Source organism: Scatophagus argus, chromosome 5 (genome assembly GCF_020382885.2).
Source record: "Scatophagus argus isolate fScaArg1 chromosome 5, fScaArg1.pri, whole genome shotgun sequence".
NCBI lineage: Eukaryota > Metazoa > Chordata > Actinopteri > Scatophagidae > Scatophagus > Scatophagus argus.
The window spans coordinates 7987538-8275460 of NC_058497.1; the positions used below are offsets into that span (position 1 = coordinate 7987538).

General features: G+C 39.8%; 11 protein-coding genes across 30 annotated transcripts; 7 read left to right on the top strand and 4 right to left on the bottom strand.

Annotated features, from left to right (window-relative positions):
• Positions 1 to 26290: 26290 nt before the first annotated feature.
• On the top strand, positions 26291 to 95742 carry b3gat1a (beta-1,3-glucuronyltransferase 1 (glucuronosyltransferase P) a). 4 transcript variants are annotated; one of them, XM_046390428.1, is made up of 8 exons: positions 26291 to 26803; positions 62287 to 62484; positions 79395 to 79564; positions 82343 to 82479; positions 84722 to 85230; positions 89660 to 89956; positions 92232 to 92337; positions 92653 to 95742. In XM_046390428.1, exons 4-7 carry the CDS (start codon positions 82374 to 82376, stop codon positions 92316 to 92318), a joined length of 999 nt encoding a protein of 332 aa, XP_046246384.1. In that variant the 5' UTR covers positions 26291 to 26803; positions 62287 to 62484; positions 79395 to 79564; positions 82343 to 82373; the 3' UTR covers positions 92319 to 92337; positions 92653 to 95742. The 4 variants fall into 4 exon arrangements, with proteins under 4 accessions (XP_046246384.1, XP_046246385.1, XP_046246383.1 ...); XM_046390429.1 differs by lacking the exons at positions 26291 to 26803; positions 62287 to 62484 and having other exon boundaries at positions 78829 to 79564; XM_046390426.1 differs by lacking the exons at positions 26291 to 26803; positions 62287 to 62484; positions 79395 to 79564; positions 82343 to 82479 and adding an exon at positions 84238 to 84616.
• Positions 95743 to 98070: 2328 nt separating this feature from the next.
• Positions 98071 to 116394, bottom strand: LOC124059907 (beta-galactosidase-1-like protein 2). 2 transcript variants are annotated; one of them, XM_046390338.1, is made up of 20 exons: positions 116245 to 116394; positions 115837 to 115992; positions 115049 to 115234; positions 114695 to 114763; positions 114166 to 114261; positions 113287 to 113395; positions 112613 to 112705; positions 112360 to 112441; positions 111323 to 111387; positions 111034 to 111118; positions 107597 to 107740; positions 106716 to 106796; positions 104891 to 104997; positions 102880 to 103026; positions 102503 to 102574; positions 102087 to 102165; positions 101858 to 101945; positions 100093 to 100207; positions 99279 to 99395; positions 98071 to 98562 (listed from the first exon to the last, which is right to left on the bottom strand). In XM_046390338.1, coding segments are annotated over exons 1-20 (1980 nt in total). In that variant the 5' UTR covers positions 116247 to 116394; the 3' UTR covers positions 98071 to 98475. The 2 variants fall into 2 exon arrangements, with proteins under 2 accessions (XP_046246294.1, XP_046246296.1); XM_046390340.1 differs by lacking the exon at positions 115837 to 115992 and having other exon boundaries at positions 116245 to 116305.
• A 501-nt stretch (positions 116395 to 116895) lies between these two features.
• Positions 116896 to 122506, top strand: LOC124059979 (beta-galactosidase-1-like protein 2). The gene is made up of 19 exons (XM_046390505.1): positions 116896 to 117073; positions 117357 to 117545; positions 117775 to 117843; positions 117938 to 118033; positions 118113 to 118221; positions 118346 to 118438; positions 118561 to 118642; positions 118755 to 118819; positions 119032 to 119116; positions 119433 to 119570; positions 119678 to 119758; positions 119905 to 120011; positions 120456 to 120602; positions 120708 to 120779; positions 120924 to 121002; positions 121227 to 121314; positions 121808 to 121922; positions 122128 to 122244; positions 122379 to 122506. The coding sequence occupies exons 2-19, from the start codon at positions 117382 to 117384 to the stop codon at positions 122487 to 122489; spliced, it is 1818 nt and encodes a 605-aa protein (XP_046246461.1). The 5' UTR covers positions 116896 to 117073; positions 117357 to 117381; the 3' UTR covers positions 122490 to 122506.
• A 670-nt stretch (positions 122507 to 123176) lies between these two features.
• Positions 123177 to 130613, top strand: ilvbl (ilvB (bacterial acetolactate synthase)-like). Its single transcript, XM_046390342.1, has 14 exons — positions 123177 to 123605; positions 124096 to 124297; positions 124591 to 124718; positions 124828 to 125078; positions 125427 to 125526; positions 125635 to 125732; positions 125975 to 126111; positions 126491 to 126625; positions 127094 to 127208; positions 127693 to 127862; positions 128132 to 128202; positions 128303 to 128374; positions 128966 to 129071; positions 129229 to 130613. Exons 1-14 carry the CDS (start codon positions 123492 to 123494, stop codon positions 129405 to 129407), a joined length of 1878 nt encoding a protein of 625 aa, XP_046246298.1. The 5' UTR covers positions 123177 to 123491; the 3' UTR covers positions 129408 to 130613.
• A 251-nt stretch (positions 130614 to 130864) lies between these two features.
• On the top strand, positions 130865 to 141625 carry fam118b (family with sequence similarity 118 member B). 9 transcript variants are annotated; one of them, XM_046390446.1, is made up of 8 exons: positions 130865 to 130929; positions 132974 to 133063; positions 133318 to 133570; positions 137682 to 137909; positions 138638 to 138766; positions 138928 to 139225; positions 139701 to 139766; positions 140039 to 141625. In XM_046390446.1, exons 2-8 carry the CDS (start codon positions 132981 to 132983, stop codon positions 140050 to 140052), a joined length of 1071 nt encoding a protein of 356 aa, XP_046246402.1. In that variant the 5' UTR covers positions 130865 to 130929; positions 132974 to 132980; the 3' UTR covers positions 140053 to 141625. The 9 variants fall into 9 exon arrangements, with proteins under 9 accessions (XP_046246402.1, XP_046246394.1, XP_046246398.1 ...); XM_046390438.1 differs by having other exon boundaries at positions 130866 to 130929; positions 133261 to 133570; XM_046390442.1 differs by lacking the exon at positions 130865 to 130929 and adding an exon at positions 131732 to 132325 and having other exon boundaries at positions 133261 to 133570; positions 139701 to 139797.
• srpra (SRP receptor subunit alpha) lies at positions 140913 to 149667 on the bottom strand. Its single transcript, XM_046390341.1, has 15 exons — positions 149510 to 149667; positions 149260 to 149397; positions 148858 to 148941; positions 148573 to 148736; positions 148241 to 148401; positions 147979 to 148141; positions 147599 to 147749; positions 147399 to 147517; positions 147177 to 147298; positions 146999 to 147085; positions 145468 to 145640; positions 143927 to 144140; positions 143505 to 143668; positions 142428 to 142526; positions 140913 to 142267 (listed from the first exon to the last, which is right to left on the bottom strand). The coding sequence occupies exons 2-15, from the start codon at positions 149380 to 149382 to the stop codon at positions 142139 to 142141; spliced, it is 1953 nt and encodes a 650-aa protein (XP_046246297.1). The 5' UTR covers positions 149383 to 149397; positions 149510 to 149667; the 3' UTR covers positions 140913 to 142138.
• Positions 149668 to 150496: 829 nt separating this feature from the next.
• On the top strand, positions 150497 to 154255 carry LOC124059960 (toll-interleukin 1 receptor (TIR) domain containing adaptor protein). Its single transcript, XM_046390462.1, has 3 exons — positions 150497 to 150731; positions 151576 to 152196; positions 152450 to 154255. The coding sequence occupies exons 1-3, from the start codon at positions 150647 to 150649 to the stop codon at positions 152587 to 152589; spliced, it is 846 nt and encodes a 281-aa protein (XP_046246418.1). The 5' UTR covers positions 150497 to 150646; the 3' UTR covers positions 152590 to 154255.
• Positions 154256 to 159050: 4795 nt separating this feature from the next.
• st3gal4 (ST3 beta-galactoside alpha-2,3-sialyltransferase 4) lies at positions 159051 to 178411 on the top strand. Of its 2 annotated transcripts, XM_046390457.1 has the most exons (12): positions 159064 to 159359; positions 163630 to 163697; positions 164815 to 164886; positions 166467 to 166548; positions 166870 to 166959; positions 168223 to 168320; positions 168615 to 168675; positions 169208 to 169303; positions 171076 to 171265; positions 171716 to 171853; positions 177161 to 177313; positions 177424 to 178411. In XM_046390457.1, exons 3-12 carry the CDS (start codon positions 164865 to 164867, stop codon positions 177511 to 177513), a joined length of 1020 nt encoding a protein of 339 aa, XP_046246413.1. In that variant the 5' UTR covers positions 159064 to 159359; positions 163630 to 163697; positions 164815 to 164864; the 3' UTR covers positions 177514 to 178411. The 2 variants fall into 2 exon arrangements, with proteins under 2 accessions (XP_046246414.1, XP_046246413.1); XM_046390458.1 differs by lacking the exons at positions 177161 to 177313; positions 177424 to 178411 and adding an exon at positions 173818 to 177135 and having other exon boundaries at positions 159051 to 159359.
• A 22789-nt stretch (positions 178412 to 201200) lies between these two features.
• kcnj5 (potassium inwardly rectifying channel subfamily J member 5) lies at positions 201201 to 222754 on the bottom strand. Its single transcript, XM_046390402.1, has 4 exons — positions 222540 to 222754; positions 212671 to 212753; positions 209574 to 210447; positions 201201 to 203372 (listed from the first exon to the last, which is right to left on the bottom strand). Exons 2-4 carry the CDS (start codon positions 212731 to 212733, stop codon positions 202987 to 202989), a joined length of 1323 nt encoding a protein of 440 aa, XP_046246358.1. The 5' UTR covers positions 212734 to 212753; positions 222540 to 222754; the 3' UTR covers positions 201201 to 202986.
• Positions 222755 to 239143: 16389 nt separating this feature from the next.
• Positions 239144 to 243439, top strand: kcnj1a.1 (potassium inwardly rectifying channel subfamily J member 1a, tandem duplicate 1). Its single transcript, XM_046390447.1, has 2 exons — positions 239144 to 239309; positions 241457 to 243439. The coding sequence occupies exon 2, from the start codon at positions 241469 to 241471 to the stop codon at positions 242588 to 242590; it is 1122 nt and encodes a 373-aa protein (XP_046246403.1). The 5' UTR covers positions 239144 to 239309; positions 241457 to 241468; the 3' UTR covers positions 242591 to 243439.
• A 1662-nt stretch (positions 243440 to 245101) lies between these two features.
• On the bottom strand, positions 245102 to 276819 carry fli1 (Fli-1 proto-oncogene, ETS transcription factor). Of its 7 annotated transcripts, none has more exons than XM_046390375.1 (10): positions 276615 to 276819; positions 274668 to 274779; positions 265220 to 265431; positions 264737 to 264888; positions 263452 to 263655; positions 256554 to 256622; positions 249681 to 249740; positions 249211 to 249270; positions 248574 to 248621; positions 245102 to 248400 (listed from the first exon to the last, which is right to left on the bottom strand). In XM_046390375.1, exons 2-10 carry the CDS (start codon positions 274731 to 274733, stop codon positions 247868 to 247870), a joined length of 1404 nt encoding a protein of 467 aa, XP_046246331.1. In that variant the 5' UTR covers positions 274734 to 274779; positions 276615 to 276819; the 3' UTR covers positions 245102 to 247867. The 7 variants fall into 7 exon arrangements, with proteins under 7 accessions (XP_046246331.1, XP_046246333.1, XP_046246336.1 ...); XM_046390377.1 differs by having other exon boundaries at positions 245103 to 248400; positions 274695 to 274779; XM_046390376.1 differs by having other exon boundaries at positions 245112 to 248400; positions 264737 to 264891; positions 274695 to 274779; positions 276615 to 276816.
• Positions 276820 to 287923: the final 11104 nt, after the last annotated feature.

Sequence of the window (287923 nt, forward strand, 5' to 3'; positions counted from 1 at the left end):
CAGTATCTGCAAATTATTTTTAGGGACAACCTCTGGGATCTAAGGGCATTTTCATTATTTTTATTTCCCTTAAACTCACTTTTTAAAAGGTACTTGCATATAACATGATACCCAATGGTTTTTATTCGCAGTTTGCAGAAAAATCAAATTTCTCTGCACCCATTTGTCCCAGAGAACTGTGTAATAAGATAATTTGGCTCTTGTCTGTCATTCTGTCTTCTCTACCAGTTTTATGTATTGCGCACAGCATTTAGTCAAGATGTAAACATTTTCTTCCAAAGTGCTCTATTGCTGTGACATTAGAAAGTAATGTTTCTGCAAAATAGATACATTTACCCATCTTCAAATGGATCCGTATTATTTTAGCTCTCCTCTTCATCATAGAAATCAAACCCATCAGGCTCTGTAGTTCCATCCTTGCTGGTCCTTTGCAAAATCACTGCTCAACATTTTTCATCCTCTCCAGTGTCTGGTGAATAAAAACAGTTGCATGTAACGAAACAATAATTTAAAGAGAAATATGAAGCACTGAACATCCTTTTGTGTTACACAAGCAAACTCCCTAGAAAGCTCTAACAAAACAGCGCACAAGGTATTCAGATAAAACATGCACCTGCACCACTTCTAAGGTGATGGGTTAGTCCCAGTGATGATGAGGCAGGTGATGTGTGTGTTGAGCCCTCTTCCCTTCTTACCTCCTATAGGCCATGTACACAGTTGTGGAAAGTGGAAGATATTTTGCCGCTGTGATATCGCAGCAATACTATACAACAGGAAGCGCTACAATACTATTTCCATCAAGCCCAGAAGGTTTAAGATTTCAGCTGAATTACAAGGATTTTTGTTTAAAATGCTGTTTAAAATATAAAATACTGAACATTGTTGAATTTCATTTCTTTAGAGTTGGAGGTAGGGTTGTGTTGTGACTATCACAAATAAATTTAATTTTACCACATTATCGCATCTGTTGGAATTGAAGCGGCAGCAAGTTATCTATCACTCAGTGAAGTCAAGATATGTCTTTGTTTTGTAAATGATTTGGGTGAAATTAGCCTCAAACCTCAGCCAGCACACAATCCAGTATGTTTCTTTTACTGATACACTTACCTAAAGCTGTGGGCTCTGAAACAGTGAATCATTCATCAGTGTCTGACCTCAGTGAGCCTGGACTCGGTCAGACACAGTGATGTATGGAGGCCATCTGATGTCCCTCCCCCTTAAGATTTAAAAGATTAAAACATTCACTTGTGGTATATGTCACTTTTTCCTTTTATATGTGCCTGTTTTGTCGCTGTCATGGGTTGTGATTGCTTGCTTTCACAAAAGGTTTTTTTTGTTTTTATCATTTAATGCCTAATATAGTTCTAGTAAATGTGGCATCTAATTAACTGTCAGGACTTTGCCAGGGAAAAATGATGGATAATGTGGAGGGGTTGCATTAATAAAACTCAGCCAAGCAGAGCAAAGCGTAGACTAGGGAACAGGGACGCCTGGGCTCTGGGGTGCTATTACTTCCAGTGGGGCTTTGCAGATCGAGGCGTGTGTGTTTCAAGTTTAAATCGACTCGGTCGATGTGTGAAAGGATACTCGCTCACTCCTGGGGTTCAGCGATTTGGGAAGAGTTTAACAGCGGTGTGCAGTCACTGTCATGCCGCAGAGTCATCTGTGATTTACAGGGAAATTGGTGCATAATTTGCCAGCTGGTACAAGTTTAATTTGATAAATTGAGTTTCCAGAAGAAGAAGTGAGAGCTGAATAAAATTTTCCTTTGCGTCAATATACTTGCATTTCTCTGTTGCCTTGCATTTTTGCTGAAATAAAATTTGCAAATGTATTTCAGAAGAAAAAATAAATTAGGATTAGATATTAAAGCAGTAAAGTATCAACATCAAATGGGCGGTAGCTGTGATAACAACATGCACTTGCAGCATGCACCTTTGACTTTAATTTCACCCTTTTCTATAACTCTTTTTAACACTGCACCTTTTGTTCGAACAGCTTGTAAGGAGTCAACAGACAGTTGATAACAACTGAGCAATAAATCAGTTTTAAATGTGGTGATTCATCTGCTTATGGCATTAAATAATGGCAGAACAACAGTATGAGTGTGTTACGCCGCTGTAAGGTTACCTGCTTGCAAGCACCGAGCTCAGCTGTAAACACTGAAGCACAAAATCAAATCAGAACACAGGAGCAAAGCATTTCACCAGCTCAGCTGGAGACAAAGTTTACAGCCACAAACAGGAAGAGAAAACTCTTTGTCAACACGTTAACAGCTTTTGAAAGGAGCGGAGAAGGGATGTACTGCTGGCACATACATGGATGTGTGTGTGTGTGTGTGTGTGTGTGTGTGTTGCCTTTGAGGAGAAATGGGTGCAGCTGGGTTTGATAAGAGTGCAATCTATGCCCCTGGAGCTGTCACAGACCCAGCTTTCATTTCACATGCCCTTTCCTGCACGAATCAGTCTGTCTCATGTCACAGAGCTTGACGCCCACACATCTTCTTCTCACCTTCTTCCGTTTCTCATGTCTCCTCTTTCTTCTCCTCTGCATCCCCTCTGTGTGGCATGCACCCACCCTCCTCCTCCCACCGCCACCAAGTCTGATTCACTGTCAGGGCCATCTGCCACTTGCTCAACAACCATTCTAAGAAATCCAGCTAAAAAAGTCCAACACATTTAGGAGTTAGAAATGTTTTAAGTGGCAGTGGAGGATATAGAGAGGGAGAGTTGATAACTGGAATGAATTATCCTAGAAGGATCCACAGCTGACAAATGTAACAGTTACTGACTGAAACTGAGAAGATCATGAAGCAAATTGGTTTGCTAATCATTAATACATGTAAAGCTGATATTTTGTTCAGGTTAATGGTACTGTCAAATATCAGCTAATAAGTTATCATACTGTTTATGTGTATAATTAGTAGGACAAAGATGCTGCAATGTGACACGTCTCATTGCTATACAGTATTGAGAGGCAAGATGGATAGGATAAGTCACGGTACAATGACTCAGCATTAAAAGGCATGTCATCAGTGATGGGGGTAATGAATAGTGAAACCCATTTCCATGATAGAGCTATAAATGTCTTCTCCTTTGTAGCTCTGGAGCCTCCTTCCTATAATACATCTCTCACCTGGGAATGTTTTCTGGTGACTAACAGGCTTCTGCATGACTCTATATGTGCATGCAAATGTAGTAGAACCTGTGACACAAGTTAAATTCAGTATAACATACATTATACTACAACACCGCGCTCTTTCTCTTTCTGGCAGATATTTTGAAATTTGAAAATTTCATAATAAAATTGTATTATTATTATGTATACACCCATGACTACGAGTCTGCAATTATCTTTGGTGGTACCTTGCTGCACTTGGTGAACTGGAGCCACTAAATCAGTGGAATAACGTGAAACCATTGGCAGGACTATGTATTGTGTGCACACGCAAGAGACAAATAAAATAATAACCGATTTTTAAAAACTGGTTATTATTTTATTACTCCATACTTCACTCTGATCTGAGTGAACTCTGAACGTGGGGACCACAAAAGCTGTGATTGATCAGCTGCTTGCGTCTGCCCCTATGTCTTTCTGATGCTGGTGAAGATTGCTGAGAGTGGAGACCACTTGAGAAATTTGAAGAAGGTCTATGCTTATTTTGAAAGCCATTTCCACTGCAAATTTTCTGCTATCTGTTACACCCACTCTCCATCACAGGAAATGGAAAAACAAGGTTTTTTTAAATTTGGAAATGAAACACTTCTCACTTGTAATACCTTAACTGGTAACTAATCACAGCTGGTGCAACAAAATAATTTTTTTCAAACACAGCATATATAGCAATATTATTACAGTCATCCATTGATACACCTATAGTTTTGCCTTTTATTATTTTACCCATTTGAAAGATCAAAGTAAAGCTGAATCAAATAACATTAAAAACCTATCACTTTTTAAAAATAGAAATCCATCCATCCATTATTATTGGTTTTATTATTTATTATTATTATTATTATTATTATTATTATTATTTGTACTGGTTGTAGTATTAAAGTCGACTTATTAAAGTCAACTTTAAACTCACATGATGTCTGGTCAGCCACTATTCACCGCTCCCCCCAGATGTTGAGCCACATGTGTGTTACCATCAGAGCAGGGATAAAATCTCAGGATTTTACAGTATTAAACCCGTTTTATCTCAGCTTTGCTGGGAGATTATGCTCAGCAGAAGAAACCCACCATCTGTCTGCTGGGCGAGAAAACAGAGGACATTTCCCTGCCTCTTTATGGTCAAGAAGGGTATATGTTGCACAACAACTGCAGAGCTAACCCAGGCTATGCTTCACCTGTCAGGAGATGCAGTATGGTCCGATATGGCTGCTTGAAGCCTTTATGTGCTGAGGCAATTTAGATACACTGAAGCTCTGTAATGCATTATCTACTATTCAGAGTCAGAACTGGTTTGAAGATTCTCATGGTTTTGTGAACATATTTACATAAATGCTATTATGAACAGCCAAGCCAAAAAATCAAGCACAAGTATATGTTGTTCAAGCAGAAGCCACATGTTGTACATATATGTTTTCTCTACATTTCTTTGAATTTGCTGTTTTTGGTTTCCTTTGTGGCTTCAGTCTGACATTAAAGAAGTCTTGACGCAGGTAAGTGTACAAAAATTTTTTTATTCTAACATACAGTTAATCTTCTGACTCTGTTTTGAGAACATTGATATTTTGAAATGTCTTCTGCACATCACCTCAAAATGACAAGCAATAGTCAATAAAATCCACAGAGACGGCACCAGTTTTATTCTGCTGTGCTTGTGGAGATAAAATACCAACTTGGAACTTTGAAAAAAGGTGGCATAGTGGATGCCAACAAGGTGGTGCTGATCAAATATTCATCCTTTTCTATCAAATTCTCTGTCTGGTCCTATTCCAACAGAAACAATGCTTGTGACCCCCCAAAAAAGGTCCTTGATATGCCAATGAGCACAAGACTGTGACCTTTTGACTTTCCTCCTTTTTAGCACAATATTACAAGTTTAGTTTTGTATTTTTTGTTTTTTGCTTGAATGTATGGAGCACATCATCCAGGACCTTATGAAACTGATTTAAAAAAAATCCAAAACATTTCAATAGAACGTGACTGCCAGTCTCACAGAAGGTTTGCTTTTATTCACTGAAAGTTTTTCATCTCACACCAGTGCCAAAGTGTAAACAGCAGCTATATCTGCAAACCCTGTTCCTTCATTTGAGTTGCTGAATGATGAGTCTCTTTTCTATCTGTTGAACTTTGATCGAAGTTCACAGCTCCTCCGGCATTCAGTCCTTCCAGAGTGTATTAGTTTGGTAAATAGTCATTCTCCAGGGATGCAAGTGTGAAGAATTGAGTGAGCAGCAAATAAGCTGGATTTTTTTCTCTTTATTTTATCCCTTCAATATGGACTACTGGAATATCAATCAATGTGGCTGGCCTGACCTGGTGAGAGGCAGGGTAGCTGGGAACTCATGGAGAGCAGAATGGAGGGCCAGACATGTCTGTGTGTGTATGACTTTATGACTTTCAGTTTAACTGAAAGTGAATGCTTCTTCTTCCTCACTGATACTGATAATACATTGCTAAAATCATTTTAAGGCCAATACCTAAATTTGATTTAAAAAAAAAAAACAAAAAAAAACAAAAATGTTTACTATTACTTTACTACATCTAAAATTCACTTTCAGAATGTATTATGTTTTGAGTCAAAAATCCTATTTTTGACATATTGAGTGCGTCAATAGTCATCAATAGTCAATAGTCAAGGGAGAGGAAATTTCACATTTAGTGATTTTTGTTATGTATGATGTAAACCTACTTTGCAATCTTTTTATAAGTGCAAGCAGGATGTAGCATTGGTTGCCCCAAAAAACGAGATGAGGGTGAATTCTAACGGCCCTGACTTTCTCTAGCGCCAACATGAGTGAAATATCAGCAACTATTGGGACTGAAATGTCACGAAATTTAGTTCACATCACTGTGGTGATTCTGAATTTGTTCAAAACTTTAGTTTGCAGACCTATGACATTCTATTCCTCTTTTCCTCTCTCTCTCTCTCTGTCTCTGTCACTTTCTTGCTCTTTCTCCCTCACTCTCTCACAACCCAACCAGTCAAGGCAGATGGCTGCCCACATTGAGCCGGAGTCTGCTCTGAGATTTCTACCTTCTTAAAGGGACATCAGTGGCTTGCTCATGGGGGTTTTGTTGGGTCTCTCTGTCCTAACAATTAAATTAAAGGATTTGGTCTACACCTGCTCTAATTGGAAAGTGTTATGAGACAATTTCTGTTGTGATTTGTATAGAAATAAATTGAATTGAATTCCCATTAGGATGGGTTTAGAGCAAATTAGTAAATTTAGCAAGATAACAAGTTAAATTAAGACTGTAAACATCATACCTGCTACAGATGAGCAAGTTAGCATTGTCACTGTGAGCATATTTATGTGCCTTACAGTCAAGAGGGCTACATTATAACTGAAGGTGTCTAGTCTATAACAGCAGCCATCTGGGTAGTCACAGTACTCATACAGAAGTGATTCACTCGATCTTCAAGAACAGATGGCAGTGCTTGAAGCAAAGCTCCAGTGTGATAGTTTTCTCTTTATCAAATTACTTGACCATGATGTACCTGAGGGGAGGAAACCAAATATATATATACAATGATTATGTCAGCTGGATGCTGAGGTGTGGCTCAGGCACATGACCTCTGCTGCAATAGGGGAAAAGGCTAAAGCCAAGAAAAGAGGGGGACAAAAGGAATACCACCAACCTTGGTATGTTGGACCTTTCAGTTTCTGCATAATATGGCCATATATACATTTACAATTAAATCTGAATGAATTTATAGTTTTATTTGATTTCAACTTGCTCAGCTTAAGTAGACAAAATATCCTCAAGCTTGTGTATACTTTTTTCCTTTACAGAATACAGATGGGCTGCTGGGGATGAGGAGACTGTACTGAGCTCCATTCATTCTCTCTAGATGTCTTTTTGCGGGATGTGTGTAAATCTCATTTGCACTTGGGGCGTATCTGATTGGAGGCAGAAATTAAACATCTTGAACTCAGTCTTATTTGAATGGGATGCTCTCAGAGCTCAAAGACAAAATCAAATCTCTGCCTGCTTTTTACTGCCTTCAAATGGAAGCAGTGAAATCATGACGCTAGCCTCTCAGAAACATGCAAATCAGACTGCACAGGCTCACATAATCTGATAAACATCCTCTGTTGAATACCAAATGCCTAAACGCAATTTCTGCAGGAAATTATAGTGCTGATGAGCAGAAGATACGTCATTATAAATGGGGACGTAAAAACCCATCAGGGATCTACAGTCACAGTCTTATTGTCAGTGCTCAGTGTGGCACATCCCCCTGTTGTGGAATTATGAAAAACTATTTTACCCTCTAATTAGCCAAATATTCTGACCCAGATATGATCAACTGGATTTGGCAGTAGAAGACAATGCACTTGCAGGCAGCCCCTCTCCGAGGGCTATCTTATCTGTGAAAATAAAGTCCCAGTAGAGGCAACCCACAATCAGCTCCCTCTTGTCCCCAGACGGATCATAACCAAACTGTGCTGTCTGCTGAAATCCAACCACTAAAGTCCTTGAAAGCACAACAAGAACTAGGAAAAGGAATTAAAGTCTAAAATTAGCTTCAGCTAATCGTGCCACTTGATACAGTGGTATAATTGAAGATGGAGAAAGTTGCAGTTTAATAAGTAAATTTATTTTCTTTTTGAGTTTGTTTTCATGTAACCTGCAGTAATTCAATACTTTTAACTTGATCCAAATTTTAATATGAGCTATAGCAAGCACAAGCTTTTGCATCGGGAGTAACAAACTCTATTTTTTGTCTCTATTTTTCACCTTGAAAATGATGATGAGGATTTGTTCTTGCAGTATTGATCTGGTTGGAGATGCAGATCACATCTTAAAGGAGTGGCTGTTTGGATAAGGACGGCAGGGCTGATAAGTGTGAGTGTCGGCTGACATTGGCTGTGTGGACGGCAGCTGAACTCATTAGACTAATGAATATAGCGGGAGTGAATGAGAGGAGAGGGCAGGACAGAGTGACCTGTTTGAAGGCTGGGGAAAGTGAGGAGGGGCCCAGGTTAGCTGTGTCAGCGCTTCTGCAGCACTGTGTGGAAAGCTGGAGTGTCAGGCCTGAGGGAAAATGTATGAAATTATTAAGCAGTAAAAATACTTTAAATACTTCAAAGAATGGCATTTCTAAACAAGATGTGCATAATGATGGGCAGCTGTGTGCACACTTTTTCAAAGAACCCACATTTACTGAAAGCTCCACCATGTCACTTTTTGCCAGAGTCTTCACAAACTGCCTTGTTTGGATGAAACTGCCTTTTTAATAGCACTTGAGACATGACAAGACATTCTTTCAGTCAAGCTAACTGGTTGCGTATTTATCATACAGACATGAGAGCAGTATCTATCATCTCAATTCCAAACAGTGAATTAACTTATTTCCCAAAATGTCAAACAATTTCTCTGAAAGCCGTTGTACTGAGTGACAGGTTTGAGACATGTGTGACAAAGGCAGCAGCATTATATACAAAAAAGAAGACAAAAAAGAAACAAAGTACAGAAACAAACAAGTAACACAATTTCTTTTCAGTCCATACAAGCTCATAAATCTATATGCATGTTTTCACACACTGTAAAAAAGGCAGTCTTGAGGCTTTGAACAAAGGTGAGGTAAAGTGGTCCTGGGAGGTTTAACTTGGTGTCCTATCAAAGGCCTGCATGGGAAATTGTTTCCTCAGGGGGAAAATGACAGTGAGTTTCCTACTGAAAAAGCATACATTGCTGGGGAGAAATGTACCAGAGACCAAAGGAGAAACGAGGGTCAATGAAAATGTCCCACGGGCTGATATTTTCTGGTTCAGCAACAACACTGCACTTTACCAGAAATATTACTGATAGAGCTGAAAGCTTTTGAAAGCTTTTAAGACATAAGACAGTAAGTTTTCATTTTTGGTAATTATGAAAAACCACTTGGATTGCAGCAGCAACTAGAAGTGCAGCTAGCTAGCTATTACATTGCTATCTTCAACTTCTTACATAAAATATCTTTGCTTTCCTCTATGCATATTAACTAGTGTACAAAGGCACTTAACTTTTGTGTTTAAAGGCAATAACTGCAGAGGAAAAAAAATGCCCATATACAATTCATAGAGTGTGGAGTAGAATGACTTAAAGATAAAGGTAAAATAAACAAAAGTGAAAAGTGATCATTCTTATTTAAAGTTGCTCAGAGCTGCATGAAGCCAAAAAATTTCAACTTCCGCCATGTAAAATCATCCAGATCCTCCACATAGCTTCTGCATTGTGGCGCAAATACTGCATTGACTGGGGATAAAATAATTTAATTGTTACAATAGTGAACTTTTTTGTGTGTCTTTTTGGGACTGTGTGCAGATTAGATATTGTAAATACACCGTATGGCCACTTGCGCTGCCATAACAGGTTTCATTTCTTTCTCTCTCCATGGTATCATTCAAATGAGCAGCTTCAACCATCATCTCTATCTCCCTCTGGTTAAATGCTGCCTTTGCTTCCTCTCCTTTGGCCTGAGCTCTAAATACAAACATGCTAGACCTGGAGCTGACTGAAGAGCAATATGAATGAGCATAGACTTAACTTTTTTGAAACATCACCCTGGTTGCTTGTTGCCATGACAGCATCAGTCTCCAAGTAAATAATTTGATATTCATTTTTGTCAGGTGTTTTGTGGTGGCACATATACACATTGCATGCAGGTACACTATCGCTTTCTAATAATACTGTGTAATAGATTGCACATTTGTGAGAAATCACGTAGAGCACAGACTTTCTTACAATACCGTCTTTAATTGTTACACACTCCCTATTTTAAAAGGGTTTTTGATAGACTTGTGATGGGAGACAGAGGATGTCCCTTCACACAATATATGACTCCCTATCCTAACCCACAAACTCGCTTTAATTTGGCACTGAGTAAATACAGGGTCAGGATAAAGATGACCCATTTCAGAAACCTCCACCGACCGAAGGCCTCTCCTGAGCAGGCTTGCCAAATAATATCAGCATTTGTGGTGTTCCGTTTATTAGAAAAGGGAGAGCCCTTCATGTGCCAGCGGTCGCACCTAACACTGTGAACCCCATCAACCTCGATCACTCCACAGGTGCAGCCATCAGACATGCCATAACTGAAGTGTTCTTCAGCATAAATAAATGGAATGTATCTCAGTCATTCTTAAAGTATCATTTATTCCAATACATTTTTCTCATACTGTATTTATATACTCTCATACTCTCTCTCTATATATATACCCACATAATTGTTATATGGCACACATTTAAACAAATGATGTTGTCAGAGTGAAGATGAATTTTTTTTTCTCTCTCTCTCAGGTTCAAAGCCAACAAGTGATACCAGCTAAATAAAAAGTCAAAAGTGATAATGATGCCTTCTTTCTTTCATGGAGTACAGTGTTCCTACACTATATATTGGTTCAGTGAACTGGGATTTGAGAGGATTGCATTCAATTGTTAAACCTAAGAATCACAAATTATGTGCCACCAATGGCAACTAAAATACACATAGGTCTACATAATGAAGATTTACAAATGGTCTTTCCTTGTAAAAGAATACATTAAAAAAATGAATAAAATAATTGGTCTCTGAACAGGCACCCACTGATTTTATTAGTAAACACTGAAGCATGGAATTAGTTAGTGGTAAAAGCCAAAGGGAAACATGTTTTCCTGTGGGAAAGCCCTTCTCAGTATGAGTGCTTCATCATCTAACACCTCACCTAAAACAGGATGCATCGTTGTTAAGAAGAAACACATTCCCATCATCACTGACTTTATTGAAAATGTTTTTGGGAGATTGTCAGCCATTTCTAATCATCCTCAGAAGTGCAATGAGAAATTGCTCAAGCAATATGAACAGCAGTCTTCATAAGCAACAGTAAAAATGATTATGAATAACTTAAATATAAATAATAATAAAAAATATTAAAATAGTACTTCAATGAACAGCAATGTCATATGTAGGCACCAGGATTGTTTAAGACTGGTAGCCTGGTCTGGAGCAGGCTGGCTGACCAGAATAAATCTCCATGTTAACTGTGTGTGTGTGTGTGTGTGTGTGGTGTGTGTGTGTGTGTGTGTGTGTCATTGTCAGTTATCTAGCTCCTGTCCTGTAAATAATCAGTCATGTTTTATGTGTTATATGTAATGTTATTTGTATGTTATTTAACTTTTTTAAGTGGAGATGGCATGGTATTGCCCAGAGGGCTAGCAGGCAGACAAGCAAAGAGGTTGGCAGGTCAACGAGCAGGCAGATGCGCAAGCTTGGCAGGAGAAATGAATGAGCCAGGAAGGAAACCACACCCACATCACAGTCACAGACACACACACACACCCACACTGTGACACACAGGGGAAAAAAAGGATCCACAAGAGGAAAGAAACACCAAGAAACACAAGGGATAATAACTAAAGACACAGCCAAAACTGTGACAGTCACAGCAGTTGATTCTGACTCAGATATTACAGAGGAGCCTGATAAGCTACCCAGTGCCTCTGATTCAGGATCTTCTGCTACCCCAAACCAATTGTCTGGGGGTTCCATAGGCCCAATCTCACTCAAAAAGGAGAAGAAAATAAAGATGTTATAAAGTATCTAAAAAAGTATACAGAAAGGCTGGAGAAGATGCACAAAGAACTGAACGAAAGGGAGAAAAAGAGAGAGAAACACAGCCAGGAGCAGCTGGGACATCAGCAGCTCATGCCAACACCTGACGAGACAACACACAGACCTGCCAAAACAAATAACTAAATGAACAAATTAATTAATGTAGGGACCTCTTAATGATATTTCTGGCCATGATCCCCGTCTGATATATTTAGATGACAATTGAAAACCTGCCTTTGCTCTTCAGTCAATCCTCATGTTTCACTCTGCAACCATGTACATGCTGAGAACAGGCACATGGGTGTTTAGCCTACCTAAAAACACAACATTAACAAGGTTTTAGATGACATCTAACAAACACATAAAATTGCCCTACTCAACAATTAACAAGCAGTTAATGCGTGCGTTCAGTATCTTTGCCTTTCTTTGTCTTTCAGTGAGTGTTGTGATGTACAGCTGTACAGATCAGTGTTGTTCGCCACAGATGGAAAAGCTTAGTTTCCAACAACTTAAAGCACTTACCAGATATCACATGTCGTTGAACAAAGAAATAAAGAATATGTCAAAATATAACTCAGGCTAGGGTCCAAATGACAACCAGACCCACAGTGCTGCCCTGACAGAAATGATACAAATAAAGTCAGATCATTACCTTCCTAGAACTATAAAAAATACACCTTCCAACAGGGAGGAGACACCAGGAAAGACCCAGAATATGCTGGAGGATTTATACATGCCATCTGGCAGTGAAGTGCCTCAAGAGCCCAGGAGAAGTTGGAGGAAGTGTCTGGGAAGAAGGGTGCCGGGGCAAGTTTGTTAGCCTACCACCACATGGGTCTGAACTAACGAGATTTGAAAGATGGATGTATGAAAGGAATTATATTGTTATGGCTGTGCATTTACATTACTTGTACCTTAAAACAGGTACTTAAGGTGGCTGTAAAAGGTTTGACATGTTGCACCTGCAAGGAAATTTGTATATGACCTGATCAGTGGCAGGCAAAGAGACAAAGAAATCAATGTAACAATAAAACCTGCTTCACTCTTTGACCCAATCAATTTTGGTTCTGAGGCGGTTTTTCTTTCCACAATTTACTGAAGCAATAAGGGGGTGACCCTTACGAGTGAGAAAACACAGCTGCAGACCCTCTTCATCGCTCCATACCTCCTCACTGGTACGTCAACTCTACCTAATCCTCACCATACTCATTTATTGTAGATTTTTTGTTTAGCCTTTCTATTAACAAGATGACCTTGCCCCAGGGGACCAACTGTAGCTTCACTACCAATGCAGTAGTCTTGAGGCATGGGAGGATGATGCTCATTCTTTTTCATGATTTTCTAGCAGCTCTGACAATTTGAACTGGCGATCACTTTGTCAAAAGTCAGTTTTTCTAATCTGCACTCCAAAGCACCACACACTGGGAGCATTGTTGTGTTCTTTGTCACATACAGTTTTCAGTAGTCTTCTCGTTTCAGCCGCCTCTCTCATTGAGCCTTTGTGCATCATTCTGTCGCCCAAAATGCTTCACACATCTGTGCAGCATGAATAAATAAAATCCTGGGCACAGCTGCATGTTGATTTGTTTTCTTGGACAGCTCAGCATTTCAGTGCTGACTTGGCACCACTAAGTTTTTGCATTTATGCACACACACGCACACACACACAAGCACATTTTTCTTCCATGACAGAATCACATCGGTCATAATCAAAATCAGTTTCAGGATGTATTCATACAACAAAACCACTGTCAAGGTGTATGACAGCAACAATATCTGTGGATATAAAACAGCAGAAGCTGTCTTGTTTTCTGCCTAAAATATCACACATTATTAAGTGAGCTTCAGACAGCACAATAGCTATCCCTACACTGTAATCAATTTATTACTAAATTCTGTGAATGATACATGTCACTGTGACATCACTTCTATAATATTCAGAGGTGGTAGAAGTAATCAGATATTTTACTTACGTAAAAGTAACAATACACCAAGCTAAAATTATTACATCCTGCTTTAGTAAAGAAGGTAGTATCTGTCTGCTGACCTAAGGGACAGAAGATATATCTGAGGGTTTGTGAGATGATCAACGGTGATTAATGATTTTGCATTTATTAATTTATTTTACTTTTCTCAGATATTTGCTTTTTTGTGAAATCTTTGCTATCTTTGTCTCTTTGGAGCTCAAGCAGTTATGAAATGAAATGAGATGAACTGATAATGAAAAGTCATTTGGTGGAAATAAAAACTCAAAGACATCTTAAACAGGAAAAGAGGTCCCAAATGTACACTGCCTTTTGAAAGAGGTCACAAGATATAAAGTCTGCATTAGCAGCTAACATCATAACTTGCCCCTAACCTTGGACCAACTTTGCAGCACTCAAGTTGCATTGTGGGTAATGTAGGTGCCAGGTTGTAGCCGTCACTGGATGCACATCATTTTTTCTCTTTATTTTAAAATGTCCATTGTCAGTCTGACAATAATACAGAAGTGTGATGTTCAGAATCAGAAAAACATCTCAAAACTGGAGTTAGGTTGTTATGCTTAGTTACTTTATACCGTTTTAACATTTTATAGCATGAAAGCCACTTGAAAGTAAATCATATGATATCTTTCATTCCAAGTGTACAATTAGCATAAATATATTATATTATTATTAATAAAAACATACTGTGTCCTTTAAGATCAGCAAACAAACAAAAAAAAAAAAGAAAAACTGAGGAAAAAGGGTCATAAAGACATAAATGATGAGTGTCTCCAAAACACAACACAAGTTATTGTCTAAAATGACATATGCATACCACACAGTGGGCAAACTGGCAGCATAGTCTATAGTCAGCAGTGCATCCAACAAGCGTGCATCACCTGCAATATTCATAACATTCTGCTTCTTCCACAAAAATACTGTATACAACCAATCAGCGCCTTGTATTTCAAAACCATAAATGAAAGAGAAGATTTGTGTACATTTTGGCCTCTCAGGATGCTGCAGCTTAACTGTTAATGTCCCTTTGACATCAAACCGCAGGAATAAATGCACAGTTGATTGGTGCTGCAGAACACCATTGAAGAGCAGTTGAGCTTTGCATTTTACTTAGAGGTCATACTGTGAAACTGGGCTCATTATCATGTAGTAACACTTAAATTTTTGAACCACTGAGAAAACTGGAGTTAAAAAATGGATACAGCCTGCCCTCTCTTGTGTACTGCTGAGGTGCCCTTGTTCAAGACATGAAACAGCCTTCTGCTCCACTGAAGCTGCTGAGTGGCCAACTGTGGAGGACTTTAGTTGCACTGAACAACCCCAAGACATGCTTTTTACTTGATTTCATGCAATACTGTGAATGCAAAGCAGGGAACTGCAGGAAAAGAGCATGTATGATCACGTGACTTGGGTAAAGGAAAGGTCAAAAAGTAGGAGAACAGAGAATTGATTTGTTCATGAACGTGTCATGCGTGCAATGTGAAATGATGTCAAGAGCTTCTTCAAATGCTTCTTGGTGTGGAATTGCTTTCAGATTCCTGCATACTGTGTTGGTCTACACAGCAGACTACTTTATGTGAAACTTGGCTTCATGTCAATAATGGATTGTATTTAATGTACAGTCAGATACATCATTTATTTAAGTGCTGAAAAATGAATATCTCCCTCTGAGCAAATGATCCTCCTGTCAGTAAAGTGGATTGAGTTACCTATTTAACCTTGCCACCCTTGCTATAGGTAAGCCTACCAAAAAAAAAGGCTCAACAATACACTTCACACCTGGGAGCTGCTATCAAAACCCACAGTCCTACAGTGTTGACACTCAGCATAATGTGGGGTTAAATACCTACTTGACAGTACATGCTGATGAGGTGTCCATCAGTTTTATTCCCACAATTGGCCCAGATATTCAACACAGTAAACTAAAAGTTAACAGACAAATACAGTAGGGCTGTTTCTGTTCACACTAATAACACTACACACACAGCTTCAGTTTTCAAAATAGATCGGACTTTCCAAAGTCATTACGCAATATTACTGCATAAATCCCAAACTATTAAGGGAGGGTTAGACAGTTGCAGATTAGAGTTGAGATTTTGGATGAAAACATATAACATATGTTGGATAGAGTGCTTTAATCAGACACTGGCGATGCACATAATTCCTCATCTGTCCAGAGCGCATTTCCATCAACTGCATTTATTAAGGATCTGAAATAAGATAAGCTGTGCTCTCCTGATGAAACAAAAATGTTGATTGAACGCAATATTTCAGATTTGGGCATCTGTTTGTTTGTTCATATATATAAGGCTGGCAAAAAGAGAGAATGCTAAAAAGAGCACTGTGCCTTTGTTTGTTTGAAGCCAGCGCTTCATTGATTACCTCACCAGTTTCAAGGTAGCTGAGGATTTTCCTTTTTCCTGCCTTTTCTCGCCCTGTTTTCTTCAGTGCACTCCAGTAACCTCATCCATAAATTTGAAACAAACTTGCCTTGCAAGCAAATCGTGGGCTCACAAGGCAAAACCGCAAACCCAATTCAAATTCAGAAGCTGAGTATTGTTTTTATGCTGCAGTAATGAAAATAACAAACATTCACAAACAGTAATACATAGCACACTGTACACCGAATGTTCTTGCTTGGAGCTACGACATTTAATGTAGCTCAAACTATTATATAAAGAAGCTCTGTTATGCAACTAAATAGAAACATCTTAAATAGATAAGACTTGAGTACTAAATTGCTGACCTTCCTACTGTAATGTTGTTTCTAAAGGGTTTACATTATACAGCAATTAATGAAGATAATAACTGCTTTATATAGACACTGATCCCCCAAGTCATACTGTATACTTCACTGTATAATGTATAATGGCTTGCCCAGAAAATATGTCATTAATGCCTTGATTTGTTTGGATAAATAGAGAGCATTAATCCTAACCCATCAGTTTTTCCACACCTATACACCCAAAGTTCTAAAACTGGAGGCGAGTGTATCACACTTATGTATATATATATATATATATATATATATATATATATATATATATATATAAAAAGAAAGAAATCAAAACATGGCTTGGCTGACAGACTCAGATGGTAGTGCTGCCTTTGGATCACATCTATTGGGGAGGGAGGTTGTTATGCTGTGAAAAATCAACACTAAAAAGATATTGCTTCCTAAAAAAACAGAGTGATGTGTGTTGGATTTTTCAGATATGGAAAGCAGGCCTAGGTTCACTTAATGGATCATCTAATATATGCAACAAATATGATGGTGAGTTCAGTTCCAAGTCATTTTGCCTGTTTACAGCTCCACTTCCAAAGTGCCAGCCATAGATTATCATATTTTTCTTGGACTCTAACCATTTGCCAATGCATACTGATGAAACCACATCGACTATTCAGTGGATAGAAACAACTTGGTCATGTCCTATATCATCACCTGAAATCACACATTTCACCACTTCCAAACTCTCACACATAATCCAGTATTTTCTCTGAAGAATGAACACAAGACAGCAGCATCAAAATACAGCACTAGGTGAGCACAGTTGCACATAAACACCAATTTGTGTGGTGATGCATAATTCCAAGAAGAGTCATGTGTGAATCCGAGAAGAGATATATATGTTTCTGAACACATTAAGGAGTAAAAAACAACAGAATTGCATATGCAGTTCATATTAGAGGAGCTGTGGCAAAGTGAAAAAGAAAGACTGTGTGAAAATACTGACTTAATTGTGCAAATTTATTAAAGTTAATCAGAGCCACCCAGAAACTTGCATACAGATCTGTAAAAGTAAATGGCACAGTTAAAGAATGACATTATTTGTTATTATCATGCTCACAAAACAAACTTTCACAGAAAACATTGTTACATACAGTATAATAGAAAATCTATTGCAAATCTCAAGATATTTGTAGAACTGTTTGTGCTGAAGAAATATTGACCCACTAATCCTAACTTCGGGTAGCTCTTCCAGCAAGACCTCACTTAGATAGAGCTAGTTTGTAGGGTCTGATTGATCATTTCATTGAATAGTGTTTCACCTTAAGTTTGACTTCTGTGACTAATGGGTAAGTAAACGTTGTAAGTAAGTGAACAGTGACCCTTGACTACTTCACCAAAAGCATTCCAGTCAGGGGAGAAAAGCCAACATGACAATTTAAAAAGGTTTGCCAGTCAGAAAAAAAAAAAACACAGCACCCAATTTATCAAAGGTAATATTAAACCACACCTGTCAGATAGAGGGGAGGGTTAAGTAACATGTTAATGTAAGATGTCAGTAGCATTCGAAATGTGGTACTCCCTGTCACATTTTCTCCTAGTTTGTTGTGACTTTAGACATCCAATCACTAGAGAAGTCTTATTGTATTCTTTTCCGCTAATGGACTGAATAATAGGAGTTGAAAGCCCTGCATATACCAGCAGTTCTTTTCAAAATTCATTCTGTTTCCCATGTCAAATACCTGCAGCAATGCAGAGTTTTCCGCAACTTTAGTTTAATAGTGAAGACTATTAAGTGGTGTAGTGCAGCTCATGCCTTTGCTAAATAAGAAAAATGAGACTATAGTGCCTTCTTCATCCCCTGGTCAAAGTGGAATTTCAAGTAAAATTTAAAATGCAGGATTTTAACAGTTAACAATGCTTACTTAAGCAAAGGAGCTCAATACTTCTTCCACCACTGACAGTCTGTTTGACTATGAACTGGGTTGTTTCATTAGTTCATCAAACTCGGTGTAATGTAGTCAACAACATTTAGATGACATGCGAGTGGGGGAGTCGAGTGGAGGAAAATCTTTCAATGAAAACCATGTGGGTAGTTCAGCAAGTGACTTAATCAGACTTTCAGGTCTCCATCTGCAAACCAGTTTGCAGAGCACCATTCAACACATGCAGGAGATATTCTGGAGCCCCAGTTTCACAAATATGCACACCAAGAATGCGTCAATGACTCAAACCAATAAAACAAGACAGAAAGCAGCAGAATGTGACAGATTTTCCTCTGCTGCCTCTGTTTGCAGTAATCACCTCTGGCTGACACTGTATAGCTATTACTCTCCTATAGAACCACATGTACACATTCAAACTGGTGAGAGGGAATGCTGAAAAAACAAATGAACAATTCTGTTTAGCTGGCGTTGTGTTTATCCAGCTCAAACAACTATTTTTTTTATTCTATTGTTTATAAATACAATAGAATAACAAGACAAAATAGAGTAAACACTATTTTCTAGTTGACTTTCCAAAGTTCTGTGTTTAAAATCAAATTTTATACATGGAGAGAAAACCCAGTCTTCCCCAGGATTAGAGAAACAAATCTTTATTTATTTCATTACTTAACCCTAATCTGTATTAACACAAGTCACTTAACGCAACACTGCACCACAATTACCCTACACATTGGAATTCTATCTACAAAACAAAGAATTATGGCATTTACAAATGCATTGGTCAATAAAATGTGTGTACAGCTGAACTTGTCATCAGCTATCAAGAGCTAAGATTTTCTTTCTTTTACTACACTGATGCCGCTGTGACATAAGAGGTGGCTCTGAATTTTTAAAAGACTTGAAGTTCCTCGAGAATAAAATTATTTACCTGATATGATCAGCTTTACAACATTTAAACCTTAAAGCCTTTAAACAAAAGGAACATTCTCATACCTGAGTTAGCTGTTTGCTACATCAAGGTACATACGTCAATCTTCTTTAAGAGAAGCATCAGGTTGTACATACAAATGATTCATCAGGCCTGATCAATCAAAATTAATACTCAGATAAAACAAATAAAATAAGACACTGAGTTAAGTAAGTGTCCTTGTGGTTAGAAATGTTGTATGACACATAATCCTTTGGAGATTAGCCGCTTCTGTTCCTGGGTTTGATTTTAAGCTGAGAGGTATGCAGAGACTCTCATTTCTCCGACCAGAATGGAGTCACAAAACTTATTTTCAGTGCAAAATGTAAGCTGCAGCTACAGCCTTAACCTTGGTAACAGCTGAGTAAGGGCCTATCTGCTGTCTACTGTAGGAACATAAAAATAAATAATAAAAATAATAATAGCAGACACATGCAGTGCATTTATCTGGACTACTTTGTGTCAGGAGCACAGCTATCTTACAGATGCAGTAGTGTCAATTTGTGATTTGTAGCTGTCCAAGGATTTGCCCTTGAATCATACACATCCGACAGCTGTTTGTTGATCTGTCTGAGTTGCTTGTGTGCCGAGGACCCTGTCCAACTGATGGCCTATTTCATTGTAAATACAGTCCCTCCTCAGTCTCCCTGCTGTTGCCAAAGACAGCTGTTCTTTGGACAGACTTGGCCTCCAGCCACACCCCTCTGAGCTTTTGAGAACACTGTAAACTACATTTCTCCCATGACTGAAACCACTGAGGGATGATTCAGGTTATTTTCAACATCTTCTTTTTCAACATTATCATCGTCTTTTTTTTTTTTTTTTTTTTTTGTCCAGTTTGTTTGTGGTCAAAAGCTGTAAAACTGCAGTTTGGCACAAACTGATTAATAGACTATTAATAAACCTGTTCAGTTCTGTCATGTAGTATGAGTTGCTAGATTGTGTTTTTGCTTTTATAAATTTGGCACAATTAATAATGATGACAAAAACAAGAAAACAGAGGTAGACAAAAGCTGCTTCATTTGGCACCGTAAATTTGTTGATTAAAATGACAGCAGATATGACATCACTTGCAGACACTAACATTAGATTGTTGGTTGGTCTCAGATTGTGAGATGGACTGTACATTTTCTCAAATCCTCTAAGAGCAGGACATAGCTGCTAGAATTACCCAGCCACCGATGAGCATCCCGTCTCCCACCATGGAGACGACGTGCTTGTTATGAATGGGTTTTTTTAAGTGTAACCTTTATCTTCACAAAATAAGGTAGCATGAAAGGTTTCTGGACTTAAGGGTGACTCTGGGTTAGGAGCAGTTTAGGGTAACGTTACTTTTAACGTAATGTGTTACATCACAGGATCACAAGGAATTTTGGACATTTTGCATGATTTTGCTTTGCACACCATACATTTTAATGGAAAACACACACACTCCTCCCTTTTCCAATGAGAGAAATTTGTGAAATTTGGGTTATTTTTAGGACTCCAACATGTCTATTCTCCATACATTTTTTGATAATGTTATTTCTGTGCACTCACCTTTTGTTGTCATTCACCCATGATCTGCTCATCATAGTTGCAGGTTTGGCTGCAATAACACAGCACAACGAATACAGCACTATGAAAAGTCACTATTAACAATCAACGTCAGATAGACATAATAACTTTATGTTACTTTGCTAATGCAAATGGCTGGTGAACAGGAAAGCCTGCTTGCAAAATACATAATTATGGCTAATGTTATTTTTATGCTATCTTCAGGCCATATAGCTGGAGATGCTAATATTTGCAGCTTACATTACTGCTTACAACCTGTCTTTAACTCTTTCTTTACACTTTTGCTCTTGCGCTTTTTTTGTTTTGGTGAGGTTTAATAAAGAAATCACCGTTCAATGAGATATCCAATGCTTGACTTAACCAGTGCTTGCTGTCCTTGATATGCTGTGGATGATATGAGTGGAAAGTCAGTGGGATATGTAGCAGACATTCACTTGTTTAGTGCACATGTGTCAACACGTGTGCAGCCTGTTACAGATTAGAACATGGACACTGTTTACAGAAAGGGCCAGAGCCGTCTCAGAGGCGATTGAGGTCCTTCAACATCTGCAAGATGATGCTGAGGTTGTTTTATGAGTCAGCTGTGTCCAGTGCCATCACATATGCTGTTGCCTGCTGGGGCAGCTGCCTGAGGGTAAGGGACACTAGCAGACTCAACAGAACCATCAAGAAGGCCAGCCATGTTGTGGGAGAGGAACTGGACTCTCTGACAGCGGTGTCTGAGAGGAGGATGTTTTCTGAAATAAGGACTGTACTGGACTTTCCCTCCCACCCTCTCCACAATGTGCTGATCAGCTACAGGAGCTCATTCAGCAACAGATTCTTACTCCCACGATGCACCACAGAGCGACACAGGAAATCATTCCTGCCTGTCACCATCAAACTACTGAACTCTGTACTGTAATGGACACACAGACATTTATAAATAATCTTATATTTTATATTTTATCTTATATTTTTTTCTATTTTGTTACTATCTTTCATTTTCATTTTCTTGATCGGGAAAATTGTAAATTGCAATGTCTTTAACTTTTTGTCCTTATTTCCCTGCATGCTGATTCTTCAACTGCTACTACTACTGACACTGTTATTTGTTGCCTTTCAGTGATGCAGGTAATTATTATCCTGTCTATCTTGTCTTATTGTAAGTCATTCATCTGGACGGGAGCATGTGACAAAAACCTGACAAATAAGTGTTTACCGGTGAAGAGGAAAATCTGTTTATGTTGAAACAAATCAAATAAAAACCATGAGTGTTAAACTTGATTTCAACAAAGCACTGAAGAACTGCTTAAGAAAACTGCTACCTGTTGTTTCCATTTGTATGTTTGGAATTTGTATCAACACAGAAAGTATCATTTCTGTACTCATAGCTAATGCTGCCAAGGGACAGTTTCATAACCCCACACCCATGTGACATCATTTCCTGCTTAATGTTGAAGTAAATATGACGCCAGCTATGCAACTGCCCGCAGATGCACTACACCCCCTGGAAAAACAGTGTGAGGAGGACTCAGCAGTTCCCCACCCAGGACATAAGTAGCAAACCAGAAAATTCTAATACTTTTAATAAGCTCCTTTCTTTCACTGCTACTAAGGAAACTCTAGAGAACAGAGAACCTATTTCTTCTTTTACGGGAAGCAACAATATTTTATTCAAATGATAAAGTTTACTCTCATTTCCACAGCTGTTCTCTAATGTTGGCTTCTGGAAGGCCACTCATTTGTTATCAGAAAATGGGGCCATTGCACCTTCACTATCCATCAGTCTTGGGGACTACCTGTGGGGGTCACCTGGCAACACACTCACCTCAAAGTAATGATACAGTCCAAGGCAGTAGACACAGGGAAACTATAACACGAGCAGTTCCTGGACCGTCCACCTGCCCATGTATCAGTGTAATGTTCTTTATAACCATCACATACAATCTCGTGTCATTCATCCACACCAGGCAGAGTTTGTTGTCCTGTGTGTCCTATTCAGACACACATACGAGTCAGATATTTTGGAAAACAGCGACAAACTGCCACAATCTGTATATACAAACTGTTTTCTTGGTCACAAACATGCATATTTGCACTCTTTTTTATGCAGTTTGGAGAAAAAAGCATAATTGGGTCTGACACAGGGCTGACACTACGCTTTTCCATTCTCGCTCTGTCGTTCCTCATCCCTGGCAAGTCTGTACCTCCAGGCCATCTTGAAAGATATGAAAAAACACAATTGTGTTGAGCACTGTGGACTGAATTCAAAAAGCTTTTGACATGGGATACTTGAAAATTTTTTCCTTGCAAATTGTTTGCAGCTTTTGTTTGATGTAGTTTGCTTTGCACAAGTTTAGCAGCAGTAAAATGACACTGTTGTGAATAAAAGTGTGTTTTTGAGTATTTAGTCTTTTGCATGTGATTCAAATTTAGATACTACAATATTCAGTAGTAGTAGTTTGTGTTGCATGGACAGTATGGGGGGGTAATGAACATTTCCGATGAAGGATTGGTCAAGGCTTTATAGGTATAAGACTGTATATAGAGATTAGAACACAGTAGTAGGAAAATGACAAACATTTTTAACACTAACTGAATCAAGTGCATCTGTTTCAGTGATGCTGACTGATGAATGCTTTCATTTGAATTTGATTTTTTGCGATTCGAAATAGATCATAACTCCCCTTATTGTCCACCAAAAGAATGTGTTTTTATTTCAATCCAATCCAATGTGTAGTTAAAGAAGAATTAATTTCTGTGGAAGCAACTTTCCACTTCAAACAAAGTCTGTCTGAAGATTAAATATCAATGGACCCCCAATGAAGCCATTGGGGCTTGCCCACCGGGCCTGGCTCCAGCACCGGCAGCATATCGGGGCCCCTTCCATCTGTTGCCCTTGTCCTGTGTGTGTGTGTGTGTGTGTTGGCCAACTCAGCTCCCATATCTATCATCTGCTGAACTCCAATGCCTCACTTTGTCCCTCTTATTAGGCCTGAAAAGATGCACCAGATGGCTTGTGGGAAAAAAATCATACTCCTCCGAAAGGGAAAGAGGCACCACCCACAGTCATGATAGAGCTCTGAAAGATTTAAGACATATATGGTGTACTTTAAACCCACGCACATATGTGGAGACCTCATTTGTTCAAGTGTGACTTGTACAAATAGCTCACTGTCCTCAGAAAGGATTGACAGCAGCAGATAAATCCGACGATCAAGTCTTAAGATTGATTCTTGATATAATAACCAAGCACACATGACCTTGACTGAGTGCCCACACTGTATGTCAGAACAGGCACTGTGTGTGTAATCATGTTCTGTTCACACACTGAATAGTCAAGTCAAATTTATTTATAGCCCTTAACACAAGCGTGTTTGAAAGGATTCATATATCAAGCACACAGGAGCTCATGTTCGCACTGATGGGTCATTTGGGTCTCCTGCACACCTGACCTGCTTGTGAGAGCATAAAACCTCCCCACAAAAGCGGAGTTGAAACTGATTTCCAGATTTTTTTTTTTTTTTTTTAATGTGGTAAAAGTCTTAAAGGAATAGTGTTTGACACCTTGCAGAAATATGGTTTATTCACTTAGTGGCAGAGTTAGATGTGATCAGTACTATTCTCATATCTTTGTCTGGGGAGTAAATATGAAGCTATAATCAGCAGCTGGTAAGCTTAACTTAACTGAAAGACTGGAAGAAGGGGGAACAGCTACCCTGGCTTTGTTTGAAGTAAATAAAAATGCATCTACCAGTACATTTAAATCTGTTTTGATGATTGGTTGCTGTTATACACACACACACATATATATATATATGCTATGTGGTAATATAGTTCAAATTTCAAACACAACACTCTGATCAGATGTGACTCTAAACGCTGCCCCGACCCTCAAAGAATCTTTTTTCTTTTTTCCCCATCACTGATGAAGCCACCGTGCAACACTCATCCTTTCCAGTAAATCGTTCTGTTGAATGCCGGTGTCACACTCATGTGCCTTTTGATTCAGCAACTCTAGTCATGAGAGTTCAAGCCAACTCAAAATACCACATGGCACTTTGCAGCAAAATGTAGCAAGCAGTCGCTAGATCATCTGACGACTTTACTTCAGGTTATCCAGGCTCACAGACACGCACACACACACCATCATATCAGCGGCTGTGCTCTTCACAGCAATTTAGTGTTTTCAATTCCCTCTTGGCTGCTGCCTGCATTTTTCATCATACTGTAAGGGCAAAATGAAAAATTGTCTGTGAGCTTTCATATAACAAACATAATTAAAAACACTAATGTGTAGAGATGTCTGTGTAGGAGCTGGTTCATTTTCATACATGTGATACACCGTCTTTTCTCCGTCTCTGGTCTTGTTTTGCGCAGTGTAATGTCCAGGACTGCGGTTCTCTTGAGCGGGACACTTTTCTTCCTTGTGTCTCTGGCCTGGCTGAGCTTCTCTGAGAGCGAGGTCTGGTCTCTGGGCTCAGAGGAGGTGAGCTGGCAGAGATGATGGTTTTTGATCCTTACACCAGACGCTGTCTCACCTCCACAGCAGACAGGCTCTTTATTCGGTGACGCCTGAAATTAAATGGTGCATTTTTTAGGGGATGGAAATGCTGTGGTGGAATTGGCACCAGGGTAGTTTCTGCCAATCATTGAAGTTAGGGTATTATCTTAAAATATATGCTTTGGACTTTAGATTTTCTGTCATCCATAACAAAATGACTTTTGTCTGTGCTTGTAGTTATTTTTTTTCATTCCACCCAATTTCCACAATATGTTTCTGCATGTGTGCTATTGTGCAGTCAGTCAAGCATGAGGGCATGCTTTATCTGTGACACAATTGCAGCTCTTCCAGAATTAATTCACTACTGCCAAAACCAACATATGTTCTTGTCTTATACGTTGATTCTGCGTATGTCCAAGCTGTTGTCTTTGAACGTCTTCACAAGGGATGTAGGATCTGTACAGTGAGGTCATGTGCAGAGAAAACTGACACAGTAGCTTGTTTATTACAGCTTGTACAATGTGTCACTTACTTAAACATAGTTAACTGACTGTACAGTTATTATGCAATGAGACTGGACCCTTTTTTCTTTTCTGTCTTTCACCACATCTTCTTTTTCAAAACCTCCTCTTCCCCTCGTTCTCCCTCCATTCTGTCCTTCTATCCCCCTCTCCCTCCCTCTGAACAACTTCCCCTTCCCTTTTCTATCTCTCCCCCTCTCTCCTTTCAGTGCTGCAGCCCACCCTGCTCCGAGCTTTAATGGTACATGCCATTAGAAAGCCCATCTCTGGAAGGGAGGAGGGGAGGGTGGTCTCAATCTCAGCTAAGAGGCTACTTTAGTCCCCCAACATAAGCACCTTCGTAGATGCCTCTGCACGCGTAGAACCGTCTCACCCGTCACGACAGAGCAGCCTGCTCCTGTGTGAAGCAACGAGCCGCGCACAGAGAGAGATACAAAGAGAGGTAAGGAGGAGAGGAGGAGGGAGGCAGAGCAAGAAAAAGAAGAGGTGAAGAGCGCATACATCGCTGCCACTCTGACGTCTCCTCTCATGCGCCTGTTTGGGCTGGTGTGAACGCAAGAAGAGGAGAGAAGGAAAGGGAGGAAAATAAACCCTGGGAGGCTGTGTCCTCTCTTTGCTTTAAATTCCCTTCTTTCTTTTTTTTTTAATCTCCATCAATCCAAGGCATGAAGGCGGGTGTCAGCTGGCACGGCAGAATAAAAGAAAGGGATGCTTTGAATGGTGCCTCTCTTTCGACAAGGGACAAGGAAGAGGAAGTGGGGAACAACACACACAAGGGACAAAAACAGGATTTCTAGAATGAATGGGAGTCCTTCTGCCGCATGTGCTGGGAATAGCAGACTCACACTGAAGTCTCTGAATGAGGTAAAACACAACATAATGATGCCACTTTCACTTGCTTTTTCCTCTGAGGCTGATTGGTCAACAGTGTCAGATGTACATCTGAGAGGCACTTGAAAGCATGCACATAAGCTTGACAGAGATGAACCAATTTCCATGCTGATCAGGTTGGGAGCAGCAGTGAGGGAGATTGCCATCTTTCTGCCTGGGTCGCTGTGTGGAGCAGCATGGTGGAAGTAAGGGGAAATCTATGTTGCATGCTGCAGAGAGGCAGTGTGAGCTGGGGTAGAAAGGAGAGTCAGTGTCAGTGTGCTTGATGAAAAGAATTGCTGATAATCCTCATGATGAGCATTTGGGCGCTGAGATAGCAGAGGGGGCATGGAGAGATTTTCTCTCAACCGATGAGCAAAGCCGCTGCCGCTCAAGGTCCAATTATAATTTAGATTCAGAGACTCCAGCCGATAAATGCAAATTAAATTCACTTTTTCATAAAAAATACATGTACTCTCCTATTGTGCACATTAAAAATAAAGAAATAAAATATATGAAGACTAAAAAAAGAGATGGATTTGGTTGAGGGATAGAACAAAAAGCAGTGTGTGTTTTCTAAAGCGAAGTCTGACAGAACACTTTTACTGGTGACCCTGGGGAGTCGTACACTACCTTCCAGACAGAAAATAACAACTTGTCCACAGAATTGCACAAAAAAGGGGGCGCTGGCTTGAGAAAAGCAAAGCTTGATTCCAAATTAAATGTATGTTCTCATTTCTTACACCTACCAAGAAAACCTTCGTGGCAAAAAAATAAAAATAAAAAAAAGATGCAGTGGTAGAGGTTGTTCTCTCGACCAGCACAGGTTCACCAGCAACTCTAGAAATAGAACAACTCTTTGTTTCAACCCATGTTCCACTACTGACCATTAATGAGACAATGGTGGCTTATTAGGGTTGTTATAAGCATTTGGTTTTGCATGGCATAACTAAAATATGCATGTGAGACATGCTAATAACAATATTACAATGTTCTGTGCTTATATATGTGTGTAGTTACCAGGGACTCTCAGTAGTTTCACTAGGAAATCTTGCACAGCACAGTAACAGTGCCAAAGGTCTTGGCTTCTGTTTGAAGCCCTTACTTGTGTGTCATGACACATCAACCTGACTGTCCCTGGAATTTCTGACTAGTCCAGTTACAACATGCTGACACCCATCATGACATCAGCCTTACTGGGAAAACATGTGTTCTTTCACACTCATATTTTACAATAAAGCCACTGTGTCTGAAAAAAGGACAGAGAATATTTGTTACTGTCATTTTTTGTGTAATTATTCATATGGAATTACCATGTAATACTTTTTTTGATCAACACATACACTTGTATTTGAGACATTATACAGAGACTAACCCAAACCTCTGGTCGCTGCAGGGCTGTCAGTCTATTCATCAGGGAAAATACAGTATTTCCAAATATCTGGGAAATACAATAAAACATGCACAGGTGTAGATTCCTCAGCTGAATTAACTATTTGTGTTCAATATTTTGTGTTCATCTGCTCCACAGTCTACATATATGATGGCAGCAACACCTGGTGCCCGTTTCTCAGCCTATACAGAGTGATCGCATGCAATGAAGCCATGTGTCCCCAGCTGTTTCTCACACGGGTGTTAGCATGCTTCTGTTGCGCTGCTCTCTGACCATGTGTATATTTAGGGTCTGCTCAGTCTGGCCATGTCAGCAAATAGCATCCAGTTCTCATTTATGGAAGCTTGTCATTTCACTCTGCATTCACGTTACTCTCATTGACCATACAATACACAGTGCACAGGGGAAATACACACATGATGTGGCTGCAGTCCTGCCAAAGGAGCTCATGAGTTACAGCGTAAAATGGACTAGAATAAGGAACAAGGTCAAAGAATGCCGTAAAAGGAATGTGTAAAGTGGAGCAACTCTTTATTAATGAACCAATAAAAATTAGAAAGAAATGCAAAGGGAAATCAAGCTACATGGCCATGCACATGCTGCCATTCCCACACAAAAATGATTTGTAATGTGCACTAGAGCAGCACATTAATAAGATTTAATAAACAAGTTATTAATCAAAACATTTTCAGTGACAATAAACATGTACTGGGAAGTGGTACCAGATATTACCCTTTCCCTCACCTAGGATATTAAATAGGAAACGCTGTCCTCATACCGCACATGCACAGAACATCTTGTAGAAATGCAGGTGTTGCATGTCGACACATGGAGTTTGCATGTTCATCAGCAAGAAAGGTGCTCGGCAGCATTTCACACATGATTGCACAGGGTAATAACGTGTATAAAGCCTGACAAGACGGAGGGATTAGACTTTGCACAACTGTTTTGAAGGCTATTGACAAGGCAGCGTAGATTTAGAAACAGAGGGCAGCGTGTGGGTGTGTGTAAAGCACGTCCACCAACACTGAAAGCTCACAGGTTTTTGAACCTCCATTCTACTGGACAAAAGTCATTGGTGTTTGATCTTTTGATGTTTGGTCTTCTCAGTATATGCTGTAGGTTTTCCTTTGAAGGTAACTGCAGATTCAGTCATGGAGTTGTCCAGCCTTAGGCAACAGAGGGCCGAAGTAGCAGACTGGAGAATAAAAGATCGGCTTTATCATATACAGCACAATAGATACTCCATATATCTGAACAACCCTCAGTATTAAGTGCAGGTTCATATAGGAACATATGACTGAAGTAGTACAGACACTCATGACACTCAAACATACAGTTCTCCCATATCTGCTGAAAATGCAGGGATTCAAACCCAAGAACCACTTTCGCTATGATCAAAGTGACAGAAAGCCAAACCACTACAGGAATGGGAAGCAGCCTTTATAGGGTCAATCCTGATGGTCATAAAGACAAACCACTATGTTTCCCAAAGTGACACCACCGCAGCCTGATATTTTGTGAGGCCCCATCAATAATGCTTCTGAAAGTGTTATATACTAGTTTGCACGTGTTGCACACTAGCTGTTGCAAGCATACACAAAATACCTGTTTGCATTTTTATAACTTGAAGAATACCTGGGTTTTTAAGCAGTGCCTTTATTTCAGCAAGCTACTTATGCTTTTTACAGTGCAGAATGGCTGACTATTTTTTTTTTTTATTAAAAAAAATTAGTTTTCTAAAAGAACTAGATTAGTAAAGCTGTTTTTCACCTGCATTTTATGCCCTCCTGCATACAAATGCTGCCTTTCCTGCAGCAATGGTATACAGATCATGCAGTTTACAGGAAAAAGCCCTAAAAAGGCAAAACAGCTTAGAGAATACTTTCAGTAACTGAAAGTAAAAAGACACTGTGTTCTGAAAAGGAAAAAACAAAAATAATTCATTAAAAGGTCATTAAAGTCATTAAAAGGACTACGAATTTGTGAAGGTGATAGTTATCCACTTCTGCCTGCCAAATGACAAGCTTTTATCCTTTTTCACAGGTTAGTTGGTTTTGTCCAAATGGCAAGGATCAAAATTAGAGGGAAGATCTTAGTTGAAAAGGTATTGTTTGTTCTTTGACAGCAATCAGAGTAAATCAGAGGGATTCATCTCTGATTTACAGTGTCAAATATCTAAATTATATGAAAATATGTGATGGCCTGGTTTGACTTTGGTCCAAAGCTTACTGGGCATGAGGCTTTTGTAATGGACAGCTCAGAAGCAACACTACAGCAAAACACAAACTAAGAACAATATGTTGGGCCTTGCAGCAGTGTTGTCGTACCTCTGTGGATTGCACTCCACGGGGCACTTAAAATCTGTCTGGCTGCCCATTAAGACAGCCTCTATCCTGGCTCATTAATGTCCTGCAGAGGAATTAGAATAAACTGTGCTCCACAGACTCATGCTGGCAGACGCTCTCTGCCTTCTCTCCAGCAGCTTTTCTCCCTCCAGGGACAGCAGTTGTTTGCCCGAGGTACATCAGAGCAGCTTGGAGTGACCAGCAACACAGAATAATTAGATGTTCAGTTCCTCCAAACTGCCATATCCGCTGAATTCATCCGACTTGTTTCAACAATTTTGGCTAGGGTTGCCAAATTTAATCAGTGGATAGGACATCGCCACTCACTTAATTGGGAAATCAGGTCTGAAAATCGAGAATTATAAAAGCAGGATGAGATGCTATCCTAGAAGCACTGGAGCAGGACAAGTCACAATCAAACAAATTAAAATCAAAGGAATGGACTGCTTGAAGAGAGATTAAAACTTGATTTTAATGTTGTAGTTGTTTGCCATTTTTCCCACTGAGCTGTATTTCCAGGAAGGCCTGTCCTGTTTTGGTTATTCAGCTCTGTTTTCTGTGAGATATGTTTGAATTTGTGAACATGAGGAGCATTGACCAAGGTACCTCTTTTTAATTCTAGCCAAACTGAAGGGGGCACTCATGAAAACACTTATGTTGGAAATCACAATGGAAAAACAAATTAAAAAAACAGACTCACTCTCCAATATTTTATTATTACTCACACTTAAAGCGGAGACCCTTTCATTGCTCTTTGTATTGATGCTGTCATGCTCCTGTTTGACTATAAATCATTTTTATAACCCAATCATTTTTTGTATCATCCTTGCCAAACAAAATCCAATATGTTTATTTTTCAGCAAGAGAAACCATTTTGCCGGTTAGAACAAATAAGAGAACAGGTTTTACTTTTCATTTTTTCAATTCTTGAGGAGACAAAAAATCTAAACATCACAGCAAATGACAGCAATTTTTCATATGTTGAACACTTACGGCCTGAGTGTCAGTAAAATGAACAGCATCATTTCTGTTTAACATGGATTTGCCGTTAAGGCCTCTAATGCTATTTACTGGTTCAATCAGTAATGTTGCACAATTCAAACAAGTTTTCCCATTTTCTTAATGAATTCATTTTTTTTTGGGGGGGGGGGGGGGGGGGGGGGGGGGTTAATCTCATTATGTGTATTTGTGGTTGTGCCCATGTTCCCTGGGGGTAGTATTGCTTTGTAAGAAAAAAGAAGGTATTAGGGACAGCTGGCAGTGTGGTATCAGTTGTGTTCACATTCATCAGGCCTGTTGGAGATTAGAAGACAGAGCAGAGATGCGGCCGGAGGCGTATAGTATGTGCAGTCACACAGAGCACTGTATATACAGGCACAGACACAGATGCCCAACCCCACCCCCAGCCCCCCACTTCTCTCCACACACTCACACACACACACAGTCTACAATATCTACAGGCACAAACATGAAGCAAAGCTCCTGACCCAGCCCTGAAGCTTTACCTCCCCCGCTGTCAAGCCGTATTCTTCCACACACAGTGGACAATAGAAGAATAGAGTGGAAACAATTTCTTTTATCTCTTCTATCTTCAGATATTTTCCTTGAGTGTTACATAATTACATAACATAAGCGAGCAGGGCAGGAACAGCTCCAGTCTGTCCTTCATGGCAAAATGAGCTTAACCTATAATCAGCGTGGTAGAGATGGCACAGCTTGTGCCTACAGCAGAGCGTTCAGCCTGGTGGGAGGAGGAGTTGCACAGAGCTAAGTGTGAGGCTGTGCCATAGGCTGCAATATGTTATACAGTAGGCATCTGAGGTCAGTAGGCTGAGATGATCATTTCACATAATGACAGAGGTCATCTCTTCTCATCACCCTGTTCACACAATGATGATGTGACCTGGCAGTGGCGGTGAGCACAGTGGTGTGTGAGGTCTGTGTTAGTCAAACAGGGTGACGCACAATGCTAAGTAGGCACTATATAGCCAAAAGTATCCAGACATACCTCCTTAGAGGGCTGTTTTTCAGGAGTTGGACTGTCCTTTGTCTATAGAGTGTATGTGATGTCATAAATCTACACTGATGTCAAAAATATGACATTATTCACCAAAGTAGAGTCTATTCACAGCTACGTCTGCCAAATAGGAAAGCTTTTAACAGTGAATTTCCCACATGAGCTTTTATTCCTTTTTTCTCTGTGATAAACATTCAATTCCTTCCAGGGATCGTTGCTGTAATTACTCATAGATTGGGCAACACCAACGGCAAACACACGACACAACAAAGAGTTCTGATTTTGTGGCACAAACAAGCACTCCTACTTACCCTTAAGAGAACAACTTTGAGGCTTTGTTGAAAATCCCTCAGCTTTAACCACAGCTGTAAGTGTCTGTCCATCTCTGTAAGGGGAAAATGATTAGTTATGAACATGCTGGGAGATTATTTCGGTAACCTCAAAGACAAAACAGATCACATTACCTCTTTTTGTTCATTGTACAGATTTATAAACGTCACCTGGTTGAAGAGCGGCAGTTGAAGTCACTGTACCTACTGCAAAGCCTGATAAATGAATCAATGACTGGATAAAACTCTACCTTTGAAGAAAGCTCACATCCTGACAAGGTAGTTCTGTAATTCCCTAAAGCAGTGAACATTACAGAAAGTAATGCATAAGCGGTAAACACAAAGTTATTGGCACTTATAGAGTACCACCTCTTACAATAAAGCATATAATGATTGACAAAATGGATTAGTGAAAGTAGGCAGAGGAATTTGAAGATGCAGTCCTGAATTTCCACTCTGGGGATTAATAAAGGATTATTTTAGGATTTTAAGAATATATGTTTTCAACTTTAGCCTGCAGTCAAAATTGTTCACTTGCTCCCCAGAATTTATGGTTACACTGTAAAAATGTTCCTCTTTCCAGCCTGGTCTAGCTTTTTGAACCTATTTTATAAATACAAAATAAATATAAATAATTCCACTCTTCAATGTTAATCTACTAAGTTCAAGAATTTCGATCACCAGACATTTGATTCAGGATGAATATTGCTGTATTAAACTGCTTCTCTGTAATGCAAAATAGGGTGTTAAATATGTTAACTACACTGTTAACTATATGTTAAATATGCCAACATCTTTCTCCAGGTCATTTTACTCAGCTTCTCATCTACAATATGAGGACTCCATGCTGTGTTCAAACTATGTTGGATTTTATTGCAGGATATTCATGGCAGAGATCTTAAATGGACAAAAAGATGGAGATCTTATGCAGGCATTTTCTTTGGAAGGTGTCAGCTTTTGATATTTCACCTTTGTTTAGCCTCCAGAGCCATACAGATCTGTCATTGCTGTATAGAGCAGCATGTTTGTTAACATGGTTTATTATGTAAATGTAGATACAATCTACAAAAGACACCTTTCTCATTATTAACCAAGGGCTTGATGTGTATTGGGAATCCATTGTCAGTGCTGATGATGCTATCAGGGTATACAAATTCATCAGCAGACTGTCTCATTTCTGTTGATCTTGATCAAGAACAGAGGAACCACTCTGGTGTTTCTAACAAAGAACCTTTGTCAGACAGAAATGATGTCTCTAGGCTGGATGCTTAGATGACCTCTTATTATTTGAGTTCAACAGGGGTGGCACAGTGGTGCAGTGGTTAGCAATAGGGTTCCAGGTTCGAATCCTGGTCTGTGCCCTTCTGTACAGAGTTTGCATGTACTCCCAATCCCAAAAACATGCACATTAGGTTAACTGGCTCCTCTACATTGCCCCTTGGTGTCAGTGTGTGTGTGTGAGGTCGTCTGTCTTTGTGTGTTAGCACTGCGATTGACTGGTGACCAGTTCAGGGTGTACCCCACCTCTCGCCTGTAGTCAGGTGGCATAGGATCCAGTCCCTCCCACCAGTCCAACAAGATGTTGAAATGGGATCCATCATACTTCTCTCAGCACATAGCACATCTTTGACACATCCTTGACTCACACCCCATTTAAAGTTGGAGTGAGTGTCTCTGTTCTTGCCTTACTCTTAAACTTTACAACCTACCTCAAAAGCACAAGTAAACATGGATGCGGCAAACTAATTTAAAATTAGCTTCCATTTTCTTCCATGATTTTTAGGTTTAATAAAAAAGTTGACTGCATTGACTGAGGTGTAAAGTGGTTTACAGCGGGGTGATAGAGCCAGGCACGACCACATACCATCCAGTCCTGGATCTCAGCATGGTAGTTTTGTAAGCTGCTGCTCTGGTCCAGACCCCTGCAAAGAGCTGATGAGTGAAAAATAAAAAGAAATGCCAGGGTTAGTACATTATGGCTTCCGTTTTCTAAATGATTTTTTTAGGTCTGAGACCAATCTGATTTACTAATCTACCCCACAAAAACACTATTAAAACCATGACTGTTTTTTTTCATCCCTCGATGCTGAATGTGCTGAACTCATTTTCTGCCATGGTGCAATCATCCTTGTTACACAGTATGAAATAGGATTGGCACAGAGAGGGCTGTCTGGTTTTCCTATTCAGAGTTTCCAGAGGTAATGTAGGCAGCAGTTGTGACTGTTTTGACAGAGCGAGATGGATAAACACTCATTTGCAGCAGGGAATTACTCTAGATTAAATATTAATAAATGTTTTCTTTTTTTTATCTTTGTGTGGTATATTTACATTTCCAGACCAACAATATCAACACAGCTAAAAAAAAAAAAAAAAAAAAAAAAGCCTAAAGTAAGAGGGAAATGTGTCAGCGCAGGGAGAGGATTTTAGCTTTATTCCACTTTCACTATTAAATTAGATTAGTTATTAGTATAAGTATTTCCACACATGCAGCTCTGATAAAGGCCAGAACTTAACATGGGAAGTTTAAACAATTTCAGATGTATGATTGACAGGAGTGAGAGGTAGAGGAACTTAATGTGCAAAAAAAGCCCGAACGTCTCTGCAGTTCAGTGTAACACTCCATGCTGAGGAGTGACAGATGACAGCTAGCCTGTTGTTATTGCGCTTGCGGTTGCTTGCATGACACTTCATGCACAGAAGGTGTCAATTACATCTCATCAAAAGTGTTGCATCTCTGAATCACCCTGGCACACGGGTTATGAAGGCAAAGTGTCCATGATTCCCTGATGAATGCTGAGAAGTTGCTTCTAATATATGATTAACATGTTGGTCTGATTTCCTGGGCTTTCATTTACGTGAAATAGTGTCTTCACTGGCTTGTTGTGTGTGGCTGTCAGAGATCCAACCAATTTCCGAAATTGATTTAATGTCAGAAGTTTTAAAGAACAAGGTGACCTGTTTGGAACACCTACCGTGCCCATTTATCACCTTTGTGCTTTGGATTTTAATTAATAGTTTTATATGAGCAATAAGCTGCAATCCTGACCTGCATTGCACCAGCATTAATTTGCTGAGCTTCTTGGCTATAAGAATTAATTACTGTGAACATATTGTCAAACACAGATACAAAAGAAAGAGCTTAAACTGTTCTTGCTCATAATCGTTTTCATAATTATTATTTATAAGTGATGGTGTCAGTGTACCAAAGAAGGTTTGCGAGTTCTGAAAAAAGTTGTGATTTTTTTTAAAGATTTATCAATATATGTATGATTTTACAACATGAATAAGCACTGACAGGTGCCCACCCTTATTCCTGTTTGCTGAAGACCAACAAGCAGGTTTGATATGCAGTTTAAATAAAATCTTGAAGCCCGCAGCACGATACCCCTCAGGCAATGTCTGCCGAGCCTGTCTGTACCATCTGACTTGGCTCTGAATATTATCATTTTCAGAGCCAATAAACATTCCACAATATGTGGGGATGATTAGAGCAGAAGTTGAGCAATGGCCTGTGCATTCATAGTATGGAATCTGTAATTTGTATCAACAGGGGTTCGCCACCCCCTCACAACATTCTCTTCATGTTCATAAAAAGGAAAATGGATAAAGCCCAATACATAGTTGGAGTATGTGATCTTTTCTTGAAGCATACTGCTTTTGAATGACCATTGAAATGGGCTGAACATGTATAATGATGCTGTAAAATGTTATTTTACAATACTTTTTATGGTGCAAATAAATTCCAGTCACTGACAAAAGGATAACATTTACAGACCTAAGAGCAGTTGAGTTGAAAATCATTAGCTGGTAGTTCTTATGTAAAATCAGCAAGACATTTTGCCACCAATAATGAAATCCATATTAGAACTATGGACTGAACTTCTTCCATTTGCTTGTTTTTCTTGATTTATGCATAGATTTATTGGATTATCCACTCACCTGTTGTATGGCCCCACAGAACGTCTAATTAACCACTAATCTTGTCAAAGAAATTTGGAGGATTATTGTCATCATTGTCCTATGACATTTTGAGAGCGACACTGACCTGATCAGCTATTGTCCCTGAGTGATTCGAGCATGGCCATTTCTCTGTTGGACAGGTGATTTCTGAATGGGTCTGTCAAGCATTTTTTAATAGATTAACAGAACCTCACACCCAGATACTGATTATATTGTTCTCAAAAATCTAGTGCAGTATGAGAGGAGACTGAATCAGTATTGTAGTCATTTTGACTTTTGTCAAGTCAGTGTCTTGTTTACGTTTGCCTTGTCTTCATACGTACAAAAGGAATGGAGCAGAAGTATGTTTTTTTGGGGGGGTTTTTTAGATAAAATGTTGATGATGTCATCACAACACAACACAACAAACACCACAAATGATGCCATCCACTGTATGTATCTCAGCCTGGTGATTTGTGTATGTGATGGCGTGGTTTGCAGAAAGTACTGCATGGTGATCAAAGTGGCTCGGTGAAATTGGCAAAGGCAGCATTTGCTCTTTGCCTGAGGTGGAGTCCCTGATGCAGCTGGCCACAGTCCGATAGTGTCCGTATCCGTTGTCCTGATGTGACTCTTGTTACAGGAACTTCAGTCAAGTTTGGAACAAATACGGTTGACTTTAGCCTGGTCGAGAATGACTTTTTTTTTTCTTTTGCCTCATTAATAGCTCCTTTTGCTTTCTGTTTAAATTCAGTAATAGAGTTTTGTGGGATATCAAAAATGTAAAATATAAAATGTGGGCAATCTGATCTTAGCTCAAGCGTGTGGTTAAATGAAGACAACAAAAGAACATAATTTTAGTAGTGCACACAGCCAAAAATTAGCATCAACTTAATTACTCTTCTGAGTGTTAAAGTAAGAGGATTTTTGAGATAGTAAGAGAATTCTTTGTGATCATAAGTGCAAGTGTGTGTGTGCATGCGTGTGTGTGTGTGTGTGTGTGTGTGTATAAGTGTGCACATGCTTCATGCATATTTGTGTTTGCCTGCGTGGACACATCACTTGGCATTATTGAAACAGGCTCATTTGAATGAATGCAAAGTGGGTATGAGGCAGTTACATGCAGCTCAGTGTAGCAGTCATCACCAAAGATAACTAGACAGAACAATGTTCACACTGAGGATAGGAGATGAGTTATAATAAACAGTGGGTTGGAGGCCTGAAACAAATGCCCTTGTGTGATTGATTACACGGTACAAGTTAATGAGATAAACAGAGCCTGAATCGATTCAGTTGGAGAAGAATCATGCCAGAGGGGCATATGCAGCCGTGTGCAATGGCTGTATTGACACGCTCATATTCAAAGACCCAATGAAAGAGACCAAGCTGCGCTTTTGGCTGAGAACAGAGCTGTGTCCTTTTCCGCTGCATGGAGCTGCTTCGCCCACCACCGCAATCAGGGTCAATGCTGCTCAAATCAAATGGGAGCGATGGGATCTGACGAGTTGGGTACTTACCGCTTAGCAATCACTGCTAAGAAAAACCTTTCTCTAGTCAAAGACAAACAAGAGAGGGGCTGTGTAGCAGGCAGTCTTGCATTAACAAGCAGACATGGGAATGCACCTTTAGCTGTAGTTAGTGAAAAAGGCAAATTACTGTACATGGATGACCATCAGCCCGATTTACGGACTATCTGCTGAAGCTGCTGCAGTCCTTGGATCATGGCTAATGGTAGACTCACTGATATTCCAAGTGCAGTTGTTAACCAATTAAAACCTTTATGCTTCAGCAAGATGGCTTTAAGAGGATAAGCAGGAATGGACACCATGTGTGATGTTGAGCATGTCTGAGCTGCACAAAGTGACTAAATGGAGGAGAGAGAAAGTACGAGGGTGGTCTCCTTCTGGTCACCTGCTCCGATTACTGTTTAACTTCTTCATCACAATATAACATAATTTTGTTGTGGTATTGAGAATTATGGATTTTGTGCGCAACAGAGCATAGCATTTACGTTCTACTATGTAAGACTCATCTGCTCTAACAACAACCAGTTTCAAAAGCAACAAACTATTAAGCAAGGATTGGTCTTATACTTTGACAAAAGACTGCAAATACAAAAGAGTTTGAATTTGATCATATTGTAGATTCATTTCATGCCAGCATTGACAGCCAGAATTCACCCCACTGAATTTTAAGCCTGATGATATGCTGCATGCATGACAGCAAGGTAAAACGATCAGGCTCCTAAAAGGATATTATATATATATATTATGTGTCTTTAATTGATTGCCTTGTAATTGTGTCACCAAAGTCTTGTTTGCACACCAAAAAACATGAGGGGGTGATCCATCAGTCATGGATGTGGGGAGGGAGATTCAGGAGAATCTGGACGCATTGGCTATTTGTTATTTTTAAACAGAGGACAAAGGGACTGAGGGGTTTGTGTTGTTTATGTGCTACTGAAGACTTGGAGGGAAAATGCTAAATTTCACCAGTGTCCAATGGCATAAAATTCATTTGCTGTAGTGTCTGATCACAAGCCTTTGGGCAGGAAGGCAACAGGGGAGCAGTGGGGCCTCCACAGACAGGCACATCACAGAGAACGACTGGCCTCTTTTTCATGTGATTCCAAATTTGCCCTCTGAGGGTGACATTTGCTTTTGTTGCAAAGAATTCAGTGTGTGTGTGTGTGTGTGTGTGTGTGTGTGCCATGTGTCCATTGATCTTAATATTTCTCAGAGTTTTTTTACACCACTTGTAAAATTAAGAATTCATTGCCATTAATGTGCTAATGCAAATGACTAAATAGTTTGTAATTTAGTGATAATGACTCAGTTATTAACATAATACTCTCATCATTTAAATAAAAAGGCATTTTATACATTGTGTATACAAGTGCTTGAATAAGGTAAATTTATCTAAGAAACCCATTTATTTTCACGTGCACATGTAATAATTATCTTTGGTCATTTTTCAGTGAATAGGTCTGGCATGCTCTCAGTGGTGAGGTGAAAAAGAAAGAGAACACAATAAAACCTTTGATGAAAATCACTTTCAAATGAAACATAAGTTCTCATGTTCATTGGCTGCACACTGAGTCCACCATGATAATCGCCTATGATTGATAGATACTGTCGGAAAGTGTTTCTAACATGCTTCTAACATGCTGAATTCAAATAGATAGAGTGAAAACAACCTTTTACACCACGAACAAAGCAGGAAAAAGGGATGAAAATCAATATGGCTCCAGCCACCCCATGCCACATTGCAAATGAAAAGCATGCATGCCACGATAATGGATATGGATTTCTGTGTGTGTGGCTCATGTTTTATTCCCATGCAGTGCTGAAGTCTTTATATATATAGCGCTACAAAAATGACTGATGGGTGCTTTGGACACTAGGGTGTATTTCTACATACCGTGACTTCCATTACAAGGCGTTCAATCCCTTTATATGGTTTACATATACTTTTTTGAGTGGACAGTTCCTTTATTGTACTGCACATACAGCTCTGTAAATGTGTTTTTTTAGTTTGAAAGGCCACTACCAGAGCTGTCTGCTGTTACTCTTGTTTAATTACTTGCTGTCAGAGGCCATCTTAGGTAAAGACAGAATATAGATGAACCTTGGACTTCTGTTTAAATGGTGTGTTAGATGTATAGTGAGAAAGCCAAACATTGTGTGGAAAAGACAGCGAAGAATAAAGAGAGACAGTGCAACATTACAACATTTACCATGCCGAGGCAGGCCGGGTAGCAGCCTGGAGATGCTTCACGTTGTTTGTAATCAGTAAGACACTCGCTCTGCATCGGGCTTCCTGGTGTGCCTTTGTGTGAGCCTTTTATAGCAGTGTGCGTGTCTTTGAGGGTCACACTGATGTACCCCTGATATGTTTGTGTGGTGAACAGGTTATGCAGATTTTGTGGCTGCCTTGGATGCTGTTAGGGTGATAGCTTGTGCTTGTCAAGGGTGATGATGCACGGTATTGATAAATTTGATCATGAAGAAACACGGAGCAACTTGTATTTTGACAAAGGAGATGTTTTTACAGCAGATCTTTTGATAATCGTACATTTAATCACTGGTTTATTGCACTGCCAAAGGCTCAAAATTAGAATTAATTTCAACTTTGTAATAATTTTTCAGTATTTGTAAATCAGCCTCACATATTGTCCCAGCCCTTGGCCTTAATCAATTTCAACTTACAATTACCCTATGAGGATGACACACATTAGACAGCCAGGATACATAATCATCAGTCTGATTGGAGCATATTTATTGATGGATTGATACTAATGGGATTGGTTGGCTATAGATATGGGTCATATTTATGTTGCTGAAACACATTTTGTTGCTGCTGTGATTACTGAATCCATAACAAAAAGAACAAATCTAAGTTTTAATTGAATGGTTTGTTCTTATACTGACAACATCGGCACTGGTAATTTGATTGGTCACTGCACCAATAACCATTCAGTCTGTGCAGACAGTTTATAAAAATATTCACAACATCATTTTAGCTCCAACAGGCACACAGTTAACCAGCTGAACTAACATAAGCAAGCCACTGTAATAGCTTCCACTTTCCCTGTGGAGGCCAGGCAGCCCAGCTTGCTAACTTCTGTTTTCTGAGTGGAAAATAAACTTAACAGCAAGATGGGTCCTCTCAAATGCTGAATTATGTAAAGGTAGGCTATATAACAGCAACCAAAGCTGGGCTTGTTGAGAAAGGGGAAATATGCCTCACTCAGTAGTGCAGTTGACAGCAAATCTCACAGCGATCATCACCAGAATCAGATGTCAGTCAGCTGCTGCCATGGGAGACACTCACCTTAGGCCTTAAGACGTCTTCTTCCTTAGACGTCATCTCCACAAATATCAAGAAATTCTTTAATAGGCCTGACCATTTGAAAAATGCAATAACTAATAACTGTAGTATTATATTTTATATTCCATTGTATTTGACTATAGATTGAAATTTCAGTTTGTCTGCAGGTTTTTTAAGCATATCAGCATATCAGCTCCTCGTCCTTTTCAACTTAAATACATTTCACTTTGTAACCACTGCACCTGGTTGAATGGCCTGCTCCATCACCTCAGTGATAAGAGTATTATTTTTCTATACCAAACCAAACTGAAACACACAACTGTTTAAAAAGTCAACACCCTCCTCTTTGCTTTTTCAGAGAGAAATTTCAAGCCTCAATCTTTGAGAGAATGTCATCACGAAGAAGTGTGAGTACTCATTTCACACCACATTTTTTGCTTAGTTCTTTGAAATGTAAGCGTTGATTGAGGAGTTCCACTTTCAAAATCTCATCCACTTTCTCTTCAGCATGACTTCTCAGGAAGGTCTGCATGTTGAAAATGAGATGTCAAAGTCACTTTCTGTCTGTCCGAACACTTCCACAATCCATCAGTTTATCACTTCATCCATTTTCATCCACCTCCAATTTGATGTTGTTCAAAGTATTTTGTGTTTTGAACTGTTTTTTTGTTAAAGCAACTTGCAGATTCACTAGTTTCAGTTATTCAGAAGAGATCCTATCAGAGCAGCTGGTCAATGCAAGAGAAAAACAGTAGAAAAACAACAGAAATAACATAAAATAACAAAGTAATGAGAGTCTCGATCTGATAAAAGTGAAACCTAACAGGCAGGTGTGAATAGAAAAATATAGCAGAGTGGAGGTAACATTTTCAGATTTTTTTGCCTTGGTTTAAAAATATCTTTTTTAATGATTTCACTGTCAGTCTCTTCTGTTGTACAACTGCTGCAATGTGCAACTGGTGAAACAAGGGAACCCATTATCTTTATTTGACTGGGTATTCCTAGATTTGAGGTACATTGTATGAAATGTGAGGTTGCAACTGTTTAAATGAAGCAGAGCAAGCATTTTGGTTGAGTCCTGTACTTTAATTTACTTTGAATGCTGTGTAATGAGAGGTTAGTGAGGCGGCACCCAGCAATAATGGAATGCTGCGTCAGCCAAAGGGCTAAACCTAAGAAGGTTTAAGCCATTTAAATAAAGAGGAAAGGCTATCCTTTAAGTGTGGCTGGTGTTAAGCTTCACACCAATCTGATAAGTGCACTGTGACCAAAGTAGCTTTGCATAAACCAATCTGGCAGCATGATGTAAAATGCTCCAATATCTTATTTTAGTAAGAACCGAAGGAAGAAGAACCAGGCATTGAAATACAAATACACTATTGATCATTAAATTAGTACAACAGTATAGAACCTATTCTAGAGACACCCTGTCATCACAGGAGACATGCAGCAAAGCTCTCTGCTTTGCTAAGCACCCAATCGATAGAATGCTATTTACACTGTTCCTTTTTGACAACAGGCAGAGATAAATTAGTATTTTTGAGATCTCCATTGGATCCAACCAAGAGAATATTTTCCAGCAAGATTGTGGCTAGGGTAAAAAAAATCACAGCGCAAAAGGTCAAGAGAGTCCAATGTATGTTTACAGCTTAAAATGGTTTTGTTGCATGTTCAAGACAAACAGGAACAAACACTTTTATTGATGTATAGAGCAACTTGTGTGACCCTTGTGTCAATGAAACTGATTTATCCAAAAATACCTTCAACAAGACCCAAAAAATATACATTTTTGCTAGCTTAGATTAGACATTTAAATTAAATTTAAATCACTCTGTTGTAGATTTCAAGCGGGTTAGTGTGTGATCAAGTTTGTGTAGCCTCTATTTCATAATTATGCAATCATGAGTCACTAACGCCTACTTTAAAGTGATAAAAAAACTAATAATAAAGCTAACGTAGGCTGTGAAATGTGCCCCTACATCATATTGAAGATAAAAATGAATAAACCTTGAAGACTTTATATTTGTTCTGCCAGCAGTAACTGAATCCAAACATACTGTGCGAGCATGGCAGGAGAGGATACCCTTTTATCAAAAATCCCTGATGGTACGAAAGAAGAAGACAAAGACTGAACATGTTCCTCCAGCTCAGATTAGCACACACAGCACATAGCCTACAGAAATACAAACGTCGAGTTTTCTAACAGCCAAATTATGACAGAAAATGTTAACTCAAACTCTCTTTGCCCCAGGTAACATGGTAAGACTAAGCAAAGTCATGCATGATGTCTTCATTCTGTGATAGAAGACCTGCTTCTTAAGACCACCTGAGCCTTTTCCTGGCTCACCAACCTACATCTCCATCTGGCCTTCCAATGAAACCAGCAGCCTAAGCCTGTCTGTATGGGCCTTCGTTCTGCCTGAAGGCACTGAGGTTGATTCAAGACACAGTGTCAGCTGCACCTGCTTGCACTGACACTGGTTGGAGGTCACTGTGAACACGCAGGTGTTTTCTCACATGGTATCACCTTGACACAGGTACCTCTGATACCACTGGGCCGTAATGTAATTGCAACATAGTCTGGGGTTAGGAAGACAGAGGTGAACCAGGAGATGTGCTGTCAGGATGAACGCACAAGAGGCAATATGCCCTGGCTCTATTACTGTTAATTGAAGTGAAAAAAATGGAAGGATGGAGAAGACAGGGATGGAGACAGAGAGATTGGCCCAGAGGGACAGAGGCAGGGAACCTGAGTAACCTTATCTCCCTATAAACCTTTGCTGGTATGTGAGAGGTTAATTCAATGTCACAACCACTGTCTCATTTAGGAGACAGAGGAAGGATGGTATCCCTCTCCATCTAGGAAAAAAAGGCAGTTTGTTTAAGTATTTATAGCTATTATAGATGCATGAAATCCAAAATAAAAGCTTACACAATTCAACTTGAGAATGAAGTGCCATCCAAGGTAATCCTCTGTATTCAGAAGTTTCAGCATAACAAGCTCGCAAAAATTTACATAACTTTTTTTTTATTAAGGCATTACTGCCAAGCTGTCAATAGATTATGATGCATTAATCCAAATTACATTTACAGTGTGGGTATTAATTTCTCAAAGGTGTGAGACACCATAAGCTGGGATACTCTGAAATACAGAAGAGAGATGAAGGCCTCATTTGTGCTCCTGAGAGAATGGACTTCTGATATGTACAGCCGCCACACACCGAGGTGTTCCTGTGCACCTGTAAGGTGTTGAGTTATCTGTGACACTCAGAGAAAGAGGCTGAACAAGCAGGACCAGCGTGTACAAAGATCAGGAGACTAGAAGTCTGCAGGCACAGACATACCCAAGTCTGAGCTGTCACAAAGTTTCCATCAAGGGACGAGAATCTTACAGATTCTGTAAATGTTTCAAGTGCTCATATTGTCTTCGTAGTTATTGTGAGCAATATTTTCCTGAGAAAATCAATTTCACTCAACATTGTAAGTGGCGTGCTTTCAAAACTGGCTGTACTGTAAGTGAAAAAAAATGTTTGCTATCATTCCTGCAAAAAGGAAGTCGAGAATTTTAAAAACGGGCCAGCAAGATTGTTGTTCATTTTCCTTCACATGATATTAAATCTAATTTATTGACTTCCACTGGATTCAAGAGGCACCTTTCCCACAAATATCATCCGAGAATGGATCACTGGTGAAATAGGGTAGTACGGCCTCTATTTTGCTTTTTCTCAGGCAAATACATGGTAATATTAACAGGTGAGCACTGACAAATGCGTCACTTTATGTTAACCTGTATCCTTTGTGGAAATGCATGAAAAGAAAACAAATGGAAAAGCAGCTTATAAGGACACTCTGCAGGCCTAATTATAGACGTGCCATGTTAGCTCACCTGGTCACCGGGCCTTTTGCTGCATGTCAACTACTTCTGTCTGTCCCCTTCCTGTTTGTCTGTGGCTGTTTCTATCAAAAAACTATTGAAAATAACTTAGCCTAACACACCCTAAAACATAACATACCCTTAAGTTTAATCAACCACACACGCCAAGCCCAGCTCTAGCCAGAAACCAAGCTGAATTTTTAAAAAGCCGCCTCTTGCCAATCTTGAACTAGGTGTCAGGACACTTTCAGAGTTGCAGAGGTTTCCCAGCAAGAGTTGTTTGTCTTTCATGCTGTACATTCACAGAAAGTGATGGATGGCAAAGAAAGGACAGAAGTCCTCACTCCATTCATCAAAACCAGGCAACCTCTTGGGGCTGGGTGGCACAGGTGACAAATGAGGACTGCAGCCCCTGCTGAGGAGCAAGAGGGGTAGGAGCTTTGGAGGAAGTCCCAGCTTGGTCAAAAAGGACAGAGACCACTTATATTTGATCCATGTGAGCTCCCCTGGCTGCTTATTATGCCCTGAGTTCATAAAATAACTCTGAACTTTTAGTCTTGAGCAATGAATTGCATGACAAACTGCTCTTTGCTCTTTAAGCTGGACTCAATAAGACCTCAAATTGGTACTTAAAAGTGTGCTGTGAGACTGAGACAGATGCAGCTGAAGGAGGCTGTGGAGGCTTGTGTGGATGTAAATCACTTTTTGCATTTGGAACCGGGAGGAGCCAGGCAGCAAGGAGACGTGATTCTATTTGAAGCCCTGTTTCAGCTGGAGGCTTCAATGCATATTGTTAGAAGTCTGTTGAAATGTGAGCAGAGTGTGCTGGTCGGAGGGGAGAAAGACACCCTAACTGGAAAGTCTTGGTCAAGAAAGAGGAATGATCTTTTCAAAGTCTTGCAAAGTGCTTTGAAAAAATGACTGACTCTTTAAACATCCTCAGTCACACATTATGTGTGTGTATATTGAGCAGGAACAGATTTGAACTGTTGTGGAGCCAAGACTTTCACTCAAAAATAATAATTTACTGTATATACCCTCAAAAGGCCGCTCTCTGTATCGAATTAGCCTAGTTAAACTGTCTCTTTTTAACATTTATGTAACAGCTTCACAGAGTTCATAAATTTGCAAAAAAGGTGATCATTCCAGGGACTTTATTTTTTTAGAACACCTGACAAATGTGACTCTGCCCAAAAATCAGAGTGTAGTGTACATTGTAAAACAGTAGCAGAGCAGACATTGGAGGTGTGACACACTGTGTGACCAGCACACTGCCCAAACGGCAGATTAGCTGTCAACTCAGGGGAAATGAGACCATGAAAACTCAGATGTTCCATTCAGTTGTCCTCTATGGTGGGACACACTTGGAGAGACTGGGTTTGTCGCTGCTACAGACAGTATATCATGTTCAGTGAAAGCCACATAGTTTGAATCGTGCTGGTGGATTATGTACTGGGAGACAGAACAGAACAGCAGCATTTCTTGCTCAAAGGCACCTTGTCTGTGATTGATGAGGGGGCAGAGTCTGTTTGTTTGTCTTCCTTGTGACAGCTACTGTAAGAGTTCTGTCATGTGTAGTCACATTTTGTGTTCGTCATGCCTTTAACATAGAAACATTTAAAGTGGAGGTTCCCATTGTTGGGGCGGCACGGTGGTGCAGTGGTTAGCGGTGTTGTCTCATGGCAAAAGGGTTCCAGGTTCAAATCCCGGTCTGGGCCCTTCTGTGTGGAGTTTGCATGTTCTCCCTGTGGCTGTGTGGGTTTACTCCAGGTACTTCAGCCTCCCACAATCCCAAAAACACACACATTAGGTGAATTGGTGACTCTACATTGCCCCTAGGTGTGACTGTGTCCGTTGTCTGTCTTTGTCCAGGGTGCACCCCACCTCTCACACATAGTCAGCTGGGATAGGCTGACACCCCCACCCCTCCATTGGGTGGGGTGGATGGTTCCCATTGCTGAGACATTTAATAAAATACTAAATGTCTTCATCCCTGTTGCTGTGCAGTCCTTCCAGCTTCTTACTGCATCTCCTTGTTACTCCTTGACAGCTAATCCCTTACCTTTTGATTTGATCTTAGAAGTCCCTCGCCTTGCTATGTATAGTTATCTTAAAAACGAATAGACAAATGTCAAAACAAACTGGTAAAAACACTGTACTGACTGTATTGCTGGCTTAGAAGTCAGTGAACTCCTAAGATAAAATTTCTTGGTAATTAGCTTGCTAGACACCAGACTACGTTAACCAGGTAGCTGCCTTGTCTCTCTGACACAGATGTTCAGAGAAACGTTGTTAGCTCCTTGTCACGCTGTCAGGCAGACTGGGTAATTAATGTAGCTTCACTAGGTTTGCCTGATAACACGTGCAATGAAAAATGGTGAGACTCAGCCACACAATGAGTTTAAAACTGAGAAGATAACACATTAGAGGATAAAAATGTCCATGAAGCTTCTGGCTTGACCCTTTCATGTTGCACAATAATTTGTTTTACATCATCAAACTGTTGATTAATGCAGGTTTAAATTTAAATGTGAGGTTAAAACTTAACATTTTCCCCATTTACATGTCCAGAGAGAGACTGTAGACTGCACACACACACACACACACACACACACACATACACACACACACACACACACAAACGTACGCACACCCTCTTTCCCAAAGGCATGTGCAGCCATACACGTGCATAGACACAATGTGTTGGCTTAACTATGAAGTGACTTTGACTCACTTTCATTTTGCAGCTTAAACCATCCATGCCCCAAATGCAAAGGAGTTCATGAAAGCCTTAAACTTCCCAGGATAATTCTTATCAGCAGTGGCTGTGTTATGTGTCTCAGTGTAGTTTAGAGGATTTTTTTTTTTTCTTCATTTGTTTTATGAAGACTGATTTGCAGATGTTGTTTGATTTGATGTTTGCACATGTTACTGATTTTTGCTGAGTGCTCAGGGTGGTAAATAATCACAGTTGATATATTGCCTTTGATGCCAGTTGAGCTTTGTTTACCAAGGCAGAGCTGTTTAATTGCACTGTGCTTTGTGCTCAGAACAGTTTAGCTTCCTATGGAAATTTATTAGATTTGAGAAATTTGCTCAGATTATTTGAATTCATCTCTTGCCTTTTGTTTGAGAAATATTATTAAGAAGCTGCAATGTCATTAACAAAGTACATTTATATTATGCAACCTCTCTCAACATAGAGATGCAATTCAGTAATATGAAAAGCAACAACATGAAAGTAACAGTAATCATGATACCTGTCAGAATCAACCTAAGACCTGATACATGCTTCGTTTTTTTTACACCTTTCCTTTGGAAACATTACACTTTTGTAATATTAAAGTTTTTAGTGACTGTGCACATTCTCAAGTTGCAAAAATAAACTGTCTAATGCTAATGTGCAAAATGATAATGTCAAGGAAGAAGAGGCAAGCTAAGAGACAAGCTAAGCTATTTTTTTTCTCTCTCTTACTTGGATTTAAAATTAATACATTGTTTCAGTTAGGTCTTGTTTATTTGCTCAACTTTGTCTGCTGCAGTGTCTCCAAACAACCAATAGATGAGACTCTCAGACATTATCTGTGTAGCCTATTTAAGCAAAGAACACTGAAGTGTGCCTACTGCATCTGAGAATTGAAGGCCTTTTTAAATAGTTTTGTTTATTTTCCTACAGACCCACTCTTTTTTACTCCTGTTGTCCCACTTTTTAACAAATGCCTTTGGCGCTTTCTTGTTGCCTCTGATTCTCCCTTGCGTTTAGTCTGAAGACACTTTACTGAGACAGGTAGTCTCAGGTAGGCAGGTAATATACACTCTGTTGCATCTCAAACATACTGATTTTTGTTTTGTTCTTTTTTTTTTTTTTTGGAAATGATCAAGACTATATCTTCATCTAACTTTCTTTCAAATGCTTGGAAAGATGAATTTAGTAGAACAGTACTCCTGTTGCATGTAATTTACAGGTGTTCATGTGTTTCAGGCAAGCATGTGTGTGTCTATGTGTGGTGGGGCACACAGTACTGTAATTTGCAGAAGCTGCACTCTTTACTTACTGATATACTGTATGTTTCTGCTCTTCCCTCTAAATCTTCTGATAAAAGTGTGCTGGAGGCACAAAAATGTTGGGAAGGCAGGCCGTACACTCCGTAGTTTCTCCTTTGAGACCAGATAAAGGTAAAAGCTTTAGACCTCCATGCCCTCCAATTCAATGTCAGTCACACACACTGAGGCCAGTTTTCTGTGGTAACACTGTGGAGAATTCTAGGTCTCACACCCACTGCTGCAGCACATCCTATCAGTCATCACTTTTAAAGCCGCCTTTTTTTCTCTTTTTTTTTTTGCCTTGAGCGAGTGTTACACATGGTTGAGTGTCCACAGGGAGACTCAGTGAACATGAAGTCTCAGTGTGACAGGTTCGGTTCCCAAATAGAGGTTACTTCCACAGTGCTTTAACACAGAAGGCATACCTGTATATACCAACATTAACACAGCAGACATATAAATATATGCGGTATGCACTTGTACATGTACTGTATGCTCCCCTGCCGTACACTACGTGCCAAAAGAGCAGCCATTCAGACAGAGATAGGTAATTGGATTCAGCAAGATTATCAAGATTCATATCTCTCCTGCCATTAATCTGTTTAGTGAAATATGCAGATAAGAAGATTGTTCTTTTCTAGCTAACAGTTTGCAAAGAGGTGCTATACTTCTGAAATACATCCAACAAGTTTTTTCTTTCTTTCTTTTTTTAACCCAGTCAGCAGTTAGACCACATTTCTACCTCCGGTGTTTGTAATGTCATCTGCTATGTCGGCACATCCCCTCCTTCATTAGAGTGGCTGTCTCACAAAATACTTGCAGTTGTAATGAGGCTCTTCGTGCTGGCAAGAAAACCCATCCTGCACATAAGACAGGGCAGTTTCTTCCCTTGGACTGAGCTGACATATTGCAGCTCAGCAGCAATTAAGTGGAAGGAACAAAGAAACCGATACAGAGTAATTTTCTCATGCAGGCACTCCAGGAAACTGCCAAAAGGAAAGGTATCTTCAGGTTCAAATGATGGTCTGTCTTCTGAGTTTGATCACTCCAAGCCTTGATATAATAGGTCCAGAGACCTCCCATCTGACAAAAACCTTTATGCTGATGCTCTGAGCTAAGGCTTAGACTTGCAGTCTCAGGAGTGTATCAAAACAATTAACAGATCTTTCAACGATCACCGCAGGGTGCATTTTTTATGATTTGTTTTAGATTATATTGAGTAGAAGCCTCATTATGAAATGTTAAAATTCATTAATGAGGTTTCCCAAAGACTTTTTACAAGACTTTCAGCAGATAGAGCCACGGGGGAGCATAAAATATTCTTTACTCTGCAAGTGTTGCGTTGAAATAGGCACCATAGCCTCTTCCAATTCTACTGAATCTGCTAGCAGATAAATAACCTCGTACTGTGTCTCCATATCAGTATGGATTCAACAACACCCTTTCTGCCGAGTGTGATGTTTTTCCCATTTCTGCCGCAATAGATGGACTATGTTTCCTTTGCCAAGTGACCATACTGCTGTATCAAATCAAGATAAAATGCCACAGTAACTCTCAGCTCAACTTGAGCTCACAACACCCTCTGCAGTCACCAGTGATGGCACGATGTTGTTGTGACTATGGAGGAAGCATCATGTAATAGGAATGCAAAGGTCAAAATTCCCTGATCAAATGTGAAGTTGTGCCTGGTAGAGCACTGAGCGAAGCAGACAGTGCTCTGTCAGGCCTGCTGATGGCAGATGGGGGAGGAAGCCTCGTCACTTGTCTCTGTTTTGATCGGATCTGTCAGTAGAGTCATCTTGTGAGAAATACGCAATCCGCTCATGCAGTTTCTGTCACAAGACAGACAAGACTCAACTTTATTTAACAATAGTTAATGATAGATAGATAGATCGATCTGTAGCTTGTACCTGTTAGAGTTATATTTTATCTGAGCATTACATAAAGCCTATTGTTATATTTAAACTCGGTGTAGGAGTCATCATGCTGCTCACACCACTGCTTGTTCGACAATGTCGTGAGGGAACTGTTAACCATGTCTTTGTCTTCATTCAAAAGTGCTGGTCCATGTTAGGCAGCAGCACTGATCCATCAAGGACATCCATGTTCTTCTTAATGCCTCCTCTCCCACTAAGATTACTTAAGCCCTCAGTTTTATGGGTGGCGAGGCCCATCAATTTCCCCAAGCCCCTGTAATTATGCAGACGAGGAGTATGAACCATGTGACTGTGTTCTTCTGCAGAAGGGATATTACCTTTTTAAGGGTGTCAAGGGGAGTACCTTGGGGAGCAACATATAACTGAAGCTTGCACAGGATTCAATTGTTAGAGGGATTTTCTAATTGTTTGCTTGGCTGCTGTGGTGGTCACAGTGGTGCTCAGACCGCCAGTGTACAACTGTGTAGTGAACCGTGTAGGTAATATGATGCATGATTAGAGGTTGCCTCTAATGCAGAGGCATTCACTGTCAGGCAGTAACATACTATCCCATCAGTAGCCAATCTATTTAGCCACTTAAAATGTTTGCCAAAGTGACAGACATACACACACCTCATTAAATGTGGAGCACTGAGGCTGACTTACAGTCATTACACGAGAACTTCTCTGAAAGGATTTCAGTCACACTACTGTCAGTCCTCTGTGAATGGAAATGTTGACTGGGTGGCCCACCATTTTGGTGCAGAGTTATTTATCTAATAAACCTTTTTGGATTCTTGTGAAAATTTGGTATGGACATTCACAGTCACCAGAGGATAAATTCTATTGGCACCCACCACAAACAAGTCATAGCAGCTATTTCTAATTAAAATTTACTCTGTGAGTAACATGATAGTTGGTGATAGTTTTGAACCAGGACCTCTAGGATCTGGATTAGGTAGGGAGGGAGTAAGAGTGAATTAATAATGTCTTGTTCTTAAATACATAATTGACAACCTACTGTAGATCTTTCATGCTGCTTAAGTGACCTGCAGTCACACAGTCACCACTGTTTGAGTAAAGCACTGAGGTCAGCAGAGGAACAGTAATCACACAGAGCACAACACTCTGAAAGGACAAAGCTGGTGATAAATATTTCAAGCAGCATAGGGTTGTTGTCTTTCTACAGTGACAACCACAGTTGTGATAACAGCAGCTCGTGAACATTCATCACAGGAAGGCGATTAAACTGCATACCCGAGCTCATCATCACCTCCAGCTTTTCTCTCTCCAAAGTGCCTGGTGACGCTCGTCGCTGCTCTTAGCCAGTCTGTCGACAAAATGCCTCGATCCAGACATGAAAAGCAAAGCTGCCAAGTGCAAACAACAGCAGTTACCTACTCACTAGCCAGGAGTAAAAAAATGAGACCTCCTTGACCATCTCTGTGGGAGCAATTGAACCCTTGCAGAAGATGAAAATGACCCTGGTAGGTTGAGCGGCAGCTGTGAAGATGAAAGATACCTAGTGAAAGGTTGTGGTTGTTTCTTTTTGGAAGTGAGTGTGCTATTAGTGTAATGGTACTCAAAGCACCAACACCAGCCTGTCATATCGGCCATTCCAAGGGTAAAGGACAAGAGTGAAGTACACATTGGCTATGGACCAATTTTGTGAATAGTTTTGAATTACACAAGTTAAGCAAGACATTCTGAAATTTTCTTGTCATTAAAAACAGTATATGTTTCTTTTAAAAATGTAAATAAATACATAAAGAAAACAGGAAGAGCCCTTGTTAGTATGTGACACAATTTTTCAGTGTAGTACTGAGTCTCACCAGGACAAAACCAGGAGATATTATCTATTTACACCCCAGAGACCGACTGAGATTCTGTCTGTTTCACCCTGCAGCACATGCAGGCTGCTGATGTTATTCCTGTACATCTCTGCAGCTCTAGCTCGGGCTGGAAATTCTTCACAGGGATCAGTGTTTTCCAGAAATGGTGTGGGTGGTGGTGGTGAAGGTGGTGTGTGTGTGTGTGTGTGTGGCATGGGGAAGAGAAGTAATATTATAGAAGGATTGCTTCTAAAGCCCCAACCTTCTCCTGTCCCCCATCTCTGTCAGAAGTTCTCCCAGAGGGGGATCAGCAGGTAGCATCGAGGGTATGCTGTTCAAAAGTATTTGTCAGTCTCCTGGAGCTTCAGGGTTGCTCCCAACTGCCACTACAAAAGAGTCTATCTGAACATGTAATTTAATCTTTAACCCCATAGTATAAAGATGAAGCAGCCAGTGAGGTGAGAAAATAAACATCTCTTTTGAAACAGAATTTTGACCATTTTAGGTGAAATGAAGAAAATATAGTCAGAAAATATAGTTGGTAATTTAGTATATTCGTTAAGAGAAATCCCAATAATCTTCTGAAGGTGGGCTATACGTTTTGGCTGCTGACTCAGTAAATCTTAAATGCTGGCTGTAACCCTGCCAACGCTTCTCACCGCTGGTCACCATTGCCTGCTATGACTGTGGCCATAGGTTTAATAACTCTGGAGGTTTAATAACTCTGGATTGAAGACAGAACATGGAGGAGTTTTGGCACAGTCAAAAGCACATGAATCAATGTAGCTACAACTTTATTGGTTGCAGAGCTGAAACCCTGCAACAAGACCTAATTTTGTCAAAGGAATAGTTTGCTGGAAGAACAGTTCACTGATATTTAGTGCACTTATGTGTATTATCACTGACATTATTGTTGTTTGGACTGTTGAGTCTGTTGGTAATAATACAGGACTTTGTTTGGCATGTTTCCATATATTTTTGTCAATATTTTCTAAATATAACTGTTCAATAAGAAAAATAGAATATAAAAGAAAGCTTAACAAAAAGGGACAGATGGAAGGATAACAGCAAGGAGGAAGATTTGTAGGACACACAGTGTCTTGGGCATTTCAGTCTTTCAATCCTTTCATTTTATGTGTATTGAGCGCATTTCCCCATTTTTCAGTCAGTGAATGTAATTGGAAGACAGGATCTTTTAAAGCCATATTGATTGGACTTTTTATATTTTGGCATTATTCTTGTTGCCAGCATGTTTGAAGCAGACTCACCATGTCTCTTTTAATATAATCGCTAAAACATGAGTTCCAAAATCATAAAGACAAAGCACAAAGTAAATAAATAGTTCCTGTGATTTAACATGTGCCAAACTTTTCTAACACGGCATCCCAGCTGCTTTGCGTCGCTATAGCAACTGATGCTTGGATTGAGCTCGGCACAAGGCAGTTTTGGTCTTGAGAAAACCATTAACAGGAGGACAAACAAAGACTGCTCTCCAAAGCTATGATGAGGTAACACAGCACAGGACTGACACCAGCCTGTGTATTGTCACAAGTATGCAAATGATCTTCCTTGTGTGAATTCTCTGCTCCATCCATCATCCACATCTCATGCTATTCCATTGTGTCAGCGCACACAGTGCACAATTAAATTGTATACTTCACAGAATGTATGAGGGCGTCAAGAGATTATTGCTGTAAAATCTTTCAAATAAATCACCTTGTAGACAATTACATCACGTCATCGCTATTAAGCCTCTGACATTTCCTTTATTCTTTAATGTGAGTGTAATGAAAGGCTAACATTAAATTCAACGTGCTACCCAGTTGATAATTGACTAAATGGGTAATTATGATTTAACTGGATGGCTGTGAGTTCCGGGGGTTAGAGAATGACCTGCACGCTTGATGATTGTTCTTGTAAAAGGACATCCTGTGCTCTGCGGCTTGGCCTTCATTGAGCTGTCAGAAGCTGTGGGGGATGCAGCGCTGTCAGCCTGCCTGCCCACCTCCACCATCTATGGGATCGATCATGCTGCTGCCTTTTAGAGAAACCCAACCACCAGCTCCTCCAATTACTGCTGATGGGCCACATCTTTCTACCAGAATAGGTGTCAGAGCCATACGGCGTCTTTGGAAGCAGGGACAGTAAGAGAGAGAGAAGGCAAGTTTGCAGTGGAAAATAGAGAGAAGGAGAGAGAAGGAAAGAGTAAGAATGTGGTGACAAGCGTGCGCAGCTGGTGAAGCCTTCCATGTTGAACTTTGCCAAGACGGATGCTGAACTTAGACCCGTGTGTGCATTATTAATAATGACCATTTACACAAGAATAAAGAAGCATTTACTCAGCAACTGACATGCCTGAATTAATCATGCCGCCTTACTGAAAGGCACAATGAATTCTCTTTCATGACAAACTTGGCCAATTTTCGCAAAAATGACATTTGACTTCAGGATATAAAAAGGCCACCAGGTCTGTCATTATCTCTGGCATTATCTGACCAACCATCAAAGATTCAGGACAGACGGGACAAACTTTGTTTTGTTTTCCACTCACTGAAATTATTCCTGATGTTCTTCCCTTAAAAGAAGAACATCATCCATATTGCACAGAGTAAAAGTGATCATTATGCCTGGAGAATTTCCAGCAAAAGTCAGTTACTCCACGGATGCAAAGATACCTACAAAATGCAGAAAAATAAACATGTGCTTCTTTCTTCCTATGGCGCAGTGGTTGTCATTCTTGCCTTGGGCAAGTGAGCCTGTATGTCTACTGTACTATAGGTTGTGGGTCCATATACTAATACGGTGTGTGTGTGTGTGTGTGTGTGTGTGTTATACTGATTCCTTACACATGGCTCCCGGTGGGTCCATCAGGTGGAAGCAGAATTAGGAAGGATTGTTCCCACAGGGCTCTTGCTGCTTCTCCTCCAGTCTTATAGATTATAAAATATATAAAAACCTTGCTGCAGTCAGTACATATAAGAACATAAATTTCAGTCAAAACTACAGTCATATTTTTACACTTTTATATGTTGATTTTCTGTTATTAGTAAGTCAAATTTCTTTCTACAAGACATATTTTGCATGCGGAAGCTTCAATTCCAAATGATGCATTTGTGTATGTGTGCATACAGGTATATTATGTGTGAAAGTGAGCAAAGCTTCATGTCTATCCTGATGAGTAACATTGGCAGGTTTAAATACAATCAATACAAATTCCACTCTGTCTGGTCTCTCTCTCTCTCTCCCTCTCTGCTCCCCCATCCAATCCTCCGTCTTTATGTTTTGTCTTCCATCACTGTCACATACACAAGTCGTAGTGGTCAACCCAGTCACAGTATGAGCTTGTCTGAAAATGTGCTTGTGTGTGTGTGTGTGTGTGTGTGTGAGTGTGAGTGAGGTCGAAGGCTCAAATGTCATTGCACTGTTTTCCAGGTTGCAAGACATATAAATGTATGGAGTCTGAGTTACGGTTATGTCACTGCTTCTTGATTGATCAGCAGCTGTGATAAGGCAATGGATATTGAAAATCCAGAGGGACGAAGAAAGACAACATTTTTGAAAACCCATTAGCTATTCTTAGACAATAGATAATGACATGACACTAGACACTAGAAGAGCTGAGTATTGTAATTCATTAACAAATGCCCAGAGAAAAGACGTTGTATGCAATTTTAAACATTATATCTGGCTAACTGAGCAGTCCTGCTTTGTGCAATACCCCCCACCTGGATTCCATCTGGGTTCTGAAACGTAGGTGTCTGACTGATGGAAGCCGAAATTTTACTTTCTTACGAACAGTGGGGTGTTTTATTGTTTGGTTTATGTATGACGTATGAACAGCTTTTTTTTTTTTTTTTTTACTGGCATGTGACTTTCTTGTATTATATTTTGCTATAATTTAGTCACATGGTCAATTTGAAAATATATATATATATATATATATATATATATATATATATATATATATATATATAAAATATATTTTAGCATTGATATTAATAGTTAAGTTAATTTTATTTATACTGAGTCTAACTCACTTGCATGTATGTTTGTATTAGTTTTACTTTGATACAAGACCGAACCCCAGCATAAGGAAGTTGTCCAAGGTTGGTCCACCAATATGAGAATCATTTCTGCATATCACGGCATCCAGTGACAGTCTGAAACAACTGCAATGACTAGATAACTGAATCAAATTAAGAAAATTAAAATAAAGCAATGTATATAGTTACATACATGTATACACATATCATTCTGTAGTGCATTTTAAATTTGCATTTGGGTGAATGTAAACAGGAGCAACAAGATAGCAATGACAACATGGTCAGCATCCCCACATCAGAAGTTCAACAGCTGGGAAACATTGTTGACAGTGTCACTGTTTCTCAAGCCGTTAAAGTGAATTCAGAAGCCACACTCACAAACTGCTGGTTAATCTGAATGAGAACATCTACATCATAAGTAGGCAAGGCAAGGTAAAGGATACTGACAAGGTGGATGGCAGCTGACTGACAGTGAATGGCATGACACTGGGCTGACTGATGATGGCAGTCAGGTGACATTCCCTGTCTTGGTAAATAAGAGGTGCACACAGACCCCGAGGACAAACAGGGGAACGCAGAAAAACAAGGTGAGATTAGCATTTACTATATAATGTCATGTATGAATAATACCTGCTGTGATGTGATGTGAAACTATAGCATAAATGGGTAACACTTACTTAAAATGCACTTAATGTTTATCTGCCAGTAGCAATTTTCTGTGCAGTAATCTGGTTGTTCCGGAGGAATTTAGAGAGAATTTCTACTGTTATTGTACTGCTATTTTTAACAACTAGGTAGGCTGGCAATTTTTATTATTACAGACAGGGATCTGGTGAGGGAAAGACAAACAAAATGCAGTTTATCTACCTTTTTAAATACAAAACACCATTTACACATCTTTTTGTGATGATATTGCAACACTGTCAGTATAAAATAATTATGCAGTAACTTTGGTGGAGTTATTGTATACATTGTGATCTGTGATTTCAAGTGTTATACTGGGATATCCTGCTATTCTCTTAGTGATATGCTAACCTGCAAAAAATACATAATTAGGATTTTAAAGCTCATTTTGTTTGTGTGAAGTACTTTCAGGGAAGGTTTTTTAGGCATAATTCCAGTCAGTGTTGCTCTTCCTGTGACACCAGTGACACAGTTGGCGTGAAAGAATGACAAAGAAATTTCTAGTCTCGGCCTCTGGGCAGCCAGGGGGCTCAAAAACAAAACTTGTTCTCTTTGCCTGAAAACTAGTGGCGTTTCCATCAGCGAAAATGGCATCCCAAAATAGGTGTGACATGACACATTTTGTCACAGTTCGTGCTATGGATGAGTGACATTCTGCATGCAAAAGATGGAAAGAGCAAGAAGAAATACACCAGGGAATGTTTTGTGTTGGGTGGTGCAGTGGTTAGCACTTTCGCCTCATAGCAAGAGGGTTCAAGGTTCGAATCCCGGTCTGGGCCCTTCTGTGTGGAGTTTGCATGTTCTCCCTGTGCCTGCGTGGGTTTTCTCTGGGTACTCTGGCTTCCTCCCACGATACCAAAAACATGCACATTAGGTTAATTGGCTACTCTACATTGCCCCTAGGTGTGACTGTGAGAGTGTGTGGTTGTTTGTCTTTGTGTGTTGGCCCTGCGATTGACTGGCGACCAGTCCAGGGTGTACCACGCCTCTCGCCGGTAGTCAGCTGGGATAGGCTCCAGCTCCCCCGCGACCCTGACGGATAAGCAGTATAGAAAATGGATGGATGTTTTGTGTTTGTATGAGAATATGAGTGTATATATTTGTACCTAAACATTTATTTCTGTTGCAAAATTGATGACTTTGCATCCTATTTATTTACCCCTTAAATTAACATTGATACAAGATTTTCAGTAAGCGGTGTGTTACAATTTATCCCTGATTCAAGTGTGTTCTTAGTCTTTGCATTGACAGTAAAGAGTTACATATCATGTGCTCCTGGATTCAGCACATTCATGCCTTTCCTGAGTGCATCAAGATATTCAAATTCTGTTTTTCTCATACATGTACATGTACAGGAACCTCCTGCCTTCTTCTGAATTCTTCTATATATGGGCTGTTCCAGAACATCTGTAAATTTAACCGCCTTTTCCGTAAAATATTCTGTATAAGAATCCATTGCATATGTGGGTGATTTGTTCATCCTCCTAGTGGGGATCTTCCCTCTAGCCTATATGCTCGCTGGAAAACATTCCGTGTGATATTTAAACAGACTACATTCAACACAAAATGTGTATTGACATATGTACATTGTGTCACACTGCAAATTTGGTTACGTATACTATTTTACTTTGCATTGTATGTTGATATTTCAGAATTAGATTATGCCTTTCATTTTGTAGTCGTTTCCTAAGAATATTTAATCAAAAATGTATTTTATGTTGAAATATGGCCCAGTGTCTTTCCAACTTTTCTGTCGTCTTATCGGTTGCTGATCAATCAAGAAGCAGTGAATGATAAAGATTTGTCGCATTTCCCAGCGTTTATGACTTGCAACCTGGAACACATCAGCACAACACACATGTCATTACATTAACTGTTTGATAAAGGCCACTGTGTGATTTTTGCTTGGAGCTCGCAACTTTCTTGAGAATCACTAATCTAAACAGCTTTACACTCAGCGCTGCACTTCCCGACCTGCCGAGTGTGAGGTTAAATGAAGACTTAAGAAAGTCGAAGGACAGACAGATAGAAAGACAAGGATTATGGTTAGACTGTGTTTAGACGTGAAAAACAGATGACTCAAGTAAGTCACATGTGTGCATTAGGTGTTTGTACAAGCACTATCTGCCACTACTGTCAAATTACTATAACAAACAGTATTTATTTTGTTTAGGCTTCTTTAAATGGCTTTAAGTGATGAAATAGCACTGTTAAGAAGCCATTCGGAGCTGCTAGATTTGATGTCCTTCTAGAAACAAAGAAAGACATTCACCATCCAGTTCTTTCCTGTCAAGGTTTGCATTAGGCTTTTAAATCTCAATATTTGTTTTTAACCACCATTATCTTTGACAAGTAAGGAGTTCAGTAAACAGTACTGCCAGCCAATCACGTTTGTAGGTCATGAATAATGTTGTTATTATATAAACACCACATTTCATCGTACAGTATGCATGTGTGGAGGTTTAGGAGTATGGAAATAAATACATCAGTTGACTTTAATACCATCACTGCATCTTGAAGGTTATCACTATCCTTTGCTCACACCATATCACACCTCCTTTCAGCAGACAATTCATATTCATTTTAATAACCATAGCTGCACAAAAGACATATTTTGGGTTAGTGTCTGGTTTTATCTCTGAGTTTTAAACCACCATGGCATGAACATGAGCACAGGCACAGCTTGAACTCCTCGGCTTCCTTTGGTACCTCCACAGTCTGAGCTGACAATTATTGCTGTTTGAGCTTTCCCATCAGCGTCCCTTGGCACTACAATGGCCTGTTGTGCAACATGTTTTTTTAAAACTCATTTTTTAATAGTTCTCTTAACTTGAAGTGTTTTCTATTAACACCACAGAGCTGAACTGCCATTTGAATTATTTCATGCATCTCATGCACACATTATAAACGTAAAAAACTTCAAACTTTGTCAGTTTATTTTTACATACACTGAAATTCTTCTCAGTGAAACACACAGGAGGAGTCCTCTGCCATGTCAGGTGCCCGGGGAGCAGTTGGGTGGTCAGGTGCCTTGCTCAAGGGCACATCAGCCGTATCCAATGGAGGGGGGGACGAGCACTGGTTAAAAACAAAACAACATTTGGACACAGGGATTTGACCCTGCAGCTTGTTTTTTGCTCACTTAGCTTTGCATCCTTGTTCCCAGCTTTCCTCTTTTGCCATTGTAATTTGGCACTGTAGAGCATGTTTTAAATCCTGAGGCTCAAATGAACTACTGTGAGTCAGCTGGATGTACAGAAGGGGCGTTCCCTATGGTTTTGAGATAATTACTTTCTTCCCTTATGACAACCCTATTGAATTTAGATTAGGCCAATAACAAACCTGCAACACTGTGTGCCCTCTTTATTGTATCTTGTCAGAAGGCTGTTAATGTGCTTGACCCTTGTCTCATTTTTCATCTTGTGGCATCAGCTGGTCCCCCTCCACAACCACAGCAGCCGTCCACAGGCGAGTACAACCAACACTGTGGCAGATGAGGCTGACAGAGGAAGTCTCATCAATAATTGAGAGTGGTAGCTGGGGGAGTCGTGCAGAGGAATTGTGGTGGAGGGAGTGAGAAGTGCAGCTGGTGTGTTTGTCTCATTTCTTCCAAATGGACGTTTTGAAATGTCGCTCCCCAGAGGGCATGCATAAGAGGAAGGAAGCTATTAATAGCTGATAGGCTGAATAAGTTGTCAAATAGCTGTGTGCCTGATCTTCTTTTACGATTTATGGATGTTTTCTTGCACTGTTCTGTCTTTTAGCCCAGAAAGTTGGACCAATAAATTAATTAACAACACAGGGAAATATTTAAATATATACTTTTAAAATACAGGTTGTCCAGGTGGTTGTCATCCAGTATGACAACAACGTGAAACAGCCGGATAACTATACAGCTGAAGTCGTGAATGTAGTCTTAAAAGACAGACCTTATGAAGACAAAAGCAAAAATTTCATCAATTTTCTGCCCATCAAGCAGCATGTCAATGTACTTCATCATTGTTGTCAGAGGAACAGCCACACGCAATGATTATCTCTCGTGACAGCTGTCCAGATGTAAACAGAAATCCTGTCAACGAGGCACTAAGAATGACCCAGTGGCTCTATAGCATCTCCTCCCAGCTGCCATCCTGCTCATTCCCTTTCTTCAATGCCCCTCATTGTATTAGGAAGAGGAGGCTCATTCTTACTCACATCGCTCGTGCTCTTGTTTCTCTCTCTGGAACAGCCCTGAGGACGTGAAACTGTTGGGACAGTTTGGATGTGACACAGCTTCCACTGCATTGAACCAGCTTCAGCTGCACACATCTCTACTCTCCAGACGGCATCAATCAAGACAGGCTTAAGACGAAGCATCTGACACGAAGAAGAAAAAACACACTGGAGGAGGGGCCTCTGTATGCTGCAGAGAGGCTGAGGACTGCTTGTGAGTATCCTATTGTTCTCATTAGCATGGAGGATGGCATTTCCTTACAGCTGACCAGGACAATGCTACTAATCCCCATGCATTTGATCCCTAAAAGTTCATAACCAGAAAACATTTCATCCTAGAAGGAATTACTGATTTCTTTGTTATAGGAGAGGTGTATTTCTATCCAGATATGTTTTTTTTCAAATATGTGATGATTGTAACTGTCTTAGACTGTCTCTTCCCTTGTTCTTTCTTTTCACTGTCCTTTATATGCCACATGAACAAACACCCAGAAGCCTTATTCATTTCTCTTCTTCTCCAAGGCAGCTAAATTTAGACCTCTCTAAGGATCTAAGAATGTGGTTAAATGTAAAAGGAGAATGCAGGTAGTAGTACATCCACTCACTATCTTTCTTACCCTTCCTCTCACACTCATCACTTCATCTTCCTGCTTGCTGTCTCACTTCCTGCCCAGTAGATGTTTCACTTTCACCAGTCGAGGAATTAGGCGGTTGGAATTAGGTGGCCGACAGAGGCAAAATGATCTGACAGATCCACTTACCTCTGCTGTCTACGATCCCCCTGGCCCTGATATTATTAGAGGTTGATATATATGTAGGTATAGAGCACGGATGCATGAGGGATAAGATTGGGGGGAGGGAGACAGGGAGGGGGAAGTGTTGGAGCTCAGGGGCTGATGCTGCTGATGACAAAGCCAAGGAAATAATTTTAAGGTGTGGAGGCAGCAAATGATGAGATAGTGAGGTGGGGGATGGAGAAAGAGTGCAAGAGGTTTGGCCGTTAAATCGCTTATGGGCTCTGTTGTCTCCTCACTACCGCAGAAAATATCCTGATTTCTTACTTGCAAGCCAAGGGTAGGATGAATCTAAACCTTATACTCTCATATTGCCTTTTGCTTGGTGCAAACAAATACAGCTGAAATAAGAAACAGATCTATGGGACCACAATGCTCTGGGATCACACTGCTGGTCGATAGCAGTAGCCCACTACAACTTCCTTATTTTCTATCTATCTATCTATCTGTATGTATGTATGTATGTTTGGATAGATATTCTGAAAAGACATATCCACAATTAGATTCTTTGTGCTCAGCACAGCAGTAAACTGACACTGATGCTTTTGCTTAAAACTATACATTTGATTTATTTCTTATATGTTTGCAAACAGTAATCAATTTTTAGACATGCTGGTGGCATTTTGTACACACAGTCATAGTTTCCAGAGGATTAATCCTAATAATTGTAGTGATCCCATGCCTGTTATCTAGTGCCATCATCTGGTCAAAATTTTAATATCCAATATCCAGTATTAGGCTGCAAGACTAATGTCATTCCATCAGACTCAGCTGCACTTTAATGCTAATTCGCAAAAGTTAGCACGCTAACATCCAAGCTCTTCTGCAGGTGCGTGCACACCGTCCATAACAATCAATGTGAAGACATTCACATCCTACAGCATGCACACAGAAAGTGAACACAGAACAAGGGAACAGTTCTCAGTTTAAACTAATACCGTGGCTGAATTTTGCCTGTGAATATTCTCATTCATCCAGGTCATGGTTATCTCAAGGAAATTCAATCGAATGCAACTGGACTTAGTTATTTGTCTTTGAAGACGTTTCACCTCTCATCCAAGAGGCTTCATCAGTTCATGGATAGTGGCTGAATTTTGTCATTGTACAACAATTGTGCTGTTTTTTCTACTTTTTTGTTTCTCTTGTCTTTATAAATACATGAACTATTTAACTACCCAAGTTTCGAAAGAAAGCAGAAAGGAAAAGACACAGTAATCAGAAGCTGACAATAATGCCTTACAAGTCTATTTCATTAAATTAAGTGTTCTTACTTGCAGCAGCTTTATTTTAGGGGCCTGTCAGGCAAACTGTTTGCTCATATGTGGTTTCAACATGTGAGAAAAGAAATGATTCCTTAACCTCTTCATGAGCATTTTATTTACAGTCTCTCCAACAAACTGAGAATAAATAACATATGTTATGTAATAATTTAGATAGCACTCTCAATTCCTGTAATTGGTGTGAGCTGAATTAACACTGACTAATCAACAACACAGCAGCTCCTCATCATAGATTTATGGATGACCATGATTGCTGCCAGGGTGAAATTAACTCTTTCAGTCTGCAGGGAAATGTTGAAAAAGGCCTGGCTGAAGCACACTCCCTCTCTCACACACAACCACACAGATACACACACAAACACACACATATGCAGATGAGATGTGTCTGTTCCTTCTGGCTGTCTCTGTAGAGCTGTCACACATGCTGCGTCTTGGAGCACCAGGAGACTGGGGTTGACTTGAATTAAACTGAGAGGATGTCCTTTCCAGATCCTCAGAGAGCCACAGAGACACATCCGCCCCCAGAGAGAGCCAGTCAGAGAGAGAGAGGGACAGAAAGAGATGAATAAAGGGAGAGAGGAAAAAGAAGGGAATTTGGAAATGGGGTGAAGAGGAGGAAGAAGTTAATAAAAAAAATAGAGGCAGAGAGAAATTGTCTGTGAGAAAGATGGATGAAAGATGAGGTGGAGAAAGAGAAAAACACTAGAATAAAAAGGAAGTAGGGAAGATAAATTTGTGTGCATGTGTGTGCACACCCATGTGTGCATGTGTATGAGCATATGATAGAAAAAGGGAAAGGATGAGACAGAAAGCTCAGGGAAGTAGACACACCAAAAGTATTGTATGAAGTCTTCTGGCCAACACTGGCTAAAAACCATACAAAGAAGGTTAAACACATGCATTCAAAAATTATACTGCATATAAAAAAAAATGCAATTTATTCCACCATGATATCTGATAATTTAGCTGTTAAGATTCTGTAAATGAAACATGAAAGAAATAATCAAATGAATGAATGGAGGCTTAAACATATGGTGTGATCAAAACAATTCAGTACATTTAAAAAAAAATGCAATGTAATGTTTAGGCTTTTGTTGTGATTACGTGACCAAAGCAACAGCAAGACACATAAACCTGCTAAGTGTTATTTGTCTGGTTGGTGGACTGTCAGACACTTAAAATAACCAGTAGCTGCTTTGATGATCAATTAATTATTCAAGTCATTGAGTGGTTGCAGTTTTTCAAATGTGAGATTTTTTTTTTCATTTTTCTCTCTTTTTGATGCTTTATAGACATTTATAACGTGTGTGAACTTCTGTGTGAAGCTTGCGTGTGTCTCCCCATGTTAGCGTGGGTTCCTCCCACACGTCAAACACATGCAGGTTAGGTTAAGTGGAGACTCTAAATTGCCCATAGATGTGAATGTGAGCATGAATGGTTGTATATGTCTCTGTATGTCAGCCCCATGATGAATGGGTGGAAGAATCTGAGGAACCATCAATTACTATTACGTCCTACAAAGGTTAAATAAAAACAGTTGGTAATAATCAGTGTTATTCAGATGATATAAGAATACAGTTCTGAGCACATAGTGGCTGCTCAAATGGTTATTACTTTTGTCTAGAAAAATCTGGTAATAAACACTGAAGTCAGCAATTATAGGTAATACAGCACCAGCTGAATATGGACAGGAAGAAGAAAGGAAATTCAGATGCTAGGTATACTTTATGTGTTAATCTGCGACTGTCTTTATCGCAGTTGTAGTATTTGGACTAATACACTATAGTTGTGTCTAAAGAGTTAAGCATATACAGTCTATGTTTAGAATACATTACAGTAATGTTTATTCTGACCTAAGGCTTCACAGCAGATACAGAATGGATCATTTTCTATATCTTACCTCCAGACATTGTTATTAACAGTAAGTGCATTTCCCATTCTGTTCTAGCGTCCTGTGTCTCTCCCTTGCCCTGGATGATAAACACACTAGGGACCAAGGTTTTTGTGGAACAAGAAATTGGAACATAAATTATTAACTGAGAATGCGCCTTCCAAAAAAAAGCATACATTTTATTTTCTACTTTCGCATGAAACCTAACCAGTCCTTGAACCTCCTGCCTAGATTCTAGATTTCTAGGTGAGCTCCTGCCTAGGTGTGCCAGTGAAGATGCTGCTCATCATTGTTACTCCACCAAATCTACTGTCAGCTCTTTGGAGCATTTCTTCTGCTCTTTGTTGCACAAGCTCTTTGTTCTGTAATGACATGAACCTGCTAAGTAGAAATTTCACAGGCAACTTTTTTCTCATTTCAATTTCAGCACATTAGTTATTGAATCAATCTCAGATTAGTGATGAATTTCCAAGCATGACGCACAATTATTGTATGTTATTACTTGCACAGAGAGGGAAATGAGCAGTTCAGAAATAATGGCACACACATTTGATGGGTTTAGGAAGTGTTTTTTTACCCCTTTTACTTGTTTTTTACACTTGCACTACAGTTACTTTTGTCCCTTTGGACGTTTTCTGTAGCATTCACTCTTACAAGACAAGTGGGCATACAAATGGCTGTCCTAAAAACTAGTCATGAAAAATTTAGCTGCCATGAAAATACTTTAAATAGATATTTTGTGCTTTTTAGTTTGTCTTATATTTTTCCAGTCAATTTTAAATTGTTTTTAAACCAAGGCAGACCATTGAGCTTGTACTTAAACCATGTACTAGTTGCAAATTTCTGAAGAAATCCATGATCCCCTTTAAAACACGCAAAACAGAAAGTGTGTACACAAATGTTAGAGTTAATTATTGAAAATAATTCAAACTACTGTAAGAACTTCTGAAGTGATCTGAGCAGCAGCAGCTTGCAAGAGCTCTGAGCTGGGATGTAAAATGTTGAGGATGTGCAAGGACACAGACTTCTCAGACATGGATAACATCATACCATAAGATTAGAAGGAGTAAAACGTGTTGTGCCATGATGCAATTGTTCGCAATTTCATTGTTATCATGAGAAATGTGTCTTAACGTCTCCCTCTTGAACACTGAATTATTCAGTGCACAGCAACCTGATTATGTGGTGTAAACTATTCACAAAATTGTATGGCACAATTTCTGTAATGAACAGATCACGGCAGAATCCCAAATAATTGTGAAAAACTAGTATTTTTCAGGGCACAAAATGAGCACAGTAGATCATTGAACGCATTTGAACAACTCTATTCCTCTCAAACCAGCACGACCCAAATAAGTGGTACAGTCTTCCAGACATTTTGGGATTTATCCACGAGCCAGCTGGCTGCAGCGTTATATGACACCTGCACACAGTGAGCTCCTGCAAGATTAGATAACAAGGACTGCTCGGAGACTCAGCGAGGTCCTGGGGAATTGTTAAAGTTGTTGCTGAGTTTTCTGATGAAACCCACACACATACAGGGAACATGCAGCCATATGCGTGTACACAAAAACAAGCACAAATCTAAGTGCATTTACTTGCACACACACACACACACACACACACACACACACAACAAATCCCGGAGGCTTTTGAAGAACTTAAATCACCCTGAAGCCCATCAGAGCACATCGGTGTTTGTATCTGTGTTTGTTTGTGCCAGTAGAAAGCCTTAGGTCAGCCTGACTAGCACCAGTTAACAGGACAATGGCCTTAACTAAAGCACAAACCCACAGATTTGTCCCATCTCCAGTGAGAGGCATAGAAGAATATGCCAACAGTGTCTCCCCCTGCAGCTATACAGACCCAATAAACCCCTCTGAGGCAATTTTGTTGCTCTTGTTTCTATCCCAGCATATGGCCACTGTGTGTTTGGAAGAAGAAATTATTTTTTTTATTCCATATAATCAGAATTTTGTGCATCAAAAACTGATTAATTCTCACCAGGTTAGATTTAGGCGAAAAACACTGAACCTGGTAGGCGGAAGGGGACCGTGTTATAGTTCACTGTCACTTGAAGCACCTCATATAAATCATTATTTAAATGAGGCATTGTACATGTAAAACTCCACAGTGAAAAATGGCCTCCCACTTTTAGACTTTTATTTAGAAACTGATTTTTGTAGATAATCCAAAACATGTCAGTGTTCCCACAGCTGCAAAGTGGAAAATCAGACACAACAAACAATGCCTGAGCCCAGTATGTCGTGCCTATTCCAGAAGCATCACCTACTCAAACCTGAATGCTAAAATAGATTGTTTATCAGTGAAATCCAAAATGACCCCTACAGTATATGTACTTTGCACCAGTAGCACTAAAAGATTGCCATGGTTGACTAAAACAACACAAATCCAGAGATTTTAGACTGGTCTGTAATGTTGGTGCAGTCTTAGATTAATCTAATTCAAATTAGATTATGTTCACTAATGTAAAGATTAGATTTTAAAAATAGGCAACCTTAGCATCTCAGTTCTGCACAGGTCTGTAGGAGGGAAGGGAGCTGAGTTGTGTGGTGTGGTTTTAATTCACCCGGAATTTGTGACCAATTAGCCCTGCTTAAGGTAGTTAAGAACCATACAGCTTCGTGCAAATGATGGAGTCTTAAGTCTGACTATTAGTTAGATCCAAACCGCTGTCAGACCAGACCAACCAGACTCTGGTTTCAAAGTCAGGTGCTCATGAGAGTCAGAATCAGTTAGGAGTGGGAAAGATTCACGTCAGTGTCTCAAATCAGGGCTATACACCACTCTTCCAGGCTTTATGCATCAGCCACAGATGCCGAAGTCAAGGCTTTGGCATCATCTGGATGAGATGCACAAGGATGTGAGAAAATGTAATGTGCTGATATGTCTGTTGAATCCAGCCAGACGACAAGTTAAAAAAAAAATGGCGGCAGTCTTAGTCTTGCTAAATTACAGTAACATAGTTTGAATTCCAGCCAACAGTGAGCAAGTGTAGTGCCTCCGGACCAATCAGAAACATCTTGTTTTGGTCCATGGGGACCAACCAGAGTAAAATTTTTAATTTTGAAAATTTACTCAGATGCATGATTAGTATCCAGTTTTGTCAAATTCATATTTCAGTGTCTCCAGATTGTGTGTGAAAACACAAGTAAAGAAATGAACAGATGAAGATTACTATTTGTTCTCACAGAGCACAACATAGTGAGAGGAGGGTTATGAACATTTCAGTGTTCTGAGCTTGACAGTGACATGACAGAAGGAACTGGCACTCACCCAGTTGGTGGTGTTGTTAAGGTACAGACACAGACAAACACATTCACACGCAACAGGCTGGTATGAATTTAACTGTCCCTCGAGCTCTCAGTTGTGCCTCTACTCAGAGCATGAAAATCAATGTGTCAGTCTGAATTCGATGCCCGATCTACAGCAAGCCGGTTAAAGTCCTCACGATGCTCACCCAGACGTTATTCCATAATGCAGATCTGTTTGGAAAAATTTTCAAAAGGGGATGATGATGCTTTTCATTGAAATGCTCCTAGAATGGTTTATTGCATTTAAGATGGTATTATCATTATTATTACTGTTACTTATATATTGATCTATCTGTGTATTTATTTATTCATTAAACTGACAGCATCTTAAAAGAAATGAGTGAAAAACAGTTTCCAGTATTTTGCGTGATATAGATTAAAGAAATTTACAGAATGGTCACCACTGAAATTAGTTAATGAAATTATTCAGAAAATATATACAAAATATAATACTGGACTGAAGTGGAAGCTGCTCCAAACACTGCCAGAACAATAATGAGTAAACATTTGACACATCATTCAAGTAAACATTTGACATTATTACATGATTACTGCAAGATGAATGATTGTGGTAAGCCAATGACCTTTTCTCTTGCGTAATGTTTATACTCCACCCACCCAACTAGAAGTCCTTATTCTGCGTTAAAGGTCAATGGGCCAGAGGGTCAGTCAAACATCATAGATATTCTTATCAAACTCATAATGACGTGTCACTTCCAACTGTCATAGAAATATGTCACTTTCATTTGCTACCAACCAAGAAATCTACTTATGATCTGCTTTTCAGTACAGTGGAAGTTATAAATACTTTGTGAAAAAATAAGGCTTCACTTAAGGTTGAAAATATGATAATTATGATCATTTGTAGCCATACTGAGAAGTTATTCAAATGTGCATATGCATTGGCCTGCATATTACGGCATTGGCCTGTATATTACATTACCTTTGTGAAGTGATGAAAACCAGGGCCCATAAAGCCGGTGCCCATAAAAAAATAAATAAATAAAAATATTATTGTGCTTTAATAATAAAGGATTCACTGTGCAGTGATATTGGTTTATAAACTGGAGGAAATACACAGTATTTGATTTGCGCAATCAACAGCCTTTGGGCAGCATAAGAAGGCAGGTTAGGAGCAGAGTGACTGAATGCAGCTCTGATAACACCTGACTGTTGCTCGGTCCCATCCATAACCTCCCTACTAGCTTTATTGTTAACCAACCTTCTCTTCCTGTGGACTTTACAGCTGGATGGCCTAATCGGAGCCATTTCCACATATAATATAGCAGCCCCTGGGGGGCTCATTATAGATACTGGACCGACCCACCTCAGCTATTCTTCAGCCACCCCCTCATCAGGGTTCTGTGGTTCAGTCCCGTGACAGATACAGTAGAGTTTCCTTCAGCCTACAGGCTATTGATCACCCCCAGGAGAGAGGAAAGTCATGCAGGCCTTGGGATCTGACTGTGTTACTGTGCATGTGTGTGCCTGTGTCACGATGAACACAGTACTGGGCACTGCAGGAGTGACTCACCTCTCATGCGTCAAAACTGAAGGGAACATCATAATGGCCACTGCAGTTGTTGATGGAATATACAAGGCATGCAGCTATTTGATGCAGAGCTGGTTCATATATAATGAAACTGGAAAATGTTACTGCTTGCTTTCTTGCTGGAAGTTAGATAACAAGTTCGGTACAACTCTCATGGCTGTCTGGCAAATATAAGGGTGCAGCAAGCAGCCAATTAGCTTAAGCTTAACACAAACACAGGAAATGGGAAAACAGCTCATCTGGTTCTGTCCGAAGGAAACAAAATCTGTCCAACACCAGCTCAAACACTCACTAATTAACACTTAGCATCTCTTTAAAAAAAAGATAAAAAAAAAAAAATACTGAGGTGTAAATGAGAAGTTGAGGTTTTACAGGGACTATGTGCAGAACTTGGAGTATCACAAGAAGACTAGGCAAAACTCCAAAAACTAACTCTGTTTTTCACCACTAACTTGTCCTTTCTACACTCCAATTCTTGTACAGATTATGCAAACAGGTTGATAGATTTAGAGGTGCTGTTAATTGGATGTTTTCACCTTTTAACGGTAACATCTTAGCTGTTTCCCCTTCCTTGTGCTAAGTGAAGCTAATTGGTTGCTGGTGAAGGCTTCGTACACCATATGCACATAAGAGTGGTATCCTCTCATCAAAATCTCCAGACCAATAGCGCATATTTCACAACATATAAAACTATTTCTTTAACAGCAGCATTCTGAGCAGGTTAGCATCCTGCCATCGGCATTTAGCTCAAGTGTAGCCCCACGGTAATCTTCTTAGATAAGAAAATGTCTGGTTTGGTCTGAAGGTGTGGAGTATCTGAAGTCATGGCCCTCATCATTGTTATTACTATGAAGCAGTACAGTGTATGTCTTCAGAGATGCTTGCACAGCAGCCATGAGGCTGAAAATCACCCATGGATTTGGTGACATCATTGCCTGTGAAGACAAGCTGTCAGTCACAGCGGCACTCTTTATCTCAGCTAAGTCATTCCTCCGTTGAGTCAGTGACACCTCTGCAATGTAGCGTCAGCAGACACACAGTCGCAGTGTCAACACTGTTCTGTCGGTGTCATCTTTCAGCGCCCCCGGGTACTCTTTGAATGCAACTGTGCATAGCAGCATACGAGCAAAGCAGAAGGACAAATAATAATAGTAAGTGATAAGCAATGATTTGAAAGGCCAGCAAAGAGCAGATTATGAGGGCTCAGATTGAAATGTCAAAGGTGCCTTGTTTTTACATGCAGAAGGAAACTATGCCGAGCTGCTTCTTCTTCATCATTCTTACTTTCAACACCAGCACTTGTTTGACATTTTACCAGAGCCCTTTAAATGTCAGTGCTTTTATTCAAGAAATATGATTTGTGCGAAAGTGCTGTATATGTGCTAACTGTTTGTAATATAAAATTTCAAATAGTAATATGGATTGACTAACATGCTTACACTGCTGCAAAGAATTATTTTCACAAGCAGCACTATGGGTTACAATTGCATCAATATGATCAGTTATGCCTCTTTTGGTACTATCAAAAAACAGATACCGACATGTAAGCAAACATAATTTTTAGTTTCGATTGCATTTTATTCACAGTGTTTGGACTTCAGCCCTTAATGTGTCAACATGAGTGCAGATGCATTATCTGTGATACGTAAGGTAATGGGCTTAAAGGATATCATTGTGTTAAAAAAATACACAGTGAAAGGCATTAACAAATGGAATGACTCACACGTGCGGCACGCATGGGAAATAATAATGATGTATCCACTAATTCAAAGCTATTAAATGAGTCTATGCCACAAATTAGCTGTCTCCTGGGGGCTGTGTTTTACTGGCAGGTTCAAAGCTAATGACAGCATGTCATACAGGGACATCACATATACCAACACTCTGACTAATTATGTAATTAAGAAAATACCAGAGATGGACATGAACAAACTGGCAGCTGTGTTGAGTCCATAATTGGTATGTGCCAAGTTCATCTGCCTCTACATCAGACATATCCTTATAACCCCTACTTATCCTGGGGAAGGTTTTGCTGAGCATGCATGCTGTCCTCCAGCACTTCCCTGATTCTAACTCACACATGCAGCAGCACTGTACTGCCACACACTTAACACCTGAGAGCCACCCAGTTTCCTCATTTTGGTCATGGAGCTCCATTCCGTTTCCCCCACTGGCTAGTCTCTCCTACCTGAGGCTACTGCTGTCCCATATGTCATTTCTCATACCATCAAATCTCAGTTTCCCTTTAGACCCCAGTATTAACTATTTCTCATTAATAAGATTCAATTTATTTGATTGTGATTTAAATTCACAGGTTCCTTCAGATGCCCAGTGATTCTGATCCACTGTTAAACAAGCAGTGGGTTATTTAACAAGGATTCTCACTGCTCATTTTTCCTCTCTATTTACAAAAATTATTTCCCAGGCCAAACAAACTCCAGGCTACCCTGTCACTGCGTTGGATCATATCCCATAGGTTCAATTAGCGATGATCAGATTCATAATTACATATATTTTCCTTCCTCAAGGACATATAATTGGGGGGATTTCGACGCTGGGGAATCCTTCATTTGAGAAATCCATGGTCTGACCCTCATTAAAGAACTCAGAGCTCTGGGAGCAAGAAGGTGCAGAAGAGAGTTGAGCACCTAAACTTGCACTAAGAAAGCAGGCTTTAATTGGCTATTGAATCTGGGAGCTCCCTGTGCTGACCTCTGACCTTATGCTGAGGCATTATAAGCCTGTTCACAGTATGAGACATGTCACATGCGGATGAAATCAATGCCTTGTACACCAAAACCAATTTTAATGAGATAAACACTTTGCTGTCCCTTTCACTGTTAGGAATTGTTGAAGTCCACATTCGTGAATCATCCCTGCCGACTCTCCAGAGGTTGTTATTTATAGATGTAGTGTCATTTTCAACAAAAGGCTCAGATTTATGATTGATATGGCTTGTTATGTTGATGGCACTCAAAGGATCCAACAACAATTTCTAGTTTACAGTAACCAACCCTCTAATGGCAGCAGTGAGAACACATCTGAATCATGAGGATGTTAGTAATTTCCCTATTGTCATAGGGTATTGGTTCTATGAAAGTAGTTTTTTTGATGACCAGTCAGTGCCTGTAGTTCACCCCGCAAATCAATTTTTTGTTAGTGCAGATTAAGAGGATCATTAATTGTACTTAAATAATACCGAATGTCGCGAGTTTAAAGAAATCCAGTTGACATTTGGTCAAATGCAGTTATTTGCTTTCTGTAGGAGACCTGGATAAGAAACAGAAATCTTTAGTGTAAAAAGTTTAGTGTAGTAGTCCAGTGTCTGCTGTCTTTGACTTACTTATAATCAGGTACAGATTCTGGCAGTCAGAATAAGGAGGAACTGAGACTGCTGTTATCACTCCATTCTCTCCCTGTGGTCTCCTCAAAATGACATCTCCCTTGACTCCGTTCTGATCAGACCTGAGCTGTGCTGACCCGACATGACAGGTCCAGGTCTCTGTGGCAGCCTCTGCAATCCTGGTGGAGTTCCTGCTGTCTGTTCAGCCAGCTGTGAGAGGCTGCGTCGTGCTCCCAGGTCGAGCATTGGAAATGTGCCCTGGGTGTGCCCAACTATAAATTAGTCAGGATAAGTTGAGGGCAGAATGCGCTAAGATATCCCCCACAGTTAACAGCAGAGAAGAACTTGCCTGAAGGTTGATGCTTTTAAATCTTTCATCATTGCTGAGGCAGCCTGTTCCAGGCATGGGCTAAGGGCATCAATCAGGGCCAATGCTCACAGCTAATGGGTTATTCAAGTTTTCCTGAAAATGAAACAGCCATCCTCTTCTAAATCAAGCATGAGACACAGCGCTTGCTGCCACTCTACTTTCTGCATCAAACAGCACTTACAGTAATTGGCCTAAGTGGTTATGGTATGTATTGTTATTACCATTGTTTAAGTTGTAATTCCAATTAGCATGATTTAAGGTAAATTTAAGCTTATTACATGATGATTAACAACATTGCTCTTTCACCTCACAGATGGCCACAGTATTCATACAGTAGCTGTCTGTCTGGGTTTTTATCAACAGCACGACTCAATACAGATAGTTTTTTTTTAATGAGGACAGGATCACATTGAAGAGACATGCTCCATGACAGTAGTGAATTGGACTGATGGGACGAATAACACAAAGCTAGTGTGAAGGTGACTTTTCACTGAACCCAGACCCAGAATTATGAATTGCAGCATCGCAAACACATTCCCATTTGTATTCATTTAACAGAGGAAATGCTTCCACCCACACAAATCACATAAAGCTCTTTAATAGTTTTTTATGCCTGTTTTAATTCCAAGAACTTTAAACACTGTCGTTCACATCCGAAAAAGTGAAATAATTGCCAACACTGCTCAAGATTTCAAATTAACATTGAACCGTGTGTCATCAGTTCCCCCTCCGCCCACAAATGACTTTAATTAGTTTGTGAGAAGAAGACAAAAAAAGATTAAAACTGCCTGAGTGCACGCCGGTCTTTCACAAGACTGTTCTCGACTACACCAATGAGGCAGCCTCTAATTGTTTTGTCGGCCATTATATTTTACATTTTCTCTGTCTGAGTGGAAAGAGAAACTAATGAATTGAGCCTATAAACAAAACCAACTTTTACACAAAAAAAGAAAAAGAAAAAATAACTTTGAAAAAATAAAACTGTTAAAAATTTGGTTGATAAACCAATAATGTCCAAAAGGCATTTATAGTGTGTGACTTACAGGGTTAGTGCCTAGCATGGTTCCTTTTGCATTGACATCTAAAAACAGGACTACAGTACGTGAGAAGGAAAAAGAGAAAGCCCAGGCACATAGCAGTTAAGCCTGTTTCAGCGTTCTCAGATTCAAAATTCACTTTTAATGACTCATCTAGAAAAAGCAATTTTTTGTGGGGCAGTCGTAGTATCAATAATGATCTATTGTAGCAATTTGTCTTTCTAAGGTTCCCCAGCTATCCCTGAAAGCTGTTCTGGGCTCTACCAAGGTGGACTGAGACCAATGAATTTAAAACTGAAAGCCAACAATAGGACCTACCAGGACACACTATCTCCAGAGAGCCTCACTTCCTTGCCAGCTGCAGAGTGCATCAAAATGCTGTCACAAAGCAAGTAAGGAAAATATGATGTAATTAGGGGCCCTTGAAATATAGGATGATCAGAGCCAAGGGAGCTCAGAAGTCAGAAACAGCCTCGATTATCAACAAATTTGTCCCGACTTCATCTAAGACTCAATTTATCTTCAGTTAGAAGAATTTATTTAATTTAATTTACTTAATTACTTAGTAATTTTTTCCTCATACTTTCAATCACATAGTGTGGTCGTTGTCAGTGGATTGAGTTTGCTCATGTGGCCTTGGTATCTTCATTTATCACAGGCAATGGCAGTAAAATTTAGTATGATGTAAAGCTAGTTAGTAGATCCATGTACCAATGTAACAAAATGTTAATGACAAGTACCATGTTGAGTAAAAATATTTTTGCTACAAGAATCCATCTTCACAGTTATGATATGGAATAAATATGCCTTCTGTTCCACACAAATAGTAACTTAGAGCCTTTTTTTGTTCCAGTTCCTGCATGATATATCCTCAGAAGATTTATTTTTAAAAACTAAAAGAAAAGAAATTAGATACAAAGGAATGTTTAATGAGGCACTCTGTCTGTGTATCTAATAGCTTGCAGTGTTACCATATGTTTCTGGGTTTTTTTTGGTGGTGGTAGTTCAGTATAAAATGTTCATATTCTTAAGCCCTTGTTTCAGATTTGTGCACTGTATGAATACTGTTTTGCATTCCCAAAAGACACCTTAGTGAGAGAAAGGCTTAGTGTTAAGATTGATTAGAAATCTGAGGAAATAAAATCATAAGCCCTACCCCAGCTGAGTGGAGACGAGTACACTAATAGATGCTTACATATTATGCTATAGCAAAGATGTGTGATAAAGTTGTGTACAATGTAAGGTCCTAAAGCAAGTGAGAACATTAAACATATATACTGTTACTCAAATCTGCCATCCTTCTATTCTCAAATGCCCTCCCCCCATTACATTTTTGGGTAATGGTGTTAGTTCAACAATCAGAACAACAATTTTCACACGTGGCAATGTTGCTGTGATTCTTTATTAATCAGCGGCAGGTGTTCTCGTCACAGCTGGTTAACGCGTGCTGATGTGAAAGGCTGTCAAGCCTCATTGTCTGCTGCAGTGTGTGGTGTACATTCTCACCACATCACACACAGTTCAGGTGCCACAGATACAAACAGGCCACCTGCATGTTTGTGCGATGCAGAGGCCTAGCTACCGGTGGCTCTGTACATAGTTATTGGTGTTACCTAATTGTTATTGTTTTACAGCTTGTTGAGCAGGGACAAAGGAAAGTTCCAGATTAGAGTTAAATTGAACTAAATATGCAATACAAGTATGGAAACAGTGCGAGCTGCAGTGTCAGTGAAGTAGCAGTAACTGAGCCCAAAGGATACTGAAATAAAAAATAAAAACAGCCACACCAGACACAGCATGTTCACCCTGCTGCCATCTGGCCAGTGATACATAAGTATCCACTACCATACCACCAGACTACAGGGCAGCTTCTCTCCTCAGTCTCCTCAATTCATTCTATGCATTCCATAAAAACTAGCACATTTCAATGACTTACTATTTATTCATCCATTCATAATTTTTGTTTTGTAACTATCATAAAGTTACAATTACTAGCATTTCTTTACATTACATCTCTACATGTTAAATAAATGAGCATTGTACATTGCACTTAAAATTATGCTGCTAACATAGATAATATGTAAATTGGACACACTAATTTAGATTAGATTATGAATCTCTCTTTAAAAAAGAAGGTTTGCATGTGCAAACTCAACTTAAGTGTGTGGACAGCTCTGTGTAATTTTTAGCTCTGAATATTCTTTACATAACAGCAATATGCGTTCCAGCTCCCTTCAACTGGCAGCACTTACCATGTTGTTTTATTTTTCTTTCAAAAATGTTTAGCACTGAGAGGCCACAGTAGCTTGTTGGAAAGTCTGCGATTTTGGCAGGTTGTTGTAATATACTGTGTCTGTTTAGCTCCATCACAATGCATAGAAGAGAGGAATGTTGTAAAGAAATCAGATCAACAACACTGTCATTGTGAGTTTGCATACATGACAGTGTGTGGCAGCATTTGTAAAGACTTTCTATCGCTGCTGTTAAGTTGTAGGTCTTTTTGTCAGTACAGCACTTGTTTGTTGCTGTCATACTGTAAACAGAAAATAGTGCAGTAGCTGCATGAGGACCACTTTCATTTCTTTATTTTTTATTCCACAAAATTGATGTCAACCCTCAGATGCATGATGCATGATCTTTCAGTTTGAGAAATTGGACAATGAGTCAGAGACACGTTAAACACATCAAGTACAAATACCTCCTTATGTATTATTGGATAACAGGCAATTTGTATCACAATGTGCCTCAGTAAAATGATTCTGTTACTCCTGCTGTTTATTATCAAAAAACCTACATATTTCCCGCTTATATGATTGTCAATCAGGTTTTTGAGCTGATGTAGCATGCATGCATCACTGGCTGAGTGGAGCAATAAGCCTCCATAGAAGCAACATTCCCTCTGATGTTTTTGAATAAGACATGATGCCAGTTTATTTTTGTAACATCCCCCACCCCAGACTGTTGGCAAGCAATGGAGTTGTGACTAACCCTCTTCCAGTTTCCACATTAGGCATTAAAAAAAAAAGAAAGAAATAAATGGAGTCTGTTTCTGTTCAGTTGAGATTGAAGTCAGTGAGGTAAAATTACTCATCAATATAAAATATTAACCATTTCACACATAAACAGAAACTCCAGCACTGTAAAGCATAGCAGCAGTATATCACTGGCCCTCAGTGGGGGGGATTCCTCTCATGAATCTGAATGATGAGCATCCAAATTCAGAGTTCATTACTTCATACTGACACACATTTTCTCAGCTGCATTTGCAGCCCATGCTCTTTGATGTTAAATAATGAATAAATGTCACACAGTCACACTAATCATGGAGGTGCATATAGCAAAGAATCTCTGTAAGGCAACTGACACTTAGGTCCTGTCCAGACTGCCGTGTTTGAACCTGAGTGAACTGTCTTTGAATCTCATGGGGGCCCCATGAAGGTACACACTTTTCACATACAAAGAGAGAAGCCCTCACAATCCTTCAGCCCTTTTCATACTCACCGAAATTACCTTACTTTACAGGTCTGGACTGTTGCCTGTCTGCGTGAGTAGACACAGCTGAAGAAAAGGAAAAAGAAATGGTCAGCTTAGGTGTCATGGAGGATGTCACCACTACGTAACTCCTCCAGTATGCAGTGCGGTCTTCCCAGCTGTGCATCGCCAGTGGTGCCATGATCCAGTTATAGCTGTGGGTGAGCACCTAACTTTTGTCATTCATGTGTTTGTGCTAATAATATGCAGGAAAAACTGTCAAAATAGGCCTTATGACGTCATTAGGGTTTTCTTGCTTTGTTTAGAGACTCTGGAGGTGAAGAGTTTGTCAAATATGGGCATTTACCAGGCAGGGAGGGTCTAACAGAAGGTGGCATCAAGATGCATTGTGGGAAATGTGGGATCCAGCCTTTGTGGACTTACACTAGGGACTGAAAATCATGATACCTTAGCCTCTACTGCTTCAATTTTGATCACTGCAGTTCTGATCTGTCTCTCATGAGTTCTCTAACTTTATGGTAGTGGAGTGTCCTTTGTAAGTTCTATCAGAAGTTGTCTCTATTTGCACAGTGATTCCCTTTGAAAATGACTTCTTGGAAGGAGGGTTTTTCTGCAGCACAAAGAGAAACTTCTAGGTTTTGTCATACTAAAATAGCTATTGGTCATCCAACACCATAAAGTGAACAGAGACAAACACCTCCCAATATTAAGGGCATATTGACAAGTTTAATAAATCCATTTCACACAAATTGTCTGCAACAGGGGGCTTGTACTCTGTGAGTGCCTTTCAGATTGCATGTAGAATTTCAGAAAAATAAGTCAGTTTTTTTTCCCCCTTGGAAATTCCTGTATTAGCTGCTGATAGCCATTGGTTTTTAAATATTTACAGGCTGTAAAGAGATTGCATTTCCAGAATTTGTAAATGTGTGAAATGATTGCATTTCATGTTATGATGAAAACTTCTGAAGGGCTTATTTTTCTGTAACACGGTCAAACCTTTTTCTTTTTAAAAAGCACACATTCTTTTATTTTCAGGTGAGTGTGAATTCATCTGTTCCCCGTGTCTCTCTTGAAAACAAGGGATGCGTGCACTGTGTTTATGAGTCAGATTGAAAATGGGAGTAATGTAATTTTCTGTACAAATAATTATGCGTTAACATAAGCATGCAGAGCCGTGCACAGTGATATTTTCCACAGAGGACTTTGCAGTAAATCATCTCTCCACTGAAGTAAGAAAAAACACAGCTTTAAAACTTTGCAGGATTAATTTATTTATCAGTGGAGAGCACATACTGTACATGAGCTACTCACATTTAAAGCTGTTCTTACCTGATGGCTTGGGCATTAATGGTGTGTTTATTTAATGAACTCCATAACTCCATAACTCCAATTGGCATGTACAATTACGTTAAGCCTCACATACTGCCCTCCTCACCAGCAGTGGAATGTCTGATCACTCTGTTGAATGTGATGACTTTTTTTCCTCATGTGTAAAACTGAAATGAATACTGAAAACACCTGTGCTCGCATCAGGTTTGCTTTCTTCCTTTGTTTAATCAAGCAGATGAGTTTATCACTGTATTTTTTGGCCTCATCGTAAGATGAGTATTAAGTAGGAGGAGAGACAGATCCTGGCAGAGGTGGGGAGTGTCATCCTTAAATTCATTGTAAATGAGCTATATGGTAATGAACTGCAGAATGTGGACATGCTGAGAAGGTCTGAAATATATTGATGCTCTCCAAAACAAATACACCAATGTAGAATAATGCTGATCCGTCCTTTTCACACCATCTTTCTGCAGACTATTGCATTGAAATGCAACTAGGAGGGAAAATGGGTCTTATCTATGTAACATGCAATTCATGCATAAAATGTTAACACTTGTTTCACTTCGGGTCTTTAAAAACCAAGTCCCAAATTTCTACTTAAATAGAACTTACATAAATATGCTTAAATTGTCATTTAAACCCAGTATTGCATTTTATGAACTGTATTGTTTAATCTCATTCAAGCTGAAGTCCAAACTAATGAAATCAGTGTTTAACCCCATCCAAATTTTCCACTAAAATCAATCAAATCATGCTAAATGTTAAAGAGAAATCATAAATAAACAACATTTTAAAGTAGGCTACATTAATTTGTGGATGCTTTTTCAATTAATTCTGAGTTAATGTCTTTCGTGCTGTAAGTGTAATTTTCAAAGGGACACAAGGCTGAACTGAAGTGTTCTGGACTCGGCACCTTTGCCAAACAGTCATACTTGCAGTCTGGTGACTTTGCTTCCTGCCATTTGGCCGATGAATAGATGCAGCATCGGGCATGAAGTCACTGCGCCATCAGCAGTGATGGCATAATGAGCTCATCGGTTTGGCAGAGGACACAAGCTCCTGCTTTATGACCTCCAGTGGCTTTGACTGGCCTCTTGTTGACTGTGGCACACTGATAGTTACAGATTTATTTTACAGCTCTTGTTTCTTGACTTCTTACAGTTTTGGTTTTTTTTTGCATAGGTTGAACAACAACCACTTGCTCCAACATTGTTTGATGGGGCTGTAATGGCTCTGTGACTGCTGCAGAATGATATTTCATTTTGTTTTAACAGCTCTGAGTAGACCATTACACACTTTCTGCCTCAGATCTTCTTTTTCGCTTTCCTCAGTGACACTTTGGTCCTCATGAATATGGGTCCTCAAGTGCCTAATATGGTGTTTCTGAGGCTGTCCATGACAATTACACCATTGTGAATGCCTTAGAATAGGCATTCACAATGGTGTAATTGCCCTATTCTCAAGTAACTGAGATTTCCTTGACTATATGCTATTGTCTAATTGTTTGTACATGCTGATATTAATGGCACATAACAAACAATAATCAGCTCAGACACTCATTAAATTTTTTCACACTCCTCAAAGTGACTTGACCTGAAAGCCCATGTGTTCTAAAAGCCAAAATGTTAACACATCTATCTTTTTTCCAGGTAATGCCGAGCCAAATAACCAATCCTGGAAATGCCGAAGAGAAGAGATATTCTTGCCATCGTGTTGATCGTGTTACCCTGGACTCTGCTCATCACTGTTTGGCACCAAAGTGCTATAGCTCCACTCCTTGCTAAGGGTACGCAGTGCATGGCACTCCACTGGCATTATCAAACCTGAAGTGGGTCCTTGAACCTAACACTAGACTTCAGGCGTAGACAACAGGCTGTTCATTTAGAGCCACTCAGTAACCATGACCATCAGCTTCATCAGAACTCGATAACACTTGTCCAGTTATTGTAAACCTCATCAATGTGGACTGTTTGTGTGCATGAAGAACAGCATCACATATATGCTCTCATACAATTTTATATCATATATTCAGTCTGTATATATATATATATATATATATATATATTGTTCAGCTATTTCTAATCTGCATTCATTTTTCTTATGTCGATAATAACTATCCCAGTACAGTACAAAGACAAAACAGTGTCCTTTTTACAACATTCAACGCCCATCCACTCATATCCCTCGGCTCATCAATCTATATTTATACAGTATACAGTATGTTGATGATCTGTTTTTGGTTTGAACCATTGCCCAGTTTCACTCAGTGGACCTTAATTCCAGTGAGTTTAATCAGCTATTTGAAATAGTAGCTGTCTGGTCATTGAGCCTCGTGTATATCCTGCATCATATGTAATATCATGCTTGCACACCAGTCTGAGTAATTAATGCACATACACATAAGCCTCCCAATCATCCCTCAGAGACCACAAACCAACAGCCTAAAATGTCAAATATGTTGGAGAGCAAACAAACCCAAATTAGAACGACAGCAAATCAATAGAGCGCTTTGCCCTCTTCCTATAATGTCAGGAATGCACATACAGGGGTTAACAAACAAAACTGGTTTACCCAAATGAGCCAAGGCAGTCTGGAGTCAATAGAACTTACAAATTCTATTAACTTTTTTCTTTTTTTCTTGCAGTGTCTTTACGTGCCTAAAATAAAGAAAAGAGTTCCATAAAAGTTGCAGTCATAAATATTTTTATTCCATCGAATTCCTACTCACGCAAAAGGTGTCAGCCATTAAATGCATACAATATTTTTATGGGATACAGTGAAGACTCAATATAAAGGATTGTTATTCACCAGCGCTATCTGACCCAGCGTTACACACAGATTTGCCTTTGTGTGCTCTTAAAAGAGAAGCTAGAGGTTTTTTGGCAGTGTGTTCGCTGGCAGCCTCTATTGAACATCTGGCCATCAGCAGATTGTGTTAATCTTTGTGCTGCAGAAAAATCCTCCTTATGTTGGAGGTGCAAATGGAGCTCAGGCAGAACAGTGACAAAGATTACCATTAGCCATTGCACAATGAAAAGAAGCGAACAACCTTAATGATTCTGACATCATATTCTATCCATCATGGCCAAACTATTCAGGCCAAAATATCAGAGGATCTGCCACTGCAGTGAAGTCATCTCATAGCAAGGAGTCACATTTTCTCACCTCTACATTCTAAATTATTCAAATTAATTATTTAAAATAGAATCAAGAAAAAAGCAGCGTGTTACTATAGCACAGCACTCACTACTGGACTGCAACACTGTAGTTTCCACCAGTGCAAACATGTATGTTTCAGCAAAACAGAATAATCAAACAATCTCATCAAATTTTCCAACCCTTTGAGTGATTTATGAGCCGAAATAACTTAGTGGTGGAATTATATTTGATTGGGTTCATTTCATGTGATCAACCTGCAAGACCAAGTTCATGGTTATACACACACAGTTTTTGTTATGTTTAGTGATCTCTGTGATAAAAAATATATATATATATATTCATAATCAACTTTAATGCAAACAACACATCATACATCAGGACCTCCTGGTTTCGGTAAAATAACTCATAGCCATGTCAATTGCAGAAAAGCAACACAGCAGCTGTAGGTTACAGCATTGCAGAGGGGCACGGTGAGTGTACAGTGGTCTGTGGTGGAGTCTGAACATGAAAAGAGGGCATGTCTACTGAATCCACATACCCACATTTTTCTTTTTTTCTTTCAAAAAAAAAAAAGCCCAAAGGCTACACTGGGGGAAACAGAAAGGCTCATCTCTTCCCTTCCTTTCTTTACGCTGTCTCTCTGTCCATCAGCTGTGTTTTCCTCTTACGATTCCTGCTTTCACCTTTTCCAGCCTGTCACCACCTAGTAAAAGAGATCTTTATCATTCCTGAGAGGCTTGCAGTCCACCACCACCGGCTCTCAGGTACACTTTACCCCCATTGGGTTTAAGTCACCTGAGGCAAGTATAAAAAGGGCAGCCCAAGGTTGGACTAATGCATTACATCTCTTTTTATCCCCAAATCTGCAGATGATGGTGGTGTTGAGGGCAAGAGGGAGGCAGGTGGCCAGGCGCAGGATTCTAAGGAATACTGTGATAAGGACATTGTGGAGGTGGTGAGGACAGAGTATGTGTACACACGACCTCCACCCTGGTCCGATGTGCTGCCTACCATCCACATTATCACCCCCACATATGGTCGACCAGTGCAGAAGGCAGAGCTGACGCGGCTGGCAAACACTTTCCTCCATGTTCCAAACCTGCATTGGATCCTGGTGGAGGACTCACAAAGGAGAACGCCTCTTGTCACACGACTCCTCCGAGAAACAGGACTTAACTACACCCACCTCAATGTAGAGACGCCTAGGAACTACAAGCTTCGGGGTGACACTCGGGACCCCAGAATCCCCAGGGGGACCATGCAGAGGAATCTGGCGCTGCGATGGCTAAGGGAGACTTTTAACGTCAACAGCACCCAATCTGGAATTGTCTACTTTGCTGACGATGACAACACATACAGCCTGGAGCTGTTTGAGGAGGTCAGTGCTCACATATTTTATGCATTTCTACAAATTCTCAAGACCTGACTGGAAAATGTCTAGCAAGACAAGGCACAATCGGAGCACAGCTTATTTCTGGAATTCAGGGGACTTGAGAGCTTTGGAATTAATCAGGCGAGCCAAAAATCAGTGATGTACAGTAAAATAAAACTGACTGCACATATAAACAGGTTCTAAGAAAGGTTTAGACAAGCAAAATATAATATCATGTTTGAATTTTTGTGAATGACATAAATATTTGTCTTAAAACGAGATATTGCTGATGATTCTCTACAAATATATTCCTAACTGAGTGGATCAGGAAAAAAAATGTCTCTGTGCATAAAAGTGTAAATTTATGTAAAACTTAACTGCATGCTTTCTTGTGATCCATTCCTAAGTCAGTATAAAGAATATATTAATCTTGAAGATTTTCTTTTGAATAAATGTCTGCTAAGTCACTATTCATTGCAGAATGAGGTGACACAAAGACTGAGTCGGTCAGCTGATGAAAGCTCTTGCATTTGCGGTATAAACACAGGTCCAAGAATACCTGCACTTATCATTTATTGTCACAGGTCCCGCAAAAGAGAATGAAACAAAGATCTGAGACTGTAGCTTTAAGTGAAACATACAATATATTATACGGCACTTCCCAAAGTCATATACTGCAGGAATGTAAGAAGGGGGTTGAACTATAAATTCCCAGTTACCTGAAGCAATTTTTTTAGCACTTAACAAGCACAGTCGGAATGTGGAGCTAGTGAAGATAAGTTTGGGCATATAATCAGTACATTTCAGGCCATCCATCTTCACATCAGCAGAATTACCTGAGCGGACACAGTCTGGGTCCTCTGCGTATTAGCCTCGAGTCTTGTTAGTAGGGCAGACGCGGTCTGTAGTAAATGGAGCGGTGGGTATTGACGGGGCCTGTCATTACCTTTCTCTGGGAATCAGCCAAAGTGCTCCGTCTCCCTCAGAGGCCTTCCATCACCTCCAACAGGCCTATTTATGGGCCAGAGTAACGGCCCTGGGGGGTGGGGGGGGGGGAGAGACAGAGGGGCAAAGACGGAGACAGAAAATGAATGAGAGAGAAAGAGAAAGTGACAGCCAGATAGACAGGAAGCAGAGAGTTGACTGCAACTACAGTTCGCTGACACCATAGTAAAAAATCAGTAGTTTGCTGACACCACAGTACATATTCAGAATGTCTCAGCAGCTTGAAAACAGAAAGGTGTCTGAGTGACTCCTTCAGTGAGCAGATAAGGTTAAAGGAGTGAGGTGCACCTGTGTGATGTGTTAGAAATGTGCTCATCACTTTCCCCTGTGCAGGAGGAAGCGATGAGCTAGCAGTAATTCTTTGTTTTTGAGCCATAACAAAACATTTTCAAATGTAATTGTAAAAAAATGAAAACCGGTCAGAGGTAGTTATATGCTGATTGTCGACAGCATCAAGGAGAAGGTAAAGGTTAAAATTAGGTGAGACCATAGTCAGCTGTAGCCCACAGAGACATTTTGGGAGAAGTAAAAACAATTTAAAGGAGTTTCAGAGCCACAGAAGGATGGTTCAAACACAAGCAGGAATGGATGCAACATATTTAAATTCTGCCAAATGAATTAAGCTTAAAAGTTTTTTAGGTTTACCACGCAGTACAGAGCATGTGATAGCTTACTATTTATAGGTTGAAAGGAGGTAGCCAGCCAAAAAGCAGTTTGCTGACAGAATTACTGCATTACTACTGACTGTACTGTAAAATCAGGGGAAGTTTCACAGAAAGTTAACACAACCTGACACAAAGACAGCACACTTCAGATTATTTCAAGATACAAGATACAAGCTAGGTTTATTTGTCACACACACATTCATACACGGTACAACGTGCAGTGAAATTCTTTCTGTCCCTGCTACCAAAAAATAGGTAAGTAAAAATTAAATATTGTAAAATAGAAACCTTATAAAAATAAAATGAAAATGTGAAAATGAAGTCTGCACAAGTCTAAAGAATCGTGCCTGAAACTGTTGGGGCAGAACTTGCATCATATCTGTTCCCGGGGAATTTGGTGCCATAGATTGCTATTGTTCACAGAGTGGATACAATCTCAGCTTTTTAGTGGCTTTGGCATGTGCAGTTCTTAATTAAATGCACAATTTTTGGGTCATGCCTTAATGAAAAATAATAATAATAGTAATGAAAAATTAATTTGTCATAGCCAAAGTATACCATCCTGTAAAGAATTACATGAATTATTCAGACACCATAATGGTTCCTTCACAAACCCCAAAGTTTTTTACTAGTTTAGATAGATAGATAGATAGATAGATAGATAGATAGATAGATAGATAGATAGATAGATAGATAGATAGATAGATAGATAGATAGATAGATAGATAGATAGATAGATAGATAGATAGATACTTTATTGATCCCTAGGGAAATTCAAGTTTGTGCTATTAACCAATACTCTTAGTTCACAATTTCAGCCTTGAAGAATAATTTATTTAAATCTAATAGAATGGAGCAACTATATATCACAAAAATTATAAAATTTGGACTATTGATGCCTTTATGATATATTTACACTCAAGAAACTATCGTTGGTAATGAAACTAGCACAATTTCATTGGGATTTAAGTTGTTTAATTGATATTTAAAACTTAAAATTGATTTAATACCCTGCTCTACCTAATTGTATGTTCAAAAAATACTTGCTATGTAATTTAAGCTGCAAGAACGTCTACATTTTTTAAATGGAAATTTAATCAGGATCCTAACACCTGAATAAATCCAGCACTTTTTTATTGCTTGGACAAAGACTTAAATACCACAGACTCTTCCAGTGGCAACAAAAGAAGGAAGACAAAGGAAGTACCTGAATGCCTGCCTTTTTTTTTCAGTTATTATTTGGGATTTATTTTCTTTGGACTATTCCGAAACATGGCTACTTTGTCTTTGAAGGTGTTGCTATGAATGAAGCAGGAAAGAGCTTAAATGCACACACTGCATTCAAGTACAAATGGAACATAAACCTCTGTGCAAACACACATCACATTCACCAGGATGAGGCAAGATGAAACTTGCGTTTTCATTTGGCTGGGTGCTAGCAGAAGAGGGATTTGCTGCGTGGCTCTGGCTGATATTCCCACCAGAGGCATTAGGAGGAGCACTCGTTCTCACATTTTCAGGATAGATGGCAACATGACAGGTCTCTTGACATCACCTGCAGAGCTCCAGATTTATGCTTCCTTCCGACTGAAGTTGTACATAATGGGCGGGAAGCAGGCAGCTCTCATTTCTCACCTAAAGGAGCTCATTACCTTCCAAGAGCAGTGAACTATATCCAGGTATTGATAACAGGAAAGAGTGTGAAGTGTGAGTGTGTGATGCACAGGACATATAACAGCCTTTGTATAAAACTGAAGCACCACAATCACACTGACCCACTCATATAAGCGCTCAATCTCTCTTCCACCATTAACACCCAGAGCTTATTAAGACTGAACATCCAAACTAATGTTATCTGAATGCCTGGCACAGTCGTTGTCCCTAAAGCTCAAATCCACAGATTCCCATAAGCCCACAGCTCGCCTCATGCTTCTTACACCCTGCTACCCTCTGATTCCCTGAACTGATCGCATAGCAGCCCATTAGATTGTACTGCAATCTAACACAGCAGCTTGAATGCTAACACATGCATAAAATACACAATGCATGCTTTGGCAAATACACATTTGGAACCAAGCTTGCTTATATAGCCTTTATTTTTTGCAAGCACACCCTTATGCATGCAAGCACTCAAATGTGTCTCATACTATATATACTGTACTGCACTGAGAGGCACCAGCATCATTATTTCTGCTGCACTGAGCTTGATTAAATGACTCTGCTGTTTCAAAAACCTTCTTCCCACACTGTAAAAACATACCCTTTATGAGTGCAGTAGCTCTTGTCTGAGTGGCAAAGACTCACTGAGAGGCTGAGAAAGGCGATAAGATTGCTTGATGCTTGAAGATTAAAGGACAAAAAAGAAGAGAATGGCAGTGCTCTACCTTAAAGAATCTCCTCAGCCAACCAGCGACTAGAGCCATTTGCTCTAATGGCTTGGCTTCTTTAAAGCCTATTGGCGCTGCCCGCTTATACTCTCTTTAAAGATGGTTGTGTCTAATTATCTCATTGTAGGGCAGCTGTTGAACAATGTGAGTGACCTGCTTTCATTTAACAGTGTGTCCGCTGCACACAGCACAATGACACGGTCAATGTTCACTGTGTTTTATAATAAATAAAAGCAGTGGCTCTAGAAATCCACCCTCTACTGTGAAGGTGGCAGCTGATGCTCAAATACTGTGTCTCATTTTTATGTATGTTTATGCTTTTTCAGATGACTAATTTTCTCTCTTTGATCCTGCATTTCTCTTCTCCCCCCTCACCAGATGAGATCGACTCGGAAAGTTTCTGTGTGGCCTGTGGCCTTTGTGGGCGGCTTGCGATATGAGTCCCCCAAGGTCAATGCAGCTGGAAAGGTCTACGGCTGGAAGACAGTGTTCGACCCCCATCGGCCCTTTGCCATCGACATGGCTGGCTTTGCCATCAACCTGAGGCTCATCCTCTTCAAGCCACAGGCGTACTTTAAGCTTCGTGGGGTGAAGGGAGGCTACCAGGAGAGTAGTTTACTCCGGGAACTTGTCACACTCAACGACCTGGAGCCTAAAGCAGCCAACTGCACTAAGGTAGTTTCCTTTTTTCAGTGTTTACTACTTGACTTGAGCAGGTAGTTGTAAAAACTGGATTCAAAGAAATCAAACCTGCTGTAACTGGTGGTAACTGGTGGTCTACGGTAAAAGTACCAATAGAAAAATACAGTGATAGAAGTCCTGCATTCAAACTTAAGTAACGTATCCAAAGTAAAAGTATCCTACTCATTCCACAGCAAAATTGATGCTGTCAGTGATTATTATAGGACATGTTACATCAGTGTGTAATCAGCATTTCACTGTTGTAATTGTTTGAGGTGTGAGTTTTAACTGATTTAAATACAGTTAGATAGCAGTCAACAACTTAACAACTCATAAACATCTGAAACATAACAAAAGTCCCAACTCCGCACTGCTTTTTTGTAATCGGACACAAGACAAACAGCTGTAAAGTAAATGGAGGAAAAAGTGGCACACGATGATCTTGAAAAACTCGTGTTTTGTTTTTAAGTGGTGATGCAGCACCTTGGAAAAACATATTTTACCAGTATTTCAGACTGAGAGATGAGGAAGTGGAAAGAAACCACAATCTATTATTTTCAGTGCTGAAATCAGGTTCCAGTGTGTGTCACCCACAGCAATGGAGAGAATTATTATGTTTTCATAAGTTATGCAATCACAAACTTAGTAGCTTTATGCTACTAACATCACTGCAAGCACACTGCAAGCACACAGTCTTCTTTCTGTAATTCTTCTCTAACTCTTGGCAAAAAAAAAATAATAATAATAATTTCCAAAGATGTAAAACTATACCTCAAAAGAACACCACTTTACTTATAAGGTGAAAACTGATACTTAAAATGCTATTGCATTATGTAATTGTTGTTAGAACCGAATGAGCTTCCTTGATAGCAAGGTATATCCTATGTTTATGATGCCTCACACTTACTTATTAACTTCTCTGGGCTGAAAAAAAGGACTGATGATCAACACACTTGTGAAGCTACTGGTTTGCCAGTTTTTCCCTATTTTAAGAAAACTGTATTTCTGGGCGAAAATAAATCCCTGAAATAATGTTGATTTTCTGGACAGCCAGAATGAAAATTACTAAAATTTTGTTGCTAAAAAGTTGGATCTCATTGATTACTTCTGTACTGCCCACATGCACTTTTGCTCACATACTTCTGAGTGAGAGGCTTGAGGGTAGCAGCAGCAGCAACATTGTTCTCCATGCCAACTCCACCACATTCCTTCTTACAACTCTTGGTCCAGGTCACATCGCTCAGCCTCTGTCTGGGCAAAGAGGAGTCAGCCAGAGGGCTTTAGCTAGCCGGTATCCACACTGCAATGCACACACAAATGCTAAGAGAAGCGGTGAGATCGAGAGAGAGCAGGGAAAATAAGGGAGAGAGAGATGCGTTCAGCAAGCTTTTTCTCTTGCTCTGCCCCAGCCATTCAGAGGGGTAAATGAAAAGAGTGGATTCAGGGGACAGCTGAGAGAGCGGAATTGGACTTGGGGAGGAGGGGTAAGGACGTCATGCTGATTACAGATGAGCATCGGGACAGACAAAAGGGCGAGAGGAAAAGAGGAAGGAAAAAAAAAGGAAAGTCGTGTGTGAGCATTTCTCTTGCTTATAATCTACCACTCCAGATGCAAGTGTGACTATTAACCTCCCCCTACACCTGAGCAGGGGTGGGAGTGGGCTCCTGGCACATCTCAAACACACCCTATGCATAATTCATGGCTGCCGCCATAGCAAGATGAAAGAAAGGAAGGTTCCAACACAGAGGAGAGTGGAGAAAATGAGCTCAAGACCTTTTTTTTCCACTCCCCTGTTCACCCTACCATCCTTTTCCTGGATGCTTGTCCTGACTCTGGGGCCAAATGAACCCAGTCTGAGGGATCAGTAGCAAAGCAGCATACCCAGAACAACCGTATAAAGAACTATAATGTTACTGCCAAGGCAAAAACCTCGAACATACTGTGCTGAAACATTTTGAGTCAGCTGTCATTTGAAGGTAGCCATTATCTTATGGTGAGGAGAGGACTTTACACAGGCCAAGCTGAGAGAGCCATGCCGTATTTCTAAGATACACTCCTGTGGTCCTTCTTCACTCCCTTTTAATGCAGGGCTCGCGATCAAGTAGCTCTTTGGACATAGAAAGATCCTGTTGAAGGTATAACCAGAATTGACTGTTTTGAAGAACATGAGGCAGAGTGGGAGCTTGAAAGGGAGAGTAGACTGAATGAGTCCATTAAGGGAACAGCATGTTACTAATGTTGCCGTTGTTTGTGTGTTTTTCCCATCAGATACTTGTTTGGCACACGAGAACAGAGAAACCTGTCCTTGTGAACGAGGGGAAAAAAGGATTCACAGACCCCAATGTGGAGATTTGACAGTTCCCCTCACACCACGGTAAATAAGCAACATTTTAAATATTGTGAAATATGTCCTGAGACAGACATGAACCCTCTTTCTTCAATCAACACAGAAGGGTAAATGGAAACATCATGATCATTTTCATCTGGGTTCAGTTAGACTACAAATGGAGCAGGTGTTCTTAATATTTCCTAATATTTCCTGTACATGTTTTAATGCGATTTCGGTTAAAGCACAATTACAGCAGCTGTTGTCCATTATTAAATGTCACCATTGAAATAATCAGGTTCTATTAAGTTCGATTAAAAGTAAGTGCACTTTCACAGTATATCCTGTTCTTTTCTATTGCAGGTGATTGGGCCTGTGAAGGAAGAAAATGACCGGGTCTCTTGATAAGTGCAACCAGCGCTCATGTCTTAATCATCAGAAAAAAAAAGAACTGGGGGGGCCTTTGAAAGGAGATTTAATCCGCTTGACCCCAAGTGACATTTCCTAACTATGGAATAAAACAGTATAAATGTATCATATTAAAGCACAGATTAGTGAGAGTTGGCAGTTGTTTGTCAGGTCTGTGCCTCAAGTGCAGAGCAGACAACATAAAGGATATCATATGGTCAGTATGGACAGATGTGACCTGCACCTTCACAGCTTGAAGAGGACCTAACAAAGAAGAGACAGCACAATATGAAAAGCATACAGCCAGCAGATTCAAACAAACAAACCAAAAAAAAAAACAAAAAAAAAAAAACCTGAGGAAATAAAAAGCATATTGTCTGGATCTGCAAACGCTACAAGAGGAAAATTCCTCTTGGATTTAAGGACATGACCTACATCATCAGCCTGGAGAAAAACAAGACTCCAAGGACTAATCTGTCTTGTGTGGATTTTCCTTTGTGCAAACACAAACATAGAAAGGGAAGGAATGTTCTTTTGATAAATATGAAATGTCTGGTTTAATTTAATTGCTTTTGGGTGTTTTACAACATGACTTGCTAGTTCAATTCTGCTGACTCTTACCCACATTTAATGTTGGGTAATCATTGTTCATTTTATAGCGTCACTATAACTCATGCATTTAAGCCACCCCATACACTTAAAGAAAAAAAAGCTCTTTGAAACATATCCCTTGTTGTGCTTGGGAGATGAAGCGTACAAGTCCTAACACTCTTTTAAGCACTGAAGAAAAAAAACCCACAAATGTTGTTCCTTTGTGGCAACATGTGTAAATAGTAATTCAACATGAGAACAATCAGAGGATTAGTGACATATTTTGACGAAAGTGTTGTAATTACTGTATTTATACATTTAAAAAAGTCCCCCCCCCCCAGGCGAATTCCTTACAATGACACACTACAAGGCACAGGTTCAGTCTAGGTTCACCACATGGGAAGAGTAATAGCACATCAATAACTTAATTTGATAATGCAAACACCACTTCCATAACACATAGACAGGAGCTTCATATCACCTCCATGGTAAACTCATGAACGCTGACCTAACTGCCAAGTAAGCTTTCACTAAAAACATCATTTATGGCATTGCAGCAGAAACAGTGTGTCATTATATGTGAGTTAGGATTCCGCCCTTGCTATGCACGCTCATATGTACACAAGCCGCCCGTTAACAAAAGTCAGCTCTGTGCAAGAACAGAAAAGGAGAAGAATGAATCATCTTCAAAACTCAAGAATTCAGTTTTACTAAGCTTGTCAGTCATTCACCTCTTAAGAAAAAAAAAAATAAATTAAAAAATCTTTACTGTGATGTGAAGGAGACAGAATTCCCCAAAATATACATTTTGAAGCTCTTCTGTTGACTTTTAATAACACGCGCCTTCAAACAGTCGCTGTAAGTTATGAATAACAGATTAAAATAATTTATGCATGGCCCCAAACAATTTGTTTTTTTCTAAACATCTCTGGCTTACATCTATGAAATGATAATACTAAATGATACTGCTACTCTGAATTGACAACAAGCTAAAGAAAAGCACAAGAAAAAGAAATCTTATTTTTGCTAATGACTGGGTAGCGACGTTGTCACGCCATCTTCAGTATTGTGAACTGATGTCAGTATCTCACGGTTTCTTTTAGTATTAGTATCACCTGTTGTACGTTAACTGGATCACAGGAGGGAGCCGCAGCACCTCTAGACATCAGTAGCTATGACGCTGTACTGTTGAACACTGTAACAAAGCTATTCTACACCTCATATAATAGAATCTCTCCTACACCTGATAAATCATCCGTCTAGCGCAATACACAGTGGTGGTTCTTATCTAACGTTGCAGAAGTAGCTGGAGATAATTTAAACACTGAGCCTTTGTACTGTTGCTAGATTATCTCAATGCACACCCCGTCGACACACACAACCCAAAATACACTGCTGCAGTATGACAACTTACAAAGACGTTAAAACCTCTCGGGCGCATCAGCTGGAGAAAGCGTGCTATTACATATTTCACTTGGAATATGATAAGATACACTTTCAGACAACGGCTGTGTTGTATATCTCATCAAACTGGCTGTTTTCATTGATGATGCATGATATTGCACTGCACAGGGATCGGCCATGGAGATCACAGACTGTCTTAGGATTTGTTCTATTCTTCAACTTGCCTCCCATTATTTATTAGAAATCAAATTTAATATATTAATTTATGTATTTATTTTAAGTGTGGATGTGCAACTGAATCGCAGCAATGATTTTCCAACTGCTTTCTAAAAAAAAGCATGTGCATATAAAGTATATTGTACACATTTCATATTGATCAGAGTTAAGTGCTACCAACAGGCAGATGCATACACGTACACATCTTCTTTCCAGCATTGCTGTTTAATCTTCTTGAGTGGTCATTATCAGCTTTTAATCAAAATGAATGACCTGAAATGTTTTTAGCACTGAAACAAATACAAAGCTGTATTCCAAAATGGAAAAATGCAAGTGTGTGAAATACTTAATTTGGATTCTATCCTTGAAAAAAAATGCAGAACTTGTTTTTATCTTGTGCTAACAAGTTTTCCTGAAATTGACTATGTTGCATATCATTTGTGGTGTATCCTGACGCAGCAGAACAATTCAAAGGGCTTCACCTTGAAAGTGATGTTGTTGCATCCGATTTGAAATTTTCCAACAGATGACGTATTAAGCAATATCTAACAGTCACAGAGAATTCTCCTAGATGTCTACTAGAACCAACCTACCTATTCATCAAGTTTAGCAGTACAGGTTAATGTCAGTTAATGAGCATTATCCTTTGAGGGCTTCTCTAAGGCACAATACACTGAACTCACAAGTCCTATCTTTTCCTCATCTCCAGTCTCCTTCCAGCCTCATGTGATTCACATTTTATGCATGTGACTCTTAAGGTTGTTTATTTGCCACAGCAATTCTGTCTCAGAGAAAGATGTTAGTTGAATCAAGAGAAATAAATAACTGAGAAGAACCTCACCCATGCTGGAGTACTGTGTCTGCACACTGTGTGTTGTACTATGTGTGTTTCTATCCTTAGATCTGACACATTTGGCCTGTGGGCATGTATGAAGAGGCACAGTGCCGATAGCTCCATGCTGTAGTTGTACACTGTGTGTATTTCACCACAATATAAAATGTGAGGAGTATTTTACCACACTACACAACATTACTTCATCATTCTTAAATTCACCAGTGGCTTTATAAAACTTTGACTGGGTGGTAACAGCAATTCACACAACCATTGCGACCATTAAGGCCTATGTGTCAAGTCCTTCATAAGAAATCAGCAACAAGTAGCTAGTCTCAAACTATATTCAGTTCAATTCCATTTATTTATACAGTGCCAAATCATGACAAATGTTATCTCATGACACTCCCCAAATAGAACAGGTCGAGATCATGCTCTTTAATTTAGCCCTTAAAGTCATTACAGAGAGACCTAGTGATTTACTAGCCACATCAGTTTGTACCTTTGACACATTGAGAATATCTCAGCTTGTGCAGAATCAGTGGTAGGTGATGAATAAATTGCTTGCAAGCTAGACAGATAGATAGTATATTAAAGAGCCAAATTAGAACGAATCCTGTTATAAGAATAGTAGAAGTAGGTATGAAAACAATCAGATTATAGAAACAAGCAGCCCAAATGTAATTCCTCTTTTTTTTCATATAACTCGTGTTTCGTTCAAAACAGTGTGAACACAAATCACATGCATTTTTTCCATAATAATTTGAGTCACTTCCTTAGTTCCACAGTAGCAATCCACCATGTTCCATGGCCTCAGACTTGGAGAGGCACAGTTCCCAAACCGGACACTGTCCTCACCCCAACTGTGCCTTGAGATCCTTTCACTGACTGTGCCTGGTTGGGACTCATGGGTCAAGGCCAGGTCAACAGATACTTGCCAGCAAGCTGCCCTCCCAGACCTGACTCCAAGAAGGGGGCCCAGTTTCCCTTTTACGGTACTGCAGCTCTTTCTTGACTAATTCGCATCATCGACCAGTTAGTCTTGGGACCCTAGCAGGTGCTATTGCCCCCAACAACACAGCTCTCAGGTTCACTGGGGCACACAAACACCTCCACCGGAGTAAAGTGGCAATTCTTTAGGGGAATTTACGTGAAATGTCATTGAACATGAGTTTACATTAATAAACTGCATTTCATCAATTGTCAGCTCAGACATAAAGACTATATTCCTTTCCTTCTTTTATGCTTTAAATAGGACACACATTAGGAAGCAAATGTTACTTTTTACTGTTGCTTGCTTTGGTTGTTCAGTTAGCTACATAGCAGTAAGAGCATGTATCTGTGTAAGAACTACTCTGTGTTGTGAAAACCAGTTTAATTTAGTGATTTATAAATCTTATTCAATACCCTGACAAACAGCTAGGACAAGTTTGAACTTGTATGAACAGTTGATGCAACCAGCTCCAGGATTAGCAAGACAGAAAACCTGACTACCCAGGATGTTTTCAGAACTGGATTGTTTGGAACAGTTGTTGTGAAAACCAGAAGTATTTCCTCCCAAAGATTGGTTTGTTTGAGCACGTGATCACAGCAATTGCACCCACAGGGGACAAACCAATAGAGCCGAGATCAGCAAGAAAAGGTGTTATCAGCCCAGGTACTATGAAATCCTGGAGCAAGTTGTGGTGTGAAAGGAAACAAACCAACCAGGAGTTAAGTGGTTTTAGATTTAAACTATTGATAAATCTATCTGCTGATCATGAAATAACCCTTGACAAGTACCCATTACTGCAAATCATTAGGTAGTCATAATATATAGTCTGTCATAAAAAGGTCAAATGTTGTTAGAAAGAGCTGTACTCATATCCTATCCTGTAAAAAATTTGAATTCGAAAAGTCGATAAGGTAAAAGGTTAAATATAGGGCCTTTGTAATGTTTTCAGTTAAGTATATGTCAAAAGGAAATTTACCACATTTTGTTTTGTTTATGTTTTACACAGTATCCCATTTTTTGAAATCAGGGTTGTAGCTTACAGAATGCCATTTGGTTAAAATATGCTGTTTAGTCTTCAAATGTCACAGCAGAGCTTCACTGTGGCATAAAAGAAGATAAATATGTTGGCATCTAGGCTACGCTAACAAACAACTGGTTAGTTTTCAAAAAAAAAAAAAAACACACACAAAGCTTGAACACAGCTTGTGTTGTGTTCTTAACTTCTCTGCAGGAGCTCACAGCATATCATTAAAGAAGTTACATTTGAAAGGCAACATGTTACGTCAGGCAAGCTCTCAGAGTGCAGGATAAATAAGAGTTCACAAGCTTCTTTGGCTACTGACAGAGTTCAAACAAGCCTTTATTTGCAATTCTTTTTACACAACCTGTAAAATATAAATTAAATCTTTGAGAGGAACAGATTATGTGACATTTCATTATAATCAAGACAATTATCTGTCACAGTTCATTGGTCTCCAGTTATATATTACATAAGTGCAGGTTGTTTCTGAAATGAATGAAAATGACTGACAGTGAAGTCTAAATGAAAAATGAAAAACTGCTTTAATAGTGACGAAAAATGTCAAGTTCACTGACGTGTGACTTTTGAGTGCTGCTGGTCGTGTCAGAGCGTCAGTGCCTGACTAGATGAAGCTCGGAAGACGAAATCCTCGCTTGTATCCTCCCCCAGCTACTACGCCATCATCTTCCTCTCCTCATTCCCTCATCTCACCTCCTGTCCTCACTGGACATCAACAGGCATTCCATAGTCAGGGCTGCTGGAGAACTGAATCTTACCATCTGTTTCCTGCTCTTCAAACACTATGACCTGTAATACAGCAAAAAAAAAAAAGTACCACTTTAGACAAGGTCATGAAAGGACACTGAGAGTGGGTGGTTAAGTGGTAACTTCAATATATGCACACATATAGAAAAGAAAAGTTGGGAAATGCAAGATAAAGACAGAGGCAAATGGGAGAGACAGAGAAAAGCAGCAGACAGAAATACTTAGTCGAAAGACTTTTTCTAGATAGTACTGAAACTTCACACTATATCAGAATATATAAATATCAGAAAACATGCACAACTGTTCAAATTAGCTATTCATATATAATGCAAAATGTTTGAAAGTTTTTCATTTGCATCTAGATCCATAGCTGCATCAACATAAACAAAGTGATAGACATTCATGTTGAATTTCTCAGAATACCTAAAACCTTGGAATATCAAGGTGTGAATGAAAACAACTGGACTGTACATGGATGAACTGTGCAATTGGTTAATGTGAGCATGTGGTAGATCTGGTAAAGGTAAACGCACCACAAAATTCTTCCATGACCTGTGACCTAACTGTCCACTATAGATATATAATTATTGATATGTTTAGTCGTTATTTCAATAACCTGTTAAGTCACAAACGTACAGGACTGAAGACACCCTTGGTGAAAGGTAACGGAATGGAAGAGCACTAACAAGATCAGGTCACCAATGCTAAAATGTGCTTTTGATAAAAGAACACATGCAGATGAGACACAAGTTTCCTACCTGGTTGTCCCCCCTATGAAGCCAGGGGCCTGGGACATAGAGAGTTTGCTGAGGACCGATGGACCAATAGCGTCCCAGATTTTTGCCGTTGATAAATACTGCACCTTTTCCCCAGCCCTGTGAATACAACCAGCGACCACTCACCATGACAACAGGTAGGTTCAGCCAATTAAATGCCAATGAGTTAACAAAGAAAAATGTTGATGGCTACTGACAATGCATGGTCTTTCTGTCTAATATGATTTGCATCTTTTGCTTAATACATCCTGCGCTGCTCTTAATGGTAGCTCTTAGCTTCTCTACATCACACCACTTCACACTGAGGCTCAGCACTGAAAAAACGTGAGAAAGTTACAAGCTCAAAAAACCCAACATGAGAGTGTACGTTTATAGCAGGAGGACAATGATCAGTCAAGGGCACTTGACATACTGAATCACTGCATTTAGTAAAGTTTTTCAGCCAAAGCTCTGGTAATAATAACATTGTGCATTATACTACACACAGCTTAGAAGTGTGTAAATTAGCCATTATACACAGCTTAATTTTTTACTACTTACTCTACTACAAGAGGAAGTAAACTTGACTTCCAAACTTTCATTTTCACAGGGAATCTATGAGGCATTGGGCAAAACCACCCAAACGCCTAAACCCCATATCAAAACATCAATCAAATATCCAAATACTATAAAGCTATTCAACAACACAGCCCTGAAACAAACCATATCCCTCGTATGTTGTAATGTTCTATTTAGTGTTGAAGTCAGTTGCATCTGAATTTTGCTGTGCTGCTGTATTACTGGCTGGCCTACTCACAGGGAGTTTGATGAAGGTGTCTTTTGGAGAACTGTTCACATAAAGTTTGGCATGGAAAAACCCTGGGAAGGACGGTCGCTCCCGCATGGAGTTCCAGTGGCCCGCACTCTCAAGTCTGTAAAAGGAGAACACAATGTATTTTTTATTTTGCTAAAATCCTTACAGATTACACTTTTCCAAATACTACATATTTTGTGGTATGAGAGCACAAATATCAGCTACATAATGTGTTTTTAAGATACATTCTATTGAAAAGTTTCATTAAAAAAAATCTCTCTTTAGTATTGGGTATTAATATTGGGTATTAATAAGCCTACAATAAATGTCAAGTGAAAGTTTTAACACATGGATGCCATGGGGAATATTCAGAATTGCTATCTTTGTTTTGGCTGTTCAGGATGTTATGTTTTATTTCCAAGTACGTTCAAAGGTTTGCCACCATACAAGACCAAACTTCTATCCTCTGTCATGCTCTCTGTTTAGTGTTCATGACTTTTTCTGCATGGTGCTGAGGTAAGACAGTAGAATTTTTCAGTAAATGAGAAGAGGCCAAACAGTGGCTTGGAAATATATCTAGATAGTCCACCAAGTACAAAAAATGAACATCTAAACAAACCAGTCAGCCAGTCCTGGTGATCTGTGCTACAAATATGAATTGCATGCAGAGGGTAACCAAAATTAAAAACACAAGGAATTATGAATATCAATAAAGATTTTGTGATTGGGAAGGGTTGTGGGAAGATGTTTGTCTTCGTCCCGGTGAGGACAACACTTATCTTGCATGTGACTGACAACGTACATGAAGGCATCACAATCTTTTCATATGGGAACATTATGAGGGGAATGCATTTGCACTTTAGAATGAAAAGGGTCATACAAAATGAGAGAAATTACCAGCCTTAATCAATATTATGGAATTGATGCCACATTAAAAAGGTCAACATTTAAGAATTCGCAAAAGGTCACAATATCAGATTTTCACTACACCAAATAATGCCCAAAAGAAATGACGATAACAATATCATCACAATAACTATAGAAAACATGAAGGGAAAAAAGTCAGTCAGTCAAGTTCATCTTGATTAATAACTGTGTGTTTTGTCTCTTGTCTGGAAAGTAAATGGCACTTGAGATACGAGTGTAGGGGGATGGAGATAGAGTCTGTAACCATAACTGCACAAAAGAGCAACTGTAATTAATGAATGAAGTGTAAAGGCAACCAGATGAACTGATTTTCACGACATGTAATATTTTTCAGTTTTTGTGACTGACACATCTGGAATGTTTGAACATGCTATTTGAGCCCCAAGAGATGGAATATTAATTAATTCATTATTGCTTTGTAATGTTTGTTTCAGCTCTCCGGCTGAGATAAACTGTAATTCAGCTTATTTGTCCCTTATGGTTTCTTGTGGTGTATTGTACAGTTTGTGTTGTCAACTTAAAGTAAAAAAGTAAACACTGCCCACTTTAATTTTAGTGACAAAAAGATTTTCTGTTATGATGAGCCTCTTGAACACTGACGACAGTACACATGTCAATTGACGGCAGCTGCATAATCTTCCTACTGTAGTGCTTCTAATTTAGGATGTTTAACATATGAACTGAAAGGCTCCATTTTAACTTCTGAACGTTACATCATGCTCACATTGTAATTGTGTTAAGCTGGGAGATAATCAGCTGGATTGTATCAGGAGCAGACAGGTATAATGACAAAGAAACACAAACATGGAAGGGAAATGAATTTTAATTGAAAGACACAAACCTGTTTACAAAGTCTGGCTTCATACCCAGGCTGTGAATAATGAAGTCTCGAAGGACCTGTTTGTTTAACTCGATATCTCCGAGAAGACCTGAAAGGTGAGTCAAAGCTGCTTTAAGTTTGCTTATGGACACTGTTAATTTGCTTCTTTCAAGGTCTCTAGTGAAAAAGGTCATTTTAAGAAGACTCACTGAACACCTACAAAGTCATCAGTTTACCAAAAAAATTGTACCTTTGCGCTGCTCATCCAGAGTTTTCCCATAATTTACTCTTCCACAGTTCTCCACCAGTAAACTTAGAGTTCTTTTTCCCTTCAGTAGAAAAATAGAAAAACCGGAGAGACATTACTGACAAACAGTCGTAGTCCTCAATGAAAAGAAGTCTAAAAATACTTTCAGCATGTCTGGTTTCAGGAATTGATCGAGGCCTATGTGATTCTGCACTTTTCTGAATGGTTGAAGTGAACCATTCAAATTTATTAAGATATTGATGATTTACTGTTGGATTAACACTGGGACTTTGCAGCCAAAAGCATCTATCAGCAACCCCTGAAGGTTTCGTATGCTGCATATTGTTAAATATTAACAAATTTCTCTTTTTGAAATAAGCTAATAGAAGGGTGCAAACACACACACACACACACGATACCTGTCCATCAGGGAGGGAAAGTTCTTGTGTCCTATAATCCAGAATACCAACGAAATGTTTGTCCACAAAAACCTGGCAAGAAAAAAATAATAATTAAATACAAATTCCGATCCCAAGTTTCAGAAAAGTTTCAAGCATAAATGTATTTGCTTTCACATTCTATGCACTCTTTAACTTTTAATGCTCCTACAACTGTTTGACTTGAATATGAGAGCAGTTGGTCACAGTCTGAGCTTGTTAATTGTACTCCACAAGTTCACTAAGCAGGGCTGTGATTTTTAACAGGCACATAAGAGCTTTCTCAATGTCCTCACAAAGAAAAGTGCAAGTGTGTGACTGTGGACGCATTATGTCGGTGTCTGTCTTCCTGTCCTCACCAGTGCTCTGTCTCTGATGTTGTTCTTGGAGTTGAGGGCTCCTCCACTGGTGATGATGGTTTCATACAGTGTGTAGCCATAAGACTGACCATTGTTATTGTTGACAGGGAGATTCTCCATGTTCACTGGCTTCACTGACTTAAAGGGCTAAAAATGCAAATGCGAACAAAGAGTTTAAGACAGACACAAGCTTAGTTGGTTTAAAAAAAAAAACAACAACAACAACAAAAAAAAAGAGGTGTTATAAATGTACTGCAGACATTCATATTTTCAGAGACAGTTACATAATGCTTTATTTAAAGTGAAAACTGAATCTCAAAACCACTCTCTCTGCATGAGATCTTATGATTCCAGCTGCACAATCTCCCACTTTCAAGATGACTTCAACCAAAGTAATGATTTATCAAACCTAATGAAGCTTTCCTGTCTGGCATTCAGAGCAATTCTTTTATTCAGCAGCAATCTTTTGCATTCCCTTGGGAGGTACATTATGCACTCTTCACAAGACAATAAACACTCCCTGCTATGACACGATTAACCGCCTACCACCAAACACGCAGATACAGTATCAAACTCGCACATCCCACTCAGTCTCTCTGATGCCACTGAAGAGAAAACGCTCTTTTTGAACGAGGACGTGTGGCTGGTCAGAGCCAAAGTAATTGTTGTCTCAGAGGGAAGCAAATTATGGCGACGAGGAATGAATAATTAATGTTGTAAGCAACTGCCAGACGTGCTACATCTGGTTGGAATATAAATGCCCCTCAAGAGCATGGTGTAAATGGCTCAACTAGACTGGCGGACATGAAACTGAACAGACATAATGACTAGGCCAGCTGGGATTTTTGTTGGGTAATATATCGCCCCAGAAATAACTGTGATAAACTATATATACAACATTGCCATTTTAATACCATTTTGTGCCTCTGGTATAAAAAAAATAAATAATAGTATAAGAATGGAAGCACACCCTTTCAAATGGTAACGTACATTTAACTCTTAAGAATATTTAGAATTTGTCATTAGAAAAAAAGATGTGTTTATGATGGAAGGGAAAGCTCTGCTGTTTATTCTGGTAGCATGTTAGCTGTAATATTGGTGACATTGCTCTATGCAAACAAACATGCATGTAAACACAACAGTCGATATCGAGGTCAGCAGAAAATGATTGAGATCATGTCTATTTACTGTACAATAGCGTTTCTGTACAATTACTTAAAGAAATTATCAGAATGGACCTCATAATTAAACAGGGTTTTATCCAATCTCTTTCTTGTTTGGCACAGAAACATTTTCATACTTTATTTCCACAACAACCTGCTTTACAGTCATAATGTCAAGCACATTACTGTACAGTCTCTAAGCAGGCTACTGGTGCAGTCAGAGGAAAGCATCGAGCTCAGAGGCCCCTCATCAACTGTTGTTTTCTAAGGCGGGAGGGTAACTCATTTACTTCATTTCTCAAACTCTTTCAAAGATCCAGGAGATCAAGCTGTTGTTGGACGATAGCTGCAAGCTCACTACATCCACCTTTTTCTTTTTTAAACCAAGAAATAAAATTATACTAAAATTATATTATAGGGGGTTTGTTTGTGTATTAAATGTACATTATGTACATATGCTACTGTAGATCTTTAATTTGTTTCATCTGAATAGACCAAATGACATCTCAGAAGATGTGCATAAGTTATTTTAAGTTGCACACACAATAATTTATCAGAGCTTTCTATTACCAGCTCAGCTCAATAGGGGACACAGAAGTTTGATGTAACCACCTAGATATACAGCAAGGTGAAGCCTTAACACATCTTGCATTCAAGCATAAAACATCAAAGGTAATGTTAAGCAGTAAGCAGAGCGCAGAAGAGTTTCTGTGATTGGCTTTGTTTTGCTTATCCATTAAGTAAGTCATGTATTACTGTTGTCAGTCAGCAACTGCAACTCTGTATTGAGCAATGCCACACAGATGAGGTGTCTCAAATTTTGGCACACTCTGGTGTTGATAGCTTACCTTGTCGGCGAAATGCAGACTATCCCACAGAGACAGGTGCTGCTGGATGACAACAGGCTGGTATGCTCTCCTCTCCCGAAGAGAGGGCAGTTCTGAGAGAGGCTCGGCTGAAAAATGAGGAGGTATAGGTTACAGGTTGCAGGTTTCTGTCTGTATCAATTCATTTTCATTTTCTTCATTCTTTAAGTCCAAACAATTAGACCGTGATATATACACCGTCCATGTGTGTATGCATGTCCAAGAAAAATAACACAAAAATAGACATGAATTACACATCATACATGTTTTAAGCATAAGGAAATTTCTTCAGAGAAAAGAGTTAAATTTGGATATTTTTCTGCAAAGGCATAAACATCTACATCTGCATATCTATGAGAAACCATGTTATGTCTACAAGCAAACTATAAAAATATTTTGGGTACAACTTGTGCTAAAAAGAAAAGTAAGATGACCTATTAAATTTGGCCTGCTTAAGTTTGACTTGCACACAGTTCTCCAAAAAAGCTTCGCCTGGGCTATTAAAGCACTACGGGCTGTCCCATTCTGCTTTCTCTTGTAGGAATAGTCGTATTCTAAAGCCTATGAATCACTCAGTATTAGCAAAAAAGAAAAAACATTCCTTGGAAAATGCTTTTCAGGCTCGTTTGGTGAGCCATTTGCCCTCCACAGCAGCATCCAGTTTGTGTTCCACGTTACAAAACAGTCTCTTTACAACGATTAACAGTGGTTGCCCATGCCCTCAAACTGCTTTTAAGGGTGTTAAAGCATGCAGAGACACCAGTGGTCCCTCTGGAAAAGGCTTGACAGCATTTCCTTATCACCAAGCGGTAACAGCTGGATCACTTAAGGAAATCTTCGAGGATAATAACACCTTCCCCCTAAATGGGTCTCTACAACACTTAGAGGCCAGTGCCTTTGACCATGTATATAATGTGTCAAACCTAAGAATGCACTGAACAGACATTTCTAACAAACTATGTCATAAATTTGGAATTTTTCCCCACAACAAATCCCAAGTTATTCCAAATGTGCCTGTGGCGAAGAGACTGCGGTGATGTGTTGCTGGGTAGGAGAAACATGCTGATATTGTTACAGTTTGCTCATATTCGTTGTCAGAGTTCACTGTGAACACTTTTGACAGATCAGCCTGAATCCATGGCAAGTTATGCGAAAACAGCACCACGAGGAAAAGAGTAACTGACACAATATACATGATTTGCCAACCAAACAATAATAAAATATCAAGCTGATCTAATTAAAGAATTAGGTCATGTGTTGTTCATGTGGTTGCTGAGTAGAATACAAAGCCTTCTCAGACTCATATCCAGGCCACTGCTCATTGTTCAGCAGACTACAGAACATAAGGATGAATCACACATAGGCAGCCTTTCAAACTATCTTCAATCACCACAACTCTGGGAAAATCATTACTTTGTTGTGCTGGATTCAGTCCCAGATTGCCAAAAGCTACATTTCCTTTGCTGGCCACAAAACACTAGAGACTTCTGCCCCCAACCACAAACCCTTGTTTTACAAATATAGAACAATGCATAAGAAATAAACACGATTAAAGGCCTAGTATGCAATTTTCACAATGGGTAGTAATTGAGGGTCTCTGACTGGGGTAGAAGTCTCACACGTGCACAAGCACACACAAACCCATATCTAATCCATGCTTGTAATCATATGCACAGTTATCCTACTTTAGCCAACAGAGAACAGGTTCTACAAGGAGAATTAACTTAAGTGGGGAGATGAAAGTGAAAGGAGAGAAAGAGAGACAGAAGATGTGAGGCCCGTCTCAGCAACAACACACAACACTCACTGTGGTACAGGCTGAATAAATTCCTCAGAAGATGGTACTTGGTGGTGTAATCCCCAGCCTCGGATAATGGAGCATCGTAATCTGAAAGATAATGCGCTATCAGAACAGTGGGCTCCAGAGCCAGAGAGGCAGGCAGGGATGCCTCTTACCGTGGCAGATGCTTTCACTGTTCGCCTCGATCAAACATCCTGAGACAGGAGCGGACCGAGACACATTTTGGGTTATCTTGACAGAAAAATTGAGCCGTTTGAGGCAACAAGGTAAAGGGCATCCAGAGGAGTAAATACAGGTATGAAAACTGCTGAAGGTCAGAGACAGCTTTCCCCTCTGCAGAGCAATTTTAAGAATTCACCTCTTTTCTCAAGAACGAGGTCATTACACGTAATGTACCCTTGAGGAGGACATGAAACCCACTGTAGTATCTTTCATTTACATTTCCCATATATTTTATTAGGTAATGAATTCATTAGCGTGCGCTGCATATTCACATTTCAAATCAGTTGAAGGTCAGAGGCTCAGGAGTAGGAATAGCGCCATCTACAGGCATTTCAAATGCCCTAATCATGCTTTAGTCTACCCAATCGACTCATGTGTTTCAACCACATAGGCTCAGACTGTACTTACTGACTGTGTTTAAAAATATATTTTGTGATGTTTATGAGCAATACCAAGTCAAACATTTTTATAGACTTTTAGCCAACTTTGGTGCAGACACATTGGGCTTAAAAAAAATAAGATAAAATCAGCAAAAGTGTAAGCAATTGTGAATGTGGTTCTGGCCAATTAGCCCTGGATGTACTCTTTTGTCCCCTACAGTAACTCAAAGGAATTTTCTTCCAATGTCACAAAATGCTGTTCAAAAACAGATTTATGACACTTACCGTAGCTTGTTACCATAGGTTTAGGCGCTGGTATTCCAACAGCAAATGCGCCACTCATGAAGCCAAAATTTGTTCCTCCATGGAACATGTAAAGGTTGATGGACATGTCCTGCTTAAGAATTTCTGTGACCACACGTATGAAATCTATCAAAGGAAGTGAAAGAAACAAATAAATCCCATTTAATACATAAAATCTATAATTTTGCTAAATGATTCTAATACTAATATAACCAGTAAGTAAATCAAAGCATGACAAATGCAATGGTATAAACACAAACACCCATGAATAACAAAAAGAAAAAAAAAAAAAATCAATCAGTTGACTTCAGCTTCAACGAGCCAGTCATTGTTTCAGTAATCCTATCATCCACAATTACACTTTAACTGAAACACAGACAGACCTCTGCCACACACTGTATTACAGGTTACTATAATTGATTAAGAAGCAATGCTTACACCCATGAAAAAAATGCCTACCTCCCTGCACAAATTAGCTACCTATATTTTGCAATGAACACACTGTTAGCGGTGTAAGTAATTAATATTCAAATTGGACTTTAATAGTCAAATTGAACTGGCGTGAATATGAATCAAGGGCTTGAGCCTTAGTGAATAACAACTGAACAGGGTAAGTGACAGAGTCGGACTCGCTTGGCTTCACGGTGGTAGCTGTGACCAGCTGCTGGGTGTGTCGCAGTCTGCAGAGCACTGAACTGTCAAGGACATGAATCCACCCTGAATATTCTAGCATTCATTTCATAGCTGTGACACTTTCAGCACGGTGAGGGTCTTTTATTTTCCCCATTCTCACTGAGGAGAAGATACATAAGGAATCCCTTTTTCATTTTCAGAACATTTTTTGTGAAGATGTGGATGGGTGCTGGGAATGACAGTCAAAAGGAAGCTTGAGGCTCTGCACTGTGTCTGAAATAAAACACTTCTGAGAGCACTCAAGACAGAGATAGACGGGTGGGTGATTTTTATCAATCTTCGCAATGGTGAAACAGATGATATTATTTATGTCACTACAGTATTCTAAAAATATCACCTTCCTGGCACGTGGACCAATTCATACGGCTGGTAAGAGAGATGTACTGTAGAGTACATATGAGTTAGCTGCTGTTTATCCATTTATATTTACTAGGTATCCTCACACTTTTAGAGCCTGATACAAACATCCAGGACAACCTAAACAGTTTCTGGCATATGTGCTGCGGATTAATTGATTATTATTCAATAAATAGAGAGTAGCTAAAACAGGGCTTGATATGATCTCATCTAGCATCCAAACAGTTGCATTTTGTACAAGCAGACTGTACAAGTTTTTGGTTCAGTCCTGAATACAGTGAATTACAATAATCTAACAGCAATGATATGAAAGCACTGATGACCTTCTCAAGATGAGACAGAGAAAGAGAGGGAGAGAGAAGACTTGACTTTTGAGATGCTCCTTAATACATAAAAAACATGACTGAACAGTGTTTGTAATTTGTTTTTCAAATAAAAGGTCACACTCAAATATCACACCCAGGTTTTCAGCTGCAGCTTTGATATTTGAAGACTTTCTGTAAAATACGGATGGACTTTGGAGGACCAAAGGGAATTATTTGTCTTCATTTAACTGGTATTTCGACATCAATAACTTTTCTGAAGCAATATAAAAGGTGACTAAAATTGTTTTCTTCTCTGTTTTTTGATTGCAAATGAATTATGGTTCATCTGTATAGCAACTGCACTGGATTGTGTGTTTATGTATGTCCCATTGATTGCACATCAATGGGGCAAGGATGGAGCTTTAGGAAAAACTTCGAGGGGGACTACTGAGAAAGTCCTGTTTGATAAGCAGAATTTAAACCATCTAGAGCAGTGCCCCTGATATCAACCCACATTTCAACAAGATCCAGAAGGACGACGGAAGGAGATTTGGTGCTATGGTATGCATGGAAACCTGATCGAACAAAAACATCATAGATATGCATAAAAGAAATCAACAGTCTTCTCTTAAGCTCTGATTAAAATGTAAATTTAGAAATAAGCCTAAAACAAATTTCATTTCAAATCATCAGTAGCAAGGCTCAGTTGTGGGTGCACTACTGTATGCCAAAAGCAGGAGGGAAGACAGCCAGTGGACAGATAAGATACTGGGACCAAAACTGTTAAAAACCTCTTTGAGAAATCTGGCAGGCATAAAATCTGAAGGAATTGATGAAGGCTTTAATTTGGCCATTTTTGTCCTTTAAAGTGTACTATGAAAAAGCTTCAAAGTTACTGAGCAAAGCAGATGGGCTTCAGTGTGGAAAAATTATTTGTTTTGGCTGTGGAGAAGAATAAAAAAAAAAACAATGCTTACATATCAACGGGGTGGCTTCAGGTTTTTGGCTAGGACGACAGTTAATTAGAGATTCAGTGGTAGATTTTGGTATTGCACAACCTCTTTCTGTGATTCTCACAGGAATGGATTGAATTAGCAGGGGAACAAACTAAACCAGCATCAACAGGACCTGTACCTTCTGGGACAGAGCTCATTAAATATTATAGCAAATATGCAGCCTGGGCCTTATAATATCATAGTATATAATAGTAGTAAAGTATTAATGTTCAAAGTATGTTCCCATAAATTTAAAAGCCATTTAATGTAACCAAAGGCAAGACAATCCTAGTGTGTATCTGGGGTTACAGTACAAGTAGATAGGGAGAGGAAGTGCGAGAGTGTGAGATGAATGTGACTCCTACAAAGCGTAACACCTCCACCTGTGTTCTGTACAGTCTCTCAGAGTCAGTGAAGCACATTTTTGAACAATATAGTATAATCAGGTGTTTGAAATGCTGGCCTCTGCATATCTAATATAAGGCCCAGAGACAAAGTTAAGAGGATGGCATGCAGACTCTGGTTTCTGATACTTGGCTCACAGCCCACCATGAAGGAAAAGTATATAAATCTCTAAGAAAGCCACAGAACAATGAAGAAATGACCGTATACTAAGCTGTACATCCCAGCTGAACTGAGTGGGCTCTGTGCCTTTTGGGAAGGAATCATAGTGTTGGACAGCCTGTCTTACATTCAGCCTGGAGAATTTATCTTACACAACCCTCACTACAGTGAGTTTGTCCTTATCCTGTCTTTCCTCTGGCATAGAGACTGTTTTACTCTCAGCTAAAAAGTTTTTCTTAAGCCTCTCTTACCCCAAGGCACTGAGACTCTGTCTTACCCTCAAGACAGCCTGTTTTCCCATTGCAGATTCTGTACCCGCTCGCAGCACAAAACCCAAAAACATATCCCAGTTTCAAATTAGCCGGTATTATTTTGTTTCACCTTCAGCAAATAATCCATCAGCAGAAATCCCATCTTACTCTCCTATGAACACTTGTCAGTCTCTTATCAGGGATTCAATAAGACTCTAAAGAAAATATGTCCACCCACCTTAGGTTTGTCTTACCTTCAGCTGTGTACACATGATGAAGTTCCCCCCAAAGATCGAACCACCCGGACCAGTACTCCATCACCATTTTAGGCTTCTTAGGCTAGCAGAGGAAAAAACTGGTTTGGTGTTGCAATAGTTTTGAAAAGACACACACCCTATCAAACCGCAAATAGTTTCTTTCAGTAACTATCTTACTGCATTAGAACAAACCTTGAACAATATCATAAATTAGCAAAGACCGACTCCAAAATATAAAAACATGAATTAAATGATAATGAACAGTAGCAGTACATAAAAGACTCACTTGTATTTCTTCCAGATATTTGATGTCATTTGGGTTTAGTTTCTGGAAATTGATGGTTTCTAGTGCTTCAAAGAAAAATGGCAGAGGAATATTGTTAACACACACAAGTTGTACTTAAATCCTCAAATATTTCATTCATTGTCTTTAAAGAGCTAAAGTTAAGAACTACAGCACATGGAACTAGAGCTGCAGCTAACAATTATTTTCATTATTGATTTATTTGCTGATCATTTTCATTATTAACTATTCGGTCTATAAAATGTCAAAAAAAGGGAAAAACTCTCATAATAATTTCCTGGTGCCCAAAATGACCTCTTCAAATCGCTTCTTTTGTTAAACCAAGAGCCCACAACCCAAAGACTCATCATCTACAAACATTGAGTTAGCAACTAATTTTCTTTTGATCAACTAATCAGTTAATCAAATAATCATTGCAGCTCTGCCTCGAACATCCATAAAAAGGAAAACCTCTCTCCAAATCACAAAATTTATGGGCATGAAAACAGTCTTATGTAAACTTCTACATTGGGATTCAGCAACAGGGCATCAAACTTCAACTATCCACCTTTCTATATAAAGTATATAAGATGCAAATCAGGATTAAGAAATATGCACATTAAAGCATACGCACACAAAAATTATTTTAAAGATGCATTCAAACATTTTGTTAATTCCAGAAGGGGCATTTATTAAATACCCTGGAAGATCCTGTTATGTTAGCATGATGATGTCATGGTTTACAGTAATAATAAAAATAGAAATACTTAGAATGTTAGCAAAGAAAAACCTTGTTGTGGTTTTAAAACAATGGGTAGTAATGCAGCATTAACATAGCAGGTGTGTCAAACAAAACAAGTGAGACTTTCATTTTCCAGCATCACAATGTCCTTCTGGTACAAAACAAAATCCTTTGAGTGTAGAATCTGGTTCTGAACTGCAGTGCCTGACACCGGGCTCAGACCTCTTGTCACACACACCAGCCACCACACTGTATATGTGTGTTTGTGTGTGTGTGCATGCAGCCTATCTGACAATACCTCCTTTCACTCCTCCGTGCTTTAGTCCGTCCTTGTTGTCTGAGGTCAGCAGCAGCTCTGTGATACCCCTTGACAATAACGCCTGGAAAGAAGGGGGATTATGGAGGCAACTAAACAAAAGAGTATTGATTTTTCTTTAAAAAAAAGTGAAAAGGAAAGTGAAAGATAAAAGAGAGCTACATACAGTAATAATTGCATTTTTATCTCTGAGCTACAAATTATTGTTAAAGCAAATTTAAAATTTTGTTCTTACTTCCTTGATGAAAGGCATGTACTCTTTGTCTTTGACATAGGAGCCATATTCATTCTCCACTTGAACTGCAATAATTGGACCACCCTTGGAGTACTGTGCATTAATTAGCCAATGAAAGGAAGACAAACATTAGGGACTGGCACCGGTTCTTGACGATCCCTACCCTCAACAGAGCTGAATTTTAAAAATGCTGTGAAATGGAAACCAGAGCTTGTTCAATGAGCCATGCACCAGATAAAAAAGAAAAGATGGCTGGGAGGACACAAGTTTGACACTTTTGGTGGGTATGGTGCATTGCATTACCACACAGTCGGCGGTAGCTTTGTTACTGCGGTTTTCTATGGTGCCGAGAAAAACATTACATCCAGGAATAAAATATTTGCCAGTAAATGGATTCGATCTTTTGGTAAGAGATACTTCTTTATTTGCTTGCATACTGAATGTTGTAAAAGTAAAACTTTTATACATGTGACCATGAAAGATAAATAATAACTAAAAATAGATTTCTCAATATTGAAAATATTAAACTGAAAAATCTTGGCTATTTTGTGTGTACTTGTATTTTAGTCATTCTTTTATTGAATATTTAGCCTAATCTAATTTTTCTAGTATATCTCATTATATGTACATCAGCCAAATGATTTTTTAAATCCCTTTGCTAAAATGGAAAGTACCTGATGTGGAACAACTTTCTTAATGAGCTGATTAAAGAAGGAGTTGACTGCGTCAGTGAATCCTGGGTAGGTTGTTCTCAGTTTCATTTTTGGATCCCGAAGTAGCCAACTGAAAAGAAATCACAACAGAACCTTAGAATGTCCAACACTGTAACATATCACACGTGTTCTTCGAAGTGCTGTGCTGTGAACTCTCTTTAGGTTTTTAGCTATCGAAGATAATCGTACCAACCTAAGCATGACTATCATAAAACGTGGTGCAGAGGAAGTCATGCTTCACTGGGTGAGTCTGTTCTGATGATTATCAAATAAACACTACCTCAACCTCACATTCCCTGAAGGCAGAACTACTCCAAAAATACCTACTTCCAGTCTTCTCTCTCCAATATTCACCCCATTATCTGTCCAAATCTATTTTGATTACAGAACTAAATGAATTCATCCTTTCAGGGAGACATGCTTGTCAGAAATAATTTTTGTTCTCTGTAATACCTCACCAAAAGTCTGTTAAATCATCACTTGTTCTAATCTGAGTAACATTCATAGTTAACTTATATGATGTATGATCTCCTCTGACCGTAATACGTCTTATACTGTGCACGAAGCCCTGCTGTCTTTGTAACAACATTGCAAACAAGTGTCACCGAAAAATCTCACAAAGACAAATTCTTGACACTCAGCAACACTTGACACTGAAAAACAAATGACAGCGAGCGCACATACTTCAAATAGTTCACATAACTAAAGTATGATTTGAAAAAGTAAGAAAAAGTATGACCTGAATGGCTTCAGCCTGCAGCAAAGATACTGCTAACAAACACATTACCTGAGTGAAAAATTCAACAGCTTAACACTTAATTGCATCTTGCTGATTCTCACCTGGGGAGTCCCCCTAAATCCCACTCGGCGCAGATGTATGGCCCCGGACGCAGAATCACCCAGAGGCCCAGGCTGGCTGCAAGGCGGAGGTAGGCTCTGAGAGAAGGATATAAAATATGCAAAAGATGCTGTCAACAGGGCATATTTAATGCCAATACAGTTCAAATGTTTACTGCATAAAGCAGGGACGGATAATCACTCCGTATTCAAAATAAGGCAGTTCACTTGCTAAAGACACGTCATTCAATCTAAAATATTTCACCCATTCATTTGTCCATATTCAGATTACTTTTTTCATTTCCAGCACTAGACTTCTCAGCAAGCGAGGCATTTGATCGATCTATGCCATCGTAATCAGTAAGTCAAGAATCACAGATACTAAGTGCTCAAATAATTCATTTCTTATTGGTATACATACACCTCAGACTGAGGAAAGTTTAAGCCCTTCTGCAGTGCAACAGTGCCATCTGCAGGAAATCAGCTGCTCTCCAACAGAAACTCAGAAGGTCTTCCCTTCTTTGCTTCTTACTCTAAATCCAGCTGATCCTCGAACTTGAACACCCCTCGCTCAGGTTCATGCAGGTTCCAGGGCACATAACTAAAAAATACAAAAGGAAATCAAACATTGTGTGTATTTTAAATACTTTAATGGTACAGTAAAAGTTTGTCACTGTTTGTCAATTGCTATACTTCTGTTTTATTACAAAAGTACTCCAAAAGTAGTATAAAACTATGATTCAAGAATTTTGTCTGCTGTTTTATGCATTATTCCAATTTTATATGATTTATGTCTGATTTTCTCCAATAAAACCTCTATCTGACACTGATCGTTCCAGGGCATTAAGGCTCATATATCCAGCTGTGAGGTGCACAAGGAGCCTACGTTGTCAGAGTATTGAGGCCACAGGCCTTCAGCTTCAGCAGACGGTCCTCCCAGTAGGCCCTGGGGACACGGAAGTAATGGATGGAGCCTCCCAGGACGCGGAACGGTTTTGTCTCCAGAGTAAATTGGGACGAGTTGGCCCTCAGACCTTCCACACGGCTCATTGTTCTTACTTCAGAACGATTCCTAAGGGTCAAAATATTCACAAATGAATAAAAAAAAAAAAAAACACGTTTCCATGATGGGAACAAAGCTTGTGACTGAATTAAGCTCAGCTGCACCTGTTCACTAATCTTCCATATGCAAATAACATTTGTAAAACGTAGCTCATACGGTAGGTTTGCACTTCACGTGTTATCACTGCATTAGCCTGTATAGACATTAACCCTGTATAGCAGCACGACGATACAAACTATAACCTCTCATTCTGATCTGTGGAAAAGATTTGCACGGAGACTTACGTTTCAGACACACACCTCAAAACAGGTCAATCCGAAGTCTAACACAGTGTCAGGTTAACGTGTTACATGTATTCACGTTCAATGTCCACCAGCCAACAGGTGAGCCAGGTGAAGGTTCACAGGAAACCTGGGCTGGGTTTCTTAGCCGAGTCCTTAATACAGGCCGTGATATAACCAAGCAACTGCATTGACAGGCAAGAGCCAAAAGTTGTTAACATTTCAGTGGGCGCGCTATGCCTCTTCACGCGTGACTCGTATTAAGAGTTGGCATCTAGTTAGGTATATCCTCCTTAAAGCTCACGTTAGCTGTTGAAGTGCTTCCCTTACCTTGTAAAATGATAAGCAAGTACTGTTCCGATCGCAAAACACAGCAGGAAAACATATCTGTTCTTTCGGCACACACGAAGACGAACGACTGATAATTCCATGGGCAACGGCAACAGCAGTTCAACGGCTCTGCCCTGTTCCTTGTGTTTATGAAGCCTGTTGTGCGAGAGAGTATGTCACATATGCTAATCCTGTTTAGCAATACCTGTCAAAAATTACATGATAACGCCCATTAAGTTAAGCTACCCCATATTCATATAACGCGGTTATATTCTTAAAATTAATTCTGGGATTAATAACTTAAAAATAAAAATTAAAAAAAAGTTTGATCTGGTAGTAGCTCAACTATCTAGTATTTATACAGAGGAAGCTAGCGTTAGTTGTATAAAAGTACACATAAACACCCACATGCACACCAATTTCTCTTCGTAGGATGGCGTAGTTATGAACCGCCTTACTTTGTCTCTGATTGGCTAGTATATATTGCCTTCGATAGTAGGGCAGGGTAAGAATATCAGGGTAAGCCAATCAAAGGCAGCGGTGATTCCTTCACCATCCTGTGAAGACAAGCAATATGTCGCCGCCCGTACTACGGTCTTCATGTAGGAACCGTAACAGAGTTACGCTGCTGAAAAAACGAAGAAAATTAAAATTGTAAAACCGTCTCTAACTTTTCTTTTTTTTTCTTTAAAACTTTTCTTTTCTTTTATTAATTAAAGAAAGATTGATTGCTTCCATCAAAAGCATTTTACAAAACATCCTTCTTACAAATATGAAAAGAAGATTTTTCATTTCTCTGGTTAACTGTTTTTACATCCTTGCTTTTAAAACAGTTGCTCGTTTCTTCTGATTAACTTTGCCTTTCATATTTGCGTAATAAAAACAAAAACACACAATATGTCTCATGGTCTCTGTCATCACACTTCCCAGGTTGCTATAATATATGACACAAAGAACACACATTCATGCTGTTGTGCACTGCCATATGACCACTGTGGCACCCAGTCCCTTATTTGTCCCTTATTTGGCATCATACTATATAAACTATAACATAACTGTGTACAGTGTTATGTCTGCCTTCTCTGAATGAGTGCTACAGAGAGACAGAGAGGGGAGAGAGACAGAGCACTATTATATTTTTTGTTCAGAAACAACAATGGTTTCCCTTATCCACAGTGTTTGAGGCCTCCCAGCACCATCCTCCTCTCAAACGCACCCTGGCAAGCTCAGCATCAAGGTACAGCTTTGATGATGTTTCTTATTTTATTTGGATTTTATGTAATTCTCTAATTAGACATGTTCTTGTTAAGTTTTCATTTGTATTGTGCTCATATATTTATTTTGTACAATTCATGTTCATACTGCAGTATATCACAGATGCACCGTTTGAAGTAGCCAGCTGTTAAAAAGTGTTATTGTAGAAACACTCGCTAAAATTACAAATACACCTTTGCATTTTATTACCTTGTGCGTATTGCTCTGAAGGTTTCATCTAACTGTTTTTCATCTACATTTCCCAGGAGACAACACCCTGAACTGAGAAGAATGAGCCGCATGGAGGGTCTGAGGGCCAACTCTTCTCAGTTCACTCTGGGAGGAGAGCCGTTCCGCATCCTGGGAGGCTCCATCCATTACTTTCGTGTCCCCAGGGCCTACTGGGAGGACCGTGTGCTGAAGCTGAAGGCCTGTGGCCTCAATACTCTGACAACGTAGGCTCCCACTGCAGCTTGATTATGACTCTCTTCACGGGATTTTCACTGTTCTTTTTCTGGAGAAGGTCAAACACAGATCAGGTTAAACTAAATGTGTTTGGAGAAAATGCAACAATGAAAATTAAAATGAAATAGAAACAAACCAAATACCAGGATTTTTATGAGCCACCGGAATGCATCATGACTTACGAGCTACAGAGAATTGTTTTCTTACTTGCTTTTTCAGCTATGTGCCATGGAATCTGCACGAGCCTGAAAAAGGAGCATTCAACTTTCAGGATCAGCTGGACCTCAGGTAAGGTTTTCACGTTATTTTTCTTCCTGTTTGCGGTCTTTTAAATACTGAGAGAGTGTAGAATGATTCTAGATGGTGTCTCTGCCTTTCTCAGGGCTTATGTCAGTTTAGCAGCAGAGAAGGGTCTATGGGTGATCTTGCGTCCTGGACCTTACATCTGTGCTGAATGGGATCTGGGCGGGTTGCCGAGGTAACGCCATGTGCTCATTGCTTTAAAATGTTGACATATATTAGCAGTAAGTCACCAGTGGTTTTCTCTTGTGTTTCAGCTGGCTGTTACAGGATAAAGACATGCAGCTGAGGACAACTTATACTGGATTTGTAGATGCTGTCAATCTGTACTTTGACAAGCTTGTCTCAGTTATCAAACCTCTAATGGTAAATCTAAATTAAAGTTTTGTTGTAATAGTTCATGTCAAACATTTTCTAAAAAATAACTGGAGACCTCAATAAGAAAAACACTTGTTTTTCCTTGTTTTCTTTTCTTTCCTCGGTCTTTCAGTTTGAAGAGGGAGGCCCAGTCATTGCCGTTCAAATGGAGAACGAGTATGGATCATATGCCAAAGATGACAAATACATGCCATTTATAAAAAATGTAAGTTTACTGGTGTATTGCTACGTTTTTGTTTTTTTATTTTCACAGAAATCTGTACAATACATTGAAATGTAGTTGACTGAGCATATGGTGCTAAAAATCATTCTTTTCTTTTCCTACAGTGTCTTCAGTCAAGAGGGATCAAGGAGCTCATGCTGACTTCAGACAACTGGGAGGGCTTGAGATATGGAGGGATGGAAGGAGGTGATTTACTTTGCTTTAGATCAGCTATTCATCAACTCTATTCACTGTTCATAATGTGCTTAATCATTCTTTGATTTTGTCCTTCATTTGCTCTTAATCTTGCTCATTTCAGTTCTGAAAACAATAAACCTTCAGAGACTGTCATTCGGAGCAATTCAGCATTTAGCTGACATGCAGGTAGGTGATCATAAAGGGTAGCTCTGGAAATGTGGCTTTTGCATCCATTACTTGTATTCATAAATAATAACAATAATAATAATCTTTATTATTCACTTAATTTTTGTCTACTGTGTTTAAGAGCATTGACTAAACGCCCATAAATCGTCATGGCTCATAAATTACCATAGACAATAAGATTTGCATGTAATACCAGCATGTACTCTGCACAGCCTCAGAAACCTCTAATGGTGATGGAGTATTGGTCTGGGTGGTTTGACGTCTGGGGAGAACATCACCACGTCTTCCATGCTGAGGGTACGGTAACACTTTTCAATCAGCGTTTTTCCAGTGAACATTTTTGCTGAGCACATTTTCAGCATTGTGCTTTATTCCATTACACACTTACAAGCTCCACAATGGCCAGTGTGTGTTTGCTTGTGATTTTGGATAGCCTTATGAAGATAATGCAGGATATCACTCCTGAGCTGTGGGGTTCAGGTATCATTCAAGGACGTTTTCAACTGATAGAGAGAAGCGTTACTGCCTTGCTTGGCAGCTCATTCATTGCTGTAAATTGCTCTTTGGCTCACTTTGTGTATTATGTGTTCATTTCTTATCACATGGTTTGCAGACATGGTGGCTGTTGTGTCAGAGATCCTGGAGAGAGGTATCTCCATTAATCTGTACATGTTCCACGGGGGAACCAGTTTTGGCTTCATGAACGGAGCGATGGACTTTGGCACCTACAAGCCTCAGGTCACCAGTTATGGTTGGTGCAGAAACCATAGAACAACAAATGTTTCAGACCACATACTATTCTCCATACTTTTCACCTTAACAGATGCATTGCTTCTTTTTACAATGTTTTCATTACAGATTATGATGCCCCGCTATCTGAGGCTGGAGATTACACCCCAAAATATCAGCTGTTGAGGAATTTATTCAGCCAGTACCACTGTAATGTCCTTTTAAGCATACATGCCGTGGTTGGGTTACAAATTTAATGAGAAACCTAGCAATTAATTTGATGACTTTATTACCAAGAGTAATAGAGTCTGTTCTGATTAGCATTAATTAAATGTTTTTATCAACTCATGTTCCAGCTGAGCCTCTTCCTGAAATGCCTTCTCCTCAGGAGAGAAGAGCATATGACCCTGCTGTCATCCAGCAGCACCTGTCACTGTGGGACAGCCTGCACTTCACCGACAAGGCAAGCTACCTGTTTGTTGTGGCAGCTGATCATAATCTACAGGATGGAAAATGCTGTAGCAAGTCTTCAACGAGACCACACATTGGATAGTTGTAGAGGCCCTGCACAGTGAAATATCTCAGTTATCAGCCTGTGTGTCTGCTGTGGTGTATCCACCAACAACATTCTGTTCGTGCTGAAGACAGATGCCTCACACCTGGCACAGGGGTTTGACTGGACATCAAGGTGTCAACACTTGTTCTGTTGTTTCATGGACTTCTTTACTTTGAGTTTGTCACAGTGTCCTGCCTGTGTGATTTTATTCAGTGAGAATGAAACTTCCTAACCACAGTGGTGATGGTGACAGATACAGATTTAATGTAATTTTGTACGGAACTCTGATGTTTACTGTGTGCTGTCAGATTCTTGTATGTATTAGCTTACCCTGTTTGACTTTTCATCCAGCCATACAGGTCAGAGAGGCCAGTGAACATGGAAAATCTCCCTGTCAACAATAACAATGGTCAGTCTTATGGCTACACACTGTATGAAACCACCATCACCAGTGGAGGAGCCCTCAACTCCAAGAACAACATCAGAGACAGAGCACTGGTGAGGGCAGACAAGCTGATACACATGCATAATATGTTATTATTTCTAAGGTTATGCAGCATAGTTATACATAATCCTCTCATTGTGACTTTTAATATTCTTTAGGTTTTTGTGGACAAGCATTGTGTTGGTACCTTGGACAACAAAATTCATGAGCTGACACTCCCTGAGGGAGAGGTACCAACTGTGTGTGTGTGTGTGTGTGTGTGTGTGCTTGTGTGCGTGCGTGCATGTGTGATCCAAAAGACTGTGCGTTTGGCATATTCGAATAAGCCAGAAATACTGGATCGCCTCATTGTGATCACTTTTCTTTACCTGAAGGGAAAGAGGATGTTGAGCTTGCTTGTGGAGAACTGTGGAAGAGTGAATTATGGGAAGGCTCTGGATGGGCAGCGCAAAGGTATTCTAGTGTCTTGTGCTGTGCCGTACCTTGGTTTATTGATTGAAGACCACTTCAGTCATCAGAACTGTGAATATGCATTGTACATTGATAATGTATATTTCAGACTTAGAACAGATTTAATTCATAGAGACAGAGCACATTGAGAAAGCATGTGTCTATGTACTCTGTTTGGTGTACTAGTATGTCTGCATTGCATATTTTTGTCTCTCACTGTATTACAGGCATTGTGGGAGACATTCTGTTGAATCACATCCCTCTGAGAGGATTTACCACGTTCTGTTTAGATATGAAGTCAGGCTTTATAAAAAGGTTTGTTCACTGAACTTCATCTTTCTGAGAGCTAAAGCTCTCTATAGACATTAGATAGACATTTGCTGGTTGAAAATGAAAGGACAGATCCCCCCTGAAACACTTAATAATCTACTAATAAATCACACTTACTTTATGCAGCTCAACAGTGGTTGTAATGTATTGTAGTATTGTAAGTATTGTTAGTGCATTGTCTGAGTCCATCCATCCATCCATTTTCTATACCGCTTATCCGTCAGGGTCGCAGGGGAGCTGGAGCCTATCCCAGCTGATTGTCTGAGTCAATCTTTACAAACAATTTAGTGGTGTGGGTATATGACAAGCTGTCTTTATTTACAGAACAGTGTGTGCCCACACTACACCAAACCCCAACACACAATGTAACACAAAGTCTAAAAAAGACGGTATAACGGAACTCTGTTTGCAAAATACTTCTTGCCTCATAGTATTCACTCTGATTTTAGTTTCACATGAAAGTTTGATCTTGTTTCAGATTAATGAGTTCAGGCCAGTGGAAGTCTGACCTCAAATCACCCTCCATTCCAGGATTTTTCCAGGCCAGACTTTGTGTTGATGGTCCTCCAAGAGACACCTTCATCACACTCCCTGTGAGTATAACCACTCATCTTTTATGATAAACAGTTAGATCTAGGACCAAGGACATGCTACATACTGATCTACTATTGTATACATATATATATATATACACACACAACACACATTCTGATTGACTTTTAACTGCACAGAATCAGTATTTTGCTGTAGTTAAGTGATAGACCACATTGTCGTTTCACTGATCATATCCTTCCACAGGGTTGGGGCAAAGGCGCAGTGTTTGTCAACGGGCAGAACCTTGGGCGTCACTGGTTCGTTGGCCCCCAGCATTTCCTTTATCTCCCAGGAGCTTTGCTCAGAAGTGGAGAGAATCAGGTACAGCCATACATCCTAATAAGATTAAACATAATGGCCATGTTTCAGTTTATTTGAAATGATGTTCACCTCTGCCCCACAATGTATGGGAGATTGTGTACAATATGTTGAATATTTTTTATATTCTCTTTCAGGTTATTGTTTTCGAGGAACAAAAAGTGGATGACAAAATACTGTTTGCTGAAAATCCCGATCATGGAAGGACAATTGATGTTTACAAACTCCCGTTTTGCACGCTGCTGTGAAGATGATGAGCTGCAACAACACACAGCGTTTATTGTCAGTGATTTAAATTGACAATTGATTTAAATTAAATGATTTAAATGATTTTTAATGATTTGAATTTACAACCATAATATATTTAATTGTTATTGTACAGCAATATGGTTAATTCTTTTCATACAAAGTTTAGTGAAATTTAACATCTTGCCATCGTTACTGTTGCCTCAACCTCGACAATTGAACACCTTTTGCTTTTTCTCGTTGTCTCATTTCAATATGAACTTTGCTCTGATTAGAAAAAAACGTTGTCTGAACCTTTGACATCATGGCACGCCCTCGCAAGCTTCTCATTGGACCAAAGGCTTGTCCTTTAAATGAGTGACCCTCTCCTATTCACAAAAGACACCTAACAACACGCAGCCATATCAGCCATGTCAGACCAGAAGCAAAGTAACCGAAGAAAGGTCGCCTTTTCTTTCAAAATAAAGAGCATATATTTGTCTGGCTGGCCAGCATAGAAAAATGTTAGGCCAAAAATATTGACATCATCTCATATTCCATTGTCTGTGTTAATATATGAATATGGGTATGCTTTATGAATACATATAGTGAAAACAAAGTATTCACAAACCCATCCATCCTTTAACATGCATCCATCCTTTAAGGGTTATTTTGAAATATAATTATAACCGGAAGTTCCATCGATGTAGTTCCATCTAGTTTGACTTGTAAATATAATCCCCGATGTTCCCATGTCGACTCCGTAATAGCGGAATCATCTCTGGGTCAGTTACAGGAGAGTTGACTACACGCCCTTCACAGCTTTTCGTCACTAACTTAATATTAGCTGACATGGTGAATGTACTGGTCAAAGTACGACTTCAGAAATGATAGTGTAGTGGTCGAAGAAGCAGCTCTACAGCATCTTAGCCTAGCCGAGTTGAGCTGCTCAACTGGACGAGTTGAAGGCGGGTGTGAATATTAAGTTTAGCTAAGTTGAGTTTTATTTGCTTCCGCATCCTAACATGGAGTCATTTGGAACCATCGGTGCCGTTCTTGGATGCTCCGCGGGCATTGCTGTGGGAGGACTTGTGTTTGCAGCTTACAAACTTGGATTACTTTACCAGTTGTTTCACAAGGTAGGTTGTCACAACTCAGCATTGCCGTTACAACGTCTGTGCTTTTCTGTTCCTGTCTCCGCATGGCTTTTATGTTAAAGTAGCATTGCACAGATCAGTCCTTGCAAATACGCCTGCGTTATCTTTGCTCATCTCAAGAAAACACCTGCACTCTGTAGGCTGTTACAGGTGAAAGGTAAGACGGACACCTTTGACCAGCCTTGTGGGCTTGCATCACTCAGTGTCTCTTGGGCACAAAGCTCAGAGGCAAACCACCACTGCAAGCCAGAACACTATGTGGTCATTGTGAAATATGAAAGACCGTTGGAGTGAAGAGATAGTGTGACAGGTAACCTTCAAAGGGTCCAATATCTCACGCTGACAGTTGTTTATCTATGGCAGGGCATTTTTTTTCTAGTTTACAACATTGTGTGTTCTGTTAAATCAGTGATGCAGCAGGAATCATATGAAATTTCTCCTCTGTGACGTAACTATTGTTCTCTCCCTTCAGACCGAGACGCAGAGCCCACGGCATGGTGGCGAGAGTGTGGCAGAGGTCCTGCGCGCCCACGGGGTCAAGTACGTTTTCACCCTTGTCGGTGGACACATCTCACCTATTCTGGTGGCTTGCGAGAAGTTGGGCATCAGCGTCGTGGACACCAGACACGAGGCCACTGCCGTCTTCGCTGCTGATGCTGTGGCAAGACTCTCAGGTGCAGATTTGCGTGAAAAGAATTCCCAATATTTATGTATGTATGACCCTCAGGCCTGTTTGAGCTCACACCATGATTATTGGAAGTTATGGAGAATAAAGTAATTGGATGCTAGGTAAGGTGTATCATGGTGTAGGGCTCTGACTAACTGAACTAACAGTATTAATCCTGGCTTGATGACATTGGCACTGGTATAGTAATACGTTTAGACAGAGGTGTGTCACTCTCTTGTGTGGTTAGTTCATTGAGTGTGTTTTTGGGGCTTGCTGCTATCTCACTTGTCTCCCTGCCAGGTACTGTCGGTGTAGCAGCAGTGACTGCTGGCCCAGGCCTCACTAACACAGTGACAGCAGTGAAGAATGCTCAGATGGCAGAATCTCCATTGCTGCTCATGGGAGGAGCCGCTGGTACACTACTTCAGGTGGTGCCAGTTCAAATACTGACACAAATACTGCTGTCAGCTGCAGTGTATGACTGCCTTTTAAATGTGTTACTCTCTTCCTCTCTGCTTAACTGTGTCTGTGGTACAGGGCAGAGGAGCGCTGCAAGACATTGATCAGATGTCTCTCTTCAAGCCGCTGTGTAAGTTCTGTGCCTCCATCAGGACCATCAGGGAGATCGTGCCTACCATCAGGAAAGCCCTGGCCATCGCCCAGTCGGGAACTCCTGGTCCTGTTTTCATAGAGTTTCCCATCGACACACTCTATCCCTACCATCTTGTATCCAAAGAGTTTTTAGTGAAGAACCCTCCTAAGGGCCTAATGGGAAAAATTGTCTCATGGTATGTTATCAGCATGTCTTGAGCATTACTATTTAATCAGGTCTTGCTGTGTTGGAAGAGAGGACTGGCTCAGTGAAAAGACATCTAAAGCTAGACTTGCATGGTAATATAGTTTGAGTGTTGTATGCACAACTACATCAGCATAATTGAATGACCTGAGCCCAAATGTCTGGTGCACATACTTCTTATGTAATGTCCTTTGTTAGAGTAAGACCTGGATCTTTTATACAAACTTAAACTTTTGTGCTTTTTCTGTCTTGCCACGATTCAAATCACTATCAACAATCAATTGCAAAATGCAATAATACATATAAAATGATTTCATGTGATGGTCTGATTTCTTTTAAGGTACCTCACTAACCACCTCATGAACCTATTTGCTGGAGCGTGGGAGAGCAGAGATGTGTCTCCACTTCCTGTTGACATTCCACATGCAACAGACGATCAGGTCAGACTGCTTTTAGTAAAGGTTTGCAGTTACTTATACTTTAGTATTACCGTTACTAAACCAGAGTTTTAAATGTTTTGCTGCCTTTTTTTTGGCAATATAAATCAGATCCAAAAATGCATAGAGCTGGTGAGTCGAGCCAAGAGACCTGTTATTCTGCTGGGAAGCCAGGCGACGCTACCCCCAACGCCAGTTGATGGTATCAGGTAAAGGAAGATGTGTTATGTCCTCCTCCTCTCGGCTTTTCTGTCCTGTGTTGTTTTATCATGTTTTTATGGCGCTTGTGCATGCTTGAAATTAGGAATGTCTGTGCTTAAAAATTTGTAAAATTGCTCAAATTCTGTCGCTTCCATTTGATTTCTGGTCAGCATTAGAATAGCATCGAGCATTGTTTTGTAATTTCATTTAACGATGCACATTTTGTCAAAAATGGTTTCATGTTTTACAGGAAGGCATTGGAGGACCTGGGCATCCCCTGCTTCCTCGGGGGCATGTCCCGTGGCATGTTGGGTAAAAACAGCCCCATCCACATCAGACAGAACAGGCGAGATGCTCTGAAGGAGGCCGACTTGGTGATCTTAGCAGGTCAGACATACATTCTTACAGTTTTAATCCTATATATTAACATAGCAATAACATCACTTTTAACAGAAAATAATTATTTAACATAAGATGACAGGAGGCTAATTATTTAATACAGTACACTGGAAAAGTGCTGTAGGTTTAATATTTAATAACTGAGTCTTCATTTAATTATTCAGTGGCTTTTTAAATACTTTATTGATAGTTTCATTAAATAACAGCTGTTCCTTGCTAAAAGGAAGCAGTTCGGGAAGGTGATTTATGTTTGTTGAAATACATTTAGAAATACAGTCATCCGCTGTGTGGATGAATTATAGCCAGCATGGCTGCAGGCTGCCCAGAATTCCCAGAGAAATGTTAACATTGTCTGTTGTGTTTGCAGGCACTGTGTGTGACTTCAGGCTGAGCTATGGCAGAGTTCTCAACAGACGCAGTAAGATCATCGCTGTCAACAGAGATAAGACGCAGCTGCTGAAAAACTCAGACATGTTCTGGAAACCAACCATAGCAATTCAGGGTATGTTGACAAGCTGCTATGAGGCATGATCATAACTAGAAGAGCACACTCAAATAAGGGGGGCATGTGGGTGGGGAACGGGGAGAGCAGGTAGTGTGTCCAGCTTGTATGCGCCAGAGTAGTTGCATGAAGGGGAGATGATATGCAGGTTCCAATACACCTGCAAAAATGACAGTTTTAGTGAAAGTGCAAAAAATAAATCCCACAGAGAGATCCTTAAGCATATTGTCATAAATGTGCATATTACACTGCTGGGTCCAGTAGTATCCAAAATTAGCTTCGGACAGATAAACACACTAAGACACAGACACACACAACAAAACGTATCATCCCCTCCATGCTTACGACTGGCTGAGAGAAAAAAAAACACCTTAAGCATAATGTTTTAGCTGATTTGTACTCTAGCGTTGAGCCTCGTGTCAATCACATCAATTAAGAGTCTGAAATGGAAATATTCAAATGTTTTAGGTGACGCAGGTTCCTTCTTAGTGCGGCTTTCCAAAGGTCTGAAGGGACATCGCTGTCCAGAGGAATGGCCTCAGAGCCTCAAAGCAGGAGATATGACCAAAGAAAATGTTAACAGGTACAGTACGCATATTAATCACCCCTGGTCTCTGTTTTGTCTGTGTCAGCATGTATTGTAAAATCATCACTGTCGCCTAAACAAATTTGCTCTTTCTTTCTCTCTCTTTTTCTTGATGATGAAAAGGTCCTGATCAGTTAAATTTAGAGACAAGAAAGCAAGCAAAATTCTATCAGTTAATATAATGCAGCTAGTCCACAGATATTTTTCTGTCACATAAACAGTAACAGCCTCAGAAACTTGAAAATGTTTAGTTAGCACACCAAAGCCAAAAGCCAGAACTGAGTTTCAACAATTCTGATACACATTGGCTTCTTGTTTTACTTCTTGTTTGAGTTCCACAACAATATTGTTATGTAACTGTATATACTTGTACTGTATGTATTGTTCTACAAATAGGCTAACTGTAATCCATGTTGAACTCGCAGGGTGGGTGCCACACCCTTGCTCATAAACTTTTTTTTTTTTTTTTTAATGATTCCAGGGCTAAAGCTGATGAGAAGACTGAACACCACTTAAACCCCTTGAAAGTTCTCCACTGTGTGGATGAGCTGATGTCAGAGGACAGCATCATTGTTGCCGATGGGGGTGATTTTGTTGGAAGCGCAGCTTACATAATGAGACCCAGAGGACCTTTGCGTTGGTTAGATCCAGGTTAGAGATTGTTGACCAAACTACTGTGATTAAAACAGTGGATATTTGGTTATTTAAATGTAAGAGAAGAGTGTTTGTAAATTAACAAACTGAAATATTTTTTTCCATTTCACTTGATTTGTTTCTGTGTTGCCACCACAAAAAGAGGTTACTGTAGTGCGAAGAACACTGTGCTGTTGTAGTCAATTTGAAATAGAAATGTATTCTGAGGATAGTTGTGTGAATTTGTAGTCACAAGGACTCATCTTTACTGTTCCTTGTCGCTGAAGGTGCCTTTGGGACCCTGGGAGTTGGAGGAGGATTTGCCCTGGGGGCAAAACTGTGCCGGCCTGAATCTGAGGTATAGATCTGAGTCAGGAACTTCTGGAATGCTTTGTCTGATCATCTATTGATCAATGTTCATCCTTTATGAATGAACTTCTGCATTTTGTGCTTTTCAGGTGTGGATAGTATACGGTGATGGCTCTTTGGGGTACAGTGTTGCAGAGGTCGACACATTCACTAGACACAAGGTAAAATCACTCAAAACAATATTTACATTAGATGTATATGAGCACCATTATTATTCACAATAAATGTACAGTACTATTGCAGATAAGAAGGATTAGTCTGAACATATTAAAGAGAATAATACGAGAGTATGTTGTACTGTCCTAAGAAGTTTAACAGCAGAGTGAGGTAGATGTCCATCGAGTACAGATTATTGAGTCAGTCAGTGTTTTTTCCACATCCTATATAATGGAAAAGTGACGGTGAGTTTAGCGTTTAATGGATCGCTTCAACAGAAGTTGTCAATAAATAGGAGACATTACATGTTTGGAATGTGACTTAAAAGAAATATGGCAGCTGTAGTGCTAAACTGCCTTTTATTTTCTTCTACGGACAGTTTACCAAAAACCCCAAGTGTTGTAATACATTGTAGGCTAAAAAGTCTAAAGTCTAAAAACACATTTTCTTCTGGTTTTTTTTTTTTTTTTCAGAAATTCTGTTGTTTTTTTTACCTCATGGCCCTGATAGATTGTTGTACCAAATGTATTGTCTTTGCTTGTGTATTTTTCTGTTTGTTTTCTTCTGATTATCCACCTTTTTCTCTTTTGTTGCAGACCCCAGTTATTGCTGTGGTGGGGAATGATGCCTGCTGGAGTCAGATATCCAGAGAGCAGGTTCCCATACTCGGCAGCAATGTGGCATGCGGCCTGGCATTTACGGGTAAATTTGTCTGCACACGATGTTGTGTGGCTTCTGTGATAGCTTGTACAATATAGACAGGTTATATCCCACACTGTTTACAAGCTTCAATCATATGTATTATTGATGGTGGAGCAGTTACTAAAGGGCAAATTTTATTTTCTTCTCCTCTTTGCAGATTATCATATTGTGGCAGATGGTTACGGTGGTAAGGGCTACCTTATAGGGCGTGAGGACGAGAACAGGCTAAACGACATCATCAGACAGGCTCAAAAGGAGGCCCAGGAGGGCAAAACTATACTTCTGAATGTTCTGATAGGGAAGACCAACTTCAGAGAGGGCTCGATCTCTGTATAGAGCAGCTGTGATTTTCTTTTAAAATGGTGCACTCCTCGTCCTTTACCCTGATTCTCTTTATAGACTTTATTATCGGGCTCTGTGAAATGTTCCAGTGAATGGGAAGATACTGTTGTTGGATACTGTGTAGAGTCCTGACCACACCTATGCTAATCCTTTATGCCCTTAAAGCCATATTTCACTTTAATGGAAATGACTTTACAGTATACTGATCTCTTATAAGAGTTTATAAACCATCAGTTTCAATGTCACTTCATCAGAGGTATCGAACATCAGTGGAACCTCCGCCAACACCAGAGTAATGACTTGCAGTGAGTAATGACTGTCTTTGACTGTGATATTTCAAGATAAAGGGATGACATTCATAAGCCAGCAGTTACTATTGTTATTATTTAAACAATTATTATAATTCATATCAACTTAATTTGTCATCATATATTTATTTCACTTATTTACTATTAAGTTTTACTCGAGTAAAATACAATAGTTCGGGATCTGCCAGTCTACTAACTACAGCTTTTGTTGTACGTCATGTTACTTTTTGGGTTATATTTTGTTGTTGCTTATTGCTGCAATTTTAAGAAGGGATGAGAGTGAATAGTAAGAAACTCTTGCTTTGTTTAGGGATGGTGCCTCTTTAGGAGGTTAAGATATTTCGTGCAAATAAACCAGTGACTGAAAATCAATAGTGAGAGAGAGCATTGGTTTAATTATCAACAAGGAAACAAAAAAATGTTTCTTGGTGTCCATGGTTAACAAATGTGACCAATATGCCTTTTCTCCTGTTTTCAAATGAACAGGGAGCCTTTTTTAGGACACTTCAAATCTTACAGCTGTAAGGATCATTCTCACTTGATGATTGGGGATAAACATATGTTGAATTAAAGTTGTTTTTTTTTTTGTTTTTCAATGTGCAAGACGGTATGGTATGCCTTTTAGAGTTTGATCATGTCTTTAAACACATTGGTACGTGAAAATGTGTCTGCTGATTTAGTCATGACTTTAAATGATATTTAATACTGACTTGTATACATGGGCTATAATTTAAAGTATGCCTATGCTCAATATGTATTGCACTATAATTAAAACTTATTTACTCACCAGGTGAACATGTCACTCTGATGATTTCTTGGGTTTTTTTTGTGTCAAACTTTTAATCATAAAATGCAGATTTGGATAGATTCTCAAATAAAAATAAAAAAGAGGACATAATGAGTTGTTTTTTAATAATCTAAGCATTGACTGTATTATAGGCATTTGTTAGATTTTTACAGATTCTAACATCTAGTTATTGTTTGTAGCAATTCAGTGACTTGAAGTCAAATCCTTTGACCCAAATACTTGCACTCACAGTAAAAGTGCAGTTTTTATTTTAAACAGGGGGTGGCAGGCTACTAGTAGATATGATGAAGCAGTCTATGCTGACGTGTTCCTGTTTAAGCATAAGTTCTGTGGAGAAACCATATGCATGAGAAGAAAACAGGCCATCTGGGAAAACCTCTGCTGTTCAACACTAGCTTAAGTACGACACAGTGATTAATCAAACTCAATCAAAATATGGTGTTATTCTCAATTATGTCAGATTGAGTACAAGAGTACTCGGTCTTGCTGAAAGTTCTGATTGTTTCTGATTGATTGATTTTTGTTGTTAAGCCTATATTAACCCTATAGTCTAATCATGAGGCCTTGAACACTGAGACAGATGGTTTGAATCCCGAATGACATTGATTATTTGATTCCACAGAATTCTAGAAGAAGTTATGCTAAAAAAGTGAAGAGAGCAGCTGCGTCACAATCAGCGCAATAATTTAACAGATGAAGGCGCTGTATATGTAAGAAGTACTGGTCGGACAGACAGCTCACCGTACAATGTACCGCAGCTTTTTTTCTGCTTCACGTGTTTGACGTCACAGTCGTGGTCAGAAAGTGTCTGGCTTTGTTGCTTTCAAGTGCTCTTTGTAAATCTCCACTTCCTAGCTTGGAAATTGTAAACACATGCTATATTGTTTTGTATTAGAAATAAAATGACCTTTATAGCATTTTTGATGCCTTGAGAATTAAAAAGTATAATATCTGAAATAATATATGCATATGAATAATACAAAGTCATACGGTGACATGGTCACGTTTACCATCGGAATGTCAGAGTCCTTGAAAAGAAATTCCGGCTTTTACATGTGCGCTGTTTCCCTTCTCTAACGGCTATCTGTTTTTATTCTGTTTAACTCATGGACAAATCTCCTTTGATCTCTCTGTACTTTCTTTTCTTTTTTTTTCATTCTTAAAGAACAATTACCCTACGGGACGGTAAAGGCTAAACTCAGTTATTCGTAAAGCATCTGAAGGGATCATAAGACCTGGCTCACATCACCACAGGCGGTGACTTCAACAGCTCCGCAAAACTTGAACATAGATGGGCAATGTTTAGAAGAAAATCCGGCAGAGCAGAGAGCATTTCTTGTGTATAGCGGTACTTACATGGCATTAGACCATTATTCTTTAGCTAAAGAGACTGGTTAACAGCGGATATATACCACTTTAAATAATTTAACCTCAGAATGCCAAAAATAAAGGTAGTTAGGTGCTTTTAACAGCTTCGGAGATAGCTAACTTGGCTGGAAGCAAAATTTAACGTCAGCTTAACGCTAGTTTTTAGTTATCGTTAGTTTATGTTTTTTCTGTTATTTATTTATTTTTTTTTTGGCAATACAGTAAATTGACAGTAAACTGTCCTGGCACTTACGTTATTATCAGATTAGCATTACCACTACCAAAGAGCTAACGTTAAACGCTGCGATCTCAAGTCGATTTCCAAGCTGTTTACCTTACACAAAAGACTGTCGCTTTCTTTGGATCAAAAGGACTAAATTACTACTTGAATAAAAACAAACACAGGACAATAGCTTGACTATAGTAAGGTAAGTGACGGTTGCGTTTGTTAACTTTGTCTTGTGTCTTCTTCTTGGCTTGTGAAGTAACGTAAAGTTTTATTTTAATTAATATTTCATTTAAATGGGTGTTTGTGCTAAAATGTGGATGGGATGAAACGCTAACGCTGACTTACTGGACATGGCTTGATGTTGGGCTATTGACCTAATGTTAGAAAGAGAAGAAAGAAAGAAAAATTAGAAAAGCACCAGATATGATGGTTGACAAAAGCTAGCTAACGTCATCTTATCTATCTCTTTCATGAAACAGTTTCCTTCCTGTAGGTTGTATTTTTGTAATGAATAACAGTATATGTCATCGGGCACGGTTTGTTGCCCGGAGGAAATTCTTTAACTGTTTCCTGCTTGCACACAGCTAAAGAGAGTGTTAAACATGACAAGTTAAAGCACCCTTTTCATTTGCCATGAAACGCGGACCTGGATTGATTTGCCGGTTTGTTTCCTACATAACGTGATTTGGACATAATAAGGTTGGAGCTTGAACTTGTCAGAGTGAAGTTCAGAAATGAGTCAGTATGCGTGTGGCAGCCTTTATTGTCCGGGATTGTTGTGATGTGTTTATTGTTAACTGAAGTAGTCATCAGAGTTAACACGTGGTTGATCATGTTTCTCTTACAGGAGCTGAATGGCTTCCATTGTTACAGTGAAAAGCGAGAAGCGACCTGCGGCTGATTCTCAGGATGCAGATTCAAATGCAAAAAAGCCCAGGTAAGCTCAGCTGCTTCTTTGGACACATGTGCACACTGTGCCCACGAGTTATGAATCAGTTTTGTCAGCAGAGCTTATAAAAAGCTTTGCTTTGTGGAGCTCCTCATTTTTGTTAGTCCTAAATAAAGGTAGGTTTTAGTTTCGCACTGCATTTAATGTGCTTGAAGTGGTTTTTTTAACCCTCATGCTGTCGGAAGGATTTGGGAAACGTCGTCTTTGGAACCATCATCACTCAATCTCTGCCTGCCCCAAAGGAAACTGCTGCCCAGCCTGAAGACCAAGCGAGCCCCCGAGCTTGTCCTGGTGATTGGTACGGGGGTAAGCTCTGCAGTGGCCCCTCAGGTCCCTGCGCTCCGCTCCTGGAAAGGCCTCATCCAGGCCTTGCTTGATGCAGCCAATGATTTTGACCTGCTGGAGGAGGAGGAGAGTCGGCGTTTCCAGAAGCACATGCAGGAAGATAAGAATTTGGTGCATGTGGCCCATGACCTCATTCAGAAACTTTCCCCGGTAAGCCTGAGCCTTTTCCTTGCCTTTCCTTTCAACACCACTCTGTCGCACATGTACAAACACATGACAGACAGACTGCCAGCCAGCGTACTGTCCTTTCCTCAGCCAGATTTTGTTTCAACTTTAATGGATTGAGATAGGGCATCCTCGCCTTATCTCATTAGCAGACCTGTAGCTAATGACACAAGGCTTGTTTGTAGGGATTTTTCTTAGAACTGAATTTTGGTCAGACAAACTTTTTAGTCAGTTGATGTTGACTCAGTGTTTTCTTAAGAGCTCCCCGTGAGGAAAAAAACACTCTGATGAAGGCAGGCGAGCTGAACCACTTCATATATATAGAGTGTACAAGCCTGCATTTTTTTATGTACCATTTCTATAAAAACATACTTTTTGAAAACATCAAACATGCAGGCAAAGCTTTCGCTGAGTACTTGGGAGTAATGCACAAAGCTATGATTATAGAGTAGTGTGCACTGGTGGAAAGAACTTCCCAAAACTGTTTAGTAAAGCTGTGATGACTTTTAAATGTTTCTATTTTTCAGTCTGAGCTCAGTTTGTGTTAACCTGTGCATTAAAATTAAATAATAATTATGAGTATTTCAAAGATATATAAAAATACAACAAGATGGATATCATATATGAGACCTGTGGTTTAAAAAAAAAAAAATTAACTGGACTATCTATTTTGTATTGTGACATCCCATTTGCTGTTGAGATTAAGGCTGCATGGTTGATCACAGTCAATGGCAATTTGATTTATAACTCTCATTCTTAGAATTCATACATATTTACAGTAATTGTAGCAGACCAAGCAGTTGTCATTTCTCTCACAAGTTGATCCAGCAGTAGACAAGACTGCATTAAGTCAAGTGGCAGCAGGGAGAGGACAGAAACTAAACTGATAACAGTGTAGTACTGCCTAAAAAGTTGATGAACCAAGCCAGCACACAAAAACTACCAGAAAATTCCTGACACTCAATCCTCATCATAATTGACAAGCTTTCACAAATTCAAGAAAAGTATAGAGGCAACATTTTTAAATTGTTCTCTAATAATTTAGAGAGAAAAATCCTACATTTTGATTGAGAAAACACTTATTCTCTTTTTTTCACTGAACCCTGAAGCTCCAAACCAGTTGGATTGTTAAAAAGAATTGCAAAAAAATGAAATGGACAAAGATACCTATGGACCTTAATATAACGTAGGGCTTTGCCGTTTGGACCGGTCTGGTCTGGAGTGGGGCAGCTGGCAGATGGGAGCCTTAATACCGTTTGCCTCCTGTGTTAGTCATGTCTCATCGCACCTTTGACATTGATAAAACACACTTTGTTTCAGCCCTCAGCCTGTTGTCACAAAGGGAACAAACGGCACTTTTATGGCTTTATTCGTTGCGTTTATTTCAATCCACAGTCGTGCAGACACCAGCCCACTGCCGCTGGCTACAGACACATCAGGCTCTAGCATGCTGAGGGAAAAAAAACAAGCATAGAATAATGTGAACCAGCAGCCCCTCAGCCCAGATTTTCCAGTCAGATAGAGGTAAAACACCACCCAAACAGCAAACATACAGTTACATGAGTGCACGTAAGTGTGCAGTGACTTCGTTCACAAAATCTTATCAGCAAATACTAATCATTGTCGCTATAAAGCGCACATGTTGGCATTAAACCTGAGCTGGTGTTCTCTGAACCAAGAAAAGGAATGCCTTCCAGAGTGAATCAGAGGGTTCCCTCAGAGCATTAGACAATATGCCATAGCATCAAACTGACCTCAGAACTGAAGGATACGAGAATGCATGTGAGAGAGCTGCCTTCAGTCCACTTAATTCCAGTAAAAGTGGGCTGTGAGAGTTTAACCCACTTTACATGGATTGTGTATCAGCCTGATTATGAGTCTGCAGGAACACAATGTCAGGTAATGAGGGTAATCTGAAGTTAAAACTCCAAGAGGCTGTTTTTGTAGTAAATCCTCTCACACCTTTCAGCTTGGCAAAAAAAAAACAGGCTAATTACAACTTTGCTGACCTGTTTATTTGCTCACTTCAGGCAAGGAATATAAACATTGTTTTCCACAGGGTCAGTGGAGCAAATATTTGTTGATATGCTGATTGTCATTTTGGTGATAATCTGCAATTTTTAAATGATAAAGTCCTCTGTGTACCTGTTGCAAAAGGAAACTGTTTTGGTTTATTTTCCCAACTTGGCTGATTTTGTAAAATTAACCATAGCTGTCTGTGGAAAAAAGATCAATGATTCTGGAGTTTGTATCACATTACTATATGCATTTACCAGTAGTAGCAGTCCTGTGAAACGTGAGCATCTCTTAATTCTGTTTTGTGTCTATGCATGTCTACAACAGAGCAGTCCTGAGCCAGCATAAACCTTTGAGTAAATTATATCTATGAAAAATAATCAGTTGAGGATTACTATAGAAAGCAGAGTTGTTTGCTTGCACTTTATTTGGTTATTACATAAGTCCTGAGAAAATCCAAGGACACAGTGATCAGGATGGGTGCTGTAGACACAAGATGTGGATAATGAGCTTCTTCCTGTCGAAAGGACTCCCGCTGTTTAGCCCATTAGAGCTGTAATCTTTGGAAGTCAGCGGAGCATTTCCGTGTGCTAGGATCACCTTGGTCACTGCATCTCTGCACTGCACTTTGCTATTCTTAGAAGCCCGCCTCTTTTTTTTCTACAGCAGACTATGCCAGGTAAGGATGAGATTCATAGTGTTTTGTCACAGCCTATAATCTCTTTGCAGTCTGTTGTATGTGAGTTGCTGTTCAAGGATATGAGATACAGAACAAAGTTCCCCTTGAGCAGATATTTTGAAAGCTGGTGTACACTTGACATACCACTTACTTGAGAATAAGTTGGACATCATAGGGTGGCAGTTGGATCTCGTGTGAAGAGCAACACCAAGTGGAAGTCTTGTTGAAAGTATGTTAAAACCCCACTTCTGTCACAGCTAAGGCCTGGAGTGTATGACCACATAAGTGGTTAACACTCAAGTATGTGTGTTCAGTCTGATTAAAAGGCCACATGTTGTGGCTTTGTGAAAGTGTACTTGACATCACGGTGGGAATAATTTGACATAATTTTCTGATTTCTATTTAATTTTCACACCGATAATTTGATATTTTTGTATTTTAACACAAGGTTCCTAACCAGTACTTTATTCACACTTAAGAATAAAAAAAGGCTAAGATGTGGCGAGCAAAGATTAATATTCCACAGCACTAATAAGATAAGATAATAAGATTTATTGTATCAAAACCTGAAGACTTTTTTCCTCTCTGAACCCTTGCAGAACATGTATCATGTTGTCTTCCTCTGAAGTTTTAAAATAACATCCCCTTTAGTCTACACCGCTTTGCATGTGAAAACTGTGCTGTGCTTGTTCTTCTCCTTTTTTCTTCTCCTTTTCTGCCAGATGGCAAACCAACTTGAAAAAGGTGCATGCAAGTGCATTTGGCTTCACATTATCAGCTGTATTTATCGGCTGTAATTTCATTAGTGGCTGATAGCCAATAAGATGAATTTCCTTGTTATCGGTCCAATAATTTGTCCTGTCAGATATATAACATGCGTCCTTAGTGAGGCGACGGGTTACATTAAAATAGCTGTCTTGCATTGCAGGAAGAACTCACAACAATGACGTGCACTTCTGAACTTGAATGACATGTTTTGCAGCCTTGGGATTAGTGCCCCAGTGATCTTATTTGCATGAGATTTACTTCCTCATGAGACAGTAGATCACAGTGCTGCCAGTTGTTGACTGCACTTCCCTTTCCAGTTGTTATTATTCTGCATTCAGTATTGTTTAAGGTGCTTGGTTGACGAGTAGGTTGACACAGTCCTTATCACCACCTGTCTGTGCATTATACACTAAACTGTTCATTGTAAGTCAAAAAATACTTGGTTATTTATCCTGGTTATTTCTCCTGATATCACCAAATCTTGTTGTGCTTAATTATCAAAATACTCATGATGTTTAAACTTAGAATCTGACATTTCAGACAAGTAACTAATATTGAGCAGCTCAAAACATCATTGCTAGCATTTTGAGCCGTTTTATTTCTTTCTTTCTTTTTTTTTTTTTTTTTAAACAGAGAACAGGCAATGTGCGATCCACATTCTTCAAGGACTGTCTGTACGAGGTGTTTGACGATTTGGAGTGCAAGATGGAGCATGCAGGGAAGCATCTGCTGCGCTCAGTGCTGCAGTTAATGGAGAGTGGTGCACTGGTCCTCACTACTAACTTTGACAACCTATTGGAGATCTATGCAGCTCATCAGGGCACAAAACTGGAGTCTTTGGACTTGACAGATGAGAAGAAGGTGAACAGTGCTTGGATTATATTATGGGATTGATTGATCATTCCTGCAACAACACAGCCAGTCAGCTTTTTCAGATGAGTGCAAAGGTCACCAAAACATGCACAAAAGAAAGTAATTAATGTTAAACCAGATTCAGACTGTGAGAATTTTAACATTCTGACACATTTTCACAGGTAAATCAGCTTGAATACTATTTTGTCCTCTGAGCATTTGGGTGAACTAACTGCATTTTCAAGAGTTATGAATTGTGAAGATCCGTGTTGGCAGGTTATGGAGGAAAATTGATAATGAGTTGACCTGAAGGAGCCTTTTGTCTCTTGACAGGTGGAGGAAGGTTAAAGTTCTAGCCATTACTCAGCTGCTGTCGAATTTTATGGATTGAACAATATTTGCTTTTGTCTTAAGAATTCACTGAAGGGGAACCATGCGTTTTCCCAGTAAAATATGTTTGTTTCACTTCTCAGTTGTTCACTCATGTCATTTATGTCCCAGCCGATTTCAAGTTATTTTGAATATTTGTTAAACTGAACACAAATTTGCAGAATTGTTGAGAGTTTTCTGAGAGACCTGTCGCTTTGCCTCTCAGTCCTGGTATTTATGCCTCGTCTCCATCAGGGCTAACATCCTCTGACTGCTGTTCAGTGATTTTACTCCCTGCCCAGCCAGAACAGGATTGAGTGCAATGGACTGTTAAGTGTGTGTGTCTGTTCGTGCTTGTGTGTCTCTAGGTATTGGAGTGGGCTCAGGAGAAACGCAGGTTAAGTGTTTTGCATATCCACGGTGTTTACACCAACCCCAGTGGTATTGTACTGCACCCTGCTGGCTACCAGAATGTACTGAGGAACACTGAGGTTATGGTGAGTTATGTTTCTTATGTTACCTTTAAGTATTAATGAAGTAGCAAGTTATGTTAAGTTACAGGTTTTATTACCAAATATCCTCTGTCTGTGCACTTAAATGCATCTGAAATGGTAGCTTTTGTGTAGTACTTAATACACATAACTCCTGGTTTCAACAGCGTGAGATCCAGAAGCTGTATGAGACCAAATCATTCGTGTTCCTCGGTTGCGGGCGCACAGTAGATGACACAACCTTCCAGGCTCTGTTTTTGGAGGCAGTCAAACACAAGTCGGACCTGGAACACTTCATGCTTGTGCGGCGGGAGGATGTGGGTGAGTTCAAGAAGCTACGCGACAACATGCTGGACAAAGGCATCAAGGTCATCTCCTATGGAGACGAGTACGCCGACCTGCCTGAGTACTTTGAGAGGCTGGCCAATGAGATCTGCAACCGTGATGTGTCTACCAACGGCTGGGGTAAGGAGGATGAAAGTCGGTCTAAGTTCATATGTGTGCCTGTTTTTAGTAGAGGATATGACTTGCCTATGACCTGCTCAGTGCAAGTCTTTCAACTCATCATTTTGTCGTGTGAGCATTTAATTTGCAGGAAAGTCAATCTGTGTTAAAGAGGAATTCCATCACTCATTCCTTGGTTGCCTCTACTGTCAAAACAGCAGATTGGACAATATTTATGACAATATGTAAACTGAAGGCACTGGTACTAGGTTACCTGGCTGGTTAACTTCTAACCTGAGTTGAACCATTAAAGCCTGCAAGCAAAGGCTAAGACCAAATTAATCTGCCATGTTGCTGATTTGATCTAAGGCATACAATTGTTATTCAGTATAGCCTATATTTTCTGTATCTCTCCAGGAAAAGAAAATGTTTTTCTACTCACAGAATGCAAGTTAACTGCATTTTATAATTGTCTTTTTTTTATCTTTACCTACAGGGTCTCCTTCACAAAATGGGGAGGATCAGCAGAATGTCTTTAACACACAGAAGAGCCTCCTTCAAGGTTAGGACTGAAAGCTTCTTTCTGACATCAGGCAAGAGATGTTTTCCAGAATTATACAACAAAGTACTGTCCAGGACTCTGTTTTCTTACTGCATGCTAGTAGCTAGAAAACTTAAGTCAGTTCTTCATTTTCAGCATCAAAAGATCTGCTGGCATTCCTTTTACACAAAGATACAGCTGACTTCGCAGTATTGCATGCATGGCAGTCAGTGGCAACATTTCAGTTGATGCTTTGTTTCTCAACTGTCCCTTCCTTCTCTTTTTTGCCCCAGACTATGATTCTTGACAGGCCCACACTGGGGATCAGTATCAGTCATTTTCCTCCACAGCTCCGTCGAGAGATCGGTCTACTTTTAGTAGTGCTTGAGTGTGATTTCAGTCAATGGATTTAACAATCCAGGAATACTATGGGCCATGGGAGACCTAAAAGCTGTTGTCAGTGTTTCACAGGTGTCCATCATTTTACTTTATTAGCACTTGTTTAAAAGGGAAAGGAGAAATTTTAAGTAACTTTCAATGCCAATACCCAACCTCAGAGTCTGTACTGTACTGAAGCATTACTCAACATTTGGGAAGCTATAGTAGAAAAGCTTTGCAGATGATTTAATGGCATGTTCTCACTTCATCTGTATGGAGATAAAAGATCCGAATCCACTGAGAGAAGCCAGCTGTGCTTACGTGTGTGGATTTGAATCAGCTTGACCTACATGGCATGTAAGAGAAGTTCTCAGTGCAAGCTGTAATGCTCATAACTGAAAACAGTTGTGTTGATTCATAAGGATTGTTTTTTTTTTATGCTCAACTCCGAGACCAGGAAAACCTGATTTGCACACTATGGGGTGGGGACTGGGTGGAAATATTCAGTTAGTCATAGATGGTTACCTGGTGTAAACACATTGTTATGATTCTGTCTTCAGTTCAGAAGAGTTCTGTTTTTCCAGCCAGTGGCAATCACTTTGCCACTCCTGTGCTGAAAATGTTCTTTGTAAGCCTTTTTTTTTGTATTTTTAATACTTGCATGTGTTTTCTCATATAGTATTTATAAGTACTATTTTCAAAATAAACCTTTTGGTATCCCATTTGTCCTGTCATGTTTGCATCTAATAATGACCATACTGGAACTGCAACATATGACAGAACAAGTTCCACCGTACAGGCTGTCATAGCATATAGCAGCTTTATTTAGAAATGTTTACATTCTCATAAATTAGCTCAGATTTTCTGTAGAACTCTTAATTCTCTCATATTGCACTACCACAAATTAAAGGGGGCTTGAAATATTTAAGACTTATATTTTTTTCTAACACATGAACATTAAATCGGGGGTGGGCAAATTAAGGGCCAAAGAAGTTCAAATGACCACACAAAAGGTGTCTGAAAAAGTCTGAAAATCTACAGATGACCTGCAACAAATAAAACTCAGTTGTCTTAACAAAATATCTTTCTGCTTATCATCAACTAATAAACTCAGAAATAAAAGTCTCCATTTTGTGATGACAATGTGTTAACAGTGGAGGTGGGGATCTCTGGGAGGTCACTTTCTCAGTGGCAGAGGTAACTAGTGTAGCACATGTGTTAATGTTCAGGAGATGACATACTGCCCCATCTTACAAACAATCAGTCTCGACTGAGCCTGGTCTTCACTATTTCAGGAGGATTTGGTTTTTTTTTTTTATGTATTTTTGACAGGAGTACAACACCTAATCTGTATGTGCTGATGTTCAGGCCCACTTCATGCACAAATGTAAACGTATTCAGACTGCTTTTCAAAACTAGAGGATTTCTGACACGAACTGCCATAGTACTCTTGATGAATAATCACACATGTAGTAAAAGTGTTAACTTAATAAAAAAAAAAATGGAGACAGATAGGCACTATGGTCATTAAGCTTTCCTCAGGCACAGGCAGCTACTGAAATGTCATATCCAGCAAGCCTTCACAACCTGACCTCATTAACATGAAGAATGGAAAACTGACTGACAGAATGCCAGGTAGGAGTTTTTTTCGTTTTTAGTTTTTACTGTATAAACCAGTAAATTGACATTTACATCCTAGGTCCTTTTCGGCAGCAAAAATGTCATTTGAATGTGACTTCATTATTTCTAATCTCAAGCTGATCTGAGGTACCTTTCAACATAGGCCATAAAGTAGAAATGATGCAAAGGGAGGCTCCTCTGACTTTGTAGCAAAATGATCTGTCTTTCATAGTGCGCACTTGTCTTGTGCATGAGTTCACTTGAGGCAAAGTAGAGAGGGCAGGACACGAGGACGAGATACGCAGGTTAGCAGGGCTGGAACATTTCACGGCGGCATGGCAAAGGTTTTGTTGGCTTTGTTGAGATGATGAATAAACAGCAGAACATGCAGCCATTTAAGCCTTCATCAGGGCACTGACCACAGCACGGGCGTTGAGGCTGCGCAGGTCGTTGTACGTCTGCCCTGTGCCTACAAACACAATAGGCTGGCCTGTGATGTAAGTCATGGAGATGGCTGCACCAACCTGTGAAGGGAGGAAGGATGACGCTTGAGTGATATCAGCTTTCTGGCTGCAAATCATCCATAAGTCATAAAACAGCCACAGACAAATCATTAACTCCCACTGAGGCCACATCACGCGATTAAAGCCTAATAGGAACACACCCAGAAAATCATAAAAATACCTTGTCATCGATGGTGTCAAACTTAGTGAGAACAATCCCATCAATGAGCCGAGGCTTGTCAGACATGGAGTGGTCTGCCAGAGCCTGATTGAACTTCACCTGAGCAAGTGGGAAGAGGAAAGTTGAGTCGTTCATGGGGAAGCTGATGACAACAGATTTAAATGGCCACAGCACCATGTTTCTATCTCACTCTTAACAAATTATAAAGGAGGATAAAACACACATCTGAACAATCATGGTGACAAATCACATTTAAGAGGCTGTGAATTGTAGGGTTATTACACACTGTGCTGGTGACTAAACCACAGGGTGTTGTGGCATCTGATATCTGATGGTTCGATATTCTTTATTCTTATATTCCTGTGTACACTGTGTTTTACAAATCATTTATTTAACTGACTGGCTTATAATAACTGCACTGTCAAAACATCTTCTATAACAGATTATAAAGGTCTATATTCAAGTGCAAATTGCTTAAAGTAGAAGAATTATTGTGTGTAGTTTTCAGAATCTTTTGGGAGGTGGAGCCAAGTCTGAAACTGCAATTGGAAAACTGAATAAGTCACAGTAAGTCACTGACTTACTTTTTATTGTCTACCTGTCTGAAGTTACTGGGTAAATAACAGCAGCTAACTGGGACAACACTGACCCCTGCTGGAGAGTTAAAGAATAAACATTTTCTTATTTCACTATTTTCCTATTTGGTCATTACTGTTAATGAAGGGTGTCCTGAACTCTGCACCTGTCCTTAAATCCAAATCTAATGTCAAAATTGAGGGTAATGCAAATGCTGCTCTGCAGGTCAGTGAAGCAATAACCATCAATCCCTGCTCCAGTCCATAGCAAATTCTAGCAGCTGATCACATGATTCTGTATAATGTAATGATGCAAAAGTTTCAGACTTAAGCTGTGAAAGGAAGGATTTGGAGAGTTCCTAGAAATCTTTTGGTTTTCATTTCATTTTCATTTTTCATACAAGTTAATAATGACCTTCTCCTCAGTGTCAGTCATCAATTACACTTCCTCTCAATGCATGATGTGAATGAGTAAATAAGATGAATTTGTCAGTGGTCTTACCAGCTGGTCAACTGCCTCGTTTCCCACCAGAGCTTCCCCCACAAACAGCACTAGGTCGGGCATGTTGACTGCGATTAGTTTGGCCAGGGCTGTCATCAGCGGGGCATTGTCCTGCATACGCCCAGCAGTGTCCACTAGCACCACGTCAAAGGCCTGGTTGCGGGCTAGAGGGAGAAGACACAAAAGGTGTACATGTGAAATTACCACATGGGTCATAATCATTACACTAAAATGGCTTATACTGTAACATACACAAAATTCAGGGAACATCTTATCATCACCTCGACATGACTTCTTTACAACTGAGGAACAGGACACACACGGATCAATAAGAAACAACAGCATTATACGCTCCCGGTTACCGGGAGAATATAATGCTATGTCCATTAAAAATACCATCAGTTAACATTTACTCAACATACCATAGGCAATGGCCTCCATGGCAATTCCAGCAGCATCCTTCCCGTAGCCCTTCTCATAGAGCTGGACTACCAACCGTCCTCCGTGCTGCTCTGGCGGATGCAAAGAGTTGAGGCGGCGCTGATGTGTGCGGAGCTGCTCCACAGCCCCAGCACGAAACGTGTCACAGGCTGCGATCAGCACAGTGAAACCGTTCTCTATCAGCCAGAAAGAGATCTGGATCGAGAGACAAAAGAGACAGTTTCATGTGAAAATATGTAGGATATAATGTGGACATGATGGGAGGGAAAGGATGAAAAATGAACATTGATGTTTGAAAAGTTACACTTTGGAGCAGGATATCAACAACTAGAGATGGCCCAATATTCAATATAATTATGAGTGTTTAAATATTCAACAGAGGGCCTTTTCTCACAGAACACATCAGGACATTCAAACTCAGTTTACTTTAATTTCAGTAGCTCAATTAATTTGTCATCAAACTTCACTGATCAAACAACATCAGTATCCATGAGAAAAGTACAAACTTAAAACTAACCAAAGACAATAAAAATGTGAATAAAATGTCATTTTTGGTTCCTTCTACTAGTTCTAAAGCTTGTTACGATGCACTGAGCCTGCTACAAGTGGATGGGTGGCACTTGTTCATACACAATCATTTCAAAGAGTGTCTTCTGTTACGATGCTTTTCAGAAACACCTCTTAAGCTTAACGTCTGTAAGATGAACTGTCATCTTAGCTGTAAAATGCTTTTGAGAAAAAGGCTCAGAACCATTATTAATGTTATTAGTCACACCTGTGTTTTTCAAAGTCAAAATGTGTAAAACAGATTTTATTATCATAACACTAATTTATCAAAGATAACATAATGCTGAAATAATTATTTAATAACTATTAATTTGGTCTGTGTGACCAACCACTAACATCAATGCAGATATTTGCTTCCATAAAATCTATTCTATAATTGGAGTCTGATCAATTCAACAGCGCATTAGAATATTTGGGTTTAAACTTTTATCTAATGTGTTTATAATGATTATATTAATTATTATTTAACCGGATCTTTTATAAGAACCCCCTCACAAACTTTGCAAAGCACACATGGACAATGATTAAACATATCCAGAACAAATAGAAACAGCTTTTTCACCAAAATTTAGATCCAAGTACTGAACTGAAAGATCCATCTAAAAAAACTGTATAAATTGGCTTATACATGTGACAGATATGATATATAGGCTTACCAACCAAACAAACAAGTTTAAGGTGTTTACTAAAGAATCAGAACGTAATTCGGGGGATACTCTCAGCAGCTTGAGTGTAGGCATTTTAAACACAGGGAGCCCACATGTGATTTCCTATTTTCTACTGGTAGAGTCATACATCACCACAAACTCTCACAAAACTAGGTCAGACCCACACAGTGAAGCCCGAAGGCCAGACCTGACTGCGTATGTGGGTAAAACACAGAGCATCGCTGAACTTTCAGGAAAATGGTGGATATGGGGTACATGTCATTATATTTCTAACATTGACAACTCACCTTAGCCAGGTTGGTGGACTTTCCAACCCCATTCACTCCACAAAAAGTAATGACAAAAGGCCTCCGCTGGCTCTGCGCCTCCATGACATCTCTCAGAATATCCACCCTTCGTTTGGGCTGCAGGATCTGCACCAGCGAGTCCTGCAGGGCCTGCTTTACAGTTGAGGCCACAGCTACAAACACACACACACACAGCAAAGGTGTCGTCAAGGTAATTCTACATGCTGTCCTTACTTACTTATTAATTGACACAGATGATCTCATATAGTAACAATTATACTGTGCTTTTGGACTAGAATGAAAGAACCACAAGGGTCACCCCACTGCTGCCTTTTGTCACAGATCTCCCACTGAACATAAATATCATCAACATGATAATGAATGTACTCTTTTTTAGACCCTGTTATTGTGATTATGAAAATCATGAGCCAATACTGAGAATATGCTGAATGTCAAACTGCACATAGCTGGGAAATTGCACAGAGTGGCAGGTTTTAATGCTAAATCTCAGTTAAGAAATAGAGGGGGCTAACTGACCCTAAGCTAAGGCCTGCCCCTCAAAATTAAGTACCATTTCCATGCTGTGCTAGTTACTGAAAGTATACTGAACATATGCACATGGTACTTTTGCTCTACAATTACTGTAACAGAAAAAAAGGCCTTCTCCGCTTTACAGAAACGGTGTTGCTGTTTAAATGAGAATTCTAGTATTGTTAAACGTGGGCACTGTGTTTACATATTTTGGTTTGTAAACGACTAACGGGTAATAGTTAAGTGCCCAAACATGTGCTGCAATGTAATCCCTGTGGGCAATTTCGGCTGTCAAAGTACATCCACTTCAGTTGCTTGTTTTTGCCACTGACAGGATCAGACTGTTATTATAAATGTCTGACAACATTCCAAAATGGATCCCCAGAGAGACAGGCCTTTTTACTGAAGAAAAAAAAATCCTTTTTGGTTAACCAGAAACAGCTGCTATGTCACCCTCGCCAAATCTACCAGATTCCAATGAAAAATCTGTAATATTTAAAACATACCCATTTGACGTTCATCCAAACTCAACAGAGACAAAATAAAAAAATCACAAAAGCAAGGTTGGTTTGTATTTCCACTGTTTCAACAGTCACTAAGTCTGACTTGAAAAGCTGAAATAAATCCTTAATTCACTCAGGAAGAAGTGAAAATACTGGGAGAGAATCGAGAGGGAAGGTGGACAGCAGAGAAGCAGTGAGAGAAAACAGGATGTACAGCCAGAATATTTTCACAACTAACACGCAGAACTAAGGGTTTATTCTGACCAAACCAGAGTTGGTTGTAATGACGAAAAAATAACGATTTCATTGTTTTCTGTCTCCACTGCCAAGTGATGTAGTGGTTCACTTTGACACTGTGTTCTATTGTCTTCTGCATACTGCAGGCCCAGCTATCTGCTTCTCACTTGTATTGTAACTAATCCTTGCACCAAATGGAAAATAATGAAAGAGGGTGGATGAATTGTGGGTATGTTACATAAGTGTGAAAGTTTACTTACTGGTGAATGTGCCCATGACTTTGCCCTCCAGTTTTTTGGCTACAGAGTCACAGAGCTGGGAGGCAATTTCGGCTGCTACATTCTTTGCTATAGGATATAAATGAGAGAAGAATGAATAGCAGACAATGCACTCGTAAATACTGCAGAGGATCAAGAGGGCGAGAGAGAGAAGTCATACCGATGAGGTGGTCCCTCATCTTATCCAGTACTGGCTCCATGTCCTCTCGGGATAGGCTCTTGGACCCCACAAGGCCCTTCAGCATCCCAAACATGCCCCCAAAACCGCCACCCTTTTTGGAGCTGAAATCAACAATGAAAAATTGGGTAATTGCTTATGTTGCACAGAAAAAAAAAATACTATAAACATCTAAGAAATATAATGAAACAAACACTCCTTTACCTTGTCTTGCTTGTTTCACTGATAACCACTCTCTCCTCTTCCTCCTCCATTTCCTCTTCCTCACTGGACTCATAGTCCACAGACTGCAGGTCACCCTTCATGGAGCTTAGCGGCATCCCCTGTAACACATCCAGGTAATTGAGAACAAGGCAATAGGCTCTTTATTTTGACATTATTAATGCGAATAATACAGCACATACCAGGTCTATTTGTGCTTCCTGGTTCTGTTCACCACCATTTGGGGAACTGTCTCCATTCTTTTCACTGTAGTCCAGGTCCTTGGTGCTGCTACCACCCATGTCCCAAACACGCATTTGTTTCTCCTTAGACTTCTGAGGCCTTGGGGACTTACTGTGAGAAGGATGACAGAGTGACGATGATCCACTTGGGATACAAAAATGTGCTGAACTGAACTTGATAAAATTCAACCGGAGTGTTCCTGTCAACAACATGCAAAGTGTACGCATGGCCATTCTACACTGCTGTTGGTGAGTCAGCTAAATAAATCAAACTAACTGTGAGAATGGCATTCATTTTCAACTATAGCTTGTATGATATTTGTGAGTGTATTTTCTCTTACCTTGGTTTTTCAGTAGTTACCCCCATGCGCTTGCGAAAAAATTCTTCTCGCTTCTTCTGCATGATCTCATCAGGGGACAAGCCCTGGTTACCATTCTCAACCATCTTCTGCGTAGAGGATGAGGTCTTGCTTTGATCCACTTTGACAGGCTCAGCTGCAGGAGCTGGAAAATGTTGGAATAATAAAAGTCGGGACTGAAATTATGTCACACTAGCAATTTAGAATTAGCTATTTTAGAACAACCACCTCAAACAGCACTTACCCTCCTTTTTGGTATTTTTATTCTTCTTGCCACCCTGTTCCTTGCCTTTTTCCCCACTCTTTGTCTCAATCATTGACTTCACAGTTTTTTGGGATTTCTCGGACTCCTTAAAAGTCCGCATAGGGGCGGGGCTACGCGCTTTGCTGCTGTTCTCCGCCTCCCTTATGGTAGATATTTGATACATGTCAGCAAGGACAGGACAAAAAAATTTATTGTAGTATGTGTAGGAAGCATTTTCACGCAACTTCATTAATGTGAATTATATTTATATGGAAGTAATATGAAATTCTTCACTAAATGTAAATCACCTCCATGAATTAAACTGTCTTTACCTAAGAAGCATCTTGAAGTCATCCTCGAATTCGTAGTTATGGTTGAGAAGCTTCAAAGCACCCTTTTGCTCCAGTTCATTCTTATAACGATCTCTAAAATGGAGCTGAACGTCATCTATGAACTTGTCCACATACGTCAGCGTCAGGATCTTTTGAAAACCCACCTGGTCAGAGTCAGGGGAAAGACAAGAGTGGTCTTGAACGTAACCATTAGGCGCAGGTTTGCAGTGTACATCTAAACTGTGTTGGATTGCAATTAATTTGGTATGCAGTCCAGAGACTTACCACAAATATCAACTCGAACTCATTGTCGAGTTTGTATTTAAGACTCAGGGCCTCATGAGTAAAGGAATTGTTCCCACTTCGCTCCTGTAAAACCACAAACAGTGTCGACATGTCAACAGAAGCTAAACACACACAGCACACGTTGTTTCTGATAGAGCTAGCCTTTTACGTCATCCTAGAAACGTGAAAGAAACCACTGTAAAATAAACTGCATCAAAATCAAGTTCGTGGTAAGGTGATTCTTAGGCTATTCACACCTCAAAAGCCGCTTATTCATTACACTAACGTTACGCCATCAGCTAACGTTTGCTACCCATTAGCGTTAGCATTAGCTGCCCAAGTCCTACCGAGTATTAAACACAGACAGTTGTCGCAGGATTTTGACTTGTCATTATGTCCCACCTGGAGGATCACGGAGCGGATCAAAGCGTTGACAGGCCCAGTGAAGGATTCAGAGACCCCGGCTCCCTGAAAACACCACAACACTATCCCTCCTTTGCTGAAGATGGTGAAGAAATCTAGCATCTTGCCACCACGTATCTAGGTTAAAAAAACACATACACCGAGGGAAAAGGGTGAAAAGCCTGGTGACAAACAAATTACCACTGTAAACCTTTAAAATGCTAATGTCTACTTTCAAAATATATCTTACCAGATAATACTTCAACAGAAAATAAATCCCCCACGAGTAAAATCCACTACCAGTGTTAAACTGTTTTCGACACGTCAGATGCAGAACCGGGAAGTGACGCGCTTCTTCTTCTTCTTTTGACGTTTATTGGCGGTTGGCAAACAACGTTGTGATGCATTACCGCCACCGACTGGTATGGAGTGTGGCTCAAGATGGCAAAAAAACAACAACCATAGCTACATTCTCTTAATCAGACCGGATGTGATTCGATAACAGGCAGTGACGCTCTCTTCTATTTTTTAACCTTCAGGAACACATGCACAGCGTCCTTGAAAAGTGGTCTTTTACACGTCCTTGGTCAGTAACAAGGGAAAATTGTATAATGCTACATATTTCCAGTCTCTGCTCTCCTCCACCATATTACAAGATACAAGATACAAGATAGGTTTATTTGTCTCATACACGGTACAATGTGCAGTGAAATTCTTTGTGTATAGGCTACATTTTGCTGACTACATTTATCTGACAGCTGAGGCAAGAAATTATTTTACACATTAAGTAAAGTTTGGTGCATAGATGTTCTTCTTAATTTTCCATACATGTGGTCCCTACCTGTATCTTAACTTATTTTTCCTAAAAGTAGAATGCTTTCAGCATATGATGTGTGTTTTATAAATGCTGATTGTTTTATAATTGCAAATATCTTAAGTTATGTTTGTAAAACATAATTTAAACTTCTCTACACAATGTAAAGTAATAAACTCAAATTAGTGATACACAGTGGTTCTGGGTATCAACACTTTTTGTTGTCCTTCCTGTTATTACTCCTTTAATAATAGGATATTACCATCAGAAAGTAGTCTTAGCCTAAGAAATGTTTGTTGAACATTTGTAGGACTCCACTATGCCTGAACTTCACCAATTTGTCCATACAAACACTTTTGACAAAGGGTTAACTACCAGCTCATTCAAGTATAAAATTTGACAGACTTTGCATTCAAAGTTTGACTGCACACAGTGGGGCGTCACTTGCAGCAATTACCAACTTCCTCTTTTCCCTGTATTATGTCAGTAGCACTGACAAAGTTCTTAGTTACATTCTGATACAGCCGGTGCATTATGGCACAGTGCTGTCCGTCTCTAGTCTCTGTGTAATGTATGTATTGGGGAGAGAAATCCTTTATTTACTCCAAGGATTTTGGCAAGCCGTTGAACAAACATGAGGATGTTACCAACATGTATGGTAAGTTAAGGTTTCAATACAAACTGCAGCTTTGTTTGTTTGAACACAATTTTTGGATTTTCATAATAACTTTATTTATATAGCTCCTTTCAAAAACCAGGTTTACAAAGTGCTTAACAATCATTAAAAACAAAATCAACAAATTGTACACTGAATAGAATGCAATAAAGAAAATATGATAAGACAAATGGTGAAGCTTTAAGATAAAACAAAAAATAAAAATCAAATCAAATCAAAAAAATAATAATTGTATATATATATATATATATATATATATATATAAAAAGGATATTGATAGTTTAAAACCAATAAGCTAAAGGGGACAGTAAAAAGACAACATCACATAAAAGCCAGCCTATAAAAGTGGGTTTTCAGAAGTGATTTAAAAGAAATCACTCCCGTTGCCGTGGTGCTCTGACAGCAAAAGCCTTGTCACCTTTAGTCTTTAACTTTGACTTTGGCATGACCAGAAGGTCACCTGAGGATCCCAGGTATCGGGCTGGCTCATAGGGGGTCAGCAAATCTGTTATATAACTTGGAGCCAGACCCAGAAGTGCGTTAAAAGTGATCAGTAAGCTCTTAAAATCAAATCTTTAACAGACTGGCAGCCAGTGAAGGGAGGCTAGGAAAGAGTGACATAATGTCGTCTAACCACTGAGAAGCCGAGCTGCCGTGTTTAACTCTAATTTGTGTATATTTCCACACTCTTTTTCTTTTGATTCATGTCCGTGCTTCCTTAGCTATATGACTTATAACTGGACAAGGAAAGAGTCAAACATATTAAAAGATATTAAAATTTATAAACAAGTCAGAAATATGTTCATTTTGTCTTTTCTTGTCTCAGTTTGGTTCCAGAAACTCCTGAAATCAAGAGCATCTTTACCAGCACAACATGAACAAGAAGCAAAAGTCACGAAAAAGTCTTCTGTCAACAATGTACCAACTACATCTACATCGTCGTTCTGTTCATCATCATCATCGTCCTCATCATCATTACCAGGGACATCCCCTTCTAAACCACTGCAGTCACAAAGTGCTCTGAGCTCACTGTTGCGATGGAGGAGAAAGTATGATGTGTTTGTGTGTCACAGCTCTGTGCACAGTGATAGCGAAGAGGCTGGACGTCTGGTCGCTTTTCTAGAGGCTTCACCGCGTAGCCTTCGGTGCTTTCTACCGCAGAGGGACGACTGTCCAGGGGGTGCAGTTTCCACAGAGTTATGCCAGGCTGTGCAGAACAGCCACATGTGGGCTCTGCTTATCACTCCCAACTTCCTACAGGAGGACTGGTGCCAGTACATGATGCACCAGGCTCTGGCAGAAGCACCTATGTCCAGTCGGATTATTCCCCTTGTTCTGAATCTGCCCCACTCTCGGTATCCTAAGGAACTGAAGTTCTACATCTACATTGACCTGAGCCGTAACCCTAACCAAGGTTATACTCTCCTCAGCAAGACTGTGCTCAAGTGTGAGTAATAGAAAAAAAAATGGTCTTAAGGCCTCTTTCATAAACAGAAATTGAGGTCTTAGTTTAAAATGTAATCTGCTAAAATCTGTTTTCAACCAAAAGTTTTTTTTTTCCTGCTCTCAGAATTTGTCACATCAATATTTTGGTTCTCTGTAAAAAAAAAACAATCAAGCAAAAAAAAAAAACTCACATTATGCCACTATTTTTAGTAGGCAAGCCATCTTTAATTATCTCCGCTTGTTTTCTTCTCCAGACCTGGAAGATCTTGTTAAAAAGGAGAAGACACTTGACTGTAACGTGGACAGCTCTAGCGACGGATTAAGTGAAGAAGACACCTTACAAAAGAACAAGCTGATGGCTTGCACATATGACCCTGAAGGGACGTGGAAGTAATAAGAAGGAGAAATGGAGCAAGAGGCTCAGAATGGAAACATTACTGCTGCTGACCAAAATCAGTTTTGGTGAATGCGGCTGCAAAGTGAATGTTAACAGTCTATGTCTAACAGTCAGACATGGTCTATGTCAAGCAAACAGCCTCACCTCATGCCTCCTTTGAAAGTCCCAGGCCATGTTCATCTCATGTTCATCTCATAACTTCGTAGTATTCAGATTGTTAATGGCACATCTTTGCCAAATCCGACATGATTCCGTTTTTTTATTGAACTAATTATTTAATTTTGGCAAATCTGGTAGAATTATTTATGCTTACTGAGAACTGGTTAAGTCTCAGGGAAACAGTACATTCATGTTAATAATGCCACAGGTTTCATCATCATCATCGTCATCATCTTGTCTGTCAGAAGTAAAGTGTTGGCAAAGGTCAAACCTGCAGTCAAAAAAACCTGCAGTGTGATATCTGCTGTTGGGGCAGCCGTGGCCTAGAGGTTGGAGAAGCGGCTTGTGATCGGAGGGTCACCGGTTCGATTCCCCCACTGGACGGGCAGGAAAAATTTGAGTGTGGTGGAGTGAAAAACGCTTCCCCTTCCATTAGTCGGCTGATGTGCCCTTGAGCAAGGCACTTAACCCCCCAATATGCTTCCCGGGCGCTTGACGCTGCCCACTGCTCCTGTGTGTGTTTCACTGCATGTAATTTGCTGGGTGTTGCATGTGTGTGTTCAACTAAGGATGGGTCAAATGTAGAAGATGAATTCAGTGTGTGTATGTAAAAATATATATACTGTCAATAAAGCTGATTCTTCTTCTAACAGTAACCTCTCATCTGAAAAACTAGTCATAGCCAAAAAGTCATGCGTTCATGTTTTATGGACTGTAGAACATCCCAAACATCAAGTCTGGTTATCTTTAAGGCAGTTTATGGATTAGCTCCTGCCTGTACTGCTGAATTCTTGCTCTCCTATAAACCATACCACAGCCACAGATCTCCATGAATTATAATTATTTCATCACATCTAGTGAACGTTTGAACAAAACTTTAGCCACAGGGAAGTTGCTCACCCTTTTCCTCTTTTTTATTCATAGCCAATGGGTGTGCAGTGAGGATGTCCGCACAATGAACAGGAAATATTTGATCCAAGCAGCACAGAGGCTTACTTCCTGTGTGTTCAGAGCGCACTGACGTAGCTAAACTGCAGTTTGCAATTACTGCTTTTAGTGAGCACGTATCATGAAATGTGTTCATGGTCTCAGCTTGTATACAGATGGAGTAACCACTGGGTGGTGTGTTTTCCTGCTCTGTCTAATAGAAAGTGTGACTGAGGAAATGCCTCTCGTGATGGTGTGATCATTTTTTGATCTACTTTTAAGATTTTACTATGAACAAACAATTACTGCGACACTATTACTGTTTTATCTGTTGTTGTTGTTGTTGTTGTTGGTGGTCTGCTGGTATTAATATATAAGTCACAATATTTCTGACTGAGTGGTTTTAGTTCAGCTGTTTGGAACAAAGTCTGAATGTATTGACGTGTTGCTTTTCCTTCTAACCAAAGAGAAACTTTCACTTTTCTGTTAGGTGTGATTAAAAGTCCTTGGCAGCACAATTGGCATTTGGAACACTTATTGTGTGTCTTTATTGTTTTATTTGCCTAGTTTCTATCCTAAATGTTTTAACCGTCGTTCAGCCACATAAAGCAAGTCATAACTTTGTTTTGAAAAGTGCTGTGTGTTCTTCTTCTTCTTCTTCTTTTAATATATTATGTCACCACATCATATCAATATTTGATAACAGAATTTTAGCCACATTTTAGCTCACCCTTTTCCTCTTTTTTATTCATAAACTATGACGAGGATGATCATACAGCGAACAGGAAATGTTTGATTCAAGCAGCACAGGGGCTTAGTTCCTGTGTATTCTGTGTGCGCTGACGTAGCTAAACTGTGGTTTGCAATTACTGAGAGTGTGAATTTGTCGTGAGAATTTGCGTTTACAGTCCCAGCTAGTTACACACAATTCTGTTGAATTACTACACATAATGTCAAGTTTACTGGTACTTTAATAAAGGGCACTAAAGTATCATAAATGCATGTGATCATCTGTTTATCAAAGTAAAACAGAACATAATACTGAATGAATGTAATGCAGAGGGTAGAGTAACCACTGAGGTGATGACACTCATGATGGTGTGAACTCTTTTCGATCTATTTTTAACATTTGACCATGAACAACAATTGCTGCAGTACTATTACTGTTGTTTTTCTGTGGTATGTGTCTGTTGTTCCGTGTGTGTGTGTGCGTGTGTGTGTGTGTGCCATGGCCACGGTTAGAACCAACTCCTGAGTGTGACACAACCTGTTCACCATACAGGAAGTGTAACTCCCTTTGAGCGAAGACATAAATTTAGCCTTCCTTTGACTGTCTGCAAAGTCTCTTAAACACAACACTAATGGATCAGGTCTGCTGGTATTAATATTCCAAATCAAAATGTTTCTGACTGAGTTGTTTTAGCTCAGCTGGTTGGAGCAAAATTTAAACATGCTGAAGAACTGGAAGGAACACCCTTTCACCTCCAACCAAAGAAAAACTTTCAGCTCCCTTTTCGGTATGATTAAATGTCCTTGGCAGCACCGTCTCTTGCTAACCATACTGGCAATGTCTCATTTCAGATATATATTCATTGAATCAACTGGAGCATAAAAATTGTCATCCTATAGTATGTTTTTTTCTTTTTATGCAAGCCATCTGCCAGCCATCTGAAGTGGTATGTGTTCTCTTTTTCAGATTTTTATTGATAGTGTATCATTCCCAAACGTTCCCATTCCCCTAAACAACAGCAGACATTTAGGACCACAATAAAAGACTCTTGATAATCTAGTCTTTTGAGGCAAGCCAGCATTGTAGCATAAAAAATTTGGACTAATCTCTGAATGGCACAGATGTTCAAGGCTTTTGTGTTACCATAACAAATCCAGCTCCAGATGACACACACACACACACACCCACACATACACACACACACACAGAGAGAGAGCTTACTGACTTCTGAAGAGCAGTTTTACATGTACAACTATAAATTATATAAAATGAAAAGTAACTTTTTAACTTTGATGGCAACAGCAGTCAAGACATACTGTTGCCTATAAGTATCAACGTGAATACATAGCTTTAGCTATACAATCTGTCAGAGTATGGTCTGAGTATATAAGTGTTAATTTCACTAACAAAAATGATGACAAAATGAATTTGTAACAGCAAGATTTTTCAAGCATTTCCATGGAAAGATGGAACATGTAAGGGTTGTTGGGAGCGAAACCATAACTATAAACTGACTAAACTAAACACTATAAACCTGAAATAACATCAGTATCTATATGACACTGCCTGCGCAGAGTTTCAGCCAGACTTAAAAGTCAATATCCCGCCAGCTAAATTTGCTTGCTGCTTGCTAAAAAACATGATTAATCTGGAATATTAAGCTTGCCATCCTTGCTGAAGCAAGCATATCATGAACACAAAAAACATTTGATTATTACGTTCTGTTGATTTTGAATGGCTCCATTGAAGCTTAATATCCATCTGCAATGTCTGCTGGTTATTAGAAGGCACAATATTTTATGTCTGTTTTTTTCTTTTTTACATTTAAGTGTTCAGAGCAATAGCTAGCCGTCTTAGCCTGTGCAAAGATATAAGATATATAGATATTCTTAATATTCTCTTTCCAAAGTTATGCAAATGGTTGTGTTTACACTGTTATAAACACTGTCATTTTCAGGCCTGATCAGTACCCTTCCAGCTTTAGTTTGTATAAAATCAGTTTGGATGAAATCTAATCATAATCAGCCTGTTGAAACTTGACTAGAATAGTTATTCTTGACCTAAAACTAGACTAATTAAGTGATTTCGTTGACTAAAATACAACACGTGTTCAAGTTAAATTAACACAGGTTCAGTACTGAAAATCCAGGCATGCTAAGTGTCAGCATCCCAGCAATTTAAGCACAAAGCTAAAAAAGAAAGAGAGGAGCGAGCTCAGGCCACAGGGTTGAGCTCATGTGCTTTGGACCACCAACAGTTTTAGAAAAGCACTCAGCTGTTAGTCACGATGGCGGTCTCTGCCGCGTGCGGCGGGATAGACCTGGACGTTTCTATCTGTGGTGAGTAAATTCAGCTTGCGGTGTCACAGTGAAGCACCAGCTGGATTAATTAAAGGAGAGCAGGAAACCAAACATTTCACTGGGTTTTGGGCGAATTTAAGCCATACAGTGCAATGAGACATGAGAAGGCTGCATGTCAAACGCAACAGCACAACATATAATATGAGTTTTCTTTGAGCTTGGAGCAGCGGCTTTGCATCTGCTTTTCCAAAAATATAAAAATACTTCTAAAATAAATAAATGAATGAATAAATGATACATGTATATTTTTAACTTTGCAGACACAAGCAGCTCAAGAGTTCAACAGAATATACAAGAAAGTCTTGAATAAAAAATTTCTCCCTTCATATTTTCTGTATTTGGTCCAGACAGAATGAACAGTACACGTGGTATGCTAAATGAGACATGCAGGTTATGATGACTTGATGGTGAAATGCTGCAGTGGAATTAGCAGGCTTGTGAAAGGCGGATGTACCCTTCAGGCTCTCACAGGTTATTTACAGAATCCCAACAATGACCATGCTCCAGAGTCAGCAAACATTTGTCCAACGTGTAATCTTTATGTTTACATTTGTGCAATACAATTTTGTTGCCAGGAGATACATTAGAGGATATGTTTAGACAGTGGTTATTCACAAGTTAACAAAAAATAATGTGTTCTAAAATGAAAAAAAAGGTATAGATAAACCAAGGGAAAGGATTTTTTTCTTACAATGACCTTAAAAGAAATGTACACAGCTTTATTTATCAGACTATGAAAGTCTTAACTATACATTGACCAGTAAAAAGTAAAAAAAAATGGATTTCTCTGGAAAGTGTGTCCTCTAGAAGCTCAAGTTCATCTTGTCCCTGAGTTCACTCTGTTATCTACTTTACAAATGGAGATTTACAAAATCACAGCCAACAGCAACAAGAGTGTCCAGATGTTGTTCCTCTGGGGGAAGCATGCAGTCACACTGAGGAGGGATCGGGCAAATCATCATCATTAGCAGACATGGAAAAGTTCATTAACCCGTCTGCCTCAGCACAACCATCAGTTTCAGCCCAAAGGCAGCCTGCAGTCATGCAGGCAGGGTGTTTGGATGTGTCTAGATCTGCCTGGATTAAAGTTCATTGGGGATGAACTCACACCAAATTACTACTTCCCAGTGGGCACCAACAAAAAGGCATATTTTTTTTTTTTAGCATGCCAAGCTGTCTCTGTCATGCATCACTATGCTACATGACATTTCTCCCTTCCTGACAGACATATCACTGCCCAGACACAGATGTGGCCTCATACAGACAAAACAAAACTGCAGGAGCTCAGGATAAAGCTTGATAACAAACAGGTCTTCAGTGTGAGAGCCCTGACTTTTCAACTGGCTGGGAAAATATGAATAGTTTGGTTAAGTAATAAACATCTTGTATAAAATGCACCACTACTTTACGTAAGCAGTAAAGAGTATCTGAGTATCTGTCAGGTGACCCACCAAAATCAGGCCACTGTTAATATTTAACAGAGATTCTCCAAACAGGAGCTCAGTCAACTGAAATAAAAATGATGATTATGTTCAATTTCATGCACAAGATAATGGAAGCTGACCTTAATGGTGGAGTACATTTACTCAAGTAACATACTCCATCATTTGAAGTATTTTAGGTACTTCCTTGAGTAATTCCAAGTATTTCTATTCTTCCACTAACAGCTTTAATTGATACCTACTTTGCAGATTCAAATTATGACTATCATCCACAAAGTAAGTGACAAGGTGCATTTTTTGTTACATAAATGAAGCTACCCAGCTGTATATAAAGTTGTTAAAACCCCTCTTTACCAGCTGGAATATTTTAGTGATGTTGACATATTAAAAGATCAATAATTATGATCCAGTACTATGATATTGTGAAATGGGATATTCTGCAAAGTGAGAACTGCTTTTGGTACTTTAACTTTATATTCGATGATACTTCAGCAAATATTTTCAATACAGGACATTAACTTGTAACAGAGTGGTTACTTCTTCCACCACTGCCTGTCCCTGTGTTTCCCTCTGTTATCTGTTGCATTCAGAGCTTCAAGAAAACAGCCAACAGCAAAGTCTTTCCAGATGTTGTTCCCTCTGGAAGAAAAGTCCCGTTCAAGGCGGACTGAGGAGGCACACGACTAAAAATCATAATATTCTGCATATCACATGGAAGATTTCGATAACTTGTGTATCTGTCTTCAAGTTAACGGCCAGCAGAACCATCAGGTTTCAACTTGTGCATATTTGCAGGGATTTTATTTGGCACTGTTCTCTTTAGCGGCCCAGCGCGCGTTCCCTTAAGCGCATGCGCCTTCGCGTTGAGCGGAAAGGGTACTCGCTGTAATAGAGAGAAAGCGTTCCAGCAAACCGCTATATCTGCCTGAGGACTCCATGCCCGTCAGACCACCAAGAAAGTACTTGTGCGGGTCTGCTTACGCTACATCGTTCAGAGGGGGTGAGCTTTGATGCTCACATCACATGTGTGTGTGCTTGCTGTAGGCAGACGCGTATTTCTCGTTTTCCCACGGAGTGACTGTCACTAAAAACAACGTGAACTTGGTTGCAACATCACTGTGCAGTTACGGATTAAACCTCATCTATCGGGTAAGTAAGACCTCTCAAATCCCCAACACGGAACAGCAGCGCAGTCTGTCAGGAGTTTTGTAGGGAGGCATTAAAATACTGATTTGGTGTAACTGGCCTCATTGAATCACAAGATATCAAATTTAATTTGGCTGGCTCGCCCCTTGATCTGTACTCTGACAGTGTGTCTCCTGCTATTTTTTATTTATTTATTTTTTTTGTACATTTGATTTGACTGGATAGACTAGATATAGGATAATGACATAGGGGCTGGATTACTTGAATTTATGTAACCATAGATAGTTATGATGTGTTCAGTTGATCTATCTTAACGGGGAATTTAAGATACTCTGAGACAGGAGCTTCCTGGTTTCTTTTCTCAGCGACTCTAAAAACCACGTTACACAGGGTTACACTGGGACAAATGGGCTGTACTGGTACTGTTACGTCAAAAACGTAGTAGCTGTTTTCATCAAGAAATGTAAATGTGATGCACCACTCCTATATTTTGTTTATTATAAATCCACATCTCTAATTTTTACACTTTGCGCAAATTTGCTACATACTCCTGAATGTGGTGTGACTGAAAAAAAAAAGATGTTGTGTGTTAGTTTGTGTCAGGCTTTACATCATCATCATCATCGTCGTCATCTCCATCATCGTCATAATCACTTATTTTGTTATGAATCTGAATATTGTTATGTATTGTTTTTCTGTTGCATTCAGTGTAGTTTTGTAATATTTTTTAACATGGCAAATTGAAGCAGATAAGCTAGCTGATAAAATTACATCTGGCCTGTAAACAATGAAACTCTTTTGTGCTGGTTTCTGTGGACGACAAAGAACGACTTCATGTAATTTAGTTGATCAACACTGATGTATGGGAAGAACTAACAACGGCTATTATGAAATGGGGTTTTCTTGCCCTTTTTATGTCTCAACATTAGAGTGTGGTTTCATAAGATAGGAAAAAGTCATGTCACAGCTCCAGTTCACCCTGTTTAAAGACTTTATGTGATACAAGATAAAAGTAAGAACTGATACTGGAATACAAATCTATTAAACATTTGAACAATAATGGTCTCAAAATTTACCATGGAGATAATTATTCAGATTCTGTTTTCTCCCATGTATCTGCTGAGTGTAACCATCCATCCATCCATTTTCTATACCTGCTTTATCCATCAGGGTCGTGAGGGGGAAACAACCACACACACACACTCACACCTGGAGGCAGTGCAGAGGGGCAATTAGCCTATTGTGCATGTTTTTGGTATTGTGGGAGGAAGCCAGAGTAACCGGAGAAAACCCAACGTGACTGTGGCCCAGTGCACAACGCAAGGACCATAAAGACATGGTTGGATGAGTTTGGTGTGGAAGAACTTGACTGGCCCACACAGAGTAATGACCCATCGAACACCTTTGGGATGAACTGGAATGGCGATAGCTAGCCAGGCCTGTTTGTCCAACACTGGTGCCTGACCATACCATAACTCTAGTGCATGAAGGGCGAAAACTGCCACAGAAACACTCCAAAATCTTGTGAAAAGCCTTCTCAGAAGAGTGGAAGCTGTTATAGCTGCAAAGCTGTCTATGTATTTGGAATACAGTGTCATTAAAGTTCCTCTTGGTGTAATGGTCAGATGTCCCAATTCTTTTATCTATATAGTGTAGCTAGCTAGCTAGCTCGCTAGATAAAAAAAATTGTTACTTTTAGAAAATTCATTTGTAGCATCGGCTACATAACAGATTTTTCTTTTGCACAGATGTTGCATTTAATGGGTCGTAGAGATTTTTTGCACATGGCAACTTGGAGCATATCATCTGAAACACCATGATATGCCCTCTGCAGTGTCTGGCTTGAAAAGTGTAATAATACACCTCTTCCCTCACAGCCATCTCAATGAAATGTAATAATACTGTAGCGCAGTGGGCACTGCAGTGAAGGCCTCCACGAGTCCTTGACTAGCATTTCATGGATGTATCAAAGAAAGAATATTTTATTGTTGTTTAATGTTGTCACATTTTACTCAATAAAAGCATCGGATATATGAAGAGCCCCCCAGATGGGTTAGCAGCACCTTAAATATAATAATGAATATTGTAATCATAACTTCCTCTCTGTTCACTTGTGTGTTCTGGTAACCGTCTACTTTCATGAAGTTTCCAGATTAGATTATTAACCATTCAATACTTAATATTGACATTCAATATGAAGATAAAGAACCTCTGCTTTATGGAAAAGACAACAATAAGGGACCTGATGTATCGCTAACGTGATGTGATGTATTATGTATCTGTTATTGCTTTACACTGGGAGCAGACCTCCCAAACTGCCCTCTGAAACACCGCACACCATCCCCAAGTCAACTCTAACCTCTACTTTCTATCTGCTATTCTATCTACTTCTGTCTGCTCTATCAGCTATTCATTAACAGAGTTCAGTGTATAGCCATTATCTTTCTTTTATGATGCCATGTCAGTGAAATCTTCTTTCTAGTTCTTTCTGTTTCCAACAGAGATAATACATGCAGACAAAATAGATAGATGCAGCACAGTCTGCAGTCCATTGCAAAGGACTAGAACCACAAAAACTAAAAGGTGTTGTCTTGTAAGCCAAGGAGGTTGATTATAACGTGCAATTTTTTGGAAAGGTTTTCTTCATAAAAGTGGTCAAAATGTTATAAATGGGCACCAGATTTAGCTCCTCTGACTGGATTAACTTCTGGGATTGTGTGTTTTAGTGTTAATTTTCTATTAAGAGCATAACCCACATAATTTTCTTCAAAGAGTGTGTCTGAGGTTCAGAGACAATCAGCTGGGAAGTGAAAAGGGTTTAAAGAAGAAGGTCACACCCAATAACTGTCACATTAAATATGTTAGGCCATGTACTCTATATTCAAAGATTTTTAATTGTAGAAAGACATGTTGCAATTGCAGTGTGTGTGTGTGTGTGTGTGTGTGTGGGGGGGGGGGGGGGGGGGGGAAGAGACACATTCTCACAACATCTCAAAATGGACTTCATACATCAGTTGATTGATAAAATTGTAACTAAATAATAATAATAATTAAATAAAGTTTCTTTACATTCTTATTTAAAGCTATAACACAGCGACACCTTCAGTTCACAACTTGTATTATTAACAGCCGATTATGTTGACATAAATACTTATCTGTAATACAAAAAATTAGCTTAATCGATTATTAGCAAAAGTACCTACTACATTAGCCTTGTCAAGTCTCACCTTTCTTGGAAATTTGAAAGGAAGTAGCTTTAACCAGTAAATTATTGTCAGCATTTACCCATTGAGTGGTTTTGTTGGAGTTACTTTCACTGTGCTGCCTGACTCAACTTTTACCGTAACTGTATATGACTAAGCAGTTGAAAGAACCTCTGTGGTAAAGGTATTTCTGACTCTGCTGGTGCACTGTTGGTCCCTGACATCTCAAGGACTTTTGTCAGTTGGCCAGCGTGCCTCACGGCATCTCACAGAGCAGCGCTTTACCCCCCTCTGCTCTCTCAGTCCCAGCCAGCCCTCCTTCCTCCATGCCCGCTCCACACACTTTATCACACACAGCCACGTGTTATGTTGTTGTGTTGCCTGTCGTGTCTGTGAGGAGGTTCTGTTCTTCACTCCTTGAAGCTACAGTATATCCAGCTATTGTAACTCTATTATGTTCAGGGTGATAGGTAGTGTTTTATACTGATGCAAAAAGAGGGCTATAGGTCTATTGTTAACTATTGTCCAGTCTATACAGTATCAGAAAATCTTGAAAAATGATTATGAAAGTTTCCCAGAGCTCAAAATGGTTAATATTTTTATTTATTTTTTATATTTCAGTGTATACCGTTAAACCCTTTGATGTTTACTCCAAGAAAAAAAAATAATGTAAAAATTAATTTTTGTATTTTTCATGTTGTTGGGCACTAATAATAATTTATTATTATTTTATTATTTTAGATTTTTTTAGCATAGCATACTTTGACTGAATGGTAGAGATGACTCAATAAGGCTGAATTAAATTCAACAATTTTTCAGTGAGATATAGTGACTCAAAATGTGCTCTACCAAATGGTTGAGCAGACAGTCAAAGGGTTAATCATGAAGCTGCAGTCTAGATTCGTTCACTCCAGAACACCTTACAAAGTGTGGTTGCTATACACAGATAATCTTTATCACATATATGTGCGGTTCCTGTTTACTGTTTCCTTATCAGCACGAAGACAAGTAGGAAAAATGAGTGACAAGTTGACTGTGCAGATGTCAGATAATGTTTTGTTTGACTACAGGGAGAAGCCCAGTCTCATTACATCTGTATCACTGAGGATTTAATCTTTGGAAATGAAAGAAGGAAAAGGTAAGATGTTCTGTAGTAATGTAGTAGTCTTTTTGTTGTTTATGTAATTGATGACTGTATGGTTACCATTAGGTGTCATTTTACAGTATTTAGACATATTAATTATTGCAAGTGTATTAGGATTTGTGTATTTCCAACAACTGCATTTCAAGAAGTCAAATGCTGATTAGCTGCATGAGCTACATTAGTGTCATCAATTGTGAAATTGTGAATTTAGTCACTGAAATGTCAGAAAATTAAAAAAAAACCAAAAAAAACCCAACAACCACAAAAACAGACATATTCAAGATTTACTCCCCTCCAGATTCTTCAGTGTTTTTTGTCATTACCTAAACAATAACTTTGGAAACAAACACAGCCCAGCCTCATATCCGGCTCAAGATGAACACACACCCACTGCATTATAGCACCAGGAAACTCAACCCTAATCCAGGAGGCTGCAATATGTTTTTATATTTTATGCTTATGGGCAGGCACTTGCGTGTCCATATTGCAGAATAAAATCTGCAGAATCTCCCTGTGGTGTTGTTAATTGATCATGTGGTTTCCACTACTTTGCTATCTCCAAGTTTGAGTGTGTATGAGTACATTAGTGCCGTTGCAATGCAGCAAGTCCATGTGCACACACTGACATCTCAAAATAGATATTCAGCTGTGCATCGCTGCAGTTTACTGTAGGTTGTCGGTGCTGGTTCTGGAGCAGTGTCAGGCCTGTTCAGTCCAGTGGCTATATGGATGGCTCAAGCCAATGTGGATAAGCTCCACATTGTGCATTAAATAGTAAGATGTGTGTAGCGTTAAATGCCTTTTAATCGGATTTAAACTGTAATCTGAACTCTGTGAACAGCTGAACCAAGTGCTGAAGCTGATGTGATGCAGTGGGATTGCAAATGTCCCTCAGTTCATATCCTCACTTTGTTTCTCTAGCATTCCCAGTTACTCCAACCTCATCTGCCCTAAGTATAGTCAACACAGATTATTTGCATGTGTTTATGGGATGCAAACTTTAACTCAATTACCTGTTGTGTATATTTACGGTGTCATCTTCTCAGTAGTAGACTATGGGAGTACGCAGTTTAATTAATGAGCTCTTTCTTCCTCCTGTACCTGTCACCAGGATAACCTCATGCACTATGTAGACATGAGAGCACCAAGGAGAATGTGAAGATGTCCCAGAAGGCAACTAAAAGTAAGCCCTTTTACTTTGGGTGATAGAGGACATTTGTAGATTTTTGTTAAATGAGATATTGAGATGCTTTGTTCTGATCTGTTGTGGGCAGCAGCAGCAACAACAGTTTACATGAATGGGACTATTTCTCTCTCTTTATATTCAGTAAAGCATTAATCTGATATGGGTGTTATTTTGCACGCAACAGTAAGAGGATTAAAGACCAAAATGCACTTTGTCACTGATCAGTGATAAGATCTATTGCATTATAACCACAGTGATGTTTTGGTTACCATTTTGTTTTCTTTTTTTTTTTTTTTTTATATATATATATATGTATCTTCATACCAGCACGATGTTAAGACTGTTGACCTTGAGGTCACAGATTAGAATAATAAAAACTATCTCTGCAGAATGACAGGGCTCAGCATCATAAGATACTCCACAGTAACCATCCCTATCTTAACAAACAACAGCAGTCTTGTTGCTGTGATTGTAGCCACACAACATTTAGTCACAACTCAAAAATGTCAAGTGTCGTTTACTCCCGATGCTGCCAACTATAAATTATCAAGGGAAAACACAACAGTGGCTGTCTTGATGCTTTTAAAGCTTTTGTCTTTTGATTTTGAGAAGGGCCCTTGCCTTTGTTCCAGAGACAAAGACCTTTGGACTGAAGGTTGTTGTATTTTGTTTAAGTGTTTGAAATATGTTCACTGAATGTCAGTGGCACTATTGGTAACTTGTCTCTTTAAAGAAAAGTCTCCAGTCACACTACAACTTCTCTTTTTTTTAAACAAGGTATAACTTGTTAGTTGCTGTTATTTTTGGAACGAGTTTCGCTTGTTGTGTCTGCCCTTTACCAGTCTTTTGCTAAGCTAACCAGCAACTAGCTTCATATTTAGTGTACACAAACCTGGTCTCCTTCTCAGGATGCCAAATGGCAGTCCTTCCTTTGTGGCAAGAAGGCTTTGCACATTGGCTGGATACACGGTCTGCTACCCCAGCACAGAAACTCATAGAGTGTGCAGCAAATGGAAAAAACAGAATGAGAAGATGAGTTTCTTGAGGATAATTTAATGACTATAGATTATAGATTTACATTTGCTGCCTTGAGCAACTCCACATGGGGTTTTTAAATTTCACTCAAATATTTAAATTTGACTGGTATTTGAAGAAGAACATTTTAGTCCCTAAATTCGAAGACTTCAAAGACTACTTAATTTGTGAGCTTCACTCTTTGCTATCAAACTGAAACTAGGATGGGTGGAGCACAACTTATTTCCCCACTGCAGGATCAATAAAGTTCCTCTTATCTTATACCAGTACGTAATGGTAATCCATTGGCATTCATTTCGGTTTAAGAACCTAGCCTGGTACTGATATCACACCTTTTTTCAAAGCTTTCATTCATCATTGAAGAAAAGCACACTCCATTTTTAACATTGCCTGCTGTCAAAGGATCTGGTCGTAAAAAAGGAAAAAAAGGAAATTTGAAATCTCACTTTAAAGTGCCAATACTTTTAAATCACAATGTGTTGTATGTAAAATCCAACAACCCTGTTTTTTAATTCTTGTGTTTTTGTCTTCTTTGACTGCAGCATGGTGCCTCAGGCTTCTCCCAGCTCTCTTCTTCTTCATTTCCTTTGTCACATACTACTGTTCCTATGCACTACTTCAGAGGTAATTACACACACTAACACAACTATTTCTTTCATTCTTTTTCCTTTCTCAGTTGCTCTCGTGTGGAGGTTTCAGAATTACAGAGCTTTCCATTTTTGGTAAAATGTAAGCATGAGATTTGTGCAGTGCTGAGTCACTAAAAGCTAAGAAGACAAGCCACATTCTGATCATCCAGTGGTCTGAGCTGCTGGTCAATTTAGGCCTTCTCATATGCCCATTCTTGCACTTTTTGAATGTTCTGGACCCACTTACTGGCACACTATGTTTTTATGGATTCAGCTATAGTTTTCATGCCAGTTGTGGTGATTGTCTGTCTTTCAGCTACGGAGGCACCAGCAAGTCTCTGAACAGTAGCAAGTCATTCTGTGGTGCCTGGCTAACCCAGAAGAAGTGGGAGAGCCTTAATTTTAAGTGAGTAATGGCATGTCTGTGTTTTTTTCTTTGCCAACTGTAGGGAGTGTGAGGATGGCTTATTAAGGGAGAAAGGCATGCCAACATTTTATTTTAACATAAGGTGCCAGGCTCCTTGGAACTGTTTGGGCTGCTCTTTACCAGTTATGAAGAAAAAGCATATTTTAGTGAGAAAGAACAGAACTTATTATGAGAAACGATTTTCCATCTAACAGTAAGTTTCAGTAAGTCAAGTGGAATGTATTGATGAAATGGTTGAGAGGGAGAGTTGATGGAAAACCCAGTGTTGGTTAGGAGGGAGCTCTTGATAAAGCTGAATTTTTCTGAGCCTGACAATAGCTTGTTTGTCCTCCTCAGGTTCTGCTTTGTTAAGTAATCATTGTTCCACTGCCCTGAGCCCCCTCTCATTTATTTTCTCTTGCTCCATTATCAGTTTATTCAGCTGTATATTTACTGTTGGTCTTTTTGTGGACTCTGTTCTGTTACAAAATAGTGATATGGTCTCCATCTGTGGACCTCCTCAAAGGTCACTGTTTATTTCTTCAACTCAGTAGATCTTCCACTGCCTGCCCTCTCACCTTTTAAACAGTCAAGATTCATGTTCTCTGTGTTTACCCATGTAAGAGAACATGATTTGCATTCTCACATTATATTTCTGGTTGGTTGTTCATGGATTTTTACATCAGTCTTTACAGTTATAGGGAGGCCTTCCAGGCAATAATGGTGACATTTCTCTAATTAGATCCTTCCCTGGAGAGCAGCTAGCTGGCACATGAGGGTAGTAAATGTCTGAGAGACTCATTGTCAAAGACAGTAGGTCATAAACAGCTGGAGTCTGAAGCCCACGAACACAGAGGGGTAACGGTTTCACATATTACAACTTGCCACATTTGTCTCACTCCATAGGCTCTGTGATGTTACTGTTTTCTTTTCCCTCTCCAGAGCAGAGAAAGGCCAACAGAGGGTTTTAATGAGGGAAATTGCTATTGAATGACATCATGTAATTGGGTGGTTTGCTTATAATGAGTGTAGTTTACCTGCTTAATAGATACCAGAACATTTGGAGAAGTGCACATCAAGCTTTTCCATGTGCCAGTATGAACACTGTACTGTTTGGAATCACAGTTGGTATTGTCTATTGTGTGGTTCTCATCCTCCCCTCGCTCAGCCGCAGACCCTCCTGTAATATAATTCATCTGTACAGTGAAACCCTGTGCTCTGCAGTATGATGTTAATTCCTGCTCTCTGACATATTTCATGCAGCATTAGCAGACAGACGGAGCTCTTTCTGAAACTGGAGGATTTCTTCTGGCAGAAGCATCCGTCAAAGCTGGCATTACCTTATGGTATTAAGGGCTGTGGTATGTTGGTTTTACATTATCCTCTGCTCTTTCTGCTCAGTTTAAACAGCACATCTCACATCTTAATATTATTGGTTGTATGTTTGAAGAGGTATGTTTTACATGTCTTTCTTCTTTTAATTAAAATAATACAAACCTTCGTTCTAGGTCATGTATCTACTGCAGTCAGGAAATTAGATTTCTGACACAGTCATAAGTCAGCAGTCTTCTGTGTGAACTGCACTCATGTGTTTGAAATTTTCAAACAATCGGGCTCTTTTCAACTGCTCATTTTCTTGCTTTCCCTTCCTCCAGAGCCGCTGTTAGTGAAAGTCCTTGCTGTTGCAAATCACCAGGTACCAGCAAACATTGAAAAGTAAGTGCAAGCACACTTAAGCCAACCTGGAACATGATACTGAAGCTCAACGTTTTATTCCTGTAACCCATGTTTCTATTATTTATTTGAAGTTGTTGTTGTTATTTTTTATTTTAATGATTGAAGTTGAGAGTATAGTAGTAATTGTGAGATACTAGTCTGGGACAGGCGGCAACAAATGCCCAATAACTAACATCACAACAGAAATATTTCACTGTGATTGCTTGGAAATGTATTGCAGCTCTACACACGCTATAATACATTTTCAGTGGCTTCAGCACTGTGATAATGGATAATTTTGGGTTGCTGGTAGCACCTTCTATATATGCTCTTCATAACAGTCAAGAAAACACCCACTGATGCTATTGCTCTAGTTGTCAGAGAGGGTGGCATTTTGTTTCCGACTGTACAAAATTCTCATCTCAGGACCTGTGGGAGGGCTGCATAAACACAAACGAACCACAAATGAGCTCTCTCTCTCTCTCTTTCTCTCTTTCTGTATGTTTGTGTGTGTGTTGTTTTGTCTCCACAGCCTTGAATGCAGAACCTGCGTAGTCATAGGCAATGGCTTTGCCATCAAAAACAGCTCACTGGGAAGCATCATCAACAAATACGACGTGGTGATTCGGTAAGCACAGAGGAGAACACCTTTGCATGCTGTACATAGAGAGGAGGAATGATTCAGAAGTTCACATCAAAAAATGCAGCTTTAGCTTGCTTTTCCACTTTTCAATTCCACTCCCATTTGTGCATTTTTAGGATGTGATTGTACTGTTTTTTTCATATCTTACAAATTGTAACCCATTAACAAAAATAATGCAACTTTTAAACCCAAGATCTCTCCATAACCACCTTCATTTTCAGGACTTAGGAATGAAAAATTAGGAACAGACAGCCTTGCTAGATGACCTCATAAAGGGAATGTGGTGAAAACAGGATATAAATTCACTTGGCTGCAGACTAATGATGGACAGTATCCAACTGAGTGACCATATGACCCTGACAAGAGCCGTCCTCTTAGCAATTAGCAAACTTTTAGGTCAAGTGAAGGTCTTTAAAGGAGAAAAGAAAGTTCACTCACAGACAAAAGCCCTCTGTAAATATGTCTTTACAACCTTGGAATGAGCACATGCATTCTGAGATTCTGAGTTTTTATAAGCCTCTTTCAATCAGCCAGATTTTGGCCTGACTACAATGCATTTTTCTGCCCCCCTCCGCCTCTCTCTATTACATCTTGCTCTCTCTCTTCTCGGAAGCTAATCGTACCCTGACCAGGCAAAGTAAGGTTATTGACGTTCAGAATTCAATGCATACCGGGGACTTTGACGTCACTAAGTTTTTTTCTGTCATAGTAACAGACTCTGTTGGAGCCTGTTGAGACTAAAGTTCTTAAAGTGTAGACTAATCTTGAACCAAACTAGGTCTCAGTTTGTGCTACTGTGTTAATTATTCGGTAAAGATATGAGTTATGATAAGGTTTTGTGATGATGTTGTACCAAGAATTTTTTCAAAGTTGCCAAGTTTTTTTCATTTTAAAGCATGTTAATGTCAGACAGTGACATTAACAGGACATAATGTGGAGGGTGAATGAGGACTTAAGAACAAAAACATCCAGTCTGCTGATTTAATGATGCACAACCAACAGCAGCAGGCCACCTGGACACCACAGTCGAAATGCATATATTTAATACTAGTTTGGCATCAACATAAATCCTTGTCTTGCAGAGAGGCAGAACAAATTTTAGCTTAAGACACATAAGCTTTTATGACTCCCACTCACCCAGGCAGGAGAATCGTCACAGTGAAAACAGCTAACTTGGTTAGCCAGTAGATCCAGTTCAGTGTAGTTCAGTGTCTATGCTGTTAGCTATAGTAGCTTAAAGCTAAAGTCTTGTTGTGTTGGGTTTTAGATTATATATTTTTTTTTATGACTGACAGACCATATTGTTGAGAAAGGCTCTGGTCCAATGTTCAATTTTTTGATTGTAGTTTACTAGCTTACTTACAACTGTTAGTGGGATTTAAAATTAGATTCTCTTATTTCTGAAACACAGCCTCAAAGTTTCAGTTTCATTTAGGTTTCTATATGTATTTAATGTACTGTATATTTGAAATTGCATATTTTGAAACTGAAATTTATGAGGAAATCTACCCTAATAACAGTATTTTACTGGTGCCATGTTTCCTGAATCTCTACAGCAGAGTTGGCAAATGCAAAGCTGGCATGTGCCAGAATAGACACAGTTACGAGAATAAGACCCCAGTGCTCAACATTACAAAGGTCATGATTTAATGATAGATGTGATCAAAGAAAACAAATATATTTCTGCATTAGTGATTGCCAAAATTGAAGATCTGAAAATTCTTGTCTTTGAATATATTATCGTGTCCCTGCCTTAGGTTGAATGATGCCCCAGTAAGAGGCTATGAGGAGGATGTGGGGAGCAAGACCACCATGAGGTTCTTCTACCCCGAATCTGCTTCTAACAACCCTGGACTGCACAACGAGCCCAGCACTCTTATGGTCCTGGTACCTTTCAAGCAGCAAGATCTCCGATGGCTGAAAGAGATCCTATATAATGAGAAGAGGGTACAGGATATGTGTGAGAATGCACTCTCACACGCACACACTCGCTTTCCAGCTCACTGTGTCTCACTTTTATTCTGTGCCTCACATAAACACATTTCTTTTAGCTTCTTTTCCAGCCCTTGTCAGCCATCCATATCAGGAACAAATACTTAAAAGGTTCAACTTCAGTGATGCCAGGGCCCTTCAGAGTTAAATGTAGTTTCCATAGCAGACACCCTTCACTCTGTTGCTCCTGGCACCTCCGGCTTCCAACTGCTAATAGTTGCGGGGTCATGACCTGCTAATTTGCACACTGATTTAGATTCCTCCAGACATGTGGGAGTCACAGGTTCAGTTGCATCTCTGTTTGTGTTAATGAGCAGCAGTCTTTTACGCTCCTTGTGTCCTTTCGTTCCTTTCAGATAACATTCTGTGTCTTAATTTTTCTCTATCTTTCTGTGTGCAATCCAGGTTGTCAAAGGCTTTTGGAAGCCCCCTCCCCAAATCTGGTTAGGGGATGTCAATAAAATCAGAGTGCTGGACCCCCACTTTTTGCACCAGACTGCAGAGAGACTTCTTCAGATCCCTCTCTATCCCAAGGGCAAACAGGTGGGTGATCGTGTCCCTTCTTTTTTTTTTTTTCCAGTCATGCAGCTGCAGTTTTAGAACCAGACATTTTGAATCAAGCTCACACTAAATTGTTGCCCTGTCTTTAATCAAACCAAACTTAATGAATCTAAAGTTGTTGGTGTATAACTGTGGTGGTGATGCTTATCCTCAACTGCATTTTCCCACCAGTACCGTGTCTCTTGTTTTTTCCCTTTCTCCCACACCTCCTTTTTTCTCCTCTTGCCCTTTCACTGCTTCCCCCATGAATGTTAACAAGGCTGGATGGAGCATCAACTGATTAGCCACAGCTCCTCAAGTGATATGTCTTTAGCGCTGTGATAAACAGAAGCATTTCTCTTGAAAAGTAGCTGGGTCAGTTGCAATTTTGTGGATCAGATTACTGCAGAACATGATAAAGATTAGCTTGTGCTTGGCATTCTGGCATCTCATTACAAGATAAGCTCCTCACATCTTCTAGGCTGCACAGCGAATCTCTGGGAAATAATTGAGTTTTGAAGGAAAGCCAAAATATTGTGTAAATTTTATCCAGATGCACTGTTTTTAGTAAAAGCACAGTTTCCAGTTATTTCTGTGGAAAAAGAATGAGACTTTTGTGACCGTCACTGTTTGTCCATGATTTTCAGGGTTTACACTTCATTGAGTATGTTTTATAACACTTGGCTCAGTGAAACGCATATGAAAGTTTGTTTGACAAAGTAAAGGAAAAACAAAAAGATAACCAAATCAAAACACAACAAACAAAAGTGGAAACACAGCCATGGGCTAACTATGGGAACTAAGCTAACTAAGAGAAAACATGACTCATGACTTTTTTTTTTTTTTTTTTTTTTTTTGTTTGTTTGTTTGTGTACAACCAATATGTTTTGCTTTTGACAAGTTGGACCTCAGTGTCCTCTTTTGACTGATCCAGATTTTGAAACACCCTGTACTTTGACTTGAGCTTGTATTCCTGTAGAATGAAGCGTATATGGTCTAATTACAGCCCATCTGCCATAAGGGGCTTGTTGTGTGCTTAGTGTGCATTATCTTTGACATGGCCCTGAGCCATGTTTTGTAGTAGTCCTGATTATTGTTAGGATCCTGGTTTGTTCCTGTCAGAAGTGGAGGGAGTTACCCTTTTGGACTGTAACACAAACACACCTGGATGGTGCATGGATTTCCCTGATGGGAGCTCTGCATCATCTGCAGTGTAGAGCGTGGTGAGCACTAGGATAAAGATGGAGGGACATAGTGATAAGGAGAATGAGAATGACATTTAAACTTTGCAAATATCTATATTTTCCTTAAGCAATGGCATTTTATCGTGCTTGATACATCAGGATAGATGAATTTCCCTCACCTCCTTGTTCTGTCTTGTCTTCTTTGGTATTCTTGACTGTACACACACACACACACACACACACCCTAACACCACTAACTGTAACCCTTACTCTAACCTTATCCTAAACCTTAGCCTAAACCAAACCACGTCTTTAAACTAAAATTTACTCTTTTCCCCATGGGGACTTGCATTTTGTCCCCATAAGGAAGGTGAGTCCCCACGTGTAACAGTGTAAACAGATTTGTTTTGCCCACAAGCTGAATAAAACACAATCACACACACACACTCAGTTGTGTTTGCATCACTTTGGGGACATTTACATAGACTAACATTCATTTCCTGGAGCCTTAGCCACCATCTAACCATAACAATAAACATTAGTTGCTTAATCCTAACCCTGACCTTAACCTGATGCTAACCTCAACCTAACCTTAAAGCAAGTCCTCGCCCTAATATTTAACGATTTACATTGTGGGGGTGTTTTGAAAACAGATTTTTGTCCCCACAACTACAACAATACATGTCCACAAACACACACGCACACAGGCACAAACTCTGCTCTCACACACGCAACCACATCTCATTTCATCCCTTTTTCCTTCCTTATGTTTTTGCCCTGCAGGCACACATGCAAACACATGAGCCTTATGTTCACACCCGTCTCCTTGAACACAGGCTTGTGTTGAGTTCTCATAGGCCTGGCCTGCAGTGGTGACAGTATGCAGCCCCTCGCGTCCCCCTCTCACCAAGGCTCCATGGGCTTTTGTCCAAACTATGCGCCGGGCTGTTGCAGAGCTCTGGTGTTCTTCTGTGTCCTGGTGACCACATGAGGATCATGCACACAGAACTTCAGCTGTGTCCCATTGCAGGGTGCTCCTTACTTTCAGATTTAAAGAAAAAAGACAGTCACGCTCAGTGCAGTAGGAAATTGATCCAGTGTGATGTTTTAGAGAAGAATGAAAAGAACAGGACTGAGCTTATGTTTCAGTTTCTGTCTGTCATGGTCTGATCACCTCCTGTATCTACAGCAGCAGAGCTCACAGTTGTTCAGACAGACCTGTTTTGATAAAATGTAACTTTGAGAGCAGTTAGGCCTAGCAACATGCACGCAGTGATAAACATGCACTGGTTAGCTTAGCCTTGCATAAGGACCTCTCTCTGGTAACAAAATACCCCCCCCTCCAACAGTATTTTAAGGTTGTCAGACAACCCGCAGAGCCATGAGGAAGTCACTGCTACCAGTCAGAAAATAGCACATAACACCCTGTTAAACTTCAACAAATTAAACAAATGAGCCGTAGTGTGCCAATTAGTGAGCTATAAAGGAGTTGATAGAAGGATGTTGTTACTTTTTGACAGAATAATAAGATGATGATAAAACATGAATGATATACATTTATCTGATTTTATAGTCAACTAATAAGGGCACTTTAGTTTTTGTGTATAAAATAAAGTGTTGAGGCAATCAGTAAACCTTGGCTAGAGTTAATATGGGAAGTAAGCAGCTGTAAACATTGGTAAGTGCAACAGAAATGTCCTTGCAGACAGGGTGTTCACAAAGGATACTTGATGATAACATGGAAAGCCAAAGAGGAGAGAGATATGAAAAGTTTGGTTGGAAACTGTGCACTATTTTGGGAAGAGATGGAAACAGAAAGTTTCTTGTATCTCGTGGTCATGTGGAAATGATTCTTTTTCTTGCCTCTGTGAACAGGGATAATCATTGACAGAGTCATATGGGAAATGGCAAGAAACACAGAAAAATCTGTGCACAGTAAGAGCTCGCCAGGGACAGTATAACAAACATGTCTCACCTCATTAAATATCACATTAGTTTTATTTCTAAAAAGCAGCCAGTAGGGTCGGAAAATGCCAGTTTATTTGTTGTTGTTGTTGTTTTTGTTTTATTTTATTTTTTTCAGCAAAGACAGATCTCAACAGTGACTGTAGCCCTATATTTGGGACAAAGACTTCTTTTTTGTGGGCTTGCACAAGGCACTGTCATTTACTTAGAAAGTAAGCATTTCGACATAGAGACAAAATGAGATGTTAAAAACAGATAGAGGGGGAAGACATGAAACAAAGGTACCAAACTGGAATCAAACTGGAGTAATTTGGTATGCATATGATGCCAGGATGCCCTTTTATTTGTGTACAGTCTTAGACATGTCTCCTAGGGCATAATCTCCCATTCTTTGTTATCTATGAAAGATGATGTGAGATATGTGGAGAGAATGAATGATGAAAGAGACGTGCTGACCTCTCCACACCATCTCTCATCTAGCAGTAGGTGGTGCACACAGTGCTTCAGCTAAACATTGATTTGAAGAAGGTCAGTACTTATTTTTGTAGAGATTTCATTTTATCACTTAAGAGGTTTCTGCTGATCATTGCCAAAAAAATGGAATTAATTGGTTGTAATTAGCAAAGGGGGTAAAGACGATGAATGAATACTTAATAATGAACAATGAATCAGAGTCAGCTGAATGTATCAATGTGCCGGGGATAGAAAATGAACGTTTTGGTTTGGTTTGGTTAAGTCTTCTCCTGTAGGAAGTTGTGAATGAAAGTGCATTCAAGATGACTTTTTTATTTTTTACTGTTTGGGGTGGGGAACTGTTATACCTTTATTAGATCATTAGCAGTGAAGCGATATCGGGAAACAAGAGGAAATTAGTGTTGTCTTGTGAAAATAAAATGGCTTTAATCAGTATAATGGAATTAAAATTTACTCCCAGAGTATTTAGAAGATTTTTTTTTTTCCTTTTTCTCCGTTTCTTTCTTTCTTCTGCTTGTTTTACAACAGCGAAGTAACAGTCTACTAACAAAAGATTACTCTCCGACTGCCCAAAAATAACAGTGTCTTGAGTGAGTCATGTTTTTAACCTTTTCATGTGGACAGGGTAATCCGCTGTATCAAATGATCCACTACAGTACAACAGCACTAAAATAGCATACTTTGTTCTTTCCTTTTTTTCTGGTGTCTAACTCTATTCCGATATTTTTCATACCAAGTACGCTCTTAATTTAAATAAATTATTTTGCTTTGAGTACAGCAATTATCTAATTATTTTACTTAAAAAGCAGGTTGTTAGTTGTTACTGGGATCAGTGCTTGTCTTCAGAAGATCAAGGGGTTGAATGAACAATGAGTTTGCATTGTGGGAAGTGCTGTGTAAGAAAGAGTGTCTTAGTGCTGAACCAGTCAGCAATGACTGCATTAAAACTATAAATTGTACACGAGTATGTTGTGCTTTGACCTATTGTTGGTTACCTTGACTCTGAGCTGCAAGGCATTACATTTAGATAATGAGGAGTCTTTTCCGAAGAGTCAACAGCTGTACTAAAGATTATGATTATCCTTGTGTGATATTTCAAGAGGGTGAATAATTTGCCAGGTCGGCTTGGCGCTCACTTTGTTTTGCAACATAACATGATGTTTTACTTCGCTTAACACTAATTAAGCAGATTCTCGAAACAACTTACAATGAATGCATTAAGTCTTTTTAGAAAAAAGTCAGATGTGGTCAGCAATTGTTTGCATTTAAGTCTTACGAGCGGTTCAAAACAATTCTGCAGTATAAAACAGCCTTGTGTTGATGACCTGCAGGTGAAGGGCAGAGACAGCAGTTTCTGCTGTGCTCTGTTGCCATCTAGTGGTGAAATGAGAGGCTGCAGTGTGATTAAGGCATATTCATGTCTGCAAATTTTCACTAGCACCAGTTTTCACTACAGAACAAGTATGACATACCATACTTGTTGATTAATGCAACTATTTGTTGTTTCCAGTAAGCTAAAACCCCTCTGAGGGCAATCTGTATATGATTCTGGTGTTTTTGCATGTAGAAAAATAACTGAGTGTGGTGAAATTTTGCAATCTTACTTGCGTATTACTTTGATTACTTTGAATTGTCAGGACACACGCAGTTATTGCAATGAGGTGTCATGACGTTTTGTTTGTTCCAGATGCCAGTGCATCCTACCACAGGTATCCTTGCTGTGTTTGTTGCACTCAACTACTGTGATATGGTACACATAGCCGGCTTTGGATACCCTAGCTCAAAGAGCCAAAAGCACCCTATCCATTACTATGGATATGACACCATGAAGTCAATGAAGGTGGGTAGAAGTCATGTACAGTAAGCCAATTATTGTCTGTGTTTTAACATGAACATTGGTGAAGCATTCGGTTGTCTGAATACTGACGGTCCCTTTTCTCTCTGTTGCAGAATTCCTACCATGACCTCAGTCAAGAAGCTCAAGCCTTAAAAAAACTGGAGGATTCAGGAGCCATTTTCTACCTGCACCCACATTTATGATACACACACTTGTCCAGTCAATCAAAAGAAATCTAATCATGATTTGGTCACCTGACCCAAATCAGATCTTAATGTGCCTTCTGCAGTGGGATACAAGACATTTTGCTGGTGCATTAAGCTGCATGTGGTGATGTGAATGAAGCTCTCTTTATCTCCTTAGCACCTTATACTGTGTAAAACTGAAAGACAAGAAAAGCAGTTAAACTAATTTTTAAACAGCATTACATCAGTTTGTCAAGTAGATTGTCCATTGATAACATCATGGCTTTCGGTTTAGAGGTTTGTAACTTTTATGGGCTTTGAATCATCTTTCACAATTAGTTCTCAGGACACTAACTATACACGTGTGGTGAGGCATTTATGTGTTTGTGACAACCCAGCTTGAGCAAACGTTATGTGCGATTTTGGATCATTCCAGTGCTTTGATGTTGCTTTTAGACCTGTGTGATATTTTGGGCTTAGGACTGTTACGTTGGAGGAATCAAGCATTTCAGCTCAAGCTTTTCTATTTTGATTTTTGTCCAGAGATTTCATGCATATCACTGAACTGTAAAACTAATCAGCACAGATTATTTCATGTGGTATACGCCACATATGTGGAGTTTTTGAGACCTTCACTTTCACTATATTTTAGTTTAAATAAAAGGAAAATTCACTGATTTCAAACCTGATTCACACATTTAGCTGGATTTGAGTCACTTTACTTTTAGATTTCTTGGACTGGAAATACTACTTATATTTTGCTCATTGGAGTTTTACTTACATCAGTTGTGTTGTGGTTTTCTTTAATTTATTATTATTATTTTTTTTCATAAAGTATATTGGTAAATGGTACCACTGGATATTTTTTATTGTACAAAATGAATTAAATTTTTAATAAAGGGGAAATCAAAAATGATTTCATTTTATTCTCATTTAACATTCACATAATGCATATTTTTGTTATTTATGCCCACATGAATTACTGAAGGTTTCATGCATCTGTGGCCATCACTACACTTGCATTGGTTGATCTGAGTGAACTTAATGTCAATATCACTGTTGCCACAAGGTGGCAGTGAGCCATTATTGTATGCATTTTATAGAGTAGGTCCTTCACATGGTGCAGTCATGCAGCAGCCCATATTAAAATGCCTGAGGGTAATGGTAGCAGCAAAGCTAGCACTGATGCACATGTTAGGGCACACATACATAGAATGAACATCTGGAAGACCATAAAATTGCACAATGCTAATAACTGAGATTGGCTAACATACATGTGCCGCTAGCGACAAATGTTAGTGATGGTTTCTCCTCTCTGTACACACGGCCCTCTATTAGTGTTCACATGAATGGAATTGTGCCCTTGGCATATACAAACTCGCCTTACGTATATACAGTAGAACATCAGTCGTGACAAAGTACAGTTTGTCGACTGAAATCAAAATGACAGCAGACATTGTCTGTGCTTTCAGTTATCATGTACAGTAGATGCTGCAATGCTACTACAACAGCTACTACTAAGAGTAGGATAGCTTATTGACCCACATTCCTCATATTCTGGTGTGAATGTGTTTTATTAAGGTAGAATCTCGTGCACATTTGAGTGCAGTCTTTTGAGTAGTGATGTAGACCTCCTCGAGGTCAGACTGTGAGAAAGCTACCTTTGTACTTTGTTAGTAAGATATACTGTGGAGGTGTCTGAACTCATTGCACCGCTACAAGTGTGAATGGTTTTTACTACTAATTCTGCTGTTGTACATTTTCACAGCTGTGTGTTCTGTTCTGCCCTAAATATGTGTGTTTTGCCTGCATATGGCTCATAGGGAGGACAATCCTATTTGCAGCAGGGTATAGACCACAATCATACGCCTACCCTTATATTCGGTTCAGTAGATTTGTCACTTGCTGGAGCTAACTGATTTCCTTGCAACTGAAACCCAATCTGACAGAAAACAAAACATCCTTTTCAGCTCATTTAAAGCTCATCATTTTCGATGTGAGAGCCATCCATTGTGTGGAGTGGGTATTGTCTCATACTGTAAAACCATCTCTTTTCATCCCTGCTCATGCATGCAAACATGCTTTGAAAAAGAAGTTCCACATTGTTCCACATATTTCTACTCAGCATCTTACCTGTGTTGTCTGTTCAGAAAATATGAAATTAAATGCATGATGTGCATTTGTTTTCCCAACAACGCAGGGGAAGTGTTGTAGCAGGAGCCTCGTCACTTCACACTTGATGGATTCTTATACAACAGGGAGTTACATAATTGAACAGGATTTGTGTGAATCTGCGGGCTGTTTATGTGACAACTGAAAATCAGGTCAGACTTTTCAGGAGAATCTATTCTACTGTAAGCACACCTTTGAACCCCGAAATCCAGGGTGTACATCAGTATGCTGCAGAATGAACATGGTATGTGCTGTGCTGGTAACCAAAGCATCTTCCACTACAGTGAGTGCATTTATTTTTAGCCAGGGTAGCTCCTGCGTGAATTAATCTCCTAACCCTGGCACTGATCACTCTGTGGTGAACCAACTGAGCCCTACAAACCCATTTATGCATGTTAACAGTGTACCAAATGAGCACATAGCTGCACTAAACAATAAGATTCATTTGAAATGCATAGCTTTGAACTTTCAGGCGGACCCCTAGTACACTATGACCCTGAATGCATTGAATGTAATTTTACAGTGCAACAATTTCTTAGAAAATGCATGCATGGTCTGTGATGATTGCTGTGCCACTGCGTAAGGGCAGTCCCATGCAGACAGAGGCTCTGAACGTGTGATCATTATTACAGTATATCTCATTACAGCATCTGCTCTCTGCAACATCTTACTTTGAAGCAGTTGTGTTCTACGCTCTAGTCATGATCTTCTGATCACATGATGTTGCAGACTCTGCACATAGGTTGTATTGCATATTGTTGCATATGTAAAAAAAAAATGAAAATCTTAAAAGTGAAAAGAACACATCCTCTGTGCAGATGAGGGTTGCACGAAAGGGATCAGGAGCTGGAACACTTTGCCACAAGCCGAAAAATTGCTGGTGTTGGCTTTCTTCCTCGAGTCATTGAACGGATGATGTCAGGTACACAGCGATCTAGTGAAGACACCTGAGGCCTCTTTTATTGTCAGAATTGTTAAAAAAATGAGACATGCTATGTGGCTCCATGGTGTGTCTGTGTTAGGAACCCAGTGGACAGTTTGTGTGGGAAGAGGCAGAAGAGGTACAGTGTGCAGCCAGCTACCTAGAGAGAGGGCATCTGGCTTGGCTCACTGATAACTCCCCCACAGCCCAGAGAGCTGCCGTGAGTCAGGTGCTCATGCAAACACTACCATGGGAACCAGGAGAGTAGGAAATAAGAAGAGTGAGAAAAAAAAAGATAAGCTGCTTTTCCCCAGTGTGAGTTTTTATTTGCTAGTGCTGCTTTTTCCTTCATAAAGCCCCTTTTCCTGACTCCTATGTGGCCACAGCCTGTGTGATGTTGGATTTTCAGTATGATTTCCCCTTTTCCTCCTTCCAGATGTTTTGGACTGAAAAAAACAACAACAACAACAAAAAAACAGGAGATAATGCACTTTTCTTCAGTAACTGGATAGGACAACTGTCAAAAATAGCAAGAGAAGGAAAAAAAAGAAACAGCCTAATTTACAGCACTTTATGCTAAGTGGTTCCATGTATCTGTTGCGCAGCCCAAAAGGTCAGCCAAGTCAGCTGATTTAAAGGCTAACACGCCATCATTGTTTCCTCACAGGCAGCCAAAGGAGCATTTTATGTTAGCTCAGTATTTATTTTTGCTGTGAGCTCATTAAAACTGACACAACATCATGATTTCAGGGTAAATGGGCTGCTGATGCAAATTTGAGTTCCAAAGACAGTTTTACTATCACGATTTATGAAGGTTTTGTCACAATAAAGGAAACAGGACCTGTCCAAACTGAGCCACAAGTCTGTTAAAGCAAGTCACGCTTGCAGACTTTAAAAAAAAAAGAGCAAGTAAAAAGGTCACTACAATGACATGGCACTATGTCAAGATGATTTCAACACTTCCTCTCAAAGCTGTTGTAATAGTGTTATTAAAAATTCCCTGTAATGCATAATAATGGGCTACATAAAAAAACACGCAGTTGTACATAGTTTAAACAAACTGCTCAAGTAATAATCTCATGCCTGTAATATGTGTGCCCATATCACAAGTGCCCCATTGCAAACAAAAGGAAGCAGTTATTATGCACAGCTTCCCCGTTTCAGTGATTAAGCTGGTGCGCACTATCTGTTCCTACTGCAAACTCTTCAGAAGAACCTGCATGACATATTCCTACAGCAGTGTGACCAATCAGGCAAAATAAACCAACAAGCAGAGCCAATGCTGGTTACGTACGTCCAGTATTGTGGTGTGGGTAGGCCTGGGATGCAGGGTCTAGGTGCATACAGTTCTGCACACTGTGTGTTAGATGGCTGTCTCGACCATCCAGTGTTCTGTCTGCACTTCTACTGGCTATGATTTATAATGATGAACACAGTTATTGCTACGATACAGGTGTCAAAATGCAGGAATTTATTATTTTACTATTTTGGAAAATTTACAGCAACTTTATCATCATCTACAGCAATGAGCAGGAACCTGTGCTTAAATAAAAAGTGCTATGTGTCCTTGTTTTTTCATTTCGACTGATTTTCTTTATTTAGCCTGAGTGATTTAGACCCAAGGATTAAATACACAATGATATCTAAGTCAGGTCTTATTTAAGTCTGATTCAGTTCCAAGTGTTTAGTCTATAGCTCTGCCAGAAACATGGGATGAGAAATGATTTAAGCAACAAATACTGTAAATATGCAACAATCTGTCTGATAGCAGTGTCACAGACAGATAAAGTATTGTCAGAGAACAGACTGGGAGCTGTTTTCTTAAACACTGAGGTATCCCCTTTCTGACTGACCTCCAGATGCATTACAAAATATGTATGTTTATATATGTTTGGATGTACTGATTTGTTTTGGCTCCATGGGCAGATCGCTAAGTTGTTTGTATCGCTAAACTCTATAACACAGTTATTCCGCTCTACACATGGAGTGTGACTTGACAATCCTGTCCTCCTTCTGCTGTGCCAAAGAGGGTGGAGTTTTAAACTGGCACCACTCTGTCTGTCAGACTGTTGGTACATCTGTCTGCTTGTCCTTAAGGACTGGCTGTCAGGAGGCGGCAGTGTGTACAGTTCCTCCATAACACATGACCCAGTATTTTATTTTATTTTGAGTCGCTGGAGATGTCAAAGGATCCCACACATGCTGCAAAACCTATATGTTGCACCAAGCAACTTCATACTGTAGTGGCAGAGTGGTGTGGGCATGCAGGCAGGCAGTGTGTGTGTGTGTGTGTGTGTGTGTGTGTGTGTGTGTGTGTGTGTGTGGTGGAGGCATGGGGTTGATGTTCCCTCTAATGCAGGACAGGACCAAAGGCACAGATGTATCTCACATGGCATGAACAGACTCCAAAGCAGAATAAAGCCTTCATCGATAAACCCCCTCAAAACTTGATGTGAAACTTTGACTCTATATCTGTAACAGAAACAAATGACAAAATAATCAACAACTAAAACTAAAGTTAGAGAGAAAAAAAAAAGTTATTATTTTTTAAAGAATTCCATACTCAAAACTCAGCTAATTTACTTCATCAAGAAGGTGTGAGTGCTTTGATCAGATTTGATTGAAATGACACACTGTTTTCCACCTACTATATACTACAAACAAATGCACTACGTAGTATAAAGTGCATATCTTGTACATACTATATTTTTGATATGTTCTACATATTGCATATAAATAGTATACTAATTAGACTTGCAGTAAAGGACAGAGTCAGGTGACTTTTGTCTTGGTTACAAAGACAATGTAACTTGGTTACATTTAGGCATTCAGGTAATTAAGAAATATAGAAATTTCTCATAAGAATTAGCCTAACCCTAACTGTTCAAACTTTGGAAGAAAATGTGTATTTGTGTAGGCAACCTGCAGTATAAGATGACAAAGAAGATTTTCAGTGTCTTTAAGGCCTTTCAGTAAGCCTAGGCTATTTTTCACCACATGCAAAGACAAATTTCCCTCTGTTCACATTAAAGTAACATATGCAAAGAAACAGGGAGTGAACAAATGAATATATGACTAAAGAGTTCAGAAAAAAACTAAATCTAATCAATATTAAGTTTTACTCAGGCTATAGTGTACATGGGATTTAATTTCCCCTGTCTGAATACGGCCATTTGATTTTCCAGTTTATATAGTTGTAATAATGTGGTCACAATGCCATCCTGGGGCTTAGGCAACCACATGTTTAGAAAGTGCAACTTAAGAGATAAAAACCTCCTTTATGCAGTAGAGAAACAGCCTTTTTACTGAACCAGACAAAAACGTAAAGGAGTGCAAATCATCTGGTATAATAGTGTAAACTTCCAGACCAGCTATGAGCTATTCAGACCTTCCACCTCCACAATACTTAATACGGTCTTAACATGGGCACTGTGGGAGCACATTATGAGCTGACTTAATGCAGGACAGACGCTGCCTCCTCCTCACTCTGGAAAGGAGAGCTAGAGAAAGAGAGAGATGAATATGATGTTTAATTTGGACTCATCATTGTCGATGATATTAGCCTATCATATCTAGTTTTACACAATATCATTGCTCATTGCATCTCATTAGCTTAGGGAGCAGAATGGCTTGAAGCATCTCACCAAGAGAGACATTGTACCTTTTCATGGTACAATTTATGTATTTATGTATTCTTCCACTACTGAATAGTTTTATATTATACATTTATACTACATTTACATGTGACTGTTACTGTTATGATGGCACAAAGCAGGTTACAACAGAGACAGTCTCTGTATGTCTTTCATACCTCCTCCATTATTGTTCTTTAATAAAATTGTTTGCTGACACGTGGGAGCACTTCACTCGTCAGTTAGTGTTGATTGTAAATTCAGATGAATGGTTTGATTAGAGTGATGATGCGATCTGCCATGCTGCACCGGATCTTACTGTTATTATTATATACAAATAAAAGTTTGCATGCATGCTAATGATGTAAGTTAAAGGCAAATATTGTTTTTTTGTTTTCTTCGCCGTATCATTTTCTGCCTCTGCCGCAATCTTCCTCTCCAGTATAGACTCAGAGCAGCCATGTATAATTAGAAATTATATTGCACTCTTATGGGAAAATGTTTTTTCTTCTTTAGGCTTCTAATGTGCTCTTACATAATAATGTATTGTCGCTTTTTCAATATCCAATCGACTTTTTTGGAGAAAACTGAAGCGTTTTGTACCTGTCAACCACCTCTCTATGTGGTAATGCCCACCCACGTTATCAAGAGGTCAATTCTCTCTTTCTCCCTCTCTCTGTCTGCTTGTTATACAAAAGTCTGAGTAATGGCCATATAAAACAATGTGGAAATACTGACAAAAATGGACGGTTTTGTAATGCCTCACATTGATTTTTTTCCTGTCTAAATGATATTCATAGACGAATACTCTAAGTGGAGCGAAAGAGCTCCTTTACAAAATCCACTTGTCAGCACTGTCACGGTAATGAGAGTGTCTATTTTGTATACAAATTTTACACTGTTTTGGTGATTGACAGTGCAAATGTCACAAGAGCATTTCTTTCTTTTTTTTTTTTGTATTTTAAATGAACTTTTGGGCTTTCAGATGACACACTGGACATAAAAGAAAGCATAGTTTTCAAATTTGTAATAACAAAGTATTGTGTGTGCCTTACACTGTTGAGCATCTGAGATTTAAAATGATTTAATAATAACAGTTGCTGTCTCTGTATTTATTTTCTCTATCCCTGTCTCAGCTTTACTCTGAACAAGGCTCTCACTGTGCTGTAAGCTCAGTTTCTGCCATCTGGGGCTACCTTTCCGAATGATTCAAGCCTTCTTTTCCCTGAACCTTTAAATGACAGTGATAGATGATGCTGTCATTAAAAGCAGTGGAGCTCATCTACTGGCCCTATTTGCTGATTTCTGTGAACTTAACCCCCTTTTTTTAGCCTGCTCCATAAAAGGTGCAGACTGTTGTAAAGCAATGGTTTCACCACCTTCAAGCTCTGTAGTTTTTACTCTGTACTAAAAGCCACAATCTGAGCTAAGGTACATCACGTATATTTCTCATATGATTACGCAGGAATCCCATGAAAGGTAGAATGAACTAGCCTGAGCCAAACATGATTAAATAAGAATCGGGCCCAGGGGGTAACATCAATACGCTCAGTAGAGTGAGGGCCACACATACTTAGTGATTCATTCGCCTCTGAGTGACATATTCTACCTCCCTGCAGATTATTCAAAAGGAGACCATGTCTGACATGCCTGAATTTATTCCATCCTGCTCAAGAGGGAGAAGAAAGTGCTACAGTAAGCAGATGAGGGACAAGACCTTGATTAGCTGGCCCTATGCTAAAGCTGTCTCTTGTGGCAATGAAAAGGACCTTGGTGAAAGATTGTCCGCTTCATGTTTTTTATGTGAAGCTATCCACAATAGATAGATAGAGAGAGAGGGAGAGATAGAGAGAGAGAGGACCAGACTTGAATAAATCCTTAAGCCAGCATTGCTTTACATATCAGTGAATTCAAAATGAAACCCTGTGGGCCCTACTAAATTAATAAGATCTAATATAATGCAATGCAATGTGTTATGTAACCATGAAAAAGCAAAGCAACAATAAATCATGCTGTGTGTGTCTACAAAACAGCTTTTGCTTATGGTGTGATTCAGGATCGTGATGCAAGGGTGACCTTCTCTTGTCAGGCACCAGTGAATCCTGACGACCTGTGTTTGCATCAAAATCTTCACAGTACATTTATGGGTACTAGTCTTGTAAAGCATTTCTTAAAATCTTAAAATGTCATACTATTCAGTCAAGAATTAATAAAATACTACTCAAATAGACTGTAGCTAAAAGTGACTTCTTTCTTGTTTTCTGCAACTGTCCTGATTGTATATCTGTTCATTTAAGTGTATTCTGCAATCCAACATTTTCTTATATCACCAGTAAAGCGAGTTTTGTTATTAAGGAAATTCAAAAGTTGGGGAGAACTGGGAAACAGAAGCAACTTTTTTGCATTTTATGATTTCTCTGCAAAATAAAAGCATGTAATTTTTATGTAATTTTAGCCCTAGAAATAAATAATTACATTTTTGGAAGGGCCTTTGATATGCATGTTATGAACTTCCTATAGCATCTGAAGATCAGTACAAGTACAAGATACAGTACAATACAGAGTATTAGCTGACAGTTAGCTGTTACAGAGTCTGTGTCAGAGCTGTCAGCTTTAATGCTTACTTGTCACCAGTCTCAGTTTGTTAGTTTGAAGACTTCTTCACTGGAGTGTCAGGCCTGTCAGTGTTACAGGAGCAGGCTGTGTTAGTTGTTAAGTCATCACCTATCTTGAGCTGACAGAGTTTACAGAATTATACCTCTTTGACACCAAAGACCTGTGTTCCATCCATGTTTCCCAAAGCACGGCCTTAAGAAGAATGGGCCACGTGGCAGTCCTTTATCACTAACTGCTCACAAGTTTCAGCTTTGTTCTGCTACAAGATAACAAACATGAAATTGGTAATGCTTCCCTAAATGTGCCCCGCTCTCAGATAAACTTCTTACCTCAAAGAGCATTAAAATTGGGTCAATTTCTGTGACAATTTATATCAACTTATTAAAAACATGTAATTAAATGTCAAAATCTAAAATTTTCCAAATACTGTGATGATGGGCTCATATAGCCATCACCACAAGAAGATCCTTGAACAAAATCTGAGACACAGCTGGCCTGCGAGAAGTCAGTGTCACTGTATCATCATGTAACACTGTAAATCTAGTGAAGTATCACATTGAGTATTATGCTGCTGGAGTAGTATCCCAGCGGAGAGACAGAGTAAGATTCTGACCCAAAGTTGACATGTACAGATGCAAATGTCACTTTTGACTGCCATGTTACCTCCTCTCAACTATCAGTCTTAACCTTTCTTCTTTTCCCTCCCACTGACGCCTCTTCTCTCTGTCTTTTTCTTTATTTCTTGTGTGTGTGTTTGTGTGTGTGTGAGAGAGAGATAGAGAGCGAGAGAGAGAGAGAGAGAGAGAGAGAGAGAGAGAGCAAGTGCATGCGTGGTCTCAGAGGAGTGAGTTAACCCAGGGGTACAGAGGCGGGGAGGAGCAGCTGGAGGTCCACTCTCCCTTGATTCCTGTCCCAGTTAATTAGTGTGGACATAGACGTGTACACGCACCCTTACACATACTGGTGCAGGCCCACACATAGCATAGACTATATATTGTAGTATATAGTGTTTCAAACCTTTACTGATTTGATTACTCAGACCAGGTTTATTTTCACTTTCTTTGAACACCAGATAAGTGCGGTTTAATGTATTAGGGCAGTTACAGTTGAAGTCTTGGCTTTAGCAATTTCAGAAATATCTCAAAAATACAATATTTACTTGTGCTCTGCTGCCCTAAAGAAAGTTATCTGTGCTTTTATGTTATCTATTCCCTCTTAAGTCATCTCAGCTGGTCCAAAATGTAGCCTCAAGGCTTAACTACTTCAAATAAACATTATATGTATCACTCCTGTCCTAAATTCCTCTTGGCATGTAATTAATTTTAGAGAAGTGTATTTAAAATTGATTACCCTCGAAGGAAAAACTTGGCTTGTCCTGGGGCTATTTAACACATGGGTGGAATTCCTGTGGGGATGGGGGGACAAATTAAACCCTCAAGCTATAATAAAGAAAATTTGTCACCTACTATATATTTGGATCTAACAGTTTTGTGATACATGTTGGAAAACAGACACAGGTTAGACATATTTGTGAAATTCATCTACAATGGTTCTACTGTCAAATGTCAAAAGCTAGTCTTTCCAGGGAAGTCTCTCTCCCTGTCTGTGTTTCCGTGTGTCTGATGTTAGTGTCCGATTGTCCGATTCTAGTACATGGACTTTGGCATGCTCTGAAGTGCTATCTAATTATCTGTTCAAATACAACATTCACAGTAAATAAACCCAACAGGCCGTGCTTTGTGCTTCAGCACAAGAGAACATCATTATGTTCTTTTTGAACCAGAACTAGTGAGCCATATTGAACAAATGATCATGACACCACACCATCTGAGTAAAAATGTTTGGAGGATTTTTGATTTGGCATCACAGATTAAATACAAATGAAGCAGTACACTGACAACACATCTGAAGTCACATATTAGACACTGGCAGCTTTAGAATCACTACAGAGGTGCTCATGCACACCTTAATGATCTCAAGACCATTAAATATTAATGATGATAATAATATTAATTATACCCACCTCCACTGAAGGAAAAAGAGATTTTATTTACCTATTTTCCTTGTGAACCTGTTTCATTCCAGCTCAGTGAGAAATTCTACACTGTGTTTTGATGTCATTGTCATTTTGTGCAACATTTCTCTCCTCTCCACTGTGAGTGAGACTTCGGGGCACATACACACACAGAATGGAGGAAATACAGGTGAGGATAACATCATTTGAGCTGGCAGCTTGTTAGACTACTTCTTGTTACTTCTTTCTCTGTGAAGTGAATGAAACCATATCAGTTTTATAATACAGAGTAGTGTGGGTTGTGTTTGAATTAATTCTAAGGAATAGCATGTTATTTCCAGTTCTGTTGCTGCACCTCCCCTTACTTACTTAAAAAAAGAGTCACAATTCAAAAGATTTGTTAAATGATTCTTTTGGCCAGCACTACACAGCAACAGATATTGTATTTCAGAACTCCAAACTAAATTGAAACGATCAGCATGGCCACAGACTCCGAAGAGTAAGCTGGAAAACTGGCTCCAGCTATTGCATGTAAGCCACAACCAAGCTTTATGCAAGGACTCATTTGTGTGGTACAACCAATTTATGTTGGCTGTGTCTAAGTCTCTGTAGTAAAAATTGCCTCTGGTATATGATTTTAGACTGAACGCCAAAGTTGTTTGCAGACAATTTCATGCCGACCTGTAAACTCTTCCAAAATAACAATGCTGTCATGTGGCAGCATCACACAAATTCTTTTTTAAAAAATACTGCCAAACCTTCAAACTGCATTTTATATATGGAAGGAGCATGGGTTGCCATTAGTTATAGTACCAGTTCCAGATCCTGGCTCATTAAGGGAGCATTGCCTGCAGTAATGACCATGTTGGCACATGCAATCTGCATCAAATAAGCATACTCTCCTTTTTTGCTACTACTGATTCCATACCATATCGCTTTGTTTTTCCTGCTGTCAACTGCCTCAGGTGTCTGGCAGTCTGTGTTATAGCACTGTCCTTTTTCACAGCATTCTGGCAGCCTTGCAAGATTAACTGCTGTAAAAAACTATAGTGCAGAAAGGATCAATGAGGTATTTTCCTAGACAGTTCTCCAGGAGGGAAACCTGACAAGGCTTTGACTAAGAGAAATGGTTACTGCACAAGGCAGTAACATGAAATTCAATTTTACACTTGACTACAACTAAATATTGTAGATGAGGAACCAAACAAGTTTATTTGAAGTTTTTGTATGAAAAGAGTTTTTAAAAATTCATTTCCTTGGGCTTTTGCAGTAAATAACAACAAGATAATATTAATTTAGTCTGGTCTTAATATTCAGATTAAATTATCAATGTTAGACAGTCAAAATGTTACAAATTGAATAAGTAGTAGTTCTTTCTGGTGATATCAGATGTACTTTCTTTTCACCGACTCATTCATTCACCTGACACCTGCAATTACTTCTGAGTTTTGTATACACACAGCATACATTCAGAGGTAGTCGACTGGGAAGAACTGGCATGGGTGCACAGTTTCAGACATTTCCTATTTCTATTTGGGCTCAGTTTGAGCTACCATCTGTCTGCATGTGATGGGCAGCTGGCAGAGAGAGAAAGAACTACAGTACAGAGAGAGGCAGATGGTGGACATAATAGGAAAGACAAAAATTCAGAAGTAGATGAAAATGGAGAAAATATACATTGACCATCAGCTATGCTGTCTGTGGGATTAGGATGGAGGGGAGGGTGAAATCCGGGTTATTAGACAGACTCCCTGCAGGGCCAAAGGAGCCCCTTAACCTCAGCTCAGCTCACTATATGAAAACATTGGCTAATAAAAACTCAGCCGCAGGGGCATATTACATCCTGATAGCCCTACATCAAAGGGCTGCTGTCAGCTGTAGCTGGTTTATCCATTAATTAGACTAAGAATGGGAGGACCACTATTAGAAAAATAGGAGATAGGCTGTCATTTTCTTTGGCCAATTGACTCTGTTAGAGGGATGCTGGTGTCAAAAGAATCATTGAATATAAAATGTGAATGAGCTGTAGCTCTTGGGCTCCAGTCCAGCTAATGATAGTGTCATGGGGGGAGTTTAGCCTTTTCTGTGCTACTGTTCAACTCAGCAAGCACAAGCAGAAGTAGGTTGGCCGGATAGGAACCAAGTAGTTAATTATCTGTTTGAAAAAAAGACAGCAGCTTCATAATGGAGATATTGCAGATACTGTCCATTTATTTGTTACTGTAGAAAGCCGCTATTCTCTATTATTAACATATTTTTAGCACACCTGCCATTCTGAGTAGAGGGATGTGAGTAGAGAAAGTAGAGGAAGTGAGAGAGACAGCTATTCTGAACTACAGTGGTGGAGTGTCAGTGCCATGCTGTTCAGAGTGAACTACACAAGACTTCTCTTACTGTCAGTACACTCTTTACATCGTAGTCCCTTCTGAAAGACTCTCCCTATCCCTTTCCCCACCACCATTTTCTGGATTTTCCCATAAAAGAGTGGTATAAAGCTTACTCTTCTGTTCACAGAAAAGTTCTATTTCAGGAATAATGATTCATATCATTATGAAGTCTGGGCATCCCTGCTCAAGCTGCTGCCCACACCACCCGGCCTCGGATAAAGCTGGATGGATGGATGGATGGATGGATGGAACTTGCAGTAAAAGTATAAAAATCACATATTTCATGAATAAGATATCACAGTACTGCTATAAACTGCTATATGCATTTCACAGATTTACAGCTGGCACACTGAGTGAAGCAGACTGCAGAGTATTACCATTTCAACTGCAAGGAGCAGAGACAGTTATGCGATCATTCTGTCTGTGCTGGCAGAAAAGTGTCTGGTTTGATCTGTGATCAGTTCAAAAATGGATTTACTCTCTAAGAGCATGAAAGAGTTAAAAAAAACAAACTCACATGAACACGATTTATATTTATATTTATATAATATTATGTATATTTCCACAACATTCCAAAATCTTAGTTACCAACAAACAATGAAGCCTTATGATCCAAAGTAAGTGTTTCTGTACTAAATAGAAACTGTCAATTTATATTAAGTGTTAGAATTTCCCTTTGAAGTCCAGTGGTACAGTGTCTCAAAAATGTGTCACACACTGTCACCAAAGTCTCACTTGAGCTCATCAAGTCACATGACACTCTCTTGATGATTCTGCCATACGACAGATGGCTGACATCCCCTTCCCTCATAACATCTACCCAGAGGGAATATGTGCAGATTAAGAATGACATTAACAAGAGCCATCAAGAGGCATTTATCAGATAGAGCATTAGTGTTTTGTAAATTACAAAATCATGTGACACCATTGTTGCTTTGTCATCATTCTGAACTCCAACATAATGAAGCATTTCAAGACATTATCTTTTATTGGAGATTAATTAAAATATTTTTAGTTGAATGGACGCAAGATGGCCTCAGATGCATGACATGCAATGACGGGAAAATATGAGGCCTTTGCTCTTTAATGAATAAACGGAATGGTTGAATAAATCTCAGTGAAAAGTAGTTCTCCATTTCTAATTTAGGAGAGATGGTCCCACAGGAGGTCTGCCTGTGTAAGAGCTGAGAATACCCATAATACAAGGAGCCATCCAGTCCTAATTAAAGAGCTTTTACAGCTGAGTCCTCATATAAATACATGTGCAGACACACATATGCAGGCAGCCATGCACAGACCGGTGCAAACACATGCACAAACCACAGACAAGGCCAGGACTGACTGCCATGATGGCACACATCTACAAGGGCTAAAAGTCTGAAAACACCACTTTTCTGCCTCCGGTTTAACATGTATTTTAGTGCTGCTGTGAATGTTGACAGCGTGTTTCCAATTCAGCAAATAAAATAAAAACATCTGAAACATCTCAACATTGTCTGCATGCTAGCTTAGCTTAGCATGAAGACTGGAGAGGAAAGGTAAAAATCTCCTCCTATATGGCTAATTAACATCTTGTTTGTTTAATCCATACAAAAATGAAAGCGTGAAAGAAATGCCACACTGTTGCTACTCTTTTTGTTTCCAGTGTTTAAACTAAGCTAAGCTAATGCTAATAGCTTCACATTGTAGTTTCAATCTTCACGAGTAAGTGAAGTAAGCATGTTCTCCAAAAACATAAAACTATTCCTTTAATATTAGCCCTCACAGGTTTTAAATAAAAGCACTTTATTCATATATTTCAGGTCTTTGTAGATGATTGACTTCGGCCAGTGTTTTGCTGCATTGTGTGTTCACAGATTGGTTAAGATGTCCCCCAGCTTTAGCATGAAAGTGAAAAACATCATCTTGGAGGAAAATCATTCTTGCCTTGCCTCATCATCTGTGATGTGCCAAGAACTCAACATATTATGGTAGCCTCAGAGGGAAAAAAACTGATTTTGCAGCCCATCACGACTTTAGCAACATGCTAATAAATGACACTTCAGTGGACGGAAGGATCCACTAAACATTATTCATCATCTCCTGAGAGCCATCATGACATTGGTATCGAGGGATTTTCGCTTGATTAGGTGGTGTGGAGTGTGGGCACAGGAGATATGAGGGATGAGGTTTCATTATGCAACAAATGTGAAAACTTGGACTCGCATGACTTGATTGGCCCACATCTGCCCTAATCTGCTGAGCAGCAAGAAAATGACACTTATTTGATGTTCAAGATTACAAACTGCACTACACCACCAGACGACTGGAAAGTAATCACATGTGACCCCCAAGAATCAATAGCCAGGATATCACTGCCTTGGGCAAAAACCAATCTATAATGAGTAACTGGGAAATAACATTTTCTGTGCTGAAATTTAGAAACAAGAAAGACTTGTTTGGTGTATACATTTGTTGTCAAAACCCATTCAAAATACAGCTGCATCAGTTTGTCACATGGGCAAACTAAGTAGCTGTGAAGCAGGTAGGAAACAGTTAATGGTAGCATGGGAAGTTCTGAAAAATGTTATCTTTGTGAGAATGGCTTTTTTTTCCCTTTACATGACCCTTATTTCTTATGGCCTCAGGTGTCACAAGTATTGTTTTTCGAACAAAACCTCTGGTTAAAGGACATTTACTGCATAATGCCTGACACCTCTGTGCTCACACCTCTGCCTATTCCATTTCACTGAGACAAGACCAAAGACAAAATGTGACGTGATCACATTTTACCACACATTTGAAGAAGTGCTGATGGAAATGCAGTTCATTTCAAGTCATTATTAACATGATACTGCCAAGATACACGTGATTCGTGCTTACTGAAAAACTGATCAACTAGTAAATAACGTACATATGCATCAGCAAAAGACTTACAACATTACTTTAATGCTACCTCAGTTTCATTTTGTAGGTAACCTACAAAATGTATGGACCCATCATTACTTGAGTTATGCTAAATCTTTGGAGCAGAATATTTCAGAATGTTGGTCTTGAAACTATTAGCCACCAATTTTGGTGACAGGTTTTATAGTATATTTTATGTAATACTTTTAAATCATGAACTTGATGGAACCAGTTATACTGTTTTTACCCAGCCGAGTGTCATTCACTTGGTGGATAAGAAGAACTCCAAAGATTTTAACCATCAAAGTCACACGCTGATCAGGTAAAACTAAGGTTTTGACAACAAAGGAAGATTTCATCTTTTGCTCACATAATTAATTCTATTTTTTTTTTTTTTTTAAATTCTTAATTCCTTTCAAGTTTCCTTTTTGAGACTAATCCAGATGCTTACCAAGAATTGATTTCAGAAGTGTAAAAGCTTAGTGCTGAAAATAAGTATTGATTTGAGGAATTCTGTGAACTCCTCTTAATTAGAAACAGTGAACAGCTCTTCCTTTCTTTCTTTCTTTAATGGACACCTCATCATTTCAAGTTTTCATTGGTGATTTAAATCATACTGATGATGGCCCTTGCTTGTTTGCACTTAGTTCTTATTCTGGAGAGCAAGTAGCAACTCTCTGATGGAAAACAGCTCTGAAAATAAGGCTAATTATTTTTAGTTGATAGTAAGATCTGGCTATTGGAATTAACACAAAAAGGTATGTTAGCATGAGCATGATTCACCAGGACAGTCAGCACACTCCTGACAGGGGACACATTTCTTATTCCATCTAAGAGAGCACAGTTATGCAAGAGTTTTCTTTCTCTGGGGGCTCGCTAAGTGTCAAATTAAGATGCAACTAATAAACGTGAGAACTCCCCTTGCCCTTCTCACCCATGACCATGTGAACCAAACTTATGTAATGCAACTCCATAAGCATTTTAACAATTAGATCACTGGAGAAAGAAAAAAAAAAAAAACCAGAAGCTGAGAAAAAAAGGGATTTAGGGTAAAGAATATGGACTTGGCAGAGCATGTGGTGGAGGCTGTCAGATATGCCTTCCAGAAGCTAGGTGCTCATTAGCATACTTCATTCGTCTAAATATAGTCTAATCCAATGCTGAAGGGCAAACAAACAAATCACAGCATGTGTGGGAAGCATATCACTGATTCTTCAACCTTGAAATTTTTCATCTTGATGACAACATGCACAATCTGTATAAAAATCATCAAACACCAGGCTCTGATGCTTGACATACAGTTTATGACCCTTTTGGAAACGTTTACTATGCTGCTTGTGACAGAGCACACTGCAAATGACTGCAGGCTGCAGTGATGCCAGGGGAATCTGCTAAAAGGTCACAGGGAAAACAACTAGGTTGGCTGGAGGGAGGACATGCAGTGACAAGGAAGCATGTGTTGAAGATGCATAAAGCTTCTGGGACTTCAAGAGTCTTAGACTCATCGGCTTAGTTTGCATAAAGGAACCAAAAGATGTAGGAAGCGTTTCCCTCAGCGGTGCACTCACAGTAGCCTGCTGTGAATGCATAAGACACAGCAGCAATGCATGAGTATTGCTGTATGTGCTTGATGTGATTATAGTATGACTCATAAAGGATGACTGCCTTATGCATGAGGAGTTACAGTACAAAGAAGCCCACAGATGTATGTAAATGCCAGGACCCAAAGGACACAGTAGCCCTAGCTGAAAATGCTTAAATTCAGTACAGCTCAACACAGAGTGTAGTTTAGTCACACCTATAAATATTTGATATTTCTCTCAAAACTCAAACAGCCCACAGAAGTTGAAGTGAGGCATCGTTCGTACTGTACAAGCGATGTGATTTGTATGAGTAATAACTCAGTGTGTATTTTAAGAGGCAAAGATTTGGCTGGCGGGTCACTTACTGTGTCAGCTATTAGAGTGCTGTATTTTGTAACACAGACTTTAAGCAAAAGCACTAACCAGGCCCGGTTTTGGAGGAAAAAAAAAATGTTGAAGTTTTTGCCATCGTCAGAGGCACAGTAGAACACTTGTTCAGCAATTTCCACTGTATGATCAACCAGTGAATTTCAGACACCTTTTTGCTGATGCATTGCTTTAGTACCTGGAGCAGAGTGATATTTTGGTATATTCAAAATCACCCAAAAGAAGTATCATGATACATTTTAAATTGCCTATTGATTGTTATGATGTGGGCGAATGTTTTGTAATTGGGTCTATGCTTGAGTATAGTGCTGTGATGATTATTTGCTCTGAAACGGGTTAGTCATCGTCAGGTAGGTGAAAACTGGACAATGCACTTTCCTGTTCTAGTATTGTTTTGGTCTGTAGGTGGGAGAGGAGTCATGAGGTTACCCACTCAATGAGTGAGAGAGATGGATAGAGAGAGAAAGAGAGTGAGATGAAAAAATAAATATAGAGCGGACAAACTTATATCTGCATGAGGTAATTTGGTTTCTCATATGTGATTTATGCAAATAAAACCAGAGTTTATGCAACTACAACATACACTACCCTCGCTGTAAGGAGTAATAAAAACATGAATGACCCTGCTATAATTTAATGATCTTCACAGAAACAGGAGGTTGCTTCCTTGGCCTGGTATTGATTCAGACACCGTTTTGTTTTGGCTCTTAGTAAATCAATAAAGCTGTAGAGGTGTTTATCTGTCTTTATCGTCTGCTCTTTTTTGCATTCCACTCAACACAAAGTAAATGGTAGACCTTTTCTGAATGGCAGACTAGACTAACGTTTACTGCCAACACGCAAAGCAGGTCTGTTAGAACAAAGTACTTCTTGGTAGCAGAGCTCACAGACAAAGCTAACCAATGCCTTCATTTGGAGCCATGGTGCAGAACTATTGATTTATCTCTACCATTGATGTGCAATCTCTCACATCTCACAGACTTCTCTCGCTTTCTCCTACACATTCAAAGACTCTCAAGTGGGCTTAAATCCACCACAAGCTCAAAAGCTTCAGTTCCAACCTCTTTTTTCCCATACACATAAACAGTGCAGTATTTAAATAAGTGACTGGAAAAATGTTTCATGTCATAACAGAGTGTAAAATACTCCAGAATGTGTGAAGAACTAAAACAATGGTCTTAAGATGGTGCAGTTATAAATTGCACCATCTTAAGACCATTGTTTTAGTTCTGGCGGGACTGGCGGGTAACCAAAGGATCATTTATTTGATCTATACCTCTCTTCTCCACTAAGAGACACTGACATAAGAAAGAAAACAGGTGACTAACTATTGGCAGAATGTTCTCTGAAAATTTTGAAACTATAGCGAAGGGAGAAAGTTCTTTTACCAATTACTTTCCATGTTTTTTCACCTCGCTCACCCCTGCTCTTCCTCAACACCTACAGACTCCCAGTGTTTGTCTAATAAACCAAAAGAAAATCAAACAAACCTCCACCATAATGTATGTTTTTATTTAAATCTCATCCAGTATTTGCTGCAATGCTCTGTGCTGTGCCATGATCGTGAGTCACTAATCTTCCAAAGTGGCTGTGCTTTACAAACTCCTCTCTGCACCTCCTGCAGAATCTCTAAATTCAGTTTGTATTCCACTGCAGCGAAAATGTAGAAGTGACAGCTCTCATTGATGGTAAAAAGACAGCATTAATTAACTCAGCCCTGTATGCCCTGTTGAATTGTACAGTTTAAATGAGGCATGAGGTGACAGAATTGGACATTAAAATGTTCAGACCCAGAAGATTCCCTTATAATTTCTTTTTACCTGTCTGTTGTGGCCCTGATACACCAGGCCAATGGTCCACTGTGGACCAGAGTCAGCCTGTCAGAGAGCACCTGTTTCTGAGAGAAATCACTCACTGATTTGCTGTGGAGCTGTCTGTGCACAATTAGAAAAGCAGAAATGAGGAAAGCAAGCAAACATCAAGTCATCAGTCATTTAAATACACAAATATTTTCACAACCCCTTTACCAGCTAGAATGAAGCAACTGAGGAACAACTGAAGCTGTCTTAAAGGTGAGGAATGTTGCTGTATCTTAATCTGCGGCATATCCGTAGTCCTTTGTCTTCAACTTTCTGAATGATATATTAGTATATTTGCTATTTTGTCATTGGCTGTAGTCTTTGTAGTATGTGTAACAACTGCAACTCTTTGGTCCAGGCGAAGGTGACATGGAGTGACCTAACAGTCAGCCTTTGTCACCACTAGTTTTTTTTAAGTTGTTTGGTATGTCTGGGTATAATTATCTGTGATGGGACCTTTTTTTTGCATTCTTGCCAAAAGTTACATGAGAAGGTTGCAATCTTGTATGTAAGTATGAAGCTACAACCAGCAGCTGGCTATGATAGCTGGGAATAACACTGACAGCAGGGGAAACGGCTTGCTCTTAAAACCGCACTTTGTCATTTTTACACTTTGATTTTTGCCTGAACTAAACAAACAAGATATAACATGTTAATTAGTGAGCTTTAACAGTGCTTCTGTCACCTTTGAACAAGGATGGGCTGGCTGGCTGGCTTTCTTATTGTCTTGTTTTCATGCTAATAAGCTAAACTTCTGATGGCGGTATTATCTGTACAGACATGGAAAAAAGCTTAATAAGAATGTTAACAGTGAACTAATGCTTTGACTTTGGCACTGACTATACAGCCAGTCATCCCTGAATGTTCTTGTTTTCTCAGAATAGTCAGCTTGTGCTTCCCAGCAGGTGAACCTCAGCCAGCTCAATTTGGAGCCACGGCCACTCTGTGGCCATAGAAATCGTCATCAAAGGCTGCCATCATCCAAACACATCAAAGGGCAGACCTCTGTCTCCTGGCTGGGAAAAGGCGATGGTTTCTATCTCTGCGTCTGTGCATCTGTCTGCCTGTTCCATTCAAAACACCAGAAAAAGATCCTTTTTCAAGCTACTTTTATACAGAACCACTCAGAATTGCCTGGAAGTGCTAGTGATGCTCTTGTTTTCCATTTTCATGCTTCTAGCCACTAGCTGTGAAACTTTCACATGTGACAAGACAGTCTAAGAAATTTGTTGTGAGGCTGTATGTTACCGCAAGGCTGTATGGTAGCATGCAATAGTTCTGCTCTAGAAGAAATATAAAGTAATGAGTAGCTCATGCCTATTGCTGTAATTTTAGACATTTCTGAAGACATTTTTTCCTATTATGTCTAGATATACTGTGCGTCACCTCAGAGATGCTTGCGATTGGTTCACTTGTTCTGTGTAAAGCTGTGTTACATAAGGTTCTGTAACGTGTTTGCTGCTGGATTCCAGAGGCTTAAAGCTTTTGTTCAGACCAACACAGAGCAAGGTGAAGATTCCCAGGAAACCCATCAGGTCTTTTGGCACATAGAGAGAGCTGAACATAAAGGGCCATGTGCAAAAGGGATTCAACCTATGCAGCAGTACCTTAAAGTGCTTGGGACGACTTAAATTACAACCTTCAAAAAAGAGAAAAGAAACAAAAGGCATACATAAAGCCTTCTTTTATTAGTGGGAGCTGTAGGGGACCAAAGACAGGGTTACCATTACAGTGCCATCTAAGAGTGAATTTGCGTAATAAAATGTAAAGTTGCAGCAAGCAGTCACAGTTGCTAAAAAGAAAACAATGAGTGTGGCAGCCTGCTTTTTTGTTTATTTGGACAAAAAAAACAACAACAACAAAAAAAAAACGGGAGTCCAAGGATGGAGCAAGAACATGGAAAGCGCTGTACAAGTCTATTGTACCAGAGTATAATTCTTCCCACTTGCTTTATTGCCTGTGACTGTAATCCTCTTTCTTGTACAGGATGTTTTATTCTGACTACGCAGTTGTTAATGACCTATGTGCTTCCTTCTTTGTCATGAGCATGCATTATTTAAAGCAGACGGGAAGAGTATTAGCTAGCTATGGAAAGAGGAAGAACAATAGCTAGTTACTCTATTGGTGCAGTGCCATTCATCAGCTTTAGCAATTTTATCTGTCTTTGTTCTTTTTTCTTTCATATTCCTTATTGTAAAAGGTGCACATCTAACTCAGCAAAACATTTTCTGTTTTGTTGTGTGCTTGTGGGTGATATTGTGTGTTCAAGTGTGCCGTTGGCTTGAGGTGGTGATGACTGATTATATCTCTCCTCCTCTTTTTCGCTCTCACACCCTTGCTCACCCACATGCACCTGCCCTGGGTACCCATTTCAATGCACCATTCAATGGATGCATTATATTCATCATCGTACATTATTCAGATTTGAATCAGGGACTGTCAGCTTGCTGACGATCCAGCCTCCAAATTTAATAGCTTAGTCAAGAATAGCCTTGACAGCACATTGCTGTGATTCAGTGAATTTCAATGACATGCTGGCCACCAAATGTAACATCATGTTTCATTTTTTGACTGCTTGTACTCTGTAGATGCTGGATAAATGTGATGACCCCTGTGACTTCTGCTGATTTTTCTCTGAGGCTAGTAAATGGCTGTGGTGGCCTTAATCAGTCTGCCAGCTGTTTTCTGTGATTGTGTCTTACTGTGTGTGCATGTGTAATTGTAGTCTCCTAACAGACAAAGCTGACTCGGGGATGCTGTTCAGGTGTCTGAGGACTCCAGCAGTCACAGTTATGTAAATTGAATAGAGAAAAATGGTAATTTGCCTTTAGAGACGTGGACAACTACCGCTAGATTTCAGTGTTTAGTAAATTTAGACATGGAGAGGGGGTGACAGCATTCTCGATGTTATCCCTCATAATTGTTCCCCTAGCATGCATGAAGCAGTTGTTGCCTCGAGCACATAAGATTGTCTTGTGCTGATAATTGAAGGTTATTGAAGTCTCCTATATTCACAAGCTGATACAAATCCAGTTTAGAACAAACCCAGTTTTCAGTTTGCTTGTTTGTAAAACACAATTGTTGTCACACTGCACTGTCAGCTGCAGTGTGACACACGCTAAATTAAGGTACTTTATAATCCTCCGTTGCAAAGTTATGTGCAAAATAACTTCACAATCATACACACTCATACACTCGCTCATGCATGCACACATTATCTAACAGGAACATGTTGTTCTTTCGGCCATATTATGTTTATTCCCATGAGAACACACAGAAAACAGATGACATTCCAGCAATGAAAGATGATCTCTCTCTCTCTCTCTCTCTCTCTCTAATGACAAACTTATCGTTCTCAAATAGACTACGTAGTAAGATGCTAAAATGCCACAGTGAAAATAAATACATTGTTAAAAACAGAAAAGATAAAACAAACAATTAAACATTTAATAGGGGAGCGGGAGTTTTTAAATAATCAGGAATCTCATTTTTGTTTCAACAAATGATATACTGAATATTGATACATTATCTGATAATATATTGTAGAAATCTCATAATTTGCATGCCTAGAAAATACCCTGTATTTCCTACAGTATTAAAGTTACTCAGCAATGGGACGCATAGGGATCGATTCATGCATGCAAGCTCTGACATGTGTCCTTTCAAAGTAAAATAAATAAATAAATAATACTGTAGGCTATGGCCGTCACAGGACAGGTGTCCGCTTCCAAAACAGTAGTCACAAGGGCCATAAACTATATCAAACAAAAGGCCCAGGGGCAGTTTGTGGAACAGGGCCAAAGTGCAGAGTGAACCAAGTGTATGTGGACAAAGAAAGCTTCAAATCAAAAGGTGAAAGCTGAAGGTAAGTTTAAGAAGAAATCATTGCAAAAAAGCAAATTGAAAAATCATGGCTAGACTTTTACGTAGCTGAAAGAGACTGACCATGTTTTAAATATTTAAAACAAAAACAAAACAAACATGAAAGGATACATGAACTATTTCATTTTGCTTGTGGAGCATTTGAAATATTCATGTGTGTAAATTGTGCTTTACGGACCAAGAGAAGGGCCCGGAATTAATGTTTTAGTTGGTTCAGCAGCAAGGGGAATTAAATCTTTAACCAGTCAAGAAATTGGTTAAAATAGTCAGTCAGTAGTATATTTATAGTGTACAAGTTTTACCAGCATGTTTTTATTGTTAATTTAAAACCCTGAAAATGAGTATAAAATGAGGTACTAGCTGGTTTTATTTTGGGTCAAGGCTCCCAGTATGTCTGTAAGACAATCAGACACATGCAATGAAACCATTTATGACAATACAACCATGAGGACGGTGTGAACAAAGAAAAACAAATTGGATAGTGGTTGCCAGTAGACGCTGCCTTTTATAGAACAATTTCCTACATCTTCTCTTCTCCTGTCTATGGCAATGAGAAGCCTAATACATTTCCTCCTACGTGAACTCAGTTTCTAACACAATAACAACACTGACAGAGAAAGTAAATAATAAACCCCTACATTCAAAAAAAAAAAAAAAAAAAAAAAAAAATCAATAACAAGGTTCCATTACCACGCAAAAGCTGTTGTCAGACACATTAGCTGGGTGATGAGACTGATACTCTGACCAAATGAAGCTGAATCAACACACTCTAAAATGAGAATATTGGAGTATCCATAATAAGCCCATGGTACTCTTGTCATGGCTACCAGTTTCAGATCAAGTTTACATTATACAACTTGAGCTGTTATAGCAGTAAGTGGTCATAATGTTTATAAAAAGACAATATGAGCCACCGACTCTTAAGTGTAGATATAGATACCGTATGTGTGTGTCTGTGTATGTGTACTTACATGTCTACAAAACCAATCTATACTATAGATTGACACTCTAAGTAGAGAAGTATTGCATGAGTCGAGGGCTGCCTTGTATCTCCAAGCATTGCAATGGAACAAGCTAGCCATTGACTAAATGAAGCATTATATTGTCCTGCCCTCTCGTCCTGTCTCCTGGGTTTTCAGCTTATGCGGCCATCAGTCAGGCAGTCTGTCAGCGAGGGGCGGCTCCTCCAAAGCAGCAGCTGAGCCATTGGTCTCTCCCCTGTCACCCCCTGAATCTTTCTCCTCCATGTTCTCATCCTGGCTGAGTGGGTCTGCTTTGGACTGGTGGGTTAGGGGGTCAAAAGTATGCATTTTGGCCTCTGGGCTGAGGACTGAAAGCTGGGGCAATAGTGGTCCCTCCCGAAGCTTAGCAGCTAGCTCCTTGGCGCTACAGGTGGGGGTGTTGGTCTCATACACATTGTGGAAGTTGTTGTAGTCTACCTCGTAGAAGCCCTTCTCCAGGGAGAGAACCGGTGTGAAGCGATAGCCCCAAAGCACCTCTGTGTCCAGGTAGGAACTCCGTGCCTGACATGTCATTCCTGTCACAGGTTAGGATGGGCGGATGTGTTCACATGCACACGAACATGCACACAAAATCAGTATGTTACACAAGAGGTAGGAAAAGAAGCAAGCACACACATAATCATAGCATGTAAACAAACATATATATACACACACACACATACACACACACACACAGATGGGAAGGTAAGGAAAAAGAGAGACTGCATTAGTAAATTATTCATGGTTATACAGGAACTGCACACAGAAAAGGCCAAGACCTGCACCTGTGTTTTCCCTAAACCTCCATCATGTTTGTGAAAATGATAAGGTAAAAAACTCTACATATCTAAATGTTTTTGATTTTGGTTGTTTTTCTTTTAGAAAATAGGATCTGTTTGGCTGATAAAATACATGCAGCATCTACACACAACTGAAAGTGTCAATGTGAGGAGTCCTTTCTTCCCCAGTAAGTCATATAAAAATTCACATTTGGAAGCACGCTCGTGCAGTTTTCCATCTATTTAGGAAAAGTGGTGGTTTGTCGGTGTCACAGGTGTGACAGCTTGAATTATAGCAGCAAGCAAATCACAAGTGAAACCAATGACATGATTGCTCTTCCATCAAGTGTGGTCTTTTTAGTAATGCAACACAACACAGACAGTGAACAGATTCATCTAAACATTCATCATTACTGTTACATCTGGTTTTTTTTCCTGCAGTGTTTTCTGTCACAAGCTCAGGTGAACAGGTGTATTGCGCTTGGCTAATTACACTTCTATTTGTCAAATTAGCCACATGCTAATGACAGCAACAAATTTATAGAGCCATCTACAGCCTGCAAGCCAACAGCAGGTGAGTGTTTCATACTCAAAAGATTTTGGGTGGACTATCACTTTAAACTTGGACACCCAGCTGTTGAGTTACACAATGTTGTGCCTCTCTCATGCACACTAATAATATCAAGCAAGTGCTCTAAAATAGATGTAGATGCCAAATTGATATGGTGTCTAATGTCACGGTGAGAGGAGGGGCTTTTGCACCTTTTCCTCAGCTCTCCCTCTGGATATGAGTGTCCTAGTTTCCACATTTAACTTGTGAAATGTTTGTTATTTCTGTGTTGAGATCATCAAAGATAATATAGCGTCTTTCAGTCCCAGTGAGAAGGATTTTCTATAGTGTCTATTAAGGGTGTTGGCATATTGTTTGATGTGTTGGTTTTAAATTCTTGGTTTAGCCAATAGAGTACAGTCCAGATCCATTAAGTTGTGAAGATCTATTAGTATCTCATCCTATTAGCATTTAAAAGATGCTGCACCTACTTTTGTCATTTTTCTTAAGATTTGTCACAGTTAACTTGTTTTTGACTTCATACCTCTAAATGTCTGATGAGCAGGGTGACTGAGACTCTTCACAGACGCTGCTACAGTATGCTGCTAATGCATTTGTTGCGTGTGGATTGTTGTGATTATGAAAACACATTTTGATAGCACTTATTTCCTGAGGGATTAGATCAAAATGAACATCTTGTTCAAGATGCTGAATTAGTTCACAAATATGAACAAATAAGTACCACCACCCATCTGCACCCCCCCACCCCCCCACACACACAGTTTTTCAATACAATATACAATCTGTACTTGAGGATATATACCCACTACAGAATTTGCATTACTCAACTGCATATGCATGTATAATTTACATGTTTGATTTTCTGAAGATAAAACTTGACACTTTGGATTTGAATGTAGCACATAAACACATCATGCCACCATATAGCCATAGAGCAGCTCCCACAAACACACTGTTTATCTATATCATTATTTAAACTTTGGAAATACAACTCCACCTAAGTAGTTTTCATTCTAACTGTTGACTTCTATAATACTATTATGTTCAGTTGTGGCTCTCCAACTTAGCAACAGTGATAAAGCAAAAAACAACAAGCAGACAATGGTCTCAGGAAAGGGATTATGAATGTGAGTGTGGAAGGTTCTTGCATTACAAAAGCCATAGCTGGGGATTGCCACAGCGTGTAAATGCACGTGTCAGCTTAGCGTCACAGAAGCAGTCGCAGTTGCCAGAACACTTTGGAATGTAGTAAACAGGATAAAACATAAAAAAACACCGCCATAGTCTTTGAATGCAAATGATGCACAAGTGAAGAATAGGCAACAGACATTTTGACTTTTCAAACACAGGTGTATTAAATAACTTGAATAATGGCTGCTTTCTATGTAGATGTGTCAGTTGCAGGGCCATGGCATTGTGAAAGTTGATTTACTGGCACACTAAAATGGAAAAGAGCCCTTGTTAATATCGTTATTTACACCTTTGCCTTATTCATATTGACACGTCACAATGTCAGAACGTCATTGCAGATGTGACTGCTGCATCGCATGTTGATGTTTCTCATATAGTGCTTCATAAGGGCTTATGACCTCCAACCTGCTACTACCTGCTGAGTGTTACTCGAGGTTCACTTGGGGAAAGGCGTCTGGTGTCACACACCCAGTGCCCAATATGTTAAGCCTGATATATCCATGCAAGCAGTTGCAAGGTATAAAGAAAACCAAGTAAGTTTATTTATTTACTTTTTTTTTCTTTCTCTTTCTCCATCTGATGTTATCTTTTGTGGTGATGTTTTGTATGGATTAGCATGTAGCATGTGCAGTGGCAACTCAAATTTGTTTCTTTCAGGTACCTGAAACTTGCCTCATGACAAATTATTTTGTTCTTTTTGTGGACTAATACAATCTGGTTAAGATCAACTCTCGTCGCTGAACGACAAGGACAATCTGGGAAGACAGAAGGAACACAGCTGCTGTGTTTCAATCAGTGGAAATGGAATGGTTTGGAATGGAAATAGCTGATCCTAGATGAAGTGATAATGAAATTAAAGCTTTGTTACGTTGAACTCAAATGAGTGTAATCTGACTGTAGTGTGTTTACGTCTTAATTAACTTTAAAACAATTGGTGACATATAATCAGCATTTACCATATATTGGTTATCTTATACCCAGCACTATTGCTGTTAAAAGGAAATATTTATATATCAGGCATACTGGTAACCAAGCTCTTTCCTGGATTTTCCTTGTAAGTGTATAACAAAAACATGGCTGCAGACACTCTTGTTTACACAGCAACAATAATGATGCGAGATGCTTTCTGTATTCTGAGAAATAGAATAAAGCAGGCCTTATTTCATACATAAATAATTTACTGTAAAGAATAGAAAGCAGCCTTAAAGCTGATGTCTTCAGAGACACTTCAATAATGAAAACAAAGTTTGTTGTCAGCTACATTGGAGCACGTGGCAGGGCCTTAGGCACAGCAGTACAAGTATTAGAATTGCCACAATAAACTGCAGCAAATTACTTTTTGTTTAGGGGGAAAAAATGAATAGAACAAAATATACAGACAGGGTCTTCTTGAGTCTATATCCTTCAGCTATTTGTAGACACCTGTGATAAATGTTTACCACCTTTGAAATGTATTCATCAGAATCAGAAACACTTTATTGATCTGTGGGAGAAATTGAATAAACAAGAAATTTTTACTAAAAGTGAAATTTCTATATCATTTTTATTATAGCGTAAACTGGGCACAAAACATTTGCAATAAGTTCTGGCTTTCCATTATTTGCAATTTTTGTTTAAGTTGATTTGTAAAATGGAATTAGTCCTTTAATCAGTGAAAGCTTTGAATAGAAGATGGAAGTGATACAGGGCAAATCTGAGGAAATTAGCAAAATGTTCAGATCGATTGGTAAATTAAATATGTGAGGGAAAAAGGAAATCACTTTCTGCACATTCTCACTGTGCAGCTGCTTAATAGGTGAAATTACCAATTTCCAACTACTTTGAAGATGATGCTATTGAGGAGTCTGTAATTTATTTGAATCAGCCTTTACAAATGTAGTTACAGCTTGCAGGGTTAATTTCATTTTGATCTTGGGAAACGTAAACACTATTTTATATATAGTTTAATATACTCCATTCCGTTATCTGTTCTGCACCCAGTAACTGAAATAATGTGAATGAGTGTATTATTGTTCCTATCATATAAATATTCATTAGTGCAGTTTAGCTGTGTTATCAAGTAGGAGGGCAGAATGTTCTTTAGCAGGTCATCATTTTGTTTTCCTTTTTATTCAAATGCTGTGGGAGTGCCCAAGAGAAACAAATGTTGTGAGTAATTTCTAGAGCCTGACTCACAATCATCCTTAAAACCACAAGCTCAGTGTCAATGGAGGATACAAGTAACAGCCTCCATTAAAGAGAATATGAAGCCATTTCACTTCCCACTTTCTGTCTTCCACACTGTGTCAGCATCCAATTTGTGATGTGATACATATTTTGTTGACAGTGGCTTTTTTTTTTTGTTCATGAGATCATTACTTGCTTGATACACAAAATAAGTGTTTAGTCTCCCGCTAATGCTGTTTGTTCTCTATCTCTTATGGAGGTTTTAGAATATTAATATGTTTTCCTGTTGAACCAGGAAAAAAAAAAGATTTTTTTGCATACAATGGCAGTGGCCATCCATTCACTGTTATGTAACTACAACGACACCGCTATACATTTGATTGTTGGTGACCTTATACCTCCTTATACCATTTAGAAATACACAATTATCATCAATCAATAGTGTTTTATATAAATAGTTTGAGGGTTTGTCTTTTCTGCGGCATCCTGACTTCACCACGTGTGTCAAGACATATTATATAATATTTAGTTAAAGCTGACAATAAATTTGTCCACAAATGTTATGATTACAAAAACTATGAGAAAAGGTAGAAAATACTATAACTTGAGCTATCCTTGTAAGCCACCACCATTCTATGAACTGTTAAGGTTAACAGGGACTGGAAGTACAATAGAGGGGAGGGCTACTGGATGGTCAGACTGATCCATTGTCTAGCGGTCAAGGACAGTGATGAAATAAACCCCTGCATGATGCTATGGTCTCTTTCAGTGAAGCGAAAGGTGATTTAATGCTTGAGTCAAGTCTCCAGCAGCGTGAGCAGGAAGTATGATGACTACTGGTGCTTTGGAGGGAAAAAAAAAAAAAAAAATAGAGCAGAAATGTTCAGATGCATGCAAAGCCATGCCTGATCGCATTAGGGCGCTTGGTGGTTTGTATGACTTTTTTAAAAGACAACTGTGCACATGAGGCTAAATGCTCCTCATGAACCACTTCGTCTCATTTAATGACGCAAAGAAGTATGTTGATAACCAGTAAAGTAAATGAGTAACATGTATAATGCATTGTATTTAAAATAAGTGGCTTATAATTAGTCTTTGAACAAAGGCCAGTAAACAATGCAGCTTATGCATTTAAACAATACTTGATTTAGCCAATACCACACAGAAAACATGTTGGAACAGCTAGCTGTAAATGTCTCTGTATTCATCACATTTTAATTATGACTGACATGGGCACTGATGTTTTATACAAGGTTTTGTCAAAAAAGACAAAACTGTATCTAAAAGGAAACTGAGAGTTTTTGTAAATCCCTTGTAGGACACATGGACATCATGTTCTCAATTTGATCATTGAGTTGAAGATACTTCATTTAAAAACAGTCTGATGCCAGGCAATGAGAGCTTTGTGGAACTTTACAGAAACACGTGGTCAAGTCCAGCCTGGGGCACTTTTCAGGACTGCATTGGCGTTTGCCCAAAACACAGACCAGCAGTGTGGGTAGCTACACTTCATTCATTTTGAAATAAACAGTATCAAAGACATAACCTTGAAGTAGCAACAGTGTAAATGCAGGCTGCTTTCACTTGTCTGCCTCAGGTGAAGCAACAAATACTTGGAAATGTGATGAAATGATGTGTTGATGAAGACAGAATTCTAGTTGAGGAATTAATGAAAGAAACATTTGTCAGAGTAAAATCTTCATTAAAACCTGTACTAACTTTGAAATGCTGTCTCACTTAGAGAGTTAATTATCTGTCTCTCTGTCTTTCCATCCATTACAGTATTATCTTTTGCAATCTGCAGCACTTACGGGTACTCACCCCTGTCTCTCCTATGTATCCCTCCATTGTATCTCACCATGTGAGCCTCTTCTGTCTTTCCATCCATTTATCAGTCCTCCCATCCTTCCCACTCAGCCTACTTTCCACAATTCATATCTTTCTCTCTCTCTATCCATCTACCCATTATACATATGTCTTTCCATTTCACCTTCTTCTCTCAACCCCCCCCACACACACACACTTCATACCTGTGGCCTCCACCATGCCCTCAAGGATAACCACGATCTCGAACTCCTCCTTCTCCATTTGAGCCAGCGTCATCTCCCAAAAGGGACTCTTCTCATTGATCTCGTGAGAGATGATAAGCGGTGACACCAGGAATAGCCGGTCGTCTCCTGTGTCAAAGCCGATGTTGATGTCGGTCTGGTTGAGTGGTATGAACTCCCCCTCCTTGGTCTGCTGCGAGCGGATCAGCTTTGCTCGGATTGATGCTTCCACGATGTGAGAGTTCCTCAGGTCCCCCACCCGAAACATCAGGCACATCTTGTTGTCTCGCACCGATATTACAGCATTGTGTGAGAACATGAGGGTCTCGGCACGGTTCTTTGGCTGAGAGATCTTGACAAACATGCAGCCCACCATCATGGCATTAACAATGGAGCCCAAGATGGCCTGCACCAAAAGTAGTATGATACCTTCAGGACATTTTTCTGTGATCACGCGATAACCGTACCCAATTGTGGTCTCTGTTTCAATGGAGAAGAGAAAGGCTGAGACAAAACTGTTGAGGTTCTCCACACAGGGGGTCCAGCCCTCCTCTCCAGCATGCACCAGATCCCCACGGATGAGCGCTATCAGCCACCACAGAAAGCCAAAGAAAAGCCAGTTGACTACATAGACCAAGGTGAAAATGAAGAAACTAAGACGCCAACGTAGATCCACCAACGTAGTGAACAAGTCACTGAGGTAACGGTAGGTCTCTTGCACATTTCCATGATGAACGTTGCACTTGCCATCCTTCTGCACGTATCGCTGACGTGGCTTCTTCACCGGGTCAGAAATCAAGTGGGTTCGTTCTGTCGAGATCTGAGCATCCCTCAAGTGCTTTGGAAGCTTTTTCACCTACGTGGCAAAGGAAAGAAAAAAAAGGAGGGGCGTGGGGGTGAAAGTAAGCAAGCAAACAACGACAGGAAGGGGACAAAAGAGAGAGAACAATATCAGTTTAAGTTTTAAGTTTCTCCATGTGTGTACTTCAATGTAAGCACACTGATTTCTTCTCATCAAACTACGTACTGCATAACCATTTTAATAAGATTTTCTTTCAGTCAATTAAGAGCTGTTATAATGTCACCAGTCTGTGCTGCTCCACAATGACATTGTGAGTGTTAGCGGATGCACACATATACAGAGGGAAAGAGAATGTAAGGACACAACAAGAACACAAGGACACCCAGGTCTTTGTCTGTGTTGGCCCAGCTCCAGCGAGGCGATCTGGCCCCACAGCTGTGCCCTACCTCCCTCCTTGTCCCCTGTGTTTCCTCCCCTTGCGCCCTCTGGGACATTGGCAAGCCTGGATAGGAACAGATCCTCTAGCCTTCCCCAATAGAGCCTTATGGCATCCTTAAACAGAGTGGCATATGCCTGGGCGCACACACATTCCACTTATCAAGAAACCAGCCTTCACGCATATACAAAACTTGCAGGATTGTAATATTATATGCTTCTGAACATTTAGGGTGATGAAAAACACACACAGCTGCCACACAGCCCAACAACGTATTCCTACATGATATCCAGGTGCCAGCTGCTTTTTCCTCTTTTTGGACAGACACATACATACATACAGACAAACAGACAGAGAGAGACAGGACAGAGTTGAAAGGCACATTTCAGACAGACCAAGAACATGTTGGCAGCAGACTGACACCTTCCAGTTTGAGTTGATAATTGAGACGCATTGTGTTAAAGCAAGATAACAGCCTCTGTATCTTCTGAATCTCTCGCTGCTAATCGGACACCTGCGGTCCATCTCTCCAGAGTCATACTCACATCACCAGGAAAGTTACATACTATTGTGGTTACACTGATTGCTCTTTTACGCTATCACAAAAATGATCACTTTCACAGCGTATCCAAGGAAGGACATCTATCTCTAAGGCACTACAATACCAGTGCTTTCAATTGCAGAGCCAGGATAATAGAGTCTCTCGGACAGGTTTGTTCAGGATAGTTTCCTTGAGAAGTCAGGTGCTCTTTCACTGCTGCCCCATGTACACACACTTTTGGTCAGGCCTCCATGCACAGTATTGAGTTTACAGATATTGATTTGAAGCGATCCCTGTTTAAGGAACGTTTTGACAAAGAAGAATTGAAAGACAATGCTTATTGACCGGCATTGCAATTAGTGGCTTGATGACGATGCACCCACCAAATGTCAATGGTCTCCCTTATTACTGACTGTGCTCAGGGATATTGGATCAAGTATAGATTCAGAACACAGTCAGTCCACAATTTCATAGATTGAAGCTTTTCACTGCAAACATGGGTTAATGTGCGTGTGTGTGTTTTGTTTTTTTTTTTTTGTTAAAAAAAAATACTATTAATGGCTACTGCATTGCTTTTAAATGAATGAGAGACAAAAGAGTCCCCTTCATTTCCACACTTTGGTACGAGGTTAATTGAGTGATAGATGAAGCTGTCAAAGCAGTGCCACGCAGTCTTTGGCCTTTAGAATCAATATGGTCTATGGAGTTGATGGTCAGTAAACAAATTCATTTGTTCTATCAGTGTGGCAGCAGTAAGTGGTGGGTGTTTTCTCTTATTGAGCATTTCTGGCCGCCCTTGGGTAGAAGGTATATGTTCCAATCAGTTGTGGAATCAGGACAGATAACCAGTGCAACCCCTCATTCTGTTATTGGGAGTGAGCAGGGCATATTTTCATTGTCTCCCTATCTCTACCGATAAGTGAACAGAACAATATATTTACCTGAACTAGAGAAACAAGTTTGGTTACACTTTGCGAGCTTGATCTATAATCTGCAACATTTATTGAATCTAGAAAGTGTGTGTGCAGCACATTTGTATCTAACAGCCTTTTTGATCCTCCTTATTCTCACCATTCTTGAAAGCTGTCTGGTATTTCTCCCTCAAACAAATAGCTCTGTCCCTACTTATCATCCTCATCTCTCTGTATCTGCTGCGTCTCTTTTTCACCCTCTGCTCTCTCACCATGACACCTTTCTCTCACATCCTCTCTCTCTCATGTCTCACACTTTTTCTCTCCCTGCTGTGCAAAGACTGTAGTGATCTGTACAGTGTTTGACCAGTAGTTGCTGCACAGTTTACCTGTGCAGGTGTGACTCCGATCTCCATGTTGTGGTCCATGAGGACTCGAGAATCTCCTGCCATCCTCAGCTGAAGCTCAACACCTGTGAGACATAAGGAAGTACAATACTCTATTCAATTTAGGATTTAAAACATACAAGAAACATGCTTATTTTTTGGCATGTACAGTAGCACAGTCAGCTTCAGTTCAGTGATAACCAACATTAAAATGAAATAAAAGTCAAAGCCCAGTGCTCTCATATCATGCACAAGCTTATCCATTAGACCTTTCAACCTTTTAACCCTCTATCACACAACGTCTTTCAAAAGTACATGCATCATGTATATGTTAACAATGTTGTGTTGATGTATTATTCAACCCCCCAGGCACATTATTTTCTACCTGTCATTTAAATTGCTTCCGTTTGTCAATATGTCAATGTTTACCAGCTGGTGTAATTAGAACCCACAGAAATCCATGAGGGCAGTTTGAAATAAATGCTTTAAAAGGTAAAATCTTCAACATAGTAAGAGGTTTGCCTTTGCATTTGTTGTAATATTTTTGTCTCAGTAGTGTGAAGGATTAGTGTGAAGTATACTGTATACTGTACCGGGGAGTTACTGTTATGGCATTTCACCTGTGAACTCAAGCAATAGTGTTGTAGGGTAAGTGAAGAATGTTTGACTGCTTTTATACAACTTTAAGTAGATTCTGTGCTGGATTCAACTGTTTCAACAAGGTATCAATGTTCAGTTTTGGAAAATAAAAGAAATTTGAAATTCACAAGCCTCTGCTCAGTAAATGATATTACTGCTTAATACAAAACATCATTTTGTTTTTTAGTAAATTATGAAAAATCATCATGATGCAAAAAATTATGCCTCCTTTTGGGAGACATTCATAATGAGAACAATTAAAACTGAAGGTTCAGATTCACTCATTCACTTCTCTCTCTCACACATAATGGGGAGGTCAGTCAAAAGGGACAGTTGCCAAATGTCATCAGTCCAACTTTCATGCTCTTCTTATCAATAAAACAGTGTTTAGTTCAAAGTTCAAGAGAGAACGTGAATCAACATCATCAGAATTACATTTTTATCAGCATAATAACAAACACAATAACTTTGTTAGCCACACTAACAGCATGGCTAAGGATGACAGTGTCTATTATTCCAACACTTTGGTCCAGACCGTATTTTATAGCAGGTCACATGACTTGCCAGCAAACATTCTATGGACATTCATGGTCCCCAGAGGATCATTTTGTTTACATTTGCATTTCAGAGTGAAGTATCTAAATAACTATTGAATAGATTGTAATGAAATTTGATACAGATATTCAGCATCCCTTGAGGATAAATTCTAATAACTTAGATGATCATCTGGCAGTTCAAGCTTTTCACTTATACAGCAAAAAAAAAAAATATTTATTTCACTTATTTTATTTTGTGTTACCTTATTCTATTTTATTTTTATTTTTATTTTTATTTTATCCTTCCAATTATATGTTACTTGTTACATTCTATGTATGCACCAATCACCAAGACAAATTCCTAGTAATGTGAAACCTCTTCACTTACATGGCAATAAAGTCTTTTCTGATTCTGATTTCTGATTCTGATTCTGAAAATATCTGTTTGATGGATTGTCAAATTATGTGGGGGCAATGTTTCCAGATGGAGCATCCTAATGACTTTGGTTTAATTTAATGATATTTGCACATGGGCCAGGAAATCTGATTCATTCATTCATTCATTCATTCAGACATTCATGGTCCACATATTCTTTCTGTTTATCAAACTCTGGTTGTGACCTTCAAACCGAATGACAGTAATCCTAGTTAGCAAATGTTAGAAACTAAGATGGTGAACACCTGCTAAATGTGTGTTAGAATGCTGAATTATTTATATAACATTGCTGTGCTCAAGAACAACCTCCCAGAACCATTACCATGGCTGTCTTGTTCATGACCATATTTCCCATGCTGTCAATGCTGATACTGACACCGCTGTCTGTTTGCTGATGTACATAACTTGTGTTATATACACTTGCAATACAATATCCGCTTGTAGCGTCAAAGAATTATGTTTTCATAGTAACGTTTAGACTTTCACAGTACCAGTTAAGTGTAGGGAACAGTTGGTGTCAAAATTGACTTTAATCACAAGGCAGAATGTGGGCTTTTGTTGCCTAAACCTAAACACACATGAGACTGAGGTTGTGACAACTTGCATGTGGTACAAAAAGTAACAGTTCCAGGAATTATGTCTCCCTCAGATTGTGTTTGGCAAAAGTAATCAGTTGTACATTTTTGTTTTAAATTCATGAATAGTGGACCTGAACAGCCTGAATGACCAATAGACGATTCAACCTTCTCTCTCCTGAATGAAATATTAACACATAAATGTTAAAAAACATAACAACAAACATAAAATGCCATTTTATGCCCATGCTAGGGAATCTTTTCCCATCTGGCAGCCCTGTCCTTCAAGTGTAGAGTTCCTCTATTACTAACCATGAAAAAAAAAATCTGTATGTCCCTAATATATTACTATATGCAAATATAATGAAATATGATGATTAAAGAGCACTGCTGGAAAACCTAAGTAAGGGATTAGCTGTTAACATCACATGGGAGATAACCTAGTGTCCACTGCTGGCTGATTTGCCTGTAAAATGAAGCAGGCTCAGCTGCAGTGTCTTTAACAAAAGAGCAGGCTCATCACTGCCAGAATTGCCAGTTGCTCCAACTACATGTGCCCACATGCAGACATGCACATGTGCAGACACACTACTCTCTATGTACAAACGCACTGCTGTTACACTTCTCCACCATGGTCATACAGATCAGAGCCACTGATTTCTTTCTTAATCATCTGGAGACAGAGAAATAATTACTTACTATCACGAGTAATTCATTCACCTCTTTTCCTTTATATCTTATCCGATGTTAACATAAAACATACCATCTTTGTGTTTGTTTTTAGCTCAGCTACCGTGACTAGGTGATGTGCTGACATTCTACACAATGTGTGATGTGATTTTAAAGAGTATTTCTCTGCTTTCTGAGTTGCATGCTGAAACAGGTATTTTTAAACATGCTATGTGAGGTACAAAGTGACAGTGGAATTAGAAAAGGAAAGCTTTCAATGTTTCCTGAATGATATGGGATTTAATAACAGCCACTGCTGTAGTTACAGAGGGGAGTGTGAGTCTCTGTGTGGTAGACGGGGGTGTGTGTTAGTGAGGATAAAGCCCTAATTTTAGCAGCAATCTTACAACACCTTCCTTTTACTCCACAAGAGGCAATTAACTCATAGAGCTCCTGGGTGTCGTTTGAAAATCAGCTACTTTTAATTTACTAAAAGAGCAAAGAATACAGAGGGCCTTGTAACCAACCAAGCAAAAGAACATGGGTAAATTACTTGTTTTACGCTTGTGCCTGACCTTAACAACATCTGACATTTCTTTGTCATCTGTCTTTGATGTTACTCTATTTGATCGCTGACGAGGCGAGGAAAGGAAACGCAAAGGAGTGTGTGGAGAAGTGAAAGGACCACGTCACAAATCGGATCCACACAGGAATGTAGTGTTGACATTGATGGTCCAAAGCAAAGGGCAGAGTGACGTGACAGGCATCTGAGCAGGGAAAAGACAGACAGATGGACAGCAGAGGCGCGGGACACACAAAGCTTCCAAAAAACCTCACTGAATACATTAAAGGGGTTGCAAGGCCTTGCTTTCTGACTCATTTTAGGTTTTCTCATGAATTAAACATGGCTCCCTGGAGATTTGTAAACTCCAGACCTGTGTGTATTTTCAGCGAGACTGTGATTGTGTTGTCTGTTCGCGGCAACAATCTCAACAAGCCCAAATGAGAGGTGTTTGAACATGGATACCAGCTGGGGTGTTTTATCTTAGAGCTTTAAGAGGGTAACAAGCATTTATCTTGTTACCGGGAGAGTGACAGCATGATTTGGCTGAATTGTGCTTGTGTCCTGATAACAAGAGCACTCATATGTCGTGCTCAAAGCCAAGGGGTACTAGTAAACCAAGAAACTTGCTTCCTAAAGGATATCTACAGGACATATATTTCCCTTATTTGCTGACGCTGCATGATGTAAACAATAATCTGCGCAGAGCACAGCAGAATATGGCTTTTTACCTTTATAACCAGTGGCAAGCTCTATAATTTCCCCCCAGGGCCAGAATTGTACTGAATAGCACTTGCTTCAGGATTTAATTTTCTCCATTTTTAGAACTTCAGAAACTTGTATTGTCAGCTCTGTACGAAATTCTGAAAGGTAAAAGCTGTCTTAGAGCTGAGCCAAGAGAGGGATTTTATCAATACTAATCACCATTCTAGTATTGCCCCCGCAACAGATTAAGTACCTAAATTATAATTCTCACTTGATCAACGTAATTGTAAACTGTTTCATTCTTCTCTAAGTTGCTTTTTCCCCCATTATATGGAGGTAATCAATTTAGGTTTTTTAGCCTTTGGAGAAACACTGTTTCCTGCTTGAAATTTGTGCAAACGTGCTTGCTTTGCAAATGTTGAGAATGCCTCTCGCTCCTGTCGGTTACAAGTTTCATATCTCCAAAACTGTGAACTTTTCAGGAGTAAAAATATTATTTGATATTCATAGTAAATATCCTGTATATAGCATATAATGCATTTCAGTAACCTGGTTCTGACCTGACAATACTGCTTATGCGGCTGAGCATGACAGGGTTACAAATGGCAGCAAGATGTTGCAAACTCAGCAGTACCCTTCAGTTTACAACACAAATTTGACTATAAGTGGGCACTCATCCATACATTTTTAGGTCATAGCTTGCAGTTTTTTGTCGGTTCATCAGTTACAGTGCTGACATGGAAAAGTCAGAGGCAAAAAAGAAAGAGGAAAAAAGAAAAAGGGAGAGAAAGAAAAAAACAGACAAATCTGCAGTAGAGGTGAGCTTTTAAGAGTACTGAAACAGTAACTATATTTATTGAATCACTCCATCAGATATCTACACTGGCACAGTTCTTCCAGCTTATCTGCTGTCTCCGTTCCTTGGTCAGAGAAGCAGTAGAACTTTCTGTTTTCTTGATTTCCTACACTCCATCACTCCTCCCCTTGAGTGAGAGCAAAGAGTCATGGTTACCGGACTGGCCATGATTATGTCCCAGGCTAAGATTGGCCCATAAAATAACATGGCTTCAACCCTATCTCTGCTCACTTATGACACTTTGAGGTCGGGCGGGTCAAATGACTAAAAACGTCCCCCGCTAGTTTGGCTTCAGGCCCAGCAAAACACACACACACACACATACACTTCATACCGCCCCTCCCTCCTCTTTCCCCATTATGCCTGATAGTGAGCTGAGTGTATCCAGTTGTGTCCTTCTCTGGAATGACCTTCTCTGGAATGACACTGCTGCACCGAGACGTTCCACTCACACTGGAGAAACAATTTCCCTAATGATACGTCCAGTACGTCCCCCCCCACACACACACACACACACACTCACACACACACACACACACAGCTCTTTCTCTCTCACTCAATTCACATGTTACAGTACATTTTGCACACACCCTTGCCCGAGCCATGAATCACTATAGTTTCTTTAGTTTATTATATGGATCTGTATTGCTATTCCACTGAGATGGGTATGTCTAGAAAAATATGATGTGCCAACATTTTATATGTGCTGCTGAGTGGAGCTTGGATGGGATTAAAACCCGACACCTACTGGATCCAAATCACACCCTCTTCATGCATGCTGGTCTGCTGCATGAGAGACATGATGGAGTGAGACAAAGGGAAGTGATGTGAGATGTGTGAGGTTGGGTGGCTGGGCATGCTCCCCAACACCCTGTTTCTTTTTCTTATCAGGCGTTTCTGTCAGGCTCTTGCTGTGATTTACAGCTTTAGATCCCACATTTGCTATGCCACCTCTATGCAGTGATGGCTATGCCAAAGGACAAAATGGAATTAGGGGGATGTACATGCAGATGAGCACAATAATCTGCATTAAACATAGTGCAATTTCACACTACTGACACTACTAATCTGTAAATAAATGAAATACACAAATACTGCTATACTGGTTTATTAATCTTCTGCTTCACCCCACTGTAGAAGACAGAAGAGCTGGAGAGGATGGGATGAGGGAGGACTGGAGGCCATGAACATGGTGGGGCTGCAGAACCAGGGAGTGCATGGAGAATGCTGGAGGAGCCAAAGGTCAAATAGTCTTGATTGGGATTCCTGACATGCTTCACTGTGTCCCCGTGCTTGTCCCTTTGAGGAGCCACCTCCTTCGCAATCATCACATGCCGGTCAGAATAAAATGAGATTATAGCCCTACAGCTGCATGTTAAAAATCCCCAGACCAGCTTTTTGGGCAAATCAGCTGAGTAAACCACCCTTCTTTCTACTTTCTTTCTTGCATATTTTCTGACAAGTTGTCTAAGATCGTGTTGCAAAAGGACTCAGCAATCACTTAATCTTAAAAAAAAAACAGTATTTCTCTTTTCTATCTGTGTTAATGAACTGCAAATTTATGGGGATGTGCTTCCCCAGGGTGATGGATGCTCACGCTTCATAGATGCTTACGTAAAAAAAAAAAAAAAAATCCCTCTAGATGTATTAGAGATGAATGTGTTCGCTTCCTACATCTTAATGACAGTGCAGTGATAAGCAACCTTGCTTTTTATCAAATGTTCAAAATGACGTGTGTGTGCCCGTACTGAACGTGCTCTAATTGTATTGTACGTGAAGCTAAATTGTACTCACTCCACATGAATTTTAGGTCAGTTTTGTTTTTGGTTTTGAATACCGTAAGGAAATGATTTATTATAGCTATGTTATTTTTGTGTTTAATTTCCATATGCATTTGGTTCCTACAAATAAAAATAAACTCACTAAACTAACTAACTAAACTAATATCTGGATCATCCTCTGTGTATGATACCTAGTTTTTAACACTATGTGAATGCAAGAATCCCATAACATAATAAATATAAAGCCCTCATGTGCTTTAGTTAAACTTGCCTGACCTGAAAACTTATCAGCTGGACATGAGAGATATCACTGCATCTCTACCATTGTGTGTCATGCTTAACAACGGAGTCCTCATGAATACTACAGAGTGGCTGGTATAGCCCCACTGCCCACTGGCTAAGCTGGAGGAGACAGGAGACTCTGTAAAACTTCCATTTCAACCCACATTACCTGCTGCTGACAGATAAGAACATGAGTCATTTGAAGATTGTTGAGAACCAGTCAACCTGGAATGCATAAGAATGCATTTTCACAATTGTCGAAATATAATCTATGACAGATTCAACCAAACAGTCTTTCTAGAAGAGTAGTTTTGTTACATAAATGATATTCCTCACAAATCTGAAAGTTATTTACATTGTTGAAGATGCTGACATGCTAAGAGCAAGGTGACCTGAAATAGCAGCCATTTTTACTGAACTGTTGATAATTTTAGATACAGAAGGCTGCTACAAGAAGCCAAACAGAGCCAGCAAACTGTATGTTCTTGTCTTGTATTCATGACAGGGTACAGACAGGTATGCATGTACATATGTACTGTCATATCCATTTACACTAGTATAGGTGTGATGGGCAAACGGAGAAAAAATAGGTGAAACAGATGAAAAAGTCGTTTCTTTGCCAAACTGAGAATTTATTCCTGCTGCATGGAGGCAGCAGCACCGTGATCTGTGTTAACTTTATACGTGACAAGTCTGTAGAGCAATTGCATACATTGTGAAGTCATTGCTGAATCAGTGGGTCACACCATAAATCTGATACACAGGTATTGTGGGTGACACTTGATAATACAGTAAACACAATGGCTTGTATTTGCATTGATTACAGATTTATGAAAACATAAACAGGAGGATGACAAGACTATGTAAGAAATTTTATGCTGCTTGTCTGTTTCATGCAAATACCAAGAGATTGGATTGTATTCATGAACAACTTACAAAGTGCAAGGCTATGACTTGAAATACACACCAAGTTAAAGTCATATGAATAAAGCATCCTCATGTAGGTCTATCAACATTCCAAAAATACTATATTTTAAACAGTACTCTGACATGCACACATATTTCCCAGGGCACTAAATAAAAAAGCAAACAAACAAACAAAATAAAACTTCACGCCTGGCTACTCTCTTGACACAAATGCGCTGATGCGGTATTAGAAAATGTGGATCTGCTTGAAGAGCTGAGCGTTCCCTAAATCCCCTAGAGACTTGTCTTGACTTGAGTCTTGACTAAATAAACAGATTTAATTAATTATTCACAGTGTCCTCTCTTTTGAGAGTCCCCTGCTGAGGATTACATCTGCCCTTTGCCCTCTTTTGTCCACTTGTTAGGGAGATCAGAACATGGATGAGAACTGAGCAGGAGATGAAAGAGTTGCACAGCGCTAGGTTGCGGCTACAATGACAATGCTGATAATAAGGTCAAAAGGCCATCCATCAAAAACCATCACATCTTATCTGTTTGCGCATCCCTCTACACTCTTTAAATAGCCAGTCACAGTTCAAACAGCTGAAGTGTGGCAAATTTTGGCAGGTTTTGCTGCAAAGCCAGTATTAATACTGTCAGACTGGGCTTTCCCTTTTCTTTTGCTCCAGCAGGTTTGTGTTAAGAGTGTTCCATATGTAAAAATGCAGCTAATGATGAGAACATGAGATGACTTCCACCTCCTCCACGCAGTTCCAGAGAACAGATATTAAAAAATGATGATTGAGTCCACTCATTGCCATGACGCTGTCTTTACATTCTCTGATGAGGCAATACCAGGAAGGACAGGAGCTTGGGGAGAATTAATGTGGCTGCAAAGCTCACTGCATTGTCATCAAAGTTTTACAGCGACAACTCCCGGGATGAGTGCATTAAACTGCAGCTACAGTTCGGGAGAAAATAGTGGTGTACATCAGACATTAAAGCTTGTAGCCCTAAACCTCAGCCCGGCAAGTATGTTTCAAGGAAATCAATATAAATGATTTTATCTCAGCGCTTTTGATGTAGACTATAATATTCATGGAAACACTTCTAACAGCTATCACTACAAGGCATCCACAACTTTATCTCCTGCTTTTATTGAATGCATGAAAACGTGTAACAGCCGAAACATACTGCACTGTGTGTTGGTGGCACACAACCCCCTCCTCCACACACACGGACTTACAGTAACACACCAATACACAGCTGCACATTAATGCCAGGTTTGCTCCTGCTGCGCTTGTTAAACTCCTGCATTGCACAGAGAGAACTACAGCATGGCACACGAGTGTGCGCAAACAGCGGGAGTGTTGACAGGCTTTTCTCTGCTTGCGTCAGAGAAATCCATTGCCTTTTTGATTACCCTGCCCCCGACACGCGGACTAGGACATGCATGGTGATGATCTATGTATCTCTGCGGTGACATAAGATGAAGGAGGCAAGAGGTGATCATAATAAAGATTGCAACTGATACAGGAGGGTAATCTAGCCACTTTCCCCATCATCACTTTCCTTTCCTTGCTGTCTTGCTCTTGAAGTGCCTTCCGTTATCTCCTAATTTCTCTTACTCTCTGTCCTTGTGTTTGTGTTTTCTCATTATCAGAATCTCATAGTTTTTGATCCTTCTTTAAGTACAGTACACCTTTTTACTTGGCAAGCCACTCCAGATGGGATTTGTGGCTGTGCGATGAAACACATAATGCAATCACAGCATGCGATGCAATCCACAGACATTAAGAGGAGGCAGCTTGTATGTGGAGCCACAGTCGTACCATACATCGGCGGCTTTAAAACCTCCTCCCCTTTTGCCTTGCACCCTCTGCCTCTTCCCCTGTTTTATCTCATGAGTAGTGCACAAGGCTTACCTTCAGTTCTCTGCAGGAGTAGCTGGAAGGTTCCCTTCGAGGCATTTCACAGCTGCTCTTCTCCCTAGGACTGCGCACTCCTTTCCTGGCTTTGTTCAATCAACAACAGCCCTCCTGCCTCTCTCCTGCCACCCAGCTCCTTCTGCTCTTCACCGCTCTCTATCTACTCCTGTGTGAGAGGGGGGTCTGTCTGTGCATGTGTGTGTGTGTGTGTGTGTGTGTGTGTGTGTGTGAGGGCAAGAGGCAGAGGAGAGAGAGAGGCAGAGTCAGAATGGGTGAGAGAAGAGATGGAAAGGATGCAAATACATGTGTGCTGTCTCTTGAATGTTCCCCTCCTCTCACTTGCACACAGAGTTTGGACCTTTTGTCTCTCAGGATTGGTCCTTTATAAAAGCATGTCTTTATGCCTGTTTGCGCAGATTTTCTGTATCACTGTTTGTGCAGATACCTCCAGCACATGGCTCCGTTGTCTCTGCTGCAAAAGCGAATAGAAATGTGTGCAATCACAAAAAAACAAGTACAGTGGTATAGTGAAGGGTAGGAAAAAGAGTGAGAGAGAGAGAGAGAGAGAGAGAGAGAGAGAGAGAGTGTTTGTGTGTGTTGGGAGTGCAGACGGGGAAAGAAGAAGATCGTGAGGAGGTGTGAATATAATCAATTGCTCTAAAACTGCCACTGAAGAAAAAGCCCCAAGGATTTGAAAGAGATATAAACTGAAATCATAGACAGTCTTTTCGAAAAATCAGACAATAACACAAAGAAAGACAGGAGGGGGAAGAAACGACTGCAATGGATGTGGAAAAGGGGAGTAAGTACAAAGAAGTAGTAGTTAGAGATAACGGGAAAAGGGACATTCTGAGCCAGAATTTCTGGAAGTGCAAATCAGGTTTGGTGTCAATTTCACCAATTGCAACTGCAATTCCTAACGTACAGTGAATGATGCCTCTTGAATGAGCTGAATTGAAAGTGGATTAACCTGAAGTTGGTAACATTAGCTTCACATCAACCAAGATAATGGGCAGTGTGCCAATATCACATGGTTCAAATGTAAAATGAATTCATAGAGCTTAGCAGCAGAATTGAGTGTGTGGGCTCATTTGTTCCCCATAGTTTAAATTCTGTTCAGTAACTGCCACAGGAACATGCATTCCCTGTGACTGGAGAATGTGTACGCATGAGAGGAAATACTGTACAGACAAAAGCAGAGTGGTGGATACTTGGCATTGAGATGTTATTAGGCATGGAAAAAATTGAATGTAAGCTTGACATTAGAGGAGGAGCAACGAGAGTGAGAGCAAAGAGGGAGAGAGAAAGAGAAAGACAGGGAGATGATGATAAGTAGAGGAGGAGCAACAGAAGCAGTGATCACCAGAAAGCCTCTTCATGTACTTCCTGCATTGAGTTTGGGAGGAGATTTATGACTCTGCAGCCCCCTCCTCCTTCTTCTCCTCCTCCCTCTCCCCCTGCTGAGTCGCAGGGCCAAAGCGAGATGGCAGGGAGATACTTAATTTTTACCAGCCAGGGAGCCAATGACAGCGGATTATGGAACATCAAGGAATGAAGCTGCAATAATGAGGAGCTTGGGATTCGGCTCGGGGATACGAGTTCTGGGCCACGCTCATACCTGCTCCTGGGGGAGTGGTGCTAATCTTTGCAGTGATCATGGAGTGTTGGTGTTCTTAATTGTAACAATTCAGTTTCTTCAGGCAGCAGCGCCACCTCCCGAGGTTACACCATTATTGATCAAACCTGAGCCTCTTCCACTTTATTGCCTCTTCATTCCTGCAGAGAAATCCATTCAGTTGACTGTACTACGTCACACTCATCACACATTAATAAAGCTTCTTGACACATTCATTATTACAAGTGCTTGAAGGAAACTTTTGGAAAGTGTAGATCGATTTGCATAATGTTATTAAGTGTCAGTAGCACAACATGATAGGCTCTTCATTGGTTCTTGGAAAGATGATACTTAAGAATTTATCAGAACGTGGATTATCGCACTGAGGTGAACTGCACAATAAAGACACCTAATACAAATAGTGAGGTCTTATATATGTTTGAGTCTGATTTAATATTCATCTATGCAGGGATTTCCATGAGAAATAAATTAAGCTCTGTCTGCCATGTTCAATGCGGCTATGTGCTGCTCTTGAAATTCTCACTGCAGCATGTAAACTGTCTCTATAAGAGTGGAGATTGTAAAAGGGAACAATGTGGTCACATGGGATGACATATTAAAAGTGAGCCACTTTTAAGGACATTTCCCACGTTGTTTCACCCATCTAAAAGTATTTTGTTAGGTTTACTTGACTTATGTTAGTTGAAGTTTCAGTTTCACATGGGACTATGAATGTATTATTTAAACCTGAATATGAAGTAACCCTCAGCCTTGCTTCTAATTTTGCCCATTGGCCTCTTGCAGAATTGCTCTGGGGTCAGAGCGGGCGATGTTGAATCTTATTTAAAACTGCTGGCTAAGGATAAGTGTAAATATAGTAAAATAGTAATACATATGAGCGTTAATGACTCCCGACTGCGCCAGTCGTTTGTACATTTGTAAAAACTATGTCCAAAAACGTATTGAATCTCGCTCAATCTGGCAAGACAGTCTTAGATTATATAGGAAGGCCCTACGGACTGCCAGAGCAGCCTATTACTCGAAATTAATTGAGGATAACAAGCATAATCCCAGGTTTCTCTTCAGAGAGCCAGAGAGCCATAGTGCTATCGAACCTTGTGACCCTCAGCAACAATGACTTTATAACCTTTTTTAATGATAGGATTTTAAACATTACAGACAAAATTCAACACCTACTGACCTCAGCTGGTACCGATCAACATCCAAACACTGTAACCTTAGAAACAACAATAGAAACAGATAATAATCTTGACTGCTTTTCTCCCATTGACCCTCATCAGCTATATTCAGTTATATATTCATCCAAGCCAACCACATGCCTCTTAGACCCCATCCCTACTAAGAGAAGAGAACAGAAGCTTTACCCTTACTTAGCACCTGTCTTTTAGACATGAGTAATCTGTCCCTAATAACAGGCTATGTACCCCAGTCCTTTAAAGTAGCTGTAGTCAAACCTCTCCTTAAAAAACACACACTTGACCCAGAGGTTTTAAGCAACTATAGACCAATATCTAACCTTCCATTTCTTTCCAAGATCCTTGAAAGAACAGTTGCCAATCAGCTATGTGACTTTCTTCAAAATAATAACGTATTTGAGAATTTTCAGTCTGGCTTTAGAGCTCATCATTGCACAGAAACAGCATTGGTCAAATTCACAAATGACCTCCTACTGGCAGCAGAGTAGGAACTTATCTCTGTCCTTGTACTGTTAGACCTTAGTCACATTTTCATTGTTATGCAGATGACACACAATTGTACTTGTCAATGAAACCAGAAGAAACAAATCAGCTAGTCAAACTTCAGACATGTCTTAAAGACATAAAAACCTGGATGACTTGCAATTTCCTACTTCATTCCTACTTCAAATTCAGACAAAATGAAGTTATTGTTCTGGGCCCTGAACATCTTAGAAACAAATTATCTAGTGATATAACAATGCTAGATGGCTTAGCCATGGCCTCAAGCTCCACTGTAAGGAATTTAGGAGTTATCTTTGACCAGGACATGTCCTTTAACCCACACATATCGAATATTTCAAAGACTGCATTCTTTCACCTCTGCAATATTGCAAAAATTAGGCACATTCTGAGTCAGAAAGATGCAGAAAAATTAGTCCATGCATTCATTACCTCCAGGCTGGATTATTGTAACTTCCTTCTATCAGGCTGCCCCATTAAATCTATAAAGACTCTCCATCTAAACCAGAACACTGCAGCAAGATTACTCACAAGAACCAGCATGTGAGATCATATTTCTCCTGTATTGGCTTCTCTACATTGGCTACTTGTAAAATTCGGGATAGATTTTAAAATTCTCCTCCTCACATATAAAGCCCTGAACGCTCAGGCACCATCCTATCTTAAAGAGTTGATAGTTCCCTTTTATCCCAACAGAGCTTTGCATTCCCAAAATGCAGGGCTACTTGTGGTTCCTAGAGAACCAGAGCCTTTAGTTATCAAGCTCTTCTACTATGGCACCATCTTCCAGTTTCAGTCCGGGAGGCGGAAGCCCTCTCTACATTTAAGAGTAGACTAAAAACTTTCCTATTTGATAAAGCTTATAGTTAGGGCTGGCCTAGGCCGGCGCCTAGTTATGCTGTTATAGACTTAGACTGCCGGGGGACCTCCCATGACGCACTGAGCTCTTTCTTCCTCTCCCTCTCCTTCTGCACACATTTATGTCCCATTAATATGTACCACTAACCCAACTCCTTCCCTGGAGTCCTTGTGCTTTCTCGTCAGGTTCCCATGGATCGTGGTCGGACCTCCTGCTGCAGTCCTGCTCAAAACTTTCTGCGATTACTACTGTTTAGTCATAATGTATTTTAATTCTATTACTACTCTGCTGCAGCTGCTACCATTATTATTATTACTAATATTTCTGTCGTAATCACCATAGTACCTTCTGTATACTTCTTTGTCATTATCATTATCTACAGTTCAAATACTTCTGGTATTATTACTGCTGCTATGCATCTCTGCTTGTGTGCTCCTTCTCTCATGCCCCACCCCCCTGTACCTCTCTTTCTTTGTCTGTCTATCTTTCTCTCATTTTCTTTCTCTCTCTCTCAACCCAACCGGTCAAGGTAGATGGCTGCCCATCTTGAGCCGAGGTCTGATCCGAGGTTTCTGCCTTCTAAAAGGCAGTTGTTCCTCGCCACTGTCGCCAAGTGCTTGCTCAAGGGGGAATGTTGGGTTCTCTATAATACAGTTTAATTAAAGAATTTGGTCTAGACCTGCTCTAATTGGAAAGTGTCATGAGATAACTTTTGTTGTGAATTGGTGCTTGTGGTCCAAAAAGCTTTTTCTTCGAAGAGCACCCTCATAAAACACACATTTGTAAAACTGTTGATAGGACACTTGGGACTGCAGACAAGTTCACATAGGAACCTGTGGGCTGGGCTAGTGGAAGAAACACTACCAGGAAAAATCAGAAGAATGCACTCCCAGGAAGTTTTTGGCATCTGTGATAGACAAGCTATTCCCACTGGAAGGAATAGGCAGCATATTGGCTTCTATTATACGTCCATGCATGGGACACTAACACTAGTCTCTTGGGTGAAAGTCCTGTGTTTATTCAATGTGCAATGAGCTTTCTTGCTCTTTATGCTAGATCACTTGACATTTTTTTCTCTATGACATTGTGCCTGAGATGGCATGAGAAATGCTCAGTGTGGACAATGTTGAATGACATGCAAAAAAAGCATTGGCATGTTATTCACATGCCACTGGTGAGACCAGGCCAAAAGAAATACACGATGCAAATAAATGATATTCACATACTGCTGAAACATCTCAGAGGATAATGGTATCAGAGAGTCAGTGTAGACCCTATGCAGCACTCCCACCCCATAGTGTCAGGCCATGGCCATCAGGTGAAGTAGTGATCATTTCAAAGGTCATAAAGAGGAATGAACTCTTCCATGCATGATGTGAGGAGGTGTAAAGAAAGTCTCATTTTTCTTAATCCTTGCTGTGCTCTAGTATTCTTTTTCCTCCAGCAACCCCTATGCTCCCCCACCCTCTCAGCCTAACTCTCCCATTCACTTCTCCTTGGCTTCATCCTTCTTCGCTTTCTCTCACCACCTCCCAGGCTTCATTAGCTCTGATTGATCCTCTTGTCAGAGCTTATGGCACTGCGATGAACTGCATTGTTACAAGCAGCCCGGAACAAGAAAGAGCAGGAATGGAAATCAGAGGACAGCCACAGTAAACATATCACTACAAGGGCATAATGGAGAAACTTGTGTGTCTGAACTTGAGTGTGAGTGTGTGTGTTGAGATGCTCTTCACAAAACAGAACAAATGCAGTCATCTTCAGTACAGAATGGATTAGCTGAAATGCTATATAGAGCTCCGTTTTATGGTAATGTATAAAATATTCAACTCCTCCACCAAGTGCCTGTTAACATTTGGTGTTACACAAAGAGCAGAACTGGAGGCCAGCATGTAATAGCGAGGAGAATTGGTGAACGCATGAAGAGGCAAGGTATGTTTGCAATGGAAAACGTGTAAATTATTGAACAATGTGTCTGAGCGAGTTGGTACAGCTTTACCTTCAACAAATTCGTCAATGTCAACATATGGGTTCAACTCATCATTATAAAGAAACGAAAATGAGGATTTAAGACCATAGCAGCATTCATTATGCATTCCTTATTTTTTATATATATGCAGCATCACTTAAAAGGATGATTAACTTTATGCAATGAGTACATCTATTAGTGTTTAAATTATGAATTATGTGAGTGTGAAGATCTACAGACCACTGCTGTGCTTGTTATATGTGAATATATAATTTAGAAATACTATGGCATGTTTTTTTTCTTGTGCACAGAATATAAAGTATCCACAGAGGAAGTAAAGCAGGAATGTACAGGCATTGGATGACATCAGATCCAATGATAAACACAAAAACATCATCCAGACTGATGCAATATGGATGGCAGCTCTAGCATAAACTATTTCTCAGTGGAAAAGCATTTTTAATTTATAGCAATGTAATGAAAGGTGAGTTACCAGAATCGTTGTGAAGTATGTCTCAGTAGAGGTTCTCCACACACAGAGACATGTTTGTAACCACCAGTACTGTTGCCGAACGAGTGCGAGAGGGGAGTATGTCATTGGCTAAATGGTAAAGTAAATATTAATAAATGCCCTGTTTTTGTTTCAGATTTTGAATTGGGAGAACAGAGGAAGAGTGGTCCTTGTCCACGTGCCACAATCCAGACACAGTGACACTGTGTGGAGATAAGAGGTATAGCAGTGAGTGAAGAAACAAAATCACCAACCAACGATCTGTGTTAGTAGGAAACCTGCTGTCTTGAATGTAACCCTTAAGTCTTTGCTACTCTGGAATTAGGAGTGAAGTGTTGATACATATTACATATATACATATTCCACATCTGAGACATTTTGGATATCATTACAATTGTGCACAAGCTGTAATAATAAAACAGCAAATTGCTGCTTTGCTTATCCATTACTTGCAAAATATACAGCCTATTCTGTCTCATGGAAAATCATGTGCATTGCAGTGGGTTGATGTGCCCCTTTGAGTGAAGAACAGGTTAACATCAATGATTAAACACCTATTTGTCAAGAAGCGTTGCTGACGCAGAGGGCTGAACCCTAATGCAGAGTAACAAACAGGCAGGGGAGACAGGCAGGCAGAGGTCCAAAATAATACTCTTTTAATATATCAGAAAACTCAAAATCCTCACACTTACTGTGACAACAAAAAAACATGGCATGAAGGTAAAGTAATTCCTGACCTGAAGACAATATAACACACCAACAACAGTGACAGGGAAGACGCGGACTAAATAGACAACATAGCAAGACACAGGTGAAACACATTAGGGAGGAGAAAGCAATCATGATAAACCAAAGCAAAGTTACATGAAACAGACACATAAGGGAAGTAACGCTTTCAAAATAAAACAGGACATGACAAAAACTTAGAACCTAATACATGGAAACACATGACAAGACGACATGAAACATGGCACATGGACTAAAAACCAAAAGACAAAGCATAGCTTAAACACAAGTCGTGACACTATTGCATTGTACTGACTGTTTAGATACAAAATGACTCTCAGATCCCAAGTTCCCTTAATTGACAGACTTCTTGTGCAAAGAGTCACTCTATTCACCACGCTGAGATTATAAAAAATATATTTAATAATTAAGGATCCTGCACAAGAGCATTTTTACCTAATGAAAAATAAAACAGCATAAACTACAATGGATACTATTTATTTATTTATTTATTACACTAGAAGTATGTAGCAGCCCACATCTTCAGGCAGCCCTGCTCTAATGTCGTTATGTGCAAATACAGTCTGCAGCAAAGCTCTGTTCTGCTGCAGATAGTTTGCCTACTCGGCACTTTAATGTACAACTAAATTTGCTATAGTGTCTTTACTTTTTAATCTAAATTGTACACAGTTTGATAGTCAGCTGTCATCCCGGCAACCCAAACTCTGGACAAAAACTCTGGCTATGGGGACATTACTTATGTATGGTTCAACAAGTTTGCAGAATTGATCAACTATATTTATAGAGAATATCATCAAAGAAAGAATTTACTAACAACAATTCTGTTCATAACCATTTTAAGCCAAAACTCTGAACATAACCATCTCCAAGTACCATGGTTATCTGGTGAAGTTAAAAGAGAAACACATCTGTGACATGGAAATAAAAATGGTTTTAGGCTCAACACACCTCACTAACCCATCAACCTCACTTCATAATTCACCCCTCAGCACTCATCCAGCCGTAACAGGAAGACCTCAAGCACCACAGAGGTGCATCACCAGGAGAGAAATTATTGCATTATTCTTGGATTTTAACATTAATATTTCATTAAAAAATACGCCAAAGCCCATGCATGAAAATAATGATGAACCCTGTATTTATTATTGATAAATAATGTTACCACAGCATGTTATTCAGCACCCCTACCTCAGTGGTCCTCATCTTTAAGAGGATGTTGTTCACTTGTTTCATGCCTCGTTTTGTAGACTTGGCCAGTCGTGCAGCTGCTGGCAGGCAGATGAGCCACAGAGTAACATTAACAGCTGTTATCTTTTTTTTTTATTTTTGTTTGACTACCGTTAAAAGACTTACACCTGTCTGCAGATGGAGGATTAGGAGGCATCACAAAGACTGAGTGTTCACTTTTCTGGGACTCATCCAGCTCCAACAGTCTTGTGCCTTCCGACATCCAGAAAATTAAACCTGCACATCCCGAAAATTAAACCTATGCCTCGAGTTTTACAAAGAGCTCAGTCCTGCATGTAAACAATACATGTTCAGAGGTTTGAAGACAAGCAGCTGTAGACTAACAGTTACTTTAAGGAAACACTGAATTTTCACCTGTCATCTGTTAATTATGATGCTGTTATATTTATGGGTTTCAGTTGTCAGTTGCATTACTGATCTGTTTTGAGCATATCTGAAACTCTCAAAATAGTAAAGGCATTCTAGATTTTTTTAGGTATACCTAATTTGTACATGTACATAGTGAATTAAAACCTTGACTGTAACTAATCGCATCAATTGATTCCTTATTTGCAATTAAGGTTATCTTAAAAGAAGAAAATAAGCATCGTTACATATATCTGAAGATCGAGAAAGAGACTTGGCAGATAAATTGTAGTAAAATAAAATTTTTAGACTTAAAGAAGATGTAGATATAACCAGAGGTGTTCAGAATAATGCTGCAGGGAGATTCGGTGGCTCAGGCCGGTCAGAGGTTCATCAGTCTTCATTCAGTGGGATGTTAGGAAGAAGTAAATGTATAGCTGGTGCGTGTGTCTTTACTTGTTTTCCTCATCTGGCTCACAGTCAGTGTTTGTATCACCAAGGATGTGCCTAATAAATAAAACAAAACACTCCAGAGTCTAATAAACAATGTGGCATGTGCAACACAAAAACTATTTGAGGCAATAAAAAACATGTCAGGATGTTGGCCTCCCCAAGTCACGATTATGGCCTCTAATTGGTCGATAGACAGAGGCATCATGGGATTTTCCGTGGACAGCTAACCATGCATGCTAACAACAACAACAACACAACAATAATTGTTTTCAACACAAAAAAATGTATAAATGTGCACAGAAGACATTCAGCATTGGATCTATCATTATTTATTTGGCCAGGTGTATCGAAACACTGCTGTGTAAGAGTGGATTACAAAGGGATTTGATTTCACTGCAGCCCTTGTTGCTAACTGAACAATAATGATGTTATGTCATACACAACAATGCTGATCTCAGAGTTAAATTGTACAGTGCCCAATATGCTATGTTTTTCTCATCAGTGGTGTGTAACACATTTAGGCACTTTTAGACATTAGAAAATAGACTGCTACGAAGCGTAGCTATTGTAATCTTTTGCAGATGTCGTGGCAACATTTATATACTTATGGGAAGGTCACCCATTACCTTTTCCCCCAGGACCTTCATGCCTGACACGTTCTTACTGTCCGTTTGCAGACCTACTTCCTTGCTTCCAGCTCAAAGACATCAATGTGAAGGGTCAAATATACAGGTTTACAGACATTTCTGTTCTACCGGTGCTCTGTTTCAATTTGCAAGGAAGTGTCGTCCATCATTACAACCACTGTAAAGTATAGATTAGTTCCGTAAGACAAGTATCATTTCATTTCATTTGGAGCATCTTTGAGATGCAAAAAAATAATAAGGTAGTCGAAGAACAAGGATAAACTATAATAAAGCATGAAAGGTGATGCAATGGCACAATCCACAACAGACAAACATGATGTAATCCCTCACACATAACAATAGCTCACTGTTCTCTTGTGGATTTTGTCCTTGGGTATCACTTTACATCATACGGGAAATGAAAAATTTGCTCTGATTCCACACATGCCACTGACCGATGCCCCAAGGGAGCGGCTAGTTTTCACACCCGAAAACTGAGGAGTGAGAGAAGTGACAAGCTTTTAAGAGGGGTTTCGTATTTTCTTTCCATTTCATTGGAGTTACTTATTCAAGTTATGTGGCTGCTTAATCAGGCTGAAGTCCTGTGAGTGGAGGATGTATGACAGGAAGGTTATAATATGAATGGACAGAGGAGACGGCTGGTGTTTCAAGAAAATAGGGTTTTAGTTATAGTTTAAAGCTGGGGAGCATGATTAGTGACAGGGTAACGGAGGTATTGTCATTTTTAAATATTTGAGCTAGTTTGAATCCAGATAGTTATATCTGGCCATTTCGTAGCCCAGATTAATTAAAAGTTACCTTTATATGTCTTTATCCAGTCTTTTGTACCTGAAGAACTACCTCAAATACACTAATTATATTACTGCATGATAAATATGTGGTTGGTTGGTTTTCAATGTCAGTCACTCTGACTCTGCTGACTGAAGCTACCAATGAAATTTTACAGTCTGTTAAATTGAGCAGCCAATTTCATTGTGAAGATATGAAAAATAAAAAAGAAGCAAAGGAGGAAATGGAATAAAAAGAAAGGAAAAAAAAGAATAAATAAAACAAAAGTTAATTATGATTTATGTCAATACAGTCAATCTAATCAAGTTACTGTAGTAATAAGTCAGATTGTGCAGCAAATTAAGGTATCCAGAAGCTTATAAAGCAATACTTTTGATTTCTCTATTTGTGTTCTTTGGTTTCACACGAAGAAATAATTGATTAAAAGCATGATTAGTAGGCTATTATCCTCTAACAGCAACACGTTATGAATAATGACAAACAGACAGAAGATAAAAACTTTTCAAGTGGTCTTGATTCAGTTAACTGGTCTTCTCTAGGGTGTGATTGTCAGCTTTCAGACAGCTCAACTGGACTGCACTAACCGGTTAAACGGTTTGCCTCTCGTCACCAGCTGATTACAACCATTGTTGAATCCTGTCGCTTACAGGGTGACTGAATGTCCACTACAGGAGACGGGTGAAACACATCAGTATGTATCAGATACAGCATGTGCAGCTTTCTTTTCAAAATAAACACATGCTAATGAAGCCTTGTGAAGTTTATGTCACCCCTACACAGCCTTTGTTTACAGCCTTTTGACTGAGTTTTTTTTTCCATGGTGAACTCGTGCATCAGTGGTATTATATACATTAAAATATCTTGTATATATTATTCACACAGTAAATAAAGATCATAATGTGCCCCAAGAATACTGCGTCAACGACAAAAACACATGTGTGATCCCCTGTGGCCTTGAGAACTTTCAAATTGCTGACTGATTCAGCAGGGGATGAGGAAACTCCCTGAAGACCTACATGGTGTTTACACAGCTTTACAGTTAATTACTATCATACAGTCTAAAGAAGCCATACCATAAGCCCACATTAGAATGAAATCCAGCCGACAACATACATATAAAAAGTGTATTATTTATTTGTTTAATAAAAAAAGATAAATGCATTTATTTTAGTTTGCACTTATGGTTGTGAATCAAAAGCTTTTCACTCACAGTATCTTTATATGTGGGCAAATGCAATCACACCTTTATGTTCAAGAAACAAAGAGACAAACAGCTCAGATGCATTGCCTTGAGGCACTGCATAACACGACTACCAATGTTTATGGCTTGCTTTGCATCTTACATTTCATTGCCTGCTGTCCTGTACGTACTGCGCTTCCCTTCCAACCATCTGCTTCTGAAGCTAAAATAGGTTATCTGTGTTTTAAAGAACAACAGTGCTTATAAAGGGATGAGGTATGGCATAATAAAAACTTTTACTAAATTTTTACTGAAGCCCAGTTGTGATTGGACGAGCGATCAAAATGTGAGTCCTGTAGTGGAAAATCCCCAGAAGCCCTGTGGGCTAATCTTCTCGTCTTTGTCCTCATTCAGGCCTGACAGCTGAAGTCCTCATCTATGGGTCTTTATTGATATGCATATTGTACCCAAAGGCACCAATACTGGGTGCACAGATGATCACTGTAATGACAACAGCTTGCTTTTTTCTGCATGTCTACGTCTCTGAATTTTACTGAGTTTTACATGTTCTTGCACAAATGCGTGCTGACAATAAGAGATCAAAATGCTCAGACATCTTTTGAGAAATGCTTCACATCTTATGTTTGTATTGTGACAAGCACATCACTCAGCTTGGGATTGCAATGCTTGGCATTTAGCACTCAACCACTTTTACCCTCAGAATGATGGATATGGAATATAAATGCTCAGTGACATGATGACCAAGCAAAATGGCTGCCATCAGTGTACAGCCCCCTCTCCCCTCTCTCTGTGTGCACACACACACACACACACACACACACACACACACACACACACAACCGCCATCCCCAAAATATAGGCATATTCAGTTCAATCCAAGCAGATTATAGCATATGAAACCACAGGGTGACTTTTAAAACTATGTGTTGCCGAGCATGTCTGAATCACAAATCAAAAAGCAGAGAAATCAAAAACAAAGGCTTCATTTCTATTCACACCAGAATTAATTAAAAGGTTTCAGCTGAGTGCTCAAGGCTACATCTCATAATTAAGCCTGACTGCGTTTTATCATTATTTTTTTCAGTTTTGAAACCAGATGTGGAATGCAATTGAACAGTTTTGTTTTTTAAATCTGAAAAGAAGAAAAAGTTAATTAATGAGCATGAAAAGAGCAGCTAATGGATTACTTGAAACCTAAAAAGAAAAAAAAACCTAATCAAGTCCTTAAAAATGACATCTTTCACTATCAATTACTCACAGACTAATGTGTGCATGTGTTCAAGTTGAAGGTAAAAATGTTGCTCAAGCAAAAGGAGCCACAAAGGCGCTAAAGGGAAGCAGAATGTGAGCCTTGAAGGGTCATGACAACTGTTGACTTCAATGGAAGACCTCGGTCCAATGTTGACAGACTTACAAATAGTTGTGTGGTCTTGGTTTCACTGCCTAAGAGGTGTTGTCAATTCACGTCAGCAACTGATAACTAATGAAAGCAAATGTGAAATATTTTTCTGTTACTGTTGATTTGGGGGGCAGCGTAATACGAGTCTGTTCTCCATGTGACTTATAACAAGTAAAGACTTCCCCTCAGCAGAATCAGTATTGTTTACAGAAATGTTGGTGCACCGTAATTCACGCAGGGTGGATTTTGACTTACCATTCTTTCCTATTAATTAATTCCTATTTCCTTTTTTACATGCATATCATATATGTAGTCCAAAATGAAATTCCAGTCTTTAATAAAGAAAGTAAATTAATGTTGACTGTTGATATGGAGGTGTCTGATAATAAAAGTGCTCCGCCCCCCAGCTAACAGAGAGCTTACAGCTGCTTAGAACATTGGCCTGAAACATTGTCCCCAAAGGCTAACGATAGCCAATGAATTCTGAGATTGACAAGGTTACTGTTTTGGTTCACTCTCACTGCTGTCATCAGTCCTCACAAGGCACAGCAGTATATGTACCATACACTATCCGGGGCACAAGATGGCGAGCAAACAAAATTAGTAACAAGGTGGTGAACACAGCAGAGCATCTAGTATCTCAAGGGCCAATTAATTCCCTTAGGAGTTAGTAGTGACCAAAAACAGTTAAAAGAGTTAAAAGAGCCACAGTAAATAAAAGATATATTATCTATATAATGTAATAGAGATGGATAATACGCCTGGGGTTAAGGACATTATTGTGACCACTGGTCACATTTGATGTTAATATTAGTAAACCTCACTACTGAACAGTAATGGGAACAGAAGGGGGAACAGCATCACAGTTTCAGGGTTGTCTGTTGATTAAGACATGCAGACAAAGCATTTAGCAGCAACATGTAGAAACACGTCTCCAGTTTATCTATTTTTATCTTTTTGTTGCTGTACTTATCATCTTATTATTAGGTAGCAGGTACTACTGACTGACCAATGGCAATCTCATAGCCCTGAGAGAGGTTCATTGACAGAAACTGATACAGAAACCAACATTATTCATTGTGAGTGCTCCAATTGATGAGGGGAGAAACTGTCATTGTTTACTATCACTGTGAGACACCTGCTTATCATGCGCACTTAAATGCTGACCATTCAAACATGTATATCTTATCACTGAGGGCTTGCAGTGACAGTGCTGTGTTTTACTTCTAATCATTGTCACATCAGTGCAAAGGTAAACATGAACATCTATTACCAGAGGTTGCAGCAGTGGTTCCATACAGTTGTCACTAATGTACAGCCTTTATATGTGGATATATTGTTCCTCTAAGTACATCTGTCATGCATATTGTATTTTCATATGTTAATACAGTATATAATCTTCCCAATAACATAATCATCTTCTCATTAAATAGACAGATTGGCTTTTTAAATTTTCATAGATTTAAAAAAAAAAAAAATTGTGGAAAAGTTTCTGATTTTATTTTATGAAATTATCATAAAATAAAATCAGAAACTTGAGTGTTGCCATATCACAAACCTGTTCAGTACATTATATTAGAACATTTTGTATTATTAGTTTTCTTCCTTATATGTTAATTGCACATTATCATAGTTAACAAGATTACTAAATTTTGGTGTCTGTAGTGTGATGAAAAGAGCATTTGCATGGTCTGCTGTAGTTTTGTTGACAATTCTGATATTTTCATTCTTAAATATAAAAACAGTATCACCCTATCTGAGGTAGTTATATATGGTTGTTGTGTCATTGTTATTCAGTGGCAGCAACTGTCTCAAATTGCACTGATATCAATCACATAACCTCCAAGGCTCTTAAGTGGTTCAACCAGCCCAACAGTCTGTTAAATTATGTGGTCTGGTGGCTATTCGCTGGCCTTTTGTCACATATTTAAAGGGATTAAAAATGAGGGAGTTGATTAAACAACCCTCTTGAATATAAATAAGCTTAAACACAAAAAAAGCTTGTTATCCTTTTACAATAGCATGGATTTACAAGAAAACAGGCAAGCCTAAACTTGCTGTGTGTCGACAGTAATATATTGTCCGTAAAATACACATTCTGAGGCACGAAAGGTAATACCACTGCCTTTTCTGTCACTTTGACTGGGAACAATAGAGCTGAAAAACTGAAAAGTTCTGCTGGCCCCGGAAAGAGCTATCTGCTTGCATCTTCTTTCTAATCTCCACAGCTTCTCTTGTCTCACTCACCTATTTATGTTCTATGGTCCCCATATTTCATCACAACACAGCTCTGCAGTTGTGGTGGAGAGGAGCTATTTGTTGCCTGGAAGAAAGATGACTGTGCTATGCTGAGCTGTGAAACACTGATATTTGATTCATTGTGACAACGCTGTGTCTGGGATGTGTTAAACGCATTTATATGGTTATAATTTTCAGAGAAGTGCCGGAATACATGCATAAACAAGTCTGAGTTATGTGCTCTCTTTTTATTATGAAAATACAGGGACAACATGATTATCTTAATATGTTGATATCATGTGATGAAAAGCTGTAATAAACCTCCCTCCCAACTGAGTCTTCACATCCGTTCTGCTCAGAGACGTTCACTGCTGCGCTTACCAAATGTTGCCAACAACTGAAAAAAAGTGATTTGCCAATAAAAGTGTGTGCGTGGGTGTGTGTCTACAGTAAATAATACCACACGGTGTGTTCGTCATTGAAATGCAGAGAACTGGAACCATATACAGATAAGGTCTATACAGGTTTTGCCTTTACATTGTCAACATTCACTTCACTTCACTCTGTTTCTCCTGTAAGGCGTGCAACCATGAGAAAGCTTAAATTCAAATATCACAAAATAAAAAAAAAACACAACTGTAAATCCCGAACGACTCCTACAATACAGTGGACTAGGAGTGCAGTGGATAGAGGTCAGCTTGGACCTTGGTGCCAGGCATCTGTGGGGTAAACACTTATTAGAGCCAGGGGAAGGCTCTGTGTGTATGTGTGTGTGTGTTTGTGGGCGGAGGGGTACTTTATGTCTCTGTGGGTGTAAACATCACCTGGTTAATTCAAGCATGCTGAGGGAGGACAGTATAAATGCACACAGGTGTTGGTGAACAGGAGTAAGAAGAGGACACACCTCAGCTGTCTCAATCAATTGTGAACAAGAAAATCATAGACTGAGAGGAGCAAGGTCTTGCTGGAGTTGGTCATTCATTATTCTCTGGATGTGCGACAAACTACTGTCACTTCAACTCATAGAGGTGAGTTTAGACTGAAGAAAGTTCATTTTCAAGTTAACATATTTCATTTGCATCTCTTGCATTGTTGCAAGATTATGGTGATCATGATGTTTTAGTGTGAGTGGTTCAGATACAGTTCATTTCACAGGAAATAGGACTTTCTCCGTAACTGTTGTTGAAAAAAAAAAAGAAAAAAAGAAAAGGACTGCAAATAAATTGCACGGCTCATAAAGATGATTTGGACCTCATTGACAAAAGAAAACATTTACAATTAAAATGTATAAAGGTTCATTAGTGATTCAATCCAGTAATCTCACTTTTAAATCCAAAGTATTGCTAAACCCTTGCTGTAGCTGAAATTATCTAACAGCCACAAGCCACTTTAATGATGCATAATGAAATAATGAAAGTAGATGTTCATTAACTGACATTAGAATAAGCCTAAAATAGTAGCAGTATACCCTTAAATAGAAAGAAGTAGTTAGAAAAAGTAATATTTAGCTGTTTCTCCTATAATGGATTTTTTAAGATTACAGTGGGTCAGTGGAACTGAGTTATTTTTATGTTACATTTTCAGTTTTTGAAATAAATCTGCAGTATGAAGGGCTTAGTGAGGACAGAAGAGCCTAAACCTTTATACCTGAAAGACATTTATTGTAATGACTCATTGCCAGTGAATTTTGATTACAGTGTCTTTATTCCAGCTTCAATACAGGCATATTCAAAAGGTTTGTGTAGAGGAAAACTACAACAAACTACAACAAAAAACACATTTTTTTTAAAAATGTACATCAGTTTCTTATCTTTAATTGGTTACATTTTAACCGTGATTCCTGATGAGTGGACTTTTGTCACATTCCATCCATGAAGGTGGTTGTTTTCTAATACAAAGCAATAATTTAGAGCAACTTATGTACAATCAAAATTCTAAATACCTGAAAGTTTTCCTGCTTCTCTCATGTTACAGTATGACCTAATGATTAGGTGTGGAATGACAGGGTTTACTTTCAAAAAGATGAATGGCTGAAAACATGCTATACGATATAATTATCAGATCTCTTTTGGCAAAATGACGTGAGCTTTGAGGGTTGAAAACAGAAACATAAACTCACTGCACTGATCATTTTGTACGACTTCACACTCACTAACAAGCACACTGTGATCCAAATGGCTAGTTTGCATGACTTGGCAAGAACAGAGGCCATACTTATTTGGAAACCTCTGTACAGCCAATACTGCCAGTTACCATCCATCAAGCGCCAGACTTCTGAGAACTCTTGAATGAAGTCAAAGATTGTTATGTCTGTGAGCAGCTGGCCTTCTGGCCGGGTTTGCACAAATTATGTTAATGCCATGTTTATTTTTGCAGAATTGAAACCTAGCAAACAAAGCTGATCCTTGTGTTGAGACACTTGCACGGGACCAAAGATCCAAAATTATTTGGTTTATTTGGAGCACTTATGTGTTATACTTCAATGGAAACTTTTGTTTCTTATTAACTTCAGGTCTTTACTGCAGTGCTGCATCCACCCAGGATTACAGCCTTTCAGTGAGGATTTAAAATGCAGAAGGAGAGAGCAGCTTGGAACATGTGAGACTGTACATAAGCAGTCCACAGTCACAATCAGCTATGTGGGAACAGGAGTGAAAGAGCATTTACATTTACTGTATACATTATTTGTCCTTGGCACAAAATGTGCTTGCACACCCTCCTTTTTGAGTCTCCCTCCTAGTACCTGACAGGCAGTGTCATCTTGACATTTTGCTGTTTGACTGTGGTGAATTGCAATATTTAAGCATGGCTAACAGTTTCAGAAAGGCTGTGGCTGCCTGACTGGATAAATGACTGGGGCTGTCATGAAAAATGCTGTCAAATGCAGCTCTTACAAACTGAACTTTATTGCACATTTATATAAAGGCGTTATCTGCTGTTGCTGAGGCTGTAAATGCTTGGAGGGGTCTGATGTGCAGTGTCTGAGCTGCTAAGACAAGCTGGTTAGCAAAGTTTGTATTCATTTTGCCATTTTGTTTATGATTGTTGTTGTTTTCATTTGATTGAAGGAAATGTCATTAACTGAAGGAATTCATAGGTAACTGTTATGACCGATTACCTACTATGTACTTACATTCAGTATATACATATGTTTTCTTGTTTTATTGTCTTTCAGCTCAGCTAGAAAATGTTTGGATTTGTGAACAAACGTATCCAGGACTGTCTGGCGGAACGAAGAAGCCGCAGGACCAGACTAGTGACCAAAGATGGTCGCTGCAACATTGAATATGGAAACGTAAAGTACAGCAACCACTTTGCCCTCCTTGCTGACTTCTGGACCACCTTTGTGGAGATCCGGTGGCGTTTTGTCCTCTTCCTTTTCATCGCCTCTTTCACTCTTAGCTGGTTTATTTTTGGCCTATTGTGGTACTGGATTGCCCGCAGTAATGGAGACCTGACGTGGCAAAATCCCCAGTCAGACCACACTCCATGTGTTGATAATGTTGTAGGACTCACCACAGCGTTCCTCTATTCCCTTGAAACGCAAACAACTATTGGGTATGGTGGCAGAGCACTCACACCTTTCTGCCCAGGTGCTGTGGCCCTTCTTGTTATCCAGTCCCTCCTTGGAGCCATTATCAACTGCTTCATGTGTGGAGTCATCCTGTCCAAAATTTCATTACCTAAAAAACGGGCTAAGACCATCACATTTAGTGATATGGCAGTCATCTGCCCAAAAAATGGTTCTCTTTGCCTGTCAATCAGAGTGGCCAACCTGCGCAAGACCCTGATGATTGGAAGCCAGATCTATGGCAAGCTATTGAGGACAACAAACACACCAGATGGGGAGACAATCATCATGGACCAGGTAAACATTGACTTCATGGTGGATGTCGGGAAGGACAACCTCTTCTTTGTTTGTCCCCTCACACTCTACCACACCATCGACAAAAGCAGCCCCTTTTTTGACATGGCAGTAGACACGCTCCACAAACAGGAGTTTGAACTAGTCGTCTTCCTGGATGGCACTGCGGAGTCCACCAGCTCTTCCTGCCAAGTCCGAACCTCCTTTATTCCTCAGGAGATCATGTGGGGCTACAACTTCTTGCCCATCATTTCCAGAAGCAAGGAGGGCAAGTACAGAGTAGATTTCTCCAACTTCTCCAAAGTGGTGCCAGTGGCCACTGCCCACTGTGCCTACTGTTTCCATAACATCAAGGGTCATCATCTCCACTCCAGAGATGGACATGACAACCAGGGCTTTGAGGTGATTGAGATCAGTGATTCCTCCAATGTAACCAAGATGTGAGAGGATGGAAACATTGCAATGCACATCAGAAACTGAGACTGACAGAGGTTTATATCTCTCATTGATGAATTCCTCAAGACTCTAAAGAACAAACAGGTGTTAGAGGAAAATGGGGTCACTTTATGGCAGATAGCACATTGTCTAGCATTAAAGAAAACCTACTTGTTTGTTGTGCTATTGTGTTGAACACAAATAGTGCTCGTAGGCCAGGGCTCTTATTGTGAATCGTTTGTATGTAAAACCACACCTGTCACTGTCTGCTCACCAAAACCTGTTTTCAAAAGGGAGGCCAGGTCATGAGTGGCGTAGTTCAAGTATATATGGATAGTACATATGAACTCTTGCTTTAAATGAAGATGAGTGGTTCTAATTTATCTCTGGCCTCTCTCATTGAGTTTTATTGTGTATGGAGAAGCATAAAAATAAAGAAAATGTTTTGTACTGTTAGTAAATCTTGCTATTACTTGAAGGATGAGTGTTGGGGGAGTGGTGCTATTGTCGTGGGTGTGAACCTGATAAAGTGGTTGTTCAATAATTTATGCTACTGTAGTAGTGTGCTGCTGTACACAGAGAGACACTTGGACTTTAACCATTACAGTACACTACTGAGACCATGGGGCACTAGCAAAGGGTTGGACTTGATGAGGGCCACTCATCAAACAGTGAATGATTTAGTTGTGCTTTTCTTCTTGAATGAAGACATTGTGAGAGAACAAAGATCTCAGGATAAACTTAACACAAGGCTGCATACAGTACTTACTATATGGTGTAAAAATCAATTCTGTTAAATCTTTATTGTATTTGATCTCAGGGGACGAATACACTGAAATAAAGGCTATTTTTGCATTCAAAAAAATGTCTGTGTCATTGTTTTATTCTCTGTCATAGAATAGCGTCATATGAGGACTGTGATCGAAAAAGGTCAAAGTGACGTAGTGACAGGTGCCGACCCCTATCACGGCTTTTCATCTGTAAACAAAGTGAAGTTTTGACAGCAAACAGGTATCCAAACACAACAGAGTGAAAGTGTTTGGAAGATAAGAGCCGCTGCTTACTGCCCAATATTCTGCCTGCAGGTTCTGGACATGAAACCAGAACTGTGCGTTTAGAGAAGTAACAGTGCACACTGTCTGCTTTCTGTTTTTTTAAAGTTGGACCTGCCACTATGATCTCTCTAATGATCTGCATATGCTTGGAGTTTTACTTGGGTGTCTGCACCCAGGGAAGTTGATACAGCAAGTTACAGGGGGGCTCTGGTAAAGGATTATAAATATTATTTACAAATATGTGAGAAGCAGCATAAAGATGATACATGCATCACAAGCATTTTTCAATAAAAAAAGCCCACAGTTGTCTCTTGAGAGCTGTTCTCTGTCAGTGATGCATATTCTTGTCTACACAGAGCACTTTGCAAGGCTGTTGCTGTAATTTAACACAGACACCATGTGCACATACTGGTTGTTAAATTACCAACACCTATCATTTGAAGCTGTATTCAGAGAAAAAATTAAATGACACAAAGAGTCAAACATTGTAGTGACTTTCAAATTATACATCAGTCTTAATTTTTATAAATACGCTTGCTTCCACAGCTTCTGGTTTTGTGTGATCTGCTGATTTAAAAGCTGAAAACTTGAACAAGATATAAGCACAGTTTATCATTGTTTTTGTCAATGTCAAAGTCTAATATGTGCTCAGTATGGAAAAAAGCTTTCCCTTCCACCCACATCTGTCCGCTGGAAATTATTATATATATTATATATATATATATATATATTATAATAATGCTTAAATTATGCACCCGGTTGCTATCAGTTAAAACAAACTCACCCAATCCAATGTTTATTCTACTGTCACTAATATGCAGTGATTGGACATGACAAAAATTGAAATACCAAAGTAAGTACATTATAAGTAAACAAGTATAGTGTAATCTAATTCAACAGCACCACAAACATTACACCCTCCATGAAGGATTTATTGCATGAGTGTTGGATTAGAATAAATTAGGCGTAACGAGCCATAAACTGAATGTATATTCTGTTAAGAGGAAACAGTATTTCCATAGAGCCTTGTCACTGTTAATGAACATACATTTGATTATATTATGAGCAGATCGTAAATCTTTCAGTGATGATTAGGATTAAGTTGCCCAAACTGTAAAAGCTACTTTATCTTTCTGTAAAACACTTGAAAATTCAGTAAGTGTGTGTAAGACGTTTTTTGAAAATGAAAATATGCTGTTTTGAGGCATTGCAATGATGTGGATCTAAAGCTAGTTTAAATAGGATGGGGCAGAAAGTTGTTTTCTCCTCTGCAGGTGCTGTGTAATGAAAAAAAAAACTGTAAAACATTACTGATCTCTTAAAGGAACAAATCGAAATAATATTAAAAATATGCAATGAGCTGCCCGAACAGTCACAAAACTGAGGCAATAGAATGACAGAACTGAGACTGTGTTGTGCAAAATGTACAAGCCAGTAAATTGTACTACTTTTGTGGATCTACTTTTCGAAAATGTCCTGATGAAAAATACAGCTGACCGTATTTTCATCTGTCCCGACACTCTGGCGAAGCCACAGGCATGCAATGGAAAGTTTGAGAGGTAAAAACATTTATTTTGTCACATTTTCCTATACAAAAGCCCTTTTTCAAAAGGTATTACTTCATACATTGCAGGAATGACAATAATAATAATACAATGGTTAATTGTAAAATTATACACATATATATATATTTAATATCCAAAATACATTGTATATACGAAGTAGCACAGATCCCTTTTCGTTGATAATGCTTGTGAAACATGGAAGTTAAGGGTACATTAGAATCATTTCTTTATGCTACAAATTATATGTTCCCTTTTTATTCATTTTCATAAAGCTATAATTTTTCAAGAGAAGCTGGTTGTGGATATGAATACTGTTTGTATTATTTTGCATAAAAATACCTGAAATTCTTTAATGCGCTGGAAAAGCCACCAATTCCAGGGCTGTTTGGCATAAAAGATGATTCACAATGGAAAAGATCCATAAATATATGTTGCGTGTAGAGTAAAGGAATCCCTGGCTACTGGATTATGATTTAAGCAGGCATTTGTGGTTTTGGGAATACAAGAAAATACCTTGCGTGCATAAAGGCACTTAGGATGTTACAAACAAATTTCAGAAATAATAACAACTAAAGGAAAACAAAAATGTTAAAATGTATTGCCCAAATGTACAGATATAAAAACGCTTAAAATGCTGAACAAACTACTTAGCAGAAATGGACTTTAAAGGCTTGCATTTTTGACCGAGGTCAACTCGTATTAATTCTTTTGATTTTTTATACTGTGTCACATATGAAAATAACTCTGCTTAATTTATACAGTAAGTTGCTTTAATGCCTAGTTGTTTGATGCTTATAAAATAATACAAAATAGGTCTGACAAACGCACAGCGTTTGCGAATCTGAGGATTTTTTTTGTTTCATCTCGTCATACGTCAATGGTTTTGTTCTCTGATGAACTTCTTAGTCCCAAGTAATTTATTTTCTAAAGAAATACTTTTGCTATTAACAGCTTTGAACACCTGAAGATGGATATGTTTTGACATGGTACTATTACATGATACTGAAATCTTGACTTGAAATTCATGTGCATTTTGCTGGGTTTAAGATCAGTGAGAAACATTCAAATGCACATGCTGCTCTCAAACTAGGATCCAGCCCTGGTAAAATGCAACTTAACTGTCTATTAACATGACTTACTGCTACACCACTTCTCTGTGCTGACCTATACAGTCCTAACTGGCCTGCAAAGAAGAATGAGGCATCATGGCAGCTGTGATTGTCAGAGTGCACTTCAAAATCAAAAATTGTCAGATTTCCACTGAGACACTGAGATGCTGATTATGTATCCTGCTATGAATTTTAAGATGTAATGATGTTCTGTTTATAATGAATAGAAAATACATGGTATTAAACAGCAGTTAAGGCACTGTGAGAGTTAGGCTTCTTATTATGCCATATACTTAAACTGGATGTCTTTGTGGCACAATAAGGCACTTTGGACAAACAAAAACAAAAACATCCTAACAATATACAATCTTATTCCCCAAAAAATGAACCAAGGAATGAATTTTTTTCATTAAAGGAATGGAAAATATCTGACAAATTTTGATTTTGCTGAAGGGAATCCCTCTCACAAACCAGAAGACATTCACATTAATACTGACATGGTTGAGCAACAAAACATCTGGAAATGGCATGGCTGAAAAGCATCAACATTTAATAGCCTATTGTGTGGGCCCCTGAAAACATCTGACCTGGCTTGAATTATTGTTGCAAATTACTTCAATTACATGTTGACTCAGGTTCCCTTGCACAGTCTAGTAAACTGCACACATCGGCCATCTTGAACTCCACACACAATACACAGAAAGCTTTTTAAGAAACTGAGTTGACCCACGTCAGCAAAACATACAGCGCTTCCTTCTCCAGCATTTAACTCTTCTCTAGCCTTCCAGTTTGGAGGATAAATTAAATTGTGAATGGCATATTCCAGTTGCCAAATTTCATTCAGTGCTGAGAAAAGTCCATCTCTTTGAGAGATCCTCCTTGTCCAGCGAATTCCAGAAGACTCTCCACACACACATAAAATGATGCAGACAAGCAGATGAGCAGAAAGAGACAGCAGAAACAAAAGGCTAGATGTGCTGGGAATAAGAAAACCTAATAAGCCTATTGATGAGTGGAAAAGGTTGATGATTTAAAGCATAATGTACTGAGGAGGATGTAGATTGAGACCCATAAATAATAGGCCCATGTCTGGTACTTTAGCATGGCAAGGAGGCAGACAGACTCAAGTCGTTCCTGTCCTCAGGCTTTGGCTTGGGAAGGTTCTGGAAAGGACACCTGTAGGTGCAACTTTCTGAACAATGACAAAATCAATGACAATTGACAAATTGTCAATGACAAAGAGAAAGGCGTAGGAAACTCACATGCACATCCAAAAAACATAAACAAACAGTTGCTAGTCTTGTAAAGGTAAGTAGTATTCCATTTTGGACCATAGCATCCAGTTGTTTATAGATTCTTACAAATAAACAAAAAAATCCTTCAATTTATCATCCTTCATTCAGGAGCAAAATCTCTTCGGAGGCCAAATGCCTCTATTGATTCAGTCTTCATTGGTTTGGTGTCATTGGGAGTGCAGGTCAGCAATTGTGGACTTTATTGTGGGGAAAAGGGAAACTTAAGAGTGTGATGGATGGATGGATGGTCAGAGTGGGATATCTAATAGTAGCTACCCAGGTGAGACGGCACATGGGTGTTGGGGTGGCGGGGAATGTTTGGGTTGGGGTAAATGCCCGCAGTGGGTGAGCTCCAGTACGGAGCAGTGGGTCCAAAGAAATTGGAGGAGGTGACGGGCATGGATGGAGGATGTGGGGATACAAAGTTGACCTTCTGCTGCTGGTGGGCATGGTAGGAAGGCACATAGGCTAGGTCCGAGGGGTACTTATACATGGAGGACTCGGTGGGGTGTGGCTGCAGTGCCTGAGCGATGCCGTGGAAGTCGAACTTGTAGGCGTAGCGCTTGCCGTGCACCTTGGTCATGATATTCTTGTCATAGTAGTAGCGCAGCGCACGGCTCAGCTTGTCATAGTTCATGTTGGGCTTGCTCTTACGCTCACCCCAGCGCCGCGCCACCTCATCGGGGTCTGTCATCTTGAACTCGCCATTGGTTCCTTCCCAGGTGATGCAGCCAGCATTGGCGCTGTCAGACAGGAGCTCCAGGAGAAACTGCCACAGTTGGATCTGACCTGAACCTAATGGAAAACAAATACACAAAGAGTAATCAATCACCCAGCCGCATTCAACTAGAGGTTATCATTCACTGTTCAGTTCTGTTTGGAAAGCATTAAAAGGGCATTTTCTAGAAATGTTCACCACAACCAAAAATTCAAGAGAGATGCATTGCAAAGATTTGCTAAAATCTTACCTGGATTGGCTAGGCGACTACTGGTGGGACCCAGAATCTGGTAGGGGTCTGTGGACAAAAGGAAAGATTACTGTGGTGACATAATGGTATGTTATCCATACTAATTACTATGGAAGATTGAAGAAAAATAAATATGTCACTGAGCAACAGCTGATGATAAAATTCAGTGATGATGTATGGGTGGATACTAAAAACTAAATAATGAGCTTCCCTTGAAACAGAATTACATCCACTAATAGATGTGTGGCTACGAGCTAATAGATGTCGGGCTAAGACTGCAACAACTAGAAAATATTCAAAGCTTGTTAGTAGACTTTAAAAAGGACAACTGTTGTGCAATTCTGGGGGTGTGAAAATTTCATTTCTTGACACTTGACAATTTTTGCTTCTACATATTTAACAATGCACCAGCAAAATAAACTTCACCAACATTAATCAAGCATGAAAATACAAAGAGGTTAGAAAATAACCCATTGTTGACTGTTTTGACCATCAACAGACAGATAAACATAAATAAAATAAACTTAACAAGCCAACTGGCATGAAGAGAAGTTGACATCTGCTAACAAATTAGCTTTATGCTAAATTAGCTTTATGCTAATTTGTATATCAAGAAAGACACCTGGCAATCCAGTACCTGGCTGAGCTCTGGGCTGCTCAGCAGACTTGGTCACATTCTGAGTCACCACCGGTGAGCCTGCAGAGAGACAGAGAGAGAGAGACAGAGGGACATTCAGTGGGAGACACAAGTGAGACAGAGAGAGACATAAAAAGGTTCACAGATAACATCAGTTGGATGGCAATGACTCAATTACCCAACTTGAAGGCACATTAGCAGAGGTTCAAAGTGAATAAGGCAGTAGCTATTGGTTGGATAGAGTTCTTCATGCTCTAACAACAGTTAGAGTCTGTAATCTTTAGGAGTCTTTCCTGCATGTGTAGATGTGTAATGTAGACTGATGTTGACATTTACAAAACAATTATGATCTTTGGTGTCAGTTAAACCCCCCCCCCCCCCACACACACACCCCGTCAGTCACATACTGCCATGCATACTGAAGAGTAGCAGTCAGACATGCATAGGGATTAGATTTGTTGTATCCTCACCTTTGCCACTGTGCATGTTGTTTGACCATCCTGTCCGCCGTACAGCATCATATGAAGGGTCTGACAAAGAGAGAAAGAAAAGGGGACACAGTTTGAGCATATTAGAAAAATATTTTCCAGCTCTTTTTTTTTGTTCTCATATGTGCAACTCAAAATATCAGCCAGCCTATCACAGCTGTAACTGCCACAGCAAAAACCACTGCCAAATGGCATCAGTAAATCTGTCAAAACATGGTTCAAGATGCTCCTCACAGGATATCTGGACATGGTAATGTGGTAATCTTTGACATAGTACAGTTGGTAGAGCAGCTTGCAGCACTCTGACCACAAGTAATGTAAATTAATGTGCAGTCTGACCATAAATAAGAGGACTGGTGCAAATTGTTGTAAAACAAGGCACTAGAAACACACACGTAGACACTACTCCCACATGATATTCACTGTCATCCCTCTCCATACGTGAGCTCCCTTCATGATACTTGACAAACAGCCAAACTGGCCCAGTCTACATGGGTTATGCCTGCTGTGTGTCCCCGAGTCAAACCTGACTGAGTGTGAAGCTGGACTGCTTCCAATTGCAATCAATCACTCTGACACAGGCAGATAAAATAGAGGATGTATTCTTCCCCTGGCAATGTCTCAAAAACACTCTGGTCGGCGCACCTGGCCAGCACCCTTGATTGTTTGGATCATTGTGGATTAAAACAGTTCAAACAATTGGCAGTGTACAGGGATACATGATGCACCCTGTAGCAAGATATGTTTTACACTCTGTATTGTGTGCAGCATGTCCACACAACATACACAGAGTTATCATGGTCTTAAAATCTTTTTGTCAGCAGTGTTTCTCCCAGAGGGCAGCAGATAGAGACAGTGTAATGGTGATGACAGAGATTGTTGCTGAGATAAGCAAGCTGCTAGAAGGTCAAGAGGTAATCCCATTTCCCATCAGTGTTGACAGGATTTCTGCGAATGAGGTTTATTGAGAATCAAAGTTGGCAGCTTGAATCCTAAGATTTGAAAAGACTCTGACCCTGCTGCAAGAGTGTGGACACATCTATGAATAAGGTCAACAACTGACCAGTGTGAAACCTGTGCAAACATGAAGCATGGTGTGCACACTGATTACTGTGGTGACACAAAGCATGGCTTAAAGCTTTGTGCTTTTACATAACATGCATGATTAATTCTTTAAATAGATCATTGGAATGATATGCTTTGACATTTTAGAAGTGAATGTGTTGATCCCAGCATATAAAAGCATTCTCTGCGTGTATTTGTGTGTATGGGTTTTTGTTGGCCAAACATGAATATGTTTGCAAATCATTTTCACTGTCTTTTAACTGTCTTTTAACCAATGCATGCTGATGAGCTATCAATCATTGAAAAACCTAGCAAATAATTCCCTGTATTCATCTTAACTTTATATCTTGTTCATGTTAATTGATGGAATAGTCCTTCAAGTTGGAGTGCAAAACCTTATCTTATCTCATTTTAAAACATTTCAAAGATGACTTATTGCAAGAATGATGATCTTTTCATTGTCGGAAACAAATGAATGTGGCCATTTTCACTTCAACAACATGTCTGAGCTTTTTATGCCCTCATGACCCATATAACCTCACACAGCCACACTGGTGGGACATCCTGTGACCTATTCATCAAGAGCTTCCACTTCATGTGTGTCCATCTCCAAATACTGTACAACACTGCCCTCCTATGGATCAGACCATACTAACATCTTGGTTTGCCTGAAATAAACAGCAATTAAAAAAAATACACACAACAAAAGTCCTTGTGACCTTCCACACAAATGTTTGATGATGTTTTCATTACTTTCAAAATCCACCAACGAGAACATAAAAACAAATCCAATTGTGTGTCTTGTGCTATTTTCAAAGAATGATTTGTTGCTTTTTTCCCCTTTCTTTGCTAGCAGAAAAAACTTCCTGTTGCTAAGGCACCTCTTGATCTCTTCACTAATTTCTAACTTTTCTACCCCATTCCTGTCTGCAGATGACAAGAGATGCTCTAGCCTGCATGACTGAAAAATGAAGATGTTCAAAATGTAGCAAAAGTGCAAGACAGTAGCTACAAGTGACAAAGTGCACTAGTGAAAGTGAAATAGAGGATATGAACTCACAACAAAGCATAGAATAAATGAATAAATTAGATCAAAAGAATGAAACAAAAGAGGGTGTAAGCAGAGACAAATACAAAGAGAGGCAGAAGAATCACAAATAACAGGCGGGCTGCTGTGGCTCAGCGGGGCTGTCAAATTCAATCTGGTGTAGGCCAGCAGGATAGCCAAGGAGCAGTGACTGGGGGAGAGTCCTGGGAGACTTGTGTTTCCTGCCTGCTTCGCCTGCAGACAACCTCTCTTTGTTTTACTGGCCCTTTTTTCCCCTCTACTTACCGCCAGCCCCCCTATCCACTCTCCACCACCCCGAAGAAAAAAAAATACAACAGGGCTACTGCCATACGTGCAGCAAGGGGTTACAAACAGGAGAGGAGATGGTGGTGGTTGTGGTGGGTAGGTGGGGGGGCAGATACGACTGAAGGAAAGATGAGAGAGAAGGCAAAGGAGCCACAGAAAGAGAAAGAGAGGTTACAGAGAAGCAGATAGATGAGGATGGAGACAGAGTGACTAAGTGCATAAAAAGGCCTTGAAAGAAAAAGAGGAGAAAGAGGAGAAGAAACTCAAGAGCGTGAGGAGAAAAAAATTGTCCAAAACCCCCTAAAAAGTCTGAAAAAAAAGAGTCAGATGAAACACTACAATGGCAGCGAGCCCAGCTACTGTCTGGTACGGGCTAGAGGAGATACCCAGCAATATGGGCTCATCCACATACCTTTGGTGTAGTTGTTGGCAGCAGATTTCATTAAGTTCCTTAACTATTTTCCCTCTACCAGAATGAAAATGAAAGCCAACACAGTTCCAGTTTTCAACAATATAATTACTCCATTTTGGTCGAAAGTTTGAGTGCGTCTGAGTGAAAATTGGGTAAGTAGAAGTGAGAGTGCAAAAGAAGGAAGAAGCTGCAGAGGTAAAATGTACAAACCCCAAGTGGTTGGGGGTACTCGGGGCAAGCCAGCCACGCAAACACAGACGCAGACCCGAATGTGCACACACAGAGCCGCCTCTTCCCAACCCCCCTCCCTCCCTTCATTTTTCCAGGCCTTGCTCTGACTGCGACTTGAGCCAGTTTCCACTCTGGTCTGGGGTGTGGTGCACGCTCCTGGGAGACTTTGACTGCAGGACCAGTTAGTCAAAACAAGGCCTGAGTGCTAGACACAGAGAGAGAGAGAGAGAGAGAGAGAGAGAGAGAGGCAGGGAGACGTAGAGAGTGACAGCAAAAGGCAGAGGGAGACGGAGTGGGAGAGAAAGAACAACTGAGCAGAGAGGGTAAGATAGACAGAGGAGAGAGTCAAGTCCTGGACTGTTTTTAACCTAGAGTCTGAGCCAAGGAGAGAGACCCAGACAGGGTAACCTTTTTTAATACCCATAATACAGGTGCTTTAAAAGCCATCTGTGTGAGGAGGAAGCCATAAGAGGAGGAGAAAGATGGCAAAATACAGGAGTTAGACACAGTGAGGAAACGGTGGGTGCACCAGAACAGTGAAGCATCAGAGAACTACAACAATGCTGCACACATGTGTTATGTGTTGACATGTTTCATTCACTTTTAAGAGAGAATTACATTCATTTCTTTTCTTTAGAGGGGAGCAAGTAAAGTTGAAAGTCATAAATGTAAGACAGCTTGAACACATAATGGCACACTTCATGCTGTATTGGACTCTGACGTAGCAGCAAAATAGAAACATTCACTGTTGTGAATCATCGTCTTTCCTCATTCACAGAGAAACAGTGGAGAATGTGAGCGATCTTGCTGCAAATTAGAAAGTTTCACGGCAGCGACATCGACAAGAGCTAAAAAATGTAAAAGGGTAAAATGTTGGTTTAACACCACAATAAATAAAACCCACATACAATATATCTGACCAACACATGCTCTCAAAAGCAGTGTAAATACCCACTATAAGACAAGCTGCACTAAGACATACAGGAACCCACCCACACACACATGCCTATCCACAGGCACATAGTAGACAACGACTTCAGATACACACACAGAGGCACACACACCCTTTCTTAGCTGCTGCATTCCGTGTTTTATATGCTCTCTTTTATTCATAACATTGCATTTTACACAACAGAGTCTGGAGCAGATTAAGGGTTGTCTCCTGCTGCATGCTCGTGCTTACTCTACCCCAAAGAGCCTGAATGGTATTTGACTGTTCTCAAAAGGCAATATGAACTTGAACATCTGGCAGTGCTGGTCTGAGAAAAAGTTGATAAAGACTTCTCCTGAAGCTAAACTTCTTTTATTGTTGAGTCGCAAACCCCTGACTTCAATTTATGTTGCACCTTTTCACTTAATTTTCATTGAAAGGAACATTTTATAATATTGAACGTGGTTGTTAAGTTGTACAATTTTAGGGTGAATATGATACCTCAAAGCAAAGTGATTAATTTAAAAATTGGATGGGTGTCAATATTCTCTTGATAAGTCACCCTGTCAACTTTTCACATATGTCAGCTGTACACGGGACTGGGATCACGGGATGCAACTGCAGACACAGTCAGTGTTACAGACAGCCCATAATAGAAGTCACCTCTTGTGAAAGGGAAATGCTGTTCAAGGGAGTGACCCTCTATTCCTGCCAGGCCAAATACCTGGCGCTGAGAACCAGGAAAACTGGGGTCAGGGGTGACTGAGCAGAATCTTATCTGGCCTGCCCATTGGTCTATTGGTATTGAAGCTGGGCGAGAACAAGTACGCAGCCTGCTAACGCTCACCACTGGAGCAGATAGAGGGAGGCAGAGGGCATTCTCGGACACTTATCAGACTTAGTGCTTCCTCTCCTCCTGCCTTGATAAGGCCCCTCATCCTGTGAGCAAGGCTATCTTTGTTATTGCAGTCCTTTCTCCCGTCTCTGGTGGTGACACCATATAGGCGATGTAAAGGATGTGTAGCTCCTTTTTTTTTACAGATACGCAGTTCAACCTCCGCCTACTTCATGTTGTGTCAGCACAAAATAATGTTTGTAGAGTGAAAAGGTATCCAGAGCAAAGAGACAATCATCCTGAGCTGCTGTGGGCGTTGTTCTTAGAAACTCAGCTCGCCTTTTGCAAGAATTTTACTAGTGCAGTGTTCTAGCAGGTCTCATTTAACTGTTGCATTTCTACTTTATTACAGTTTTGCTTTTGGTTCATGAGTCGAGCTGAGAAAATCCTCCTACAACTTCAGTTGAATAAACTATTAAAAAAAACCCCTTTTGAATTAGCTGGAAGATGCCCCGTCACAAAGCCAAAAACAGGGCTGATTATCGGGCTTATAAAAAACTTCCCTTTTCGCAGAGCTCACATGACAGCAGAATGTGATGCATTGCTGTAGATTAAACTCCTTAACATTATATAAAGTAGTTATAATTAACCTTCTCTTCATCTCGCTTTCTTTCTTCATCTACAGCAGTAAGATGCAACATACATAGTAATGGATCAATAATATTAATCATGAAACATCAGATATAATAGTAAAACACTGACAGGGAACACTTTACATTAAAATGAGTACTTTTATATTTGATATTTTAAGTACATTTTGCTAATAATACTAACAAATAAGTTGACTAATATCAAGAAAGTACATTTAATTTAAGCCCCAGTGTGTAGGATTTAGTGGCATCTAGCAGTTAGACTGCAGAGTGCAACCAACTGAATATCCCTCGGCTCAAACTCCCCTTACAAGCGTTGTGCAGAAGGGCCTGTGGTAGCTGCAGAAAATGTAAAATTTGTCTCTGGAGCTAGTATACACAGTGGATCTTTTAATTGTTGAGTAAATGTGATATGTTTATCAAAACAAGTGAAATGTCCTGAGCTACATTTTTTTTCTTGATCAAATCATAGAATAAGTGGCCCCAATTATGTATTAAGATGGATGTTTTTGCAGACCCATACCAAGTCTTCACCACACTTTAATTCACGTGTTTTAATCAGCCTGAAGACTTACATGTTTTATAAACAGTGACAGTAATCTCATAAAAACAGTGTAACTACTAGAGATGGATAATGCAGTGCAAAATGACAAGAGGAAGCAAGTTTATTACCATAAATCTCTCCAGTAAATACCGTGCTTTCTTTGTTCCCTTTCACCCTTTCATTTCATCCTCCCTGCTCTTAATTCACCCATACAAGCAGCAGAGACCCAGACCTTCAGTCTGGTCTAAACCAGTCAATCAGGCTCTTCTGTCACACTTACAGTACACATTGTTGCTTCAGCACAGTACACAGAACTCTCCAACAAACAACCTCATTCACAGGTCTCACATCCCGCTTCTATCCGATAATCATCACATTGACCGTCTGTTCTCACCCCTGCTACAGTGGACAGAACTCATCAACACCCTGCTTTTGTCTTCTTGTTAATACACCTCTATGCTGGGGCCACCCCTCTGAGCCACTATGTGTTGTTCAAGCGTTCTGGTTGCAGTTCTGAATAGCATGGTCTGCTGTAGCAGCTTGGCTCTCATTATTTTAATCAACACAAAAGATGCACCTGCAGAGAGCGTTGTCAGTATCAATCAGTGTCTGCATGCACTTGTGTTTGCGGTCTGTATTCTCCAGTGCGTGTGCTCTCTGGGCGTTTATGCTTGTCTGAAACTGGCAGGTACTTTTATCTTCCATTCTTCTCTTTATCTTTAGATAGTCTGACAATTTCTCCAATTGCTCCCTTCATATAAAAGAGCTATCTCAACCCAAATATACAAGCACTGATGAACATTAGAATGAAGTACATAAACAGATGTCCCTACCTTCTTTGGCAGCCAGGCGTGGGGATGGGTCCGTGTGAGATGGTGTATTGTAGGATAATGATGAGCTACCTATAAAAAAATGAGATGAAAGAGAATACAATAAGACAGAACAATGAATTATCCTCCAGTCCAGTAATAAAATGAAAGGCAAATGAATGGGAAACCAAAATAAAAAACCTAGACAAGAGATTATTGTTTTCATAAATTCTTCCATAAGAACATCCACTGATTAGAAGCACACTTTATACTTTATATACTTATAAGGTTCAGTATATCATAACATAGATGATGTGCTGTGAAATTGTAATAGAGAGCACCTTGGTGCACTACTATTCTGAAGTGTCAGTAGTGAAAAGCACACAGGGTACAACAACAGCCAGCAGATGGCAGTAGAGGGCCCAGATCGATTATGTGAGGTAGCTCTACAGGGCCTTTTTCATTTCTTGAACTGTGTTTCTGTTTTGTCCTGAAAAATAATCTCAGAGGTAAAACAATTCATGACACATAAATCTAGTCAAATAAAAGCAAATTCAGCGCTGTTGGAAAAACCCTGTAGCCTGTCAGAATTTTAACAGCAAATCCTACTTTGGAATAATAAAGTCAAAGAGGCAAGACTCTGCATATGGCTGCCTATTCATTTCACCTTATGGAGCAGAACTCTGTGCTGCATTCCTCCACTTACACAGGCACCCTGGGCGGCACCAAAATGCTCTCTTAATTTTAGCTGCCCCCAGGCATAAATCAGCGAGTGGAAAAACAGACCCAAAAATGCACAGAGAAAACACAAGAGTTGCTACTACATGGGGAATGTTAAGATTTAGCACTAAAATGGCTACAGTGGGCTGCTGAGTAAGGAGGATACCCTTTATGAATGGGGCAATCTGAAAAAGAACAAATAACTTAAAACCAAAATTAAATTTGTGATGTCCTTTTCTTGAGATTTGATGCATGATCCTCACCTAACTCACTGTGCTGCTGCCCGTGGTGGGGGTCGGGGGTGAGGGGGGCCCATGGTGGCAGACTAGGGGTTTGTTTTTTTTTAGGGGGTGGCTGTGGGGGAAGAGTGGGGTGCTCCACACACATACTCTAACCTCCCAATACCCTACCCCTCCCATTTCTACCTACTCCACGGCACCCCCAAGGCTCTGGGTCTAGTTTAGAAACCTGGGGGCCTCAGAACAGGGGAGCCATTGTATGAGGCAGGGTCCCTGCACAGCAATCAAATGCAGTTCCCCATACAAAAATAATTCCACATGCAGAGTGTAAGCGCACAGGGGCAAGCCACCAAAGCACCACCTTTGGAATGGGGGAGAAAGTGTGAAAGAAAGATGAACAGAGAAACAGAAAAATAGAGAGAGAGAGAGAGAAACAGAGAGAAAGAAAGAGAGAGAGAGTGAGAGAGAAGGGAGGAGGAAGGGGCTGTTAACCCTTTTCCTACTGTGTTCCACATATGTGGGCTGACCCAGACAGGCAAACAGGCAGCATTGCTGAGAAAAACCTCAAACCATCCCACAGAGAAATTCAGGACTGCTGTACGAGGGAGAGTGAGAGAGGGAGAGAGAGAGAGAGAGAGAGCACAGCTGACAGTTTGGTGGAGGGAGTCTTGGCTGTGCAGCCTATTTATTTGGACGGTTTCTTCCTCTCTCAGAAAACAAACATGTCCCGGTAATCTGACAGCACAGTGGGAGTACTGGCCAGTGTTCATCCTTTAAGACCCTCACTCTCTCTTTTCCTCTCAGTCACATCTGCTCACAGTCTGCTAGATTACATAACGTCCACAAACAATTTTCTTTTCTCTCCTTCCTATGACTGATGGCTCTTTCAAAAGGCCATGTCCTCCAGTTTGGCACGCCTACAATATTGACAGAGATCTTTAAAGACTTGTTCAGCATTATGATTGACCTCCATCAGGCCTTGCAGTTTATTCTATAGGGCATTTGATACCATTGCCTCAGAGCTTTGCCAGCAAACTAAGGAGTCACCAAATTTTGGGCATCTTGCCACCTCAAGTGTGCTAAATTGGCTCCAGCCAACATTAGGTCATTCTCTAACTCCTTAAGACAAAATTGCACCAAGTAGCTGGTCTTCTGTCTTACATAGTGGACAAAAGAAATTTCTAACAATTCCTCCAAACCAAAAATGATAAATGATTACCCACATTTTCATAACTGAGAGACCCTACTGTCAGATAACACTGTTTGGTAACAGTTACTTACAAATGTCATACATTACTCAGTACATATTGCTGACAAAAAATGTTTACATTTCTTTACTTATTACTCCAGCCAGAACATCTTTGTTGGAGCATAACCAGCAGAGTGCAGCTTTTTCCCAGCAGCGCCACAAAATTTCTTTTCTTCTCTGCTTCATTGTACGAGCTGTGAGCTGCAAGTCTGTGTATATACATTCATTTTAACTACAAGAAAAGGTGTTCTAACTGAGAAGACAGTAAATACTTTTAAGATCCCTAAAATACGCTGGAAATAAGTATTTTTCCCTGAGGAGTCTATGTGACTGAATTTCAGGCTAATATAGTGTGTACCAAGGTTACAAATGGTTCTACCTCCAAATCTGAACAAAACCAGCTGGTTTTTAAATGTAGGTTCACCACTGATTAATATTAGCAGGTTACCAGTGGCTAATGTTAGCAGATCAACTACTGTATGGAGACACAGCATTTAAATGAGACAACGTCGGTTGTTGTTATCAGGGGTCACATTTCTCCTAGTTTGGTAAAGGCTAATTACCTCTCAACATGTCCAGCCCTTGCTCCAAGTTTATACATGACCAGTCTGTCACTGACCAAAATAATTAGTCATTCCGTAAGACACAGAACAAATACACCTACAAAAAGGCAAAATAATAAAGTTTTACCAAGTTTAGTCGAACTAATGTAGATATAGAATTTCCTTACACATATCCTTTTTGAAAAAAGTAATATCACACACTATCATCACTATTATCACAAAAAATTTTCATATAGCATTTTCTAATCTCCTACCAATCTGCCTTTGTATGTAAAGGGAAAACTACTTCTTATATTGGCACTGAAAGTTGGAATTGAACATATAAATCTTGAATTACTGTCCAGTGTGACTGTAATTCATTGAGATACTGAAATTTTATTCATGGATGTCCTCATCAGAAAACAATATTGACTTATTTGTTTACATCCCTAAAACAACAAAGCAAACGTTGCTATAGCTCAACAAAAACCTCTTGCAAACCTAACCTTAAAGATGCTTGTATACTCTGCTAGTTGTGTGAAGAATGAAATAAAGTTAAAACCCTGTTTACTTTCTCACCTTCACAGACCTGACCAATTTCAGATTGTCAGTTTCGAAATTTTTATGTTGATTTCTACGTATCTCTATGTCCACACAAACACATTTCAACCATCTGTCAAGCCAAGCACTTCACAATGTGCTGTGCACAGGTATTGTAGAAAGAAATAATTTAAAACATATGGGATTAATATTAAAAAACCTGACTGAAATCCAAGGTTTTGTAGAATTGCCCCATATCTGCATTCTTTACTGGCAATTGAGTTGAAAGTACTGTTGTAATGAACCTCTAAGCAGCTATCTTAAATTATAGCTGAGCTCATCGTGTTTACATGAATAGCAACTGCTTATTATCCACGTCCACTTATGCTAATGTGAAATGTACATAAATTCCTGTAGTTCTAAGTGTCTGAACCCCAGCAGTCAAGTGAGCAGCCGCAAACTGCTCTGTAACGGTGGCTAACTGCAGACAGCTAACAGTAAAGGGCGCAGAGCCAGGCCGTTGAGCCCCTCTGCACCAGTGATAATCTGCCAATAGAAAGAACTAATGCAAGGGGAGCTCAATAAAAATGTTGTGAGGGGAGAAAGAGGAGAGAGAGAGAGAGAGAGAGAGAGAGAGAGAGAGAGAGAGCGAGAGGAGAGAGAGAAAGAGAAAGAGCGAGTTATCCAGACCTCCTTTTTCCCTACTCAGCCTTCGAGCCCAGATGTTTACGGCCTGTATAAACTATTGAGGGCTTGAGAATGTCCCCCACTCTGGAGCGAGGAGCAGCACTGCAGAAGCCGGGACTTATCACTCTCTCTCTCTCTCTCCCTCTCTCTCTCTCTCTCTCCATCTTGACTCCCCCACTCTAAATCCATCCAGACACACAAGCAGTGGCGACAGCTGGGAAACAGAACTATTGCTATTCTCCAATGACACTCAATCATAACTACCTCGGACCATTTCCACACACTTCTAAAAAAATAGTTCACCCCCCAACTTACTTTTTTTTAATCTCACATTTGCTTTCTGCAACTGTTTCTCTTGCTCACACCCATCTGCCTCTGTCCTCAAATAACTACTGTACAATCCATCTGTCAAGGATATATTTCTTCATCCAATTATATTTCTTCAGAGCCACAGTACATTTGCTCTCAATTCTCCGTCTCTTTACTTGCCATCCTCACTCCTGTTTCATTTCTGCCGTCACCCCTCTCTTTTCCCCTCTTTCCTCTTGCATCTCTATGTCGGAGGATCTCTTTGGTTGTCTGAGGTTTTTATGCTCTGCTCCATTCCCAGCACATGTGGTATCAAACCGACCTACATGGGTGCGATAAAGCAAACAGTCCGCGGTCCCTCCCTGACAGACTAATTTGAACAAATTCTCAAATTGCACCCCAAATTGAAAGCACATTGGGGTGCGGGCGGCCATCACTTATAAAAATCTGGATAAGTGACCAACAATGAGGCCAAAATAATGCATGGGCAACTACCCTTGTTACTGTCAGCAGCTGGATAGCCAGACAGATGTTCAGATTGTGCCCACAGTTGCACCAGTGTGGGTGTCTGAGTATTTCTGTGCATGACGTGGCAGGAATGTTTTGTTATGGTATGGCTGTAGGGTGGGGAAGTGTGTCCTTGCCCTGTGCCGAGTGTACATACAAGGCTTAATGACTCTGAGGAATTTTAATCAGAGGTTCAATAAACAGAACCCAAGGCACACATGATGCACACAGATGTGTATGAAATGATTGCAGTACCCCATTGGACCATCCATTTGTTGGAGGAGAATGGGTTGGAGGAAGACATCATATGACCTGTAATCACTAATACTTCCAGGGCTTGGCTCAGTCACCAACACACACACACACACACACACACACACACACACACACACACACACTTTCTGTATTCTGGAAGCTCGGCCAAGCTCCAGCTCTCGTGAGTGAAGCCAGAGGTCTATTTTCTGGACGAGGTTACTCCTTGTCTATGATTGTGTTTGTTTGTGCTGCGGGGGGAAAGAAGGACTGGCTTAAGTTTCTAAATCATCAGCCCTTCAGGGTCTGTATAAAGCTTCAACCCTCTTCCTCTTCTTACTCCTTTTCAGTCTTCCTTAGATGCTCATTTACTAACATGGTTCCTCTTGCCTTTAGGCTCCTTAGTGTCAATAATACACACTGCTTGCTTCCAAGAGAGCTGCCCCAAAACAGGTCAGCCAGTCCAGGCACGGGACGGGAGCATTCATCTTTTTGATTGTCTGGAACACATCCAAAGCAATTTCAACTGGCAAGTGGAGAGGATTCCCGAGACATCTCTTCTGTCTCCAAAACACACAAGGTCTAAATCAAAAAAAGGGCAGCAATGGGCAGAGTCGCGGTGCAGCACGCCTAAGCCGTGGCTAAGTCCCGCAGCCAGTGGCCATAATGAAAACTGCTCTGCAGAGTGTGCCCAGTGGCGGTCAGACAGATCCACCCGCTGCAGTGCTGCACAATGAGGCTGTTATACTCATGACAAGCATCTCGCTCTGCCCAGACGCTGTGCACAGAGAAAACTGTTGACACCCACAAAATACAGTTCCCATTACATCACGCCGAGGCCCATCACAATTTCTTGGGAGTAATGTTAAATTTAGTTGAGCCATCAGTCACTCCACCCAACGTGGTGTCATGATATTCTGCAGCCACAGAGGAGGCAGTTCTCTTTATTTTTCAGTACAGAATGCGAAGAATTCATATACGGGACAAACTATTCTCTGTAAGTCAAACAGTCACATCACTCATGATCTGCTTATTTTTACAGTAAAAACAGACATACCTATGGTCTGAACAAGACGCCAGTATGTATTCAAATCAACGACCCTGCCAGATGTTACATCTTATATTGAAAGGTAATTTGCATACTGCCTCAGAAAACTGGCTTTGTTTGCCCACTGAAACATATGAAGCAGGATTGCATGAGGAACTCTTCAAAGGTAAGAGGCTCAATTTTAGTTGCCTCCATTGCAAATTGCAGATCAACTTTCTTTGCTGTGCTGAACACACAGGCCTAGCATGATTCCTTAGGCAATGCACCTGGGCTTCATCTTTCTGGACCATGTGGAATAAGGCGCTGCAAAGTCAAGTGGGGGACGTTGTCGATGGTTATCTTGAGAAGGAGAAGAAAGCCCCTTGGTTTCCACAGCTCTCCTTAATACTGGGTAGCCATTATGGAGAAAAGAGTTTCCAGTAAAAGCAATTTCATTGTTTATGAATGGTAATGTGAGTATAGTGCGGCGACAAAAAAAAGTGTCATTTTGTTTGCCTGGGTTTGGCATTTTTTCACTCTTATTTCTCATCCAAAAGTACCGAAAAATACATGAAAGAAGGCTTGTGTGTTGACTGAAAGTTGATTTCGAGCTGCAGGAACACCAAGAGTAAAGTTCACCAAATTTACTTCGACTTTCTTTACAATGTCAAAACCATCTGAATATATTCAGTAGGAACAACTTTATGTCTTGTTTTTTGTGATATGTTTTACAGCTTTTACTGTGGTCCAATATTTGTAGCAATAACCCTCTGATTGATTATCACCCCGTGGCTCTATTGATTTACCTGTTTATTTATACGAGCACCTAAATTGTACAAAGTGTACTTACTTTCCCTGAGGTAATTGAGATGAGAGAGAAGCACTTCTGCGTTGTACATGGTGGTGAGCCGCAGGAAGTCATCCTTTCCCATCTTGCACAGCTCTTTGCCATCCGTGTTTTGAAACATGGCTGTGTCAATCTCTAACAGGCCGTACTCCTTAATGGCCCACTCAAGCCACTGGCGCACATGGTCATGGGACCACAATGATGGGTCTGCAGGAAGACAGAAGAAGAGAGAGGAAATTTACTGACTTTATATTAGTTGTTTCAGGACAGACACCAGGGAAGACATAGTTGGGAGAGCCTCATATCTGACTAAGGTAAAGAGAGGGGGAGAAGTGAACAAATTGGAAACAGAATTATGTATCAGTAGCAGACCTTGTTCGGATACTCGTAAATATTCTTGGTCTTATTTTGACCACATGGGTCTAAGGATTTGCCTCAGCGGGGTGACTCATGTGAGGTTCCAGGTACATAATCTTTCACAGAGTAGTGTTCATACATTGCTTGTTCAAACTTTTTAGTATGTTTTGCATTGTTCCATATGGCAGGAAAGTAAACTAAAACAAACAAAAATATTATTTTCAAGTACTACTTTACCCCAGTTCTGACATACTGCACACTGAATCTGGAAACCAAACCCAAAACTGACCACTAATGGTTAAGGAATGACTTCCATGTGGAGCTGCTTTTAGGATAATAGATGAGTGGCCGTTTGCATCACTTTAGGACTAACACTTGAATAGCCTCTAAGGTGGAAAAATCACCAAGGCTCCATTTGATAATAATTAAATGAATCGCTTGTGTTCATTTTTGGGAAAATACAGTCATTCTCTTTGGCTCTCTGGCTTAAGCGTAACAATGCAATCAACATATGCATTAAATTACTTTTCTAGAGACTACAACCTTAAAACCGCACTTATGACTACCTGTTTTATTTCACGTACTGAAAAATCATTCGTGAGATAGGTGAGGAAATTTATACAGGGCTGGCAGACATCTCTACCTGCACACATGCTCCCATGAGTGACATAAAACACTGGAACATCGCTTTACCCTATGAACCAGCTAAATAGAAATAGGACCCATAAACCATTTACGACATTGGCAAAATTATACCAAAACAGAAGAGCGATTCTGATTGTGACGACAGTAGCAACAACTTTGCACCTGTGCAAAGAAGCAGCCAATAAACATATATGTTTACGAACACACACATACTAAAATTAAATCTTATCTCTCTAATGTCAGATTAGGTACAGATTTAAACTGTTGGTCAAAATGTTATCCTTACCCGCAGGTACAATGACTCTCCGCTCATTGGTGGTCATGTTGGGGGGAGGGGCATTCTTCTCATCCATGTAGTTTCCATAGTTCATCTGAGATGTGTCGTTGCCCCCCACCAGCTTATTGCATTTACCCACACTGCAGTCCACTGGAGACTCCCTGCTACACAAACCCACACATACAAGAACATTGTGAAAATATTATCAGCAGACAAACTGGGTGTTGTTGGTTTTTCTTTTCCAGTCATTGACTTTGGCATGGGATATTTAGGCACTACTCTGGCCAGGGCCAAGTATATTGAAGATTAGAAACAAAAAGTGGAGATTAGTTGTGGTAAAGAAACGGACTGTTGAATGACAAATGTCAACATTTATAGCAGCAGCTGCGGAGATGAACACACAATGTCTAAAATGTCTAATAAAGACAGATAGAAACCCATTTCTCACTGAGCACATAACATAAGACACAGGAAGTGGTTGTCATGCAATACCTGGATCCATTCATGTGTTCATATTCTCTCTTGACGTTGACCCGCACTGGCTGGTTGATCCACTCCTGCTGTGGGGGCAACGGGTTGATTTTGTGGGTCTGGCCATAGTCCTGTGTGCCAGATGCAGTCATGTCTGTCTTGGGGAGAGGGGCAGCAGCAGCGTATGGAGGCTCAAATAAGGACTGGTCTTCACTCACCACTGATAGCGCCTCCTGTAGGTGAAAGGAACAAGTACTTGGTATGTTTTTCTCCAACAATAAGTATCTTAGTATAGCATAAAGCTAGACTTGCTGTGTCCAACTGTAACAAAACACACTTAGTAAATCAGATACATGATTTGGTGTTTTATGTCAGTGACCTGGAGTCTCTGTGGAATGCCTGGCACCTAACGCTACTCTCATTATAAGTATTAAAAAAATGATAAAATACGTTAAGGAAAAAGTTTGAAAGGTCCTGGCAGGCAGTTTATTTTATTTTTTGACAGGGACAGGTTAACTGTTTCTTGGCTGTAGCTTGATATTTAGCGGACAGTTACTGGATTAGTGGCAATCTTCTCATCTCGATGTCTCATCTGTTTTCCAAAATCTTGAACCATTTCGATTTGGAAGTTGTACTCTCACAATAAGAATGGTAAGAATACACATGCAGAACACACAAACATGAGCAGCTACAACTTGAGCCTCTCATTTGACACTACCCCAAAACTTGTGATGTCAAATTTTTAATCTCTTGTGTATCTTTGTTTACGACAATTATGTGCAGTTATCCGTCATATCGCAGTCTGGCATCCAAAGTTGTTTGTGTTTATAGCCCATGTAGTAACTGTACCTTCCTGTTGATGTTAGGATGACTTCAATCATACCCGAGTAAGATGGAGTTGTAAGCTTGGGCGCTGCCTCCATATTGGTTTACTGACATCAGTCAATCAGTCAATACACAGCTGGTTTACCAGTAAGGACCCATTGCTTCACATGTTTACTGTTTAAGCTGAAAATTGAACATTTTCTAAACAAACTTTAGCAGATACCTGGTTGTGTAATCATTTTCTCTCTGTCTCTCTCTCTATCTTCCTAACTTCACTAGACCCAAAAATCCCTTGTCATTCCCTGATGTGTCTGTCCGAGCAATGGGCCTCCCTCCACGGCTGAAGACTCAACAGAAGCAGAGGAGGTCATGGCTACACTGACCCCTCTGCTGTGGCTCAGCTGGAGCAATGTAAGTTTATTAAAGAAAACAAACACAGAAACTCAGGGCTGGCCAAGATATAACATCGTTTCCAACATGTTCCTCTTCTAAAGTCTTGGAAGTAAAGCAATGATTACGTTCGTTTTAACATTTTAACATACATGTGTCACTGTGAACAAGTTTAGTTTGCACAGAATGCCGATACTGCTTAAGAGTAACTTGATGAGTCAGCCTTTGTTATAATGTCTCCACCCATCATTGTTGAAACAATCAAACAAACGCAAAAAACAATAAGTCAGAAAATCAAGTGAAATCATTAATGTCATGTGCCTCTGCTGAAGATTAAGCTCGCGTCTGATGCACATCTGGATCTGATAGGATCTGATGGCACAGCTTAGACGGAGACGTGTCTAATTCCAGGGGACTGAATTATTTCATTCCAAAATGCCACATATCTGCCCCAGAGGGAAAATGCAACTTGATATTCACTGATCAATATTTCCAGGATGTAGCTGTTTGCATTCTCTAAAATGTTACTTTTATTAAAGCAAAATCCTCATGAGCTCACATAACTTCAGCTTCATTCCATTCTAAGACATTTAATGCAAGCAGAAAGTTTTCATTTATCCCTATTTTGTTGATAAATGTCTCTTTTTATAGGAAAAGAAAAACACAACAATAAAATGATTTTACTTTGAGCTTACATATATAAAGAAGAGAAATGATCCTGCATGTTTCCAGTAAGTCTGCAAATATACAGTCTTCTCTAAACAAGAAACATCCGACTAAAATATTTAGCAAATTATTGTATTTGATCAAAACATGATCATTGCTGTATTTCATCTTATATTTGAACCATAAACTTTGATAGCCAATGGTTCTTTGTAATTCCTAAAGTTTAGCTAATATTAATCACTATTTGAAACCACTGCAGGTACTTTACATAAAAACTAATCAAATAAAATAAAGTGTCAGCCGAAGCCTTCACTCTCAATCACTTATTATTTCAAGTTATGACAACCTGTGCAGTGTAAAGGGTTTATTATTAATTTGTAATTGTACTCTAGTGCCCTCTATTGTAATGCCAAAGACGCACTTCTGGTTGTTTTTACACAAGACAAATAAAGTGTTGATCATCTTTTGTAAACATCCTGTATTAAAATGGCCCTGTATTCTATTTGAACAAAGTGGTGAACTGGATTAACACGTCAAACTACTTCTCAAATGACGGAAAAACCTCTACATTTAATACTTAGTCAAACGCAGTTAGAAACTGCTTTTCCTGTGTCACATATCAAATGCAAAACTTTTGTACATCCAACAAAAGACGACTCTTTAGGGTAACGTGTGAATAAAAAAGCTGAACCTCTCCAGAGTATTTAACCATCTCGCCAGAATTAGATTTTCCAGTGATTTCATCAGTGGATCCATCATAGTCTGAGCCCTGGCTAAAAGACTCACTATCTGAGCAAAGCACACCAACTAGTCTGTGGATGATAAAGTGTAGAAGAATGAGAGAATGTCTCCTTACAGCTTGATAAGGAGTTAGTCAGCTATAGTGACTGTTGCACGTTATAATTACAGTGACATATCAGCTTGTGCAATTGAAACCATGATTGGCAAGTGGTGTGTGCCTATCAAGATTGTAGGGGGTATTTTAAAAATAGGAGCACACAGCACTACCACCCAGAGAAACTGAAAGGATGAGAGACCAGTGCCAGACCAGTGCCTATGTTTTCTTTCCAGTATCTGCGGAGAACACACACATGCTGCCAGTGAGAGTTACAGGCGGTTACACTCAGTATTTTGTCTGTCTCAGAATGTCTACAGATAATTCTCCAGTGGCAGTATGCCACTCTCAACCATTTATGATTAATTTCTCGTGAGGATCATATCTGCATATAATCACCAAAACCTCCATACACATTCTGAATCCAACCAAAAAAGAAAAAAAAATCCTTATAGACACTTTACCGAAACCACAAAAAAACATCTGAATTCTATTTTTTCATTATATCTTTCTGCAGCGCCACAGACAAAGAGGGAAAAAAACATCAAATACATCATGGCTCAGCTGTTAAACTGCAGGCCCCATTAAAAGCATTGTGTGAGTGTGACACCTGCTGGGAGCCACCTCTGCTCTGTTTACATCAGCCAAGGCTATCTCTCCAAATGCGTCACGACGCGTCTAGAGCAGACTGGATATATGCAATAGCTCCTCATCCAGACTACACGTGTAATTGTTTGACGTTCACACACAGCCATCTAGCAGGAGCCACCCAGGGGGGGCATTCCTGCCTTTTGTTTCAGGAGGAAGAGGAAACCTGTCAGGAAAAGATTGTGTAGAACAGGAAACTCTCATGGTTAGAGAGCCCTTCCTTTCTTTAAGCAAGCATGAATGCATCTCGCAGCCAGTCATTTATACCCAACGATTCAATTATGATTACTTTAATTGCTCTTAATAGCTTTGTTACAAAAATCCAGGCCGAGACGTTCATATCCTCTGGTAGCATGGCATTCTACCAGAGGACATGATAAAACCGAGCACAGGGCTGCATGTGAGAGGTGAATGAAGGGATTTAAGTGACTATATGCAGCCTGACATTTTTTCCTGGCCAACGTTTACACTCTCCCAAAACTCACACCACACCCAGCCGCCACAAACCAGCTACTTCAAATTTCCAAAAGAAAACAAGTGGCACTATTTTTCAGCAACAATAGGAGTAAATGCAATTACAGCAGTTCTTCTGAATTTACACTTGTTAACCGGAGGACACAAACTGAACGCATCGCAGGGTGAACTAATCGGGACTTGCCATTCAACATCTGGTGGCTGCAGCCATAATGCATCTGGAATTTGCCTGTCGGGGGCCAGTAGCCAATGTTAATGTAGACCAGCGCTCTTGACTACCAACATACCATTTCAAAATAGCTGTGTAACTATATAAGGAGCAAGCCAAGGTATCATTGTGAAGCCTTGTGGTTTTAAATGTTGCAAACTGAGCAGTTACCGCATGAAGTTACCAAATGACAGCTTTCCATGCACTTTGACAAAAGTGAGGGAGAGAAGTTACAAAAATCAACAGCAACCAAGACAGAAAGATCATTTCTTGTGTAAATACCAAACCATCACAGTTTTTTTGACCCACGACACGATCTTCGGACCGAGCCGGGCGATATGCCACACCGCTGTTGCGCAGCTCGACACATCGTATCCAGCGGTACATCCAGTCATGGCTATTGCTCAATCCGCGCTGCCCAGACTAAACCAAATCGTTGGACTCGTGGACTACTTATACCTATATGAAAGAACAGTCTACATCGTGTTGTCTGAAATAAATAGCCACTCCTTTTGCCTTCCCAGACGTGCGTAATTGTGCGCTTGGTCCCCAAAATCCAAAGCGTGATTCTGATTTAGCGTTAAATCCACACCGTAGCATATCCTCAAAACCAGGCAGCTTATTGAAAAAGCAAAGTGGATACTTTGAAATAAAGAGAAAAAGGAGGAAACGTGGTTACCGCTTTCAAACCGAGAGAAAAAAGGCGCTCATCGTCGTCAGATTGGAGGTCCCAGCTCACAGACCGACAGAGAGGGGCATTTCAACCCATTGCTTAAAAAAGGAGGCGCAACTCCGAAAAAGCAGTCTCCCACAAACTCATACACCCCGTTCTCCACCCTTACCTTAATAGTTCCGTCCATTTTGCGCAATTTTCAGCGGACCTCGACAATATCCCAAACATGACACGCTCCTGAATTAATTCCAGCCCCCGGTATGTGGCGGAGAGAAAGAGACACTTTTACCGGATTGAGTTTTTTCTTTCCTCTAAATTTGGGAAGTGAAGTCACCACTGTTGAGAAGGTTGAGAAGGAAGCTGTGTGTCACCGAAAGCCCTGCCTTCAAAAAAGCAGGATACTGTCCCAGAGAGATAAGCAGGGAAAACAATTGAGTGTTCGCTCCACTGTTATGTTTTTCTGCTCGGAAATATTTACAGGATGACTGCCTGCGTTGTGCACAGCCATTGCTGTGTAGCCTGTTGTAGAATAGCCCGTTGTGTGTTTTTGCGTTCCCAGTAATGTCACAGATGTTGTGGAAGAGTTTACTATTTGTCCGGCAGAAAAAAAAAAAAAAATTCTGCACACATTTGAAGTTTTCTGGAGTGAGGGTTACTGTCGCAGGGCACTCTAAGTTATGTGATCCCATGTTTTAGAGCGCTTATGGTTCACGCCTACACTTCAGACTTGCATCTGGCCATGCCTCCATCCCTCTGTAAATCTGCCTATTCTCCTATATATATAGTTGATACTTTAAATAAAGTTTGTCTTTGAATGTGGACAGATATTTCTCTCAGAGTTACTGCTGATGATGAAGCTCTAAATCAAAACATGACAGACAAACAGGGGAGAAACCTGAACACCTACGGCAGGAGTTGTAGCCTTGTCTTTTTCTTTCTTTCTTTCTTTCTTTCTTTCTTTCTTTTTTTTGTTACAGCTTTCTGTGGAGCTTCTGTGAAGTTTTCCTGAGACACCATTAATAAAATCCAAGCATTCAGCTCCTGACCGCACTTTAGTCTGGGGGTCTGCGCTACACGTGTGCGTCTGCTGTTCAGCACAGGACTCAATGTAGCCCCAGTCGACAAAAGCGCACTTGAAAACAGGACACGAGCTAGATTATCCTATTATTTGAACTATTATTGAGTTTTCTATTGCTCCCCACTCCCATTCGCTCGAGTTTAAAAAGAGAAATCCCCAAATCTCCACCCCCACGTAGGTATGTTTTTTTCTTCTCGTCTGCCCTATGAAATTGCCCTCATCAATTCGAGCATAATTTTAGTGCAGATGCTAGACGTGGAGCCAGCTCTAAATGTGACCAGACCAATAACACCAAGTTTAATTACCACATTATGCATTTCGGTGTTTCTTTCTCTAAAGACAAATGAAACACATCAAACTTAAAAGTAGGTGTTTAGAGATTTCAAAGCAAATCCACTCTAACCCGGGCTGTCTGCTTTTTTAACGGATTCTTAAAGAAGTTGAACTCCTATATTCTGTCAAAAAAAATAACATTTGATTAGGAAACACCTGAAAGAGTGAAAATGAAAAGAACAAAACGTGAACTAACCCATGAAAGAGCCAGTTTTATAATGTTCAACAAAATAATGCGATTTAGCTGAAACGATGATGATGACTATGTGCTTCAGTGTTGGGGTTCTGTCTCGGGGAGCCGCCTCACAGCGGCCAAACAGACTGGTCCGCCGCAGCGACTGGCAGCAGGGCCGGCCTGTCTGCTCTCGACCCGGGGGTCTGGTGGGGCTGAGGGCCCCCACCCTTGGGACCACCACATCTGGATCCTGCTAAGGGTCAAGGCTTCTCCTGCCTGAGGCCAGTTCAGACTCTTGTAATTAAGGGAGACACCTTGTTTAACTCTTCAGTGACTGCTTTGGTTTTTTTCTTCTAACCTACACATTCCAGTGTCTGAAGCTTTCATATTTGCATTTTATTGAAGGAAGAGGAGTGATGAAGTAACAAACTGAAGCCGTTCCTGGAGCTGGTGATTCTCTATACAAGACATTATGACCTGTGACAGAAACACGTCTCCTTTGTTTGACCCTGCTCTGGATTTATCTCATCAGATTCCATTAATAATAAGGGATGTTTACCCTCCACTGCACTGTAGAGTTTAAAATTAGTTTAGTGTAAATAGCTGAAATACAACTTTAGAGGTTGATATTCAAATGAGACAAAACCCCTGTGTTTTCCAGACAGGTCTGATCTTTTTAATCTGACAAAATTTTGCCAACAGCTTACCTCAGACAAGATCACTCCCTCTCCGTGTTAAAATACCTGCCATCACAGTCATAGAGCTTATTAGGAAGACTGGGGGTCCAGGACCTACCAAGACCATAATGACTACAGTGGTAACAAACATTTTGGAAGGCCAATAAACAGATGCAAGTTGGTTTACACAGCGAACCACAGAACATCTGGCTTGACGCTGGAACGAGACAGCCAGACATTTCTTCCTTACACCATGAGCCAGTAGCTCCTCTGTCTCTCCACCAGGGCAGCCAGCCAGAGGTAGGAGAACACATGAGAACTTTATGTTAAACAGTCCCTCAGTTGTTGGGCACGTCCTTTCTTTATTAGCTTATATAACAATCTACTAAGGTGTACTGTATGGAGAATTAGGTTACTTGAGATTTTTATCTGCCACACACACCTAACAAATGGAAACAATGTATCATAGGCAGAAATAGGGGGCGGTAAACTTAAAGAGGTGTCTTTAATCACAAACATTTTTGTCCAATGTGGAAGTGTCCCCACTGAATAGACTAGACCATTATTAAGACTTTTCCTTTAATAACCTCCTATGCTTATTGACAGTAAGTAAGGAAGTTGTTGTACATGAATGATGATTACTGTGCTTTGCTCAGTGTAGGCCTTATGGAACCACAGGAACAACCATACTCACCTGATAACAGTTCATAAATATGGTCTGCTCTATATGTCACAAAACTACAAGCGTCAATAGTGTCCAATAATAAAATGAAGTCTGTCTGATTCATAAAATGTTCTCCACGCATTATAAAGTGAGGTCTTGCTCATAACTAATTCACAAGTAATTTGTCTCCTTTTTAGCCCAGCTCAATCTAGTAGTAGTAGCAGAATGTGGTCACGTATAACAAGGCATTAACCATAAAGAGTCAATGTCAACTTGCTAATGGTTAATATATGTTTCTTAATCTAAAGTCGTAAGGCATATCTTATACTGTACTCTATGAATTATGGACAGGTGTACCTCATTTGATCAGTCCAGAGTGAGGAAATTACATATCCAGCGCTCAATGCTGTGAGAAACTTTTTCGGCGGAGTGTTATTCCAACAAAGAAGTAGTCCCAGTCAGTATGAGACTGCCAAGTTTGCTGTTTATCAGACTGCAGTCTTGTATTCTGATCATTCCTCCTCTCGTGCTAAAGGACAGCCTAAGTGAAAATACTGAGGGCAAAGAGTGGAGTCTGCAGCTCACATAAGCACGAACTGTCTGGCCTCTCGCTCTGGGCCATAATTAATTTGAGATTTATTTTTATTGGAGAGTTCCAGTCTCGCCCGGCCTTAACCAAACAAAACCAAATGCTGGGCCGCGGATTCGCTTGAATGAGGAATATTTCTTTAAATTTTGGATTGAGGCGTGCCACATTCTGACCGATATCTCACTTACAGTGAGTGAGCAAGTGAGTGACTTGCACGCAAAAATACACACCCCGAATCCAGGCAGGATAAAAAAAACAACATCACTGGAATCAGAACAAACAGAAATAATCTATCTTGCATTTCCACGGTAAGTCAAAGAAGCTATGAGATGCAAACACTGTAAAATTGACTGCCCACAGTCCTGCACCAACCTTTATTTCTCCCTCACTGTCCTGCCGTGTCCTTGTTTAAGGAGCAGAGCACTCAATTAAAAGCGTATTTTCCCTTAAACATTCCACGTTATTCAACTTTTTGACAACAAATCGGCAATTGTTCTGAACCCTTTAACGTCGAGTCTCTCTGCACTGGATGAAAAGAGCCCTTATTCAAAGGGGAAATAAGTCTTCAAAAGCATTAACAAGTCGCCCTTGGAAAAATACCTTGATTATGAAGATATTACCATAGCTCGGCTTTTTCACAATGGCTCATTTTAATGGGGCACAGTCCCAGCAGTCACTGCGTGCAGATTATTATGATGGATGTGTGCAAAAATCATGCAGCCTCCCAAATTAACTGACACAACTATCTGGCACGAGAAGAGTGCACGACGTGGACCTGACATTGTGTGGGCATTATATGGTCATATACTGTTCTGTATTTAAAAATAGTAATATTTAATGCTTTCACTGCAGACGGGTTGGATATGCAGGAGTTGCAGGTATTCACGCTGCGCCATGTGAGACGCGATGCACTTTTTTTTTTAATGTGAAAACCAGATGTGCGCTGTTTGCTTTATTCACATTTTCAGGACAGAGAGAGAGGTGGGGGAGGGGGTGGTGGTGGTTCATGACGTCAAAACCATAACAACAGCATTTAAGATAGAGGACAGTGTATAAAGCTGCATGTGTTGAACTTATAACGTTGCAAAAAATATTTTTCAACAGGTCATTTGCATTCGGGGCCTCTAAAATCAGCAGAAATTGTTGGAAAAATATGATGAGATATGGTTGAACATCACGTCACAGCCCAAGTAAAAAAAAATGAAAGGGCTCCGATGTGTCCCTCCAACATTACCTGATCGAAGAGACGGTGGTGTCTTACCTTGACGTAAGACGACGTGTCAGGGACAGTTTGAAACATGTCTACTTGACAGACAGGCCCAAGGGTGCTCAGTGTCCAGTGGGCCCTGAGACAAGGAAAAGATTGTGATTATTGTTATTATTTTTAACCCGGTGTATTATTTTCATGCTGAGGGTTATTTGAAATTTTGTTAAATTTCCAGCGTGACAGAAAAAAGTTTTCTTGTCAATCAAACATCACTTTCTACACTTGACATGACAGCTACGTGCTGTACAGCAAACATTCACATGCATCGCGGGTTTTGTGCACTTCCACATGGGTTACCACTTCCACCAAAATAAAGGGAAAGTCGGTTTTCCTTAATGCCCCCCCCCTCCTCCATCTCTGGCTGCACACATAATCCTTTGATTCATTCATAGAGACCTCATTTTTCTCCAGAGCGGTCAGCGGTTGTTAGATACTCGGGTACGTTTTAATTACCGCTGTCCGTACATTAACAACACCAAGAGATGGAAATTACACCACTAACCTACTGGTAATATGGATGAATTACTCCTATCGACCAATAGGAGCTGGGCAGCTAGAAGAAGAGGCCCCCATCCCAACCCCCATCACGTTTTCCCCTAAAGCTTACCACATATTGAAACACTTTTCGCTTTAATAAGTGCAGCTTACAAAGTCTAGGGTGAAAGGGCACTTAGAGGACGGTGTCTTTAGCCCTTCCCTCCCTGCGCAATCATTAGGAAGGCGGTGGCACATACCATCACAAATGGCTGTTATATAGACTGTGTGATAAAGCAAATGAACGTATATGGAGCTCTATATTGGCATTCAGGACGCACCGTTAAAGTTCAGCATAACTTAACAAGGCCATTGGGACGTTATTCTCCTGTTCAGTAGCATGTGCTCTGACCTGTCAGGATTATAAATACACAATCAGGAACCCTTTTACACACTCGGCTTTTTAGCGCAATTAGCGGTGGATGCAGATCACTGGCCCTTGTGATGTTAAGCCAGTAACCCTACAGAGAAAATGCAACAGAACAGAAAAATGAAAGAATAAAAAAGAAAAAGACAAGGAGAGGTATACCTTCCTAACCGCGATCAAGGGTTTAAAGGGCTGCATTTCTGAATTTCGTACATTTCTCTTTTTGTACAGCGCAAATTCACTTTTCTGCTGAAGTTTTCTTAGACATTTGCCCAGCGGGGTCTTATATATGAACTAAATACTTGTAAGAGACCAATGTTGTGTTTGTTTTGTTTTTTGTTTTTTTGTTTTTTTGTCCTCTCTGCTCCTGCAGACAAACGCAGGGCTCGCTTCATAAAGTTCCCCAAATGCATCCAATTTCTACGCGGTAAAAAGAGCATAGGATGCCGCATCTGCAGCCAATTAGGCGGAGGAGGACTGGTGAATAACGGCGTGAACCTCCCTCCGAGACAGCCCCATGGGCCGGGACCCCTCTAGTGTTACATTTTAAGCATCTTACCTTGCTGTTATCCATCATACACGAGAGCCAACTGATTTTCAGTTAATAAGCATTCATTTTTTTCCGTACACAGGCCTATAGACTTCCCCAAAGTGAGACTGCAAAGATGAGAACTGACAAAAAAAGTTCAGTGGGCTACTTTTCGATTGCAAAGTCATGTTTAGCCCATACCTGGAATAAGGTAAAAACGTTTAATGACACGTCTGATGGCGATAAGACGCGAGCATCTGCACAAAGATCGAGGCAGGCACTGTCATCTGAAACGTCTAAACTTTTATTTTTAGATCGATTAATGTGCAGTCCGGGTTTGGTGCCGTTTTTAAAACGAGTCTGGGCATCAATGAAAGCAATGAAACAAGTGGAAATGATTTACTATTCGCATGCATTCGTTGCAGTTTGCCCGAGCAGGACTTCAGCGATCCCGACTGACTTTGTCTTATTTTTTCTCACTCACCTGTCGTTTGTGTGTCGGTCGCTTTTCTGCTGCTTTTCTTCGACCTAATCACTCCTCCGCCAATTTTAAATAATTAGTCCCGTCCAGGCAAAGCAGTTTTCCGATGATGATGATGATGATGACAGTGAGTTATTTTGAAAGGGGCTGAAAAGGAGCGCCCGGTGTGTGAATGGAAATGTTGCTGAGATGGGAAAGTCGCGACCAATGAGCAGCCAGAGAAAACCTCCCCTTGCCTGCCGTGTGAGGCCACTGAACCATGAAATAAGGGAAAAGCAGAGAGAGAAAGAGCGTCATAAATCTGCTCTGCAAAGCGTTATGGTTAAAAAAAGTGTAGAAATATTTGCAATGTATTTTTTTTTTTTTTGGGGGGGGGGGGGTATTTTTATTTATTTTTTTTAGACGTTTAATTAGTTATTAGTATTAATTTGTGATTTTGTGGCACCACAAATATCTTCAAAGCAGTGGTGAGTGTGGGCAAACTGCTGTGTCAACGTCAAAACCACCACAAACACCACTGCAAAAACATTATTCGTCTTCCAAGAAGCTGTCATTGTTCGTCTCACCTGCATACTTTCCTTCCGAAAATTAAGAGACAGACAAAGCGCATTCACGCATGGATTTATGCGCTGTTATTACGACAGGAAGCATTTTATCTCACACATTTTAACGAACTAACAAAATATTATTAACAAGGAGCAGGTTTCATGTTTAATATTTCTGAAAAATTAAGAATCATCCTGAGTTGTGCTAAAGTGTTGTGAATAGGCCTACATTCTTGATGAAGAATGACTTAACAAAGGGTGGCGTTAAATCGGTTGAATACAGCAGCATGTACTCTGTGCAGATATTCATTCATGTTCCTGTCTGTCCTCATGGTGACAGTTCCCGCAGGAATACACCAGCAGCACGAGTTCCTCTGCAGCGGCTCTGTCTTTTCCTGCTCAGTTGACCCCACTCAGTTCACTAACTTCATTTCCTTCACTTTGCATGCCGTCGTCTTCGACCAAAAGTCCCCCCCCCCCCAAAGGATGTGGGGCAATTCACGGTGAGGAAAGTCGCCCAACCATAGCATTTTATAGCCTCATCAAGGTCGCTATTTCATACAGAGCAACCAAAGTGAAGCAGAGAAGTCGCCTGTAACACTTTGCACTGGAGAGCACCGTAAGAGATGACAAAGATGACTGCGCAAATCTGTTTTTTTAAAGGCTTGTTTCAAGTGCTCACTGCGACAAGCACCCGCCATAAAAAGATGCGTTTTTCTGACTGCTATTCACGTTGTAAGCTGATATTTTCAGCTAAATATCGAGGTAATGACATAACTTTGTCATATAAGAAAGATAGAAAAACTTAAAACTTTAAAAACTTAGTAAAATAATGACACATCAAAAACTACGTCAAACAATTTTCAGAACAATACAAGACGCAGTGCCATCCTGACTGACTCCACTGTTTTGTTTTAATGTAACTTTATTTTATTTATTTATTTATTTTTGCAGCGTTAGGGTCATCTGGTAGAAAAGGTCGTCTTTCATCACTGGCTAGACCTTCTGTTTGTTGCACCGTTTCCTAATGCAATGATTAAAAACAACAACATTGATAATAGTGTTCCCAGCACGAAACAATGGACGGAAATCCCAACATCCGTTTTACTGAAAAATGGCATTCATACGCCTGCTGTGTTGCCTTCCTCAGGATACAGTAGAAGAAGTTTTCTAACACATTTGGACAGCAACAATTACATTTTTTAAAAAGAAAAGAAATAGAAAAAGAGATATGTTATGTGATCATTTATTGTATATGTATATGATATGAATATTAAAGAATGTAGAAACTTGTTTTGGTAGGACGCATCAGAGTATCAGAGTGCCGCCATTTAATCAAAAACACCTTAAATGTGCCATCAAATGAAATAAAAAGATGCTTCACTCATTTTCACTCATGAAAATGAGTGAAGCATCTGGATACAACTGTTATTACAGCAGTGGATCTGTACTAAGTTAGTTACCATTTGCAATTAATTATTAGCAGATGTTTATCCTCAGATAGTAGCAAGCGTTTCAAATAGCACCATGTCAGTTACCAGAGGCTGTACTGTGGTTGTCTAAACCTTCTGACACTGATTGCTTTGTCTTATGTCACAACACTCTTTTTTTGTCATTTTTAAGGAGGAGGAGGAGAAAAAAACAGACTATATTTGCAAATGGTTCAGCTCTGTCTGGTTTCATCATCTTGCACCATGCCTGACTTCTTGTTTTTGCCATGGTATTGACATTAAATGTGGAATGTGGCTGTGAGGTGACTATGCCTCTTGTGGACAAGCAAGAGTCCTGACAGTCTGGTGTGTCTCACTTGTCTTTCATAATTATTAGTGTATCTAGCAATTAGAACCTCCTACTGCAATCTTAGAGCAAACCTGATCCTGCACAGCAACAGTTTCCCATATGCACTCCACTGCCAGTCTGTCCTCACTGGTATGTTAACATCGCAGAGCTCCTTCTCTTGGGATCTCACCAAAAACACTTATGTTTGAGATGATGTGGGCAACCTACAGGCATCTGTGATTACATCGCCTAGAGTAAATGAAGCTCCTTACTCTGAACTGTAATGAGTTATTTATTTAGTTGAAGGGGCTACCGAGAGATGATCTGGAGATGGAGATCAGTCCCATTCCAGCCCTTTTTTTTGGCTCCTTGGGGAGAGAGAAAATGGCAGTATGGCACCAGGGAAGGCAGGGCAGAATATCAAATCTTTTAACACAAGCTTCCAGGCAGTCATGGGTCAGACATGACAACAGCATGTAAGCACAGGGCTCATGTTCAAAAGAGTGGAAGTTCTCTTACCTTACTGTTTGCATCATTTTCATGTACCGAATTACAGTTTGGTAGATTTGAGAGAGGCCTAGTTGATGATTCTTATGGTAAAACGACTGTGACACATCTTGCAGGGAAGCCTTAACCACTTTACTCTCCGGACACTTACAGAACACACACATTTAATGATGACAAGCATCCTTTGTTGCATGAAAAGGCTTCGAAAAGAATTTAAAAACATTGTGATGGTTCACCTTCTCATCATATTAAAACAAAACAACTTAAAGTACAGAACAACTTATAAAAGCTCTTCCTCTGCCTGTCCAATGAAAATAGCTCACACAGAGTGCAGACAGCAGCTCACTTGTGTGTGCAGTGATAATTAGCAGGGGGAAGTATTAAATTAAAGCAAGGCAGTCATTTTATGAGGCAAGCATTTATGAAGGTAATAGCATCCCTATAAATTAACGACCTCCCAATGCCTCCTGATGTGTTGCCACTCATCAGGTCTAGAGCAAGCCACGGATTCGTCCACTATATGACCTCATTCGCTCAGTCTCGGTCTTCTTGCCCCTGGGGGTTATGCTGAGACGAGGGTTTGGGAGAGTGGATGCTTGTGGAAGGACATGTGGTGGCGAGACAAAATGCATGTTATCATTACATACAATGTGTAATGGTATGTTATGTTATGTTATGTTATGTTATGTTATGTTATGTTCTGGTATGCACTTAATCAACAGGAAAGAGAGTGTGTGTTTGTATGGGTCATTGTCTGGCGTGTGTCTCTGCTATATATGTGATCACGTAATTACTTTTCACACCACCACAAAATACTGTGAATTTCTCTTTTCCAAGGGTATATACCAGGATTTCCCAGACCACTTATCTTCTGTCAATTCAGCTGTAAGTGTGGGCACACCCTGCCTCCAGACCAGACTGGGCATGGGAAACAAGGTGCTCACTTTACAGTTTGAATCAGTTTCGGTTGCCAGGGGGGAGTCATCCCTACATGAACAACATGAGACTGAAATAAAGCCCTTGAAAATGACTGCTCGTGTGGAAAAAAAGCAGGCCGAGCGAGAGCAGGAGGTAAGCAGTGCCATTTAGAAAGCCTAAATCATCCCCCGTACTATAAATCCACTGACCGCTCATCATTCAGCAGCGTTTTAAAAAGCCCTTAAAGAAAAACAGTGAGTGAAATGAATATGCTGTCACCTCTCATTTGGGTCTGGCCCACTGGCTCAATAAGAAAAGTGTTGTTCCCTGGAAGGCTGCTAGCCTGGGCTGAGCTCTCAGGTTTAGGGTTTACCCTTGTCCCGCATTCTCAAGGCTTTTACTTTGAGGCCCGTGTCTCTCTTTCCTCCCCCACGTCCCCCCAGACATGTCTGACAGGCTGAACTCGATGTGGGCTGCTCACCAGACTACAAAAATCATTCATCTGTGCCTTAAGACGGTCAAATCTGGATCTAATAAAGGGAGCTTGCCTATTGATCCTATTCATGGAAAAAGCCACTGCCAACTCTCACCACTGGAGGGCTCTGTGGATCAAGCCAGAAGCAACTCACTGGGGACTGTGGTACCCTTTTGTTCAGACTGGGAGACATTGTGAACAAGCAATGGGGTTTATGTATTTGTGCTATTTAGCTCAGGTGATTCATCATTAAAAAGTGGAAAATCATCTCAAGGAAAATCATTATTTTTCACATGTTAAATTGGATCATATATAACATATTATTTATTATTTAAGACAACACACTGTCAACAAATAAAACTCATGAGATTGACATTGATAACATAACATGATTCCTATTCTGAACACTTTGAAAAGAGCCTTTCGGGGTTATTGAGGTCAAAGAGAGCAACAATCCTCCACCCCTTTTCACCTGTGGCACAAACAAACTTGTGAAACAGGAAACATACGCTGCTGTGCACTGACACAGTGCCTGCCAGATGAGGGCAGGACATGTTTTCTGTTTAACAGACCAGTGAAGCAAAGTACAGGCTGCAAAACAATACAAGAAACATCCTCACACAGGCGACAAGGTTAGGGAGCCATCTAAGAATGAAAGACAAGACGGACATCAAGAAGGAGAGTGACTCACAGTCACTTTTAGAGTTGTGTTTATGTGTGGGTGAGGGCACTACCCCAAACGCCTAGGCAAACCACAGCATTCCACGCTGGGTCTTAAAGAGACAGAGCCACGCTGTCATCATGGGTATTTGGAGAGTAAAGTGTTAACACATGGTGAGGGCTATTTGAGACGGCTGGTGAGACGCACAGAAGCCAGTAGGTGGCTGTGCCAGCTCTATGATTGCCTTCTGACAGAAGACCTCATCAGCTCAAACAGTGTGTCAGGCAAGTCCTGTAATAAAAGCAGAGATTTTTGTTTTAGTTTGGTAATGTGACAGCAACAGACAAAATGTCCAAAAAAATTGCACATTTTATTCAATAAACCATGCAGGCATTTAGTTTGGTTTGCTACTGCTAAAAATACTAGTTTAAGATGTATTGTATGCCTTATGGAGATGCACTGATAGAGGGCAGAGTTGAGCTGTGGAACAAGTGTGATAGTCTCAGTGTGTTATGTCAGACTTGCGTTTGAAACTTTTCTCAGTAACTTAGAAACCTTTGAGCAGACCAATGCTGAAACCGCAAATTAAAGGTTCAGCACTGTTGACACAACGTAGCATTGACAAATTAAACAAAATTATATTTTTCCTGTAAAGTCAGCTGATGTAAGATTCTTCTGGTATGCAGTTTTAGTTACAAATTCTCAACAACTCAGTACATACAAGTGACAAGTGTACAAAACCAGAGTGGATTTACTACTTAGAATCAGTATTTGACCATATCTTATGACACAGTGCATCGTGTGTGCATATTTGTTTGTGTCCAGAATGTTTCATACATAACAAACATTAACTGTATAATAAAAGGTGAGGTAACACGGCATTGTGTGGTGCCATGTTGAAAGCATCTTCAGTCCACAGAGAGACAGCAGAGTGGGTGAGCAGCATGAATGATGACAAGCTCAGACTGCATAGAGAAAGAAAAAAAGCTTCACTGCTAAGAAGAGAGAGAACGAAGACGAGAAAGGGAATGAGAAAACGAGAGAACTGTGTAGGTGTGAGGAGGGAGGTGAGTGCGTAGTGGTGGTGTTGTGTTGACAATTGGGCGGTTAGAGAGAAGGTGAGGCTCTGACATAGGAGAAAAAGAAAGTGTGTTGGTAAGAGGGTGTTTTGGAGAAAGGACTTTTGAGAAGGAAAGAGAGGATGCAGAAAAGGAAATGAAATGGAGGTTAGGGGGCAAAAAGAGAAATAGCCTGTTTCCTCCCTGAAAATCTGTGGCACAGTATGAACTTAACATCCTTAAACCATCAACTGAGCTCTAAAAATAACTGTGTTTCTGCAAAATAAGAGGTGGGAGTGGGAGTAGGGGTGAGAGAGGTATGTGTGTGTGTGTGTGTGTGTGTTTGTGTGTGTGTGTGTGTGTGGTGAAAAGTGAAAAGTTGGAGAGCAACAAAGAAACACCACCCTGCCAGACAGTGGTGATGAGAGACGGCCCAGAGATTGTGTGGCTGCTTGTGCATGTGGACGAGACGCAGAAGCAGAGAGAAGAAGCAGAAGAAGAAGCAACTAGCTTTTAGCCTCGAACTTAACACTGCTATCTATCAATCTGAATGCAAAATAAACTAAATATTTCAAAAATTTGAGTGATTAGAAATTTAATATCTTTCACTGTGCCACTATGTATATGTATACGAGTCTGTAGAAACCCCATCCAGATTTCAGCCAAATGGCCTCATGTTAAATACATTAAATTGATGTCTTCACTGAGATCAGCTTAAAGTTTTACACCTTATTGTTTCCAAAACTTTGTTCTAGACTGGCCCACTCTGATCAGCAACATAAGAAGAACCTTCCTAGAACTTTGTTCATGTTACAGCCAGTGTTGCCAAATTGGTGACTTTCTGGCTAGATTTAGCAACTTTTCAGATCCTTTGAACCCTTTTCTAAAGGGAGACAATACAAAGTTAATGACTTATTCAGACCATCAAAGAAAATGTGAGAAATATGTTGAAATACATTATATATTTATATATACATTATATAATAAGTCAATCGCATGCGTGCCACTAACAGTGTTGAGTCAGCAGGCATTCAGCAGGTGTGCAATATAGGGCAAATATGAGGATGCTGCTTGCTACATGAGCTAAAGTTCAATTTTAGTGAGTTTCTATTCTATCGCTGCATGGACGCTTCACACTATCACTACTATCAGTGCGAGCAGAACAACTCAACTGTCAGAATCAATGGTTGTACTGTTCGCTTCTGCAAATCAAGGATATCTTAAATCTTTACCCTTTGTGTGCTCAGTTTTAAGTTTGATGTTGTGACAACACAAGGTTTTGAGGGATTTTTTTCACCAGAAAAATTGCTGAAAAGTGTAAAAAAAAAAAAAAAAGAAAATAGCCAATCTGATTTCCAGGTGAATTGGTCCTGTTATCACACACAAAGAGAAAGCTACTTTAGAGGACTTTGCCTTTCTGACTTTTGACTGGTTAGTTCAGTTACATATGAGTTAGGAACAAGGACACGTTGTGAACAATAGTGTGGAGAACAGTTAAGAGCTGCAGAAGAAAGTCTACATCTTGCCCTGCCTGTCATTAAGACATCTTTTTCACTCAGACGTGCTCTTGGAGATGACATAGTATCTGAAGTAGCTGTAGCATATGAAATGGCTCAGTTTGCACAGAGCTCTGAGCTAACCTATGCTGATGAGAGACAATTTTTTGTAAGGTAAAATGGCCAAAATACAATTGCTTTACAAAGCTTTAGATGGGTACAGAATACACAGGTCACATTACACAAACAAGTTAACAACAAGTATGCATTTCTTAAACAAATACTTGCTAGTCTTTCATCAACCTGGCTGGGAAGAAACACTTCCAAGGTCATATGGAAGAATTTGCTTTTTCTTGAATTGTAGCCATGTGACATTAATTTGCATAAAAGATACTCAGTTAATATTTAATTTTCTTCAGTTTACCTGTGTGAGTAAGAGAGTAATTGTTCTGCAGATGTAAGAGAGGGTAGGAGATCAGACAGGACACAAGACAGGCTCTCCTGAAAACCAGCCACTGACAAGCAGTTCCTTCTTCCCTCTCATCACTCTGATAAGCCCTCCTCTGCAGCCTGAGCCACACGCCTCATCACAGACTGGATGGACTGAATGAAGCCGACAGGTCTACCAGCGGCACTGATGTCGTTATCAGTGTGAACACAGCGGGGATGTAGTGGAGCTAATGATACTTCTTTTTCACAACAAGTGTCCAGGGAGATACTGAAATACTAAAGGGGCTCAATCAGGTCTTTAATTACTTCTCCAACAGGATGGACTCCCCGGTTGTGTGTAAAAGGTGTTTGAATGGGTTAATATTCTGGAGAGAGAGCCACCTGAGGGAGAAAGAGAAAAACTGACCTCATCTGTAACTCCAGAGGCAGTAGTCTCCTGTGGAGAGTGTGCATAGGTTAAGCTGAATAGAAAACTTCATTAGAATTTTGTCCCGACCAAGTAGTTGACATTCACGTCCCTAGCAGGCACACTTGTGTCAAAAATCTTGTCCCTCATCTTGTACATTTCTGTTTTTCTCACTGCTATCAACACTTGTCTCTGGCATGTTCCCTCTGTAGCCCTGTCTTACTCTCTCCCCATCTGTCTCACTGACTGCTCCCCTTCTACGTGCCTCCCAGGCCTGTGTCTCCACCTCTCTCCTCTCACTCCAGCCTTCTCTCACTTCTCTAATGAGAGTGTGTGTTACACAGGCATTCAGAAAACCTCCTCGCCTAATTACATGACAAGCATCTCGTTCTGGGACACTAATGAAGAGGAATAGCAAGCGGTAGACGCCACTGGAGTGGTGGTTGTGTGTGTGTGTGTGTGGTGTGTGTGTGCATGTGTGTGTGTGTGTGTGTGTGGTGGTGGGGGGTCAAGCTGGCCACTGGGTGGGGTGTTTGTGTGTGTGTATTTGGGGGGAGTGCTCTGGCGCCAGGCCAGCAGCTTATCAACTGGGGCATGTTGGACTCAGCATCTCGTTCTTTCCCTCCCTTCTTTTCTTGCTTTTTCCTTTCATCTTACTACACTCCTATCTTTTTTCTCACAAAAATTGGCATAAAAGTATTATTTTACCAAGTAACATTAACTTTACACTCATTACAGGTGATATAATGTGCAAAAAGGACACTTCTTCTCGCTGAGCTATAATGTAAAATGCATGTAAATCCACAATCTGTCACTGTTCACTGTTCACTGTCCTGTGGGCTGCACTGGCTATTTGCATAAAACACGAAATAAACTGTTTGTTTAATAGTAAAATCAGTTGTCATTAATTAAACACAGCACTGATTGACAAAAGCTTCAGTATGTGAACACACACATAGCCTACAGACACACACACAGAGAGACAGAAAACAGAGAGAGAGCGACCTAGGCAGAAATCCAACGACTCAGCATGTGGTTTGGAGGAACTAGTTCTGTCAAGAGGCACACTCGGACAGAGGATCGCTGTCCTGTACCATCCCTTGTGAAACGCTTGAGAAACACAAACCATCTGGAGGCTATAGTACACACTCTCCACATATCAAATATTGAGGATGTTTGTCTGATTTACAGGGCCTATTTAGGACTGTTTGGACAACTTGGCTGAGGGATTGGTGCTTTAATTAAAGATAATATCAAGAGCTAATATTGCCCCCCAGACCTTCACCTCACAGTCAACAGTTCAACAAAGTCATGGTTCTGTGAGTGAGGGTGAGGGTCTTAACCACAAACACTTCTAAATGAACCTAGTCAGGCCTGATACAAAGGCTTCTCCATGCTCTTTATTTCACTAAGGTTACTGCCACATATTCCCCCTCTTTCTCTCTGTCGCTGCCAATAGCAACGTAGGCTTTTTCAGGTCCAAGCCCACCACAGTGATGGCATATTGATACTGTCATAAAATATTACATCCTCACTTTATTCATTAGAACTGCGCTTTAATCTAAAAATATCATGGGCAGGGAATAAAACAGAGTTTTCAGCAGCAGAAAGATCAGGCCTGTGTTTCTCTCACTGAGCACCAAAGCTCGGAAACTCTGAGGCCCAAAATAGATGTTCTTCTCATAAAGGGCTCCTTCTTTGTAGTCAGCATACAGCAACAACATCTGCAGGGCAGTTTCTATGGGGGGAACAGATTCGGGCAGGCTATCAAAGAGAGAGGCGATCTCCTGTGAGAAGTGGTGGGCGGAGGACTTCCATATTCTCTTTCTCTTTCCTTTTTTTTTTGCTCTTTCCCTCTATCTCTCGCTTCCAAAAATCTGTAGCAATCAGGACGATGCTAATAAAAGACCATTAATATCACCTGTCAGCGCTATCTTTGGAAGATCCAAAATGAGAAAATGAGACAAAAGGATTCACAGTCTGGAGCAGCTCATCCAGATGCAGGAAAAGAGAGGAGAACAAGACAGCAGTACGGTTTGGTAGGCTGATTTAAATGAAGCTTTTGGATGACAGAAATCCATCAATATCCCAAGACAAAGACAACACAAAAGGCTGCAGGACAATCCCAGTTATTATCACTGGTGTTTAATCTACAAAATATGTGTTTTTTCTAGCCAAAGCATTACCTTTGTGGAATTTAAGTCTCAAACCATTTTGGTCCATCTTAAAGTAAACTGTAGCTTCAGATTATTTATCTTTTTGTCTTAGAGATGTTCCAGTAACCCCGACTGAGATTTGAATTCAGCAGTGAACTGTATGGTGGGATCCTCACTTCCTAACAGATGGTAAGGATAAGAATATGACCCCTTACGTGACTCCAGATACTGTGTCTTTCAGGATAGAGGATGCTCTGTCACAAATCAGAGTCTACATTATGTGTCTGAGATTTTTATCCCCTTGTGGTTTCAGGTGAGGACTGAACACTGTCAAAGCTTTAAAAAGTTGGATTACTTATTTAAGCGGTGTTTTACAGATTTTAGATAGTCAGATGGAAATGGGTCTATATCGGTTGAATTCAGAGCTGATGTAGGTGCAAGAGCACTGTAAGACTTCGCTAAGCGAGTGTTGATGAAGGCTATAAACCCCTGCAGGTTTTTTGACGGATGGCTTTTACTGGTGGTGATGGCAAGGCATTCACTATCTGTTTAATGCAAAACATGAGCGCAGCCAGCACATAGATGGAAGCTCTGATCGGCACCATGATGCAGAGGGGAAAGGCAAGGGGGCAACATGATGATAGTGGCTTCATGCGGAGCAGAAGTGTATCGAGGGCCTCGCCTTTGAACTGGTGAGCCGGCTAATTGAAACAGCATTGCTGGGGCATCGACTGAAGATCTGGATCACATTCATCCTCGCTTTTATTCAATTTGGTCTCATCACAGGGGCGCGTCCCTTGCTTTTCTCTCCACATGGCAATAAGTCATACCCTCGCCTTTTGCCCTAGACGTGTTGCCCAT

What these genes read in the sequence shown, in the direction of transcription:
- b3gat1a (XM_046390427.1), top strand. Translation starts at nt 84,370, where the DNA reads ATGTCTACTGAATCCACATACCCACATTTTTCTTTTTTTCTTTCAAAA. An exon ending in CCACCACCACCGGCTCTCAG is followed by an intron (nt 84,617 to 84,721) that starts GTACACTTTACC and finishes CCAAATCTGCAG; the next exon opens with ATGATGGTGGTGTTGAGGGC. An exon ending in GCCTGGAGCTGTTTGAGGAG is followed by an intron (nt 85,231 to 89,659) that starts GTCAGTGCTCAC and finishes CCCCCTCACCAG; the next exon opens with ATGAGATCGACTCGGAAAGT.
- LOC124059907 (XM_046390338.1), bottom strand. An exon ending in GATTTAGGGGGACTCCCCAG is followed by an intron (nt 113,396 to 114,165) that starts GTGAGAATCAGC and finishes ATTTCTTTTCAG; the next exon opens with TTGGCTACTTCGGGATCCAA. An exon ending in ACCTATGGTAACAAGCTACG is followed by an intron (nt 106,797 to 107,596) that starts GTAAGTGTCATA and finishes ATTATCTTTCAG; the next exon opens with ATTACGATGCTCCATTATCC.
- LOC124059979 (XM_046390505.1), top strand. Translation starts at nt 117,382, where the DNA reads ATGAGCCGCATGGAGGGTCTGAGGGCCAACTCTTCTCAGTTCACTCTG. An exon ending in ATATGGAGGGATGGAAGGAG is followed by an intron (nt 118,643 to 118,754) that starts GTGATTTACTTT and finishes TGCTCATTTCAG; the next exon opens with TTCTGAAAACAATAAACCTT. An exon ending in AGCATTTAGCTGACATGCAG is followed by an intron (nt 118,820 to 119,031) that starts GTAGGTGATCAT and finishes TACTCTGCACAG; the next exon opens with CCTCAGAAACCTCTAATGGT.
- ilvbl (XM_046390342.1), top strand. Translation starts at nt 123,492, where the DNA reads ATGGAGTCATTTGGAACCATCGGTGCCGTTCTTGGATGCTCCGCGGGC. An exon ending in CACATGCAACAGACGATCAG is followed by an intron (nt 125,527 to 125,634) that starts GTCAGACTGCTT and finishes AATATAAATCAG; the next exon opens with ATCCAAAAATGCATAGAGCT. An exon ending in ACCAAAGAAAATGTTAACAG is followed by an intron (nt 127,209 to 127,692) that starts GTACAGTACGCA and finishes TAATGATTCCAG; the next exon opens with GGCTAAAGCTGATGAGAAGA.
- fam118b (XM_046390438.1), top strand. Translation starts at nt 132,981, where the DNA reads ATGGCTTCCATTGTTACAGTGAAAAGCGAGAAGCGACCTGCGGCTGAT. An exon ending in TCATTCAGAAACTTTCCCCG is followed by an intron (nt 133,571 to 137,681) that starts GTAAGCCTGAGC and finishes TTTTTTAAACAG; the next exon opens with AGAACAGGCAATGTGCGATC. An exon ending in TGTGTCTACCAACGGCTGGG is followed by an intron (nt 139,226 to 139,700) that starts GTAAGGAGGATG and finishes CTTTACCTACAG; the next exon opens with GGTCTCCTTCACAAAATGGG.
- srpra (XM_046390341.1), bottom strand. Translation starts at nt 149,382, where the DNA reads ATGCTAGATTTCTTCACCATCTTCAGCAAAGGAGGGATAGTGTTGTGG. An exon ending in TAAAAATACCAAAAAGGAGG is followed by an intron (nt 148,142 to 148,240) that starts GTAAGTGCTGTT and finishes AACATTTTCCAG; the next exon opens with CTCCTGCAGCTGAGCCTGTC. An exon ending in GATGAGGGACCACCTCATCG is followed by an intron (nt 147,086 to 147,176) that starts GTATGACTTCTC and finishes TATATCCTATAG; the next exon opens with CAAAGAATGTAGCAGCCGAA.
- LOC124059960 (XM_046390462.1), top strand. Translation starts at nt 150,647, where the DNA reads ATGTATTGGGGAGAGAAATCCTTTATTTACTCCAAGGATTTTGGCAAG. An exon ending in GGATGTTACCAACATGTATG is followed by an intron (nt 150,732 to 151,575) that starts GTAAGTTAAGGT and finishes TTCTTGTCTCAG; the next exon opens with TTTGGTTCCAGAAACTCCTG. An exon ending in CAGCAAGACTGTGCTCAAGT is followed by an intron (nt 152,197 to 152,449) that starts GTGAGTAATAGA and finishes TTTCTTCTCCAG; the next exon opens with ACCTGGAAGATCTTGTTAAA.
- st3gal4 (XM_046390457.1), top strand. Translation starts at nt 164,865, where the DNA reads ATGTCCCAGAAGGCAACTAAAA. An exon ending in AAATACGACGTGGTGATTCG is followed by an intron (nt 169,304 to 171,075) that starts GTAAGCACAGAG and finishes TCCCTGCCTTAG; the next exon opens with GTTGAATGATGCCCCAGTAA. An exon ending in TCTATCCCAAGGGCAAACAG is followed by an intron (nt 171,854 to 177,160) that starts GTGGGTGATCGT and finishes TGTTTGTTCCAG; the next exon opens with ATGCCAGTGCATCCTACCAC.
- kcnj5 (XM_046390402.1), bottom strand. Translation starts at nt 212,733, where the DNA reads ATGGCAGGAGATTCTCGAGTCCTCATGGACCACAACATGGAGATCGGA. An exon ending in TCGGAGTCACACCTGCACAG is followed by an intron (nt 210,448 to 212,670) that starts GTAAACTGTGCA and finishes TTTGCCACGTAG; the next exon opens with GTGAAAAAGCTTCCAAAGCA. An exon ending in GGGCATGGTGGAGGCCACAG is followed by an intron (nt 203,373 to 209,573) that starts GTATGAAGTGTG and finishes AACCTGTGACAG; the next exon opens with GAATGACATGTCAGGCACGG.
- kcnj1a.1 (XM_046390447.1), top strand. Translation starts at nt 241,469, where the DNA reads ATGTTTGGATTTGTGAACAAACGTATCCAGGACTGTCTGGCGGAACGA.
- fli1 (XM_046390374.1), bottom strand. Translation starts at nt 274,733, where the DNA reads ATGTTTCAAACTGTCCCTGACACGTCGTCTTACGTCAAGGTAAGACAC. An exon ending in GAACACATGAATGGATCCAG is followed by an intron (nt 264,892 to 265,219) that starts GTATTGCATGAC and finishes GGGTTTGTGTAG; the next exon opens with CAGGGAGTCTCCAGTGGACT. An exon ending in ACGCCTGGCTGCCAAAGAAG is followed by an intron (nt 249,741 to 256,553) that starts GTAGGGACATCT and finishes TCTCTTTGTCAG; the next exon opens with ACCCTTCATATGATGCTGTA.